The sequence below is a fragment of the Corylus avellana genome, chromosome 2 (genome assembly GCF_965113065.1).
Source record: "Corylus avellana chromosome 2, dhCorAvel1.hap1.2, whole genome shotgun sequence".
Lineage (NCBI taxonomy): Eukaryota > Viridiplantae > Streptophyta > Magnoliopsida > Fagales > Betulaceae > Corylus > Corylus avellana.
The window spans coordinates 35,758,601-36,041,354 of record NC_142491.1 but is presented as its reverse complement, the minus strand read 5'-3'; the positions used below and the strand labels follow the sequence as shown (position 1 = coordinate 36,041,354).

Below are 282,754 nucleotides of genomic sequence, written 5' to 3'. Positions count from 1 at the left end.
TTAATGGGTTAGGGTAAAAAAATAAGGTTACTATAGCTTTTAATGGGTACGTGCCAAAAGATTTGCGAATGAGTAATTAGCTTTTAGGTTTTAATGGGTATGGCTTAAAAGATTTTTTTGGTAGGAGCAGTAGGGCCAAAAAATTTAACGGGTAGAGCCAAAATGTTTATTGGGTAAGGCTAAAAACATTTATTTATAGGGCAAAATATTTGTGAGTAGGAGCACATAACTAAAATATTAAACACACAAGGTTTGGTTCGGTCGGGTCGTGCAACTTGCGAGAAGATAATCATCTTCATTCATTTGAAATAAAGAAAAGTCATTTCATGTTCTTGATTTAAATTCAATATATATATATATATATATATATATAAAGTGAAAACGATAAAATCATAAGTTGAAACGTCTAAGTTGTGTACACGAGTTACATAACAAAAGGATTACCATTGATTTTTCAGGTCAATCAACGGGTAACCTGACATGACCAAACACAAATATCCCATTTTAATGCAAACAAAGGAAGAGACAACAGAAGAAACAAAAAGAAGTGCTTTGTGCAACGTACTCATCTGTTGACAGTTGACAGACAGGGATTGACCATCTACAATATTATGGAAGCAGCGAGCCATCTCTCATCTCGCTGTTGCAGAAACTGTCTTCTTGCCTTCTTGGAATGACTTCCCAAGAAGACAGCTTCTTGGGAGTGGGTAGTGGCGTAGAGAAAACTAGGGTTTCTGGGTTTGTGTTGCTTTGCTTTGTATAAATGGGAAAGTCGAGGCGAGGCTTTTCTAGAAACAAGAGAGTGCTTTTCAGTGACTTTCTAAAACAAGACCGCACCAGTCTTCGGTTCTGTTTATCAAAGGAGTGGAGTGACCTAAAAAAATATCTCACACTATTTCTTTTAAAATCAATCTTAGTATTTTTACTTTTTACATCATATTAATTATTTTTTATTACTATTTAAATAAAAAAATTATTATAAAATATATATATATATATATATATATATATATATATATATATATATATATATATATATATATATATATATTCACATTAATCAAATTTGCTATAATTTTTGTCTACTTCATTTTTCAAGTCATTTGCTAAACACACCGCAAATGCTCGTCTATCGGCTCAACACGTGGTTTTCAGGTTACTTTTCAAAAAAAAAAAAAAAAAAGATTACGTTTAATGTTTATTAATACATGTAACCGATTATGAGTTTTATAATAAATTTGGCAAATTGTAAGTCATCTTACGTCTAGCAAGTGTTTGTATTGTACCCTTTCCCTTTTTCTCTTGTTGCTAAAAAAATAAAAATAAAAAGTGTATGCATGATTCATGCATATATGCGTGCATGCACCCAAAGCAAACAAGCAAACATAAGATTGAAAACTGGAAGAGTTACTTAACAGGACATTGAGATTTTGTACGAAGATGTTTGAGATTGCGTTGAAAAATATTATAGTTTTTGAAGCCAGAAATAAATTTTTTAGAAAACGCTTTATTTTAAAGCTTTTATTAAAGTGCGTTTTGGCATTTTTAAAGCATAAAGTCAAATAAATACTTTTAGAAATTTTTTTACCAAAAGAACCAATTTTTTGTTTAGCAGACCCGGCTTCCGTGCGGTACTTTTAAGTACCGCACATCTGCGGTTATAAAATTGAGAGTCCAGATTGTTCAAGTCAAACGACGTCGTGGAAGAGAAGAGGCAACCGTTACGTTTAACTGTTACGCTTTGACAACCAACTCTGTTTTCCAAGTATCTCCACGCCCAATTCTCTCTCCCTAAACACTTTTTGGGTCGCAAGCAAAATGACTCAGAACAAAGCTTGGGACCTCCTGACAACAAACCTTTTTTTTTTTTCTTTCCTTTTTCTAGGTTATACTCGGAACCTAAAAACAAAGCTCTAGGCCTTTTCTTAAATATGGGTTTCAGCTTCTTCTTTTTTTTTAAATAAAATAAAATAAAATAAAAAGCAAAATTTATCTAGGCTGAACCGAAAAATCCCACTACACCTCTCATCCTCCCTCTTGAAGGGTCTGATTCCACGTAGATATTTTTCTCTATGGTTCTCTAGGGTGCTGAGAGCCTAAGACTATTCTACGGGGGGAAAAAAAAAAAAAGACAAAGCAAAACGAAGCAAGACCCAAGAGAACAAAGCTTGAGCTAATCGTGAAAACAAAGCAAGACCCAGGAGACAAAAATCAATTTTGCACCCGACAATATAGTTATCAAAGAAAAAGATAGAAAGAGAGAATTAAAATACGTAGCCCTCTGCTTCTTCCTCGTCTTCTTCTTCTTCCTTTCTCTGCTTTTGTTGAAGTTCTGCAGATCCAGGAGAAATAAACGTTTGTTTCCACCGTTTGCTTTAAACGTTTGCCTCTTCGATCTTTCCCACGACGTCGTTTGCCTTGAAAAATCTGAACCCTCAATTTTTATAACCGCAGATGTGCGGTACTTTTATTTACTGCATGGAAGCCGGGTCCTTGTTTAGCACAAATTTTTATGTACTAAAATAAGAAATGATATTTAGTAGATTCTCATACTATATATTGTCATACAACTATAATTATGTTGTAGTATATATCAACTATTAATTCCGGTATAAGTCAATTTATGTTTCTTTATATAAGTCAATTTAGGTTTACTTATATGAATCAACTTATGTATCAAGTTAATAAGCATAATTGTAATAAATGCTTCATCATATTTCAATGGAATAAATAGGTCCCTAGCTTCTTTCTGCGTTAGTATAATAATCCACAGAATACTTGAAATGGAATAGCAACTTTTTAATTTTTTACAGTAGATGGAGTCAAATTCCTTTTTTACTTAATTAGTTAACCTTTTGGCAACGAAGTACCCTTTTTGACCCCGAAAGTCCAAGCAAATCCACAAATGATGAGTCCAAATTTTGTGATAACATGTTTGCATCATAATATTGTGAATTTTCTTTGCGTAAATTATCAGATTTTGTCCTCAAGGAGTAGTTCATTAATCGGCTGTAGATCACGCTTTATAAATCGGAGATTACTAGTTCGAATCCCCCTTCTCCCTTCCTTTATATATATATATATATATATATATATATATATATATATATATATATATATATATTATCATGATTCGAAATTTGCGATGGATAGTAGAGTATAAAATTAATCCCATTTTGAAGGGGATCGACATTAATTTTTCATACAAATTCGTAGAAAAAGGCTTTTATTCATTATAGGCAACAAAAGTGCTTCGGGGAAGGACTTACAATTTAATTGGATGCCATGCAATTACCTTCATATAAACATAAAAGAGAGAATTCTTAGGGACTAGTTGGAAAGTAAAATACTACATATCCTGGTCATTGGTACAATGAACCTTATTCATGTGTAATCTTAGCACTTGTAACTTATCTTTGTAGTAAGAGTAATGCTATATATATATATACCGTATTTTTATTCTCTAATTATCAAACAATGCTAACACAGTAATCTCACTTTACCAATTTTTTTTTTTCTTCGTTTTAATAATGATTGGTTAGAACTGCTGCATTAGCATTGCAGAATAGTTATGAGATAAAAATATGGTTTTTAACATTACTCTTATAGTATTGCTCAGGTTGTGGGAGTGAATAGGAACCCAGTTGGATTAAGGGTGGTGATACGGAGAAGGCCGCTAACGATAGTCCCTACGAGCTGCAAGGGTGACTGTAAGGCTCCCCCAAGATTGGGAAGGTTGGCGTTGCAGGTGGAGAGGGGTGTGGCAACCACTAGATTGCAATCGGTCATCAGGGAGGAGAGAATAAATTGTAGAGGATCCAACAGCATGGAAAACACTCCGGAGCCATTGGTTGTTGTAGTAGAAACAACATTTCCAGCTCCACATCGCAGTTGTACCTGTGCATCTGAATAAAAGTAAACATTACGAAACCATAGTGAAAAATAGCATTAAAAGAGCTCTAAAAAATTTTATAACACGTGAGTTTTACATGTTTTTTTAATAACATAATTTTTTTTAAAAAAAAAAAACACTTACATCTCATGTTCAAAAGACATGATACTTTTAAAAATTAGATTATATAAATCTTATAATTTAGTGTGTAAGAAATATATATGGAGACGGGAAACTTACTCGGGAAAACGGCACCATTGGCACCTATATTGCCATTAATAGAGCAAAACACAGTCCCATTGATGCGAATCAAACCAAGGAGGCCACCAAGCTGGGATTGGGCTCTAGGAAGCGGAGCAGCCACCGCAGCAATGACAAGGAAAACAAAGAGAGCTAATTTGGTGGCCATGGCTACTATATTGGTAGAGAAGAATCACTTGCTTAATTTATCTCAACTGACTTGTAGAAATGGTGGCCATGCATGTAAGCATTTTTATAGTATTCAGAAATGCTGCACATGCGCGCATATGGCCAAGTTGCAGCCGACTTTTCTGACATAAAATCACAATGTGCTAGATCTCTATGCATGCGTGTGTAGAAAGATTGTCAATTTTTGCTTTTCAATATCAAAGAGTTTGTCATGAAGCTCAGCTTCACCATGCACGCCACCTTTGTGGACTTACTACTACTATTATCCTATATATAAAAGCCAACTCTCATTCCCTTATTTTGGTCTTCTCTCCAAAATCATTGATCATTCAATATTAACTCCAAAAGGCAAAAGTTGTAGATAGGTCCATAGCTGTAGAGCACAGATTGATAATTCATTATTACTTCCAAAAGTTTGTAGAGCTAGAGGTCCAGCTGTAGAGCACAACTAGGTTTTTGTCAATTTTTGTATGATATTTCATGCTCTAGCCACAGAAAGTTGCTTCCTGCTGCGGGCATTAATAATTAATTATTCTTCCGGGTGGAATATTTAGACAGGGACAGTCATCACTTGATGTGAGAGTTTGTGATAACTTTAAGAATATCACATGGAGATATGCAGTACATTGGCTACGAACTAATTATGCAGAGGAGTTTTAGGAGTGAAGGAAGATGGCTAAGATATGATTCAATGGGACTTTTTGGTTCATATGAGACATGAGTTTTGGCAGAAAATTCTGCTATTTAAGTATGATCACCATAATTAAACCATTTTAATTTGGGAAACCCACAGCAAATCAAAACTATAACACTAGTGTTTGATGGATAAATAGCACTTGTATCTTATCTAGGCCTCAATTACGAGTTTCCATCACACAAAGAGGACGACCAACAATTTGAGATCTAGTATAAACCAAATCTCCTGCTTCTTCCACTGCTCAGCAATGACATAGCGATGAATTTTCTCAACTCCATAAATAAACCTTTTGATCCTCAAGATATTTTAAGCATATATTTGAGACCAAGGGATTTCAGATGGCTTGATTTGTAGCTTTTCTGTTTCCACTGTCTCATTGCATGCATAGTGCAGTAAACATTAATATAAGAGTAATGCTACACACTCTCACTCTCAGTACACTTCATGACGTGTCTTTTAAAATAACTATTAGATTTAGGATATATTATTATTGAATTTTAATCTAATAGTAATTTTAAAAGCCACGACAATGAGTGTAAGAGTAAGAGTGGAATTGTGTGTAGCATGCTGATTAATTTTAGAAGTCTCGAACCTCGGTGCTTTGATCAACTAGATTTCTTTATCAAATTAATGAAATTTCAACTGGCTGCTTTTCTTAATTGATTAGGTTTAGCCATATCCTATAGGTCTTTTAATTTGGGTTGGGTTTAGCCCACTTGAGTTTTGAGTCCATCCTCATGTACCTATGAGAGTACTTTAATTAATATATTTCATGCACAACAGGTATCATTCAACGGGAATGTGATCCTCCAACGACCTTGGAGCCATGCAGTAGCCATCCCTTCAACTCTTTTTGGTATAGTTCAACGAGATTGTGGTCATCCAGCGGGTTCGTAGGCATTTCATTGTTAGGTGGGAGGTCACTTTAGAAATTAAATTGGAATTTTTGTAAGTTCATTCGAATGAGCTTGGAGTTTGTTCAAACAAAAAGGCATCTTCATGAGGCAGCGTTACCCGCGAGCATAAAAGATCGAACAAATGTGATTCAGATTTACATGAGCTCATTCGAACGAAGTTAGGATTCATTCAAACAGGATGGAATTTCCACATGGCAGTTCCACATGGAGCAATAGGTGAGAATGAACAGTCGAGATTGAACGATTGAGATTTAGTCTATCATGTCCGTTCAAAAGTAGGACATGCCATTCAAACAAACAGATCGAGTTTCACAAGTTCGAGTAGGTGAGATTCGATGTTCAATTTAATGTAGCTACCATGTATTCGTTTGAATGAAACAAAGTCTGTTCGAATGAAGCCGAAATTTTTTAGCATATGTTCGAAGCTTAAAATGTAAAAATTTGAGCGGATTTCGTTTGAGCGCGCACACAAAGAGAGAGAGAGAAAGAGAGAGAGAGCTTGAAGCTTGAAAGAGGTACTTGGAAGGGAACTCCAAGAGGTCAAGTTTTAATATTAGCTTTTCATTTTGTGTTTGCAATGTTTTAGGTGGATTGGATTATTAGGGTGAGTGTATCAATTATTTTGATGATGTTTTGATTGTAAGAATTCTATATATAATTAAATGCTAATTGACAATAAAATTAGCAGCGGAATGAATAATTATATAAATACCTTTAGCCATGTTTTGCTCAAGCCAATTGAAGAACAGCTTTACAGCATCCAAATCTAGAAAACTAAAAATATTGAGAGGTTCTTCTGACCTATGCCTACCAGTGAGTCTCAATTAATGGAATACATAGGCCTTATTTATAGGTAGGTCAGAGACCCTCAATTAGAGCTGTTACCTTAATTATTCCTCCCATCAAAAAATGAAAAATCAAATAAATAATCAATACAGCTTATTTAATTCCAAAAAATAAAATCAGTAATGAATTCAAATATTTGTTTCCACAAGAATTAAATCAACAATTTAATTCAGAATATTTGATTTCACAAAATAAGCTTTAATTGAAATAAATCACTGAACACCGTAATTATACATATTTTATAATCACAATAATATATGTGACATAAGGGACATAACTTAAATGGAACTTCTTACATTCTCCCACTTGGCCTTTATGACATATAAATTCCTTATGGTGTTCGGTTCTATGATATAGCCATTACTTTATTTATTCTAACCATTCATAGAATCCTTCCACTCACTCAAGGAATACTACACATGAATCGTAGTGGTAAAACTTTTATATGATAAGCCGTCCCTTCCATGTGTCACAATGTGCAATACCTCCCTAAATGAGTACTTTATGGATAATGTACTTTATGAATGAACTTCCTATAAGTCATTTGGGTCCAACTTTAATTTTATCCCCACGGATAAGAATAATATATATGCGCACAAAAATCTTTATAACATTACCTTTATGTCTATAAACCAATTAAAGAGAAACTAAGCACAAATGAATTAATGAATCTCATATATTTCACATGATTTTATACTTTCTTTACCGGTAAACCTTTAGTTATAGGATCCGCAATCATTAATTCAATACTTATATGCTCAATAGACATTTATTGTCACTTAATGTTCTCTTTCACAGTGATACTTTATGTCGATATACATACTTCTGCTTTTACTCAAATTATTTTTAGAAAAGATAATTGTAGTAGAATTAACTCAGAAGATCTTTATGGGTCTAACTATAAATCGACAATCTTAAGACCTTTAACAAAAATGTCTCAACCATAATGCATGTGTAATTAATTCATAGCATGTAATGACTTTTGCTTTCATGGTAGATGTAGCAACTGTAGTCTGCTTACTGCATCTTTAGTACATAAATACTGAAGTTGATTCTCTACTATCTACACATTTAACAAAAACCAAACCTGAATAAACACCACCAAATGGTAAGTGTATCTTTAGGTTAAACTGTAGTTCTTGGTTCATTGCATATTCTACAATACTATATTGACCCAATAGTCCACTTGCTATTTCAATGTCAGGTCTAATGTAGACCTGTGCATACATATGGAATATTTTTCATCTACCTTTGTTCCAATACATTTTGGGACATTATCCCCTTTAATAATAGGTGCTACTGAAGATTCATAGTTGTTCATTCTAAATCTCCCCCAAGACTTTAGTGAGAAAAACTTTATGTAGCAAACCTAAATTAATGCTTGCAAGCAAATATTATCTATATACAGGACTAAAAGAAATGTAAGTTTACTCCCACTGACCTTAAGGTATATTCAATGATTAACAAGGTTCTCAATAAACCCATGTGAGGCAATAACCTTGTATTATATATTACTAGTGAGAGGCCTATCTTAGTCCATTAATAGATATCCTTAATTTACAAGCTTTCTGACTGTTATCAATAAAACCTTTAAGTTGTCTTATGTACACCTCCTCCTTAAGATCCTCTGTAACATCCCCAGCCCGTTAAGGCTGAGTTTGCCACTTTCCTTCTTTTACACCAAAGACTTTTGCAAAGATCTATAAGGTCTATCAGAGTACTTGATTTTAAAGGATACGATCAATGTATAAAACATTCTTCAAGAGATTTTTAATACAAGCGAAATTATGAAACATTAAACTTTAGTGCAGAACATCATATTATTACAATAACTAATATTAAAAGACTTTGAAAATTAATAATTATTCCCGCCCCCATTCCAGCCTCCTATTCCAGCGTCCTTTCTACCTGAAAACAAGAAATAAAACTGAATGAGCCCAAAAGGGGCCCAGCAAGTAAAATCCACAACCATAAATAGTTTCACTCCTTGTTCTCAGTTTTGAAAATCGTTTTCACAAATAAATATACATCCAGCCATAATAATACATGTATGTACGGTTGCATCTCCCGTAGCATATATGTACTATTACATCTAGTAATAGATCATCGTCATAAATCATCGTTATAAATCATCATCATAATGCATCATTATAAATCATCATTGTAAATCATTATAGTATATCATCATTGTAAATCATATTATCATTTTCTCATATTAGAGCCCATGTACACTGTTACCCCTGTGTATGAGGGTTGCGGGTCCTTGTGACCATGGCACTGAACTATGGCCTCAGCCATGCCCTACCGTCAATTAACTCTTTTCTTGGTGCACTCAACAGTCATGTTGATGGAATACCACATTCTGGCATAGCCTCCTTCAGTGGTTTCGCCTCCATCCGAGTATCGGTACCGAACTCCTCTCATCCTTACTTATCTTGGGGCCAAAAATACTCTCCTCCATACATGTGCCCTCATTTCATAAACATTTAACTCATTTCTTGTACTTCTTTTGATGCATCTTAGGGCAACATGTAGGAGGGTTTGTCATCATTCTTCTTTCTTGTAATCATCATCATTTCTCAACTTTCTTTTCTTAAAATGGAAACTTTCCAAATATAAACTTGTTGTGCTTAGAAAGCATTTAAATAAATAGAAACTTTCTAAATAATTCTTTTAAAAATCCTTCATGCATGCAACATATCTCCATGACAGGTAAATAAAATAATCATTTACAGTTTGATACAAGAATGAATAAATAGCATGACTTGAAGTACTTTTAGAAGGTTAGTGAATTTACTTACCTCTAGACTGAAGCTATGAGCAGTCTTTAAACTGCTAATTAATCATCTTGAAAAAAAAAAATCTTGTTGTTCCACTCTGTTTATTCACAACTAAATTAATAACAATTCACGAAAATCAATTAACTCCAGTCTACTCCTTTAGGGAAGTTAACCCATTAAAATCCAATTCAAAACATCTTATAATTTAACCCAAAAATAGAGAATCAACTCCCAACACTAATTCAAAATTCTCAATAGTGAAACTACCCAATATCATCCTGATTAAATCAAAAAGGTTCTCATCTAAGACTCATTACTCAACTTAAAATCAAATACCCAAAGCTAGAGGAAGAAGAATTTTACCTTTGAAGAACCCATTTTTATTATTCTGCAAATTTCTCTTTTGGCCATCCTCTAAATCTCTGTTTTTCCCCCCTCAGCATCTCACCCGCTTTCTCTTTCTCATGCTTCTCTATCCATCTCTCACTCTATCGCAACATTCGTTCTTTCTCCCCTGTCTTCTCTTTCTTACATCCGTAAAGCTCCCTCTCTCTATCTAGCTCTCTCTCTCTCTCTCTCTCTCTCACGTATATTCTATGATTATGCAATATGTTGAGCAGGGGAGAGGAATTAAATATGCAAAATAAAGTAAGATGGAATGAAGAAAGAAGAAAGGAAAAATTAAATAAAGGAAATGTAGGTGTGTTGTCGGCAAGAGTGGGTTGGTGGAAATAAAGAAAAGAAATATAATATAACTTAAATGGTAAAGAAGAAAGAATATGCGTGATTGAAGGGAGGAGAGAGAAAAGTAAAGGAAAATAGTGTTGGTAAAATCAAAAAAAAATGGACAAAGAAGAAAAGTGGACTAATTTGGGTACAGATTTTCCGAAATCTGACCCATCAAAATCTGTCTAATGTCCTTATTTAATCAGTCACCAAATATTATAATCATACTCCAAAATATATTAATCAATCTTCAATTATTATATCTCTTCAATCACCTAATAAAATAATCAGATATAAATCAATATCATATGATCTAATAAATTCCTCAAGATTAAATATCATTACTTAATTATTATCAAAATAAATATCTAAAATAAGACTTTTAAGATCTAGGACGCTACATCCTCATTCAGGAAAATTGTTTTTCACATCCTTTTGATATAGCTCTAAACCAAAATGAGCTACTCATACCATGATAATCAATGCCTCCGTTTTGAGTAAGATCATTGGCTACAAGTCTAGTTTTATATCGTTCAACATTACCCAGAAGCTTCCTTTTAGGTTTTGTAAACCCGTTTGCAGCCTATGGCTACAACTCCCTTTGGTAAGTCAACAAGATTGCAGACTTGAATTTTAGCCAATGATTTCATCTCTTCCTTCATGGCATTGAAACACAATGTGAAGTTATCTCTACCCAAAATGATGTGAAAACAATTTTTGGATCGTCCTTAGGTCTGACATGAAAATCAGACTCCTGAAAGTATACAACATAATCACTAGGGATTGTTGGTCACCTTATTCTAGAGGATCTACTTAATCCTACTTTCTTTACATTTGACAAAGTCTGAGTATGTTCATTCTGAACTTGTTCCTCATGAGTTGACTGTTCTGAACCGATTGTGGTTCAAGATAATCAATTTGATTTTTCCTAAGCACAATCAAACACCCTTCATGTGAAGGAGTTTCAATCAACTCTCGTGATTCATCTAATTCAATATCTTGAGGATAAGCACTCCCACTAAGTTTAGCATCCTCTAAAAATTTTGCATTTCTAAACCTAATAATTCTAGGACTAAATGAAGAACAATAAAGCCTAAACCCCTTGGAGTTTACTGTATAACCTATAAAATTTCGCTAATTGTCCTTGAATCTAAGTACCTTAGGTGTGGATTATAAATCCTCACTATAGCAGGACAACCCTATATGTGTAAACAATTTGAACTTGGTTCTATTCATTCCTTAATTTATGTGTCTTATAGACAACCCTGAATAGAACCCGTTAAATGTATACACAATGGTTTTCAAGGCTTCACTCTATTAGGAGAATAGAATATTAGTATTAACTTTCATGTCCCCTTTTCATGTACCTACCATAATACTATCTGCCTCTATCAGATCTTACGATCTTGACTTTCTTTTGTTTTGTTTCTCTACTTCTACCTTATAGGTACTGAAAGCATTTAATGCCTCAACCTTATGATTTAGAAGATAGAGATACATAAACCTTATATGGTTATTACTGAAAGAGATAGGATCTCTCTAACCATTTAGGCAAGAAGTATGGAAAATGTCTACACTTGTACATGATCTCAAGAATCTCAAAAATCATTTTGTTAGCATATTTAGTGGTATAGTTGGTCTGCTTTTCCTTAATGCAGTCCACATAAATACCAAAGATAGTAAATTTCAAGAGTCATAAAAACTCTATCATTTATCGACCTTTTACTCTTTATAGAGATATATTCCAATCTCCAATGCCATAATATAGAGGATTTTCTCATTCATAAGACTCTGCTTTATGTCAACATTTATATGCAGAGATTAATTTTCCAAAAATTGGGATCTAGATCAATTTTAAATAGACCATTAATTTAATATTCCACCCAAAAATTTTAATAATGTTCAAACTTAATTTTAACAAACTAAAATAGAAATTAAATTTCTAAAAGAATTGTGGAATATATAAAAACATTATTAAGGTCAAAATAACATAACTAGATTTTTTTAAATTAATCTATTGATCCCAACAACCTCCAATTGTAAACAAGTATTATTTAGAAAACGCTGCATTATGTAGAGTCAATAAAAGAGATTCATGACACAGTAGATGTATGAGATCATTTATTTCAAGTCATTCATGATACTTTATGCAATCATTCTTTATATACCCATAATTTTCCTTATTGTAGGAGAAACAAGTATCTTAATTGCCATAACACTTTGTTGGCACCTTGTTCTCATTCATTAAGTATTGGACATGATTGCCTATTAAGGTCGTTCCCTTAACATGAGTAACTTATGGATTCTCATGTCTTAATCTCTCATCTTCTTGAACACACATGATCAAAAGTTCCTTTATTGATGTGTGCCACAAGATATTTGAAAAATACCATATTTAGATGAGAGAATTTAAAATAAAATTGACCACAATGACTCAAAAACTCAACATTCAGGGACTTTATAATGAGTTGTTATGTCCTTCATTTTCATAATGTGCTCAGACACATTTTCAAACTGTAATAGATTTTGCTTTAAAGCTTTTCTATTAGGGTGCTGGCCAAAGCCTTATTGGAATTCACTAAATGTTCATCAACGACCTTTCTTTGGCCCTAAAACATTAAGGAATAAAATCCTAACGCTTTCCTTGATATGAGATTTCATGAACGTTGAAACATAAGCTATTTAAATCACTACAATCGTTCATGTTTAATAATCTAATGTGGCGTACTTGATTCTGTCCACACGAAACGCCAATTCAGTCTCCAAATACCCCAAAGTGAAAAGCACATTTTCTTTTCAGTCAGAAAAAATTACCACTAGTATTATTGGAACATAATATACTAAAAATTAAAGTAGTAGGAATACATCCAATAACCAGGAAAAATAATATACTTTAAATGTTATGAAATAACTTTATTTAAATTAACTAATGTTAATTTAATAGTAAATTTCAACCTACCTGTGGGCAAAGGTGCATCACGCATGAAACTTACTCTTTAGGGAAAAATATAAAAAAGCCCTCCAAACTACCAGCCGTTTTCGATTTAGCCCTCTAATGTTTCAAAAGTGATAAAGTAGCCTCCCAAAATACCAAACTATTACATTTTGGCCACTCTGTTAGTCAAAACCATTAGTTTGGACGGAAACTGCAAAACGACGTCATATTGTTGGGGGGGCTACTTTATCATTTTCTGAACATTAGGGGGCTAAAATGAAAACGGCTCGTAGTTTGGGGAGCTTTTTTATATTTTTCCCAACAAAAAAAAAAAAAATTCACAAAAGGGCATTGTAGTAACTTACCCATAACAAAACGACGTCGTTTTGCAGTTTCCGTCCAAACTGACGGTTTTGACTAACGAAGTAGCCAAAATGCAATAGTTTGGTAGTTTGGGGGGCTACTTTATCACTTTTGGAACATTAGAGGGCTAAATCGAAAATGGCTGGTAGTTTGAGGGGCTTTTTTATATTTTTTCCTACTCTTTATTAATAAGACTAATAAATTTAGCATTAATAAATAAAATTTTCCGTACCTGTGGGCCTAAGAGAAATTTTATTTTCAATGTTAAATTTAGGGAAAAATGCAGTTTACCCCCCTGAAGTTTCAGGGGTTTTTCAATTTTAACCCCAAAGTTCAAAAATTGGCAATCTACCCCCCTGAAGTTTCAAAAATTGGCAATTTAAACCTTCCGTTTAATTTTTCCGTTAAATTGGACGGAAATTTTTTAAAAAAAGCCTAAGGGCAATGATGTAATTTCATAGATTTCCGTCAATTTTAACGGAAAAATTAAACGGAAGGTTTAAATTGTCAATTTTTGAAACTTCAGAGGGGTAGATTGCTAATTTTTGAACTTTGGGGTTAAAATTGAAAAACTCCTGAAACTTCAGGGGGGTAAACTGCATTTTCCCCTTAAATTTACTATCTTATTCTAATCAAGTCATAAAAATAAAAACATCCCTGTGAGGATTGACAAATTAAATTTATGAATTAATTACAACACGATGTTAATTTTTTTTATGAAGTTCACATATATAATCTTAATGCAATTATCATTATAAAATCGGGATGTTGTGGCTCTCCCAAAATTATTATAATAATCACGATTTCATTAACATCTAATTTATTTAAATTAACCAATGCTAATTTAATAGTAAATTTCAACCTACCTGTGGGCAAAGGTTGCATCACATGAAATTTACTCTTTATTAATAGGACTAATAAATTTAATATTAATAAATAAAATTCTCCGTACCTGTAGGCCTAAGAGAAATTTTATTTTTAAAGTTAAATTTACTATCTTATTATAATTAAGTCATAAAAATAACGTCCCTGTGGGGATTAGTGATTAAATTTATGAATTAATTACAACATGATGTTAATTTTCTTTATGAAGCTCAGATATATAATCTTGATGCAATTATCATTATAAAATCGGGATGCTATGGTTCTCCCAAAATTATTATGATAATCACGACTTCATTAACATTCAATAACTATATAAATGCCAAAACAAAGTTCCCAAGAATAAAAGATAAAACCAACATGTCAGTGGGTAAACAATATTTTTCCAAAGTACAATTGGATAATGTCCCAGGTAAGTGAGGGGGTGCACAATGGCACACTTAAATCCCAAGACTTGCATTGCCAGTGCTTTCCGATTGCAATTTTGGATAGTACCATAATCATTCACCAACATATGTGGCTTAGTTAATTATTTTCAGGTCTAGGCATCAAACAATTTATTTAAACAATAAAAGAACAAATTAATTTAATCTTAAGTCCATGCATTAAAGGAATAATAATTTCAATGCTAAACAATTTAAATGATAACAAATATTAAATTACAATATAAAAGCATATGAAAATGCATAGCCTAATGGTAGAATGTCTTACGCCCCTTTACCTTGAGAGGTCAAGTTCTAATCCCACAAGGCCCGAAGGTGTTTTTTTTTTTTTTTTGAATTTGTATGGGATTGGGTCTACTTTCTTTATCGGGTTAGGCCACCTTATTGGGTTACGAGTCAGCCCACTTAATTACCCAATTTTTTTTTTCTCTTTTAAACTGTATCGGGCTTGGGTTAAAATAAAACCCATACCCAGTGGCCCAAATACTAACCCGGTTCCTTATGGGTTTGAAGCCCTACCCGGATCCCTAACTCCCAAACCTAGAATTCCCCAAACCCTAGCCGTCGCCCATCTTTCGTCCCCATATGCCGCCGCCGTTCCTCACGCGCCGGCTACCAAGGGCCGGCGCTCCGGCCAGACGACAGGCAGTCCTTGTGGGGCTATCGCTGTTCTTTTTTTTTTTTTTGGATAGCCCTAGTGAATAGCCGCTGTTCCGGCCAGAAGATTGGCAGCCAGTGTGGGCGGCCGTTTCTGTCCATCACAGGCAACCCCGTATGGGGCTTCCTCCTCTCAAGCGCCGCTGACGACAGGGAGCTTGTGGCTCCATTACCCACAGGCAGCCCGTACTGGGCTGCCGCTGCTTTGAGCCACCGGCGGTCCTCATCGGGCCACCGCTCACCTTATGCGGCCAACGCAACTACTGTGGGGAAAAGGAACCAAAGCTCACAGCATGCGGGGAAGCGAGCTGTCGCTGAGCCCTAAGTCGCCGGTGCTGGTTATAACAGGAAAGCCCGAAGGCCGTTCCCGTCTCTGTCAGGGGAGATGCCAACCATCTCTCCTCTCTACGAACACACATGGCCTCTACTCATTTTATTTCAACAGAAACCATAAATTTGACAGGGCCGTGGGTTTCATGCTTTTCACCATATTTTGTTTTAATAATCAAATAAACAAAAATAAAAATTATAATTTTCACCATAAAAATTATTGAAACAAAAATAAAATTTTACAGCAGGCATATCTAAAAATTAGACGGAGCAAATACGGCTTAGAGAAGGCTCTGATACCACAGGTAAGAATTCTATATATAATTAAATGCTAATTGACAATAAAATTAGCAGAGGAATAAATAATTATATAAATACCTCTAGCCATGCTTTGCTCAAGCCAATTGAAGAACAGTTTCACAGCAACCAAATCTAGAAAACTAAAAATATTGAGAGGTTCTTCTGACCTATGCCTACCAGTGAGTGCCAATTGATGGAATACACAGGTTTTATTTATAGGTAGGTCAGGGACTCTCAATTAGAGCTGTTACCTTAATTATTTCTCCCATCAAGGAATAAAAAATTAAATAAATAATCAATACAGCTTATTTGATTCCACAAAATAAAATCAATAATGAATTCAAATATTTGTTTCCACAAGAATTAAATCAACAATTTAATTCAGAATATTTGATTTCACAGAATAAGCTTTAATTGGAATAAATCGCTGAACACTGTAATTATACATATTTTATAATCACAATAATATATGTGACATAAGGGACATACCTTAAATGAAATTTCTTACATTGATGTTATGGAAAAGTTTATATGTAGGTGTTACCATTGTTGTTGTTAAACTATTTTATTTTTGATGTTGTAGTGTGGAGTTTGTATGGAAGTTTGAGAGTATATTGGTGATGATAGTGTTTGGTGGGTGTTAGACAAAGTTTTGTGTTTTCTTGAAAGAAATTATGAGTTTTGATTGATGTAAATGATGTTTTTTTTTTGGTTGTTGAAAGGTTGAAAGTGTGAGGTAAGGTGTAGACGGTGTAGTACAAGAGTTATAGTGAGAAAATTAGGGTGTGTGTGTGTGTCGTGCATGAAAAATGCATGACAACGATATTTCATTTGAACAAACTTACAATAACGCAGTTCATTCAAACTTTTGTTTTTAGTTCGTTCAAACAAATATGTCCAAAAGGGGGGAATAAGAGCTCTTATATATAGGCAGATGGAGAATTTAAGGGTTTGAGGTGAAAAGGGTTTAGCCAAAGGATTTGGAGAGGGTTTAAAGTAAAGTAGAACCAAGGTTTTTGGCATTTGGACATCCTTTATTAGGATTTAACAAAAAATTCTAATAGATGGGTAAAGTGAAATTTTTCTGTGTTGTATTTATAATAGTATTTGAATAATATTTTGATGAAAGTTGGTTTAAATTATTTGGAAGTATATTTGATGAAGTTGCTGAATTATTGTTTATGTCGTTTGATGGGACCTATCATTCTAATTTTTGAAGTTTTTTGATTTCACAATCTTGATTGTGTAAATATCTAATGAGTTTGTATGTTGTATTTGTAACGGTATGTGTATAATATTTTGATGGAAGTTGGTTTGAATTATTGTTGAGTTGTTTTTGTTGTTTGATATGACTTTCCATTCTGATTTTTATGTTTTATGATTTTATTTTCTTAAATATATAAGAGTCTACTCAATTTTATATGTTGTATTTACAATCATATTAGTATAATCTTTTTAGAGAAGTGAATTTGAATTATTATGAGCTATTTGATGGGCGATAAGCTAGTTGTGTCCCAATTTATTTGATGGAGGTTGGAATGTATGTAGTGATAAAATTTCAAACTTTTATAATTGACTTAGGCTTAGTTTCTTGAACACATGATTATGACCTTGATTTGTTGAGTTTGCTACCATTTGGTCTATTAGTTTCTGTTGTTTCAAAATGTAAAGTTCAGATTGTAAAGTCCTTTGATTGTATTTGTTGTTATGTATGTTGTTGAATGATGGAATTATGTAAAATCTCTGTTTGTGTAAAATCCTTCAATGAATCGGTGGCAATTCCATCATTTGTAAGTTAGAAACATTTAAGTTCTTCGTGATGCTGTATACAAAGTTTATTTATGTTCGAGACGTTTATCTAAAGTCCTTTAAAATGTTGTATTTAAAGTCTTGGTAATAAATTGAGCTTATGCCCCTATCCTTGACAAGTTCGAGCTAAGCTGGAACTTTAGCTTGAACTCTTGAAAACCTCCTCAACCCGAGGTCGAGTAGAGGTCTCAAGCTCATCTCGAGTTCGAGTTGAGCTTGAGCACATATATGACCTTCTCGAGCCAAGCTCAAGTAGGCTAAGCTCAGTTCAGCTTGTGTGCAACCCTAATTGTAATATGATTTGATTTTAGCATTCAAGCGAGAAAGTTCTCACCTTAAAATTTGGTTTTGTAAGTTATTATTTTTTATATGGAAAATGATTAGGATACTACAACTTTTACTGCAAACATGGCAATCCATAATGGGTGAAATAATTAAGATCGAAATTGATAAGCCAACTTTTTGGTTAATTAGTTATTTCACCAATATTTATGAACTGCCCCGTAAGTTTATAAATAACTTTGTAGTAAAAATTGTAGTGCCCCTAACACCACTCTTTTGATACACTAACAATTAAAAGACAAACCCGTTTGAATATGATTTCAAATTCAACTCATGTACAAATTGTGCTCTTATTATATCTGCAAAACAAAGAACTCCACGCATGAATTGTGTGTGATCGACTTATAATCACCATCAAACACTGAAATTAGGATTGGGATGAGAGTTTGTTAAGATACTAAATTTTGGTTACAATCATATAACAAACGTGCACGGGAACACAAAAAGAAAAGAAAAATGCTAGGAGTACTACATATTTTACTAACAGAAACTTACTAAACTGATGTATGTGTAGCTTATTCATTGGTACTCGTTATATTTCTCTTAATAAATTGTTTTGTTTTTCTCCAACGAATGAGCTACACATCAGTTTAATAAGTTTCTGTTAATAAAAGATGGAGTATTTCTAGCATTTCTCATAAGAAAATGTAGTAGCCCTTGCGTGTGTAACTTGATTCCTAAAACAAGCACTAAAGGGATGTCCAATGCCCTATCTATATTCCTCGCTCCTTTTACTTTTCCCATAGCCTTTTCTTTCTCCTCTTTTATCTTGTATGCTCCATCACCAATATCTTTCCAACTCTAGGCCCCATAGCCAAAAACAAGGAAGAAATCTAAAGCTCCTCCTCCATGGCAATGACCCTACAACACGTTTCCTGCCTCCCGGAGCTCATCCTCTTCAGCACCCACCATTTTATGATGGTAGTAGTTGCAGGATTAGTTGTCCTATATCTTATGCACAAAAGAAAAGTATCCATTTATTTAATAGACTTTGCTTGCTACCGACCACCCGACTCTTATCGGCTACCGATGTCCGTCTTCATAGAAAATATATTTCTTGATAATATGGATCCTGATAGTATTGCTTTCCAGATCAAGATCCTAGAAAAATCTGGGTTCAGTGAAGAAACATGTGTCCCTCCTTCCCTCACTCGACTATCACCAAGAAAATCGCTCTCATTTGCCATGGAGGAGGCTGTAACAGTAATGTATTCAGTGGTTACAGATTTGTTTCAGAAAACCAACGTCAACCCTAAAGCCATTGATATTTTGATCTCAAATAGTACTGTGTTTTGCCCCACACCATCTCTAAGTGCTGCTGTAATTAATAAGTTCAAAATGAAGAGCAATGTCATGAGCTTCCACCTCTCTGGCATGGGATGTAGCGCTGGAATTATAGCAGTGGACCTTGCTAAAGACTTGTTGAGAGTTCATCGGAATTCCTTGGCTCTAATTGTCAGCACGGAGACTCTACTCTTGAACTGGTACACTGGCAAGAATCCATCCATGTTGATTACTAATTGTCTCTTTCGGATGGGTGGTGCGGCTATACTGCTCTCGAGCCGGGAACAGGACAGGAGCAGAGCAAAGTATGAGCTGCAACATCTCGTTCGAACAAACAAAGCACAAGATGATCGATCTCATGCGTGCGTTTTTCAGGATGAGGACTCAGAGAACATGGTTGGGGTGTCAATTTCGAAGAACATCCTACATGTCGCCGGAGATGCACTAAAGGCGAATATTGCTGCACTGGGACCTCTGGTTTTGCCATTTTCAGAGCAATTGAGGTATGGATTGTCCATAGTTCGCCAGAAGATCATGTGGAGTACAAGGAGAAGTAGCATCTACGTGCCGGATTTCAAGAAAGCTTTTGAGCATTTCTGCATCCATGCAGGGGGTAGAGCTGTTATTCAAGCAATTGAAAAAAACCTAGGGTTAAGGAAACAGGATGTTGAACCTTCAAAGATGACTCTTTACAAATTTGGAAATACTTCATCTTCTTCGGTTTGGTATGAGCTCTGCTACATAGAAGCTAAAGGGAGAATGAAAAGGGGCGATAGGGTCTGGCAAATCACACTTGGGAGTGGATTCAAGTGTAATAGTGCAGTATGGAAATGTATTCACAATTCAGAGTTTGAGATAGCCAACGCATGGAACGATATCTGCTCATATCCAGTTGAAGTACCTAATGTTGTAAAAATCAATTGAAGACAAGAATTCCTCTGAACATGTTTACCCGACAAGAGTGGGTATACAAAGTGACCCTGCCCTTGGAGGAGTTCAACGCTATAAAAATAATAATAATAATAACAATAAGTTATCTTAGAACCATAACCATTCACAAGTGTTAGACAAGAAAGTGAATGATCTACCATCGTCCAGTATTCTGGCCCTATATGTTCAAACAGCAAATTTTTATGCAAATACACGAACGCATATTTATAGGGTAAAGCAAGAAGACTATAGGAAGCAAGAAATTTGATAAAGGAGCCTAACCCATAAGACTTTCTGCCTCAAGTTCTAACAATTTAAACAAAATCGTGCAACAAAGACGATTTAAACATCCAAAAAAGGGGAGACCAAAAAGCATAATCGAGGCAAACCATTTGCGAACCACTATGGCTCAAATCCAAAAATGGCAATGCAGGGGGAAGCAAAACATTGAATAAGACAAGGTAAAGCTATAGGAAGTATGGCTGACATACCTGTCATGACCTGTTTACAACCTATTTATTTTTTGCATGTTTTTTTATAATAAGGTTCATCTAGATATCTTAAAAAATAGTTACATGCATATGATAAATAGGTACCTATTATTTGCCAGGTACCTGTTTTGCCAACCCCACTCCACCCCATTATATACAAAGGGGGCCAAGGAATCAGATACTAGGCCATTAGGAGAGAATGAACAATTAGAGATGCTGAAACTGAGAAAGTATGCCCAACTTTAATTTGCTTTTCACATATCAAGAGCATAATCTCCTGCATGCTCTAACATTATGTTTGGCACTTCAAAAAGAAAACTAGTTCCTAGGGAATTGTTTACATGTATGATGTTGTACATGTTGTTTCAACACAAGGCTCAATGCATACAAATTCAAGAACCAAATTTTTTTAACAATGTCACACAGCAACATAGGGCAATGTCAATGATACTGACAACTTCAAAATATTTCAAATATATATATAAACAGACAAAGAAGATTGCTCTACATATACAAAAGATCGATCGCTCTACCACTCTCATAAAATAAATAATCTTTTTTTTTTTTCCTTGCAATTGTGAACAACTGCTGCCAGTATTTATTCCTGTAGTAGTGAGGAAAGTTTTAGGTGCTCAAAGGGTTCCTCTTTAATTTATTTTATATTTCATTATCAATAATCAATGTCCCCCAACATGCATAAATTTATGCTGCGGACGTTATGGCTTTGTAAACAGTTGTGTCTTTGTGGTCGCCGAATATACGTTGTCGGAAATCTTCAACCATGAGAGGAAGCCCCTTGCGAAGGGATATGGTTGGCTGCCACCCAAGAAGCTCTTTGGCCTTGGTGATATCTGGCTTTCTCTTATGTGGGTCGTCCTCTGTGTTGGGCCTGAACTCTATCTTTGCATTGGGATCTATAGTCTCTTGTACCACCTGCACAAACCAGTATCCAACTCACTCTCCTTAATTACCGTTTTTCCTCTTTTGAACTTTAAGATAAAGAATATCCCATGTGCAATATACATAGCAAAGAGATAAAAAAACCCAAAAAAATTTGGAGTGCTTTGGTGTTAGAACCTGCTTGAGATTGCGTGTGTTGGAAAATAAAGTTTTTTGTCTATAAAAAAAAAAGTTGAAAGAGCTTTTTAGAAAGAAAAAAAAAAAAAAATTACTTCTAAGCTTCTCCCAAAACACAGTTTTGGGTTTTTTTAGAAGAAGAAAAAAAAAAAAAAAAAAAAGTGATTTTTGAGGTTTTTACTAAATGGACCGATTTTGTTTAGCACAGTTTTTTATGTACTAAGAGCATAGGCACTCAGGCATCTACATCCACCGTGAATTGCCTCAATGATTATGTTGTGCTCTGATTAACTCGATTTTATTTATTATACAAATGTTCTTATTTATAGAAAAATTACGGTAGCTGCTGGAATATTAGTATGGTAATGACAATCAACTGTAAATGGTAAATATTCTGAACAAAGAAATGATCTTGTGAGACAGAGAAATGTGAGTAAAATATATTTACCTGAGCAAGTTCAAGCATGGTGAATTCACCAGGGTTCCCAAGATTGAAAGGACCCACATGGTCACCTTCCATCAGCCGCATTAGGCCTTCCACCTATTGTTTGTGCAAATACAAACACAACATCTGTCATCAGTTCCTTACATTCACCATAAATAATGAGCATGTAAAGTTGGAGGACATCAGAGCAGTACAGTCAGAAAGCCTACCCCGCAACCCAACCACCTGCTTTCTCCACCATATACATCCACAAAGGAATAAAGTATATAGGATAATGAAAAGGAAATGTCTAAAAGATTCATATCTAAGATTCAAATCTCCTATCCCCCCATCAAAAAAATGCTCTGTAATCACAGCATTTTGAAGGGATTTTCCTACAAAAGAACATTAATTACTCCATGGAGAGTGAAGGTTTGCTAATTAGTTTGACGGGGACCAGGTGGGGGTTTTGAAAGAAGAATCTATGTCCACAAATATCTTGTGCAGTAGAATCTAGAGAGACTAGGATAAGGATTGTATGGTGGTTTTTATTTTCAGGAAAAAGAGAAAAGGTTGAAGCAGAGAAAACAGAGAGGAGTCGGATCCCGCAATGAGATTGCTTTATTACATTGTAAATAGGACAGCCTCGTGTGAGCGGCTGCCTGCCTGGGCCTCACTTGCTCCAATAAGTGGCTGGCAGCCCGAACAAATGGGATTTGGACCTCTCATATGATTGCAATGCAATAAGACAATTTATTACCTGGGATCTAAATCCAAAACGGGAAATACAGAAAAAAAAATTATCATAATAGCAAATGCATGTGCCTGCTGCTTACTTCTATCTGCGTACATGATAGATTTTCACCATTTTAGAAACAAAACACCTCTAAAGGTTTTCAACGAGGAAAGCCACAGGAACACACAAGAAATTCAAGTTACAACTCATTTTCCATTAACCTTATTTCCTTTATATCCAAATGATGATTGCTTCAGATCCACCACTTTTAACAAAAGGGGAGGTGAAATTCCTAACAAGGAAAGTTGCTAACAGCACCTAAAATAATGGTGCCCCTACGTACCTCCCAACAGACAAGACACTTCTGACCACCTCGCAATAATATCATAAGGAAGAGAGAAAGAAATTAAAAAAGCTTCTTTTTTTTTTTTTTTTTACCAAAAAAGAAATCGCATAGACCAGTGATCATGTTCTTGAAGAATGACAGTGAAAGATGGGGAACCCTGCCTACGGCTGCAGCCTTAGCCAGAATGTACTACAACCATAATTGAGACCCACATGACAACTTCTGATTCATATTTTCAACTTTTAACAAGAAAAAGAAAAAAAAAGAATAAGATATTTTCCATTTTCAACAAGTAGAGAAAAGAATATCTTTGGCCATCCCAAATGATATGAACACTATCTGGTTGCGGCCATAACTGAGACCCCATATAACAACCTACACTAGTTAAACTACCATGGATATGATTGACATTTTTCAACAAGCGTAGAAAAAGATTATCTGTTAACATCACAAAAGAATAACAATAATAGTTTTACTATATTGAGCATTATCTGGTTGTTGTCATGCTCGGGAACACTGACCAATATACACATGCAAGGGCCACTTGGAACAGTTTAATTTAATATGATAATGAAGTCAATGACGAATATTAAAGCCTTTTAATAAAGTATTGAAGAAGGTGGAAACCATATGCATGTTGCAATTTATAGAATTAAAAAAAAAAAAAATTAAAAAAATTAAAAAAATTATTATTATTATTATTAAAAAAAAAAACGGCATTACCAGGTCGGAAACATATTGGAAACTCCTTGTTTGTTTCCCATCACCATAAACAGTCAGTGGCTCCTTCCTTAGCGCCTTTGTAAATTGATGAAATTAACAAACATAATACAGAATTAGAACATTTTTATTTTTTATTTATTTTTTAAATAATTAGATAAAGAAGAGAGGAAAAAAAAAAAACAGGACAAGTGAAAAGAAATATAAAAGCTTACCTGAGCTACGAAATTGCTAACAACACGACCGTCGTCTATGCACATACGTGGACCATATGTGTTAAAAATTCGAGCAATTCTTACCTGCAAAACGTCACAATTAATTAAAGCTTCCAAAATTCAAAAGAAAAAGGAATTAAGTAAGAAATTGTAATGTAGTTTAACTAAGAACAAATTAATTTGACCTCAATGCCAAGGCCTCGGTGATAGTCCATGCTCAACGTCTCCGCCGTCCGCTTCCCCTCATCATAACAGCTCCTTACTCCTGCCAAAAATACCCTTTTACGTGAATAGCGATGTCTGAATAGTAATACTTTTCAAACAAAAACGTCAATATTCCAGACTTCCAGACGTTACTAATAGGACTTTTTCTTATGTATATGTATTGAAAAATCATCAAGCTTCTACTCCCAGCATTAAATTGTCTACAAAAGGTAGATGTGAAAGTGAGGGAGAGAGAGGGAGAGTTTTACCGATGGGATTGACATTGCCCCAGTAGGTCTCAGACTGGGGGTGCTGCAGAGGATCACCGTACACCTCACTGGTGCTGGTAAGCAAAAACCGTGCACCCACCCTTTTTGCCAGTCCTAGCATGTTAAGTGTCCCCACCACATTGGTCTTGTAGAAGAAACAAAATCAAGGACTCCAAAACAAAAAAATATTTTTCTATAACAGAAGAATCTAATTTAAACTTGTATTTTATTTTTTAAGGAAAATTAATCGCTACGAGAGCCTCGATCTGTAGGTTGTAAAAAATAATTAGGAAAGGGTGACACGGATCTTTCATCTTTGTGATACACTCCTTATATTTCCTTTTTTTTTTTTTTTTTTTGGTAAGTAAAAAGTAATTAACGTCACATTTTGATTAATTACATAATATCAATAATTTTCATAAAAAAAAATTTCCATATGAAAAAAATAATTATCGTGAATGAAAGAAAAATAAACAAAACTTATGAAAATCGAAAGAAAATGAACATGCCCAAAATGAAATGTGATGTAAAATAGTATCGAAATTTTCTCATGAACCAAACAGACAACTGAAAAGGAAAGGATATGATGGTCTTGACCGGATTGTACTTGTAATGAACAGGCGAGGCGGGGCAAGCGAGGTGGTAGATCTGGTCAACTTCCAAGAGAATCGGCTCGACGACGTCGTGCCTGATGAGCTCAAACCTGGGGTTTCCGAAATGGTGCACCAGATTCTCCTTCCTCCCCGTGAAGAGGTTATCCACGACGATCACGCTGTCCCCTCGGTCCATCAGACGGTCCACGAGGTGGCTACCGACGAAGCCGGCCCCACCAGTAACCAGAACCCTCAGGGTCTTCCTCTTCAGCCCCAGCGGCACTCTCCCACCCACATTGATCACGTGCCCGAGGCCCAGCGCTGGATGGTAATGGCTGCCCTGCTCCACGTACAGCACGCGTCGAGTAGTCCTGGACGGCTCTGATTGGATGACCCGGTGGTGACCATGCGGTGGGAGAAAGCTGAAGAAGAGAGTGGCTATGGCGATTCCGACGAGCACAAACAGGAGTCGCTGCTCCCGGAGGATGTACCGCAATGGGTTCGCCGAGTTTTGGGGAGGGTTAGAGGATTTCGGTGAATTAAGGTTAATGGGTTGTGGGGTTTGGGCACTGTGGCTTCTATGGATCAGTTCGGAGATCATTTTCTCAGAGAGAGAGAGAGAGAGAGAGAAACAGGGCTCTATGGGCTATGGGGGGGAGAGAGTGAGCGTTATGGTTGATGAAGAGGTTGAAGAAGATACCATGCAGGAAATCTGGCCGTATAATCGCTCCAAGGAAGGGCGCCTTTTAGATGCGTGCTTCTTTGCGGGTTTGGCAACTTTTTAAGGTATGGACACGTGGATGTATCCCACTAGATCTTTGTTAACAGTTACGCAAAGGTAACTAAAATCTATTTTATTTATTTTCGGGCCCAAATTAAATTTCACTATTTCAGAGCTGCCCTTTTTTAGATTTTTTTTTTAAAAAAAAAAAAAAAAAAAAAAAAAAAAAAGTCAACTGACGGGCTAAACTGCCTGGCAGATTTCGACACTTAATTACGTTGAGTCGTTGATCGACTCTGTCGAGATCTACATCACACGTCTTTTTTCTTTTTCTTTTTCTTTTTTTCTTTTTGTTTTTGATAAATTATGCTAGAGCCTAGAAGTGGGAAAGTTCTGCTTACAGTGAAATGACATCACACCCCTTTGATCCATGACATGTTTGATCGTGGCAGGCAGCAAATCGGGGACTGAAGGAAATGAGGATTGTAGTAATTGGCTATATATTATTATTCCTTGTCATTATGTCATACCTCAAATTGCATGGATGCAAAATTAAGCAACTAGTCGGTGGATTTGAGGGTGCTAATTTAGTTAAACCCCTTTCAGCACAGCACAACCTCTGCTTATGACTTCTGGGAAACAATATCGTCTGATGTTGAAGAAATAAAGAAACAAGTGATGTTCCTTAAGCCGCCAGGTAACCGAGCCTGCGTAGTGAGAACAACGACAGGTCGGTCAATGACTCTAGTTTCGGTGTGTGTTAGGCGCAGACCAACCTTCCTATTTTGCCTATGAAGAAAAGGGGAGCCCCACGTTTGCACATGCAAGAGTATGTTTGAGTTTGACAACCTTCGTTTCAATCAACAACTATGATTAGGTTCAAATAACCATATCCCAATGACCACAACTTGTGCCGACCAACTCAAAACAACCAAATCCTTCAACTCTTTCATACTACTATCATCAATGAAATTGGAAAAAAACTGTAAATGCAAATACGAGTTTTTTTTTCTTTTTTTTTGGTCAAGTAAAGAGTTAGATTGAACCTATTATTATTACCGAAGAACTATTATCAAATGTGCCTAACATACAAACCTGTAATCACATTTTCTACTGATAACTGAAACTGAAACATCCTTTTCTCAAGCCACACCAAATTTCCGTTGACCCAAACTTCCAACCTTACACTATCATCTATCACTTCAAAGAAGTTTGGGAGTCGGCCAAATGTTTGAAATGTTTACCTGAACTTTGAGCCACATCAACCAAAAAGGAAACTTAGGAACACAATTACTCTACAAGAACGGCCAAATCTTTCAGTATTTTAGCACACACTTCTTCCTAAACCAAATTTATGCAGATCTTTGGAAGTTTCCACCTGTAGGCCATGATGCTACATTAACGCTTGCAAATATTCTTTCCCAGACAGCCTTGCATACTCTGTGGTTAATAGAAGGAATTAGCAGCCTGTTCCGCTAAAATCAAGTAGCCAGATAATTAGAGGACCAAACTTTGCTTCACATTTGCCAAATCAATGTCAAGCTGCACGATACGACACGACCGACCAGAGCAAAAAGTAGGACAACCACTAGAACCGCCGAATATCTTTGGGTGGTCTAAAATTAAGGGGATGAGTTTCTGGCGTGGCATTCTCATCTTCTCTCCACATTTTAATTGTCTTGTCAGCTTCACAAGTAATAAGTCTTGAACCAGTTAGGTCGTAGGAAATAGCATATATCCCAGCTTCACTATCCAGTGAACCTGAAAGAAAGTACTTATCAGTGATTAACCTCTGACTCCTATTAAAGCCACCCCCACAACCAAAAAAGTGAAAAGGATAAAGAAAAAAAAACAAACAAACAAAAAACAAAAAAGAAAGAAAGAAAGAAGCAAAAAATACAATACCAGGCTGTACAATTGTTTGGGCTTGCTGATAATTGTGACCACTCTTCCAATCCCAGAACCACAAACTCCCATTGTCACCTTACAGAAACAAAACAAGGGAAGATTAGAAAGATTTAGCAATTTATTTCTAGAAACCTTGTCAACTTCAGTGTGAAATTACAAGCAAGCACCTAATCTTTCCAAAAAAAGATCCAAAACAAGGGTATGAAAGAGTAAATGTAGATGGTGCACCTAGACATCAGACACCGAAACATATTGCTCCAATGGAAGTTATAAATTTACAAACAACGTGTATTAAATCCTACCTCCTGTTGCCAACACACCCTCCTCATTGACAGCCATTGCATTGATTATAGTTTTTTGCTGAGAGCTGCTCAGAAAAGGCCAAAACCTCAGAATATCAGTTTATCATTAGACTTAATAAATGACTACTACTTGAAAAAAATAAAAGGAAGGGGGGGGGGGGGGGGGGGGGGGGGGGTGGTGAACCATTTCAGTGGATGCTTAGAGTGGAATCTTACCAACTGATTTTTGACAGATTGCAGCATAAGTTAATTCAAATGGAGTAAAAAGTAACGGAAACATATATGCTTACAAAACAAATGAGAGCATCATTCATTTTGCAGACAATTTTCTTCCTTCCAACAAAAAAGTCATCAAATTCTAGGATTCATAATTTGCAGCTTTCACTTATTAGCTGTTTCAGACTATCAATAAATGGCCATCTATCGGCAATCACATTCCTAAAAAAGAAAAAGAAAACAACCATAATCTCTCTCGTATTAAAGAAATGGACACGATATTAACATCTTAGCAGACAAGAAAAGCAAAGTGTCCACAAATTCACATGCAAAAAAAAAAAAAAGAAGAAGAAGTTGGATGAGAACTCACAGCATGTTGTGGCAAAATTCCCCTTTTGGAAGGTTAAATTTCTTAATGTTGTCAGCTGATGCAGATGCGAAACAATGCCTGAGAAAAAGAGAAAATTGTTAATAAATATGTTTTGATAAAAGCATGAAATTATAAGCCATAACTTTATTATTTAACAAGTAATACATAAAGGCACTTACTCTTTCGGATGCACTGCCATTGCTCGCACCGACTTTTTATGGTGGGTGAGAGTTAACATTGTTTTTCCTGCAAAGCAACAATTTATACATAAACAAATGCATAGTATAAAATAAATAAATAAAAACATGAATATCATCATGGAAATTAAGAAATTAAATCAATCAAAAAATCCCAAATTACCAAATCTGAGGTCCCAGAACTTGATGGTCGAGTCATGGGAGCCAGTAACAACTTGTGGATCCTGAAACATAAGAAACATAGTTTCATACATAACCTAAATCCCCGCCCATTGATGCAAAAATTCACATAGAATTAACAATAACAAAGCCCCGAACATGTATAGTAATCTCCATAAAACAGATGAACTTTCAAATGATACTCTAATTAACAATAACAATATATTTAAGTTCACGTGGGAATGAACTTCCAAAGGATACTCTACTTATGTCCTATTCCACATAAAACAGATGAGGCAGCAAAATTGTTGACAGCCCTTGTATCTAAATATAGCATCATGAATGAAGAAAAAGAAAAGGAAAAAAGCTGTGAATCAGATAAAGAATCAGCATACCGTAGGTCGAGTAAACACTGAGCAAACAGTGTTATCATGGCCAGAGAGAGCAAATATTTGCGCCTTGCTACGAATATCCCAGACCTAAACATTGTTGTTCCATCAAATCATAAAATCATCTTTCTGATCCCAACTTACCAAGAACTAAAAACACACACACAATCATTGTAGTCAGAAGCTAAAAATATAGCAATTGTTATGAGAGAAGTTCTATGAACTTCTATCATACTGATAAACCACATACCCGGCAGACAGAATCACGTCCCCCAGTGAGCAAAATGTCAATAGTGGGATGAAGAGCCAAGCAATAAACACCACTTAGATGACCATGATAAGACCGGATAACCTAAAAAGCAATAAATATATTCTTAACAACCAGAATTACTAATACAATAGAGCATTGAACATTTGAATTTATATAGAGGTTCTGACCTTATTCTGTTCAAGGTCCCAACATTTAACTTGTTTATCATCACCAGCAGAAAACATGTATGTATGTTTGCTGCTGACAGCAAGGCCTGCAAAATAAAACACATTTTTTACCATGTTAGTTCTCGATTAATATGGTCATTAACCATACCACAGATAGCCAATGGAATTTGACGTACCATGAAAAACGTAAGGAACTGACCTCGTATTTGCTCAATATGTCCTGTTAGTGTGAGTTTTAGCCTTCCACTTCCCACATCCCATATCTTGTCAATCAAAAATCAAATGGGAAAAAACCTCAGTACTTGTGCCTTACAACGAAATGCCAACTCTCTTATGAGAGAAAGATAGATCACAAGGTATAAAATATTGGGGGACATTGGGATTATTGCACAACCATATTCAGTTTTCAAATCTCAGAAATATTCCTTATCAAAAAAAGTCTTCCGTTTGTAAATCTCAAAAATACGGAATTCATTTGGCAAAACCTTTTAGAGGTTGCTTTTTGTTTTTTGTTTAGAAAAAAGTGTTTTAATTTGACACAAAGGTAAAAATAGTTTTGAGTGTTTTATGTTTTAAGTTGCTTGTTAAGCTTGGCAAAAAGTGTTGCCAAACAGACTCACCATCTCCTGCTCCATCCATTTTTGCAGTATCGGAGCTTTGGAATACAGTAATTTTTTAGATGGGTCAACTTTGTTAAAAAAATTTACCATTTCCTGCCCAAGTTCTCCCAATACATTTCCAAATTTACCACAAGCATGAGAAATAAATTTTTTCAAACTAGACAATAAATTTTTAGAAAATGTTATGCTAGAGATATCAGGGACAGTAAATTTAATACAACAAAAAGCAGAAGACAAATTATGAAGGGCATCAAAGCAAGCTCAAATGATTATGATATCAAATCCTTAGAACAACTCTCTAGAACTAATTTGGATTAACTGAATTGAAGCTGGATACCTTGATTGTGCGATCTGCAGAGCCAGTACAAAACCATGTATTACTAGGATCAAATGCAATAGATCTCACCCATCCCAAGTGGCCACTGATGACCTACAAAATAATTGAAAAGTGTTACAAAGGCTTAAAACCAACATTAGCAACATATTCAGTTAACAAACACAATCAAAGAAGTCAACCTGCAAAGAGGAGCAAGCCAACCTAACTTGTAAGCCAAGCAAGGCCAAACTAATGAAAATGAGTTATGAATCACTACTTATTATAGTTAGTAGAACAATATGAACTTCCAATACTTTTTTCCTTGGTTTTAGCTGCCTAGACACTCACACACATATTCATTATTTCCCTCTTCAATTTTATTTTGCGTTAAGACATGAGCCTAACTAATTGCATGTATACCACATTTGGTGTAGAAATTAACCAATACTGTGGACATATTAATGGCATGTTCTCAGTAGGAACTTAACGCTTTATTTTTAACTATCTAAAAGGATGTACAATTATAGTTCTCTGTAAATGTACAAATTACTTAAAAAAAAAAAATTACAACGAAAGTTTCTTCAGGAAAAAGAAAGGAACACAATTGATTACTTATAAAAATAAAAATAAATAAAAAAATAAAAAAATGGAGAATTTCTATCATAAAACTTTCATACAATCATGTAATTTAATTAAAAAAATCTACAACAATTGTGCCACCACCAACAGCCTATCCATTAATCACTTTTTTTTTTTTTTTTAAAGGCTTACCCGGTAGGTCTTCCATGGAGCATGCCATACAGGTCGTGGCCATTTGCTTGGGATTCTTTCCATTATAGCAGACGTGGATAAGTTCCTACAAGAAGGAAATGAAAGCAACATAAGCCAAATTGGGCTATATTCCATTAAATAGCATTGATTTGCAAGATTTTGCAGCACACAGGTTTACAATACTCTATCAACCATCAATTGCCTACTGGTATCTTCAGGAAAGAAGGGGGAAAAAATCAATTTTAATGTTCCCTAAGTGCATTTTTGAAGGAAAATATACAATAACAAAGGTTTAAAGTGTATCGGCACATGATGCATGTGAATTTCAACAAAAGGGGGCATATGTGCCAAGATACCAGGCAATATAATGAAATTAATCTGGTGAAAGGCCTTTAAAGATCTCAAATAATTTCAAACTGATGTCAGATGTATCAATGTTAACATATCAAAGCAAACACAATGTGAAAATACTCTTGAAAGAATTTCAACTCTTCAACCATATCAAATTTTATTTATCTTCGTCTGCAACAATATATTGTGAACAGCAGCCCTTCAAAAAATTACTACAGTTTTTCTTTTTAAGACTTTTAAGCATAAAATGATGCTAAGTAACATAATTAAATGAGAAGCAATTAAGAACGAATTATTAGGAGAACGCAAAATCCTTGTTTGTGAAATTATGGGTTCTTTGGTTATCCCCAAAAAAATATATGCTAGACATTTGCATGTATCTCATAAACATAATACAGAAGAAGCTAAAACCTTTCAGATGACCCCGAAGTAGAAACAACTACAGTGCTTTTGGCAGGTAGACCTACATCATTCCTGGAAACAAAACATGAATCATCAGCAATAGTTCAATACAATGGCAAAGGTTTCCTATATAAAAGATTTCAACAGAAAATGTTTAATAAAACAGAATAAGGAGGGGGGGTTGTTAGTATGCTTCAGAGTTATGAGACTATTCTATATTACCACTCCTGAATCCATATCTTGAGAATTTCTCATCACCACAGTCAGATTGTCAGATTATTATTCAAACAGAGAGAGAATACGTACAATGCCTTTGGTTGAATAGATGGACCAACTAGAGCATTTTGAGCTCCTCCCTGCTGGTGATCACTTGAAATTTCTGGACCTTCAAAACAATAATAACACATCCCAATATAACAGTTAAAACCAATGTCATTCCAGTAAAAATTTATACACTGGCAGAATTTTTTCATGAATTTTATTTCCCTCACCAAATGGAATTTTTTTTTTCTTTAAAAAGAAACACAACAAACAAAAATTAGACTTAAAACGCCTTGATTCTTCAACATCACATAGGACTACTACATGATTAGAAAAAATGAAGCACATGTACTGCAACACAACTCGCATATAATTCCATTAAGAGAATCAATAATCACATATAATTCCATTAACAGAATCACTAACAGTACCAATATATCCAAAATTTAAAAAATAACCGACCTTGTAATGTTAATTAATGCAACTTGGTTCGCTTAGAAAGGCTTAATTACATACAAATTTGTGCGCAAAAATCATGGAACTTTTATCAATAGAGTGTAAAAAGTACCTGGAAGAGCAAGGATATTGGGCGTCACCGGAGGTTGAACGACATTAGCCTCCCGAGATGGTTGGCTCGTCGTTGCGGCTCTGATTCCTTCATACTCGAGGCATACCTACAAACCCAATCAACCCCTTTCATTCAAAAGCCATCAAAACCGAAACCATTCACGTATACACATTCCGAGACTTTTTTTTTTACTTTCATACACATCTAAAATTCACTGACCTTGTGGCTCATGCGAATTTTTTTGCTGCAGCATGGAAATTCAGAAAGAAAAAAACAAAAAAGAAGTCAATCAACTGGATGCTATGAACCTAGGGTTCTAAGAAAAAAACGAATTGGGTTTGGGGGAAAAATGGAGGCTTACCTCTCGGGGTCAGGAGGAGCGAGGTAGCCATGGAGAGGAGAGAAAAGGTCGAGGGCTCGCTTGAGGGACTTGAAGCTGAGCTTCTTCAGTGACTGCGGCTCCACTGGCTCCACTTCCACCGTGGCCGCTGGCATCTTCCAGGGTCAGCGGTCACTCCCAGAGAGTTCTAGGTCGGCCTAGTTCGACGGTTTGAGAGAGAGAGAGGCTTAACCCTAGCCACCAAGATCGACAAAAAAGCCGGGGCTTTTTTCCTTTTTTTCTCTCTCCTTCTTTTTGGTAATTAGCAGATGAGTGTGTGAAACGAACCGCGCGAACTCGATATAGGTTTCGATAAATTCGACTCGATGATGAGTAAAAGATTAAAAAAAATAATAATATATATCTTCTTTTATATTTTTAAGTGGATTTCAAAATTATAAATTTTTATTGAATTTTAATTTAATAATAATTTTAGAAGTTAATTATGACGGGAAATCTCGGCAAGATAATGCCCTTCATATCCATCATCTACAAAATAAATCTCGAACATGTGCACCGCAAATATAAAAAATTGGAAGTGTGTATAATTACTCGTAATGAATAGCTCGTAAAATCAATTTATTTGAATATTGAAGTCCTTTGATTTGAATAATGTTCATGGACACAGATCAAAGAGTTCAAAAGGATAAACAATTGAAGGGTTTGGTCTTGTGTTTGGAGAACTTTATTTAGTTAGTTATATTTTAAGAGTATTTTTTTTTTTTTTTTTTTATGGAACAAAAATACTCTTTAAATATAATTGACTGAATATTCAATAGGTGGTGGACTATTGACTATCCACTTTATTTTTTATGTTTGTTTTTTTTTTAATTTTAAAATAAAATAAAAAATAATGTTTTTAGAAAAAAAAAAAAAATCAATTCCTTAAGGAATAGTTATTCTTCTAAATTTTTTTTAGATGAATAGTTATTTATTTACGTAAGGAAATAGTAATTATTCCTAGGAAGGATATGAGAATTCAAACTAGTGACCTCCACTTCATGAAGTGTGGTTCATAGCTGATTGAACTACCCCTTAGAGACCAAACAAAAACATAGTTATTTCATAGGAATAGTCATTTGATTCCAATGTCTATTTCATAAACCAAATAGGCCTTCAATTTTTTTTAAAAAAAATGTCAATTTAAAAGTATTACATTTCAAAAGTTTGTAAAATTAACCCTTCCGTCAAAATCCAACATTAATCTTAACCGAGGAAGTGAAATCCCAAGTAGTTTCGTCTAATTTCAATATATTTTTGTTATTTTATAAATATTTTAAAAGGTATTTTGGGAATTTCGAATTTTTACAAAAGGTATGATATTTCAAATTTTTAAAAGATGTTTTGAAAATTTGAGGGCATAATTACAAAATTGACGGAAAATTACGTGCGGTAATGTTTACCCAAATAAGAGAGGAGGGAAAGAGATATGAGCACTAGTTCAAAACAAGAAAGATTTGAGTTGAGGCAGATTCTGCAAGACTGCAAGCGGATTTCCAATTTTACCATTTGGGAATGATTTGGGAGAGAGTATATATAGCTCTATGGGAGTCTTCTTCCAAGATGATTGCTCTCTAAGCCTGGAGCCAACTTCTAAAAGACGGCCAAAAATACTGCTTCGGCCTCGCCAACAACGAGGTCTACAGCCTACAGGGGAACCGCCGATGGTCGAATCTTGATAGCCCCTACATGTTGCAGAAGAGATGGCAATGTTCTTGCGGATGGTGATGTTGGAATTGAGCTTGAGGAAGTTGTTGGTACATAATATTACAGATAACGTTTCTTTGATATACACGTTTGAAAACTGACATTCTCTTGAAAGATGAAACTAGTATAAGTACAGTGATCGATTATACAATAGTTCTATCCCTCTTTGAGACATACATTTCACAATATATTGTGCTCTGAATAAATCAAAACTCGCCCTTCTCTGCAGCATACATTTATTGGTAGTTGATGATACCCAAATTTCCAAGTTTCAAATCTTCTGCTACAAGGGGATCCAGCCCTGTTGATTTTGGGGATTAATTGGTAGGTTAGGGTAAAAATCATTATGAATTAAAAAAAAATAAAAAATAGAGTAAAGTAGCTTAAAAGGTAGATGCTTTGAATGTGCAAACCTTGATTATCCCCGACTCCGTGCCACACAGTAGCATGTCATTGGCAGTGAGGAGGCTTTTTATCCGGCTGCCTGCTGAAATCCTCCCCAATTTCTGCTGTGTCCCTCTCAACCAGATCTTTTTTTTTTTTTCACAAAGTACGTCAAAATTCAATGAGATGTTGGTAGCTTTCGAAATTCATTTCGTCTTAGTTATGTATTAATGACACCACTTTTTATTAATCATTTAGAATATTTATATGTTGAAATATATACATGTGAAGGTGAAAGTTAAGTCGTCCCACATTGTGTAATAGTCACTAATGTGAGTGATTAATACAATATATAAAATTGGATCTAAACCCATAAGTTAAGTGGTCTCTCAATATATTATGTTAACATCTCATTAGAACAGTTCTCATGTCTATCTCACCGACATTAGAACTGTAGTTCTTAAGTGGGTCATCCAATGAATCCTACACTTCTCTGTACTTTAGAAGCAGTAATAGAACTACATAAAGACCAAGAGCTCCCCTTGGTTTTCAAATTTTCTTTCATACTTTATTATTAAGTTAAATATATATGTATTTTTAGCCTTAAAAACTAAGCTTAGCTCCTATCAAAATTAAATTTGACCCCTCATTTATATTTTAGCCCCTTCGAATGAGAAATCCTGGTTCTGTAAATTAGAAGGTAATACCATTGGTCATTCCACATGGCAGTCACATTTAATATTGTAAATTCTGTCAATTATAGTCTGCTTTTGAGAGAATAAATCAGTTACCTGAATGTTGTTTGTTGATGAGCTGCAGTTTAGGTATATGAAGTCTTCCACTACTCCCATTGCTAGCACATTGTCTCCTTTGCCTATTGCTATTGACATTTGGGGTTTGCCAGGTCTTCTCCATTCCTACATTATTTGACCATTCAGTGGAAGGCTCTTTCATAGTATATATGTATACAGTTCTTGTTCTTACCTTGAAGCTTGAACCTTCAACAGTTACGCTTGCACAATAAAGCCAATCTTTGTATGCCACAATTGAACTGATGGGCTTGTGTTGCCTCTTCCAGCTCTTTGCTGGTGCTTTGATTTCTTGCTCCCGGTTGTTTGTTATAGAAAACTCCTACGAAGAGTTCCACACCACGTATGTTTCAGTTAGTGCATGAATTTCTAACAAGCATGCATGACCCTTAAACTAACTTACTAACCTGTATGCTTGAATTTGTGCAGCCTACGTAGATCTTCTCCTGAAACACCCTCATACACTTCACATTTTGGCTCCTGCAAATATCTTTGACTGTTCTTGATGCGTCAAGTACCTGTTGAAAGAAAAAACTTTGTGTAGTTAAATGGTCATCTTAAAATTTATTTGCAATGGGAATTTTTGTTTCTGTTCTTTTTCCACTTCTGAAAGTCAATTGGAAGTTTTCATGTTCTTCTTATATAGCTTCACTATATTGAACTTTTTGAGCTTCATTGTGTGTGTTGTATGTGCACACACACGTCTGTCCTGAATATTTAGTCATTATAATCCTCATCATTCTACTACTAATTCTACAGTCACTTTCTTTTGTTACCTTCAACCCATGGCCATGGGTAAGTACAAAAATCATTTTGCCATATGCGTCTAACTGTTGAATTGGTTCCTTCATTGGTATTACTTCAACGCACTCCAATTTCCTATGGAGCATTTGCCAAACCTGTAGAAGGTGCAGTTTGAATGATATTTTGTTCAATTTTCTGCAATCCATTCCGGGGAAGAAAGAAAGAGGTCACTGCAAGAGAACTTTACCATACCCTAATAGTTTTATCGTTGGAGCCACTTAAAAGGCTATCTCCTGGTTCATAAAGTGAAAAACATGTCACTGCCTTTTGGTGCTCCTTCACGTCCCCTACAAGTATGGCTGATTGCCCCCTGATGTCCCACACCTATTCAGTGTAACAGATGTCATTATTACATTTAATACTATACATCAGATATCTTTCATTTTGATTTCCCACACATTGTGGTAGTAGGGACCTTGTTTCAAGCGAGTGTTGCTTAACATTAGCTAGCTTTAGAAGGATATCTTTTGGCAGCTTCTTGATCAAGAAGCAATGTGCTTATGCTTTTAGTGTACAACTGTAACATAAGAGAGGCAATGATCTTCATATCTGAAGTAGGTAACATATTTTCTTACCTTAATTGAACCATCTGAGTATCCACTATAAAGCAGTCCCTTGTAGTAGATGAGGGCACATACAGCTCCACTGCCTTTAAGACCCACCTCCAGGATTTGTGTGTGAACACAAGAAATACGCTGCTCTTGCAATTGTGATGAATTTGGCAAGAAAGTGAATCAACATCCATTGCTGATGGTCAATATTATATATATTATCATTTACAAATATATTTACAAATATATTTAGGACTTATTATGATAGGGCCTCTCTCTCTTAGGCTAATCATTCAAAATGTAAAACACAAATTGGCCATGTTTGGTGGATGCATTTTGAGTTGGATATCTTATAAATGTTCTCTTAGTTGCCTCTGCTTGACGATTTGTTTTCACTGTAGTATTTAAGCAGTAAGCACATCATGTATATTTCATTTACAAAAATATCATTCAATGCTATCAATTGTTGCCTTTGTTGGCTAAAATGTTTCTGCTTGTCTTTTTTTTCTTCTTAGAAGCAACATATCGGGGAAAAATTTAATTTTTGAAGCAAGAGATTGATTGTTAGGTTGATTCTTAGATAGAAGAAGAAGAAGAAGAAGCAGGAGGAGGAGAAAAAGAAGGGCCTAAATGGAATAATTCTGCAACTTGGAGTGTGCTCGAGTACTCACTGATTTGTTGGGCAGGTAATAATCAGCCACTTTATGTAATTCCTCTGCCATCCAGCTTATGTTTGAAAGGCGTCTTAGCGACTCCCTTACTCCTTCTGAAGAATAAATGAGTTTTTGCATCCCTGCAAAAGGAAATTCATCTAAGATTGTGTTGGAAAAATTGCATTCTCTACCATTATCTTATTGAGGGGCATGTGTCCTTGAAATCAATTGTTGCAGAGTTTTTGATGGCTATTTAGTTACGAAAGCTTAATTCTATTTAGTCTTTGACATGTATTTTCATTTAAGGGGGCATTTGGACAAATGGGCTAAAATTGTTCCAATTTGACTTTCAAAGCATATGAGGTAAAACTCTCTCATTTGGTACATGGAATCTCATAGAACAATAGGACTGTTCCTATAGGGAAGAGCAAAATGTAAATATATCTACTTTCCGTTTGATGTGGAATATAATTCCATGTATAATGCTGAATATGCTCAAAGCAAGTGCTATAAAGATCAATGTTATAGTTTTTTGTATGAGAAACACAACAAAGTAAGTTCCATGAATTGTCCTAATACCATTAACCGAGTGAATACCTATCAATGATCATTTTTATAACCACTATAGTGGGTACCACAGGAAAGACTTGCATATGTAACAGGATTCAATCTCTTTTGTTTTATGTTATTGTAAAGTGGTTATTACATATAGATAAATTATTGTGAGGGCATTACCTTTGCCAGAAGCATAGTTATAGACGCACAAACATGCTAGAAGCCTGTCTTCAAGCTCCAATCCAGGATGCAAAAATTGCTCAATCCCACTTAGTAAGATCTCACATGCAGAATGTCTAAAGCTATCTGGGCTCTTTGTTATTTCACATCCAAGCCACGCAATAGTTGTTAGACAAGCCCTAGATACCTTCCTTATATTGCTTTTTAGCCCCTTTTCTAAAGCATAGAAGAGAGGATTCCCAATGTTAATGATGCTTCTGTTCATCCTGCTGCACCATGAGTCTGTGAAAGCATCCTGCAAATCCATCGAATTTTCTTTGTTGGTATATGTGATATCTATAAAAACCAATATATATTTCCTTACAGCTCACCTGTAGGCTTTTATCCGACCAGGTAAAGTTTTTTATCATGTTCCGGTGACACGGAGAGGTTAAACCTGCCTTTTTAACCAACCATGCTGTTGTATATGGTTCCCCTGTCCAAGCATACGTTCCACCAAGATTTGATAGGATGAATGCAGATAATAGCTGCATATCAGAGTTTTCTTCAAATTCTAGATACTTCAGAAGGACCTTCATAGCTTCTTCTCTGAACACTCTTCTGTCAGATGAATTATCCTGCACATATTCATCGCCTAACCATGTTAACTAAAGCTTCCTTTGGAGGCTTAAAGTCTAAATTGACTAATTTAAATCTCAGAAAAAAGTTGAATTTAATCACTCAATCCTAATCTTATGGCCTATCATATCTGTCTGAATTCCAGAATAGATATAATGTGTTTCTTAAAAAGAAACTAGACAAGCTTTTAAAAATTGGTTGAGTTTTGATTAGTTAGATCCCTTTGTTGAGAACTCATAACAAATTCAGTCCAAAATCCCCTGGACATCTGTGGTGAATGAAATTCCTTAATAATAGAATCCCACAGCCCGCCTGTCTTGAAACAACCATTCCTTTGAGCTTACCTTGAAGAAATATATTGTACTATATGAAAACAAAACTTCAAGAATACAATATGACAGGAGCCAGTCCCACAGACCCTTATAGCAACAAGCAAGGCTACAAGAGAAGCACATTACAAACCCCCAAGCCCGAGCAAGAACAAGAGGCTATCTATTGTAAAAATATTTCCTGAGAGATCCCAAGACTCCACCAGCCATCTATTTAAGGAAGAACGCTGGACCCTGTATAAAGACTGATTTTTCCTTGAATATATATGAAAAAAATGCACATTCTATCTGTCTTCAACATCTGCCTAAATTCTTACATTTTGCTTGTTTAAATATAACTTTTAAAATAGGACGGTATCATATTTGGAAACACTGCTGTGAAAAATGAAAAGAAGAAGAGAAAAATGGCCAATCTGTAGCGCTTAGAGGTTATTCTAACTTCTTAGCTTTCTTATAGCACCAAATTTTTGGTCTCCAAGATCAACTCTATGTCTTGGGAGGGAACCAGTTTAATAGAGGGTGTAAGAGCAATACATATATGCTATAGCTGGCTGCAGTTCTATAGAACTGTAATGCTTGTGCCCTTCGATCCTACCTTGGTCAGTTGGCAACTATAACTACTGAGTGCAAGGTAATAAGACAATATATTATGTGCAGTCGTTAACTACCTGGTTCCATATTCGGTTCTGATTTTACTATCTAAGCCTTAATGGCAGCTATGACCTAAATGATCATAAAATTACCGTTGTGTCCAATTGAAGCAGTAAATTTGCTGCCAAAAGTTGGTAGTCGGGTTGCAAGTGTTGGATACAGTCCATTAGTTTGTGCATAATATCGGTGCTTCCTTCTTTTTGTATTTTCTGCAACAAGCTAATGGCATATGACCTGACAGAATTGAAAAATAAATGTCAGAAGACCTTCATAGGGCTAGGATTGTGGAAAGACTAGACCAAATAACTCTACCAGTTAATCCTTACAAATGGATGAGATGAAAGATTCTCTATGACATGCATGTAAGTAGACTCACTGGTTCAGTGAAAGAATTATGCTCACATATATATATATGAAGGGGTTAATCTATGCGAAACTCTCCTCTGTCAGCAAGACATCAATCATTGGACCAACTTTTAGTTTCTCCGAAATTTAGGAGATTACATTCAAGTATGGAGTAAAAAGCACTCGTCACTCCATACCAAACTTTTTATACATACAGTAACTGCATAGCTCTCTAAAAACTATATTTAAATAGGAAATAGCATGTAGAATAATGATTTTGAAGTATTTTTTGTACCTTGGTACGCGAAGGACCTCATGAAAATACTCGAGTGCTATGAACTGGGCCCACTTCTCGTTACTTTGTAGTAGATGAATAAACGGAGCCACAGGAGTAGATTGGGATATATATTTTCTGCATTGCCCATCAAATTGCATGCACTTTACAAGTATAGTGGCCAAAGAGATAAACTCATCCAGATTATTAGTTCTTGCTACATCTAGGAGCCTGCAAAGAACATGGGGAGAATTGATTGCAGCCAAGTGCTTGTTATTCATGGTTTGGTCAAATGCAGTTACTAACACTTCAATAATCATAAGTGATGCTCCAGGAGGTGTCAGCAGATCTGATGCTGTCCTACCCTTGTAACTGTCTGAAGTGCACACAACCTCCACTAGTGCTGGTAAGATTTCTAATGCCTTAATTTCTGCAGGAGATGGATTTATTAGATAGATTAGAATTGCAGCCTCATGCACATTTTGCTTCAGAGCCCTTGCCAAATCACACAACTGTAAGCCTTTTTTCTTGATGTCTTCGATGAATGACTTGTTTGCTGAAATGATTGTTGTCAATGTAGACACCGATGTCCTAATTACTCTTTCCTCTTTGGAAGTTGATATATCTGAAAGCAGCTGATCCAGAATTACTTCCTTTAACATAGCATATTTTATTTCAGTTTTGTAGTTTAACATTTTGTAAATTTTAGTAACTTCTACTGCAAAATCTTCGTCACTTTTTCCCAATCCTTCTGCAAAACACAGCTCTGAAATTGTCGTTTCAAGTATTCCCAATAGTTCACTTGTGGAATCTTTTTGAGAATGTGAACAAACTTTATTAAATTTTCTCCAGCTTCTTGAGTTCTGTAGATTTCTTGCAGCATTTCCTTGGTGATCGGTCAGGGCGATCCTACATTTCTGCAGAGATGTAGAAGATGCTATATGATTAAAGAGCTGGAATTTTTCTGGCTTTAATGTCCTCTGAGTTGATTCATTCTTTACATGGTGATTCCAAAGGGTATTTGAATTTTCATCTCTATCTTGCAAAATGGCTATACTTAATTTGCCAGGGGCTTCAATGGCCGGCATTTTCTGAGGAGTGCATGGATCTGGGTCTGATGTGGAGCAAGGAGCCTGCATCTTCCTGTACAGATTAATGCAATGACTTTAATAAAATAGTTATAGTTCTGATGTCAGTTTATGGATTAGTGGACTTAGGAATCATAAAGAAAGTGGTATATTGTTGCAATTGTGGACTAAACTGATCACAAATTTCTGGCGGTGGATCATCAGCATTTGTTGTTGGAATTCTCATTGAGCATTTTGTGTCATTCATATCTACCTGATTCATAAAGAGACGAGTGAGCCTCAACAATACAAGAAAGAGACATGCTTATTGTAGTTTTCTTCTCAACAACAGAATCCTTGGCCAATATTGTAATGTCTTTGGAGCAATTACCTCCATGTCACTGCCAGACTGAGAATCATTGTAGCATGAATCTTCTGAAGTTGGCGTATCTGACTGGGATTCCTTCAGCAAATCCTGTAGGCATCTGATACTTGAATTTCTTTTGAGCTCTCCACTGTGAACTTGAAATTTTGACAGTTGATCCAATGATCTACCCACTTTCCTATGATCTTCAAATTCGGGAACTTCAGAGGCTGCCTTAGGTTTCTCTAGCATTTCATCTATTATATCTTGAGGATCAAGTGGATGCACCTTCTCATACTACATTCAGTTTCATATCATACCAATTAAACAAACAAAACTATTTTTAGTAACTGCAAATTACACATAACCATGTCAGTATAGGTAATTCTGAAACTTAATTTTAGTACTGGATATCTGCAGAGAACATATGAGCAATTTACAAATACCCAGAAGCCCCTAAAATAATGCAATAGTACTGGTGAAGTAAATCAAGGCTTACATTATTATAATTCTCCAAGCTGTGTCCATGCTCAGTTGAAATTGAAGATTCAGTGCTAGTGGGTATTATATGCCTGCTCATCAGTAATGAATAATTATGAGATATTGCAGAAAGCCATTTGGGCTACAAGGCCCATATGTTAAAAAAGTAATTAAATGATTAAATTGATCATTTTCTTTCAGTTTAAGAATTTAGGATAAGTAATGATCTAACATGGTATTTGAACAAAGATTCTGAGATCAAACCTTGTCTCTTACATTTACCTCTCATTTCGATTAAACATTCTTTCTTATCGGCTTAAGCTTTTGGATATAGTGGTAATTTAACACCATATTCATTAGAAAATTGCTTATTTTATGCTAAATCTAACTACTTTCCTTGTTTGCAGTGATTCAGATTAATTCTTAGATACAAGGAACTTTCAAATGTCAAGTTGCAGTTATTGATTGTATTTGGTTTTCCTGTAAATGTTATGATGAATGCAAGGGAAAAACTTACTTATAACATTCTGATTCATTGTCAGGGGATGAACCATCTCTGCTACCACAAAGCCGCAGAGGAGTCTCTCCATAAAACATGACCTGATAATATATTAACCAGTCTTTGTATCTCCTTGCCATCTGCCTCATTGCTTCACTGTACTCGTCCTCTACAGACTCCACCAGATGTGTAGATGCAAAGCTTCTCCTTCCAATTTTTTCCTTCTTTTCATGCACAGTACTTGAAGGAAAAAGACTTTCACAAAGTTCTGGTGCAAATTCCGTTCGAACAAGTTTTGGAGACACCAACAGGGCTTGGACAAAATGCAGTGCAGCCTGCCACTCATCCTGTTGGAGGTTCCTTACTACTGAGAGGTAAAAGTAGGAGCAACACACCAAATAACGGTTTGGAATTCCGGCGGTGAATTCTTGCTCATCAAGCAATGCTGGGACCTGAAGCATTCGCTCTGAATTCCTCAGCCTCTCAGCTCTCTCTTCTAGCCATTTTGTTTTGATTGCAGTTTCAATGCTGTCAATGCCCCAGTAAAAATTTGCTAGCACCGATTGCTCAGCGAATTCGAAGAATTCCTGCTTCTGATATTTCAGCTTTGAGATGCATCTCTGTTTTAGAGAACTCCTGGCCTCACCATTTGATAAGAGTTCACTGATGTACTTATTGATTGAAACAACGAGTACCCGTATGGATTTTTGGTCTGATCTCTCATAATCATGGGATGAAACCATTGAAGAAGAAGAAGAGGAAGAAGAAGAAGAAGAAGAGATGGGAACCATTGATCTAGTAGACATGTTGATTTCTTGAGGAATAATAAGTGTACTTTATGTAGTGCCCAGTAGGAGACTTGCAGAGTTGTAGATGTCTGGAACAATTTCCCGTGACCATTCCAGCCAAATCTCTAAACTTCAGTGGCCCCTCTCAGCTACAGACAAAAAACTGACCGTTGCTTCCATCAATGGAGGGAAAGAGGAGAAAGAAAACAAACATGCTTATCTTTTTTCTTTTTCTTTTTATGAGAAAATAAGTCTTATCATATGATCACTTCAGTGCTTTTTGCGCTTCCTGATAATTACGCTTACAGTTTAGGAAAATAGTCTTTGAAGTTTCTGGCTTATTATAAGCTATGTTCATCTATAGATGTGACCCATTTACTCTACTAGGTGAACTGCCATTTACTCTTTCTTTCTTTTATGTTCTATTTGTTTTTCCCATCAAATAATTATTTAACTTGCATGTATGCGTGGCAAAAGAAACTGTATTTTTATCCTTAATTAGGCATACTCTACTGATAATTTGCATGTGTTGTTAATTGTTCTTGATATTTTATTTCCGAATAATTTTTTGTTTTTATTTTCATGTAAATCTCTTGTTGTATTTAAATTATATATATATATTCTTTGGCCGGATATGTACATGGTTCTCAAATTGGCCTCTTTTGGTCTTGTTTCAATTTTCTTTGAAGCTATTTTGGAAGTATTACATGGCGTAGTTGTTTTTATTCTTCCTGACCATGACTTATCAGAACAAAATTCATCATGAATTGGACCATCTCATCTAACATTCTCTATTACCATTTATTTTCTCTTCCTACATCATTTGGATGTGGATTTTACATCCATGTTACGTGCTTCCCAAGTCAGTGAAAACATGCAAGTCAAACCCAAAGTATTTGGCATTGGAATTTAGAAGGACTGCACTAGACCAATTAATTGTTTTACTTTGTTTTATCTTTATTATTTGTCTTAGGGTTTGATTGGATTTGCAATTTCAAAACATGTGATTTAAAAGTGTTTAATAAAATTACAGTTTAGCTTTTAAAATCGTACGTTTTCCCTTACCTACGATTTAAAAATGCAAATATTTTTTTTTTTTTACATTTTTAAATCGTAATTTTTTAAAAGAGCACCCTCAAAAGATATAATTTTTACAATTTGGTTTAAAATTGCACTTATGATATGCAAAATAGCATTGTCAAACACATTAAAACGGACCTGTGATTTTCTTTTAATAAAAAAATATTCAAAGCTTACATTCTGTGGATTAAGCATAAAGAAAGTTTAATAAAAACCCATGATTTTCTCCCACTCTAAACAGAGATTTTTTTTTTTTTTTTTTTTCCTTTCTTACCTGCAAACCGTTGAATATTGTGGGTGTTTATTATTAAAATTAAATCATAATTTTTCAAAAATTACAATAATTCTTCATTTTGGGTATCGTAAGGGTTAAGGAATAATTAGCTTAATTTCACGCATTTCAATGATATATGTTTATCTTCTTTCATCCATATCAGTACCCCAAAGGATAAGTCACCGCTTTCACTGTGTGGTTCAGTGATAGAGGCTAAATTTTTTAGGCTGTTTAAGAAAAGGACGTCACCTGAAGCAGCTACAAAAGCCTACGCTTGCCTCTTTGATGGACCATTTTGTTTTATGTTAACCCACACCATTCTTGGTTCTTCTATATATGATATGATTTTTGTTTTTGTGCTAGGAAAGTCATCACACACACACACACACACATATATATATATATATATATATGTGTGTGTATGTGTGTGTACCAACACTCTTTTGGGAAATGGGAGAGAGGAATTCTGATTATCTCTGTGAAGAGAATTGTGTATTACAATGAGTTGTGTAGGTATCATCGATCAGGTTCCATCATCCATGAAATATTATTAGCTTTTGATATTATAAGCTGATCATTGTTGGATGGTGTTGAAATATCCAGGTGGGGTTGGAAACTTGTCTGTCACGGGCATAATATTATGTAAACAAATGGTCATGACGAAGCGTATCAAGCTATATGTATTTAAGTATCATCTAGGGTTCCAGGTTGGTCTCCAAGTGGTTTGATAAATATTATGATTTAGGTTCGTCTCCGGCAATGAAATCCTTACGTCTGATCAGTATAAAACGGATTTAGTTTCACTGATACTCTGATACGGCTGGATTAGTGCAATTATTATTAATAATTCTATATGTTGGGGATTTAAATTATAGGTAGACCTTACTCAATCAACCTTTACATGAAAGATAATGAGGCTATTAAAGAAAAACAAATAAACCAGTCTCAGGATCTTCTCCATGTAAAAACTATACACCCACATAGCCATTAGTGCGGTATACATGCTATATATTACACTATAAAAATGTTGTAAGTGCATTTGTAAGTGTTAAGTCTCACATTAAGAATTTATATATAAAGTTAATATATCTAAGTGAACACAAGTCTATTAGCTTAGGCTTTTGGGCTAGTGTGGTGTCCAAATATGTATATTAATGTACTATTGGTAAAACTCTATAACCACTTTATTTCCCAACAAAAAAAAAAATGGTAAAGTCCACATACTCCCTCAAACTACTACTCAATTAATAATGTCCATCTCAAACTTTCAATTGAGACAATGTGCCCCCCAAACTACTAAAAATTGTCATTGTCCCTCCAATGACAAAAATACCCTAAGTAAAATTAAGAAACAATAAAAATAATTTTAAAAAAGAAAAAACTAAGGTTGGAATTTTATTTTATTTTTTTACAAAAAATCGTTTTTTTTTTCTTTTTTTTATTTTTTGTTTTTTTTTTTCAAATTTATTGGAGTATTTTATCTTATTGAAAAACATTTAGGGTTATTTTTGTCTTTTTTCTAGCCCTGGGAGATATTGTCAATTTTTTGGTAGTTTAGGGAGGGCATTGGTCACAATTGAAAGTTTGGATTAATTGGGAAGTGGTTTAAGGGGTATATGAACTTTTCCATAAAAAAAAAAAATTACACCTTATACCAGTATCAATGCTACTATATTAATTGAGCAATGAACCTCTCTCACACAAAAGGAGTACACACTATGCTCATTCTCTCCTCTTCCATTTTCATTATTTAGTTTTCTCAACAAAAAAAAATATTTACTAACTTAGCATCAGAGCGGCTCCGGTCTGGTTCTTTTGGGACCAGGAAACTTCCGACAACTAGCTAATTTCATTGTTTTGTATGAACTCTGTTTGGTTGTCCAAAAATTTGCATGGACATCAAAGGTTTTTGTGTGTGTGGCCAGATTGCGATGGGGTTCATGCTGGTCTAGCTATCTTGGATGGTGGGTGGGATGGGGTGGGGTTAGGCATTGTGTCATAATATTGAGTCCCCACGTGAGTTGGGACCAGGCCATGAAATTCAGTGGCCTCTTCAAATCTTTCCATAACCTCTTATTACTTGCTAATAGCGAGTCGTGAAAGATCGAGTAATTCTAGAAATTTCTCTTGTATCCTTCTGGAGTCCCTCCAAAAATGATGTGGCTATTAAAATCACAATTTGATCAAAATCCAATAATGATCAATCACAAGCCCAATGATGATTTTAATAACCAGATCATTCTTGGAATGATTCAAGAGAGACACAAGAGAGACTTGTAGCATTAGTCGTGAAAGATCTATCAATCCCATGTCAAGGACCTTAACTCTACAAATACACTATCACGGACGCATTTCTGTTGCATCAATCATTGTGCAAAATAAGAATCGCTTATAATTAGAAAAACAAAAAAACAATGAACCTCCAGTCTATGAGATTTTATTTAATTATTATGGAGAACCTAATTTTTTTATTTTTTTATTGTATAGGATGCATGTGACAGCACAAAGGAAAATGTTTGATATGTCTATTCATGATTTTTTTTATTCTCTCTAGACTTTCTCATCAAAAACTAAAAGAACGTAAAAGCATAACAATCAAGTTAGGATAGTGGGGGAACTAAGATTCAGGATCCATAGATATATGTATATATGCCATTTCTATCAAGTCATTCTAATAAGAAGTTGGTCTCATGTTGTTTTCACTTAGAATAGTGACTAATGTTGCTTTAAGTTCAATAAATTTAACTTGATTTAATAATTCTATCAACATCGATCTTGATTTATTTTACCTTATTCTAAAATAGAAACTTATTTGTACTTGTGAAATGAGCAATGTTTTCAAAACAAAAATTTCTCACAAACCAATTCTTTGAAGAAAAAAAAGGGGGGGAGGGGGGTAAAGTTCACGTACATATGCCTTTAAATTATCACCAAATTGACAATATCTCATCTCCAAACTATTAAAAATTGTCAATATTTTTTATCAATAACGAAAATACTACTAATAAAAAAAAAAATAGGGTTTAGAAATTTTTTTTTTTTTTTCCTTAAAAGAATTTTTTTTTTCACAATTTTATTAGAGTATTTTTGTCTTATTGAAAATAGTTATGGTCATTTTTATCTTTTTGTCAATTAATTGGTAAATTGAGAGAATTGTATGTGAACTTTTTTTAAAAAACATTTTAAGCTTTTACTTTTAGCCTTTTAGGCACTGTGTACCTCCCAATCAAAGCCATGAATATCTATTTGCCCCACCAATGCTTGGGCTAATCATGAAGCAAGTCTGTATCTATTTGCCCCACATAAAGACACGGCCCATGGGTCTGCATCCACACACTCCCGCCAGTCCTCTTTTAAGTTGGTGCTGGGGGAGTATTACTAGTCCCACACCGAGAAAATGGGAAATGGCCGAAGCAGACGCGAGATATAAAAAGGAAAGCGAAGGACCTTAATAAGCATACCTTTCTCGGCCTTTTGGCTAAGATCAAGTGTAGTATCTGTTCTTATCAGTTTAATATCTGATACGTGGTCCATCGGACCACATGATATTAAATTAATTTTTCTTGGGGGAAGGCTCGCCACAGTAGCTTGCTACTGGAGCCCTCGAGCGTCGCCTCTGCGTTGCACTATAGCATTGGCCTGGCGCACCCCTCCCAATTCAAGTCCTAATTTTTTATCAATCGGAATTGCGTTGCGCAAGTCCCAACGCTAAATTATTTTATAAATTAGTTAAGAGCCAAGAATTTAGTCCCACACTGTAAAAAACTAGGAAGTTGGGCCATGAACAAGACATATATAGCTGGACAGTTGGACTCATCAACCATGACAAAAACAATAAATTTAGGTTAAATGTAACAGTTTGGATCCAAAAGCAAGTTGCCCCTTGCTGACATCCTTTTGTGTTTGGACTATCTATATATATTAAATGATTAGGAAAATAAGCTATGATTGAGTGACACTGTGATTGAAAACCGCATCTGAAAAACTACAATAATGTTTTAGGTGAGATGTTCCTGTTACAGTCTAAATCATTTTTTAAAAAAAAAGAGAAACAGAAAAGAAAGGAATAGGATCCATGGTGGGATCCAATGGCCTTGCAACCAATAATTATAGAGGTCATATTGGATGCCCAAAAATAGATTGCAATTTTTTAACTGATAGTTTTAATTAATTTTTACAAAACAAAGCTTAATAATCCTACCAAGTACCAACCATGAACCATACCACGCACGCAACCATTGTAGGTGGTAGGTGCACCATACATATTTCACTGTTACTGCTTTTTAATGTTTTCTGCTTCATCTTTTTGTAAATGCTGGAATAATAAATGTACTATTTGTAAACAAGTGCTTTCATTGGTCCCGCTGGTTTCTAAAGAAGAATATTAATAAAATAAAGAAGAAAAAAAATAATAAAAATGAGACTTTGTTAGAAAACGGATTGGAAATTGTCCATCAATTTTTTTTTTTGAAATTCTGGGCATTAAATCTTATTGATATATAAGATGTCATGTGTCCCATTAATAAAAAAAATAATATTTTATTATTTAAAATTTTTTCAAAAAAAATATATATATATATATATATATATTAGGTGGCTAGTCACCCCAGTTGAGTCATGAGGTGGTTCGAACACCCTCAATCGGTCCTTGGTCGGCCAACTCCAATGGGCCCTTAGGGGAGGCCCCTAGGGGTGAAATTTAAAACCGCCTAACCGCAACCGCTAACCGCTAACCGTTATAACCGTTAACCGTTATAACCGTTAACCGCTAACCGCCTAACCGCCTAACCGCTTTGAAAGCGGTTAGTAAAAACCGCTAACCGCCTAGGCAGTTGCGGTTAGCGGTTAGTAGGTTTTGGAAATCCGCTAACCGCTACCCGCTAACCGCTTTTTTTTAAATATAATATATATTTATATATTATATATATATAATAACAATAAGTTGTGAGTTTATGAACTTTTTTTGGTTGATTGAAATGAGCCTCAAGCTTCAAGTTTAACCATATATGTTGGTTTTTTTGGTTGCTTGTGAGTTTATGAATTTGTTTGTGTTTTATTTTATTTCTATGTGTGAGTTTATGAACTTGCTTGTGAGTTTATGTATAAGACTACAAGTGAAGTGATGATTTTGTTGTAATTTTATTTGTATATTATATGATGTGTAGATTTGTAGAAGGTGGCCAACAAGATTTTGGTATATAGCAATTTTTAATGCTAAAATGGCCATGGAAAGGGAAAAAAAAATGTTTAAAATGAGAAAAAAAAAATGTTTAAAGTGAGCCCAAAACCGGCCCAAACCCGGCCCAAAATCGGTCCAAAGAAAAAAGCCCAAAAAAGCGGTTAGAAAAAAAGCGGTTATTCCAAAGCGGTTAACCGCTAACCGGGCGGTTAACCGCCTAGGCGGTTAACCGCTACCCGGTTAGCGGAGGCGGTTAGTAAAATTTACTAACCGCCTAGGCGGTTGCGGTTAGCGGTTTTAGCCGCTAACCGCTAACCGCAACCGCTATTTCACCCCTAGAGGCCCCTATGGCTCAGTTAGGGTGGCCGGCCGCCCATATTTTTTTTATTATTATTTTTTTAATTTTGTTTTATGTTTTATTTTTACAATTTAAATAATAAAATATTATTTTTTAATTAGTAGGACATGTGACCACTTATAGACTCTGATATGAGATTCAATGGCCAAAATTTTAAAAAAACATTTGATGAACAATTTCGTGGGTATTGCTAGGATCCCAATCCGTTAGAAAACACCGTGCAATTACATTGAATCCTCCCAGTCCCATCCCAGTTCGGATCAGGATTCCTGCACTTAGGATTTCAGGAATCCTAATTCTCCCAGCTCAGCCGCTCTCCGCGTAGGCTTCCCTCCCCTCGCATGCCGAAAGAGCTGCAAGTCAAAAATTCCCTTTATTTGCTTTGTTGACTAAAACCCACCCAACTTTTCTCCTACGGAGCTCATTTTGCCATATCAGCCATCTTCTGGTGTGTTTGTTTCTTAAAAGGGTTTTGATTTAATATTGTAGCAAAAATTAATTGATATGAAAAAAAAAAAGGTAAGAATGGTATTTTTTTTTTAAAGGTAAAAAAGTAAAAATGTTTGGTATAAAAAAAAAATGAAAAAAATTTTATTTTGTAGTAATTTTTTATTATTTGAATAATAATAAAAAATAATTAATGTAATATAAAAAATAAGATAATGTTATAAAAATGAAAAAGTGAAATAAATAGTATTGAGCCAAAATCGTTTACCAAACTGGATCTTCAGCTCCCCATCCCTTTATTTATTTATTATGGTTTTATTTTTAAAATTTAAATATATAACATCATAAACACTTTTAAGAAATGAGGTAAATTCTAATCTAATCACGGCAACCAAACTGAGATCACACCTAATAAAACGAAAGTCAATAGTTCAAATTACTCTCTTCCCTTTTGTGTGAACACGTTTAAAAAAGAAAAAAAAAAAAAAAAAAAAAACGGCAACCAAGCTCATTGATAAGGTTCCCTTCAGGCTTCAATTCAAGAGTGGCCTATAACCAGAGGGGAGTAATTGCTAGGAAAGTAGACCAAACCAAACACGCCTCTCTGACCAAAAAATGTATGGGTCATTATTGCTGACAAAGAAATTCTTACACAGAGCCACCATGCATGTGAACATCGTCCAATATGTTGAGAGTTCATGATGAATGATGATTCCACAAAGATTTTGTACTGGCCGGGTTCCATAAATGGGTCGGATCGGTTCAATAGAAACCTATGGATTATTACCTCTCTACTTCTTTTTTTTTTTTTTTTTTTTCACTTTTAAAATAAAAATATTAACACACAATTAAATTGCCCCCGATGCTTAAATTGGCCCTTGGTAAATTGTATCACCGCAAGGCTACTGCTAAATAATTATTCCAATCCAAAGTGTGCAATTTTTAACGAAAATAATTAAAAAAGGGCAGCTGGCCCGCTATCTATTTCGGTACTTTAACTTTTAACACCGCCTCTTTTACATTAAAAGGTGAAACCCCATTCATATTATGTCAATAAATAAATATCCTAAAACTATTGTAAGAGACTGATAGCAGATGTCTTATATATCATTTATTTTTTTTATGTTTAAGAAATTTTAAAAAAAAATTACAAAAATTTACTTACATCAAATTTTTTATATTTAACCAACCCTTTGTTAGGGTATTTTTAAATGTGTAAGAAGTCAAAAGTGGTTTCATATATATTATTTTAATATAAACAATTATTTCTTTTTTCATCTTTCATTTTTTTTTTTTAATTAAAAATTGTGTTAAAATTTTGTAAAAAAAGTGAAAGTAGGTAAGAAATTTGTATTTTATAAAAAAAAATAATATTTTAATAATATAAAGAAAAGTAATAAAAATTATTATAAAATATATTTCATAAAGAAGTAAAAAGTAATTTTGTAAACTAAATTTAAGAAAAGCCAAGGAAAAAAATTATTTTTACTTGCTTTGAGATAATCACAATATATATATATATATATATATATATATACTAAAATAAAAAATCGATTTTTTTTCTACAGTAAAAAGTTAATTCATTATCAGAGATACGCGTCTCGAACACCTATTTTAAGACCCTGTACACCTCCATTTCACTCTTAACCTGCAGAGAGGAAAAGCTGAACACAAGAATACATCTGAAACTCACAACACACAATACCTCACACCAAAATGATAGAAGAACGACAGGCCGGTGCACCCCACGCCGTCCTTCTGGCTGTGGTGGTGGCCATCGTGCTAGTGGTGCCGCTGCTCGTCGGCGACCAAGGTGAGGCCATCACGGAGGCCATCTCCGAGCTCCTGAGCCCGGTGGGTCTTCTCCTCCTCCCCATCATCCTCCTCCTCACCATCCAGTTCCTCTCCTCCGAGCGCGGCTCATTTGTCTCTAACATGTTTTCGACTGGTGATCCCGATACCATCCATAGGGCCAGTGGGTCGCCGGTCGGAGTGGCACTCATTTTGATCCTCATTTTGTTTCTCTTGTACAACCGAGTGTCGATCTTCGGCGGCGACGACGATTCCGGTGAGTAGTAACACGGTGGGTGGATCTGGGTTTTCAGGCTTTAATTTCTTTGAGTTGTTGGTTTTTGGTTTTGGATTTTTGTATACCGTATAGCGCGTGCGTAGATTTTTAATGTATGGGGTGGAGAATCGCTCGAGGGCACTCTGGTCATTGAGAATAGTGGGCGTTGAAAGTTTTAATGCTGTAATTACAGAATTACCCATCTCGTTTTGTTGTATAATTTTGCTTTCATTATGATAATTAATTGGAGGGCATTTATTTTTCTTTTTGGGAGTTGTGCCAAAGTTTCGTACAGCAGGGTTTAGCCTGTGAAATGACATATGGGGGGTCATCGGAGCCATTGTCGGTGCCTAGTGACGCGGTGTCTCAGGTGGCAGGTGGCAGTGGCGCTCTCTCTCATTACCTTTTTGTCGTTTGTGGAGGTTCTTTTTGTGGCTTTTCTCTTTCTTGATTCCTCTGCTCGCTTCATGCTTGCACGCGGCACGTGGCACGTGGCTCCCCCTTGTTTACTGAATTTCCACCAAAACTCAAATATGTTTTATAGTCAAAAAAGAATAAATAAAAAACTAAAAACATGTTCAAAATTTGCTGCTCCAAAGGACCGAAGTAAAATATGTGTTTTGGAGCTGACACGTGGCTTTCTTTTTCTATTTTTTATTTTATTTTTTTTAATGGTTTTTTGAGTTGATATTTCTTGGGTTTAATATTTTAATGGAAGAGAGTGACATCAACATGTGAGGGGTGAATATTTTTCTCCTGAGAAAGCTGAGTTATTAGAGAGATTCGTATCCCCGATGCGGCCATTTTCACCCTTATATATATATATATATATATATGAAAAAAATTACAAATACAAGCAGAAAAATCTAAATTAGACAACTGACACCTCATTGCATCGACAATGAAGGCCGCGGCCTAGTTTGATGGATAAAACCAGCAGAATTTAGCTCATGACCATCATCAAAGGAGAACGGAAAAACTAAGAAGAATATATACAACCGAAGTAGCTCTTTAGACCAGACCAACATACAACATTGGTCAACAACAGGGTGGAGCGTGGAGGACACGCACGACCGAGTGATGGCCATGAGCAGGCTCGTGCGTAGAGGGACGTGGAGGGAGGCGATGGAGAGCAGAGAGGCCGAGGGTGAAATTGGTAAGGCGCATTGGCGAAGAAGGCATACATCAGAAGAAGACAGATCTTGCTTGTGAGATCCATTTGGACTTCAAATTTGACAAGGGAGCGGCAGTCAGAGGAAATGGTGCGATGAATAGACATCGATTTATTGGAGAGAAGAGCCTCAAAACAAACAGAAAAACTTAAAAAACTTAAAAAGGAAAAGGAAGGACCCCCTCAGATAAATCATCAGAGGCAATGGATCCTCACAAGAAGCGGAAAACTCCAGAGTGAAGAATTCATCAGCTTCAGATATTTCATTTGGTCATTTTAGGAGTAGAGTATCTAAATAAAATTTGAGCAGAGATCCGATTCCCAATCATACAAGTTATCTTAAAAGAAAGCATTGTATCATTTTCTTGTAGTAAAAATAAAATTAAATACACGCAGAGTGCATGTTAACATGTTAAATAAACAAACAAACGACAAAGTGAGAGAGCTCGCAATCTCATAGATGATGAGTAAAATGTGATTGTTTTCAAGGCACGCTGTCATCAACGAGTTTCCAAATCTTGCTTAAAACTTGACTGCTTTTCTGAAACAATCATAATAATAATAATATCTCCTAAAAAGTGTATGTTCATTTGATCATTTTTAATTATCGTTTCCTCATCCTGCAGGGCCTGCACCGTCCTCCTGCATTCCTAATCTGTATTTATGGGATTCTGCATAATTACCCAGCTTCCCTCTATGAACATTCTTACGAAGAGCCTCCATTGTTTTGGATTATAGTTTCCATACCAATGAGAAACCAAAGCAGTCAAACAGCTCAGAAAACCCCTTGTATAGGTTTGATTGTTTCTGTGCACCCAGCAAATATTGATACAAAGAAGAAGACTACTCAATATCAAAGAAAAAAACTGTTCAACATCCTTTACTCAGGCTATTTGGAGTCTAATACAGAGTTTCATGGCATGATTAGGGTGTTGAAAATCCTAAATAACAATCCTGGAGCACTTTTTACAAACTTGTTCGTAGCCAAAAAAACAGTCATCTTTATATGAAGAGGTGAAGAGGGTAAAATCTCAGTAACGTGTGGAACTATACTATCATTGAAGCGCTCCCGGACAAGCCGAAGCTTGTGACTTCAACTCAAAAGATTTCCCTGAAGGTTTTAGCATCCAAAAGAAGTGTGCTCAATATTCATTGACAAGAAAAAATTTGCTGAAAAGTTTCGCCATCCAAATTGGCCACCAGAGAGGTAAAACTTTTGCTGAAAAGTTTCACCATCCAAAATTACAAGAAAATATTAAAATGCATGTAATGTAATCTAAACTGACTGGAAAAGATGTAACTTCAATTCGTAAGCTTCAAATGAATCAACTAAGACACTTTTTTAATGTGTTTGGGTGGGGAGGATTTTAGTTGATAGCTAGACCTGTACCCTGTTTAGACAATCAGCAGAGGCCTTAGGTCTAAATTGTTTAGGTCAAGTATGACTATTACATACAATAGGGAGACACACAATAAATCTTCTGATGCTCTACATCCTTGGCTTAGTTAGCTGGGCTACCCAGTCCAAATTCCTCCAATATTAGCAAATCTGATTTTGTTCTACCATCTTTCTCATTTTTCTTCAGTTCCCTAACCTCCAGTGCTCCAAATTCATAAAATAACAGGTTCATCATAACCCCCGTCTAATTTTTCTCTTGGATACTTTTCAAGTGAGATTTAGCAGTTGGAAAATCATTAGCCATTTCAACTGATATAAGGAAACTCTGGACTCAATATAACAGCAGAAGTTTAGCTCTCCTTCGAGCAGACAATGTTGATGTCACAACTTATCAACAGCCAATACTTGTATAGGTAACCACAGAAATAATAATAATAATCAACGAAAAAAAAAACACACCAGTATAACTATCTGCCACCTAGCAAGAGAGCACTTAGTTTACCTTCAAGCTAATCCAGAGCTATGTAGCTTATCGCAGTGAGGAGTTGGCAGATTTTTATTCCAATGACACCTCTGGAGCTCTACGTGACAGTAGCGCAAAAGCATATTTTTGTAATCCTTGATCAAATTGTCCTCAATTTTAGCTCGAGCAGGACTTCCAAGAGGATAATTCTTCTCAAACGCCGATGATTTAACATAAAATTCCACCCCATGTTTCTCAGTCATGGTAGGAATCTGGTAGGAGTAATTCTTATGCAAAGAATAGTCAGGCTCAGAAAAGGGTAGATATGCAAGCAAGAAAATGATCAGAAACGGTAATAATTGAAGAAGGACCAGAAAATTATGTCCTCCATGAAAATCCTCCCTCTGATGACCCGTTTCTCTGGTCCTATAAACACGGCTTGCTCGAAACATGTCACCCTGACCAAAGAAAGCCCTGAATATCTCATCAGGATCAAAATCATCATCAAACAAGTCATGCCCCGTTCTCCTCCTTCTCCGCCTAACATTGTACTGCTGGTTGTGCTCAAATTCCTCAACTAAACCCGTCTGATCATACTGCCTCCTTGAATCACCATCACTTAAACACTTGAACGCCTTGCATACTTTCTTAAACGCCTCTTCAGAACCAGGAGCCTTATTCTTATCAGGATGAACTTTCAAGGACAATTTCCTATATGCCTTCCTAATCTCCTCAACTGAACAATTCTTTTCAACACCAAGAATATCATAATAATCTTTATGCCTCTTAACCTGCCTAATCAATTGGACATGTTCTTCGGTATAACTACGCTCCCCATTTAATCCCTCTTCAGATTTTGCCGGACCAGGCTCGTTCTTACTCTCAGTGACAAACTTTTCATCACTAGAAGACACAGGACACCCTGAATTGAGCTTCCCACACGCAGCCAAAAGTTCATCTGCCTGCAAATTATGATTTAGGCGTTGTGCAATTTTAATAAATTTCAGCGCACGCTCTTTATTACCAGAGGCGATTGCTGCTTCAGCAATATGAACACATCTCACAGCTTCATCCTTATTACCATCCATTATCAAAAACACGCTTCAAAATTCAACAAACCGAATCTACCAAAATTCAATTTGAAAACTTCCCCAACAGCAAAATTAACAACCCAAACACCTAGAATCCCAAGAAGCTGAATCTCAAAATTCGTACTCAAATTGAAGTCCAAAAATTCCCAACAAATAAATGAATCACAAGAACTAGGCAAACCCAGTTCACCAAAATCCACTCAAAAATTCCCAACAAAACTCATAATCCAAGAAATAGAGTTTGAACCAGGTGAATCTCAAAATTTGGAATCCAAAACAGAATGGTCTTAGGTTTTCTGAAATCCCAAACCTTGAATTGGAAGATCGCCTAATAGATAAAAATGAATGCAAATTAGGGTTCGATCAGCCAAATCGTGCTAAAATTACCCGCATCAACATTTATAAGTATACATTTCTATCACAACTTAACATATAAATTTGAACTAACAATTGGAATCTTAATTCATTGAGAGAAAGAACAATACCAGAGAGATGGCGATAGACCTGCCTGAGACACAGATCAAAACCTCTCAAAAAAAAAAAAAAAAAATAGAGAGAGAGAGAGAGAGAGAGAGGGAGAGAGACAGTCACTGCCCACTTAGAAGGGCGTTTCAACGGCGAGATGGTTTCCGTCGTATTAACGCCAGCAAAATGCCATCGAGTCGGCATCGACCATCGTCTAAGCTTGTGCGCAATGCTCAGCCCCTACAACTATGGACGACCCAAATTCAAAAAAGCCCCCCCGTTTGAGAAAACTTAGTAGAGCCGTAGAATTTTGGGTCTTAAAGCCCAGTCTATCTTGGTGCATATGTAATGAATGTTTTTGAAGGTCCACTGAAGCAAACGTAGGGTGAATGAAACGGTATAGAACCATTGACCCAGACGGCCCAATACAAGGTGCAGGCTCGTTCTTGCTCGCTCATTCTCGATGTGGTTTTCTTTTGAGTCTCCTTCGTAGAACTGGGGATACATTTGATCCAGCACTATACTTTTTTTTTCTAATTTTTTAAAAGCAGAAATGGGCATGAGCACTTTTAGGGGGCAAAAGATTTCTTCTAAATTAGATTGTAGGAACTTTTTCCTACATAAAAGTTAGAGTCAATAATTCTTGATACAACCCGTAAACTGGATACGAAATAAAAAGATAATGTTGAAGAATCTAACACATTTAATTCTAACCCATTTAATTAATAGATGGAGTAATGGTTTATCAATCTAAACCAATCTTATTAAATGAATTAAATTCCTCTACATTTCATTTGAACTTATTCATTTAGTTAAAAAGTAAAAAACCAATTACCTAAAAAGATCGTGTTCCAAATAAAAATAACATACATAATAGAAGTTGAATAAAATTTTTTTTAATAAAAAGGAACCTCACGCAAAATAGACCAACATTCAATATTTACAAAGTTACTTACAGGCATCGCTTAGGACCCAAAAGTAAATCGACTTGGCTTTAATATGTATGCTATTACAAGATCATAGCTTGAATGAAAATATAAAATTGAACTAGAATTGGGTGGGGTGCGCCAGCCCGTGCTTTAGTGCAACGCATGGGCGACGCGCAAAGGCCCCAGTAGCAAGCCACTGTTACGAGCCCTCCCCCATAAAAAATTAATTTAATATCGTGTGACCCATTGGGTCACGTATCAGATATTAAACTGATAAGAACAGATACTACACTTGATCTTAGCCAAAAGGCCGAGAAAGGTATGAATTGTTCCGTTGCTTACTTCTTTTTTTATAGCATGCTTCTGCGTCGTTCTTTGTGTCACCCATCCCGTGTGGGACACAAATAAACAAATCAATCTGCTCGCAAAGGCTTAGCATCCTATTATCCTATGCGTGGCTGTAGACTAGCTTGTCGCTAATGCAAAAATTGGCCACGCAATCTGCCAGAAATTCATTGTAATGTCTGGGTTCATCTTTATGTGATTACAATATCTGGGTTCATCTTTACATTTTAATACATTGGTTTTTAGATTAGTCTTTTGGAAGTTATAATGTCTGGGTTCATCTTTTGCTTATTGAGGTGCTAAGAGAAAAATCCTTTGAAGGCTTTCTAATCTGCATGGCATTCAGGGTGCAGAACATTGTGCTGTTTGCGATTTTTAATGCTCTGGGTGTTTGATTGGAGTTTGTGGGTTTCCATGGTTATCGGTAAATTTGGTAAATTTGGTATATGTTCTGGTGTTGATTGGAGTTTTGTGGGTGAGCATATCTTGTATATTTTCTCTCTGTTTCTTTGCTGGGAAATACTATGCGCCAGGTTAGCGGTTAACCGCTTTGAGATAACCGTTTTTTTTTTGCCCTTTTTTTTTAGCTGTTTATCGCTTTGAGATAACCGCTTTTTTTGGGTTTTTTTTTTTTTTACTGATTTTGGGCTGGTGTTTTTTTTTTTTTTTGCCTTTTCATGGCCATTTTAGCATTAAAAATTGCTATATACCAAAATCTTGTTGGCCACCTTTTACAAATCTACACATCATATAATATACAAATAAAATTACAACAAAATCATCACTTCACTTATAGTCTTATACACAACATATAAATAAAGAGTAATGATACAATGCACGCACGCCCACGCACGCCAGTGCAAAATTTTTTTATTTTTTTTTTTAAAAAAATAATAATAAAAAAAAAAATTTGTGCCTGGCGTGCATCAACAGTGATGCACGCCCGGCGTGCATTGTATCATTACTCATAAATAAAATAAAACACAAACAAGTTCATAAACTCACAAACAACCAAAAAAACCAACATGGTTGAACTTGAAACTTTAAGCCCATTTCAATCAACCAAAAAAACCCATTTCTAAGCCCATTTCAATCAATCAAAAAAACCCATTTCTTCCACTTCTATATTATATATATAATAAAAATATAAAACCTAAACAAAAGTCGAGGTTTGGGGGAATCGAAATTGGGAATCCTAGGTGAAAGAGGAGCATAATTACCACTATGCTACAACAACTTTTTGTTATTTATTATATATATATATATATATATATAAAAACGGATTTCCAAAACCTACTAACTGCTAACCGCAACCGCCTAAACAGTTAGTAGTTTTTACTAACCGCTTTCAAAGCGGTTAGGTGGTAAGTGATTGCGGTTAGGCGGTTTAAAATTTCACCCCTAGGAAATACTAGAGAGGAGCCATGGATGGTCACTTTGAGATCTTGCAGGAGAGATGGAGCTCCTTCGTAGAGGGTTCCCATAGTGGATTTTTTTTTTTTTTTAATTTTAAAATTTTTATTTTGTATTTTTATTAATATATGAACACGTGTCGATTTTTTAATAGTGTTGACGTGGCTTTTCGTCAAATTTTGGACGGAATTTAGACGGAGGTATGATCTCCGTTTTATGTAAACCTGAGGTAACCCTGTGATAAAAACTAAACCCTAGAGGGACAAAAAAATAAAGTTGTTAAACCATAGGGAATAAAAAGGTATTTAATCAATTATTTTATTTGGCAAAGGTATATTCTCAAGATCAGGAATGACTAATTTCTCATACAAAGGATAACTATCTTAAGGAACGAAATACATTTTTCATAAATACTCATTTTATTTTATTTTATTTTAAATTTAAAAAAAATATATTTTTTTAAAAAATAAAGTGGGTGGCCGACCACCCATTGCCACCCCACGAAAAAGGTAGGGGGTGGCTGCCCTCAAGAGTGGCCGAGACCACCCCAAATTTGCTTTGGGGGTGGTGCAGGGGTGGTCTGGCCACCCCAGGTTTGCTTTAGGGGTGGTCGCAGCCACTCTCAGCCGGTTTTGTGGGTGGTCCATGTGTGGTTGGCCAAACACTTTATTTCCTGTTTTTTATTTTTTATATCTTTTATGGTAAAGTTCACATACCTTCTCAAACTACAATCTAATTGACAATATCTTCTCAAACTTTAATTGTGACTATGTTTTCACAAACTACCAAAATACTGTCAATGTCTCCCAAGGCTAGCAAAAAGAAAAAAAAAATGTTTATATATAATCTATATTATAGATTTTCCAATAAGACAAAAGTATCCCTATAAATTTGAAAAAAAAATTAATTTGTAATTATTTTAAAAAATGAAAATTTTAATTTTTTTTTTTAAAAAAACGATTTCTTTTTTTTTTAAAAAAAAAAAAAACTATTTTTCTAAAAACAAATATATTTTTTAAACGATTTTTTTAAAAAAACGAAAAAAAAACGAAAATTTTAAATTTTTATAAAAGAAATCGATTTTTTCCAATAAAAAGGATTTTTTTTTTTTTTTAGAAGTTTTAGTATTTTTTGTTTTTATTTTACTAAGGGTAGTTTTGTCATTGAGGGAATATCGACAATGTTTTGATAGTTTGAGGGGAACATTATCACTATTAAAAATTTAGGAAAGATATTGTAAATTGGATGATATTTTGACGGGATACGTAGATTTTCACTTTTTTTAATGAGTTGAAAAAAGAACAAATAAATAATATGAGTTTTTAATAATTTTGATTCTATTCCAGTTAGAGTATATGTGTGTTAAATAATCATTTCATTCTACTCTCTTCTATTTTCAAGAGTAATCGCATTCTACAAACCAAACAAGAGCAGCATGTTTGAGATTACATTAGAAAGAGTAAAAAATATTTTTAATGCCAAACAAAACTGAAAAAAAAAATTCAAAACTTCATTAAAATCCTCGTGCAAAAATAGAGCATCGTTCAATATTATTACCGACTCTTTACAAGGTTTGCTAAGGGTCAACAGTAATTCGTCATAGCTTTGTTACGCTATTACAAGACATAGCTAGTATCATAGAAGAAATTTGAACTCGTATTGGGTGGGGTGCGCCTGCCCGTGCTTTAGTGCAACGCATGAGCGACGCACGAAGGCCCCAGTAGCAAGCTACCGTTGTGTGCCCTCCCCTATAAAAAATTAATTTAATATCGTGTGGCCCATTGGGCCACGTATCAGATATTAAACTGATAAGAACAGATACTACACTTGATCTTAGCCAAAAGGCCGAGAAAGGTATGAATTGTTCTGTGGCTAGCTTCTCTTTTTATAGCATGCTTCTGCGTTGTTCTTGTGTAACCAATCCGGTGTGGGACACAAACAAACAAATCAATTTGCTCGCAAAGGCTCAGCGTCCTATTATCCTATGCGTGGCTGTAGACAAGAATGCAACAAATTAATCCAGAATTTTTTTTTGCTTCCTTGGAGCACCAAAACCCCGTTTAAATCAGTTGCCCTCGTTGGCTTGCAATTTAATGAAGTAGCCAGAAGCCATGGCCACAGTGCTTTTCTAAGAATCAATGGGGAAATTAAACCTCAAGAATCACTAAATTCTTGTCTCTAATTTAACACCTCCAATATTGAAAAACTTAGGTAGTAGCAGACTTCAAAGGCTTAGAGATGAGATAATCCGGAGAGAACTCCGATTATTCTTTCACTGGAGCCATCTCCAGCTAGCCAAACGACACAGTATTATCAACGTAACATGTTTCAAAGTTGATTAGAGACAAATGAAAGACCCTGCAATTCGAATTGATATGCTTTTTTTTGTCGTGGTTTGCTTTCGTTTTTATATCTGCTTCGTTCCTTTATCATTTTTTCGGTGTGGGATCAGAAAAGCTTCCCGTGCCGAGTGTGGAAGCACACCCATTGGCCGCGTCCGTATGTGTGTAGTTATTACATTTAATTTTTATTCCTTTCTGAGTGTGGTTGTTACACTTGCTTCATGCTTAGCCATTCTGTTGGGGCAAACATTCATGGCTTTGATATGGAGGGAAATAAGGCCTAAAAGCTTATAATGTTTTCTGCAAACTAAAGAAAATTATTACTTTGCGACGAATAGGTGAAAGCGAAATATCTACTCTTGTATTCGCTAATACTTTACTAGAGGACCTACAATCCATAGTATAGAAAAATGTTAGCATAAATGAAAACCAAATGACCAATGAGTGTAAGCTCTTGAATCAAGGTCTCAAAGCCTGCCTTTAAGCTTCAGTTGCACCTTGATGGGAAAGTATATTATTAGAGGCATCAGTTTTCTTCATCAGAATCAAAAGATTGTCTTTTCCTCAAAGATTCCAATACATCTAAAGGCCGATCGCATTGTGAAGTGCTTGTACCACCAATACAAGACTTGAGTTTAGGCACACTTAAGGAACTAAGAGGTGGTGTAGATGCCCCCTTGTTAACTTCCCTTAGCACGGAACGGGCCGTGGCTGCAGCTGCTGCATCGGCCATTGCTGAAGCCAGTTTTGAATCATTTTTCAGCTTGTCGGTCAACTTATTCTGGGCATGTTTTACCTTAGAAACATCTGGTGACCGATAGCCACTTGATTTTTGCATTCTCGCAACAGCCTCTGCAGCCGTTGATTTGGCCTTTGCAGAATCATACTTTTGCATGTCATAGATGAGCTCTTTCTGAAGCTGCTTATCAGCAACCAATATGTCATCGATCTCATTCTTGTAGTCCTTGAGAAGGATTCTGAGGCATTCCATGAGGGATCCTATGAGGGGGCTGTTCTTGCTTTCTAACAGCCGTTTCAGCTCTATAAAGATGGGGATGGTATTTTGGATAAGGCCCTTTCTGACTGCTTGAGTTGCAGCCCTTCCTCTAGCAGCAGCTGCTGATGCTCCACCATCTCCACCTTCTTCATCAATATCTGCTGAGTCAGACGATGATCCACGGTTGGATGTGATTCGTATCTCTTTGCATGCAAGAATTTGGAAAGCATCCTGCTCCCTCAATTAAAATGCAGATTTTACATTAAACCTTGTGATCACCTTGATAATTAGTCACAATCTCCTAATGTATGAGCTCATCCAAAGCAGAAACACAAAAAGGCACAGAATTTTTAAATACGTGTTAGATTAGTACCTGCAGAACAGATTGTCCTGTAATATCTTCTATATTGAGCATACCATCAGATGCTGCAGCAAGAATCTCTGCACATAACTTTGCAAAGGTGGCTAAAAGGTGCTCTGGAGCCATTTGTTTCAGAAGAGAAACATAGATGTGCATTCTTTTAGATCTCGAATTCTCATCATTACCCCTGGAAATAACATACTAGTTATAAATCTGCATGCCCATTGTGGAGCTACTTCTATTCTTCCAAATATAGGACAGTACGAACCTGATGGAGAAAAGTTTGCTGTCTACTTGTGAGCCCTGAGAATCAGTGTGTCCACTATGGGCATGGCAGTCATTCAGAACAAAAATCGCTTCCACAAAACTGTTATAAGCTAGAAGAGGTGCCTTGACTGCAAAAACGTTATACATTAGAGTCAATGCCCAACGACAAACATTTACTACCAACTACTTCTGACTGCAAATTTGAATGCTTGCGAGAACCTTATCACCTTTTAAAATACTCCGGAAAAGGTAATCGGCGAGTTGTCTTATCTTTTCCGATTCGTCAACAAGTGACAAAAGAAATCGGAGGAATAGCACTCCTCTCCACTTCACATAGTCCCTCTGATTATGATAATGAAGTCAAAATGGAAACATATGAATGACATCAGAAATGAGAGAACAGCAGAACAAAAATGTACCTGCAATAATCTTGAGAGCAATACAAATGTCTGCCTTCTCACAAGTTCACATGGATCACAGAGACACTTTGTGATCTTTGCTATATAACTGTTGACTTCAAATAATAGTTAACTATTGGAGACAGTTCAAATGCATACTATTTTTCTGTTGATCGTTTAAAAGGCCTCACCAGTCAACTAGAGCAGTATACCGAACGCAAAAATCTGCCATCATCACTACAAGGTTGTTGCGTAGGGCAGCACAGTCACTCTTTTCAAGCTCCTGGAATAAGAATGCAACATTGAGAAACTTGGTTTCCATTGTTATTCAGAATCCAAAAATACTTGGGGGAGGGACACATGCATGCTACAGGAAAAAAAAAAAAAAAAAAGAAACATTTTCTCAAATCAGTATCTTTAAATACAGACACACCAGTTGAACCTAATGAATCCTTTGAACCAAAGTCAGGTAAAATATACAAAAAGAGAGTTTGTGAAAGCTGAGATCTCTTGCAAATACAGAAAGAACCCTGTCATTAAGATGAATGGCTCCAGGTGAATATGATTGCTAAAGAAAAGTCATAGAAGAATATGTGTTTCTTAGAAATCCGGAGGATTTGTCATGAAGACATGTTAATGGGTTTACATAAATTCATTTAAAACCATGGGAATGAAATGATGCTAAGTCAAAAGCCCAAACCTGTACAAAAAGAGGAATATACTTCTTTGCAAGTTTCCCATCTGCAAGGCAAATCTTCCCCATTGTCAACCAAGCTTGAATGTATAAAGAGGGAGCTGTTTGTTTTAGAGAAACTGTAGGGCCTGGCAATTTATTTAATTTGGGATCAGAATTTCCAGAAGTGATTATGGTGTGCAATAGTGGAGTAATGGCGCTCATATCAGCAGTCGGACAGACAATAACCAAAGATCCAATCGTATAAACTGCTGTGACTGCTTCTGACAGTAACCTGGATATGACTGCCGCTCTCTTGCCCTTTCTACTTGGTGGTGTGAAAAAGCCGCCGCATTTATTTGCTTCAGAAACCTCTAAGATGTAATTTTCTAAAATCTGTGAAGCTTTAGAGAGAAGCTGTTCTACCCATTTAATGACGAGTGTATCAGCCTCCTCAGGATTTGAAGCCTTCCGCTTGCACAATGTCCTTAGTGCTTTTACATGAGCATCAACCTGCCATCCCAGATACTAAATAATTACACATGCTGGTGCAAATAATAAGGAGAAAAAGAAAGTAATCAAAAATAACTTACCAACTAATGGTCTAACAGTAAACCAAAAAAGAAACACTGGTATATAAAAGGTAAGAAACATCATGAGCACGTGCATGCCCTCAATCGACGTGAGCAATTTATGAGCCAAAACATATAATCAATTCCTGAAGTTCCATAAAAATTTATCGAACTTAATCAGAGTGCATTGATTATATTCATTGGAGTACTTTTACCATCAAGATCTACTAGTGCCAAACTAGCGTGTTGACAAATAAAGCGTTTGAGACAAGAAAAGAAAAGAACCTTCAATGCAACTAGTACACTATTCATGGCTATCAAGTGATAGATACCTCAATTGAATGCATATTGAACTCTTCAATTCGTTTAAGCAAGTTATGGGCTAAATCTGCTGCAGGTTCTGGAGGAAGCTCCACGGAAACATTAGAGATTGTTTGCAAAAGGAAAACACGATCCCTAGCCCAAGCAACAGAATTGGATTCTGTGCCCTCTTCCTCTTCATGTACATCTCCTTCTGCCAATGGATTTTTAAGGTCACCTCTTACTCTATACTTGTCAAGAAGCCGCCAATGATGATGAAGAAACTCCCAGTCCACTGCTTTTGAAAGGAATGCTGACACCTCAGATAGAAGAAGCCAAGCACCTGGTGGTGCTGTCCACTTTTCTATCAGCATCGATTGCCTCAACCAGAGAGACTCAGATGTCTTGATAATATTCTGAAGAGCAATAACGATTTTGTGCCTAAGCCGTTTCTTCTTACCCAAGCTTGCACAAATTTTCTTCACCCAAGGTGTCACCTCTCCATTGCAAATTTCTCTCAAAAGATCCAGCGTTCCATCAGGAAATAACAACTCCATTTCTCTCTCTAAACTTTTTGGTTTCAGACTTGAATCTTGGAAATTGGATTCATTTTGGGGAGAACTTGTAGATCCAGCTCTAGATATTCGGTCCAGAACCAATTCCAGAAACAAATTCTCACATTCTTCTTGAATGCTAGATTCATTATCAGTTATTAAACGTGGAACTGAATGAAGCCACTCCATAGTCACAGTTTCATCTGGAAATGTTCTGAAAGCCTGCGAAGTCAATGTAGATTTTACCAGAAGTTCATGTGTACTCAGCAAGATGTATACTAGCAGATGCAAGGGGGAAAAAAAACACAGAAAATCTTTTTGGGAGCAAGCATAGGAACTCAGACAAAACCTGAAACCAAGAATCCAAATGGGAAAAAAGAAAATTAAGAAGATAAAAGCATAAAGGAAGCCCTCCTGTTATGAACCCTAGATTTTTATTTCCTTAATAAGCTATATCAGTATATTTTGATTATATTTCCCGAATAGGTTATTTCCTTATTATGCTAAACCCTAGATTTTCTTACGTAAATAAGTCTTGCTTTATTCTATAAATTCAGTGTAGATGCCGTATGACAATTAAGTGAAGAATAAAAATTGGAAGTTGATCCCCTCGAAGTGATCAACTGGAGGTTCAATCCCCTCTAAGTGGTCAGTTTATCGTTTAGTTTTATATTTTCTTATTTTCAATCAATAGAAACCCTTAAGTTCCTATCATTTGGTATCGGCACCCATTTAATGAAGACACGGTCGCCGCCATGAGATCGAGGACCGGATTGGATACATGCCTCATTAATAATCAACCTTGAGGGCAAGGTTGTTTCTAAGGGTAGGGAAATGTTAGGAACCCTAAGATTTTTATTTCCTTACTAAGCTATATCAATATATTTTGATTTTATTTTCTTAATAGGCTAAATCCTAAATTTTTTTACCTAAATAAGTCTTGCTTTATTCTATGGCAATTAAGTGAAGGATAAATATAATTTTGCCTAAGGCAATTGGAAGTTGATCCCCTCAAAGTGAATAATTGGAGGTTCGATCCCTCTTGAAGTGGTCAATTTATCCCTTTAGTTCTATATTTTCTTAATTTCAATTGATAGAAACCCCTAGTTCCAATAACCTCTAAAAGGCATGGAAGCCTAACTTTAGTGTTGTATGTCCACGGTTCAATTAGCGGCACCATAATTATATACATCCATATATACTAGACACAGCCAAACAACCAAAAGACATTAGTGGACCACTCCGGCTAGTTCTTTTGCTTAACTTTAGTTCTTTTGCAAGTATAATTCAACTAGAGGTTCATCGGAAAACAGCTCTAACAATGTTAGTGTTGAAATGTAGATCAAGTGTCCCAAAGAACTCACTAACACAACTGTGTATGTATATATAATATAGGCACAAAGCAATTAGATATCATATACCAATCATACCATGTAACAAAAACAACACCAGGTCAATGAGAAACAGCTGATGAAACAAAAGCAGTAAATTAAACTAACCTCTGAAAGAGCTGAAATAGCCGCTTTCCTTATGCTAACAAGAGGATCTGAACACGCCATTCCCATGCTCTTGAGCAGAGCTCCATCAAAGGCACCACCTAGAAGGGCAGTCAACTTGGTAATTAGCACAAGTGCAGCCTTCCTCACTGCTGCCTTCTCATCCGTACACCTTTTCCTCAAAAGATTATTCATTCCACCTTCCAATATTTGTTCCCCGGCATCACCAAACCCCATAACTTCTTTCAACACGGCCTGGCTCTTATCGTCACCGGCCAAAAACCCCACTAGCTGCGCCAAATTTGACAAGGCGCGAGCACGGATTGACGTGCTTGCATCCGAACAACGCAGAATCAAAGCCTCCAGACACCTTAACCCCCATGAATCCTTCACTCCACTGTTGGAACTCACGCCCAATGGATCACTCAAAGACATCATAAATATCAAAATAAGATCAACCGCCAAGAGCCTAAGGTTGGCCTTTCCTTGCGTCATCTTCACCACATACTCCACAAACCCAATTCGATCCCCAAGTTCCATAACTTTAACAATCTCCACGATCGACTCCACCGCCAAAGCCCGAGGCTCAGACTTCTCTGGCGCCTTCTGCACCAAGTACCTTGGAAAATTCACTACCGCTTTCTTCACTCCATTAGACACCTTCGCTAATCCCGTCATTCTATTAGTCACAAACCCCAAAGCGAACGTCCGGGCTGGAGATTTAAGTTGAAGAATCAACGGCGACAACGACTTCAACACCTCGGCTGCTGTGTCTGATTGGTCACCATGCTCAGGCCTTAACACTTCGCTCAAGACCCGCGAGCACAATTCAGTTAACCGGTTATAACAAGCGGAATTACCACACAACTCAACCGCCATTACCGGAATCTCAGCCACGGTTTGGACTAGAGACTTCAAACTATCCGGAAACCGGTCCAAATGAATCAAACCCATTATCAATTCCAACCTCTCAAGCACAGGAACCAAATACCCAACATCGAATTCGCTCTCTTCGCTCTCACTGTACGAATTTCTGGCATTTTTCCTCAATCCCCTGTCTCGAGCCCCATCGCCCTTTCGCTTCCGTCTGGCTGGGACGACGTGGGACCCCTCAGCATCGGCGGGCGGGGCTGGTGTCCGGCGCTTGAGAGATCGGCGGATAGAGCGAAGAAGAGAGAGCAACGACATGGGAGTGAACAGAGTGAAAACAGGTGCGTTGGGTGAGAGAAGCAGAGAGAGGTAAACCTTGGACGCCAAAAGGGACAAATGGGTCTGGCCCGAGTCCATGATTAAGGCGATCGGACGTACCAGATGGTTGGGAAGAGAGAGGGACTTGGACGACAGATCGTCGAAGAGGCGGTCCAAGTGTTCCGAATCATTGGAATCGAGGAGGGTTTGGAGGTCTAAGAGAGTGGGTTCGGAGAGTGGGGTTGTGGGGTTGTCGAAGTGGCGGATCTCTTCGAGCTCTGCGATAATTCGGGATATGGGTTCCTCCATGGATGTGACCAGTACAGAGGTCCTGTGGTCACTGTGAAGGTGTCATTTGTGTAAGCCCTCCTCTCTGTTTCGTGTTTTCAAAACAAGCTTTGAATTTTGGCGTTCCCGCTTAAGGAAATAAATAAGCTTGTTAAAAAAAAAAAAAAAAAAAAAAGCGAAAATATAAGGTTATATATATATATATATATATATATATATAGAGAGAGAGAGAGAGAGAGAGGGAAATGCTTGGTTGTGTTAAAAAGTCCATATTTTAGCCATATAAATCCTATATGGCAAAGAGCACATGACTCCATTTTAATTTTTTATTGTTTAAAATCTTTTAATTTTAAAATCAAAATTAAAATGATAAAAAATTAAAAAATAAAAAAAGAGAGCAAGGGGGTGGCCACCCCAGTACAGCCTTGGATGGCCAAAAAAAAAAAAAATTTATGGGTTTGGTAGGTTTGGCCCTTGGGGGTGGATCGGCCACCCCCAACGGCCAAACCTATTAATTTATTTATATATATATATATATATATATATATATGGAAAAATTATAAAAAGGCCCCAAACTAATAGTTGTTTTTAAAAGAGCCTCTTATTTTATTTAGTTTTTTAAATGATAGGGGTATTATAAGAATATAAAAAAATATGTGGCATTTTTGACACACTTTGGTAGTTTGATGGGTTACTTTAATATATTTTGAAAATTGTGTAACTCTATCCCAAACGACTGTTAGTTTGAGAGGTTTTTTATATTTTTTCATATATATAATTTAGACCCTTGAACTACCGCGCGTTTTGAAAAGATTACTTAAATTTCAAAAACTCGCAATTTAACCCCCTTGAACTTTAAATTTGATTCAATTGATCCCTCCGTCAAATTTTAAACGTTAAAAGTAATAAAATGACGTTTATACCCCTGACTATTTTATAAATTAAAAAGAAAAAATAAAATTGAAGGGTAATTTGGTCATTTTAAGCACTTCCGTTAAAAGTTAATGGCTAAAGCTAACGGAGGGGTAAATTGATTGAAATTGAAATTCATGAGTGTAAATTGAGAGTTTTTAAATTTTTGGAGTCTTCTCAAAACGCACTGTAGTTCAAGGGTCTAAAGTGAAGTTTTCCTCTTTTTTTTTTTCTTTTTTTTTTTTTTTTCATTCTCATTCAACTCTTCAAAATTTATTTAAATCTAATTTTAAAATGTACCTTTTTTGATACAGCTAACCACTTTCCAAAACTACCGAACATCAAACCCTCTAAATATTTATTTACTTTAACTAAATATTATTATTTTTATTGATAAATCTAAGTACCATAAAACTAACTCACTTACTGCATATACGAAATTACTTTGAATGCCCAACAAGATCACAACCGGTCAACACGAGAGAAATCAAAAATTTCAATTTAGGCAGAACAAAAATATGCAAACAGAGATTATTCCCAATAATCCCAAGTTCAATGTTGTGTATCTAATAAAGTAGTGTTGTTTAATTTCATTAGACGTACCAGTGTGGGACAAATCGATAATATGGCAGTTAATTGACAGAATGCTTGCAAATTGAATAATAGTTTATTCAATCTATTAATGTCAAAATTTGTTATTAAATTAAACTAAGTTCATTATAATTTACTTTAAATAGTTTGAAATTCAAGATACTTACCTCTCATCAGAGAGCTCTCTATCTATGAATTTCTTGTAGTAGTATGCTTTTATTGCATTCATTAAAAAGCAAACATGATGAAATAGTAGAGGAGATTGATAGATTGAATAGTAGTGGAGGTTGATATACTGTCATATTTGGCATTTTATCGGGTCAGTTTCGTCTCCTTAACATACTCTAATTGAATTGAAATTTTATGGGTAGATAAAATATTCTGAGAAGAACGTTTTGGATTTTCGTTTGACTCATTTTGAGTTCGTTTGTCTTAATTTTCATTCCTCAAAAATTTCTAGTCCACAAACTTTTCAAATCAAATTAAAGTCATAAACGTGTTTCACTTTACTCCAAATTCTTACCTTTCGTGAATTCGATAAATATGGACTTCATGTTTCGCTCTTCATATGTGAGGCGGGTCAAATCTAAATGAAAAAACAAACAAAACAAAGAATTATTAGTCTAAATATATAAAACTTGTGAAAAATACTATTTATGGAATTCTCACATAGCATCTAGCCAAAGAAATATTGTGTTTGCATTGTTGTTAGCAAAAGACTCTTTTGCTGTTACAACTGTTAGTTTTTCTTCCTCATCCTCATCTTTTGGAGATGTTTTTGAAATGTATGGCCATTTTCATCAATAATTACTTGCTTGAATCCAGTTGGAACACAATTTTCTAAACAAATTTTCTACTTTGTGATTTTCTTCACCACACTGAGTCCATTTCTATTGATGTATTCTTTGTTCATATCGTTGGGCCAACCATTCTCTATCAAATTCCTTGCAAGTAAGGCAAAAGAGTTCGCATCAGCATTCAATTCGTGGTGAATGAAAAATCGTTTACAAGCTAATAAATTCTTCTTTAACAAATTTGTACACAAGTTTATGTCCCCCTTCACATGTTCTTTTTCCGGCTCATTGTGATCGTCTTTGACGAAATCGTCAAGGTCTCCTGAATCAGTGTATAAGCATACCACATTGTAACGTTTTTATTTCACCAATTTTCAATCCTTCCAAGTTTAGTCACTCGAGTTTGCAATTTATAATATTACCTCATTCCTTTTTTATTTTTCGTTAATTTTTTTTTTTCTGAATGCCCAAAATACCACGATTTTTTTTAATATATATAAAAAATAAAATAAAAATTGTAAAGATGTTACAAAAATATTGCAAATATGTTTTTTTTATTAAAAAATATATATATATCTTATCAAAATCTAGATCTCAACAAATGTTAAATGTATTACATGACACAATTTTCAAGGGTTATGTTTAGAGTTTTTAAATAAATGCATATCTAAATATCTACATGAGATACATTAATTTGGCAAATTTCACGATAAAAAAATGATAAAGATATTAGGTAAATATTTTGAAAACTCAAAAGTGATCAATTTAATCTTACATTCAATCAATTAGAAAACTCAAAAGTAAATCAGTCATTCGAGAAACAAATATGGGTGCAGATTTTCTTGCGAAGTATGAGAATGAACTGAAGGAGACTGGAGATAAAATGTAAATACAAAATAAATAATGCGGAAATTTACAACCAATTTATGAATTGTTAATTACATATATTCAGCAATATCTTTTTAAATGAGATATTTCCTATTGAGATGATATTGAAGCTATACTCAATATTTAGCATGCACAATATTGATGATTGTTTCCTATTATGGCACAACTTTCTTTGCACCGAATGACTAGTGAGCTGGTGATATAGCTTTAGGAAAATATCTCTTTAATACCTACAGCTTGCACGACTTTAACGGGATTTTTCCTTCCCTTGATCAACGTCAACTGTTTCATTTGTTACATTTGTCTTAATATGATTTACAACTAGTTGGCCACATCTAGGCCAATACGATCATTTTGGAGATCTTTATATTAATGAAGAAAAAATCTACATGAAGTATTGCATCTCACTTATGCTTACTGGCATACTTGCTAATGATATGGAGATTTTTCCTATCATTACAAAGAGGGAAATGTTGAACTATTTGGATGCGAGATGTAGGATTGCCCACAGTTGGTAAAACTAGCAGTCATAATATGAACATATTGGTAAATGGATAGAAGGTATGATGTGATGCAATATTTAGTTTTATCACTAAATTTTATACTTAAATTATTAATTTTTTGGCTTGATGAACTGATGTATAGTTTTGATGTGATCGAGCAATCAGCTCGTTCATTGGCTTATAAAGTATGTATTTCAATAGACTATTTTTTTTTTTTTAATATATATATATATATATATATATATATATATATATATATATAAGAAAATTATTATAAAATTTTTATCAAAATTTCTCATTGTTGTATTAAAATCAGAGGCTAACAGCACGACTGCCCCTACAATTATGGGACAATAACGACAAGGAAGTAAGTTTAACATGAGTAGAATGAAAAAATAACATGAGTAAGATTTCTGCTTTACAACTTTACATTTTATGATAAAAACTGTTGAAATGAAACAAGTACAAAAACATATTCTTCAGCCCAAGGAAAGAATACTGCTTTCGGCCACCCAATTTGATTTGCGTGATTTCCAATTTGACAATGTATCTTTTCACCCAAAGGTAGGTAATAGGGCATTAAGTATCTATTTCAATTTGTTAACTAGCTTGCTAATTTTGATTATTCTATTTTTAGATTACAACGAGGTACGTCCTCTAAAAAACTAGCGATCATGCGCGGGAGAAGAGTTTTTTAAGAAGGACTATACAAGGTAACACTTGTTAGTCTTAGAATACTTCACACATCTTAGACTTAAAAAAATTAAAATCTTAAAGAATTTAAAATAATCAAATTTACTTCACAAATCTGGAAAATATTCATGTGATTGACTAAGCCCGACCGAGTTGTTCCGGTAGGTTTGAACTAGGGGTGGCAATTTGGGTAATCGGGTAGACCCGATTAAGACCCGCGACCCGATTACCCAAGACACGAACATGACCCGTTTAGCTAATCGGGTTAACGGGTCTGACACAATTATGACACGAAAAATACCCGGATAACCCGACACGACCCATTTAACATTATCGGGTAAGATCGGGTAGACCCGACCCGACTTGACTCATGAGTTAAACAGGTAATTCAACTCGACCCGACTCGACCCAGCCCGGCCCGGCCCGAAAAAATATGTAGAAAACTAAGAAAAGCCATTTGAGCAACCGACATGCTTCTTTTGTTGAGCTGCTTGAGCATTAGATCTACAAGGAATTAAATAGAATCAAAAATTAAATGAAAAAGAATGTGCAGGAAAGACCAAAATACAGAGAAGCATGGATATTCTCCACCCTTAGGGATTCTTTCCATCTCCCTTCTCTAAGATTTTAAGTGGTTTTGTTATATTAATGTAAAAGTTTTATTACTGCAACAATTTTCTTCATTTTTCTTTAATAAATTCACCCCTGAAAAAAAAAGAAAAAAAAAAAAGAAAGGAAAATGTAAAGAACTACAAAGGGGAACATTCACTTTCACTGCCAGCATAATAGCAAGGACAAGAAGAAGAGAGTATGATTAAACATATAAGCACAATTATTTTCAAGTCATTTATGTTTTCAATTATATATTGTATACAAATAATTAAAGTAAGTAAATTGACTATATCATTTGTTTGGTTGATCTGAAATCTAAATAATCTGCATGCATAATTATATACTAAAACCCTGGGTTTGCAACACGGAAAATGATTTATATGTTAAGTATAAAAAAATTTATTACTACAAAGTAAATATAGTCTAGAAGGAACATAACAATGATATACATCCATACATATCTGTACTGGTTTTTAGTGAAATTACAAAGTGCATGTCTAAGTATTTTAGAGGTCATCTAATAATCAATCAATCACAATATATTATCTCTATTGTGTATCAACCTGTGCTCAATCAAGGCCAAACATACCCTTATCTTGAGAAACTTAAGGCAGGGGATATCAATACTTTCATTGAATTTCACAAGTTAACTCCCCAAAAATACAAGACTCAAAACACACCAAGATCAAATAAACTCCAAAGTCCAAACAAATACTCAAATAATTTCAGAACTTTAAGCATCCTTAACAAACATTAGTAATGAAGATTAAAAGTGCTGCTCCCATTGGGAATCCTAACAAAACCTATTACAGTTCCATCAAACTACTATACTACTGAACTTTTACAAATTACAAGTTCCTTTGCATATAGACAATAGTTAACATAGTCCATCATCATTAGATTCTAAACAAAATAACTAAATAAAGTTTTCATGACTATGAGCCATCATCATTAGAGTCATTACAAAATATGAACTAAATAAGGTTAATATTTGAAGAAATATTAGTAGACTGTGCTCCAGATGAATTTGGAATGTCACAAGAATTAACATCAGTTGTCAAAATTTCATCTTCTATGCTATCCAACTTCATTTGTGCTATATCAAAAAAAAAAAAAGAAAAAAAAAAGAAAGAAGAGGAATTAGTATTATTATAGTGTAGTTAAAAAAATAATACAAGTAAATGAAGAAATTAAATATGCAAATAAATAATATTACCTTGATCTCCATACAACCAATCTCTACTGCAAATTAATGCTTCAACAATATCAGGCTTGAGTGAGCTCCTATATTAATCAATCACACGTCCACCAATACTAAAAGTGGATTCTGACGCAACCGTGGAAACATGAATACTCAAAACATCACGAGCCATTGCAGCTACTTCAGGATATCGAAATTCATTTCCTTTCCAAAATGAATGGATGTCAAATGAATCATTCACAGCCACAGACCTAGGCTCCTCCAAATAAATTTCTAATTGACTCTTTTGTGAATTAACATCGACTCCACCAAATGCCAAATATTCCTACATGAAAAAGAGAGAATATAAACATAAATAATTAAGAGTATTAAAAAGATTATATACTAAGTTACTAAATTACTAAAAAGATTATATACTAAGTTACTAAAAAGATAAGAAATCAATGATATTATAATATTATTTACCTGTTCCCAAGGTAGTGTTGCTCGAGTTACTTGGGGCTGTTGAACAGTTATGGAGCTATCTTGGTATAGTAATAATTTACAAGATGAAGCTTGTAACGAGGATCTAAGATAACTGCAACAGCTAACACTTCACTGAAGTCCAACCAATACTTCTCAAATTTAGAGAGCATTTGAGTTGCCATTAAACTCTTATGCTCATCTTCACTCACAACGTCTTCCTTCAAGCTCACATAAATCATGGCAATCACAGGAAAATATAAGTTGGCAGTGGGATACTTAGTACCAAAAAAAGCATGCGTAGCTTGGTAAAAGTAAGCTAAGAAACTTTTGATATTATCCACCTTTTCCCACTCAACTGCAGTAGGAAAACGCTTATAGTTTTTATCAGTCATCTCCAAATAACTAAAAGCACGCCCATAGTGAACTGCACTCTCAAGCATCAGATATGTAGAATTCCATTTGGTTGGCACATTTTGTTTTAACCCTTTATGACTGTCCAATGAAATTTGATTCACTGCTTGAAGAAAACTTTGCTTTTGCACTTGTGATCTCCTAACATACTTGACGCTATCTCGAACCTTTTGGATAGCATTATTGATCTCTTTCAATCCATCTTGCACTATCAAATTAAGAATGTAAGCACAACAACGCACATGAAAGAAATCACCATCACAAGGAAGGGCTTTTTTCATGTTCAATTTATCTTTTAAGAACCCAACACAACTATCATTAGAAGAAGCATTATCCAATGTTATACTGAAAATCTTGTTCTCAATCCTCCACTCTTGTAGCAAGTTATATATAACATCAGACAAAGAGATACCATTGTGTGGTGGGGGCATAAATAAAAAGTTTAACACCCTCTTGGTTAAGACCCAGTCTTTGTTAATAAAATGTGCAGTAAGACAGATATACCCATCAGTTGCCAAATAAGTCCACAAATTAGATGTTAAACAAATCCTCCCAGGACAAGCATTCAACATAGATTTAACCCTTTGTTTCTCCCTCAAATACATCTTAACCAAATCAGGTTTACCAGTATTTCTAGAGATAAAAGGTACATCAGCACGCAAATATTGATGTACTGCTCTTACACCATCATATTCAACATAAGAAAATGACAAATCATGCTTAATAACAGCCGCAACCAACAATTCTCTATATTTTTTAGGATCAAATTTAGAGTCACTTACCCCCAGAGATCCTGCTTTTCCAGCTAAAAGCATTTGCCCAACATCACGACTGTTTCTCCCCCCACAATTTTTACTATGCTTTATTAAATTTTCAGTTTCATATGAACTTCGAGCCCTATATTTATTAGCACACGTCTTGCATTTTGCCCATACCTCCGGGTCATTTGGATCAACATTAGGAATGATGTCATAATATTGCCAAACATCTGAGGTCTTCCTACGCTTCTTTCCCTTTTTCTTATTCCCCATAGAAACAAAGTCATCTCCCAGTGAATTTACTTCAACAACATCGTCGTCAATTTCAAATGACTCGAATGCATCTTGAACAATTTCTTCATTAGTCCTCTACACACATAACAATTAGTTAAAGTATATGCTATCAAGTAGTTTAATAAGATTCAATAACTATATAACAATTACTTGTCAAAAATTTGGTACATATTAAATGGAAAGCCTTATTTTGCCATTGACGCACTTTACATCATTTAAACACTTCCTCCATAGATCATCTTCTTTTAATTTGTATGTACTATATTTTAACGACAACATCCAAAATTCCAAATGGATAAATACTAATTTTAAAAAATTAATTATAAAATGTTAGACCATTCACTCTCTCTCTATTATTCCAAATTTCCAAGGCTTTCAAGTTTCAAATTTAGCAATATTTCACTTTGATTATCTACACAAAATGTTTATGAAATTCTAGCCACATCTAAGCATGTTCTGAGCACCATATAATCAACAAAGTAGAGGCAGATTAATAATTTAATACTTACTTAGTCTACTAGTCTAAAAACAAGCATACCAAATCAATGAAATCATGCCTATATCTCTCTAGTCTCTACCCAGCCAACAAACAGTCTAAAGGCAACCAAAAAATGCATTATACATTTTACAAATCAAACATTATCAGTACACACAAAAAATGCAAAAAAAAAAAAATGACAACCAGTAAAATCTAAAAAAATAGTAATAATAATAAAAATCAAAGCAAGAGATAGAGAGAATCAGAGACATACCGCCATACCGGAGAGTCGGAGACAGAGTGGAGTCGGAGACAGAGAGGTGCGGCTGAGTCGGGCTAAGTGCTAACGGAGAAAGACTGAAACTGAAAGAGTGACCGTGAGAGAGGGAGATAGAGCCGAGAGGGAGAGGGACAGCTGGAGAGGGAGAGAGGAGAGACAGTTCGGTGAGTGGTGACCGATCGCCTGTTTAGGTGGGGGGAGCTGGCGGATGCAGGGGTTTTTAGATGAGAGAGGGTCCGAGGGAGATAGAGTCGAGAGGGAGAGCCGAGAGAGAGTGCCGGTCTGCCAAAGGGGGAGAGAGGAGAGAGAGGCGTCGCCGGTGTGGGGGGGGGGGGCTGGCGGCTGGCGGGGTAATGGGTTCGTGAGGCCGTGACCGTGAGGGACGAGGGTGAGCGACTGAGCGTGAGTGTCTGAGAGGGAGGGAGTAGTCGTGTTTAGCTGTTTAGGGAATTAGGAAATTTTGATTTTAGGGTTTCACTTTCACTGTTTCACACTTTCACTTTTTATTTGTTATTCACTTATTCTTACATTCTTAGTTCTTAGTTCTTACTAGTTACTTCTTACCAGGTTGCACTTCCGGGTTGGGCTTACGCTTGGGGTGGGTTTTTTTTTTAATTATTTAAATAAGTTAACGGGTCTGGAGGGTCACCCGAGACCTGCCAGACCCGTTAACTTAAACGTGTTTGGCGGGTCGACCCGCTAGACACGAATTTATCCGGGTCTTAATCGGGTAAACCCAATTAAGACCCAAACCCAATAACCCCAAACCCATTACCTGCTAACTTCGTGTCGTGTTCATGTCGGATTCGCAGGTCGTGTCTAAATTGCCGGCCCTAGTTTGAACTCATTTAGGTGGTGTTTGGCAAAAGCAATGGCCCAGCCTAGACATTGTTTAATAAAATTGTAAGTCTTGAACTTGATGTACAATTACCCTATTACCCTTCATTTTTTTCTCCAAAAAATTCCAGCGTTGGGCCATTTCCTCCAGCTCCCTCACTTTCTTTCCTCCATGTCTTCTCCTTCACGACTCGAGCACTGACCCTTGCGAGCCCGTTTCACCCCCCACCTCCAAATTCGCATCCTCCGGTCACGTCTTCACAGCCAACGCGCAGGGGGAACGCCTGTGTTGGTGCTTTGGAGATTTTCAAGGCAAAAAAAAAAAAAAAAAAAAAAAAAAAAAGAAAAAGTCCAGGAAGGTCACAACAAGCAAAGACAGAGGGGGGGGGGGGGGGGGAGGGATGCTTGGTTTGGTGTTTGGTAAGGGGATTTTCGCGAGAAAACAAAAGCTTGCTGATTTCAAGAAGCTCGTGCACACGGGGGGATGCCTGGTTCTGTCGGTGGGCAAGGGGAAAAGTTGGCTAGCGCAGGGAGGGACGCTTGGATCTGTCGGTGGGCAAGGGGTAAAGCTGGCTAGCGCGGGGGGGAGACGTCTGGGCTGATACGTCTGGGGGGAGGGGGGGGGAAAGCTGGCTAGCGCAGGGGGGAGACGCGTGTGACCTGATAGTGTGGGGGGGGGGGGGACGCTTGGGCTGAAACGTTAAATTTTCTGTGGAAAAAATTCAATAAAGGGGGCAATATGGTGAAAAAGGTGACAAATTTTGAGGGGGAAAAATCTGATGTAGTCGGTCAACAGGTCAATGATGAACAGTGTCTGGGCCATTGCTTTTGCCAAATAGAGCCTCATTGTAATCTTATTCAAACTAAAAACAATCTGAGAAATTAGTTTCTAACAACCACATTTTTCTGGAATACTGTAGGTAGAGGGTTGATTAGCGAGATTGTGTTATAATAACAACATTTTGGCTATGGAAGCATATGGAATCTTGAAGGGATGAAGATTTGGTTATCCGAAAGATATAAAAATGTAACAATTCGAATGGATGCAAGTTATGTCACTGACTTGATTCAGGATGAAAACTGTTCAAGGTAAAAAATTCTAATGTTGAGGTGGATTTAGAGACCATGGATTATATATTTCAGTCAAGGGCAATATTGCAAAAGACAACTTGCGATTTAAGAATATAGGCTGAGAAACAAATATGGGTGCAGATTTTCAAGCAAAGTATGCGAAAGATCTGAAGGAGACTGGTTGGTCACATCTAGGCCAATATGATCATTTTGGTGATCTTTATATTAATGAAGAAAAGATTTACATGAATAATTGCATCCCACTTGAAATAGTAAAAGAAATTGGTAGATTGAATAGTAGTGGAGATTGGTATATTGTAATATTTGACATTTTATCGGGTCAGTTTCGCCTCCTTAACATGCTCTAATTAAATTGAAATTTTATGGGTAGATAGAATATTCCGAGAAGAACGTTTTAGATTTTCGTTTGACTCATTTTGAGTTCATTTGATTTAATTTTCAGTCGTCAGAAATATTTGGTTCATAAGCTTTTCAAATCAAATTGTAGTCCTAAACATTCTTTACTTTATGCCAATTTTTTATCTTTTGTGAATTCGATAAATAATGAATCCCACAATTCGATAAATATGAACTTTATGTTTCACTCTTCATACGTAAGCCAGTAAACCAAGAATTTTTTGTCTGAATATATAAAATTTGTGAAAACATTATTTATGGAATTCACACATACCATCTAGCCAGAGATGTAACGCCCAAGATAATTATTAAGTTTGTTATTAATAATTTCATAGTAATCTAAATTAATTAATGAGATAAAACATGAGATGATTTAGAATAATAGATATAATAAAATGGGATTAACGGTATTAGGATAATAATTCCTAGTGTGGTAAATAATTATATGTATGGGTAAATTGTAGTTGAAATAAATAGTAGGGGTAAATCTTGCAATTCTAAATAGTTGGGGCATTAAAATAGAAATAGAATCTTATTCTATGCCACATGTCAAATTTTCATTGGCCATTGGAGATACCTTATCTCCTTGGTTTTAAAAGAAAAATGCAAAAAATAATAATAATATAAGTTTTTTCGGTGGGCCCCCTGCAGCAGCCCATTTCCCCCCCCCCCCCCCCCCATCTTTTCCTTCTTTCCTCCTTTCTTTCTTTCTCCCTCACCCCTTATTCACGCACACACACAGCAGCCCCCATTTTTCCCATTTTCCCTCACTCTTTCTCCTTCCACAAACCCACACACACGACCTAGATTGGGAGAGAAAAAGCTGCAGATTGAGAGAGAGAGAGAGAGAGGGGTACTACTGGCTGGGAGAAAGAAAGAGAAAGAAGAAGAAAAAGAAAATAAAAGGAAAGTGACGAATTTGAAGGGGGTTTCGGCTAGGGGTGCTTGAGAGGTAAAATCTTTAGTCTTTCCTTGTAATTTTCGTGTTACCCATGCGATTAGAAGCTAGAAATTGTGTAGATTTGTGAGGGTTTGATTTGGGTCCGAAAATTAGGGTTCTTGAGAGGAATTTTGGGAATTTTGTTATATTGTTAAAATCTTTAGTTTCTCTTTAAGGTTTTGTTCTACCCATTGGATTCCAAGCTTGAAATCACAATGATTTGGAGGATTTTTAATTAGGCTCGAAAATTGGAGAAATTTGATAAGAAAACCTAATTCATAAAATTAATGTGGGGCTTGTATGTGTAGTAGATTGCTATGCATTATTCAAGTTTTGGGTTATTTAATTTATGGGTTGAAACTCTAATTTTACTTATTGGTAAAATATGGGCATAAACCCTAATTTTATATAGATTGTATTAATTTGGGGTTTTAGGTGTGTGAACACTAAGAATGTTGTTTGAATGGGTTAATTATATTTAAAGTGTTAATTAATCCTAGATTTTCATGGGTTCCATGGAAATTGATAATTATAGGATTAAGTGTAATGCTTAACCTAGAGTGTATGTATATGCATCAAGATTTAGTGATTTAACATATTACGATGTAGAATCATAGTTCAATGTAACTAAGTTATTAGATAATTAATGCATTAGCGTATATATATGTATTAAATGTAAGTAAAGGATTTTAAGGGCTTTAGTTGAATAGATTTGGGATGACCTATAGAATGTGATACTTGTGGTGCTCAAGTATCTTTATATAGAGTATGAGTTGTTAAGCTAAGAATAGAGTTTAATTATGTGTTTATGTTGTAAATGTTTAGGTGTATCGTGGTTGAGTCCAGAGTTCACTGGAGGGTACTCAACTAAACAAGGCAAGTATTTTACTTACTGGGCAAAAGATACTATATTTTAAGGTTTAAAATGTGTTTTGTGATGCATTTGCCAATTTAATAATGTTTCATGAAATATTTGATGAAAGGTTTCTATGAGCTTTTATGAGCTTATGCGATAAGATGATGTTTATGCCATGAGTATGATTCTATGAAATGATTCATAAAATAGCCTATGAGCATTTATAGCATGAGCATGGATGATATAAATGAGATGATATTATATTATGTATATGTATGCATGACAGATGATATGAAGGAGATGATGTTATATTATGTATATATGTATGGTGGATGTTATGAGGAGATGATGTTATATTATGTATATATGTATGGTGGATGTTATGAGAGGATGATGTTATATTATGTATATATGTATGGTGGATGTTATGAAGAGATAATGTTATATTATGTATATATGCATGACGAATGTTATGAGGAGATGATGTTATGTTATGTATATATGCATGGCGGATGTTATGAGAAGATGATGTTATATATGTATATGTATGGATGATATGAAAAGATGACGTTGCATGAGCATGCATAACATATGATTTTATGATAATGATGACTATCAATATGTTTTATTGTTAAGCTAATTAAATTGTAAGTATATTTTCAAATGATGGTTATTTGGAAAGCCTAGTAATTTCTATACTACTGAGCGTCTCTATTTCATGGAGACGGCGGGCTCACAAATCCGCCTGCATCATGGGTGGTGTTGATCCTCGTGGTGCAGGCGATGTGGTTAATGTTGATGCAGGTGCGGGGATTATTGAGGATGACCCAGTAGCTATGTATTTGGGCTACTACAACATTTGCAGCATAGTTGTATCAAATGTTATTTTGTTGGACTAGATAATAGCCCCCTTTTTGTAGAGCTTACATGTATATGCTTAGACTTTGTTATTTTGTATATGGCTCGTGTCGCATGTGACACTTTTGTATAGCCATTCTTTTGTATGTAAGCTTTAATCACTTAGATGTATTAATCAGCTTTGATGTGTTATATTATATCTTAAGTTAGTTATATTCTGCTGCAAGTATATAAACTCTGATGAATTATTGATGTTGCATATAGCTCTATGTGGCATATGATATTGTCAAATAGGTTAATGCACGGGTTCATGGCATACTGCGGTATCGCCATGCCACTGTGACAATCTGCATTGTGGGTATGTTTTTTTTTTTTTTTTTTTAAAAAAATAGTCTCGTTTTAATCAAGCGGGTCGTCACAAGAGATATATCATGTTTGCATTGTCGTTAACAAAAGATACTTTTGCTGTTATGACTATTAGTTTCTCATCATCATCCTCATCTTTTAGAGATGTTTTTGAAATGTACGGCCAAAGATGATTTTCATCAATAAGTACTTGCTTGAATCTAGTTGAAATGCAATTTCCTAAATAAATTTTCTGTTTGATCATTTTCTTCACCACCCTGAGTCCACTTCCATTGATTTATTCTTCGTTCATATCTCCGGGCCATCCATTCTCTATGAAATTCCTTGCAAGCAAGGTGAGAGAGTTCGTAGCATAATTATTCTTTAACAAATCTGTACACAAGTCTATGTCCCCGTTCACATGTTCTTTTACCGGCTCATTGTGGTTGCCTTTGACGAAATCGTCAAGGTCTCTTGAATTAGTGTATAAGTAGATTACATTGTAACACTTTATTTCACCAATTTTCAATCATATTACCTCATTCTGTTAGGATTTTTTGTTAAATTTTTTTCTAAATGTTCAAAATACCTGTATTTTATATATATATATATATATATATATATATATAAAATTGCAAAGATATTGCAAAAATATTACAAATATGTTTTTTTTATTAAAAACGTATCTCATCAAAATCGAGATCTCAACAAATGTTACTGTGACATCCTATAAATTTTCTAGATTTAAAATAGAGTTATAAAGCATTTTGTATATATTAAATGATTTTATAAGTGCTATATATATACATATATAGACAAGTGGAAGTCTATAGTTACATATATAAATCTATATGAATATACAAGAGGCTCCACTAAAGTAGGACTTGAGTTTTTTTTTTTTAGCCAATTAAAGTCTTCTAGAATCTAGGAGGAATTTATTTATTATTTTGTCCCAAACTCAACGTAGGCCTTTTAACAAAAAAAAAAAAAAAAAAAAAAAAAAGAAAAAAGAAAAAAGAAAAAAGAGAGAGCTTTAAATTCTTTTATTATTTAAAGCCTTCTTGCCTTCTTGGCTTCCAAGAAAAAACATGTCCAACGTGTCTTTATCCCTTCAATTCCTTGGCAATTGTATCTCATATATAGCGAATCAGGTATTTTGAAGCCACGTAGTAGACAATTGTCCTTCAGCATGGATTTCACCATATCTCTCTCGACACTTGTCTTTCAGCTTGAATTTTTACTATATCTCTCTCTCTCTCAACCCTCTTTGGTTATTGTATAAATACCCCAAAAGCTTTCATCATTTCCTCACGTCTACACTGTAAAGAAGCACAAGCACGAGGATTGTTTCAAGACTTTCTTTCAATCTCACTCTTAGCACAACATCGATAAGGAATTGTTGCTCTCTTTCTCTGTTATCATTTTGTCTTCTTGAAAAGAGATTGAAGATATGTTTATTATTTGTTTCTTATGGGTATTTGTTTTAGGATTCCTATATGTGTAGTTGTTTAGGAATTTGTAAAAAGGCTTAAACGACTCTTGTTGTTGAAGTGTTAGTTCTGTAGATTTTATAAAGATTATATATATTAAATATTTTGTTTTGTCAGATTTTTATATATGATCACATAAGTCAGTGTATATATGTATAGTATATTTGTGATTAGATTTTATACATATAATAAAAAAAAATTATAGATGTGTAAGACTTGTAGGATAATTGAATAGCACCACTCATGTATATATATATATATATATATATATATATATATATATAGTCCCATAAGGTTTTTGTGTGTATATAAATATATATGCAGCATTATTGGGGATTGGAAATTGGATATCACATAAGGACTATATATATAGATATCTATGCAATGTTTTTGGATAAGATTTTATATGTTTACATGGTCCGTATATATATATATATATATATATATATATATATATGTAAGAATAATTTCCTAAATCAGTTTATAAGTTGCAGTTTGGCCTGTTTTAATCTCAGGATGTCAAAGAGTAGTTCTCCATGATATATATATATATATATATATATATATATATATATATATATATATATATGGTATTTTATTTAAAATTTTAGACAAAATTTTAAAATACTCCTCTAAGTTTACCTTTGTAATTTATTTAGGTAGAAGGACGACTCTACTCAACCCAACATCAAATCTAAGTAAGGGGACACAACACCAAAAACTCTAACATATTTTATTGGGGAAACTTCACTTACCCCCTCTATACTTTCGCGCTTTTTGCAGACACCCCCCCATTGTTCAAAACCTCTCACTTTGGTATATCAAACTTTCGTTTCCTTTCAAATACCTCCTTACTGTTAGCTTTTGCAGTTAAATCAAACGGTAGATTTAGTAAAAGACCTTTCTACCCCTAATTTTTTTTTTTTTAAAAATTTTTTTAATAAAAAATAAGGGCACGATTATAATTTTCCACCCTTTCCGTTAGGATTTAACAGAAAATCCTAACGGAATGGGCAAAGTGAAAGGAAACGAAAGTTGGATACATCAAAGTGAGAGGTTTTGAACAATGGAGGGATGTCTGCAAAAAAGGCGAAAGTATAGGGGAGGTAAGTGAAGTTCCCCCTATTTTATTATAAATCTTTTGAAAAATGTTGGGGATTTTATAAACCATTCACATGATTTTCAATTGCACTTTCTTTCATATTTTAATGACAAGTTTTATTCTTTCATATTTCATTGTTCAAGAATTTTACGTGTTACAATTATCCTATTTCATGATTTATGCATGATTGCAATTATGAATAAAAAAAGCTCTCAAAATTCATGGCATAGTATACAATTACAGATGAGCTTACAGATCATATGAAATGTTATATGTGCATTCATGTTTATAAATGTTTAACCCAAAGCACGATTATAGTCACAATCGGTACCGCATAGGGTAGCATGGCAAGCACAACAAATGACGGTTACGAGAAGGTGTATGCTACCGGCCAGGTGGCCTTCATTTAGGGAAGTTCCCAACTTGGTAGCTCTCCCCTGTGACGACAAGATGAGCATATAGGTCTTTCAAGACAAGCCAACGTACGCCGCTCATGGTAAATTTGTGGTGTTGGGTTGAAAGGGTAAAACAGTAGTTTTGAAAGAAAAGTAAAAGAAAGTGCTTACACATCTTATAACTTGTTATTCTTGCATTAATTGTCAATTATTTTATTATTGGTGCATAACTGAGATTATGGCATAAAATCTGCATAACATGTTTTATAGCATCTTGATGTTGTGGCTACTTACTGAGTTGTCGAACTCACCCATTTTCCCTTTAAATTTTTTTAGATGGCTCTTTACATAATGATATTAAGGGCGGGGCTACTAGTAGGCATCTTAGCACTTAAGGATCCGGTCATCTGGTCGTATGACTGGGACACGTTGACCTACTATTTTGCAGATCTGTAGCAGCGGTAGCACCTGGGATTCCATTAGACTGTTTAGCCTATATTGTATAGCCTTTTGATTATGTAGACTACACAATTTTGATATTTTGTACATAGGAGGACTTTGACTTATGGGAAGGTTAAAACATCCCTATAGTAGTCACTTTTGGTATATGCCTCCTTGAAAGGCTTGTAATATTTTTTTGTGTTGGAATCCCAGTTTTATATGTAATCAATCCGATAATTATTTATATTAAAGTTGTAATTATACCAGTTACCTTTCTAATTTTTCTTACGTTGAATATTAATTTAGTAATAATAGCAATATACCTCCTTAATTATTACAAGTTCATTTAGTTCGCGTTTCCCCTATTCCTTAAAACGGGGGCGTGATAGTTACATGGATTACATGAAACAATTCTCAAGGGTTATGTTTAGAGTTTTTAAATAAATGCATGTCAAAATGTCTACATACGTTAATTTGGCAAATTTCACGATAAACAAATGATAAAGATAATAGGTAAATATTTTGAAAACTCAAAAGTGACTAATTTAATCTTACTTTCAATTAATTAGAAAACTCAAAAGTAAATCAATCATTCAAAGAAGGAGAAGACTATGATATGTATATTTTAGGACTTTTATTATTTATATACATATTTGCAAAACGTAAATGCTTTTAGGATGATGTTTTATTTTCTGTTACGACTGTCAGTTTTTCATCATCATCCTCATCTTTTGGAGATGTTTTTGAAATGTACGGCACCTTGAGTCAACTTCCATTGATGTATTCTTCGTTCATATCACCGAACCAATCATTCTCTATCAAATTCTTTGCAAGCAAGGCGAGAGAGTTCGCAGCAGCATTTAATTCGCGGTGAATGAAAAATCGTTTCAAAACTGTAAGTAGACCACATTGTAACGCTTTAGTTCACTAATTTTCAATTCTTCCAAGTAGGCATTTACCTTAGTTTGTAGCACATCAAAACATGAATGCCTAAATATTTAGAAAACAATAGTAGCCATGCATTTCTCGCAAGTGCTCGAGTTAGAAAGAACTCATAATCAATGACAATATAGCAATGAGAACAAAGCACTAGATCCACTGTAATGACTAAATTAAAATCAACTGCAAAATGAAAATGAAAAAGAAACTCACAAAGGAATTCGCGATGAGATGAGATTTACTCGGAGTTTTTCTCTCAGTCTGGTTGTGCAACGAAAAGAAAGGGATATGAGTAAGGAGAACAAAGTAAAAGGGGAGGGGGGAATAAAACTTCTAAGGGAACGAAAAATAAGGGGACGGAAAACAACTAAATACAATGGCGCCAATGAGTGAGTTCATATTAAATAACTAATTGCTTTTACATTTAGTAGCTTTATATTTGGAGAGAATGACAAACAAATGTTAAATTTAAGTTTGGATAAAAGAACTTGATAAATTATTTTTTTGTGAATTTTGTTAAAAATTTAGAGAAAAGTTAAAAATAGAGAGCTTGATAGGGGTGCTGTAAAATGGTTTAAGTTTTTTATGAATTTTTTTTTTTTTTTTTTTTTTCAAGCAAAGACACTCGAACAAAATTACAGAGTAACTAAAACATTTACAGCAATCAAAACAATTCCCAATCTTCTGAGAAAACCAAAATAAACAACAGAAAACTACAAAACAAAACAAAACAAAAATATACAACAGAACCTCTATACAAAAGAAACCTGCCACCCTGCCTAGAAAAATCAGCAACTCCAACTAGAACAAACCGCAACACAGAAACTTCAAAGACAATCTGCACAATCAGAAGCTTCAAAGACTTACCCAGCAGCACCAACTAACCATTGCAGCAAAATATTAGAAGGAATACCCCAATTAAGACAGATCTTCTCATTGATTTCAGAAGCTTTAAAACGACCCTTGCATTTCTTCCCCTACCACCCGAGTACCAACTTCCCAGTAGATTTGGTGTAAAATCTACTTCACTGTACAGATTTGGTTACCAAAAAAATCAAATTATTTGGATATCTCCATAAGTTGTAAACCATGGAACCCCAAAACAATTTTACAGACAATACTCAAGAAGCTTTTTCCTTTTCAAACAATTAAACCCTCCATTAGAATATCCTCCCAAGAATAAGGAACAAAAAGAGTAAGAGCATTTAGTCATAACCTCCCACCACAACCTCTTGCCAAAACCACAATAAAAAAATAAATGGTCACGGCATTCAATAGTGCTTATACAAAAGTAACACTTCATTTCACCAACCATTCACCATCACAATAATCTGTCACCCATGTCAAGACTATCCCTAATAGCCAGCAACATAGATTTATCAATTAAACCAATACTAACAAGAGACAAGCAACTTTGAATGGCCACCAAATCATACAATCTAGCCAGACTCCAATTTCATTCCCCACACCTAAAACACTAGACAGCTTAGATTGAAAGAAATTTGCTTTGATTAGAATGACACAGCAAAAAGAACACCATGGTCATTGTCCAGGATCTACTGATCAAGTCCATATAAGAGATTCATTATCAGATCCCAATGGCTATAAACCACAGATTTTCAACTAGAAATGAACTTTTCAGGAATTCTATACTTCAATGGATAATATGCTATCAGCCAACCGACAAATACCCATTGACATGCCAAAAAAGATATATGGTCAAAGAGGAACTACATCTCTTGATGGGTTACGCATACTAAGGCAGCTATGGCAAAAGCCTAGACAAATTTTTTTTCGCATGTATTCTTATTGCAGTTAAACATCAAATAAGTTACTAAGAAGATATGCGCGTAAAACGAATTCATCAAATAGCTGAATGACACCCGGTAAAAGTTTAACAGTTTCAGGGAACTGCTAAAACAAAGCCGAGCATCATAGATAGGCTCCCCAAATCTAAAAGGTGTTCAGTTATTGAAGTCTTGTGCTTATAGGAAAGAAAATATTTCAATGCGCCAGATAATTTTGGTATAATTGAATTCCAATGCTGTGCAGCTTGTTAGATACATGCCTCCATCGCACACTGCGCACTCTGTGGCATGATCTATCCTGCCAGCTGCTTAATCACACATCCGAAGATGGATGTGTGTTATCAGGGAAGAATTGATGAAATTCAGAGTTGAGTCTTTCCTGAATACGGTTGAGTTGAGCGTTCAATCTTTCCACAATACGATCATGAGCAAGAACATGTTGTAGGAGGTGCTGGTCAGCCAAGTTAGCCAAAGATTCAGGGTTGACGTTCCGGGTCTCTTCTTGTGATGATGCTGCTGTGTGCCCTGCTGGAAGCCAGCCACTTGATCCATTTGATGACCTCATCCCGGATGACATGGAAGCATCCACCACTGGTGACAGTGAATTGCTTGATGGCTGCATCTGGGGAAAGCTGCAATGAGTTTGATCATTGTTGCCTTGATAAGCTAAACCAGCTGAAGAGTCAACGGGTGCTTGAGCATGAATCCTACAAAGGAAGAAGTGCAGGCAAGGATAATATTAAAAGATGTGATATGATGCATGATTAAAAGTAGAAGAAGAGCACAAAAAGATCAAATCAGATTTTAGAAACGGAAGGAGATATTCAACACTATCATGGTCTCTGTCGAAGTTATCACAAATTAACAGAACAAACTGGTCAGTCAGTCTTACAATTATGAATGACCCATATCAAATTCTAACTTCAGCAATTAGAACAATTACCCATGATTTATACGACATTACCAAAATTATCAAAGCTTACCCATGACCAAGAATGACAGGAAGAGCAACCAAACCAAGATTTGGGACATAGTTAACATCACCAAGGGGAATTCTCAAAGTTGCAGATGGAACTGAAGCCAGACTAGCACCATTAATATGGTCATTCTCTGACATGAATACAGAGTGGTGGTCACAATTGCGATGATTATTATTATTATTGTGGAGGACTTGGAAAGCAGGGACCTCACTGTGGACAGGTGGGTAAATCAATTGATAATGGACATTGGGACTGACATAGACAACAGGCCGTTCCATTATGTATGGATCTAGATCAACAAAGATTTGATTGTCAGAGAATTTTGTAACAAGTTCACCATCCAACTTTCTAGAACTACCCAAGAACTTACACCAAAGTGATGGTAACCCCACTACCCTGTGAAACAAAAAGAATGAGCTACGTAAAACAATAGAACCAAATATCAATAATGAAATGCAGAACAGCAACAATAAGGCTAGCAATAAAGACAATGAGATGATACTGAAGTTGCAAGAGTTTCAATGCACCCTGTTGGCTACAAATTTCATATAAATAAAAATAAAATTTACTGCTTTAGTGCAACTTCAAAGAACACACTCACCCTAAACAAAAAAAAAAAAAAGAAAAAAAAAAGGAAAGAAAAAAAAAGTTTGAAGTATATATTTAAAATGTCATGGTGGCTAAAGTTTATACAAGCCTAAATGGAAAGAATCCAGGAGAGCTCCAACTGAGTTTTCCCCTGGCTTTACAGGTGATACGCAAGTGTTCTTGCCAGTGATACATGTGAACTGTACGGTTTACTATGATCTCATTATTCTTTTCCAGTTCTAGTAAACTGAGAAAGCCAAATGTTTGTTTAGGCTTTTTAAGCACAAGATACTGAAAAGACGCGACCTAGAATTTTGAGTTGGCGACTGAAAAATTCATGTCTCCCAACTAAATTATCTATGTAGGTAAGGGAAATGATAATAAACTTAATAACAACCATAAATTCAAAATCATAATTAATTAGCTTATATGGGGAAAAATATATAAATATGTTTGGACAAAAAATAGTTCATTTACATGAATACCTGGCAGAGTCTCGATGTTTGTTTTTGGCCAGAGTATACTTATGGGCATCAAAATGCTATCTACTCTTTAAAACGTTAAGAAGGGAGTTCTGTCTCAAAAAAAAAATTGGGTCTTGATTCCGGTTTTAGATAGAGTATATGGACATAAAATGCTACTCACTATTAAATTCAAGAGAGAATCCAGTATATGTCCCTCAAACTCACAAAAGTTGGTACCTGAACACAACAATGTATCTCATTACGCATGAGAAAATGCCACTAGCCTAAATATTTGGATGTCTATCTGTTTAGGTTAGTGGCAATAAGAGTGTTGTCTTCCCAGAACTTGGAGGACCCAATAGCAATGTCATTCTACCAATTACACATGCATCAAATTAGAAATTTGGGCTTGGCCATATATTTGAAAACTGCATGATTCTCGTGCATGAAAGTATAGTAGCCAACACATTTTCTATATTAAATTGCAAACTAAGGAGGAACATAGATTTTAGAAGATATTCTAGATCATATATATCAGATTGCCAAATCTAACATATAAATAGGAGAAAAAAACAAGTCAAGACCTCACAAGCAGGAGAAAAACTTACCATCCATGAGGGCACCCATGAATTCCCTGAGTTGGCTGAAACATACGCAAACAAAATAAAAAAATAAATAAAAAGATGGCCTAAAAGAAAAACCAATATCATACTATATAAAACAAATTTACATCATGGAATCACACGATAAGAAGGCAAAATTGGGAGTAAAAAAAACAAAGAATTGCAACCACTAATAATAGTCAATTTGACCCTAAATTTTGGGCTTCTAGAATAATTTATTATAGTAAAAAGGAGGGAATGAAGCTATCGCTTTCCTTTGCATTGCGATTAAGGGTTCTAGTCTTAGGCATTATTTTAGAACACCCACACCAAAACTCTGCATGCACGCCACACACATGGAAGCATTGCACCCACACCAACCCACCCACACAAAAAGAGATGCATAACCATTTTAACGTCTATACAAGAATGAATGAAATACTTATTACAACAGCCAGTCAGAGAGTTGCAAAGCAAAGACTATCACACCTACTGTGAGAATTGGCGAATTAATTTAATCATGCCAAGTAGATCAATTATGGAAGCTTTTACATGGACTTACAAGGATAATCACAATAATAGACATTGTAAGAGGTCACAAAAGGGAAGAATGGTACATAAAAATGTAAAAATTAAAGAGTCAAGTTGATTCATATCAGGTAGATCAATTATGGAAGTAGTTCTCACACTAATGCAATCAATAGAAAAGTACATAAGGAAGAATAAAAACCATCACTTTTATCAATCTTGAAAAGCATAAAATTAATTGCTTCAGCTAATAACTGCAATGAAAACTTAATGTGATCTCCATAAGTAATGAACAAATAAATTTTGAGTTCATGCTCAATTTGGTCACGTGGGAAGGTTGTATCTTCTTCTCTAACCTTGTGCATCGGCCACGAGGCAACTTCCTCTGATGCCCCAGACCATTCTGCATACTGATATTCTCACCCCTGGCCATAAAAGGTGGACTTGACCTCCTTGGCTGAGCCACTTTGCTATCTTAGTAATCTTACCATAGACTAGAAGCCCAAAATGTTGAGTAATAATTAGATAATTACCACTTACAAACAATCATTCACTTGATTTAAATTCCATTTTGAAAAGGTGCATTAATTTAAATTTGTTATATACAATTCAGTCTAACTTATAAGAAGCACATAGACCAATGTGTTAAATCATTTTAAATGCATATATCATTTATTAGAATTATAAATGTGTGCATATATCATTCAGAAATGCTACAAATTTATAATTTACTAGAATTAAAATAACATTGCTAGATAAACTGTAACGACCTAGGAAAAAGTGCTAGCCACATCTGCGATATCACCCCAAAAGTACTAGTCAATTTGGGGCTTCCTTAAAAAAATTTAAAACGCCTAGTTTCACCTAGTAACTAGGCAATGTGAGACTTAACACTCATGACTATCTTTATAAACCATCGCTCTATGTGGGATACTTCTCATCTTCCCAATATGAGATCGGGGTGTCACAAACTCCTCTTAAATTCCTGACGTCCTCTTCAGGGCCACGTCATACAGTGCTTCAGTACCACATAGCCTGGCATTACAAACTGAATCTGATAACATTTGTAACGGCCCAAGAAAAAGTGCTAGCCACATATGCGCTATCACCCCAAAATGACTATAGTCAATTTGGAGCTACCCTAAAATTTCTTATAAAATCTAGTTTCACATAGTAACTAGGCAATGTGGGACTTAGCACTCATAACTATCTTTATAAATCATCAACTCTATGCAGGCTATTCCTCATCTTCCTAATATGGGATCGGGGTGTCACATAAACCTCAAGTGTTTAAGAAACTATAAGATAAGAAAATATTTTTTGTGAGGCCAAACCAATCCTTAGATAAAATTTCACTTCTAGCAATCAAAATAGGTTTACTAGCAACATGGTGTGATAATATAGAAACAACAGAGACGCTACATTGTAAATATCAATTCTTGGAGCCTATTATAAGATATCTACAATCCATTGTTCATTTGGTGGCATGGCTTGATAGCACTCATATTGAAATGAATCCAGCACTTATATGCATACTTAGCCTTCAAAGGCAACCTTGATACCTCGTAGCACCCCTTCTGAATACTTACATTAAAAGGAAATGCTACTAGTAAAAGAGGCCCAACCACTACTTTTGTACTAAACACCATACAGCAGCCTGTGTATCACAAATACTTCTACAAAGAAGTATTCGTTTTGTTAGAACATTAATTAAATGACTAAATCTATAATTTCCTATTAGCTTAAGTTTTTGAGATAATGGTGATTTAACATTGTATTAAAGCAAAAGTCCTAATTTTGAACTCCGACTCAACAATTTACTCCCCATTTCCATTAAATATTCCACATGTTGCGCCTTACTTGTTTAAGCACACACATGAAAAGTAGTGTTAGAATATGAATTAAATGATTAAATTTACAATTTGTTATCAATATAAGCTTTTGGAATAAATGGTGATTTAACAATTTGTACATCACTACTTCCCACTTGACACATGTCTAACACATCCCACACATGTCAACTTAAAAATCGAAATTCTCTCCAGAATAGATGTCTTGATTCTAAATTGCACAAATATAAATGAAAAGTATAAAATCTAATTAACTTCTCAAAATGGACTTCATTCTATATTAGAGGTAGACACAAATTTCAAAGGGAATCTTGTTCACCTTTTGAAAAGGACAAACATTGTTTAGAAAGTCAAAATAAATGTTTCTACTTTTGGAAGAAAAAAAAATTATTTTAGGGCATACTAGAAAAGGAAGTGAGACATTTAAATTGGAAGAAAAGGAGTATTTAGTTTGAAATACTCCCTTAACACTCAACCAGCACCTTTTCGCCACAAGATACACAACTTATTACATGTTATTTCTTTAGTTTTAATGACAAAAAAGGAATATTATGACACATTTTAGAAATAAAATACACTAGTCATATTAAAGGGTCCCGAGGGAGTAGGAAGATTAGGCACATGTAATTGCTATGATTCGCTGGCTATAATACTATAGAGATGAATAATATTTGGTGCCTATCATCTATGAATGTACTAAATATTGTTTATTCTCATGTCCTACATCTTCTAGGATTTGTCACCTTAATGTATCGATGTTAAATCATATACATATTCCACGTCCGTGTCCGGGTCCATGCCTCATGGTTAATAGTTGTATTGAAGAACTTTAAGATAAATTGAGCATGTAGTAATGAAGACAATACAAATAATTTTGCCTAATATAGATGCAAGTTAATTTGTACACCTAAGGTATGTCTAGCCAAGAGTTTTTTTTTGGAAAAGTAAGCAAATTCATAGTACTTCTGACGATATACCCAAAATTTATACCAACTACCAATCTTTCTTGCTGGACACTATAATATTTGACATAGATTAGTACATAAATTATTTTATATATATATATATATATATATATAGTAATTGGCATATCATTAAAACGTAAAGGTGCCTCTAAGTATATAGGAAGTATATAAAAGGAAACACCTAACTAGAAAAAGTAGTACCTATCTAATAAGTACTAATAAACTAGATAGGGAATTATATACCAGGAAAGCTTCTGTCTATGACTGGATTATATCAAAAAATGGCTATTACAAGAACGAGGCAAACCTTCACCTTTTTTTTTTTTTTTTTTTAATATATATATATATATATATTAAAAATAAGTAAAATGGCAAGCAAGGAAGACCAACTATGGTTATTTTACTTGGGCGTGACTATAGTAGTACCTACCCGTTGAAAGCCGCATAAGAGAAGCCTAGACAATGGGAACCACAAGCGCTCCCTCAAGTTCGACTAAAACCCAACCCTACCAGGGCATTAATGAGAACCAAAGTGGTTTACACTAATCAGGCAAAGAGATTCCCATTGCGGGATTCGAACCCATGCCTTAATATATACCTAACCATTTTAAGGATTTCTTTGGCCATTGAACTACCACCCTAAATGGTAGGGCAAACCTTCACTCATGTAGGTTATGGGTTATAGACTTTTAAGTTGACAAAATTCAAATTAAATGGGTTTTGATTGAAATCCTATGTGTTGTTAATATATGCGGCTTTTATTTATTTATTGTTTTGTTTTAGGAAGGTAGAAATCACCAAACAAGATTGTTCCAGTTCGAATAAGATAGAGTTGCCAAAAATTAAACCTAATATTAAAGTCATTGGTTTCATGAGGCGCTTGCATCCTTCACCTCAACTAAGGTGCTAAATTAGGCACAAAAGATAAGACACTCGCTAAAGTAGCCTTGCCACAAGGCCTTAAGCCGCTATCTAACGACTCGCCTGGGCAATTGGCGCAAAAGAGGGAGAACCTCACTACAGTAGCCTTGCCACTAGGGCCTTAAGGCAATATCTAATAACTCTCCTAGCACTCAATGCTTAGGCGAGTACCCTACTTGCCTTTGATGAAACTAATTCTTGTGGCTGAAACATCCACATTCTAACTCTTAATATTTGACCAACATTAAAGGAATGTGCGAGAATGAAAACTTACAAGGTGAAAAAAAAAACATGGAATTCAAGATTTGATGTAATTATGAATGCTCATGTTCATTTCCAACTTGCCCTCACCGGATTGCTTTTGGAAGTCCAATACTGTGTAATTGCATTTTCTATATAATTTATTTATTTATTTATTTTTTTGATAACGTAGGAGAACTTTACTCAGATTAATTGCACGTCGCAAACGCATACTGTACAACAATCCTCACCGTTAATCAAACTCCTACGAGTAACTGACCCCACCCGCCAGAACCAGTTACCAGGTAATCCAGGAGCTTTCACCCCTGACGGGCTAAGCAGTTTACCCTCATGCCCAGGAGGCATAATTTTCTATATAATTTATAATTAGAAATGTTCACAAAGATTGTTGATAGGCAACATAGAATGGTCAATAGAAGCCAAATTCAATAGAGCATGCAAATTTCATGCTTCATAAATATCAAAATGAGCATTGCTCAAGATCATTAACAATTTCACAATTTCACAGGATGAAACTTGGCTACATAAGGTTTGTTTGTTCGGCATATTTAGTCTATTGAGCGAAGTTTCAAGTGGCATTTAGCAAAATACATGGTTTAAAAAAATAATTGAGTTTCATTGGATAAGAAAACTATATATACCACAAGAAGACCCAATTAACAATTCATTGACTTGCCACACAAAGAACTCTTCCTACATTTCTATTACACTAGTTATTATACAACTGAGAAGTGAGCAATGAAAGAAAAGCCTATATAGGTCATTCACTTGCTTAGGCAGCCCAACTAACTAATCAATCCTTCAAAGCAAAATCAAGATAAGAGCACAAAATGACATTCATGTGTCCTCAATCGGTTTTACATTCAAATTCTTCAATTGTTCTGGCTACCTTATCGCACCCATTAAAGCAATGTCAAAACTAGAGACTGGAACATGAATTTACAACCTTACCAAAGAAAGCTGAAGGTACTTATTTGGACAAACATAAATTAAATTGTACTAATACCACAAATAGCTGGTTATTATATAAAAAACACAAACCAACGAGGACCTTGTTTTTACCATTTCAAACTCTTCAGCGTCCTCATCATAAGTCTCCTCATCTATGATTTCAGGACTTTGATTCTCAAAATGCCGCCACACACCATTTTCAATTTCACGACAATTAGGGCATTCCATAGCACCTTTTACATTAAATGCAGAACCAATGCAATCTGAAGAAAAGGAGGAGTAAACATCAATAAAAAAAATTTAAAAAAAAGCTCCATATACAAGTAATTATATACGACAACCTGTGAGTCAAAAGCTTACATTTTGATATCAAGTAATATATATAACTGCCTTAACAAAATACCTAAAGCCCAAGCCTTCCAAATAGGTTGGCAAGTCCTGGCAAACTTGACATTCTCCACTGATACAGAAAATGCTATAACAACTCATTTAAATTTATGTGAAATAAATATCTAATAATGGTGGCTGAAAGTGTATTAATTACTAGAAATTGGAATACCAACTGAAATTAGGCATTGCATGAGGTTCTGCTTCTCGAAATGAATGCTGAATCCCATAGAAGATTTGATCAACATTGGATCTGTTATACCAGTATTACTCTGAATATGCATAAAATGACTATGGAATGATGGAGAGAAAAAAATGAAAAAGGAACATCTCATTTAGCACTAGAAATTGGAAAAAAAAAAAAGTATTTGTTTCTACTTCTCCAAGAAGAATTGCCATAACATAAACTAGAGGATAAATGCTTTATCAAACTCTATACTTCCTATCTAGAGAAGCCCCATCTTTGTCACGAATTTGAAAACAAACTCATGAAAATAAATATATGCCCTTCCCTACTCACAACTCCTTTAGGTTACACAGCCACCCAACATTTATCTAACAGATTCAACCACCACCGCTCTCCCCAATCCTTGTTTTTTTCTATATTAGTCATTAAGGGGTGAAGTATATGCTCTTCCCTGATTTAATTATAAATGCGTCCCTGTCAATCTAATTGGAATTACAAGACGTGGTACCATATTTTCCTAATTGCTCCATCTTGTCATTAATTTTGAACACCAAATAACCTGACCCTCTAGAAAACATATATAATACATCCACATTTTTTTAATTGAAGTACAACGCATTATAAATAGAATACAATTAGTGATCCTTCTGAGCGAGTTTGGTTGGAAGAGATTCCTTTATGTATTTCTGACATAGCTACTATAGAGCAACATGCTCTTTCTGTTTAGAGCTTTTTGGCTCTAGATGTTTTCTTATTCTAAATGAATGAAATGATATTCTCATTTTCCAAAAAAGAAAAAAGAATACAATAAGACAAAATGGACTACAACAAAGTAAGGGGTCAAAAGTTTTTAAAAGAACAAAAAGAAATGAACTAGCTACATAAATGTGTGTGTGTATGACAACAGAAAATCTTTAGCGCTTTCCTTTCTGAGGGTTAAACTTCGTGTTTCATACATATGCATCATATGAGACAATTCATCACTCAGGATAGAAAATACAGCGATTTCATTGTACTCCAAATCACAAGGAGGTTTACTAAAGGTTTCCAAACGACGAGTAATTCGTAATTTCTCAGGAGATCATTTGAAATTTCTCTCAAGATATATTTACTAACGGTTTACTAAATGTATGTGTTTCATACATACAATTACACACACGCGCGCACGCACAGCACACAAATAGTTAAATAGCCACATTATCCAAACATTAGATTTTGTATCACAGGGCTTTCATTTTGGAACAGGCAATTCATCAAACAGCTTAAAGGCATGGAATCATGAAAATGAACTTCCGCGAATGGAAGTCAAACTTCTCCGAAATTTTTTACAATCAAAATTTGCTTAGACTTTCTATCACCATTTTCACAGTAAACACGAAGACGCGCATAAAAAAATACAAAAAAAAAAAAAAAAAAAAAAATGGTATACATCACTGTCCAACCAAAAAATACATATTATATCAGCCAAAATCGAAAACGAAAATAGCGGACGATCAAAATAAAAAATAAAAAAAAAAAATAAAAAAAAAAAATTATATCATATATATATATATATATATATATATATATATATATATATATGGCTCACCTAGATGAAACAGATGAGAGCAGCGGAGTTTCACGACAGTTCTGCCACAGGAATCGGACACGTCATCCAAGCAGACGGTGCAATTGACGGTCGAGGACGACGACGGTCCCAGAGCCTTAGCAGCCATTCTTTCTCACAGTGTTCTCCAAAACAAAAACCTCGAATGAGAATTGAAAACGAAAAAGAAGAAGAAAATGATGGGCCCCGCGTATATATATGATGAGTCATGCTCGGCCTCGGAGAGGAGCACAAACGAGCTAGCTTAGCCTCCGGTGGCAGCCTCGTCCCACTGGCTCCAGAATTGGGAAGTTCATTACCAACTGAGAGACCAAAATCTGGCTGGAATGGGGTCACGTACGGTAGGGGTATAAAAAATTACGGGAAAATCGGAAATCGGGAAACCAGGTCGAGTTCCGGTTTAAAAAATTCAAAAATCGGGCACCCGGTTCCGGTACTCAGTTTTTACTGAGAATATCGGAACTGGGTTTCCATTTTATTTAATATATATATTTTTTTACACTTAGGTTTAGGTTTAGGATATTTTAAAAAATTAAAATTTTATTTCTGAGGCCCAAATAGGCAAAAATATTGATTTTTTAGGATTTTTAGACTTTTTTAGGTTTATTTTTTAATTATTTGGAACAATCATAACAAAACCTCTTTAATTTAGACAAAGAGACTAATAGATTTTTTAAAAAATAGACCAACTTATGAAAAACAAATTGGCTTATTTTAGGACAAATACCTAAAATAAGCCCAAAAACTAATTTAAAAAAAAAAAAAAAAAAAAAGGGGGCTACCGGACCTGGTAAAACCGAAACCGGCCGGGAACCAGTTTCCCAAAACCGAGAACCGTGGTACCCCGGTTCCGATTCCGGTTTTGGCCAAAAACCGAGAAACCGAAGCGGGTTGACACCCCTAACGTACGGTGGTGTCCACAGGAGTACGAAGAATAAGCTGGTAAATGTGGAACACGTGGCGAACTTTTGGGATTTATGTTTTTGATTGGTTGGTGATTGGATTCATTAAATGGGACGGGCCGTATAGAATCCGATTTGAAGTAGAATTTCGATAAAAGTCTAGATTTTTTTTTTAGCTTTCTTTATTAAATGAGTGGGACTTTGTATATACTCAACCGGATTTATAAGCTTGTATAACTTTATATTATTATTTTTAAATTTGTAATGATAATATATTAAGTATGTAAATATGGGAGCATGGTTTTAATTTTTTTTTTTTTTTTTTTTTTTTTTTTTATAATAGCAAAAATCTGGCTATTGTATTCTTGGCCAATTTTGGAAAAGACATTATGTAAGATTAATGTAGCTTTTATGTAAAATATATGCATAACCAATTGGAGTTTTTGCACCACCAATTTTATTATGTGATATTCTTCACGTCCATTTATTACATTGATTAACGTAATATATTTTAAGTAACTTTTATTTTTTTAAGTGACTAATATGAAAAGTCACTTAAAACATGCTACATCAACTAATGTGAAACGAGTATGATAAACGGCCGTGAAAAATAACATATAGGACAATTTTATATCTACATAATGAACAGCTAATTACTTGTTAACTTGTCAGTCATATATGTGGCCACAAACTTCTATCAAGCAATTGAATAATAAATTTGGTGCCCAAGTGAACAACTAATTACTTGCTAATTAGTCAGCCATGTATTTGAGTAAGTATAATGTTTACTATACGAGAAATGACAAAAATTATTCTTTCAACCATCTTTTACTTAACTTTTATATAATGAATGAGTTAATCTAACATTGAATTTATGTGGGACTTATATGAGTCTACAAATCCAATAGTAGATTCATTCAATTTGCAAAAAGAAATAATTGAAAGATGGTTAAGAGAATGATGTGTAACATACCTCATATATATATATATATATTCCTTCAAAGTTGTCAAAATGGAATTCAACTAAGCCTATTTAGTTTGTTAATTAGTAACTTACAATTATTGAAAGCAATACCAATGGTTTGTAAACTTCATTCAAGTGTAACAAAATCAAGTTTGACACCACACCAGTAACCTTGCGAAGTTATAGCAATTAATTGTAGAGTTATTTAATTATTAACTTAACCAATTTCTATTATTACAATAATTGTTATTAACATAGACAAACAAGATCATGGTAGTTACAATACATAGTTTATTTTATTTTATTTTTTTATTTTATTCAAATAAGGGAAGGGGAAAGGGAGATCGAGTACATAAAAAATAAAAACAAAAGGCTGAACAACCCAAACAAATGCCCTAAAACAACTAGAAAACTATTGGGAATTGAATGGGTCAAATAAATGATATGTTAAGATAAATCAGCACAAATAATATGTTATAGTCTAGATAGAATGTACAATATTTCTATTTATGACTACGTACAATTGTTTATAAGCTACAATATTTTATGACTTAGATCTTCTTGAGTGATAATCTCTTTACTCACACTAAAATCATATTCAATGTAACTAGAGGACATCATATTCAATGTAACTAGAGGACACCATATGTACTGTTACGTGAATGATTTTGCAAACACATAACGGGATATAATTTAGGTTATGAGGGAATCTAGATTTTTTAGATTTTGAGAAAACCTAAAACCCTTTTTCAAACATAATGTTTGGGATTAATTCGATTAATTTATTAATGAGCTTGATGTCTTTAACTAAGTAGAATAAACTACTCTAATGATAATACTTATCTCTAATATATAAATTATAATCCCTAATTCTAATATTATCTATATAGATAACATATTATCCTAAGGTATTTTTAATCCTAGAATACCTCTATTATTAGACCCCTAGCATGCATATGGTAGTACTAGTATGAAAGCAACTATAGGTATCCATGTAAACAGTTACATATGCATATTGCTTATTTTGTTTTCGAAAATCATAAACTATTTTTCAAGTTTGAGCATCTCATTCTCAAATCGATAAATCCAGTTAAAACGTCATCGGAACCCGCCAAGACTACAACAGGATCCCGCCGAAACTCAGTCGGGACCTAATCGGGCCATCACCGGCACCTGACCGGGACCCAACAAGGACACTTGAAGAGTATAATACATAGGTATTAGCCTATTAGGAATAAATTATGTTCGGAATGAATCTCATCAGTTTTGGCATATAATGAATGATCCATTAAATTACTTTCTTTGATATCACAACGGATAAGGATACACACGATTCGGGCAAGCCCCGTAGAGAGGAGAGTTGGACTCACTTCTCCTACGCAGCCCAAAGTGTGGTGGGTCCGTAGCCTTTTCTCTCTATATTACATAAATTGTCGGGCAGCTAATTGTAGGAATCCCGATATTGTCATTACACCAAAATAAAATTGATTAAAAGTTAATTGTTTGTATATTTTAAGACTGGTTAAGAATTTAATTAGACCTTTTTGTGTAACCAATTTGAACATAGTCCTCCACTTGGTACGTGGACGCTACAAAAATGCAGCACAATTACACAAAGAAAATAGACTATTAATCCAATTGGTAGACAGAAGTAGTATTACACGTACGATTCCAATATGTCTGGTCCACAATCATACACAAAGAAGACCACTTAAAGCTCTATATATAGTAAATTGGACATGACCAAAATATTAGAGAAGAGAGAATGATATATAAGGGTACGTGAATATTAAATGAGAAAGCAGAAGAAAAGGATCAGTGCTTGAGCTTGGGCCTCTTGACAATCATCACAGTACAGTGAGCATGGTGAGCACAGTAGTCACTTACGCTGCCTAGAACCGCCCTGCAAAATAACACAATATCTTTATATATATATATATATATATATATGTAAGCTAGAATAAAAGAAAGTAGCTATTTTGCCTTCTTATATATATTGTCTCTTTTTCATATCCGATTTTGGTGGTTTTTTATCTCATGGTCTCAAATGGTGTCTTTTCCGCCTCGGTATTTCTATTTCTTATTCTCTTCATCAGCTCTCTTATAAACTAGATAGGAGCTAAGTTAGAAGAGTTTTTGTTGAAGTGCAAAAGTGCTGTTTTGCTCATGGCCCTAGATCGTGTCTTTTCCGCCTTTGTATTTCTACTTCTTAGTCTCCTCGTCAGCTCTCTTATGAGCTAGACATGAGCTAAGTTAGAAGAGTTTTTGTTTTAGTGTAACATTACCGTTTTGCTCAAGTGAATGACTCTTAGAACATACTTTACGGGGTGCAATTTTGAATGCCATATATAAAAGGCTTTAGTTTCTCTCATTGGATACCAATTAGTTTTTTGGTCAAATGCTCAATCCAACACTTTTCTTTGTTGATACCCATACCCAGGGGCGGAACTAACATTTGAAATTTGGGAGGACAAAATTAAAAATTTTAAGGGTAAATGGAGTGTGGGGAGGCAAAATTAAAAAATTTAGGGGTAAAATTTTAATTTTTTAAAAATTTTAAGGACTCAATAAAAAAAATTTGGGGACTCCAGCCGTCTAGTCGTTTACCATAGGCCCCTACAACCAATTTTGCTGGTTGCTTTTTTTCAATTGCCTTTTTTGTCTTTGAGGATCCCTTCCGGGATTGTGGCTGGATTGCTAATAAGATTGGATTTTCTTTTTTGTCTTTTCCATTTTGGATTCTATTTTCCGTGTTATATATATAGGAATTGGTATAGAGTCATACATATATATATACCTTTTCACTACCCCATAACCATGACTACCCAGTACCAGAATTGGTGCCCGGTTTCTCTCTACAGCATCGCATAGAACATTCCTGGGATCTCCTTCAACTATTTCCATGGACACATTATCAACCTGCATATAATTATTATTTAATAATTCTTCTAGTAATTAATGACACTAATATATATACTTACAATAACTCAGGCATGTTAATTAATGAGGGCAACATAATTAATCATCTATAAAATGCAAAAATCCATGTTATTCTTACAGATTTATCTCTGCAGATGGCCTTGGCCTTTTCAATCGTCCGAGTTGCTGTCCTCTTCAAATCTGTCTCCAGAATCGTCACAAATTCTCCAGATCCTGTTAAAGAAAAGATTAATACAGAATATATTGATCTTGGTGATCAGTGTACAAACAACTAATTATAATTAATTAATTAAATTGAAACTTCTTCAAAACAAAACGTCCAAAAAGATCATTGCTGAAAGTAACAATCTTTTGAATCTTTTGTGAGACCTACATAAGTTCACAAATCACTATTCGATTTATGAACTATGAACTCATGTAGGTCCCACAAAAATTCAATAATAAATTCATCTATTTACTATACGGAGATGATTAAAAGATGGTTGAGAGAATGATTTCTAACATTTCTTTTATATATGCATATAAACTCTCTTAACTTGTTGTTTATGATCTCCCACTCTTTTTTCCTTTCGGACCAAGAGCGGTAAAGATCCTCTCTGATAACCCTTTTCCCATTTGTAATTAAAAGAAAAAAAAAAAAAACTCTCTTAACTTTACTTGGAACTTAAAAATATATAAAAGGTATAAAATCTTGTAAGAAATATGACATGACCCTGCTGAATTATCTTTATTTTCCTACTAGTGCCAATTACCAATTCCACCCATTCCGAGCAAAGAAGCCGGCGAAGGTCTGGCGTGAATGACATGGAGCTTGAAAGAATGGCTGACGTTTGGAGCAAAAAAATGGTCCAGCGTCCACTCCAGAGCATAGAAGCTATGCTCACTCTCGTCCACAGCCACCAACATCACTGGAATATTCTTCGCCATTGTTGCACAAACTACAGCTCTTCTTCTTCTTCTCCTTCTCTCTGTCTCTTATTAATTTCCTTCAATTCTCTGGGTTTAATAATTAATTGATGTGCTCCATTTGCTTTGCATATTGACTATTATTTATACCACGTTTTTGTTACTATTTAGTGGTTCTAGAGCACCGACTTCGCTCTCATGTGGAGGCATGAGTTGGAGTACTGAATCATTAGTACTCACTAAATATAACTGTGCTTCTGATTGATGGTGTGGTTTGAGAAGATGATCAGATGGTTCCGACGGTGGTGATCTAAGGAGGAGCTGGGGTCGTGGGGGGAGTAGGATGTACTCGATCGATACGAACTTTGGAGGTGGGTTGTGCTAACGTGTTCGCACCAGCCGCCTTCAGACTCGGTTTATATATCAAATGGACGGTCTGGAGATGGCGGGAAAATTGGAGGGCTTCAACCCATGACCCATGGCCCATGAGAAAACCAAATCCAACTATGTTTGTTGTTATCTGTTTTCGGTTTTTAAAACAAATATATTAATAAATAATTCAAAACATTAAAATATTTTTCAAAATACAAATCACTTTTTATATATGAATTTGTCTTCCTTTCTTGTTGTACGAATATTTTGATCAAACGAGAGCTATAACTAACTTTTGTAGGGCTAAGATTTAACTGTTTGATGAAAATATGATTTTGGTGGGTGGGTTAACATTAATTGCAAACTTTTAAAGTTATTTCAAACTTAATCAATGTAAAAATTTAATTACATACATCTCAGGCTCTAAAACAAAATAGCTAAGCAATTGATTTGAATTGTTAAAGGCTTCAAATAAGAAGAAATAAAGATAGAAGAAATCACAAATCGGAAATTATTGAATTGTTGACAGCGGCCAATTCTAAAGAATGAAAATGACAAATAGCAAATAGCACCAACGGTTAGTGTTTCCAATTGCAAATAAGTGTTTTAAATGCATAAGTTTAAAATCTGCTAAGTCTTCTTTTAAAAAATAAAAGGTAAAATGTTAAAGTCAGCACCTGTTATATATAAAAAAAAGTCTCATTCATAAGTCAAGGCGCAGGCTTTTACGTCCATTAAGTCAGGCTTTTAGATGTGTCGCCTTAAGCTTTTCCTTCTTTTTTTTTTAAGTGATATAAAGGAGTGGGTAACGGTGCATTTTGAATTAGTTAAACCAAAGTTTTGGTAAACAAAAGACAAAGCTCTAGCGGCTCCTTTTTATCAAAAATAAAATTATGTATTGTTGTCTTCAACCTTCATCTTCTTTAACCTAGTGTCCTGGTTTGATACTTCTCGACTCCCCTTTCCTCCACCCTTAACCAGCATAACCATGTAGGAATAGTGGTTACGTCTTGCGACACCGCTAGTTGTAGATCACCAAGAGTCAAACCTAGTCATGCAACTGGGAATGATTGGCTATGTACCTTGCTTGAGGCACTTAAGTTGTATCGTATGTCCCACAAGACTCGCAAACCCTACCATGAAATGGAAATGATACAAGTCTACCACAGAGGGACGAGTTATGAGGAACAATTAATGGTTCAGACGTGACTTAGCTAATTTCTCTTCCGCGTCAACCTTTGCTTTGTTTGGGCTGGAACCCTTACTAGTTTGGACGAATCTTTATGACTTCTAAGCTTTAGGTCTATCACTTACATTACTTGGACTTGGTGCATAGCGAGTCAATTCGTACTTTTTTATTTAAACATAGTAACAAAGTATTTCACATATTTAGTTCATAATTTAATATTTTACATAGTTTATTTTCTTGAGTACTGCACCAAAAGTTCTTGGCGGCCACCGCAAAGTTATTGGAAGTTCATGGTGGCAACCTTAAGCCTGTCAGACCTTCATGGTGGCCACCGCAGGGCCGCAGGACATTCTTGACAGTCATCGAGGAACAACCAAAAGTTCATGGTGGTCACCGTAGAGCCACTAGATGTTTATGGCAGTCACCTTTAGGTTTTCGAAAGTTCATGGCGGTAACCTTAAGCCTGTCAGACATTCATGGTGGCCACCGCAGGGTTGTAGGACATTCTAGACAATCATCGAGGAGTGGTCAAAAACTTATGGTGGCCACCGTAGAGCCACCAGATATTTATGGCAGTCACCTCTAAGTTTTGGAAAGTTCATGGCAGCCATCGTGCGGCCTCTTGGCGTTCATGGTAACTAGTTTTTGAGAAGTATTTAATGTTTTATTTTTTATAAATATTTTGTGAAAAGTATTTTATTTAAAAAAGAAAAAAGAGTTTTGTGGTGTATTTTGAAAAGTGTAACAGTAGTATAGAAGGTCACATTTGAAAAAATCGTTCGATTAACTGATATTTAAAAAGAGTTTTCAATGTCTAAAAAATAAAAAAGGTTTTTCAGAAGATTGCCAAACATATTATCACTTTTTCAAGCTTTAAAATGTGAATACCCATATCTTTTGAAGAGAATCCGTATTGCCACAAGTTTTTAGATTTTGTGGATATCTAGATAGAATCCACATGTCCATGGACATCTAAATTTCCTATCGAGGGAATGCTCAAAATTTTCTAAGATTTCTGACAAACTGTTGCGATATGCCCTAAAGCAAACGTTACCAAAGAGTTATCATTTAGAGACTTGCACTTAATCTCCTAGAACACCTAAGTCAAGAGTATATGTAGGACCTTTTGTTGGTGATAATTATTGGCCAATAAAGCAACTTACACCACCAAGATAACTACTTCAATCAATGACTCTTACACCACAAATAAAAAGCAAAAAATATACTGAACCACCCCAATTTATACAATTATGTCACCAAATTTTAAAAAGTAACATTTGGGTTTCTCAAACTATTATTCCGTGTCAAATATTATTACAATTATTTAAAAAAAAATTATTAAAAATAAAATAAACAAAAAATCATAATTATTATTATTATTATTATTATTATTATTATTATTTTTTTGAGTTTTTGGGAGGCCAAGCCCCATTTTGAATTTTAAGGATAGCCAAACCACCTCACAACGGGCACACCCTTTGTGGCTAGTTCGGCCTCTCCCATTTTGTATTTTGGGAGTGTTTCGGCCACCCTCCATTTGACTTTTTTTTTTTTTTTTTTTTTTTTGAAACATATCATACTCATTCATTGATAAAAGTTGCGAGCTTAAAGCTCTTACAAACATAGCAAAAAACTCTGAAGTAAATCATAGCCGAAGCTAAAGATACAGTCATCAACAACAGACCAAATCAACCAAAACATAGCATCCGCTAACCTATGATTAAATATCAGGTTGAAAACTCAGATCTGCATCAAATAGACACCATCTAATGCATAGGTAGCGCTTATTCATTGGCTTTGAGAGCAAAACCCCCAAGCCGATACTTATTCCACGGCCTTAAGAGCAAAACTCCCAAGCCGATACTTATTCCTCGGCCTTGAGAGCAAAACCCACAAACCGATACTCATCCTCCTCGACTCGAAAGTCAAGATAAATTTTACATCCACAACCCAAAGGTTTGGACCAATAATATCGGGCAGCAACCGGGCGCAACAAAACAGGAGGAGAAAGCCTTATTACAAGCATAAATAAAACCATACAGGGAAATAAAGGGAACAATAAAACTAATGCAAAAAAAGAAATTACAGCAAATAAAATCAAATTCAGGGAAACTCAAAGGGAATCCTCCATTTGACTTTTGACGGTGATTGAACCACCCCTCACTTTTCGCCACTCTAGTTTTTTTTTAGGAAAAAAAAAAGTAATAAATACAAAATTGATTCATGTGATTTGTTTAAATTATAAATCACTTTTCGCTGTATAAAAAATAATTTATACGTCAATATTATTAGCCTAAATCAATGATTGGCTATCTACAAAAAGATTTTATTTTAAAAAGTTGCTAGTTTGGATAAACCCGCACGAGGTAACCATACTTGTCAGTTATGAATATGATTTACCAAGAATGCGGTGGACGTATAATTAGAAAGGATAGGATAGGAGAGCTAATTGGGTCAAGAAATGATGAAATCTTTAATTCAAATTACCGCTCCTAATTGTTGGCTCTCAACCTCACATGCTTTAAGTTAAAGCAAAGGCTTTTATTCAAAAGAAGTGCACTGCAAGCTATGATAGGTTAGGCCGATTAATTTGAAAAGGTGGGCATTTTCAGTTGAGATCCACCGCCATCCTTCTCCTTCCTGCCCCCACAATGACCACAACAACACACCCTTATATATATATATATATATATATATATATATATATATATAACTTTTTATTATTATTACCACTCAAAATGATTAGTAAATTTTGAGCTTTTTATAATCACTTAACATTAATGTCTTTATAATTTACCTACTATATTTTGATTATTCATCTTCTTAATGTGAAATTGCCGTCTTGCATGGATCTATCCCATTGTTAGGAGAAGATATCGTAAGGAGAATGCAAAAAATTGATGCTCTTGTAATAACATGAGAAATGCTACATAATGTTTCCACTCCCGCACTCCTAAGAGCATATTTTTTGACGTGGCGATGAAAATTACTATAAAATTTTAAATTCAATTATTACTTTTACGGTCAAATTAAAGAATATACTGGGAAAATGACGTGTAGGGTATCTTAATTAACATGTTCTTAATTATCTACCCATAAAGCAAGGAGCGGAGGAAAATGTTAAATTAAAAAGCATAAAGGTTTATCTTTTTAGGAATTTCATACAAACATAAAAGGTCACCTAAAAAAAATACAAATTTAATATTTTATCGTAACGCTGTTGTCATCATCATTATATCATATCGTATTGTTTATGCGTCACCCTGGCCAGAGTTATTAAGAATATTACATCTATGCCATGAACCTGCACAAAAGTAGTAAAATGTGTATCTTTCTCGCATATAATGACTAGGGAAAAATGTAAAATTAGACTATATGGTTTACTCGATTCGTAATTAGATTTTTGTGGTATTAAAGTTAAGATAGAGTTTTCCTTCGAGCTCGGTTGGAGGAAATTTCTCAAATCTATTTTCTAAAAATGACATGTGTCTTCTACAAGTGAGAAACACAAACTTTTTTTAATTGCAAGGATAAAAAGCATGTGTTTCTCACATGTTAATTAAAAAATATGTGTCTCTCACATGAAAAGTAACACATGTTATTTTTTTTTTTTTTGGTGGAGGAAAACTCTATCCTTTTTTTTTTTTTAACATGTCGGCACAAGAGTGAGGATGGAGATTCTTTATTAGGAGTGATCCCAATCGATTGAGCTACCTCTTGGGGACAGTAAAACTATATCCTTAAAATTAAATCAAAGATTCATGAGATATACCAAAAAAAAAAAAGTCACTACAGTCAAATTATGTTCACTGACTTATTAGATTTTAATAACGTGAAACGTCAGAATCAATAAAATTGTGACACTTGTTGCATTTAAGCCAATGCCACACTAATAAAATCTATAAAATTAGCGGGTAAAATTTGATTGTAGTTTTTTAATTATTTTTTTTGACATACCTAAAATACCTCTAAATTAATTTTGATACTAACAAAAAAAATTAATTGTAAATCATATAAACTATAGAGACTAATTTTAAGTTTTATCCTGACCACAGTAACAACTAATTTTACGTTTTGTAAAGTTTGACCCCTTCTCAGCATTCAATTTAAATTTACTGAGGACCATTGAGTACCTTTGGCACAAAGATCAAGGATTTTGTCTGCTTTTATTATTATTATTATTTCTTTTTATGTCTCTTGGGATTTTTGCAAATTGAGAGACTATAGATCCTCACCCAACAGCTATATGTGACTGAAGCACTACAACAACCGGGTAATTAAAGCCTTACACCAACCTATCGATTCCCCTATTAATTATTATTATTAAGAACAACAATATAATTAAATACAAAGAATTATATAATAACATTTATAAATTCACACTATCGATAAGTTATAATGGTAATATTTGTGTCAGCCATTTTAACTATGATAAATATATCAAATAAGATGACGTAAAATGTCTCTTGGGGTCATATAAGTGGGTGTATTATTCATATTGTTGATCGAAATTTGAATTTCTTGATTGACCTAACACTTGGGTGTGGAGCAATTCAATTACTTTAACTTCATTCATATGTCAGCACAGTATAATTTAATTATTGTTAGCTATGCGTGCAATTTTTTTCCCCCTTATTATCGATTTTATTTTTTATTTTTAATGTAATGGAGTATTTGTTTTTTCTATGACTCATAAGAAACATACTCTATACTCTATACTCTATTTTCGGGCATATGCTTTAGGTAAATGGACCGCTTCCCATCTTGTTTTTGGAAGCATTCCCACAGGATCTCCTACTCTCTCTTCCATCTGGATCAGAAGTGGAAAAGATCCTCCTCTGTAGCCCTTTCCTTATTCAATTAGAATATATATATATATATATCTTTGACGTTTAGATATACTCTATCTCACAAGATTTTGATTGGCTCATTATGCTAATGGTAGAAAACTCAAGCTTACTATATCTTTTTTTTTTTTTTTGGCATGTCTGCATAAAGAAAGGAAAAGAGAGGAGGGAGATTGAAATTAATGACCTTTGTTTCATAAGGTATGGTCTCCAACTGATTGAGCTACTCTTTGAAGACTATTACTTTTTTAATATATATTCTAGCAGATTTTTTATTTCATTCTTAAAAATAAAGAGAAATGATTAAAAAATAAAAAGAATACTTAAATTATAGTCTATGCTTGCCTAAAAATTGCTAATGAAAAAGTAAAATGTGTTTAAAAAAAGAAAAAAGAAAAAAAGAAGCTATTGGATATACTTTTTCTCTTATTAACTAAACATGCAGGCTATCAGTGGTAGTAGTGGTAGTTTAGTGGTATCAAGAAAATCTCTAAAGTTGTTAAGGTATGTATTAGGGTGAGAGTTTGACTCTTAAAATAAGCTTCCCTAATCTTATTAGTATTAGTTGCGAATTTTACTGATATCCTGATAGAGTTGAATTATGCCCAACTAAAATAGCTATATTTGGTCTTCCCCGTTGCCTTTTTAATTAAAAAAAAAAAAAAACTAAATACACACAATATAAAAGTTTTAAAAAGCATATAGTGAAAGTGCTGCTAGTCCCTAAGAATCAAGTTTTTTTTTTTTTTTTTTTTTTTAAGAGGAGAATCAAGTTAGTCTACCGATGAAGAGAGGGGGGGGGGGAGAAAAAATAAATAAAAGAGAGAAAAGAATAAAATATGGTATTAGTTGTTTGGAAAATACTACGCTTATAAATAAAGTTTTTTTAAAAAAATTATAAATTGATATGACACAATATGATTAGATATGAAATAAATTCAAATATTGAGAAATTTAATAATACTGTGTCACATCAATTTATAAAAAAAAAAAAATTGTAAGTTTTACATTCTTGTGAGAGAATTTTCACATCTTTTGTGTAGACATAAAAATAATAATAATAATAATAATAAATAATAAGGTACAAACTCTCACGTATTATTTACTTTTGGAAGACGAGTTATAGGGAATGGTACGGTCCCCCTGCAACTCTGCAAGTAAATTAACTCTTTGGTAATGATTATGGCAGGAGACCATTACATTATTTTCAGAGCCATCAATGGGAAGCAATTAGCCCACGTCTGCATTTAGAGCGCGTGTGTAATGCGAGTGGCATGGGTGTCACATGCTACGTGTTCCACCTCACTCGAACATTCTCAGCAAATTCTGCCATGTCTTCTGCTTAAATACCGGAATCCAAAGCCAGTCGCTATCCGTTGGATAATCAAACTCAATTATATGTAATCAGAAAATTGGATAAATGACAAGAAAGATGACAGTCTTATCTATGGATAGGCTTGGACAGTTTTGAGTGAGTTCTTCCCAATGAGATTGACATTTTCAATCATCGGACCATATCATTGATGAGTAATTAATCCAACTATTGGTGCATCACTTTCGTCAAATGCAATCACTCTTTTTTTTTTTAAAAAAAAAAAATGAGGAAATGATTTTGAACGAATCGTCGATGGTAGGTTTAACAAGTGTGTGATAGTAGAAATGAAATGAAACTAAATGATTAGAGCTCAATCAGGGTAATTTAATGGGTTGTAAATCACATTTCATGAAGTAAAGGTCACTAGTTCGAACTTTTATTTTTTTTTTATGTGAACATGTCCAAAAAAAAAAAAAAAAAAAAAGATTAGAGCTAATTTTCGTTCATTTTGGCATATATTTATTTTTATTAAAACTTGTTTTCAAAAAAATCATTTGTGTCAAGTCAATAAAGATACCGTAAAAATCATTTGTGTCAAGTCAATGAAGCGTTTTAGTGTTAAAACGCTTCCCTGTCTTCTTTTTGAAAGATACCGTAAAAATGTTGATTTGGTTAAAAAGAGATTTAATAAAATAATGATGATAATTATTTTAAAGATGCAAATGTTAAATTAAATAAAAGGATAACAAAATAGCAAGAGCATAAGGAGTAATTTTAGGTGGCCTACTTGTGTCTTATTAAGAATGATGTGGCTATTAAAATTATCATTGGGCTTGTGATTGATTATTATTGAATTTTGATCACAAATTGATTTTAATAGTTACATCATTTTTAGTATGACACAAATAGGCCACCTAAAATTACTCGGAACATAAGATCAAACCAAATAAAAATAAAAATATATACAACATCCAAAATTGCCACCGCTAGGGTGGACTTTAAGTGTAGCATAATACATCAAAACATAGGCCCTAACGCCTAAACAAAATATCTATCACTACTAAAGAGGCTACCGGTGTAACGCCCTCAAAACTGACATTGGCCAGCTTGACAAGATCACTTGCAATTACCCAAGTTTAACCAACTGGTGGCTAAATGAGTAACCGTCCCTCTAAGCATTATCAAAGTTAATGCATATGAATGTGAAATAAATCTGAGAAATTTATCAATCATTATGGTACAAGTAAAATCCTTAAATTAAGACATGGTGCAATGTTGTGCCAAATACCCTCTTAAATTAATAGGCGAATGCTTGGTACTTTTTACTTACAAGTGCACAAGATCAAACAATAGTATAGTTATGCAAATACGAGAAAATCTCATGAGGATTGTTGATTTTTGTTTAAAACTATTTTTCCAATTTAAAAAGTCAAATTGTCACAGATTTGCAATGTTGAAAGAGATAAAGATAATGAAAAGGTTAAGGATTTGACATCCACCACTAATCAGACTAATTAAGATAATACTAAGCCAATGTTCCAATCATATGGTATATTTAATGTGTGGCAATCTAAGGGCATGGTATTTACACCTTAAGTTATTGATCTCCCTAAGCAATGAATTAGACATGGAATCTACTATAATTCTTTTCTTCCCTAAAGAATTTAACATGGTATCTACTAAGTTGTTATTTAGGAAAACATAATTCTATGGAAATCAACAAACACATGAGTCCTAAGACATGGTATCTACTCATAGTTCCCCATGTTTATTAAGCCAAGAACCCATGATTAGGTTATTTTGTCACTTTATTAAGCCCAAGATTCGGTCATCTAAATTGACTTAATTAACAGATCCATACCATATGCATATGAGGAATTCAATCACATAGACAATAATCAATTAAACATACCCAAAATAAAATTGAAACAAAGGCACTAGTATTGAATCTTAAAAAGAAATGATTAGGGCTTCAATCTATCCCTAACAAAGGTTTAGTTACACATAATTTAAATAAAACTAAAAAGAAAGGGAAAGAAGAAACCGAACACGCTTCTTGAAGTAGCCTCCAATTCTTCTCTCCAAGATAGTCTTTTTTTTTTTTTTTTCCTAAGAGGCTTAGAGGTCTATTTATAGACTTTAGGAAAACCTAGAAACCCTAGAAAACCTAATAAAATCGGAAGACAGACCCCTAGTCCAATTAGGGTTTGGAAAACCTAATTTTAAGTGAAAATAAGTCTTTCCACATCTGAGCAGCCCGAGTGCGCTCGCTCGCACTGCCTTGCGCTTGATCGTAGATTGCACTTGATCGTTCCTCTTCTACGCTCGAGCCTAGGTGTGGTGCGCTCGATCTTAGCTCCAGCTTTTCCCAAAACTAGTCTTTTATGCTCGAAACTTTCAAAAACGCTTCCTTTTCCTTCAAACACCTAAAAACTAATAAAAGCACAAAAATGAAATAAAACAGCACAAAATAGCACAACTAAGAGATTAACACACATAAATTAAGGGGTTAAATATGTATATATATATATATATATATATATATATATATATATATATATATATATATATATATATATATATATATATATATATTAACACTCATCAAGCAACTAACAATAATATAAAGCAAATCTAATAACAACATGAAGATCTTAAAGCAAAGTCTATAGTGGCAACGATATCACTCTTGGGTTCTAGAAACAGGTTTCCTATAAGAGTAATAACCGCGTAAGTCTAACGACTTAGTAAGTAAACCTCACAATTGAGTATGATATGAGCTTATTATTATTAAGCAGAAATAAGTAAAAAGGGACGATTTTAAGGAGCAAAAAACCCTAGCTCTTTTCTATCTAGCCGCCAAAGAGAAAAGCGAAACCCTTCAGCCACACAGGGGAGGAGGGTTGGCCGTTTGGCTGCCTCCCTTCTCCCCTCGTCCTCCTCGCTCCGGTGCTAGTTATTTACCTGATGCCCTAGCCCCAGTGCCTCCTCTCTTCCCCTTCCTTGCCGCTTCTTTCCCCTTCTGTTTTTCTCAGCTTTTGCTCCTTTCCTGCCGCTTTTCTTCCCCCGCCTTCATTTTCTGCAGCGGGCTCCATGACCTTGTTTTGGCACTTTGTAGGTTCGGCTTGTGGGAGGCTTTCTTTCAAACTCCCTCCAGATTTTGTCTGTGGTTGCTGCTTTGCCGTCTGCTATTAGGGTTTTCTTTCATGCGTCCCCACCACGTCGAGCTCACACGCCCCTTACGCAGCGGTTTTCGGCCTGCACGGGTTCGGCTCCCTTCCGGCTACCGTCTTTTCGCTTAGTGCTCATTTTCCCTGTTTTGGTGGTTCCTTGTTGTTTTTTTTTTTTTTCCATTTTTTTCTTGTTTGTGATTGTTTTCAGGTCTTGCTTTGCCGGTCTTCTTCGCGCCTGTTCGCCACCCACCGTCCACTGCTGGGCCTTTCAATGCGTCCCCGCCGCGATGAGCTTCCAACGCCCCCCCGGTTTTCAGTTCCCGGCATGTGCGTGATCGGAGTGTGCTGTTTATTTTCTTGTTTTATTTCCCTGTTTTGTTGTTTCTTTAAGATGTATTTGTGTTTTGGCATGTGTTTTTTCCCTGTATTGTTTTATTTTCCTGTTTTGTTCGGCTTGTAATAAGGCTCTTTCCTCTCACTCGATTTATGGCGCCTTCGGGTTAATTAGTTTTGGTCCGGACCTTTGGGTTATGGATGTGATCATTATCCTGACCTTCGGGTCGAGGAGGAAAAGTTTCGGTATGAGAGTCTTTCCGCTCTCAGGGTCGAGGAATAATTGCTATCCTTGCATTTGATTGAGTCAGTCAGTCACAGATCTAGTATTAAATCTGATTTTAGTCATGAGTTAGCGGATTGGTCTCGAATCTTCTACTAAACCTGGTAATCTTGTAGTTTTATGCAATGGTTGCTTCAAAGCTTTGCTCTGTGAGGTAAGAGCTTTATGCTCGTGGTATTATTGAATGAAATGTTATGTTTTTCTCAATATATATATATATATATATATATATATATATATATATATATATATATATATATATATATATATATAGCAGAAATAAACATGCAGTTTTTGGTAAACATTGAAAGGAGGTGTTGTCTCCGTTAATACACCTTGAAAATATTGTTTGGTTGATTAAAGATGGTGTTCTCCCGGCTGCAATCACTTAAATATTTGAATGCAGAAAACTAATGTTTTATATGTCGTAACTATCATGTATGGTCTACCCGAGATATTATTCATTTTCAGCAGGGTTGGCACTATCCCGAGGAATCTGTAATACAATGCCGATGCCTCGATCATTATACGCTACCATCCATCACTAGCAGCCTGACTGATTCCGACCTTGGGTGGCCTACGTTACTAATGATGTACGTCCTGTAGTGACTACCCATTTAGGTTGCGCCAGTAACGAAACTACCATTGGATCCAAGGCCTATACAGCAACACACAACATTTAACCATAGAATCAAGTCTATATAGTATGCCCATGGCCATTATACTGCATGTATCAGTGTACCATGTCATACGATACATCTTATCAATCAGTTATTAAAGCAGTGACCAAGTTATTACAAAAATGTAGACATGCTTGTATTATACGCGTGGTCAGTCAGCTAGCATATTCCACGTTTTTAAGAAAAGTATTCGTATGTATTTATTTACCTCGTTTGTTTGCTCGAGTCCTCTGAAATTACGAATCCTTGCTATAACGAAACACGAATCATTGTTATAAGCAGTACTAGAGAACTCTACAAGCTTCCATCTAACGTAAATGACTGCTAAATTACTACACTATTGGGGTTAAGGGGACGTGTGGCTCGCTCCCTAGGGCGAGCGTTTGGTTAGGGAGTAAGACTCGGCCAAAGATCTCCAAAAATGTGTCTAGGCTTCTATCTAAGGCTATGGGTTGGTATTTTCCTTCTTACGCTCAAAATAAACACAAGCATCACAAGAAAATACAACACAAAGAATCAAAAAGGTGTTTAAAAGCCTTTTGAAAACATTATTGGTTTTCATCCAAGTGCAAAACATATTATCATGCAACTTTTAAAGAGAACAAGGGTGAGTTGGAAACCTTCGAAATCGCTCTTGGTTTTACAAGAAAATGGGCACAAGAACTTGTTAAGGCATCTTTAAAGTTTGTAACATTAAGAGAGTAGTAACAACAATTAGAAAAGCATGAAAGAAGGATTAACAAGTCACCTTAGAAGATAGCTAGAGCTCTACACCTCCTCCGTCTCCAAGAACACTCACGAACTCTCAAAAATCAACCAAGCGGGGTTTCTCTAGGGCAATAGAGGCTAAAATGAGGGTTAAGGATCGTGTGAGGGGTGGGTTTATATAGAGAAAAAAAATTGAGGGCGCTGTAGGAGAAATCCTGAAAAAGTGCGAGTGCTCACGTACTGTAGCAGCGAGTGCTCGTGTACTGTTCACTATGGGTTAAAAATGCTCAGATGTATGATTCTAAAAAGATGCCAGTGCTCGCGTACTGTTCACAAAAAGTAAAAAATGCTCAGATGTACAATTATGAAAAGGTGTGAGTGCTCGCGTATTGTAGCAGAGAGTGCTCGTTTACTGTTCACAAAAGGTAAAAATTGCTTTTCAGGTGTACGATTGGGTAAAAACCATCGGTTAACAAAAAGTCAACTAGTGCTCGGCCTGGTCCCCACACGAGAGCTTGTGTGCTGTAGCAGGCGAGTGCTTGTGTGGTCCCCCACGCGAGCGTTCATGTATTGTAGCTCGGAAAGTCAAAAATTTTGAAAATGCTCTTCCAGCTGTAATTAGTGACCTAAAGTCCAATTAATCCCCTAACCAAGCTGTCTTATGCCTAATTAATTATTTTGGGTCACTACAACTGGGCACCCCTGGGGCTACGCTCCGTTGAGCTCCATCCTAAGGAACTCTGTCTGGTGGGACTCCCCCAACCGCAGCTGATGCTCGGGCTACGAATCTCATAGTCTTCTATGTTTAGCGGTGGTCCTCCTGCCTGGTTGTAGATTTCCAGGATCCTCCTAGAGTCTTCCCCACGTGTGCTCCACTCGACAACTGCCAATGCCCTCTCTACCTGAAATGCTATAGTCAGGCACCCCATCATTTCTTAAAGAGCTGCAAGCTGCTGACCCTGCTGGTCGAGGGCCTCCATAACATGATCGTAGCCAAGATCGCCAGATCGTGAGGATGAGGCTCCACTTAACAATAAAGGGTTGCCTACAAGAAAGAATTTCATCCACAACTAAGCAAAGTCCTAAAGAGTAGAACCCAATTGGTACTGTTCATTGGTACTCTTCAATTGAACTCACTTGTCGAAGCTTGGTTAGGGATTTAACGTGATTGTCAAACTCATGAGGCCCAAATTGGACTGCCAATGCTTGACAAGGCTCCCAACTAGTGAAAGCTCTAGCATTTTCCATCCACTTAAACCAAGGGAAAGCCTTCCCTATCATATGGAATGATGCCACCATGAGACGATGTTGGGGTGAGTTCTGATGATAAGTGGAGAATTGTTGTGCCCTGTAAAGCGATTCTGAGGAATCTTGGCCATCAAACTTTGGGAATTCAAGCTGCAAGGTACATGTTTGAATGCCACTTGAAGCCTCTAAATTGCCATCCCTTTGGTTCAAGTTCCTTCTAGAGGAGTTGTTTCTTTGCTCACAATGATGGGTGCCATTGAAATTATCATAGTTTGTGGCTAAGAATTCAAGCCGGTGAACAACTTGGCCAAGGAGTTTTTGGTGTGATTTATAAACCTCCTTAATGTGATTGAAAGAGTTAGAAAGCTAGGATCTCTTGTATACATACATACATACATACACTATATAGTGTATATATGTATATGTATAAAAGAGATCCTAGCTAAACAATCCTGTCCTGCTATGTTATTGATTCTTTTTCCCTTATCGTACATATGTTTTAAAATGCCGTCTGGCCATTTTTGCTTAGGGCTGATTTTTATTTTGTTTAATGAATGATTTAGGACTGATTTGACTAAACCTCTGCTTTTAACTGGGAGCCAAATCAAAATGCCGAGCTACTTTCAGATTATTACAATGATCTGCCATCCAGAATTTGACTGATTAATGATTTATCATTGGGCATATTTACATGCATATATATACAATGGAATGAGACCATTCAGATGGTGTTAGATATTTTAACATAGATGACAAAAAAATATTTTTTAAAGAGTAAAACGTATAATGCTGAACATTCTCTAATCCACAAAAGAAAATTGTCCCAATAAGCTTTTTTTTTTTTAAGTTACTTTTTGGAAGATGTAAACATTCACCATACAATTTTTTTAAGAATAATTTTATGAGAATGTTACATACTTAAAAATGTTAACTCAACCAATACTTTTAAAATGTAGTTAAAAATAAAATTTGAAAGGGATCACTTTCAAAGTCAGACGTATTCTAATAAGTATCTGATGCGTATGAAATAAAGAAATTATGGAGGTTGGTTGGTCTATCTCCTCATAGAAAGTTGTGTATATCCCGAACTTAAAAAGTAGTTTTAGTATCTTTTTTCTAAGTGACATATTTTTAGTATTTAAAAAGTTGTACTAAACAAAAAACTGATATGTTAGTAAAATCGCTAAAAAAGAGCCTAAATACACTTTGAAAAAAAGCTTAAAATGAAACTTTTTTTAGTTTTAAAATTTCTATTTTCTAATGCAATCCCAAAGCCAATTTTAGAATAAAAAAAGTCAAAGAAGTAATTTTTAAGTACTAAAAATACTTTTTAAAATCTAAATGTAATCCTAAATATGCTCTAAATTATTTAGTTAAAGAGAATAAAATATTCGAGAGAAAAGCAAAGAAAGAAAAGAAACCATCTATTGTTAAATCATCGCTAAAGATAGTCATTTAAGTTTTACTATAGTTTTACACTGTGGTTAAGTCACACTAGAATAAGTTTCATTTTAAATGAAATGGATAATATTTATGATCAAGATTTAAAGTTAATGTATTTAATAATATACATAATTTTATATTTTTTAATTTCTTAAAATAATGTATTAACATTAAAATTTCTTATATACCCTTGCATACATAGAATATAAATCCTTCGTAAAATGAATACTATCTTAAAGATCCTGTTCCGCCAAACCCGACCCCACCCTCCATATGGCACCCGCCTCTCAAGCTCATCGTCGTCAACGACGAAACGACGCACCCGACCGAATGAACAACCAGGAGGGCGTATTAGTCTTTACGGTAAAGTTTAAAATAGCCGTTTAGGCGTTTAGTACTTTTGAAAACAATAATGTAACCAAAACTGTAATTGTCACATTTCCTTTCGCAAAGTAATTTATATCAACAAGGCGTACCCTCTCAGCCATTGCTTGCACAGAGAGGGAAGAGAAGAGAGAGAGAGAGAGAGAGTGAGAGAGGGACATTGAACCTTTCCCGTACGATCGAATTAGGGTTTTGCTTTGGCATTGTGGATCTGATCGCACCCCCAAATTGCAACCATTTCGGAGCACAGATCTCGATCGTGTAATCGTTTTCCTTGGTCGTAATTCGGTACGAGTGTCTGTGTGTTCGAAATAGTTGAGCTCTTAACTTTTTCGATTTGAATTTGAAAGCTCAGAGTTGAATTTATTTTAGAATCGGATTTCATCTAATTGCAGATTCCGTGGATTTGAGTCCGGTTCTCGAGTCGTCGCTTTCATGTTCGACTTCGAATTCGATTTTTCCCCTCCTTGTGAGCACCGTTCGTTCAGATCACTGGCTTCGAGAATGCTTTTTTGTTTCGTTTTGATAATGTAATTTCAGTGTATGTTTTTTTTTTTCTTGATTTTGAATTTGATGGATGGTTTGTGTGTGAAGCGTTGTTCAATAGATCTTGAAAATTGGCTCCTCAAAGGCGATCGCAGCGCCACATGGGTGGCCAGATGCAGCAGAGCAATGCTGCGGCCGCGACCGCCCTCTACGACCACACCGGCGGCGGGTCCCTCCACAATGCAGGCCCCGCTAGCGACGCGGGGGATGCGGTCATGGCGCGTTGGCTCCAGTCCGCCGGGTTGCAGCATCTGGCCTCTCCCTTGGCCTCCACCGGTATCGATCACCGTCTCCTCCCCAATCTTCTCATGCAGGTAATCATATCATTGCTTCTCAAGCCAATTCGCCGAGTAGTATACGTGATTTGCTGATTAATTACTGACTGGTTGATGAACATGAAATCTTGGATTTTGTTGAAGTTTTTGAATGCCTTTCTTTGGATTGCATTTTTTCTGCATGAAGTTTGTGCAATACTTTTCTGCAAGTCTACTTGGTTGTTTCGATCACCCTTTTCATCGATCCTATTAGGTTTACATTATCCAGTGGAAAGGAAATTAGAGAAACACGTTGTTGCCTGTGTGATTGTTTTGATTACCCATTCTGGTTGTTTATTGCTGCTCAAATGAGAGATCAATACATGTCTTTTGGTACAGTATGTCTTTAAGTTTGTTGTACTATTTAAGTTTTCTGACAAAATTAATGTGGATTTTTGCTGTTAGCGTCGATTAATATAGTCTCGTCACCTTTTAGTGATTTACAGTTCTAGCCTTCTCGGCTTGTTCAGTTTGATCATTCTTTATGCTTATTGATCTGCACAAATATTTTTTAACAATAATTTCCATGTGGTATCATTGGGTTGAGATACTGTAAAATGTTGTTTTTTACTGTACTTGAATGTGACTAAAGTTTGAGAATTGATGAGTAAGTATATGGTATTGTCAAAGGGTTATGGAGCGCAGTCTGCTGAAGAGAAACAGAGGCTTTTTAAGTTGATGAGAAACCTCAATTTTAATGGGGAGTCTGCTTCTGAGCCATACACACCTACTGCCCAAAGCTCAGGAGGGATGGCTGCATCAGATGGGTTTTATTCTCAAGAGTTCAGGGGTGATTTTGGAGCTGGGCTTTTGGATCTTCATGCAATGGATGATACAGAGCTTCTGTCCGAGGTATGTTTCTGTAAAAGGTGTTGCATCCATCTGGGCAGGGAACTTCTACTTCTATATTAATCAGTTGTCTGAAGTTTATTATGAAATAATCATAGTGTACTTTAGTGACTACTGTTAAAGGGCTAAGATTGAAAACCATTGAATGACCATTTACAGAAACTTCTACTTCTATACTAATTTGGTTGTCTGAAGTTTTTCATGATAAAATCAGAGTATGGTGCACTTGAGTGGCTACTGTTAAAAGAACTAAGATTGAAAACCATGGAATAACCATCGTCCATGCTGGTTAAGTTCTGTTCAACTTTTTATTTTTATTCAGTGATATATGCTCGCCTAACTGTTCACTTATATGTGCACTTGAGTGACTACTGTTAAAAGAACTAAGATTGAAAACCATGGAATAACCATCGTCCATGCTGGTTAAGTTCTGTTCTACTTTTTATTTTTATTCAGTGATATATGCTCGCCTAACTGTTCACTTATATGTGATGCAAAAAACTAACGACTGGAGCATTTAGATGCCAATTGGGGTTTAAGCTTTTCAGCTTCATCGAACTATTCATATTTTGTCATGTATACCTGCACTTAGGATGAGTTACTCAACCTATCTTGGGGCTGGAATTATTTGTTAATTTTAGGGAAAAATATACTTTAACCCCCCAAACTCTCACTTATTTTGCAATTATGTCTCCAAACTTTAAAATGTGACATCGAGGCCCCATATACTATCATTACGTGTCAAATTAGACACTTTTGTATTTTTCTTCCCAAAATAACCTTGAAGTTATCAATAAATAAAATTAAAAAATATATAAAAATAACCATTTGAAAAAAAAAAATTAGGGGCTAATGTGAAAGAGCTACACCTTTATGGTGTTTTTAGTTTATTTTTTTATTTGTTTAATTTTTTAATAATTTTAATTTTTTTCAAATGTTTTTTTAAATAAATTTAAGGGTATTTTGGGGAGAAAAATGCAAAAGTGTCTAATTTGACATGCAGTGGTAGAATTGGAGGTCATAGTGTCACTTTTTAAAGTTTGGAGGTGTAAGTACAAAATGAGTGATAGTTCAAGGGACTAAAGTGTATTTCTCCCTTAAATTTATTAAAAAGTATAAGAAACATAGGAAATCAATTAGGCTGGAACAAAAATATGTTTACTGATTATTCTTATAGTAGGGAGTAGGGCTTGGTTTGAGAACCTTGAGAGAAATTTTAAGGCATTTGTATGTTTTTGAATTACTTAGGTCAATTTTCCCTTTTTTTTTAGGTTACCTGTTATTTGGATTGGAGTTAGGATTGCTTTTGTACTTATACCAGTATTGCAGAAAAGTTGCTCAAAATTTTTTCTGTGTGCGCACATGTTCTTTACATTTGTTGAGAATGTGGTGGTGAGAAGCTAAAAACTTCATTTTATTTTTAGTGCCATGCAAAAGAAGAATGATACTTTTTTTTCCCTTTTGTTTCAGATTTTTATTTATTATTTATATCTCCCCACTCATTGTATTATCATCCGGATGCGTTATGATGTCTATATCAATTTTAAGGGATTTAATTGTATGCTCTTTCACCTGTGGCTTATAATCTGGTCTTATAAGAAAGTTATGATGATGTTATTTGTGCTGAGAATATGTTGTATATTTTCTTATTTTCTGATAGATCATCATTTTGGTTCCACTTTTATTAAAATCATTTTGTTTCCACTTGCAGCATGTTATTTCAGAACCCTTTGAGCCCTCGCCATTTATGCCAGGTGGTACAAGAGCAATTGACAATGACTTTAATGTGACGAGCAGTGGACAGCAAGGAGGGCAACTAGATACAGATGCATCAGTTCCCTTACCTACGAATGAAAGAGAGGGCACAAAGGAAAACAACGTGGCTAAAATTAAAGTTGTGGTATGTTGGTTGTTTTGGCTGCAAGGTGCTCTGTTTCTGTCTATCTGTTTGTATATATTATGTCCTAAGCATAGATTTGAGTGTGAAGTTACCTAATTAAAGAGATTGGTGTTTTCAGTAAATTATGATATTAAGGGAGGTCTCAAATAGAGTGAAAGGGAAGGGGGTGGGTGTTAATTGGTCTTTATGATACCAAAGATTGTATTATGGAATATGAGAGGCCTGTATAAAAGGGAGACAAGGTTGATGGTTAGAGGTCTTCTCAAAGATTGGGAGGCATATATTGTTTGTTTACAAGAGATAAAAATGGAGTATATTTATAGGGAGGTGATTCGCAATTTATGGCGATGTCAACATGTGGACTGGTCATATTTGGGTTCGAGAGGGGTGTTAGAAGGCATTTTTTGTTAATGTGGGTGGGATAGGCGATGGAGGAGGTTGAGGAGTGCATGGGAGGTTTTGTGGTAGTGTGTTCTTTTATAAGTGTTATAGAGAATTTTGAATGGGCATTTGCAGGTGTGTATGGTCCTAATGATGATGTAAAAAGAAAATGTCTTTGGGTTGAGTTGGCTGGCCTTATGAGTTGGTGGGAGCTACTGTGGTGTATCGGGGGTGATAGACTAGTACCCTTGTGAAAGATTAGGCAATCCTAGATAGTCACAAGTAATGTTGGATTTTTTGGAATTCATTTTTCTTTAGGCCTTTTGGACATTCTGCTAGTTGGGGGGTTTTACTTGGTCTAAATAATCGTGATTCTCCGGCATGGTCTAGAATTGATAGGTTCCTTCTATCTTTGAATTGGGAAAAACATTTTTTGGATGTATCTTAGAGAAATCTTCCTCGAATTCTGTCGGATAACTTTCCTTTGATGTTGGATTGTGGTGTGGTGAGCGGGGTAGTAGGTATTTTAATTTTGAGAATATGTGGCTAAACTCATAAGATTTTGTGGAGAAGATGAAATTATGGTTCAGGGTTCTAATTATGTGTTGGCACAGAAATTGAAAGCATTGAAATCGGATTTGAAGAAACGGAATGAGGTGGTTTTTGGTAATGTAGGGCAGCGGAAGGAGATGGTGGATGGTATTCGTAAGCTGGATATGATTGCAAAAGGAAGATCTTTAACTAAAGATGGAAGGTTGAAGAAGGAAGATATTTCTAGAGAGTTGGAGAGGATTATCCTTTTTGAAGAAGCGAGTTGGAGGTAGAAGTCAAGGGCGCTTTGGTTGTGAGAGGCGATAAAAATACAAGTTCTTTCATTGAGTGGCAAACTCAAATAGAAGAAATAACTTGGTGAAGTCCTTAGTTATTAATGGGACAATGTCTTTTGATGCTACAAAAATGAAGGAACATATTGTGCATTTCAATTGTATTTTGAACAATATATTTGGTAACCAAAATTGGGTGGCCTCATTCATGTCTATTGATGTGGATGAGAGAAATTGGTTGGAAAGACACTTTGAGTAGTGTGAAGTGTTGGGGGTGGTATAAGAGTGCAATGGTGATAAGGGCAAAGGACCTGGCGGATTTTATATGGCTTTTTTTTCCATAAGTGTTGGGATATATTGAAAGAGGACATCATGGAAGCTTTTAAGGAGTTTCATAGAGGGGGAAAGTTTGAGTAGAGTGGCTTCTTTGCCGTTGAAGTATTTGGCCTTCCTTTTAAGAGCTTCTAACAAGGCTTATACTATTTGGAATGGCAGCATTGAGAAAATGGAACATCGTTTGGTAGGCTAGAAGAGGCTTTATTCGAGGGAGGTAGGTTGACTTTGATAAAAAAACACTCTTTCTAATCTGCTGACATATTATTTGTCTTTATTTCCTATTCTATTCGGAGTGGCTAATAGACTTGAAAAACTTCAGAGAGATTTTCTATGGGGTGGACTTGGCGATGAGTTTTTAAGTTCCATTTAGTAAAGTGGTTGGCAATTTGTACTCCGATAAAATCAAAAGTATTGGGGGTAAAAAATTTGATTTAGTCTAATTGAGCTCTTTTGGGAAAGTGGCTGTGATGGTATGCTATGGAGAGGGAGGCTCTGTGTCTGTGGAGAGTGGTGGTGGAAACTAAGTATGGTAGTTTGGAGGAAGGTTGATGTTCCTTTCGGAGTGGGAGTGTGTGTATAATGAGGAAGTGGGAAGGTTTTTCTTAAAATTTGTTCCCAGGTGATGTTTTAACATGATTAATGGTGCAGGGAACAACCTTTGAAGATTTCTTATCCGGACTTATTTGGTATTGTATGTTATAAGGATGCGTGAGTGGCAGATCATACACAGTTCCGAAATGGAAATCTTCATTGGAATATATTCTTTACCAGACCAGTCCATAATCGGAAGGTGGAAGTGATCTCTTCTTTCTTGGAGCAGTTGTATTCTCATAAAGTAAGGCAAGGAGATAACGTAATTTGTTGGATCCCCTTTTTTTTTAATTTTTTATTATAAGTACTCGAGATATCATTAAAATCGTAAGGCGCCCCCACATAATATTAGATCCCTTCTAAAAGGAAAAAAGTTTAATGTCAAGTCCTACTATCATGTGTCATCCGTACATGTTAGTTCCCTTTTTTCTTGGAAGAGTATTTGGAAAGTTAAGGCTTCTTCGAGAGTGGCATTCCTATTGTGGATGACGGTTTTAGGAAAAATCTTGACTTGGACAATTTCAGGAAGAGGAACGTCATTGTGGTGGATTGATGTTGTATGTGCAAGAAAAGTGGAGAATCTATTGATCACCTCCTTCTTCATTGTGCAATTGCAAGAGAATTATGGAGTTGGCTTTTCCATTTGTTTGGTGTTGTTTGGGTTATCCCTAGAAGGGTGAGAGAGATGTTGGAGAGGACAAAGGGGTAATGGAAATGCTCTGGAAGTTTGGTGGTTGACTCCTTTGTGTCTAATGTGGTGTATTTGGAGAGAGCAGAATGCAAGGAGCTTTGAAGATCGAGAGGCTTCGATGTTAGAGCTGAAAAATAAGTTGCTCTAATCACTCTACACATGGATAGCATCATTCAATAGTTGGCCCATTTCCAGTTTTTCAGAGTTCTTGCATTTTGGTTCCTCTTTTCCTCTATAGTAGGGGTTTTCTTTTGTTTACTTCCCATATATTAGGTTTGCACCCTCGGCACTTCTATTGAATTACTTGTATATATATACACTCATTTTTTGATTGCCTGACTATTTTCTTCAGAAAAATGCTTTTGACCAAAAAATATCCCTATCTCGTGCATGTAGTTGTGGAGAATGTTGATTGCTTGTCTTCACATTTGCTTCCAATATTTTATCTTATAGTAGGAGCCATATTCCTTGGGTTTCAATCAATGCGGTAATTAGAAGATATTGTTGTTTGACAACTTGTGATCTTATTTGTATATAAAATCCTTGTTTATAACTCATTGATATTTACATTGCTCTGTCGATTTGGTGAGGTAACTAGCACATGATGGCATATAATGGTTTCTTTTCATGAAAATCTCAAGATCATTGAATTTGAATTCATGTCTTAGGTACGTAAAAGACCTTTAAACAAGAAGGAGCTTTCTCGGAAGGAGGAGGATATAGTAACTGTGTTTGACAGTTCTTATTTGGCTGTTCATGAACCCAAAGTGAAGGTATTTTGCTCTGTTCTCACAAAGTACCTTATCTTTTAGTTTTTGCTGAATTTGATGTAGAATTGAATTGATGCTCTCTCTCTCTCTCACGCACACATTTTGTAAGAACTTATTTTCTAATTTTGATGTTAAAGGTGGACTTGACTGCATATGTGGAGAAGCACGAGTTTTGTTTTGATGCTGTTCTCAATGAGCAAGTCACCAATGATGAGGTAAGTGTTCTAATACTACAGATTGAAGTTGTCTCCTGCTGCTGCTCTGGTACACTTGGTAGTCATGAATTTTATTGTAAATCTTGATACACTTCTTTATTGGTGTTTATGATATTTTTGTATTCTGAATTTGATGTTTGAGGCTTTTTTTATTTAATATGAAATTTGTTTTCCTATTTGATTGATGGTATATAGTTTAAAGCATGACTTCTTTGCATGGTACCTGAGACAGGTATACCGGGTTACTGTTGAACCAATCATTCCTACCATTTTTGAGCGAACAAAGGCTACATGTTTTGCTTATGGTCAGACAGGTTTGTTCAGATTCTGATCTTCCTTAATCAGTTATCTACTTTAAAGGTTATCCTGCTGAATCATATGACATTCTGAATGTTGGGAATCTGGATGTCTGCTGAATCATATGACATTCTCAAACTGTCTAGGTTATTTTAACTTGTATGTCTGCGGATGCATCTTTATGGAATCATGTTATTTCTTGGTTTATTACAGGTAGTGGTAAGACATTCACAATGCAGCCGTTACCTTTAAGAGCTGCGGAAGACCTTGTTAGATTGTTGCATCAGCCATTCTATCGTAATCAGAGATTCAAATTGTGGCTTAGCTATTTTGAGATATATGGTGGAAAACTCTTTGATCTTCTCAGCGACAGAAAGTTAGTATTTCTCGTTGTTTTTGGATTTTCATTTGTTTATTATTTTTTTGGTTTTGGCTTGAGAACCTTGCTGTAATTGATTTGATATAGTAGTTATTGGAGGTTTGCAGAATCATGTGCATATCAATTTTTATGGAGAAAACTTATTAATGCTGTCCTTGTTTTGCAAAATTAACTGTTTTACTTTAGTGTGCCTGTTTTCTTGCAAAAGCTGAAGGTGTATAATCTGGTTGATGGCACTGGTTTTGTGTTTTTGTGTGTGGAGGAATTATTTTTGAGTCCTGCTATTTGGTGTTTGTGGACAATATGCTGCAATGCTGTGAAGCATCTGTACTCCGATCACCTACAAGCAACATGCGTCCATGTTCTTCAGCTACTCATTTTCTTTACATGAATTGGTACATTAGTGTCTGTTGCAAGGATCAATACTTGCACCTATGGAATGTTTGGATCAGGATGATAAATGACTTTAAATGCCATTCTGAGTGGTACAAGCATAGTGTGTCCTACATCAAGCATGCGTAGCTTTTGGTTGGATATAAAAAAGGGCTTGTATTGTATGCACGAAATTATTAGTACATATGTATTGGCATTAATGTGGGGTCCATAAGTGTTCACAATTAGCTTGTATGCCATTGCTCAATGACTGACTTCATTGTTCTCTGTTAGGAAACTTTTCATGAGGGAAGATGGAAAGCAACAAGTTTGCATTGTTGGACTGCAAGAATTTGAAGTTTCTGATGTACAAATTGTTAAAGAATACATTGAGAGGGGTAATGCTGCAAGAAGTACAGGGTCCACTGGTGCCAATGAGGAATCTTCCAGGTCACATGCTATCTTACAACTTGCTGTTAAGAAGCACAGTGAGGTAAAAGATTCCAAGCGTAACAATGATGTAAATGAGTCTAAAGCTGGGAAAATTGTTGGGAAGATTTCTTTCATTGATCTTGCTGGCAGTGAGAGAGGTGCTGACACCACTGATAATGACCGACAGACAAGGTAATCTTTGTGCATCATTATATTTCTCCTTTTCTGCTTTGTTAAAGTAATTATTAAGTGATTAAATTTACCTCATCCTATCAGCTTAAGCTTTTAGGATAACTGGTAGTTTAACATAGTATTAGAGCCAAAGGTCTTATGATTGAACCTTGACTTCGTCAATTCACCCCCAATTTAAATTAAATATTCCACGTGTTGGGCCTCATCTATTAAAAGAGAGTTTGAGCGCACACGTGAAGGAAAACGGATCCTTTCCATTTCATTTGAAATTCAGAGTATCCATTTAGTGCATTTAGGAGCGTAATATTGTCTTTTTCTTTTGGAAGGCAAATTTTTTAGACAAGTTTGTCCAAAATGCACTAAATGGATACTCTCAATTTCAAATGAAACGAAGATGATCATTTTCCCACGTGAGGGGGAGTGTTAAAGTAATGATTAAATAATTAAATTAACCTCTTCCTATCAGCTTAAACATTTGGGACAACTGGTAGTTTTAACGTGCTTACCCAAAAATAAGGCAGAAAAAATTTACGGTATATGTGCATTAATACTTAAAAAAAAAAAAATCTTATTCTTTTTGCTGTCTGCATTAATACTGTTGTTTTCTGACTCTACCTCATACTTTCTGAGAAGTCCTTGTTTCATCATCTTTTACGGTGCATGTCATATTTTTTACTTATAAGATATTTCTGTAATTCCCACTTTCCATCTGATTATTCTTAGCTGCATAAAAAATTTAATCTGACTTTAGTTTGACTAAGAAAAATTACATCTATGACATTCTGCATGACTGGCTAAATTAGTAGAAGCAGGATTTGTTTATAGGTGTTTGGTTACGCGTTGTCACCTAAAGACTGAAACATCAACAGTGAGTATAAATTCTTTAAAAGAGATCAGTGCATCTTATTTTTTATTTGGCACCTGCAAAAGAGACCCTCTGCTTTCAAGTCCTCAGTGCTGATTGTTTGATCCTATTGTTTTGCTTGGGTTTCTGATTTTGCCCCTAGTTCTTTGGTTAATATTTGTTTTGTATAATATTTACTGGGGCCATAAGCAGTGATTGAGATGCTCTTGTTTGATATATTGACAGAAGAATAAAACGGCGCCTTGGGGCGCCTTTATGCTTTTTTAATAAAACTTCTTATTACTTATCAAAAAAAATATATTGACAGAAGAAAGAACCCCAATATAGAAGAAACTAAATTAGTTCAAGTGGGAGATAGTATACATTAAATATTGTAGAACCAGGAGCTTCTTAATGTTTTTTTTTTTTTTTTTTTTTGATAACGTAGGAGAACTTTATTCAGATTAATTGCACGTCGCAAACGCATACTGTACAACAATCCTCACCGTTAATCAAACTCCTACGGGTAACTAACCCCATCAGCCAGAACCAGTTACCAGGTAACACAGGAGCTTTCACCCTTGATGGGCTAAGTAGTTTATCCTCATGCCCAGGAGGCAGCTTCTTAATGTTTTCAAGGAGCTTCTTTATGGCTTTGAAAACATTAAGATGTTTAGGATTTTGTAGTCAAGCATGCAAGAATTGGAGTGGCTAATATTAAAACTCCAATTGTTTTAGATGCTAACTGGTCTGAAACAGGTTTGCTCTGATTCAACTTAAGATTTGAACTAGGACAATATGAACCTAAGCCACCCTTTGAAGAGGTGGTTGCTGCAGTTTCTGCAGTTACCCTGTCTCTTTGGCATTGGACCACTGGTTGGGTAGGAGCCCTGCCCAAGCTCAAGCCTAAGAGCTGAATCAGCTGGCAATGATTAGCCCATCTTTGGTCTGCTTGAGGTGCTTGATTTTGGGGTCTTGGTCTAGTTATTAGGGCTAGACAGAGTCAGTTCTTTCACTTACATTGTTTCTTTCTTTCCTGTAGTTTTTCTTTTGAAGGTAAGGATATATTCCTTGTCCTTTCCCAAGACTACTGCAATGCTTTCTTGGAGAAACTTAGTCCATGTTAGGTGGAATTTTTCCTTTAACTGGAGCATCTTGGGCATAGACCAAGTCCTTGTCACTGATTTACTTTAGCTCATGTTGGGCCGAGAAGGTCATTTATGCTTCCAGCAACATTTATTGGATGTCCTATGTTGTTTTCATAGAGTTGCTCTAAACAGATTTTTTTCCTAGCTAGACATTGCTCCTTTTTTTTTTGACTGTTTGTGCAGCTGTTTTACACCAGTGCCAGACTGTTGTTTTATTTCTGTGGAAATTGACCTAATATTTCAATTTCCTGAATTATTTGGTTCATTGCAGGATTGAGGGAGCAGAAATCAACAAGAGCCTTTTGGCGCTCAAGGAGTGCATTCGTGCTCTGGACAATGATCAGATCCATATTCCTTTTCGTGGAAGCAAACTAACAGAAGTGCTTCGTGACTCCTTTGTTGGCAATTCAAGGACTGTTATGATCTCTTGCATTTCTCCAAATGCAGGTTCATGTGAGCATACACTCAACACTTTGCGATATGCAGATAGGTATGCTATTTACTATCATGAGCTTCAACAAATTGTAATACCTCAGTATCGGTGGACTGTTATCTTTTTGCTTTAACTGAAGAATGGCTATTAAATGAGCAGGGTTAAAAGTCTTTCTAAAAGTGGAAATGCAAGAAAGGATCAGGCAATAAATTCAATACCACCAAATAATAAAGATATTTCATCAGCATTATCTCTGCCAGTTTCTCTTGACTCCGAGGATGTTTATGACCAGCGTCAAGAGATGAATGTAGCAGATACAGGTAGAAGGGTTGCTGAAAAGGAAAGTCTCTCGTACAATCCTACTGCTGATTATAATAAACAGCCCTCCAATTTTTCTTCAAGTTACCCCTTAAATGGGCGGGAGGAAAAAGGGGTGGTTTCTAGCTCAACTGACAGGGAGAGGTACGAAATGAAAAATTCTTATGGTGATTCTACTATTCAAAAGGCGCACTCGTATCCCCAAATCTCAGTAGATACAGAAGAGAAAGTGCAAAAGGTGTCCCCACCTCGTAGAAAAGTATCTAGGGAAGAGAAATCTGAGAAGCTGGGGAGCTGGATGAAAAAAGATTCTAGTGGATCGGATCTCTCCACCACAGGCATCAAGCTGCCGAATACAGGCAATTACAGCACAAGTAATGTTGGATCCCGACAATATGAACCTGAACCTCCTCCTGACGGAAATATAAATGCAATACTTGAGGTTGGTTTCCTGTGTAGCCCTGTACTTCCATTACAAATATTTAGTTGTGTTAAGTCTTGGTCATCTTATATGTGTGATTTGGACTGCTGTAGGAAGAAGAGGCCTTAATTGCTGCTCATAGAAAAGAAATTGAGGACACCATGGAGATTGTTCGTGAAGTAAGTGAAAAAAATGATCAGTTAACAGTTTGTTACTCGAGTTGTTTTCATTTGATAGGTTAAATATTGTGCTAGTCATTTTTGTGCCTTTAATTTTTTAATCCCTGCAGCATATGAATTGCTTCACTCATGTGGTTTTTTTACAGTCTGATGCTATGGTTTTGTGATATGATTAGATCACATTCTTTCTATAATCCTCAGATAAAGAGAAATATTTATGTCATTTGAATCATGTGAATACTTTATAGTATAATAATACCACCCACCAAACTTAAGTAAATGAAACCCTGAAATTTCAATAATTTGGATTTTAGCTACATATTCTTTTCATGGCCTTACAAATGGATTTGGAACTACATTTCTCATGCGAAAAGTGTTCTCCAGTGATCTGAGTGCTCATTCTTGTATGTTTCCTGGATTATAGGAAATGAAACTGCTAGCAGAAGTGGACCAACCAGGCAGTCTCATTGACAACTATGTGACGCAGTTGAACTTTGTGCTTTCTCGTAAGGCAGCAGGGCTGGTTAGTCTTCAAGCTCGCCTCGCAAGGTTCCAGCACCGGTTGAAAGAACAGGAAATACTTAGTCGGAAACGAGTACCTCGTTAAGGCAGCTAGTTGTTTCTTTGCTTTCACGAGTGGACTATATCCTGTCATGTAATTCCTCTTTCTCACTATATATGAACCTTTTCTGGTTATCTAGTTATACTTCTGGTACATATTTTGTTTCTTCCTCTCACAAGTACATTGAATGAGCCAGGTCAAGGTACTTAGGAGAGGATCTAAGAAAAACTGCAGAGCCAAACTGTACTTGAGAGCTATGGTTGCTTTCACATCCAAACTTTTGGCTTGAACAACGAGGTTTCATGTCTGTTATCAGAGATTACAGTGTTCTCAATTGTATTATTTGGATGAGTCTGATGTTGATCTTGCCCAGATCTTTTAGGTTTGTGGACTTCGGCTGTTGTTTGAAGGAGACCGGAAATTGATTCACAATCACAAATTATATTTAGGAAAAAAAAAAAAAAAAAAAACTATAAAGAAAAGGTGAAATAGATGCTTCATTATTTCTTCACTTTTCTGAAATTCTTTTCTTTACATGCTCACCATGTCCATTAGCTTTCTAGTCGAAGCTTGACCCTGGTGTATAAATGATTCCTACAATGGATTCAGGATGATATTTTTTTTTTTGTGAAATCTTGGCGTAATGCTATCTCCTTCTTTATGAATGATACACTGCATGAATATACACTTGTATGTCCTCCCTTATGGTTGCATCGGGAGTATTGAAGAATTTACTCATTCAATTGTAAGCACAAAACTGATATTTGACAGTAATTTGTGGCAAATTTCAAACCGTGCACGTATTTTCCATCCTGGTTCTTGATTTAACCAACTGCACCTTGGTGGATGCGACTGTTTTTGTTTTTTCACAATAATTCTTTTGCAATTATCATGCATTGCTGAAAGTGTTCCCATCCTTGCTTGTCGTCCGTTCATTTTGGTATAGTGGCGAGAGACAAATTTCCTACAAATTTTGGTGGGTAGGAAACTTTTACAAACTAGCATCTAAAAATGACATGTTTTCAAGTTATTAAAAAAAGCACGTGAGAAGCACATGCTATTAAAAAATTTATGTGATTTTCACACACTAAGAACACATTACGGTTAGATTCTCACATGCTATTAAAAAATTATGTGATTTTCACATACTAAGAACACATTACATGCTATTAAAAAACTGTGATTTTCACATACCAAGTAAGAACACGTTACTCTTAGAAGTTGGTTTGTTGAAAATTTTCTTCAAACCAGGAAATTTATGTCCAATGGTGGGAGGGAGCCTTCGGAACGTGCCCATATCTTATAGGTTGTGTGAGATGATTCATCTCAGTGATCGTAAATTGGTTTGAGGACCGACATAAGAAAACATTGGGGTAAAAGAAACTCGAAGCCTCTTATTTTCACCTCATTTTTCTAGCATATTTGACGTCGACCTTTCCTTACCATATTAGCATGTTTGGAAATTGGCACCTCTCTAACAAATGAGTCTGATAGTATTTGGCGGTGAAACCCAAGGAAAATGCCACTCATTAATCCTCCTGTAGCATTCTTTTACATTTTAACATGATGTAAATGCAGATGAAATTGATTGCGCAACATCTGCTTTATATATAAAAAAATAAAAAAATAAAAAATAAAAAATAAAAAAATAAAATAAATAAAATAAAATAAAAATTCTGGTGTAATCGGGAAAATGGTAAACCAGAAATGACCATTTCTAGCTACGTTCACTTATTTGCATTCTCAAATGTCCTTTGCAATGATTGTAGTCGCAGAAAATAACTTTTATGAGGTTCAAGGTGTAAACCGGATCTTGTGGCCTCCAACAGAAGCTACACATGTCAGCTCCACAGAGGCTCGGAAAGCAATGCTATACAAACAAAAAAGATGTAACAGAGTTATATATATATATATCCATTAGATGAACACAGTAAGCCTTGCCAATTTGCTGCATAATACAATACAGAAGTAGCTTTAAGGGTCACGGCCCATATCCCTGCCAAACTGTGCTGGGAAAATGCATCCATTGCATACAAAAACCCCCAGAAAGCAAAGGCATACCTGGCACTAGTATTTTTTTTTGGTAAGTTTCGAAAAAATTCAATAAATGGGATCAGACAGGCATACCTGGGACTCTTATTGAGCAAAGATTGAATAAGAAATCCGAACGCACAAATTATCATCGACAGCAAGCCGTTAGAATAACAAAGGAAACACCAAACCAGGCTCTCGCCAGAATACACCAAACAAGGATTTCTCATTTTCTTGAGCATTTGAAACTCACGATTACACTTGCAAAATCAACTCCAATACAAAAAATAGGCAATGAATGCCTTCGATCACTGAGCAGAACGCAGGCTTAGAGAGGGAGGGAAAAAGGTTCTAAGAAATATTCTTGGATGTTGCAAGTGAAAATTATCAATACATAACCTATAGCTTGCAAATTAACCCTTCAATAATGGCTCACTCTTGTATGGTATATACAAGCTACCACTCCAGACTAGTACACTACCGGCGACGCCGTTCCGAAGTCACCTTACCAGGATAATGAAGGCATCTTTTCTTGACAAAGGCCACCAATTTCATACTCATCATTTAATGATGGAAAACTGTTACTAGCTAATTGCTCATTTCAAAGGGGTACAGCAGGTTGGAAGTTTCTACTAGTTGGCTTTCAATCTAAGAATCTCCATTGCAGTCCGCTGCCGAAAGTAGGACATGTGTCCCTACAAGGAAAAGAAAAACAGAGATTCAGTTGTAATCAATAACTGATTTAGACTCATTGATGCAAGTATGTAGCAATTTAAATAGGAGAGGAAATATTTTCATTGGGTTCATGGTTGAAAGGGTGTTTCTATGCTTCATATACTAGGCTTCATTGTTTTCGTATTGCATACAGAGACAAACTAACCACCAAGAATGGGGCCATTAGTGGGAAGCCATTGCCTCGACCCATATCATCCATATCAGTTAAAAGATATTTCCCTAAGCAATAACTTTTTGGCAAATTTCCTCTTCCCCCCACCCCTAAAAACAATTGATGCAATCATGGGGAACATACGCAACCAATTATACAGCTGTAACTGTCATGCATGAGAAGCATTTTCTCAATTGACCTTACCTGGTTGAAACAGAGGCCAATACCTCTGCTGTAAAAGTCAGCATATTTGATCATGAACACGCCACAGTCGAACCTGTTTTAGCAAAAATTCATTCAGAAAAGTGTTTCAATGAGCAATATCTCTCTTTGCTTACTGTAATAAATTCATAAAACTTTTCAGGAAGTGACTTTCTAAGGAAGATGCAAGGATGGCATAAAATATGTGGATACGCACCCATTCTCCTGTTCAGGGAGGTCTTCAACAAATTCTTGTTTCCAGGAACTTACATTGATGTCTTTTCCACTCTTGTCTTTCACCTCATCTACAAAATATTTAGCCTGGAGAATGAGTAACATTAGCTGCAAACCTCAATGAGTTCCTCAAACTTGTTTTCCTTCAGACAAAGACGTACCACCATTAATGTGTGAGACATTACTATTTCCATAGAGAGGGTAATAGCTGGGAGGTGTGCACATCCTAAAGTTAATCTACAGCGCAAGTTCTAAGAATTTATAAATTGTTTACGCAGTGGGCCATACTCATGACAAAATCAAGTGTCCTTTAACAGTTTGACATGCCCTAATAAAACTTTTAAGGATCAGATGGGAAATGTTTGCCTAAGAAACGTGCACAAAGGATGATCTTATGCGGAGGTATCTCCAGAGGATCATGCTCATTTAAATTTGAGAACAAATGACTGAAAGCAAAGGGCTTTGTAGATATGGTAAAACAATGGTGGGATCCATATCAGTTCTTTGGTACTCCCCGTTTTGTTTTAGCTAATAAACTAAAATGGATGAAACTTGACTTGAAACGCTGGAAGGAATTCTTCGAAAATGTAGAGAGGAAGAAGTCTCTACTAGAGGAGATCCAGGTTCCTGATTATTTAGAAGAAGATATATCTCTTGTAGAAGAGGAGAAAGTCAAGAGGGCTACGGTGAAAGCAGATTTGGAAAATGTTGCCCTTATGCAAGAAGCCAGTTGAAGACAGAAGTCTAGGGCGACTTCTTTAAAGGAAGAGGATCATCACACGAGAATTTTTCACTACCTTGCCAACTCTCACAAGAGAAACAACTTTATTCCAGTCTTCGCATCGATGGCATTGTTACTTCCAATCAAGAGGCAATCAAAGATACAATCATTCAGTATTACAAGAATCTCTTTACCGTTATAGTTCCTTGGCACCCCAAATTTAATGGCTTGGAGTTTCCCTGTTTAGACTCTATAGAAACAGATTGGTTGGAGAGACCGTTTCAAGAGAAGTTCTTCAGGCACTGCTTAGTATGGATGGTTTCAAGAGAAGTTCTTCAGGCATTGCTCAGTATGGATGGTGACAAGGTGCCAGTCCCTGACGGCTTCACGATTGCTTTGTTTTTTGGGTCTTGTTGGGCCATAATAAAGGATGATCTTATGCACGTCTTTCATAACTTTCATGAGCATAAGTGTTAGAAATAATGCAGAATGTGTTTCTATATCTTAACTTGTTATGTGAGTAGTGTGTTAATGTCCCTATTTCTTAGTGAGCATTATCTGTTTGTTAGTCTATTATGTTGCAAGTTGAGTCCTTTAATTTAGGAATTTTAATTATTTAATGCTCCATGTTATTTTAGTAGTGGTTAAGTGGGTCCTTGTTTTTAGGAATGAGTGTTTTATTTGTAGTTTATTTAAATTTTTTACTCAATGAATTATTTAGAGGAGTTTTATGCACAATATCTCTGACTTCACCTATAATATTTTACTTCCAATTTTTATTCACTTTGTTTTACCTCTTTCAACCTAACAGTTGTAAAGAAAAGACTATTACTTGTGCATCTATCCTTTTTATTTTTAACATCTGGTATCAAAGCTAGATTCATGGCAAGCAACGGTATTAACCCCTCACAGCCATCACTCCCACTCTTTCAAGGAGCTGGGTATGACATTTGGAGCGCAAAGATGACTCTCTTTATTTCCCAAGACCTATGGGATTTAGTAGAGAAAGGCTATGTAGAAACTGGTGTTTCCATAGACACTCTCAGAGATATTCAGAAGAAAGATGCCAAGGCGTTGTTTTTCATTCAACAAATTGTGGATGAATCCATCTTTCCTTGAATTGCTACTGCAACAAAGTCGAAGCATGCTTGAGATGCATTACAAAATGGGTATCAAGGTATTGACCATCAAACTTCAAACTCTTCGCAGAAATTTTGAAAGTTTGATAATGAAAGAAGGTGAGTCTATGCATGATTATTTCTCTAATATGCTAGACATTGTGAATCAAATCAGAAAATTTGGTGAAAATTTATCTGATCAAAAAGTTGTTGAAATTTTTTTGAGAAGTATGCCTATGAAGTATGACCATGTGGTCGCTACCATAGAAGAATCTAAGGATTTAAGTGTGTTAACAGTTGATGAATTATTTGGTTCCCTGCAATCTCATGAAGACAAGATGAAAAGATATGAAGAAAATTCTATAGAAAATGCATTTTATACAAAATTGCAGTTTTCTAAAGGCAAAACAAGTGGTGAGACTAATGAGTCTACCGGCAAGGTTTCAACCACAAGAGGGTGTGGAGTCCTTTTTTTTTCGTGGAAAAAGAGGTGGTCGAAGAGGTGGACATTCAAGTAACGACTACCAATATCATAATGGAAGACAAGTTGAAGCTGGTGATGAAGGTTAAAATTGTTACCAAAAGCCCCAATATTATTATTGTAAGAATTATGGCCATATAGTTGAGAATGCTCTCTTCTCAATAATGACAAACAACCCTATATACTGGGAACTTTTGAGAATGCTCTCTTCTCTCTCTTCTCTCTCTTCCAACTTCGCCTGAGATTAGGCGCGTAGGTGGCGCGTGGTTACTGGTTGGGGGTCTAGTTTTTTGCTGGTGATCTAGGGAGCGGTATGGCTATGTCGAGAAAGTGGAATGTGGAGTCCAAATCTTTCGAATTTCTGATTAAGAGTGGGGTTTCAGGGGTGAGAATATTCGAAAGAGGCAATAGGAAACAAAAAACCATCTTCTTGCACAAGGATGAGGTGGTGTGGTTGGCACGAATTGTTGAGGACCTGGTGGCAGTGGATTCTTCTGAGGTTTTTTGGGACCAATCCAGAGCAAGGTATCCACGGATAATTGCACAGAAATGTGCTAACAGACATGGGAGGTTCCTGACTATTGAAGAATTTGATGGGAGGCATAGGAGTGGCTCGGTCTTTATACCAGAAGGACGTCATGGTCAAGGATGGAAACGTCTCATTACGGAGGTGCACTTCGCCAAGCTTTCCTTGTGTGAGCCTAGGGAGGTTAGGGACGTTATTAAGAAAAATGATGTAGGGGGGAGAAGGAGGAGCTACGCGGAAGTTATGGGGTCATCGCTGCAGAGGACAGAGGACTGCTTCGATACCTTCACTGAGCCAATTGCCAGGGTCCCAAGGTGGTTGAAGGAGGCTTCTATAGGGAAGAATAAGCAAGACCAGCTTTCGGATACTCAGGGGGAGGGTCTGCATGAGTCCCTAGCCGCAGGGAGGTCGGACAGGGGCGGCATGGAGGGTCCGAAGATGAATCAGAGTTTGTATGGGGAGGGAACGAGCAATCCAAAGGCAGGGGAGACACTGGGTCTTCTCGGCGGAGCTCCGGGGAGTAGGTTTCCGGTTCAGGCGAGCAGGTTGATCACCACGTCGAGTCTGCCAGTCTCGGTTTGCGGTGCTGATCAGGCGAAGGGATGGGAGGGGGCAGGTAGCCCTGTCGTGCAAGCCTGGTTTCGTGTTAAAGAAGACTTAATTAATGCAAAGGAGACGTTGGTAAGACTGAGAGGCGAGGTCGACGTGGGGCTCGACAGATTGGAGAGGACTATCAGTTTTGTGGAAGGCCTGAGTGCTCTACCTAGGCCTGGGGGTTCGGGAGCTTATGGGCTAGCAGGAGGGGAAATAGCCCAGCCCAGGAAGGTCTTCTGGGGTAGGCCCAAGCATGGTAAGAGATACCATCCGGTTAAGACCTATTTCAGGAGAAAAGCTGTCCGGCCCGTGGAGCAAGGGGAGACATCGAATGGTGGTGCGAAGCTGGTGGACATGCCGGAGTGTTCGTCGGGTGGACTTCTAGCTCCGGTGGACCTCGCCGGTAGTCCCGAGATTAGGCCGATGCCTCGCGACAGGGTGCTCCATGCCGGGTCTATCGCGCAAACTGGCGCTTCGTCTCCGGCAGAGGCGCCGACATCCAGTGATCAAGTTTCGGCGCCTCCGGCCGGTGAGCTGGACTATTTGAAGGGAGACCCAAAGTCTTTGGTGGGTGTCGCCAGTATCTATGCCCATTCTGTGGAGAGGCTGTTGTCCTGCGACAGGGAGGTTGCTCCGGCCCGGGAGTTAGCAACCACTTCTCCGGCAGAGGTGCCGACTAAGGAAGATGTGTCCGGTGAGGGGGCGGCGAGCCCGATAAGGGTCGACACATTGGGTGATACAGCTTCGGCGGACTCCTTGGCTGAGTTTACAGTGTCGATGGCTTCACCGATGAAGTGGCAGGGGCCTCTATCCACTCTGGAGAAGGGGCTGGTCGACCAAGGTGATCGTAAGGGGGTCTTGGGGGTCGCTGTTTCTGGGATTCTGGGTAAGCACCCCAGCAGTGGGGTGTCTCCGGAACTCTCTGGGCCTGCTACCAGTGTCGGTGAGAAGGTTGGTTTGGGAGGGTGTCAGGGTGATTCTGGGAAGGGTCTTCTGGGTAAGGAGATGGGGTGTGGCATATCACAGGCGGATAATATGGTTGGAGATCCTACAGAAGAGGTGAGTTCTAGCAATCAGGAGTCTTTTGTCCCAGATTCTATTCAGGAGACACAATTGGAGGTGCAGGAGAAAATTTTTATCATCCAGGCTTGTAAGGAAGTTGGCCTAACTTGTGATGGTGAGGAAGGTAAGCTTGAGGAGACCATTGGGGGGCTTATGGCTGACAACAGAGGCAAAGAAGTGGAGAGGGCAGTGGGCACTCCTATTGTCAAAAAAGGCAAGAGGGAGCTTATTAGTTTGCAGTCCTCTGTAAATTTTCTGGAGCATTCATCAAGGGAAAGAAATAAGGGGAGGGCCAGTCGAGTTAAATCATGAAGCTGAAAATTCTTTCATGGAATGTGAGAGGTTTGAATGAGAGGGATAAAAGGTTGAGGGTTAGAAATTTGCTTAGAAGTTGGAAGGCTGATGTTGTTTGTTTCCAAGAGACTAAGATGGAGTTCTTTTCGTATAATTTAGTGAGGAGCTTATGGGGTTGCCCGTATGTGGAGTGGTGTTGTGTTCCTTCCATTGGGGCTTCGGGGGGTATATTGCTCATGTGGGACAAGAGAGCTGTGGAGAAGGTAGATATAGCGTTGGGAAGGCATGTGGCGGCTTGTTCTTTCAAGAATATTGAGGATGGTTTCGAGTGGGCGTTTGCGGGGGTTTATGGTCCTAACAGAGCTATTGCTAGGCGTTTACTTTGGGAGGAATTGGCAGGGATTATGAGTTGCTGGGACGTCCCGTGGTGTATTGGTGGGGACTTCAATGTCACTCTTTATTCTAGTGAAAGGTCTAGGGGTGCTCATTCTCGGTCGGCTATGAGGAATTTTGGCGATTTCATCTCGGATCAGGGCCTCATGGACCTTCCCTTAGTGGGGGGTATTTCTACTTGGTCAAACAACAATTCTTGGTCTAGGCTTGATCGCTTTCTTGTGACCCCGGATTGGGAAGTCCGCCATCCGGACTTGCGCCAAAAGAGGTTGCTTCGGGTTTGCTCCGATCATGCTCCTATTATTTTGGATTGTAGCTCTCATGAGGGTGGTAAAAGGCCTTTCAAGTTTGAGAACATGTGGCTTAGAGTGGAGGGATTTGTGGACAAAGTGCGCAGCTGGTGGGACTCGTATCATTTTCAGGGTACGCCGAGTTTCATCCTTTCAAAGAAGTTGCAAGCTCTAAAGTGGGATTTAAGGAGATGGAATACGCAAGATTTTGACAATGTGGGGGTTCGGATCAAGGATCGTATGGAAGATCTCAAAGCTATAGATAGGGTGGAGGAAGAAAGAGGGTTATCCGCGGAAGAGATTGAGAAGAAAAAGGTGCTTGCTAGGGAGTTAGAAATCTCTCTCCTTCAAGAAGAAATTAGTTGGAGACAAAAATCAAGAATCCGTTGGTTGAAAGAGGGTGACAAGTGTACTAAATTCTTCCATCGGATCGCTAATGCCAACCGTAGACAGAACTACATTGAGTCTTTGAACATTCATGGAACTACTACCTCTAATCAAGAGGCTATTAGTATTCATATTACTCGCTTTTATGAGTCTCTTTTCACAGAGACCCTAAGTTGGAGACCAAGGTTGGACAATCTTCAATTTGATAGGTTGGAGAAGGAAGAGTCTTCTAGCCTAGAAGTTTCTTTTGAGGAGAGGGAGGTGTGGGAGGTGGTCAAAAAAATGGATAGGGACAAGGCTCCAGGCCCGGATGGTTTTTCTATGGCTTTCTTTCAGGATTGTTGGGAGGTGATCAAAAAGGACGTCATGGCTGTTTTTGGGGAGTTCTATGATCGAGGTAAGTTCGAAAAAAGCCTCAATGCTACTTTCATTGCTCTCATTCCGAAGTCGCATGGGGCTTCCGATTTGAAGGACTTCCGTCCTATTAGTCTTGTGGGAGGGATTTATAAGATAATTGCGAAGGTCTTAGCCAACAGAATGCGGGGAGTCATGAATCGGGTCATATCCAATCCGCAAAACGCTTTTGTCAAAGGTAGACATATTTTGGATTCGGTGCTTATTGCCAATGAATGCCTGGACAGTCGTCTCAGAACCGGGGACCCCGGCCTCTTGTGTAAGTTGGATATGGAGAAGGCTTATGATCATATGAACTGGAAGTTTCTACTCTATCTTTTAAGAAGGTGTGGATTCGGCGACAAATGGTGCTCTTGGATTGAGCATTGCATCTCGTCCGTGCGGTTCTCGGTGTTGATCAATGGTTCGCCCTCCGGTTTCTTTGTGAGCTCGCGTGGGGTTAGACAAGGTGACCCTCTATCGCCTTTTTTGTTCATCTTGGTCATGGAGGCTTTTAGTAGGATGATTAATGCCTCCATCAGCAGGGGTTTCATCAATGGGTTCTATGTGGGTGCCAGGGAGCATGAGCGGGTGTCGATCTCCCACCTTCTTTTTGCTGACGATACTTTGGTGTTTTGTGGGGCAGAACCGGAACATGTTAGATTTATTAAAGCTCTCAGCATAGGCTTTGAGGCGGTTTCCGGGCTAAAGATTAACCGGGCCAAGTCTGTTTTGGTTCCAGTCGGAGATTCAGTTGAGACGGATGAGCTGGCCGGCGTTTTGGGTTGTGGCACTAGCTCGCTTCCCTTGAAGTATTTGGGTCTTCCGTTAGGGGCTTCCTTCAAGCAGTTGGCTGTTTGGGATGATATGGTGGAGAAAATTGCTAGAAGGTTGGCCTCGTGGAAGCGTTCTTATTTGTCCAAGGGGGCGAGGCTCACTCTCATCAAGAGCACCTTATCCAACTTGCCCACCTATCTTCTGTCCCTGTTTCCCATCCCTATCTCCGTGGCGAACCGTATTGAGAAGATTCAACGGGATTTTTTATGGGGAGGTTTCAAGGATGAACCCAAATTCCATTTGGTCAGTTGGCACGAGGTTTGCTCTCCGATTTCTGAGGGAGGTCTAGGGATTCGGAGCTTGCGCCTTTTCAACCAAGCCCTCTTGGGGAAATGGTTATGGAGATTTGCAAATGAAGAAGAAGCTTGGTGGAGAAGTATCTTGGTGGCTAAGTATGGGGTGGTTTGGGGTGGTTGGCGTTCAAATGTTCCTCGTGGAACGCATGGGGTGGGGCTATGGAAATTCATTTGTGGGGTTTGGAGGTCGTTTCGGTGCCACTTCAGATTAGTTCCCGGTTTGGGGGGGAAGGTCAAATTTTGGGAGGATTGTTGGTGTGGCGAGACGCCCCTCAAAGATGCTTTTCCGGGCCTTTTTATTATAGCCCGCAACAAGGATGCCTCCATTGCGGATATTCGGGAGTGTGTAAATGGGATGGTGCACTGGAACGTTACTTTTACCCGTAGTATCCATGATTGGGAGGAGTTGGCCTTAGCCTCTTTCTTCTCACTCTTGTATTCGTCTCCGATCCGGGGGGAAGGGGTTGACCGTATGTGGTGGATTCCTTCAAGGAAAGGGAAGTTTGAGGTCCGCACTTTCTACAAGAGGCTTGCCCTTAAGGAGCCTAATCAGTTCCCTTGGAGAAGGATTTGGCGTACTAAGGCTCCTTTGCGAGTGGCGTTTTTTGCTTGGTCGGCCGCTCTTGGGAAATCTCACTCTGGATAATGTTCGGAAGAGAGGTATTGTTGTGGTTAATCGTTGTTGCATGTGTGAGGTGGATGGGGAGTCTGTGGATCATCTCTTCCTTCATTGTGGGGTCGCGCGCAAGTTGTGGGAGGTCATCTTCTCTCGCTTTAACTTGAGTTGGGTTATGCCTAGAAGCGTCATGGAGATGTTTGCCAGTTGGTGGGCGGGAGGTAGATCTAGTAGTGCGGTGGTTTGGAAGATGGCTCCCTTGTGTCTTCTATGGTGTCTTTGGAAGGAAAGGAATGCGAGATGCTTCGAGGATTTGTCGAGGAACCTAGAGGATCTTATTCACTTCTTTTTGTACACTTTATTCACATGGACAGCAGGATGGCTTGCTCCTTTAGTGATTGATTTTCCTGATTTTCTCTCTTTGTTCTCTTCTTCTTTCTCCCCTACTTAGTCGCTCCTTTGTATACTTCCTGTGTACTAGGGTTGCGCCCCTCTGCGCTCTTAATGCATTATTACTTATCAAAAAAAATTATGGCCATATAGAGAGGTATTGTAGGCTCAAAGAAAAACAAGCAAACTTTGTTGAAGAAAAAGAGAAAGATAAAACAGAAAGTTTGTTTCTTGCGTATTATTCTACTAAAGAATGTACGCCAAATGATTAGCATATTGATAGTGGGTGTAGTAATCACATGACAGCCAATTTGGAAGCCTTCACTAACTTGGATAAATCTGTGACAAGCAAAGTGAAGATGGGTGATGGAACCATACGTTCAGCACATGGCAAAGGTAATATAAAGCTAAACTCATGTGGAATGGACATCATATACAATGTTTTGTATGTTCCTGATTTGGATTCAAATCTGTTAAGTGTGGGGCAATTTGTAGAAGAAGGTTATTCTCTTGTGTTTGAAGATTTATCATGTTATTTGTATAAAAACAAAACCAAGCAGGATTTGTTAGTCCATATCCCTATGGTTAAAAACAAAATATTTCCTCTCAATCTTGCTGGGGAAAAGCAAGCACTTAAGGTGGAAGGTTTGCCTTCAATTCAACAATGTGAAGAAGAAATTTGTACGTCTCAAAGGAAGTAAGGAAGTGATCTTTTTGAAAGGCTTGGGATGCATGATTGCAACCCAATGGAGACTTCTATGAACACCAATCAGAAGTTTAGTTTGAATGATGGAGAAGAAAAGGTTGTTGTTGGCGCTTATCGAAGTTTGATTGGAAGTATATTGTATCTACTGAATAGCAGGCTGGATATAATGCAAGCTACATGTCTCTTGTCAAGGTTCATGCAAAGTCCTAGCAAGCTTCATTATGGTGTTGCCAAAAGGGTGCTGAGATATGTGAAGGACACATGCTCCTATAGTCTTTGGCATACTAATGTTAACAGTTTTGAACTATTTGGTTTTTTTTTATATTAATTGGGCAGTTTTATTGGATGATTGCTGAAGCATGACGAGATACATCTCCAACCTTGGTTCAAGAATAATTGCTTGGAGTTCAAAGAAGCAACTATCTACTGCATTGTTATCTGCTGAAGCTGAGACAAATAATTTTGCTATAACTTCAATAGCTTGTCAAGTTGTTTGGCGAAGGAGAATATTAGAAGACATGAAGCAACATGAGCAAGAAGCTACAAATGACGAGCTTGCAGATATATTCAAAAAGCCCATTCTTTCAAATAAATTCATTCAATTTGAGATTTGTTAGAAGTTGTAAACATTCTACATTAAGGGGGAGTGTTAGAAATAATGCAGAAAGTGTTCCTATTTCTTAGCTTGTTATGTGAGTAGTGTGTTAATGTCCCTATTTCTTAGTGAGCATTATCTGTTTGTTAGTCTATCATGTTGCAAGTTGAGTCCTTTAATTTAGGAGTTTTAGTTATTTAATGCTCCGTGTTATTTTAGTAGTGGTTAAGTGGGTCCTTGTTTTTAGGAATGAATGTTTTATTTGTAGTCTATTTAAAAGTTTTACCCAATGAATTATTTAGAGGAGTTTTATGCACAATATCTCTGATTTCACCCGTAATATTTTACTTTCTATTTTTATTCACTTTGTTTTACCTCTTTCAACCTAACAGTTGTAACGAGAAGACTATTGCTTGTGCATCTTTTTTTTTTTTTGATAAGTAAAAGACTATTGCTTGTGCATCTATCCTTTTTATTTCTAACAATAAGGTGTGCGAGAAGAGCCTCAATGCTACCTTTATTGCTCTCATCCCTAAGAAGATTGGATAGCTGGAAGGGATTTCAGACCTATCAGCCTGGTGGGAAGTGTTTAAAAAATCATGGCGAAATACTTGCTATTAGAATAAACCAGATGTTAGGAGAGCTCATTTTGAATAGTCAGAACGCCTTTATGGGGTGGACACAAATTCTAGACAAGGTTCTTATAGCTAATGAAAGCCTGGACAACATGTTGAAATTGGGAATTCCAGGTATTATTTGCAAGCTGGACTTGGAAAAGGCTTACAACCATGTCAACTATGAGTTCCTCTCCTATGTCTTAGGGCGTTGTGGTTTTGATACTAAATGGAGGAAATGGATATTTGCTTGTATTTCCATGGCCCGCTTCTCCATCGTGATTAATGGTAGCCTGCATGGTTTCTTTGGTAGTTCTTGGGGCCTTCGCCAAGGGGACCCACTCTCCCCCCTCCTCTTCATGTTTGTCATGGACACTCTTAGCAGGAAGTTCTCTAGGACTATAGTTGGGAGTTATTTATCAGGATTTCAGGTAAACATCCATAACGCTGCCCCCTAGGAATATCACACCTTTTGTTTACAAATGATACACTTATTATGTGTGATGCAGATCATGATCAAATCTATAACTTGGGTCTCATTCTCCCATGTTTCGAGGCCAGATTGGGCTTAAAGGTCAATTTACAAAAATTTGAATTAGTTGCAGTAGTGGAGATTCTGCATAAGGAACAGCTAACCAATATTCTCAATTGTAGTATCTCTTCTCTTCCCCTGAAATATTTGGGTCTTCCTCTGAGTGCTTCTTTCAAGTCAAAAGCTATTTGGGATGGGGTAGTTGAGAAAATGGAAAAAAAAAGGTAGCTAGCTGGAATAACATCTACTTGTCTCAGGGAGGTCGCCTAACTCCAGCCAAGAGTACATTATCCAGTTTACCTACGTACTTCTTATCCCTCTTCCCATTACCAACAGGCATTGCTAGGAGAATGGAGCATCTTCAAAGAGACCTTCTTTGGGATGGACCAGGCAATGAGTCTAAGTTTCACTTGGTGAATTGGAAGACAATTTGCTCCCCAATCCTTAGGGACGGGTGATTGAGTGAATTGGAAGACTATTTGAGCTTAGGGTCGGGTGTTAAAAATCTCATGTCATTCAATAAAGCTCTACTTGGTAAATAGCCAAGGAGAATTCTCTATGGAGACAGGTGATTGCTAAGAAGTATGAGGTCCAGAGAGGGGGTTGGTATGCAGAGGAAGCTCGAGGGCCCTACGGGTGTGTATTTGGAGGAGTATTTCTCCAACCTTGTCTCCTTCAAGGTTGGGGATGAATCCCACATATGATTTTGGCATGACATGTAGTGCGGAGAAGCGGCTCTGAACTCCTCATTCCTATAACTTTATGGAATAGCTCGTGACAAAGAGGCCTTGGTGGCGTACTAGGATGACAATGCATCTTCAACAGAGATGACAATGCAAAATATGCTTATCAATGTACATGAAGTTCCATTTAAACATAAGACATTAATGTTAATCATTACTTATAAAAATAAAATGTCAAATGTGTTGCCTTTAGTAGAAACTCATCACTGATTTAGCAAATAATACTTGCTAGCTCATCATAAATGGAGAAGCAGTAGCCAATAATCCTCTACTTTGCTTAGGGTAGGAAAAAAATAAAATAAAAAAGGCTTACCAGTAGAAATTCTGAAACAATTTATTTTATTTTGTCAATGGCTATGCCATGGTTTTAGTTCACAAATTAAAAATGAAGGAATCAAAATCCCATGATCTTGAAATTTCCCAATTCAGATGCGCATTGAAAGTTGTGATATATTGCTGGAGCGCCATGGCGATTATGATGACAACAATTGTCGTGCTAGTGCTGGCAGTTGTCAAGGTGATGATGATGGCAAGAGCAGCTTTGGTGGGGGTAGGGGCTGCCAAAAGGTAATGATGGCACCATGTGAGGTGCAAGTGGCATGCAGGTGATGGTCATGGAGGCAGCAACTGCTGACAGCAGGTGTTGGTGGGAAGTGGCACTATGGTAGAAGTATATGGTGGATACCAGCACAACACCTGTTGGCTTGGTGGCATCTACTGGTTGATCCTGATTTCACTATGTTTGCTTCATTTATAAATTACACAAAGAATTTCACAGTCCAACAGGAACATGGCTGGACAGTAGCTTAGTTGGAAGAGAATTTCCATAAAACTATTTTACTACCCAAAGGAGGTGGGGAAAAGAAGAGAGGGAATGTGGCTAGGGATCATTTCCTGGTGCTGGAATATATATAGTTCTTATAACTTAATAGCATGACATCAGCATATAAATGTAAAGCTGAACAGGGAAGGACCAAAAAGCATACCAATACTTTCAGCACTTGGGTGTCCATCCCTCCGAGTGAATCAAGATATTGGAATTTCTCGTCTTTCTTATTTATAACTGCCAAGCACCAATGTATCTCTTTGTGTATAGGGACGAATATCTGAGCACAATGAAAGAAAACAATTTAAATTTCAAGCATGACCAATAAATATGTGTGTCTGTGTGGAGAAAAAAGGAGGGAATAGTGAATTACTTTGTCACACTCAATGAGGCTATATCCCAATTTCCTTTGGCTAGTCCATCTTTTGACAGATTTATAATCATAGCCATTCTTCCCGCTTATTAACTGGGCATTAACAGCCAGGTTAAGCAAGGCATGAATATTAACACCAGAGAAAATCGCAATAAGATGAATTAAACCAAACAGCAGTAGTGAGAACAGAAATGGGAAACATATAAAAAAGGGGGAAGGACAGATTGCTGAGATTATAGTGCGAAATTTGAAAAACAACATTTTATTTGAGAGCGGATATGGAGCATGGTCATAATTAGGCAATAAAATGATAGAATATGATGCTACCAGAATATTTTAAAGAGAGACATATAAGCTTATAAAGTAGGTAATTGGAATTGATCTTCAAATGCTTACCAACTAGAAACTAAGAACCAAGAAAGATAGTTTAAATAAAAATGATGATCAAAAACTAGATCGCCATAAAAAAAAAAAAAAAAAAAAAGAAGGAGGGCAAAAAATATCTTCAACTTCAAAGACTAAAACATAACTCACTATGCATAAAGGCCAAATGCAAAGAGTACCATCTATAAATCCTCAGAAAAATGAATGCAACGTTGCAGGTGGTCAATGAAGTGATTCGTAAAAATAAAACTAAGTTTACCAAAATTGAAGAAACAAGGAGGAATATAAATTATCAACCTTCTTATAGAAAAATGTGTTGAAGAAATGGCACTTCAAGAATTTTTGTGGCTCTCTATTTTCCCTCTCTTTCAGCAACTCAAGGTACACATTTATGACCTGCAAAAGAAGAAAGAACATACATATCAAGAAACTACATAACCAGCTCAGCAAAACCAGTTAGTCCCCACCCACTGTTACCAAATAACAAAACCCTTCGCCATGGCTGTCAACAAAAAGATATCAATGAAATACCAATGATTACCTCATCATTCAACCATGCACCTGGTCTAAGACACTGCAAAATTCCTCCTGTGATCTCAATGTTAGAGTTTTCATGAGTGGCTAAGACCTTCCGCCTGTAGGTGTACACCCCAATAATGTTACACTAACAACGAAACCCATTTCAATTACAAAAAACATTTCTATCAAACCATACTTATTGGAATTAAATGCACGTTCAACATCAGCCTCTTCCTCCTTCGTAAGATGAACAAAAGGTTCTCGCGGCACTTTCTGAAAATTCAACAAAATATAACTTGTGAAAAAAGAAAAGACCAAGTATAACAAAACGATATAAACCATTATAATACTATCTCATCAGCATTTGGAACCACATTCAAGCTTACACAGGAATTCAATTCTAAAGACTAACCGAAAAAGCACTTCTTAACATAGAGCAAGTAAAAGAACTTCACCTCTACCGGTTTCGCTGCTGGACGCAACAACTGAAAAATAGACCGACGCTTCTCATTCACCTCAATCTCAAAACTCAGGTTTCTCAATTTTGAAGTCCGCTTTTCCACGGACTCCAGCAACTTCTTGTAAGCGGAGACGCTCGACAAATCCCGCTCGTGATTCAGCGACAAAGAATCTAACATCTTCTCCTCATTGTCCACTCTCAAATTCCCATTCGTCAAGTCTGAAACCGCAGAAGACGACGAGGGAAAAAGCCCTCTATCCATTGTCTTAGCATCCAATTCCTGCACATTGACCACCACCCCATTAACAACCTCAACCTCCTCAATACTCGAATCTTCGGAGACTCCGCCGCCTCCACTGCCCTTTTCATTATCCGTATCCACATCAATCACCTCTTCCTCCTTCTCCTTCCCCTTTGTCAAGTGCCGAATAGCTCGCAATGCGCTATTCTTCGCATTATTGTACTTGTAACTCAGTATGTTCCCCATTTCATCAATAGGCTTCTCCTTTTCACAAACCCCACTAGTCCTTGGGCCGGATTTCTGATTCAAACTTGTTGAGGAAAACCCGTAATTGAGAATTCTACACGGCGCGTGGACTTCCCTACCCAGCCGCGGAGTAGCTTCAGGGTACCGAGAAAGCCTTGCAACGGTGCTGTTCGAGGACACAACGGTTCGGTCCAGGTTCTGGTGCATGGACGAGAATCTGGGTCTCTTCGAAACGTGAAAATCTGAGGAGTTCTGAGATGGGTACGTGTGGTTGAAGCTCAGGCACTCGTCTCCGCGCTTACGGTTGCTCGTTCGGGCACCCATTGGGAATTCTAAGCCCTAGAAATCGGAAACCCATTTACCAAAAACCATTGTCGGAGAGAACCACCATGTCGAATTCAGAAAAGTTAGGGTTTTGTGGTTAAACCCTAGAAGCGACGCAATTGGGTTCCAAATTAGGGCTTTAAGGCTAAAACGTAGCTGATAAAGATTAATTGGTATGAAAATGTCGGCAATCGAGCGAAAAGGCGCGAATTTGATAAGATTCAAAACCCTAAAAGAGCATCTGAGGTGCGTATTTGAAACAAAATTCAGGAATGTGCACTCGTAATGAAAACACAAGAAATTTCGGCGAGAAAGATTGGAGAAGGTATTGAAGGTGGTAGTATTGGTCTCGCAGGTTTGCTCGGATCTATCAAGAACTTCCCGATCGATTGCGTTAGGGTTCAGTTCAGGTGGGTGAGGGGGAAGGGTCTCTGTTTTCGCGGCACAAATTACAATTGGAAAAAGATCGCCTGTGATTATTATTGTGTTGCCTTCTCGAGTCCCCAACGCATTGCTGACTCAACAACAACACATTTTTATTCTTTTCCTTTGTTTACAATCATCCCTTTTCCTTCTTGCGCATGCCTTGTTCTCGTACTACTCGCCAGGAATCATCGTAAATCTTTCATAGATTTTGATATTGTTTGTGGTTGATTTTACAATATAAATATAAATATTTTGTTCTAAGATTTTACAAGTCGTGACGAATATTTTTTTTTTTTTTTTACATTTTATGTCACATTAAAATATTTTTTTAAAATAATTAAAAATACTCCAAAAACATATTAAGGAACAACAAACAAAAAAAAAATCTTAAAAGAAGTCAATAAGGAATTGTAAATTTGATGTTAGTCCAACTCCATTGAGGAACAAAAACACAAAACTCGGGTTAATAAGTACTAGGAGCAATGCTGGGGTCCTGGGGATCACCCTCATGTTTTTTTTTTTTTTTTTTTTTTTTTTTGTATTCTTTTAAAATTTATGTAATTATTATTGGATTAAAATTTAATAATAATTTATCACAAATTTAATGATAATTTTAAAAGTCACATCAATTTTAAAAAGACGCAAGAAAAATATAAATCTTATTCTTAGCATTACTCTAAGTACTAATGCTAGTGTCGAATTCGGATCATATTCTATAATCAACAGAAAAATGTTGGACTTGATTTACCTTGGACCCAAGTGGGATTTGTGAGAACACAAAAACAAAAAGGTCTAAAATCATGGGAATCTCTCTCTCTCTCCAACAACAAAGTTCCAAGTTCATTAGCAATTATTATCAAGTCTCAAGATTAATTTATTTACAATTATGGGTGAATGGTCTTTTCAGATAAAAATTGTTCTTTATTCAGTTTGAAATAGAATAACACGTCTCATTTTTAGTTATGTATGATGTATTCATCTTGAATCCTCATTACCTATCTCATAGGGTTAAGATTAGAGTGGAAACATAAGCATTGGCTATTAAGTTCAAAGCATGCAAATATTCTCTGTGGCCTGAATCGCCATTTGAATAGAAGAGAGGGGAAGTTGACCTCAGTTGACTTTGTTTCTATGAAGCCATAACAAGTCCATTGTAGTAGCTACATGGAGCAGAAAGGATTTTTTTTTTTTTTTCCACAAAAAATTTAAATATTATTTTAAATAAATACTAAGAGAATGAAAGAGAAAAGGTAAATCTTTTTATATTAAAATAGTGTTAATGAAAACAAAAGTGTTACCCTATATTTATGGTAGCACTTTTGATTCTGTTGGTGTTCCCTTGATTTAGGGAACATCATAAGAATATAGAAGTTTTTTAGGAGTTTTTCTTACATTTAGAAAATATAATGGGTTTTAAGAAAGTTGCTCTACTTTTTGTCCAGACATCTTTGAAGAGGAATTTCTAAGATATTTTCCTTTGAGAGCCTAAACACCTAAACTATCCGAATCCAGCTGTAACTTCCAACCCAATTTTGCTAAGAGAGCTAGATTCATATTGTGCAGAGACGAAGAGACAGATTTGGAAGAAGAAAGGCAGACATACATCTTATAGAAAATTGTACATGGTATATAGCAACGGTCGATATTTAAATTTGGTCATACTCAATGTTCCTTTACCCCTTCCTTCGGCTTCGCCAAATAGATTGCAGTCAAATTGACATAAATTTTTTCTAAAGCAGTATGAAAGAAATATTCTCAAATTCATTTATTTATTTTTTTGACATGTCCATATAAAGGAATCTCAAACCTTTTTAAAATAGTGTCAAATATCTATAAACATTTAAAATGCGCATTAAATTCTTAACGTCATTAATAGCAGTTTAATAACTTAGACTAAATTTAATGTGCTTTTTGAATGTTTATAGATACTTTATACTATTTTAAATAGATTAGAAAATATTTTCACCATACTAATTTGAAGGAAATTTTTGTCCCGGTCAAATTATGTGCTTAACCTCAACATTAGCCACGGTGGCAAATTGGTGTAGTAGGATTTAAGCATCCAATCAAAAAAGTTTGATTTCATTAACTATATACAGAGTATTAAATTGATGTGAACCAGCAATACAATTGTAACGCAGAAAACTATTAAGTTTATAACCAGGTCATGCATTTGTTACCCAAAATTTCAATACACATATGCACAGTCATTATTTCCAGTTCTCGTCTTCGCTCAAGGATCTGACTCTTCTGGTTGTGATTTATTTACATCTGAAACAACTGGAGAAAAGAAGAAGAAGAAGAAGAAGAAGAAGAAGAAGAAGAAATTAGTGATCTGACTTTGCATGAAGCATCAAAATTAACCACTTCAGATTGGTTTGACCCAAGTCAGCTACTTCGTTACATTTTCAGACGAGCTGCACAACAGCAGCCACCCGTAGGGTCCCATTTTGGAGAAGATCAGCAAGCTCATCAAATAAAAGAGCTGTTCGCCAACCCCATCCCTTTGGAGCTTTTGGTAAAAGAGTGCCCGTTTGTTTGAAGCTTCCAAACAGCATGACTTCCCGTTTTGATGGACAAATCAACTAAATAATGGAAGGCATAAGAACCAAGAATTAAAGCATGACAGTTGCACAAAAATGCATAAGGCAAGCAGCGATTAAATGGACAGCAGATTGTTCACTTGGATACCTGATAACGTGCAGTAACCTTTTCCCGAGAGTCCACAAACATATGAACCTAAAAGCAGATGGTTAAAGATTTAGCCTGGAGTAGGACAAATCACTAATTAACAACTTCAATTTCTCAGGAGGCAGTTGAAAGTCACATTCATTACCAGGGCACGACAACAAAGTTGCGATTATTATCGAAACAAAAAGAAAAATAGAATATTTTTCATTATTAGTATGATAAACCATCTCATGCTCTGATAACCAGGACTAAGGGCTGACCTTTCTAAGGTAATCAGTTATCTCCGCCTTCCGACGGTGAAGAAATAAACCTAAACAGATATAATGAAATGTACTCAAGTTAGACAGCATGAATTCTTTTAATACTGATAAACAGAGTAAAATGTTTCCATGGTAGAAACTTTTACAGCTTCGAACATTACCAAGTGTTCGCCGTCCCTGAGGGTCTTCATCATTAAAAGCCTGAACGCTTACCTAAAAATCCAAAGAGAGAAATTGAATCTGTTTCAGACCATTGCAAGTAGATAAAGCCTCATTCTAAATTTCAAGCTTATATAAGCATAATAACCAGCTGATATTCAAACACCTTCCATAAAGAACCAGCATAAAAAACCTCAGAAGAGTGTTTGACTTGGCCATCACTGAGCCTGTGCACATCCTCAAATTGCACCCTGTAAATCCAATAGAGAATTAGCACAACACATACTAGAAACTTTCTTAGTTTTAGGAGTCAACAATAAGAGGGAAAAGAGGAAAAAACAGAGATATAACTAGGAAGCAAGAATATAATGCATATACAATAGGATTGGGCTGATTGACAACTGATCATAATGCTTGTCCATCAAAACCAGTGCAAAGGAAATTCGAGTATGGCACTAGGACTCGACCAACTGAAGTACTACTTCTGATATACAGAGCCATCAAGACCCAACCAAAGAGGAATGCAAAAAGAGAAAATTGCTATATATTAGCAGTCGACTGAACTAACTTAACTAAGTATTCAGTCTTACCACTTTGATATTGAGACATCAGAAGGACAATCCTAGAACAGCACCCTACAAGAAATAATATGGCACTGCTTTTTTATGGAATTAAGTAATAAGTTTTAGTTTTGAAACAAATTTGATCAGAAAAAAGATTAAAGAGAGATACCATATTATCCTCAAAAGAATGTGAATCATGTAATCACAATAGGAGGTTAAAATAAATTACACCAGCTAGTGTATCCACAAGATCACAACATCTGCAGCATGCAGAGCCATTCCCTTTGAGATCTTTTAAAATATAATATTACCATCAAAAGAAAATGTCAATAGCAACTGAAAGCAAAACTATAACTTACCCAAATCGAAATGGAGGGAAGTGATTTAAAGGTGTTTTCAAGTCCAATGAGATAGATGAACTGTTTGCATTCTCCCACTCAATCCCAACAGCATGCCCCGGTGACTCAAGCATCTGCATAGGGATGCTGCTAGTACTCGGTGCTGCAATGGAAGTTCCAGACATTCTGCTCTGCAGATCCACTTCATACTCTGTCTCCATTTGCTCCCCATGAACATTAGCTACATTGCACCCTCCATGGCTCAGGCCAACCAAAGCTGTCAACCCATCTCCAGAAAGGTCCCCACCGTGGTCAGCTCTTGCCTCTGAATCATCATTAGCAAGAGATGGCTGGCCATTTCGGTTGCTCATACCAAAAGGAACACGTGAAAAGACAAAACGTGTTGGAGGCGAAGCAGCTGCAGGCACAAATGTAGTTCCACGTCCAATACCTGCAAGCCCATCAATAGGCCCCCTAACATGCACGCGCACATGTCTAAAGAGGCCATTTCCTTCACCTTGAGCAGATTCGGCAACATATGCATTCCCCATGTTTCCAGAAGTATGATCATGCTCTTGCATGTAATATCCAGTGGTTGGGAGTCCATGTGAAAATCTAAATGGCTGCCTACAATTGCACACCATGCTTGCGAGGCAGCAACTTTTGCATGTATCAGCACCAATTTCTTGCACCCTCTGGCTTAAAAGCATCTACATAATAACCATACAAAAAAGAAAATATAAATTTCTTAAAAAATAAAAAAAGCATAGTTTGGAATGTGCATGATTATAAATGCTTGTATCATGAAAAGATGTCTAAACTTCCCATGGCGGGAAACATGCAGAGAGTTCTTGCAGCCACTCTGCTGGCTCATATAGTGGTACTCCTAGACTGAATCAGTCAACCTATACATATTATGGCATCCATAAAATTCTTCTGAAAATACCATATACTGAGAGAAAACAGATGGCTAGGAGAACCACCATGGATAAAACTAAAAAGCATTGTAACAGGAAGCATGCACTCTTCTAATTCCCCCATGTCATAAACATTCTATATATGGCAATGACCATAAAAAAAATAAAAATAAAAATAATTAATGAGTAATGAGATCCAGCATCAGACCTGTAGCCAAAGACCGTCATTTACAGCTTTGCAAGGGAACCCCAATTCTTCAAGGTGCTTTCTCACGTCTAAAAGTGCCTCGAATGACATGTTGCAATACAATAGAGAACCCCCTTCAAATATATTAACAAATGCATCATATTCTTCCCCACGAACCCCGCAATTCTCTCTAGCATAACCCTTTAGCTGTCTCTTGCGCACAACCCTGCCACCCCATGAAAGAGGAGGCATGCCACATCTTTCCCAATCATTAATCATGAGCCCATCACAGGAAGAGTTCATTGAAGAGCACTGCCTTGATTGGTCCCTGGCAAGCCAGCTATTGTTATTCAGATGGTAGCATGGGCCTTCTTCAGATGGCCCTTCCATAGCCATTCCAGCGGTCCCTAGTCCACTTGCTCTAACACCAATCGGCATTTCAACATAGGAACATGAGGTTCTGATTCCATCTACATCTGGAAATGAGGGACTTGATGATGAAGGTCCTTCCATGTTGCAGGGGAATCTTGGCTCCATATTCAACTGAGAGTATGCAGTTTCTTGCAGCTGTTGGTTGGAATGGGAAATTCCTGTTTGAGAGTCAACCACAGAGTCAGCAAGCTCAACCAGCAGATTATGAGCGGTATTATGTCCTTCGAGGTCATCTTTTAAACTTAGGTGTCCTAGTTCAGATTCCAACATCTTATTAGTGCAGCTATCGATCAAAAATTTTCCCTTTGCTTGAGGAGAATCAGAGTGACTATCTGTTCCCATCTCAGAACTGCAACTTCCTTGCTCAGAATGTTCTGCCTTGCAATGGGCACCTTTTGCAAGGAACGTGTACAATGCCAGTTCAAACCTTTTGATAAAAAAAAAAAAAAGAAAGTAAAAAAATGGTGTTATCCATCTTTACAGGAACTCAAAGCTGTAGACCACAAAACTCAGAGGCTGTCAATGCCCCTTACCGTTTCTCTTCGCTAGGTACCCACAACTCATTTGAAGTTAACAGTGCATCCAAGGTTTGTGAGGAAAGTTTTGGAAGCACCTATGCATGACAGGAGCATTGCAGATAGTAAGTTTAACTTAACAAAAATGAGAAACTTTTACTGAACAATGAAGTTGCAATTCAAATGACATGAAAGTTTAAACCATGTTTTGAAACATGGACAATGTGATAAATTTTATACAAATGAAAAGCTAGAAAACAGCCATTCAAACAACTGAAACATAAATTACATATATGAGAATAAAGTTCAATTATATGACATTTAAGGCAGAGGAATGTCCTGGATTTCTCCCAAAAAAAAAAATTATTGAAATGGAGAGATAGTGTATCACAAGATGTGCACGCAAACAAGAGAGGCATTGTTTTTGTCAAATTTCAAGCTCATGATCAATTATGCTTAACATTTTCCCAAAAAAAATTCTTCACAAAGACAAAGTATACTTGTCTTACCTTTCCTCATGCCCTGTTTCATTTTTGTTAATATTATAATACATTGGTCAAAGCAACACAGAGAAGAAAAGGCATAACTACCCAAACACACAAGCTGGAAAAGCATATTCTTCATCTGTACCTCTTTCAACTCCATGGAGCCACTTTGACAAAGGTAACCCCAGCAAGCATTTCTCACCCGCTCTCCATGTATGCCATAATCTTGGCTTTCTGCAAAAACCTGAATCACAAGTAAATAATTTCAATAACTTAAAGAGACTGATAGTATATAGTAGAATTAGGTAGCACATAGCGGTTCCCAGAAGCATCTTGAACCTGATATGCTAAGAAGTTTGAAGTCCATAATTCGGATATAATAAAGTCTGTGCAAATTGCACACAAATCCTGCATGAAAAACATCAACATGTAATCAAAATTCACATAGAATCCTTGCCACTCTACAATGAGAAGAAAAGATGCAGTTCTCATTATAAATAACATAGTACCTGAAGGTCAAGAAAGGAGGCAGCAGCTAGAACTCGAAATGCATTGGTATCATTAAGTTTCGGATGGTGCCCATATAGATAAGCCAATGCCATTGAAATGGCCTCGCCATTAACATTCTTATCATCTACATGTAAGGTGACAATTGGAGCATTGGCTTCTTTCCAAGGACCATGAAGCATGTTCCTGCCGTTCACATTAGATGTCAGAAAATGAAGCCAAAGAATATTGCTTGTAAGTAATAATTTTTTTTTTTTGATAAGATAGACCATTAAAAATAACATAAATATGATACATGAAAAGTATCATTTTTTTTTTTTTATAAGTAATAACCAATCTTATTAAAAGCATAAGGCGCCCCAAAGTATACAAAGAGTATACAAAAGGATCACCTAACTAGAAAAGGAAAAGCGAGCAAAGAAATCATCATAACTAATCGACAACGGGGACATATGTGCTACAGTACAAAGATACAAAGTATGAAAACAAGAGGATAAAATGTCCTCCAAAGACCTCTCCAAGTCCTCAAAGCACCTATTGTTCCTTTACTGCCATAAAAAGTATCATATTAGGATCCTTTAGATTATCTACAGTAACTCCATGGTAGAATTTTTAAAATTGTAACTATTATTTTAATTAAATGGCTCAAATTTTACCATCTAAGCATTTATGACTCTAGAGGATCTTTAATTTTTTTCTCAACTAATCACATGTTATATACTAAGATGACAAAAATCTGAACCATTTAATTAAAAACAATTTTTAGGATTTTAAAAACTTCAATGTATAATTACGTTAGAAAATCTAAAGGATGCTAATTCAAAGCCATCAAGCGAACAGGTGTGCATTTGTCTTTTTGAGCATACTCATAAAGAAAAGGGGAGGGGGCTGATGAGATACCTAATTCTTTGAAGGGGTGATTGCTTCAACTTTCTACTGAATGCTAATTCCTGTTATGACTCTTAAGTGCCAATACATGGAATCGTCTGGCTAAAATCCATTTCTTTTCTACAACCTATTTATCCTCCATTCTTTTTCTTTTACTGAATTATTTTTAGGTTTGTTTTTATGAATTATTTATCCTCCATTCTTTCCCTTCGTCTAATTCCCTTTTCCACCATTTCACAAGTATTACCTCCAAAACATAATCAGACTTCTAGGATCCTTCAGTACCACCTAAAGCTATATATTTCACTAAGATTTAAAAAGAGCAGAGATATGTCGCCAAATTATTCACATTTTTCTCCTCAAAGTAGCAAAAAAAATTTCACTTTCTTCTCCAACATTTACTAGCAAGTCCAACCAAATTTCACAAGAATTAAAATAAAACAATTACCAAGAGGAAGCATTTGTATAAATCCAAAACATAGTCAATACTTCACGAACCCTACAGTACCACCTAGTGCTATATGTAATTTACTAATTAAAAGGGGCAGATATTTTTCACCAAATTATTCACATTTTCCCCCTAACATCAACGAAAACCCTAAAAGCTCACATTTTTCTCCAACATCTACAACAAATTGCACAACCAATGGCAATGACAACAAAACAAGCACAAAAATCCACATTTTTTCCAAAATCACAACCAAGGTCAACCGAATTGCCCAAATTACGATGAAACCAAGAGAAAATGGGGTTCGAGCGAACCTGAAGTAGGAGCTGCGAGAGAGAATAAGGCGATGGAGGTGGTAGGTGGAGCCCATGGCGTGGACGACGACGTCGGAGAAGGAACCCGAGTTGAAGCCCTCGACCTGGATGTGATCGCAGAGCGAGGCGAGGTTGCAGTCCAGCGCACGCAGCTCGCCGCTTGTCCGGTCGTTGTCGGACTGAGACTGCGACTGCGAGGGCGGGATCGTCATTTTCAGCTGGGGCCCGTACGTTCGGGCCGGCGTCGAGTACTGGGGCTCCATCGTCGACACGACTTGCCGTTTTGGGATTTCTGACTGGTATTGGAAATGGAGGTCAGGTGCGGATCAGAGCCATTTGTTGAAGAAGGTCCTAAAATGAATGGGTACTGCGTGCATTCTGGCTTGTATATCTAGGGGTGTCAATGACCGCCCGCTAATCGCTATAACCGCTAACCATTAATCGCTTAATCTCTATAACCACCTAGCGGTTAATAGTTATTGGGTTTACTAACCGTAACCGTTAATCGCCTTTTTATATAATATATTTTTATAATTATAATTATAAAAATATTTATACATATAACATAATCACTTGATCATTAAATCACAATTTTTTTTAAAAATAATTAAATCACAATTTGAGTATTAATATATTTTTACTATAATTTATATGATTATATCATATAATTACTTGATCATTAAATTACAATTTTTTTTAAAAATAATTAAATCACAATTTGAGTATTAATATATTATCATTATAATTTATATGATTATATCACATGAGCAATTGATCATTAAATCATTTTATCATATAATAACAAATTATACATATATAATATGACATAACTCATAAGTATACTAATTTATACTAATACAACAATTAAATATCTAGAGATTTATTTCCAATGTATGTTATAAACTTATAAGTCTATATAAGTTTACATATGCATATGAATAATATAAATGTATAATATCAATACTTAATCATATGATTCAATGACAATTCAAATACTTTATTTAAGACTTCAAGTGAATCATATTATTAATGTACAATGATGATATGATTCGTATAATATCAAATTAAGTAATTGACATTAGATTAAACAATGACCAATGTGTTACTTATAAACACAATTTAAGTATTAATGTATTATTATTATAATTTTAGTAATCTATATATTATCACTATAATTGATATGATTATATCACATGATGACTTGATCATTAAATCATATGATTATATAATAATAAATAATACATATATAATATGACATAACTCATAAGTCATAAGTTTACAAGTTAATCATATGATTCATGTACAATGATAATCACAATTGATTCAATTGAATTAAACAATATATTACTTATATCTACAATTTAATTAAAGCATTATTAGATACTTTAGGAATTTAGGATTTAGGAGTTTGAACATTACCATTTACCTTTACATATTAAGTTCAATTCAAAGAAAAAAGATTATAAGTAAATATGATAATAATTTAAATAATTAATCATGTGATATAATTTAATGAGATTATATGATTATATAATATTAAATTAAGTAATTGACATTAGATTCAACAATGTGTTACTTATAATCACAATTGAAGTATTAATGTATTTTTTGAACATTTTTTAGAAAAAGAAATTTAACCATTTTTTGAAGAAAAAAAAAATTAACCATTTTTTGAACAATTTTGAATTTTTTGAACCATTTGTAACAATTTTTTTAAAATTGAATCATTGATAGTTAATAGTTTTACCCTTGAACCTTTTTTTTAAAAAAAAAAAAAAAAAAAAAATTATATAGAAGGCAAAACTACGTCGTTTTGTACTTCTATATATTCATCTCTTTCTTTCCAACCCTAAATCTCACGAAAATCATCTCATGTAAATGTAAATTTTGAGTCAAATATTTTTGATTTAATATTTAAGAAATTTTTTTTAAAGTACAAGTAAATGTAAATTTTAGGTCAAATATTTTTGATTTTTTAATTTGGGCTATTTTTTACAGCAATTGGGCTCAAGAAGACACTAAAAAAAAAAAAAAAAAAATGAGGGTTAAAAAAAGTCCAAAAAGGCAAAAAAAAAAAAAAGCCCAATTTTGAAAAAACGGTTAGCGGGCGGTTATCTATTTCATTAACCGCTAATCGGCAGTTAACCGTTAACCGCTAACCGCGGTTAGCGGTTAGTGAAATTTATTAACCGCCTTGACAGCCCTAATATCTAGCATGCTTGCGAGTTAAGAGTCCTCTACTATATATTATTTTTAAAACATGGCTTTTAAATTAATATTAATATTTTTATTTTTATCTTTATTGATTTAGTATTTATTTTTAATTTCAAAATTCTAACAATGACTTCTACAATAATTTTTTTTTTTTTTTTTGAAATGTTTCTCGAAACTTTCATTAATCAACATGAATCTTGCTCAGCAAATACAGTTTCACTAATACACAGAGGATACTCATCTCTCCAAACTCTATTCTCACCATACACCAATGCCCTTTTCGCCAATCCATGTGCAGTCGTGTTTGCCGTACGTCGGACGTGCTTGATCCTCCATTCAGGGACATGAGTGAGTAAGAATTTTGCATCATTTAATACCTGTCCATAACTTCCTCTGCAAATTCCATCTTTACAAAAGGATTGAACAACTTCTCAAGCATCTCCCTCCAAAATTATACATTGTAATCCAAGCTTGCAACTGAGTTCTGCCGCCGTCCACACTCCCAACGCCTCTGCTGCAGCCGAGTCACTAAAACACTGACGAGTAGAGCACTGCATCGCCACCACCTGACCTGTGGAATCTCGTGCAACAATCCCCAGCCCAATCTTGTTACTGACCTTGTCTACAGCTGCATCCCAATTAAGTTTAATACAACCATTTGGTGGTTTCTGCCATGTTTCAGTTACCTGGACATTAGCCAAAGCTCCACTCCTACGTAACCTTGCTTCTGATTGGTTAAAAGCTTCTACTTGGTCAAGGCCATTACGCACCAGAGCAGCAGGTGGAGTAAATTCACCTTCGAAAATGAATTTATTCCGCCTATGCCAAATGCCTTGCCACTGTAACCATTTCTTGCATTTCTTCCATAGACAATTTCTCCATCAGCTTGATAATAATATCACGGAAATCATTCTTATCACTAGTGCATTTTTGTAATTTTCCAGAACACTCAATCCAAACATCTCTGGCCGACGGACAACTTCTACAATAATTGATTGAGATGACACGTTAGCATTATAAGATAAAAATGTAATTTCTAATATTACTTTAATTGTAAGAATCTCTAATGCTAAAAAGTATGCTTTTATCTTATTATTATATCACAATATTAACATGGCAGAATTAATCAACCATTGAACAAAATTAAAATAAAGAAGGATTCAAACATTTATTTGAGATGCAATATCTATGAAATAATTGTAAGATAAAAGCATTACACTACCTTATAAATCTTGAAAAATATTAATGCTAAAAAGCAATAAAATTTGAAAGAAAAGTGATGCTTTTTTGGAGGAAAATAAGAAGGATTCAAACATTTATTTGAGATGCAATATCTATGAAATAATTGTAAGATAAAAGCATTACACTACCTTATAAATCTTGAAAAATATTAATGCTAAAAAGCAATAAAATTTGAAAGAAAAGTGATGCTTTTTTGGAGGAAAATAACAGGTGTGTTGAATTGTGTTTATTTGGAAGTGTAGGCTCGTTTGGGTGTACGATTTTTTGTTTTATTTTTTGTATTGTTTTTAAAATTGAGAATATCGAGAAAAAAAAATTGAAATTATGTTTAGATTGTTTAAAGAATATAATAAAACTATGAAAAGTAAAACTAGAAATGAAAAAAAAAAAAAAAAAATCTCTAAATTCGAAAATCGAAAAATTGAAAATTAAATAAATTTGGAGTGGTTCGAAAACCACCCCGAGTTGCATGGGAATGGCTGAGCCACTCCTAGGCCCTGGGTATGCAATCTTTCATAGATAATTTAGCATTCTTCATTGCAGATCTTCTTACAATTAATGCGCTACCCCTTTTAGAACGGAATAGGATCATCTCCAGTCCATTTTGGATTGGAGAATATCCAGTTCATGGTTATAATTTCTTAGGGCACCTATCCCACTAACAAAAAATAATAATAAAATATTATTTCATATTAAAAAATAATAAAAAATAAAAAAAGGGTGATTGGCCACCCCATTAGGGGTGCTGGACCACCCCAAGTTGGGGGTTGGGGTGGCTTCGGCCACCCTAGACCAACCACCTTCAAGGGCCTAGGGGTGGCTTTGGCCCAACGGGGGTGGTCCGGCCAGCCCCAAGGGTCAAACGAAAAAATAAAAAAATTTTGTTTAGCCCTTGGGGGTGGCCGAAGACTAGCCGGTCTGGGGTGGCCAAAGCTACCACAGCCCCCAATTGAGGTGGTCCAGCGACCCCCAATGGGGTGGCCAACCACCCCTTATTATTTTATTTTATATTTTTTTTAATATAAAATAATAGTTTATTATTATTTTTTGTTAGTAGGACATGTGTCTTATTTGTGGCTCTAGGATTTCTAAGAATAAATCCTAGCCATGAACTGAATATTCTAGTCCAAAATGGACTTGAGAGGATCCTATTCCCTTAAGAACGACCTTCATCTCGTTCAACATAAATTTCATACCCAATTTGGAAAAGTCCCTATAAATATCTCCCAAAGTGCACAACCACTCAATACCAAAAACAACCTCATAATTTTTCAAGGGTAATAAGAAGAGGTTGAGCCTTACGTCTTGATTTTGCCTAATTAATTTGACTTTAGGGCTCATACCTTGGCATTGCAGGCAATTCATGTAATAATAATAATAATAAATCCATATTAATCATATTTTATAAAAATACTCGTAATTCAAAAATTGCATAAATCATTTTCTGTAAAAATTAAATTAAATTATTAACTATGGTCGAACTTTTGAAGCTCCCCTGGAATATTCGACGAAACTCTGGACTCGAACATTCGAGCATTATTTAGAACGTTCAAGTAAAACCCTATAACCATTAGTATAATAGTACACCGAACATTCGAATGTAGTACACGCGATCTTATCCACTCCAACCACTTTATAAAAACACCCATCACGACCCTTCAAACCCCATTTATCCCACATGCACCTCACCCAACCCAAATCTAGTGAGATAAGAAGATTACAAAGATAGAAGTAATTGTTTTTTGTGTTGATTCATCATGATTAAGGTAAACCTTGAACCATACTCATTTGTCTATTGTTCATATTATGACCATGTGATTTATCATGCTTATTACAAGTCTTAAGTATAACACGATGAATTTAAAACTTATTTCTCTTAAAGAACCAATGATTTCTCAAAAAGTCATGAATTTCTCTCTCTCTCTCTCTCTCTTTATTCAATAAAGGGAAAATGGTTCATGGGATTGTGCAACCATAAAGAGGTGGGCACCCAACAATAAAGCCCAAACGATAATGGCAATACCAAAATAGAAACAAATGGAAAAAGCAAACAGTAGGCAATAAATCTATTAATAGTCCCAAAAGAATCAGCCACAATCAGGGCCTCTCAAAGGGCCGCACAAGGCAGTAATAGATGGCAAGAAGCACGGTAAAGATCCCCATGAGGTAATGGCAACAACCACCATGAAGTGGTTATTGAGAGGAAGGTATTGCCGAGAACAGAGAGGACACTGTCGAAGTTCAACGAGCAAAAGTCTCCAAAGGTAGATCGAACCACATCAAAATAGGGAGACATAAACCCAAGACAAAAAGCAGCAACAACAACAGAAAACAGCAAAACAGAAGAAAATAAAACAACGGTAAATACATAATAAAGCTAAAAAGATAAATGCAATGACAAAAACCCTTGGACATTAGCAATGACGAAGAGGAGCAGGGTCTAGAGGGCAAGGGCAGGCCATGTGATAGTGCGTGATAAACACGCGCCAGAGTGTGAAGACCATGCACTAGTGTGAGGGAGTCCGATGAAGGCATGGTGGTGGGCGGTGGAAAGCGTACCGACCAACAAAGGTGGTGGCGAGGTGCGTTTATGTAGGGAACTAACGAAAAAAGATAGATCTAGTTTACAGAAAACCAATTTTGTAAAAAATGTCATATTCGGATCTGATACTGGGAGAGAGCAGCGAGTGGGCAGAGATGAGTAGTAAATTAGTGATTCCGAGGAGAAGGATGGGCTGAGCGAAATAGCAATGGAGGGGAGGTGGGAAGGCTATTATGGGCATGAGGGAGGTGACTTGGAGTTGCTGTAAAAAGGGAGAAAAGAAAGAAAAAACACTAGGAAAACTGAGAAGAACATGAGAAAAGAAGGGGGAAGGGAGAAGGGATGGAAAAAACTCCATCCCTCCCCACTTAGAAAAGCCGCACAAGGTAGTAGGAGGCCTCACTAGGAGTATGAAAAACTTCTACTAGAGATAAGTGGAGCTTCTCTCTCTAAAAAAGAGAGAAGCGAGTTACTTTTTTCATGAACTTACACTTATTTTCCAAGATTTATCACGTTGATACGGTTTAATATGTTTTTGTTGAGTTGTTATAAGATTTGGTTAAGGTTTGCTATTGTTGAGACATTTGTCAACCCATGTAGTAACTCGAATCCAAAGCTTGCTAAGAAATAAGAAAATGACCAGTGATGTAAGGCCGCAAAGTGAGGGGGTGGCGGCTGTTCCACCTCCAATGTCTAAATTAGAATTTATGGAGAGATTAGAGAGAATAATAGAATAAGAAATAATATTAAGATAAGTATAGAGAGAATTCACTGTGTGTTTTTCATAGGTGGTCGGCTGTTCCTTTTATAGAATATCTTGGTATGTGAGTGGTGGAGGGACTCTTGCTTGACTCCCAAACCTATGGAGTTTGTTGCTCATGTAGATTTATTCCGTAACAATCTCTAGAGAGGTTATATGGCGATTTTTGACCGTATTTGGACTTTGTTTGGTAGAATTGGGTTTGTTGAGCAGATCATGTCTTTCTTCATTCATTGGACACGTGGTCTTGTTTGAATAGAATGACTTTGAGATGGATTTAAGCTGCGTTATTGCTCATTTTGCTTCATGGGCTTCTGGCCACAAGGTAAGGCTTTTCAGGCCTTCTGACGTGCCTACAAGTGGTGGGCTTTATTTATAGGTGGTGAACCTTTTTTTGGGCTTTGTAAGGTGAAAAATATTTTGTCACACCAGTAGCCCGCCATTCCCTTAGGTCACACTAGTGGCCTAATGGGAATTAACTTCTTTAAGCCCATTGTTATATCAATAACTCACCATTCCCTTGGACCCCAGTAGTGGCTCAATGGGAATTAGCTTTGAGTTTATTGCGCGAAGCCCACTAGCGCATTAGTAGTGGTCAAATACAAATCATGCTATGACGTGTAAAATCTCATATTTTTGCTTCCCGCTTTAAACCATCATTTATTTTAAGTTGCTGGCGCCATTTTTTAGGGGAGCAAAATGCGCCATTATCGTGGTACACCTTTTTGGGATGTAATATTTTCCATTAATGAGAGGTACGACGCACATCTTCCTTAATTATAGGTGGCACGTGTTGGTTTGAGGTTGTTTCTTTCTAGCGGTTTTTGATGAGACAGTACAGTTTTTCATGAGCGTTTCTTTTGAGATGTGTTTGTTGGGTTTTTTAACATCCGTTTGATTTATCTTGAGCGACATGTGGCGATATCTGACGTTTGGAGATGGTTTGAGACACTTTAAAATATGTTTTTTTTTCAATTTATCGTTTATTCATTCATCTTACAAAGCGATTTTTTAAATTTTCTGTCTATTCCCTTCTTAATTTCTTCACCATTGATGGAGTTCAGCTTTGCTGCCCTTTGATTTAACGTTAAGGCGTAGGCTCTTGATCGTTTGAAGCCGTCATATAATTTTCTGAAGGGCATTCATTTAAGATTGCCATCGATTGGTGAAGGGGTTGACAATGTTGAGGGAGAGGAAGAGGCATGCTTGACGGTCCCAATTCTTACTGCTGGGTTTTGGCTGCCTATTCCATGAATGATGAGAGTGGTGCTGCACATACTTAACCTAGCTTCTTCACAGGTAACCCCAAATGGTTGGAGGATTTTGATGGGTAGGACATTGATCTGACCCAAGTTGTTTAAAAATGAGGAGCGCCCTCAACTTACTGCAACGGAGTTTTTGTATATGTATACTACTTCTTTAGCAAACCGGGATGCTAATGACGAGTGGAAGATCCATTCTCAGAAGACGTGGGCAATTTTTGCGATTCCCCATTGGGTTTCGAAGATCAAATGGTGGCAAGAGCAGTTTTTCTTTGTTTTTCGGGATTTTGAGTTTTTTTATGACGAAACCCTTGAAATTCCGTTGAAATCTCGATGGACGGTACTGTCGGCTCAGGATTTGGAAAAGCTTGTGCTTTCTCGCCCGACATTGCTTCGTGTTTGGCATGCCCTCAAATGGACTAGGGATGATGCTACGACTAACAATTTCTAGGCCAATGGGGGCTGGTTGCTCCGAAACGAGCACCTAGAGCAATCTCTAGGATATGTTGGGCTGTCGACATTGTGTGTGGATGCGCAAAGGGCGCGAACTTCTAGGGCAGCTGCCAATCCTAACTCTTTTTTTCCTGGGTCCATCCCAGGCCGTTTGGATAAAGGTATGGTTCCTTCCCTTAGGTTTGATTTTTGATCGGGAGCGAGTTCGTTATGAGGTTCAAATCCTTGAGGAGGAAGAGGCGAACTATGTTTCCTATTTATCAGGGGAAGAGGCGGAGGCCGTTGGATCTGATAGTTCTACTCATGCTGATCTTACTGATGCCGCTGCATTTAGGCGTGCTGAAGGACCCTTTTTAGAGGAAGAGTTTGTTGGTTTTGTTGGGGATCAACCTGATGGTGATGCCGATGCTGAGTTGTCCGGGGAGTGATCCTTAAAATCTCTGCGCTGGCTAGAGGAAAAGGTGGACCTACATGACCCCGTCGGATGATGAACCTACAGGACCATCGGCTGTGGGACCATTTGCTGCAGGACTAGACGGATCGTCATGAGCAGAACCCACTAGATGCAGTGAACTTTTCCCAACTGCACAGTTTCACATTCAACAAGTTTCAAGGTAATGGTGGGTTACTGATATTACAATGGGCTTAAAGAAGTTAATTTCCAAAAACGGTGTCAATTGTTCAGACAATTGTCAACACAGGTAGCAACTCAAATTCAAAGCCTACTAAGAAATAATATTAAGATAAGTATATAGAGAATTCACAGTGTGTTTTTCAAAGGTAGTCGGCTGTTCTTTTTGTAGAATATTTGGGTATGTGAGTGATGTAGGGACTCTTACTTGACTCTCAAACTTATGGAGTTTGTTGCTTAAGTAGATTTCTTCTGTAACAATCTCTAAAGAGGTTTTGTGGCAGTTTTTGACTGTATTTGGACTTTGTTTGGTATGATTGGGTTTGTTGAGTAGATCCTTCCTTTCTTCATTCATTGAACATGTGTGGTCTTATTTGAACTAAATGACTTTGAGGTGGATTTAAGCTGCATTAGTGCTCATTCTGCTTCGTGGGCTTCTAGCCACAAGGTAAGGTTTTTTCAGGCCTTCAGATGTACCTACAAGTGGTGGGCTTTCTTTATAGATGGTGGGCCTTTTTTGGGCTTCGTAAGGTGAGAAATATTTTGTCACACCAGTAGCTCGTCATTCCCTTAGGTCACAATGGTGGCCTAATAAGAATTTACTTCTTTAAGCCCATTATTATATCCACTATTCCCTTGGACCACAGTAGTGGCCCAATGAGAATTAGCTTTGAGTTTATTGTGCGAAGCCCACTGGCACATTAGTTGTGGTCTAGTACAAATCATGCTATTACGTGTAACATGTCACATTTTTCCTTCCCGCTTTAAACCACCTTTTATTTTAAGTTGCTTGCGCCATTTTTTAGGAGGGCAAACTTCACCATTATCGTGGCACACCTTTTTGGGATATGATATTTGCCATTAATTGGAGGTATGACGCAAGTCTGTATTAATTATAGGTGGCACGTGTCAGTTTGAGGTTGTTTCGTTCTAGCAGTTTTTGATGAAATAATACAGTTTTCCATTAGCGTTTCTTTTAAGACATGTGTGTTGGGTTTTTTAACACCCGTTTGATTTATCTTGAGCGACAAGTGGCGATATCTGACGTTTGTAGATGATTTGAAATGCATTAAAATAGCAATTTTTTTTTCTTTTTGATTTATCGTCTATTCCTTCGTCTTACAAGCAATTTTTGAATTTTTCTGGCTTTTCCCTTCCCAATTTCTTCGCCATTGATGGAGTTCGGCGGTGCTACTCTTCGATCTAACGTTAGGGGGTTGGCTCTTGATCGTTTGAAGCCGTCATATAATTTTTTGGAGAGATTTCATTTGAGATTGCCATCTGCTGGTGAAGGGATGTTGAGGGAGGGGAAGAGGTTTGCTCGTCGGTCCTTATTCTTGCTACTGGGTTTCGCCTACCTGTTCCGCGAGTGGTTAGGGAGGTGCTGAACATACTTAACCTCGCTCCTTCACAGGTAACCCCAAATGGTTGGAGTATTTTAATGGGCATGGCAGTGATCTGGCCTGAGTTGTTTAAAAATGAGGGGCCTGCTCAACTTACTGCAGATGAGTTTTTTTTTTAATATTGCCTCTTCGGCAAATCGGGATGCTGATGACGTGTGGAATATCCACTCTCAGAAGTCGGGGGCAATTTTTGAGATTCCCCATAGGGTTTTGAGGATCAAACTGTGGCAGGAGCATTTTTTTCTTTGTTTTCCCGAGGTTTTGAGTTTTTTTATGGCGGACCCCATAAATTTTAATTGAGTCTTGATGGGTGGTACTATTGGCTCAGGCTTTGGAAAAGCCTGTGCTTTCTCGCTCGGCATTGCTTCGTGTCCGACATGCCCTTGAATGGGCTAGGAATGATGTTACATCTAACAATTCCTAGGCCCATGAGGAATGGTTGCTTCAAAACAAGCACCTAGAGCAATCTCTAGGATATGTTGGGTTGTCGACGTTGTCTATGGATGCGCAGAGGGCGCAGACTGCTAGGGCGGCTGCCAACCCTAACTCCTTTTTTTTCCTAGGTCGGTCCCGGGTCATTTGGATAATGGTATGATTCCCTCCCGTAGGTTGGATTTTGATCGGGAGGGAGTTTGTTACGAGATTCAAATCCCTGATGAGGAATATGCGAACTCTATTGCCTATTTGTCAGGGGAAGAGGTAGAGGCCGTTGGATCTGATAGTCCCGCTCCCGTTGATGCTGTTGATGTCGATGTATTTGGTGTTGATGAATGACCCGTTTTGGAGGAAGAGTTTGTTGGTTCTATTGGGGATCGACCTGATGGTGCTACCAGTTCTGAGTCGCCTGGGAGTGATCCTTAAAATCTCTGCAATGGCTGGAGAAGGTGGATCTGCTAGACCACCGGATGATGAATCTGCAGGACCACCGGTTGCGGGACCATCCACTTCAGGACGAGATGGATCGTCATGAACGGAACCCACCGGACGCCGTGAACTTTTTGCAACTGCAAAGTTTCAAATTCAACAGGTTTCAAGGGAATAGTGAGTTACTGATATAACAATGAGCTTAAATAAGTTAATCCACACATACAGCACCAACTGTTGAGATAGTTGTCAACCCAAGTAGCAACTCGAATCGAAAGCCTGCTAAGAAATAAGAAAATGGTATGTGATGGAAGGCCGCGAAGTGGGGGGGGGGGGGGTGCTGTCATTCCACCCCCGATGTCTAAATTAGAATTTGTAGGGAGATTAGAGAAAATAATAGAATAAGAAATAATATTAAGACAAGTGTAGAGAGAATTCATTGTGTTTTTCAAAGGTGGTCGGTTGTTCCTTTTATAGAATACTTGGGTATGTGAGTGGTAGAAGGACTCTTAATTGACTCCCAAACTTATGGAGTTTGTTACTTAGGTAAATTTCTTCCGTAACAATCTTTAGAGAGTTTATGTGGCGGTTTTTTACTGTATTTGGACTTTGTTCGGTAGGATTGGGTTTGTTGAGCAGATCTTGCATTTCTTCATTCATTGGACACGTGTAGTCTTGTTTGAACGGAATGACTTTGAGGTGGATTTAAGCTGAGTTATTGCTCCTTCTGCTTCGTGGGCTTCTGGCTACATGGTAAGGTTTTTCGGGCCTTATGATGTGCCTACAAGTGGTGGGCTTTCTTTATAGATGATTGACCTTTTTTGGGCTTTGTAAGGTGAGAAATATTTTGTCACACCAGTAGCCCGACATTCACTTAGGTCATAGTGGTTGCCTAATGAGAATTAACTTCTTTAAGCCCATTGTTATATCAGTAACGCACCATTCCTTGGACCATAGTAGTGGTCCAATGGGAATTAGCTTTGGGTATATTGCGCGAAGCCCATTGGCGCATTAGTAATGGTCCAATACAAATCATCTTATGATGTGTAAAATCTCACATTTTTGCTTCCTACTTTTAAACCATTGTCTATTTTGAGTTCCTGGTCCCATTTTTGCTGAGGACAAAATTCGTTGTTGTCGTAGCACGCCTTTTTCGGACGTGATATTTGTCATTAATGGGAGGTACAGCGCACGTTTGCCTTAATTATAAGTTGTCTCTTTCTGGCGGTTTTTGATGAAATGATACAATTTTCCATCAATGTTTATTTTGAGACGCGTCTATTGGGTTTTTTAACAGTCGTTTGATTTATTTTGAGTGACACGTGGCGATGTCTTACGTTTGGAGATGGTTTGAGACGCTTTAAAATAGGCTTTTTTCTTTTTGATTTATCGTCTATTCCTTCGTCTTATAAGCGATTTTTGAATTTTTATGGTTTTTCCCTTCTTAATTTCTTTGTCATTGATGGAGTTCAACGGTGTTGCTCTTTGATCTAACGTTAAGGCGTCAGCTCTTGATCGTTTGAAGCCGTCTTGTAATTGCTCGAATGGTGTTCAACTGGTGAAGGGGCCGATGATGTTGAGGGAGAGGAAAAGGTTTGCTTGACGTTCCCTATTCTTGCTTCTGGGTTTTGGCTGCCTGTTCCACAAGAGGTGAGGGAGGTGCTGCACATACTTAACCTCGCTCATTCATAGGTAACCACAAATGGTTAGAGGATTTTGATGGGCGTGACAGTGATATGGCTCAAGTTGTTTAAAAATGAGGGGCGCCCTCAACTTACTGTAGTGGAGTTTTTGTATATGTATATTGCCTCTCCGGCAAACCGGGATGCTGGTGACGAGTGGAAGATCCACTCTCGGAAGACGGGGGCAATTTTTTAGATTCCCCATAGGGTTTCGTGGATCAAACGGTGGTAGGAGCAGTCTTTCTTTGTTTCCCAGGGTTTTGAATAAACCGATGAATTTTCATTGAGATCTTGATGGGGGGTATTGTCGGCTCAGGCTTTAGAAAAGCTTATGCTTTCTCGCCCGACATTACTTCCTGTCTAGTATGCCCTTGAATGGGCTAGGGATGATGCAACGACTAACAATTTTTGGGTCCATGGGGACTGGTTGCTCCGAAACGAGAACCTAGAGCAATTTCTAGGATATGTTGGGCTGTTGACATTGTCTGTGGATGCGCAGAGGGCGCAGACTACTAAGGAGGCTGCCAAACCTAACTCCTTTTTTCCTGGGTCCATCCCGGGTCGTTTAGATAAAGGTATGGTTCCTTCCCGTAGGTTGGATTTTGATCGGGAGCGAGTTCATTACGAGGTTCAAATCCTTGAGAAGGAAGAGGCGAACTTTGTTGCCTATTTATCAGGGGAAGAGGCGGAGGCTTTTGGATCTGATAGTTCCGCTCCCGTTGATCTTGTTGATGTCACCGCATTTGGGCGTGCTAAAGGACCCTTTTTGGAAGAAGAGTTGGTTGGTTCTGTTGGGGATCGACCTGATGGTGCTGCTGGTGCTAAGTCGTCTAGGGAGTGATCCTCAAAATCTCTGCGCTGACAAGAGGAGAAAGTGGACTTATAAGACTGCCGAATGATGAACCTGCAGGACCACCGGCTGTAACCCCATTTGCTGCAGAACTAGACGAATCGTCATGAGCGGAACCCACCAGACGCAGTGAACTTTCCCCAATTGCAAAGTTTCACATTCAACAGGTTTTAAGGTAGTGGCGAGTTACTGATATATTACAATGGGCTTAAATAAGTTAATTCTCACAAACGACACCAACTGTTGAGACAATTGTCAACACAAGTAGCAACTCGAATCCATAGCCTGCTATGAAATAAGAAAAGGGTTAGTGATAGAAGGTTGCAAAGTGCCGCCGGGGGGGGGGGGGGGGGGAGGTGGGGGGAGTGGCATCCGTTCCACCTCCGATGTCTAAATTAGAATTTATGGAAAGATTAGAAAAAGTAATAAAATAATAAATTATATTAAGATAAGTGTAGAGGGAATTCACTGTGTGTTTTTCAGAGGTGGTTGACTGTTCCTTTTATAGAATACCTGGATATGTGAGTGGTGGAGGGACTCTTACTTGACTCTCAAACTTATGGAGTTTGTTGCTTAGGTAGATTTCTTTCGTAATATTCGGTAATAATCTATTGAGAGGTTATGTGGCGGTTTTTTATGATATTTGGACTTTGTTTGGTAGGATTGGGTTTGTTGAGAAGATCCTGGCTTTCTTCATTCATTGGACAAGTGTGGTCTTTTTTGAACTGAATGACTTTGAGGTGGATTTAAGCCGCGTTATTGCTCCTTCTGCTTCGTGGGCTTCTGGCCACAAGGTAAGGTTTTTTCAGGCCTTCTAATGTGCCTACAAGTGGTGAGCTTTCTTTATGAGTAATGCTAGGCACTATCTTTTTATCCTCCTAGTTGATGTGGCTTTCAAAATCACTATTGGATCAAAATTCAAATATGATTCATCTAAAATTTAATGATGATTTTAAATGCCACATCAACTTTAGGAAGATAAAAAGAGGATAAAAAGATAGTCTCTAGCATTACTTTTTATTTATAAAAGGTGGGCCTTTTTTGGGCTTTATAAGGTGAAAAATATTTTGTCACACCAGTAGCCCGCCATCCTTAAGCCGCCATCCTTAGGCCTAATGGGAATTAACTTGTTTAAGCCCATTCTTATATCAGCTACCAAACAACTATAATTTACAATACCAAACCAGAATAAGATGATACATTTTACTAGATTAAGCTTATCTGTGTACTGGAATAGAAATACCCACCAAGATGTGCAACCAAACTACAGTCTTCTTCCGCCAATAAACACACACTTACAGCCTCGAGCTCACAACCAGGTTGCAACACCCTGTACGGTTGCTTCCCACGGCTGCACCCCGCTACTTCCAGTCTTCTTCGCTAGAGACGCTGTCAGCTACTGACTCAGCCCAGCGACACTGCTCCGACGTTGCTGCACCGTGCAACCCATCGTGTCAGCCCACGGAAAAATCGCACCGTCAATCTTTACTTCCCACAGGTAACCCACTCGCACGATGGTTCACCACACCGTATAGAAAAACACCCAAAAAAGAAATGCTTTGATACCAGATGATTTGTTGATTTCTTATTGTGGATCCAGACTGTAAAGGGTATCGTAGAAGCCCTGAAATGCAGATATCGAAGACGCTCTTAAGGAACCAAGGTAAGGTTGACTCTGCTAGGTTCTCTATAGTTGGTTAGTTTTTGGGGATTCTCTTTATGTAAGTTTTCAATTTTTGTTGTTTTCAAATTTCCACGATGTTCATTATTTTTAACTTTCCATTACGTGTTTATCAGTCAATTGTTGGGCTAAATGGTTAGAAATGATCCATATGCCATACTCTAGTAGCTAAACAAGGTTGAGTTTATAGATATTTGGACATTTTGTAGCCTTTGTTGATTACATTAGGAAGGGGAATTAATTAGTTGTCATGGCCATCTAAGGGGTCAAGTTTTGGAGCTGTCAACCAACCATAAGGTGCTTCCTAATGGTTGTTTGTCCCCAGAGGGAGACCTTGTGCTGCAGTTTCTCGATTTATCATTAGCTTGTCCCATCTTCATATAAATTGACATTCAACTGCTTATTTTGTGGTGCTGCAGCATTAATCTATCAAATTGATTCGGAGTGCTGTCACATTTACACCTTTTCTAAGAAGTTCTCGTCCTTGTTTAATGGGCCTTCTTCTGAGCAGGACGGGAAAGTTGTTCGCTTTGTGGATAATCGAGAAAATTCAAGAAAAGTTGAGGGTGTGAGACATGTAGTGGATGATGTGTGCCATATCTTGGAGAGTGGTCCATGGGGACCCGCCCTGGAGAATGCTCTATCTGTGTTAGATGAAAAACCTCAACCCGATCTAGTTATTGGAGTCTTGAGAAGGCTAAAGAATGTTAATCTAGCAGTAAATTATTTTCGGTGGGCCGAGAGAAAAACTGACCAAGCACATTGTCCTGATGCATACAATTCGCTGCTCATGGTTATGGCTAGGAGTAGAAAGTTTGATTGCTTGGAACCGATTCTGGAAGAAATGAGTATTGCAGGATTTGGTCCATCTAATTACACATGTGTCGAGCTAGTGGTAAGCTGCATCAAGTCGCAAAATCTTAGAGAAGCTTTTGATCTAATACAAACCATGAGGAAGTTCAAATTCCGTCCTGCATTTTCGGCTTACACAAATCTGATTGGTGCCCTGGCTGCGGTTCATGAATCTGACCTCACGCTCGCTCTTTTTCACCAAATGCAGGAGCTAGGTTATGAAGCAAGTGTGCATTTATTTACAACTCTTATTCGTGTGTTTGCCAGGGTGGGCCGGGTTGATGCTGCTCTCTCTCTGTTGGATGAGATGAAGAGCAACTCTTTTGATGCTGACATTGTTCTTTATAATGTCTGCATAGATTGTTTTGGTAAGATTGGGAAGGTGGATATGGCCTGGAAATTCTTTCATGAGATGAAAGCACATGGCTTGATGCCTGATGATGTGACATATACTACCATGATAGGGGTTCTCTGCAAAGCTTATAGACTGGATGAAGCTGTGGAGCTATTTGAACATATGGATAATGGCAGGAAAGTCCCTTGTGCATATGCTTATAACACCATGATCATGGGTTATGGCTCAGTTGGAAAGTTCGATGAAGCATATAGTTTACTTGAGAGGCAAAAACGAAAGGGGTGCATTCCGAGTGTGATTGCATATAATTGCATTATTACTTGCCTTGGGAAGAAGGGTATAGTAGAGGAGGCATTACGGATCTTCGAGGAGATGAAGAAAGATGCGTCGCCCAACCTTTCAACCTATAATATTTTAATAGAAATGGTTTGCAAGGCAGGAAACCTTGAAGCTGCTCTGGGCATTCGGGATGCCATGGAAGGAGCTGGCTTGTTTCCTAATGTTATGACTGTCAATATAATGATAGATCGACTTTGCAAAGCTCAAAAACTGGATGCAGCTTGTTCTATATTTGAAGGAATGGATCATAAAGTTTGCACCCCAGATGCAGTTACATTTTGTTCTCTTATTGATGGCTTGGGCAAACATGGCAGAGTGGATGATGCCTACAGGCTATATGAAAAGATGCTAGATTCTAATCAGATTCCAAATGCTGTTGTATATACATCACTTATTAGGAACTTCTTCAAGTGTGGCAGGAAGGAGGATGGTCACAAGATATACAAAGAAATGGTACATGGGGGCTGTTCTCCTGACCTGATGCTGCTTAATACCTACATGGATTGTGTTTTCAAAGCTGGAGAAATCGAGAAAGGCAGGGCTTTGTTTGAGGAGATAAAGGCTCGAGGACTTGTTCCAGATGTTTGGAGCTATTCAATCCTAATTCGTGGCCTTGTGAAAGCAGGCTTTGCAAAGGAAACCTACGAGTTGTTCTATGCAATGAAGGAACAAGGCTGTGTTTTGGACACTCGTGCTTACAACATTGTAATTGATGGATTCTGCAAGTCTGGTAAGGTTAACAAAGCATATCATCTGTTAGAGGAAATGGCGACGAAGGGACACCAACCAACTGTTGTTACATATGGCTCCGTCATTGATGGGCTTGCGAAGATTGACCGGCTTGATGAAGCATACATGCTCTTTGAAGAAGCAAAGTCTAAAGGAATAGAGTTAAATGTGGTGATATATAGTAGTCTTATTGATGGGTTTGGAAAGGTGGGTAGAATTGATGAAGCATATCTAATCTTGGAAGAGTTGATGCAGAAAGGTTTGACCCCCAATGTATACACATGGAATTGCTTGCTTGATGCACTAGTGAAAGCGGAGGAAATTGATGAAGCCCTTGTCTGCTTTCAGTCATTGAAAGACTTGAAATGTACTCCCAACCACATAACTTACAGCATTCTCATAAACGGTCTTTGTAGGGTTAGAAAATTTAATAAGGCCTTTGTGTTCTGGCAAGAGTTGCATAAGCAAGGGTTGAAGCCCAACACAATCACCTATACCACCATGATCTCAGGACTTGCAAAGGCTGGAAATATAGCAGACGCTAATAGGCTTTTTGAGAGGTTTAAGGCAAGTGGGGGTATACCAGATTCTGCTAGTTATAATGCTATGATAGAAGGGCTAAGCAATTGTAGTAGAGCAATGGATGCATATGCACTTTTTGAGGAAACTCGGTCGAAAGGTTGTAATATTCATACCAAAACGTGTGTTGTTCTTCTAGATGCATTGCATAAGGCTGAATGCCTTGAGCAGGCAGCAGTTGTGGGTGCGGTGTTGAGGGAAACGGCAAAGTCTCAACATGCTTCAAGATCCTGGTAATGTACGGGGCTGGGGGTTAGATTTTGCAAGTTACTGGAAGATTCAGAGTCTGTGATTTACTCAGTAAGTGGTGATGCCATAAGGTTTTTTACTCATCTTACCAATGGGAGCAATTTGTGGAAGAGAGAGAGTTCTGTTCATGAAGATTCTTCATTCCACCAATTCCTTAATGGGGCCGAAGATGTTGCTGTCAGAGGTAATCTCTTCTCTGATTAGTAGCTAGTGAAGTTAGATGCAGAAATGAATCTCTGTTTGCAATAAGCCTTACACAGGAAACATTGTGGCATCCTTCCCGTAAATCCAAATTCATTATTGATTTAGAGGCAATGCCTCAAGTGGATAAAGTTTTCACAAGTTCAAAACATAGGATGCTAAGATGAAACAGGAAGCAGCATGCATAAGTCAAGCTCCTAATTTCTGTCGCATATTGATTTTTGGCTGTTCAATTCTCTATCAACCCAGATCCCCATAAAACCACTCAAGCGCTGTATAGGTGTGTAAAACAAATTCCATTTGTTAGAAAGTAAAGTACATTCAGTAAGGAGGGGAGGGGGATAGAGCAGAAACATACACTAATAAGCCTTAGCAGCAAAAGTTGAAATGCCTGATTGTTGAGTCTTAGACCCATGATTCTACTTACTAACGCATGTACACATTTTAATGGTTTCTCCAGAATTTTTGTGTCAATATTTTACGAAGGAACATATGATTGAATCATGCATGGTCTGAAACCTTTGTCAACGTTTCTTAAATTTCCCTAGTAACCTTTTGAATTGATGATTTATGGCTTCAGGCATGAGAGTTGCATGTCAAACATGGTGAATATGCCAAGAATGACATCAGGACATTCAGTTCATTTATACTGCTTCAAAATTTATGTGGACGCATTGGCATGGGCTTGTTGTGAGATTGGATGCTTCACTTTTCAGTGCTCTGGTTTTTAAGCAGGATGCAATTCATGCATGGATTGCATGGAAAGCACATCTCTGAATCTCCTTGGATACCATGGAGCCTCGTTTGCGGGATGCTTACACATATAGTCTATTAATTGAATTCTCCTCAGTCCCCCTAATTGTCTTTAGGTAATCTCATGCTATTCGGGCTAGTATTATTGATGTTTTGACCATCTTCTTCTGGTCTATTTTTTCATACAGATACTGTAGGAAGGTAAAAGCCATTGGAATTTGTTAGCGAGTTGTACATGATTATTAGTCTGCAATACAGTGATTTCTCATAAACATGGCGGACCTGGCTATTTTTTTGAGGCTACCCTTCAAACTGACGATTAAATTTCAGCTGTCTCATAGCAGCACATGTATGATTCTCTTTCAACCATGTCATTCATATGATTAAAAAAATTATTTATAGAGGAAAAACCTTGGATAAGATTTTGGTTGAGCTGGATCGAGTTTGTATGACATTGTTATCTTATTCCTTTAGGCGAGTTCTGAATGCTGAAGGAGAGCGTACAAAAATGAGTCTGGGACTGTAATTCTTCAGCCATAGTGATTGAAACCATGTCAAGTTCCCCCCCCCACACACACACACACACACACTTTTTCTGTGCTCTAGTTGAGGTTTTGAGGATACCATTGGGAAACGAGTTCATGACAGAAATATGCTTTATCTTTTCATCGTTCTTATTCGTAGATTTGAATTTCGGAAGTAGTAAAAGGTCGATTTTCCATTATGTGGGAAAATCAGGAACATTTGAAATCCCCCTTTCTTCCCCTTTTTCCTATGCCGAAGAGGAAGGTTCAAAATAAGTGAGAATGTTTAACTCTCTATTTTATAGTATTCTACTCAAATCAACAATGTGCTACATCCTAACATGTGACATGTACTTTCAAGTGTGTTCTGTATAATTATATATAATAGCGATTTTAATTATCACAGTAGGGAGTAAGCACTTGAAAATACTTGTAGCATTTTTCAAAACAAAAATGTGGTATGTGTTCGCAAGTGAAATCAACAAGAGTTTTAATCGCTTCAGGCAAGCCCTTGATAAAAGTTGGAAGAGTACAAACTTACAACAGAGAAGAAGAACATATAGTCCTTGTGCAAGGATGGCGTAGACAAATGGAGGATGTGTTTAAATTCTTATATATAATCTTGTGATAAAAATATAATGCTTAAACAACTTGAGAAATGGTTTAAATTCTTCTATGTATCAAGAAGTAATGATATATGCTGCATATTTATCTCACTTTTACTCTATTATGCTAACGTGGCAAGATATAGTAGTCAATATTGAATATATATATATATATATATATATATATATATATATATATATATTTTAAGAAAAATGTTATGGGTCAATAAGTTCCTCATATTTGACCCATATTTCCTTACAATCAATTATTGGATTTGTAGACTTATGTAGATTCTATATAAGTCAATGGTGATTTTCACAAATTTAATGGTTGATTGTAAGAAGATATGAACAAAATATGAAAAACTTATTAACCTCTAGCATTTCTCATTTTTTAATAAGAATTGGTTCAACGATGATCATCGCCTGTTGCGGTTGTCACGTTAATATAGTAAGATAAAAGTGTGATATATTATTATATTCTTTTGATAAAAATGGGAAAGGAGTGTTTTTAACTAAACATTTTTTTGTCAGAACTTATCATGTATTTGATTCCATTTTCATGACTCAAATAAATAGGAATGAAACCATGTCCAGTACAAGTGAGAGAGCCAAACAAACGATCATGCTCCATTGCTCCTCAGTCCTCACCTTTCTCCATAATTTTTTGGTTAAATGACGGGGTAAAGATCAAGGCCGTCCAAAAAGAGGGGGAAAAGAACGGTGTCAAGGGCCCTTGATTTTTCATGAACAACGCCATAGTCAACATGATCATGCCACGCGTCCTAATAACATTAAAATGTAGCGACTGCACATTTTTCAACTGCAGAGTATCCACTCCGCTTTAGAATGTGACCGTTACCGAAAGTCTCCAACGTCTCTTTTTTCAGAACTTTTACAAAATTTGAATTTTAAAACCTGAAAGTAAAGATCTTTTACGCTAGAGCTAGTTTGATATATACTTTCCCTGTTTGAATCAGAATCCCACCCTGGGTAGCCCTTTAAATCAAACTCTTCCTTCATATCAATCTCCTGTATTCTTTCTATCGCTCTCTTTCATAATGGCGCTGAGACCCATTGATAATGCTCTCCCAACAACACCAGAAAGGCCCAAAAAGCAAGCAAAAGTCGTGGTTCCAATCCAAAAACAATCTGATTCTTCTGTCACGGACGAAAACCACGCACCATTGCCACCACCTGCAGATGCCACCGTTGATTATGTTTTGTCTGAGAATCTGAAGGCCATACCAGATCCTGAATCCAAGATCCAAGTGAGTCCCCTGTTTCATAAGTAAATTCTTTCAAAGTTGTCTTTTTGAGGAAAACCCATTTACCGTTTTAGTCGACTTTTGTTTCATGTGCGAAATGCAGAGCTTGATTGAAGGGTTAGATTCAAAGGATTGGATGAAAGTCTGTGAGTCACTGAATAACGCCAGGCGGTTTGCACTTTATCATTCCACTCTCCTGCTTCCGCTCTTGTAAGAGATTTCTCCTTGTTTCGTTTCTTACTCCATAGTCTGAGGGAAAAAGAATGTATTGCAAAAAACATTTTCTTTGGTTGAAGTATTGGGATTTGCTTACATGTATGATGTGAACAGAGAAAAAGTAATGTTGGTGCTGGTGAAGGCCATGAAGAATCCAAGAAGTGCTTTGTGCAAGACCTCTATTATGGCTTCATCTGATATTTTCAAGGCCTTTGGTGACAAGTTGCTCGACTCCTTCCCCTCCGATGCATTTGACCCCTTGGTACGGACCCGCTTTTTTTCTTTTTTCTTTATTTTATCTGTGCCTTTGATAAGCGAGGATATCATGTGGAATATGATGGTGTCATGATTAACGGTTTGGATTGCGTGGATGGGTCCACAGCTGCTGCAGCTGCTACTGAAATCGTCTCAAGACAAACGGTTTGTGTGTGAAGAAGCAGACAAGGCACTGAGCGCAATGGTAGGGTCAATGAATCCTCTGTCTTTGCTCAATAAGCTCCGGGCAAATGTTAGCCATGCCAACCTTAGAATCAGAGCCAAGGCTGCCATTTATATCTCAAATTGTGTCTCAAAGATGGTAATTTTGCCACCAACATTAAGCTATAATTCTTTCTTGAGTAATAGTACTTGTATACTCATCTTACACCAATTAATTTGACGTGTTTTTAAGTTGATATAAAAAGTCATTTAAAATATGTCACGTTAGCGGATATAAAATGGGTGTGGATAGTAATTGGTGTTGTGTAATGGCAGGGGCTGGAGGGAATGGAAGAGTTCGGGTTGGTTGCTTTGGTTCAAATGGCTGCAGATTTGTTGAATGATAGACTGCCTGAGGCGAGAGAAGCTGCGAGAAGTGTTGTGATTTCAGTATACGAGGCTTTTACAGAAAATGAAGAGGAGAAGCAGGAGGCATGGCAAAGCTTCTGTCAGTCTAACTTACCGCCTGTTCAAGCTCAGTCCATGGTCAAAATTATCCCTTCTCAATAGGGCTTTAGGGTAGCGGTGATGGTGGTGGCAGTAGTAGTAGTTTCTTCTCTTAAGGTGAAGATGGGAACATTTATTTCACGTGATTTTGCTGGCTTTACATGGTTCCTACATGAGGAAAAATGTTGAGACAGATATATATTTATGTAGTTTGCTGTAATTTGATTCTTGTTGCATCCACTCAGTTCTTGGGAGGATGCAGAAAGTAATAAAATAAAATATTTGGATCTTATATGAATTCTCGAAGCTGTTCTCATTTAATTTTAGAGAAATGCAACAGGTAAATTTGGCCTAATACTAAAAACTACTTGCTCAGCCCAACTTTAGTTTCAACGAAAGATTCTAGCTTCTTCCTTCAGCCCAACTACATATACAACTATCAAATGCTAAGATGTCTGCAACAAAAAGCCACCAACTTAAGTGAAAAGTTGAATAATGTTATACGGATTGTTCCCAGTAGTAATAACTGCAGGCTATCTTTTCCCACTTAATTCAATTCCTCTTGCAGAATCGCCGCTATCAAAACTTTACGAGCCAAGGTAGACAAAATTCTTTGCATATTCCACAACCACCAGGAAATAATGCATTGATGGAGGGTAGTTCTGGTTAAATTTGGAGCGCAATGATGAGAAACAATAATCACATTCTATCTTGAATTTGGCGTACAGTCACTCTAATCTCCTTCGACCAAAGAGTGCAAAGCCATCTCAACATCAGCAAATGGTTGGCCAGCATAGAGCTGAATCTGCCTCTTCTTCACAACAATTACCTTCATGGCATTTGCTTTTGCTGCTTCCAGAAGTTCCTGCAGGAATTGTACTTTCTCATGTTAACACTGATGTCTGTACAGCTTAAAGTAACGGCATCTAGGGATTATCATAACCTACTCTAAAACATGCAGGGACACTTGCAAGGTGCTACACACCCCCACAAATTGTGTTTTGGCCATTATCACTTTAAAAATAAGGGTGGAACCCTTTGAACAGTGAGTTTCATCTTCCCATATGGTTAGTTCGGGCAACAAATATTGCCTTGCATATGTGGGTGTACATGCAATATGCAAAGGTCAGGTCAAACATTCGTGTAATCAAGAAAGATTGTTTACCTTTATTGATAAAGGAACAATGTCAGCACTAAAATCACCCAGTTCTTCAAAAAATGATTCCAGTAGAAAACAGAAGTTTTTGGCATCAACTTGATCCTCGAAAGCAACAGTATAGGAAGAGATACTCTGTTCCTGGGCCTGAGACGCAGTCTTTAAGGTGTACAGTCCTCCCTGTCCTTCATCCTCAGAACCCCTACGCACCAGTATAACCTGGAATTGGATAAATATCAACTTGATGGTTAGTTGGAGGCAAACAAAAATGCTTATTATTAGTTAAGACACTCCAAAATGAAAGGTCGTCTTGGGACGTATTAAAATCATACAGGATTTATGTAACATAGCATTAAGAAAGATCTAAGCAAATAAAGATGAAAATTAGTCTCATGTCATAATAGATATACATCAAGAGTCAGCATTAAGCATTGGTGGTAGGTTAACTGATTGGCCATGTTCCAAGAGAAGGTCCTAGAGTGTATGTCGTCTATGTTGTTTATGTTGTCTGCTAATGGTATCATTTTACTTAACAAGACTTGAATTCTATGGGGAGTATCAAAAGATGCATATGGACCAAACTTTTACAAAACACAATCTTACAGAATATGTGAAATTTAAGTGCTGGTAAAATGTAGGCAAATGATAGGAAAGTTAAATTGCAGAGTCAAGATATACCCCAAGAGAGCCATACATCCATCTTGTGCTCATCCATAACAAGAACATGATTGAAGAGGATGATATTTTCTAGAGAGTTGTGTGATAAACAGAAAATTATCAAGTTTCATATGTGAAAAAAAATAAAAAAACAAAATAAAAGTTAGGAAATCCAAAAAAAGATTGTCTATAAAATGAGCTCAACTAAAATGATAGTTTTGAATGAGTGGAATTAATTCAGGTAGTGTTGAGAAGACAATGGCCACGATTGTTTACTCAAGTTGGTAAACTCCAGACAAGAAAACACTAAACAATATGGATCTCACATCTGCAACAACAATACAATCATGCAGAATATTAAGTTATCGAGAGAAGAATAATAAAAATAGAAAGTTTTGGTTACATACTAGAACATAAGGAAGACTCAACCACCAGAAATCAGTCTCATTTTTTGGTTGCTTTTCTCTGAATTTGTTAGCCAGCGTTTCATCTCCAACTTCTCTTTGTTTTGAACTGCCATTTATACTCAAAACAGCATGCTTATCAGATGTGGTGGTAGTTTCAGGTTTTCCATTTGCGAATCTTTGAGAATGATGAGTCCCCATCTTTACGTATTGTTGCGAATTTACTACTTCAACTGAAGGCCTCTCTAGACCAGTCTCCTGGAAGAAACCTAAAAACTTAACAATTAATTCAAGAATAAATTAAATATTATATGTGTACTTTGGATTTGATTGATTACAAATAATCCAGGAAGTAAAAGATGGTCACTGTGAATCTTAATAATTACTTTTGGTTTTGCAGTTTACAATTTTAATAGACTAACGAAATAAGTTATTGACCATAGATTTGATAAATTGAATTTTTTCACTTATGCTGCCAAGTAACTTCGTTAAGATATCCAATTAATAACAAAATTCAAAAGCAAAAATAGAAGACTGCTATTTACTAAACCACTATGTAAACAAAAATTTAAGCAGAAAAGCAACAACTAAGCAAAACTATCCATGCCATGCAATCACCAGGCAATTTAGTAACATTACCATTTCTCCGTTTGGCATTTCCAAATCCCATTTCCTTTTCCAAATCTGATCTCCGTCTTTCCTGATGGCCAGTATGCTGTTTGTTCACCTGCATTTCAAGGTCCAACAATTCCACACCATCATCATCAACACTTCCATTTCCACTCATTTTACCAACACTACCGGAACCACTCTTTTTTGTATTACGATCTCTGGTGCCTCCAAATCCCTTAGGACCATCAACCCGCTTCGTTGAAGGGCTAAACTTAAACTTTTTCTTAAACATCAACGTCCCATTCGCCTCATTCGAATCCGAACTATCCCTACTCACCCTATCTTCCCCCTTCCCAGACATCCCCAAATAATTAACAAACAACCCCGGTAACCCCTCCGGAGCTGAATTCAACTTCTTCTGCAACTTAATCAATCTTGCACCAATCTCCTTCTCAATGCCAACTCTCTGCCTAGAAACCACGCTCTCTTCACCAATGTCATCATCATCATCATCCTCAACATCTTCCTTCACCGCCTTCGCCTCACTCCTTCGCGCCTCCCTAGCCATTGCTCTAATCTCTTCAATTTTTCTTTCCAATTCATCGTCTTGCACATACCCAATTCCATTTTCACCCAACAAAAACTTCCCATTATTGTTTTCACCAATACCCAAATCCGAATTATCCAAATTTCTTTCTTTTCTATCAGTATTGGCATTTCCCAGTATCCAAACAGCACAGAATGTTTGAAACACAAAGATCCCAACCAAATATGCACCGTACTTGAGGACAGACTTGGTCGAAAATTTACCGACAATGCTATCATGTTCTGCCGATGTCTCGGATGCTCGGAATTCATCGACCTTATCGGCGGCGTAGTTATCGCTGGAGATTCCGTCAACTGGAGACTTGGAATCGAGGTGGGGTTCGAGAGGGGTTTCGGTTTCGGTTTCGGGGGATAGGATGGGAATTACGGGGTTTGGGATGAGGTTAGGTAGGGTTTTGAGGATTTTGGGGCGGAGATAGTTTTTTCTCTTGGTGGGTTTTGGAAGACAAGCTAACACAAGCGGTTTCGTACGCGTTGTGGCGGTTGGGTTAATGGAAGGTGTGAGGGGCGAAAGGGCGGCACAACGCGCACCCGCCATTGCTGATGGAGGATCAGTAGCGTGTGCCGAGGGCTTAGGAAGAGGTTTAACCCCACCGCCCACCGCTGCTGCCTGCTAACCTCACTTCTGCTAAATTGCCAAACGTACGATGAAGAGCATGTAAACTGAGAAAATCATTAGTTTCAGAAAGAGATTGATTTATTGTTTAGTTTAACATAAATGGGGCAAACTAAGAATAAAGAAATAATAAAATGTAATATATATATATATATATATATATATATATATAATGATACAAGTTACGCCTGGCGTGCATTAACAGTGATCCATGCTAGGCAAATTTTTTTTTTTTTTTTTTTTTTTGTCAAAAAAATTAAAATAATAAAATAATAATAAAATTTTTTTTTTGCCTGGCGTGCATCACTGTTGATGTACGCCAGGCGTAAGTTGTATCATTACTCTCTATATATATACCACATAAAATTCTACCACAATTCAGCTACTCTAGATATTTTAAGAGATTATGTGTCAACCACTACATGAACGTGGAACACCATTATATCTCAACTGCTATATAAACGTGGAGAATAATGCTATAAGTCTTTTTTGTGTCACTTTAAGAATAATGTGACTGTTAAAATTACGATTGAGCTTAAGATTAATCATTATTAAATTTTGATCAAATAGTAATTTTAAAAGACATCTCATTTTTTTAAGGACATAAAAATGACACAAAAGATAACAAAACAGTTATAAAAAAATCTATAATTTAAACATATAAGGTAAAGGGGTCGAACCATCTACTCAAATTAAAATTCAAGCTCATTACTCTATCTTTATTCTAGACAAACATGTTAGCCTAAGGATCGAAATATTTTTGGCCAAAGTTGAAGATCCTTTGACATTCTTATTATTTTACCGGCAGCCCATCGCTGCTAAAACTGTACTAAGCTCTAACAAAAATCACCTTTCGATACGGCCAAGATTTCTGTTTATATATATATATATATATATATATGTATAACATTTGTCCTGAGCATATATAAAGCTTTATCTTTGTGTGGTGATAATTTTTAGCATATAATTGGTTTGTCTCGCTTGAAAGAATGTGTAGCAATTTTGTTTTCAGCAGAGACAAGGAGACATGTAAACTTGTAGTCCAATCATTTAGCCAAATCAGCCGAATACCAACCAAGAAAGTTCATGTTCAGGAGTATCCGACTCTAACCCACAACGGTCCACGAGGCTCGTGTGTGGCTTTTACGCCGTCAACCCAAACCCAAGCCCCAGCCCCAGCCCCAGCCCCAGCCAAACACTCCAACTCTACCCCACACTAATCTCTATTAAGGATTTGGTGAACCGTTGATACAATGCTTAGTAAATTTGGTTGTTAATTTGAAAAAAAAAAATTGTAGGAGATGCACCAGAGATGTACAAAAGATGTAAAAAGATTATTTATCTACTAAAAATGTTAATTTTTTATTCTCTCCTCTTTGGACATAGTGAAATTAGATTAAAAAATATATTTTAAATAAAAAATGAAAATGAATAACTAAAATGTTTAAGAAGAATACTTAAAAAAAGAAAAAGATTAATTAAAATAGAAAACTATATTCTTTAATTCAAATTTAGTTAAATAAAAATTTACTTAGCCGAATGACAGTAATGTCAATGTGAATGCCAACGACACCTAAAAGCTTAAAAAAAAAAAAAAAAAAAAAAAAACCAATAAGACAAGAAAGCAATATAATCAGCGTTCAACTTCAACATAGTGACTTAAAAAAAAAAAAAAAAAAAAAAAAAAAAAAAACTTACTTCAGCATAGTGCCTTGGCTTCTGCGTGTGTGTTTTGTTGGGTTTGGAAACAAGAAAACCACAAAGCTCAGAGCCATGGAGTCAAAGGTTTATGTCCCTTTTTCTGCCGCACAAGCAGCGCTAGTAGTAGCCCAGGCCTACCCGCATAAGCGCGCGGTTCCCAGTTCATCCTCAGTGCCAACAGGTTCTCTTCCTATCCGAGCTCCTTCTACCCTTGATTCTGATTCTGATTCTGAATCTGTTGGCCTCAAAACTTTTAGTACAAGTAGTAGTTGGTGTTCGTTACAATGGGTATGAGTCTAACAAAAACTTTTTGACTGGGGAGGAGTTTAAGTCGGCGTCGGAGAGGGCTGCAAAGCCAGACGAGGAAGCCTTGGAAGAGAGTGAAAATTTTGAACCTTTGAGGCCTTTAGTGGCATAGCCAGATAGGAAAAGCTTAGAAAGTTCTATAGAAGACGAGGAAGAGAGCGGTGAATATGGTCCTGTTGTTGAACCTGTTTTGGTGGATAGTCTGAACTTGAACTGGATTATGCCCAAAGCTCATTTATCTATGGATGATGATGAGGAGGAGGAAATCGAGGGTGAAGTTGATGAAGATAGTGGGTGTTTGGGTATAGTGAGGGTTCCGGATTTTAAGGCATTAAAGTAGATTGATGGTTCTCCTAGAATTAAGGCATTGGTGGAGTGGAGGGATTCTATAACTGTCAAACAATCTGAGCCTCCCATGGAGGTCAAGGTTGTGGAGGTTGATAAAGTTGTTGAAGCACAAAATGGGGTTTTGGGTGTTGGAATAGAGAAGGCATTGGTTGTGGAGATGCCTGGTGAGGATACTGCATCGGCTGAAGTGAGTCAAGACATGGGCCCATGTGCTGCAGAGGCGGCTTATGTTGAGTCTTTGATTGCAAATGGGGAATATGTTATGGAGAAAAATGGGAAGTTGGATGAGGATGCTAAGCATTCTGGTGAAGAAAAAGGAGTATACAAGGAGGGGATTGAATTGAATGCTGCAGATGGAGGGGAGTGGGAGATTATGGGACTAAGTGAGGATGCTGGTCCAACCATGAAATCCACAACCCAGAGGGATTTAGTGGCAGATGCTGAAGAGGCCAATGAAGTAATGGAAAAAGCTTCTATTACAATCAATGAAACTGATGTAGTACGCTCAGACACTGAAGATTGTATTCATTCCAATTTGTGTAAAGGAAATAGAGGTGCCGCTCAGCTAGAGAAGCACAGTGCTACTACCATGGAACCTGACCTTCTGGAATTGAGTTCTGGAGTGGAGGAAAGTGTCAAATATGTGGCAAAAGAACCTATGTTTATCCAAAACAGTGAAAGCAGCATACTTGATGGTAGTGAAAGTTTTGATCTTGACAACAGGAGTCATAGTGAGAAACTAGAAAGCAAATTCCAGCCTGGAATTGAATTGGGAGTTGAATACCATGATGCCACAGCTTCCACCCAAGTTGAATCCCTTAGTAATGGGCCTGAGGGAAATGAACTTACTCATTCTAATTCCTCTGAAATTGTGATACTGAGTTCCAATGTGGCATATGAACTGAAACAAGTGAAAAAGTATGAAGCAAATACTGATCCAGACGCAATAAAGGAAGCAGCAGAAGGGAATGGAGGTTCACTGCCTGCTGAAGATGCCCAAGGTTTGATTTTGGGAAGCTCTGAAACAGCCAAGACATTGATGCATGAATTTGAGCAGAGACTAATTTCCTCTGATGAGGAAGTGAAGGGTCTTCAGGATCATTCGCAAAGGGTTGGTGGACAGATTGCCATTGACTCAGATGAGGAAGTGGACGAAGATAGGGATGGGGAAAGAAAGCGATTATTTAATTTTGTTCCATTGGAGGCTTTTCTGAAAGCGGTAACCGGTGATAATTAAGAGGAGCATTCTACTTGCATAGAATCCTTATTCCATTCTGCTCCTAGACTAAATCGCCCCGGCCCAACAGCTGGGGATGAATTTGAGTACAACCTAAGTGAGGAAGAAAAGAAGAAAATTGAGAAGATACAACTCCTAAGAGTGAAATTCTTGAGGCTTGTACAGAGGCTAGGCACTTCTACTGAAGATTTCAGAGTTTCAAAAGTTTTATATAGGTTTGTCCTGGATGCAGCAAGGAGGTACTCTAGTCAGACATTTAGCTTTGAGTCAGCCACAAAGAGGCTGGCTATGCAACTTGAACCAGAGGATAAAGATGATTTAGACTTCTCATTAAATATTCTGGTTCTTGGCAAAACTGGTGTGGGAAAGAGTGCAACTATTAATTCCATTTTTGGTGAGAAAAAAGCAATGGTTGGTGCATTTGAACCTACCACAACAACTATGAAAGAGATTGTTGGAACAATTCATGGTATCAAGATAAGATTCCTTGACACGCCATGTTTTAGGTCTTCTGCGACGGAACAATCTATCAATTGAAAAAATATTAGCATCGATCAAGAAGTTTTTGAGGAAGTTCCCTCCAGACATTGTACTCTACGTAGATCGTTTGGATACCACTCAGAATAGAAATCTTATTGATTTTCCACTGTTAAAGTCAATTACTAGTTCTCTTGGTTCATCAATATGGTTAAATGCTGTTGTCACTCTGACTCATGCTGCTTCTGTTCTCCCAGATAGACAATCTGGGTCACCCCTAGACTATGAAAAATTTGTTCGTGAACAATCCAATGTTATTCAGAAGTCCATCAATGAGGCAGTTGGTGATCTATAATTGATGAATCAAAGTTGCATGTGTCCTGTGTCCCTAGTTGAAAACTATCCATTGTGTCAAAAGAGCAGTTCTGGGGAAAGAGTGCTTTCCAATGGACTTATCTGGAGACCCCATTTATTACTTATGTTTTACTCAATAAAGATCTTATTTGAAGCAACTCCTATATTACTACCTCAAAAGGCAGTTGATTACCAAAAGCTTTTTCGAATTGGGTTCTTCCTACCCCCAACCTATTTCTTGGCTTCTCTTCTGCAGCTGCATGTGCATCCAAACTCTCTGGTGTTCAGGGAGGTGATGATGTTGACTCAGATACTGAGTTGTTGAATTTATCGGTTTCTGAGGAAGAAGATGAGGATGAGTATGACCAGCTTCCACCATTCATGCCTCTGAAGAAATCTCAAATTGATGAGCTCAGCAAGGAGCAATGAAAAGCTTATTTTGATGAGTATGATTATTGGGTGAAGCTCCTTCAAAAGAAACAGTTAAAACAGATGAAAAGGTTGACAGAGATAAAGGAGAAAGGCAACAATTATGTTTCCATGGAGGAAGATGAGGACCAGGAGAATGGAAGTCTAGCGGATGTGCCAGCTCCCTTACCTGACATGGTCCTCCCGCCTTCCTTTGATGTAAATTATCCTACATTCAGATATCGTCTTTTGGAACCTGTGTCTCAGCTTCTTGTGAGACCAATTCTAAGCACTGACGGTTGGGACCATGATCTTAGGTATGATGCTATCATGCTTGAAACAAGACTTGTGATTGCTGGTCAATTTCCTGCTGATTTTGGATTTCAGATCATGAAGGATAAAAAAGAGTTTAGTATGTACTTGGATTCCTCAATTGCAGCAAAGCATTGGGAGAATGCATCAACGATGGCAAGGTTCAACATTCAGACCATTGGAGGGCAGCTTGCCTACATCCTAAGAGGAGAAACCAAAGCAAAAAACTTCAATGTTAACAAAACAACTGCTGGGGTGACTGTCACTTTTTTAGATGGGAATGTGGCCACTAGACTCAAATTCGAAGATCAAACTGCTGTTGGAAAGCACTTACTTTTGGTGGGAAGTACTGGAGTTGTCAGATCTCAAGATGAAACAGCATTGGGAGCAAACTTGGAAGTACGCCTCAGAGAAGATGATTTCCCTTTAGGGTAGGACCAGTCCATGTTTGGTATTTCTCTGGTTAAAGTAAGAGGTGACATGTCTCTCATGGCCAATCTACAGTCTCAGTTCTTCATTGGACGGAGTTCTAAAATTGCTATCCGTGTTGGATTGAACGACAAACGAAGTGGGAAGATTACTGTTAGGACAAGCAGCTTTGAGCAACTCCACATTGCACTGTTTGCCATCCTTCCAATTGCAGTCTCCATCTTTAGGAGCATCTGTCTTGGTTTTGGTGTGAAAAACTAACCGAATTACTAGGTGGTGTTGGTTATTTTGAGAGGCTAAAGGCTTAGTGTAAGCAAGTTACTAACCTCTTTCTATAATAACATTTAGTCTGCAGTTCTTTTAGCTTATTTGGTCGGTCTTATGATGAACTATAACATTAACGAGATGAAACTTACATATTGGTGTTCTTTGTTGCTTTTCATGATCTCAGTTGGTTAAAGAGCATGATGTAGCAAATTTTCGAGAGCTTTAGTATCTATTTTCCGTCTGTATTTGACAAAGGAAAAGAAAAGAGAAGCTCTATATATTTGGGCAGCCACCTTGATTTTGTTATCATCTGTTCTGTGCAACATATAGCAAATTAAGTTTCAGCTCCAATGATGCAGTCCTACAGAATTTGAAGTACCATTTACGCTTACTGCTATGGTTCTAATGGTTTCAACCTTAGCTAGCAAAAGTGCAACATGCAGAGGACACAGAAGTTATACTTGATAGGTATTTTTGTCTTTTCACTTTTTGAATGGACAAAAATATCATTTCACTATAATTAATTGAATACTCTCCAGTTTAAATGAACCGGAGAGAATCCTAATTCATAGAGGACCGGGCCATATTTTGGCCATTTTTTAAGTTTTTATTTGTATTATTTTCTTGTCCTATATTTTTATTTGGGCATGTTATTGTGGAGCCTACTCCTCTTGGATTTTGTTCCTTGTAACCTGTTTCTCATATTGCTTAGAAAAAAAATTACATTTTTCCTTATTAAAATCTGTACATATTATCATTTTTTTTTTTTTATTCTTAAAACAAAAATATTAACAAACAATCTAAACAATTATAACTGTTTTTCAAACAAAAAAAATAAAAAACACCGCGCAACACTACACTTTCTTAAACCAATTTTCACACTCCCTTAGTAGCTTTTAAAGCCATTGTTTGGTGGTTTTAAAAGCTACTTTAAGGGGGGGTGAAAATGAGCGTGAAAAATGAGTAATGCTATACATACTATCACTTTTTTATAGCTATTTTTTGACACTTATAATTATAAGTGACTTTTAAAATTACAACTAAATTAAAAAAATAATAATAAAAATTTAATAATAATTTTAAAAATCACCAGAAATTATTCATGAAGTAGTGGGAGCGTGCGTATAGAAACACCACCCGACGCACATTAACGACAATGCCTTATCTGGAATATTTTCCTGCGATAATCCTTCCCAATTTTCCCATCCCTCTAAAAACAACCGTGCCTGCTCGATCGGAACGGGCCGGGTTGAGAATTGCCGCCCTCAAAAAAAGCGAAAACAAACTGCGATAATCATTTTATCCATCTATTAGTCCCCAAAATGGATTAGCTCTTGCTCGAGTGAGCGAAGCCAAACATGTCTTTGTTCAAATCCTTCGCTGCAAACTCTTCCGCACTCAAACACAGGGACGCCACGATGGCGTTTATGCAAACTTCCCCATATATGGTATATATAAATTCACACACACACGCACACACACTCACCTCTTTATTCTCTGCTTTTCTTAGGCTTTTGAACAGTTCGTAGTAACTAGTACGCATTGGGCGTTAGAACTTGCTTTACGTTTGGTTCCCGAGAAAATAAAGGAAAAACTAGACGGCTTGTAAAAGGTTAAGGTTGGAGTGGTTGCTGTGTGCTTTCTGTTTTAGTTCTCTGTAAGCTTTTCTCGGCAAACAAACGGAGCATTTGGAGTTTGAACTAATTTTAAGTGCAAGTGATGATTGCGAGTTTCGCACACACAGATGGATTTTTAGGTTTTTGATTGCTTTGTGTTGTGACTTGGGAGAGTGCTGTGCTTGTTGTGAAATGGGTGAGGATTTTTGACAATGCAGTGAGTTCGGGCCACAAAGTTGGTATTTCTAGAGTGTTATATGAATGTTCAATGGCATTCAATATATATATATATATTGGTTGTGGATCTTGGAAGGCTAAAACAGGATCTAGCTTGTGGCTCAGCAATTGATTAGTAAAATGTAATAGAGAGACTTGAATAGTATTTTCTTTTGTTAGAGTTTTATCTTTTATTATGTGTTTCAATTTTGTGTATCAAATTATCAGAGTTCAACTTAGTTATTCATTGAAAGAACCTTAGGTCGTGGTTGGTGCTATATTTAATGTCATTGTCTTTTTTTTTTCTTTTTTCTAAAAAAAATTTATTTTGTTCTTGCAAATGTAAGAGTCATTCAAATTGATGGTAAACAAGTCTTAGTTTTTGACAATGGAACAAACAGTCCGGTTAAACCATGACAGAGATAGGACCAACTTTGAAGTATGTTGCTATATCTTTTACTCTAAGTGGTCATAGAAGTGGGATTGTTATCTTGCATAAGAACATTTCACCCAATTTGAAGCTCCATCGAGATTTCTTGTGGGCTGAGCTAGGCGAAGAATCAAATATCACCTGGTTAGTTGATCTAATGCTCTCCAATTCTCGAGGGAGGTTTGGGGATTCGGAACTTGAAGATGTTTAATCATGCTCTTTTAGGGAATTGGTTGTGGCACTATGTACATGAGAGAGAGGCATGGTGGAGAGTTGTTGTGGATTCTAATTTTGGTAGTACTTGGGGCGGGTGGTGTTCTATTGATCCCCCTGGGCCATATGGGTTGGAGCTATGGAAGAATGTTAGAAGGGAGTGGATGATGTTTTATAGCCATACCGGATTTGAGCTGGGAGATGGTTCCAATATTAGACTATGAGATGATGTGTAGTGTGGAGAGATGACCCTTAATGATGCTTTTTCAGATTTATATAGCATTGCTCATGTGAAGGATGCTTCTGTTACAGTTCATTTCGATCTTTCTAGTGGTTCACTTAAGTGGAATGTAAGCTTTGTTAATGCAGCTCATGATTGTGAGGTAGATGTGTTGGCTTCATTCTTCACTTTGTTGTATTCCCATAGAGTGAGATGGAAAGGGGAAGACAAGTTTTGGTGGGTCGTTTCATACAAAGGGATGTTTGATGTTAGCTCCTTTTACAAGGTCCTTGCATGCAAAGATGGCCTTCCTTTTCCTTGGAAGAGTATTTGGCCGACCAAGGTTCCTTTGAGAATGACTTTATTTGCTTGGTCAGTGACCCTAGGAAAGATTCTTACCATGGATAATCTTAGGAAGCAGCATGCCATTGTGGTCGATAGGTGCTTCATGTGCAAGAGAATAGGAAGTTCGTGGACCATCTTCTTTTCCAATGTGAGGTTTCTTGTGCCTAATGGAATGCTTTTTGCAGTCGCTTTGGGTTGTCTTGGGTTATGCCTAGTTGGGTGGTTGATTTGTTTGCTTGCTGGTGGATGGGTGGGCTCTCTCAAAGTGATGTCGTGTAGAAAATGGTGTCTTCTTGCCTTTTGTGGTACATTTGGAAGGAAAGAACCGATCAAAATTTCGAGGACTAAGAAAGGACGTTGGAGGAACTCAAGTCCTTTTTTTATTCTCTTTACACTTGAACAACTCCTTTTTAGCTCACTTGGTGATTTGTTTTAATGATTTTCTTGTTCTTTTTTCCCCTTCTAGTTTGACGTTTCTCCTTTATACTTCCTGTGTAATTAGGTTACGCTTTGCACTTTTAATGATATTTTGATTACTACTCCTACTACAACCTATTAAAGTTAGGTTCCAAGTTTGCACATCATTTTTTTATATTGTATATCAAATGTAGCTTAAGGATCTGTTTAAATCTTGGAATTCCGAGAGAAAGGAAAGGAATATCATTAAATTGCTTTAGATACTAGGGATTTTTTTTTTTCATTCCTTTTTCACAATTCTTTCCAAAATCCTGGCAGAGGACATAGGTTTTAGGTCATGGAATGTAGATTGCAAGTGTTACTGAAGGCCATTCCTTTGACATGTTATTGTAGATTCAATTGGTCATACTTGGGTTAGTTCAGAATGAAATTAAAGTTTCTCTGGGGTGCTGTTTCAGCAATTTGGACTTACGGGATGTTGGATGCAATACTAGGGTTGAAAATGAACCTTCTATAATGCGGGAAAAAACTTCACTGGAAGGATATTCAGGCTATTAAGCAACTATTAGAGTTCAATGTGCCATCTCCATCTTTCATTTTTTGTTATGCAAAATTTCGTATATGCCCACCATCTGGTATGACTCTTCAGTGAGCTCTCTGTAGCAACATAGTTACAAACTAAGCATATATTCCTTTCATCAAGAAGTTTCCGGCTTATCCGACTTTGGGATTTTCAACTCTGCATCAAAAAATGTGCACAAAATCTTCACTGGCCTTTCAAAGTGTTCTTTTTTGCATTTTTCTTTCAACACCTATATTTGTATAAAATAAAATGCATGCAATTAAATAACTAGAAAGATTTATCAATTAGTTTAAGTTATTTAATTGCTCAATGTTTAAACATTAGGTTTTTGTTACAGTTGAATCCATCTCATATGATGATAGCATTTCTAAGTTGCAACTGATAAACTCTGTTGTATATGCTCAGGTTTTATCACAAAGAACTTGCTCATCTTTTAGGAGAACCACTTCTATCAGCTCATGTTATTTCAGAAGAAGCCCTTCAGTCAAAGTTGTCTCTCTCTTAAACATGACACACTACTCTACTTATTCCAGTGATGAATTCTATTCTTCCTCAAAGCGAAGATCTCGAGGACCTGTCATGGCAGCAAAGAAAGCATCTGAAGGTGTGTAATGCATTGATATTATTACTCAGAATATGTTTTTTAAAGATATACCAAGTGTCATGCAATCTTCTATAAGGAGTTTCTTGATATACTATTTTTGGTTTTCTTTTGAAGGGCATACATGCAACTCCAGTTTCTGATTGTTTGCTGTGGTTGAGAGTTTAGGGGCAAAGCAAGAAGATGGAAAGTACAAGCACACAGTTGATCTGCCAAAGACAACATTTGGCATGAGAGCAAACTCTTTGGTCAGGGAGCCTGAAATTCAGAAAATATGGGATGACAATCAGGTGTACAAGAGAGTTGTGGATAGAAATAATGGGGTGAGTTTTTTAGTCTTCTTAGGGTTTGTATAGTTCTTTGGATGTATTAGCCAACTTTTGGTTACTCTTTCATGGAAATGTATTGGCTGACTTTTGATTACTCTTTCAGGGAAATTTTGTTCTTCATGATGGTCCTCCATATGCCAATGGTGATCTTCACATGGGGCATGCACTAAATAAGATTTTGAAAGATATAATCAATCGTTATAAGGTACTTCTCTCTCCCTTAAATTTAGAATCTAATCTCTTACCTTTGCAAATTTACTTGATATTCAATTTCATAACATTAATTCGAGACACATACAAACACATAGAAACTTGAAAGCCTACACTTTCCTATGGTAATGCGTTTGCATTTATGTACACAGACAAACTGCTGACAATCTTATGCCACACCACCACCACCACCCCCCCCCCCCCCCCCCCCCCCCTTTTTTTTTTTTTAAAAATTTTTTTTATATAAAAAAAAAAGGGAAGAAACTGCTTATGTGCTAAGCTGCTCTTAGTATGGCTGCCCCAAAATAGGTTGGAACATCCAGTGGAATCCTGTGACTGGAAAGTCACCACTGAAATTTTAGTAAGGAGATTCGAGTATAATGCAAGATCTCAAACAGTGTTGGCCTGTTTAGCTTTCTCGAGATTTGCAATATTAGTTTGAATATTTGGGTTACTTGCAACCAAAGAGTTCAAAATTTTGATTTTAGAGTCCTTTTGCGACACTGTTAACAACTTTAACACATTTTCCTGAATTTTGAATTTTTCCAACCAGGCTGTTTGAGTAGCCAAAATAATAGCCATCTAACTATTGAACAGAATCAATGTGATCTTTTAATCATGTAAAATAATACTTTAACATTGATGCTTCATTTTTTGTCTCTGGTCACTTTGGGTGTTAATTGAAATGGTTTAGAGAGAAACAAACTATTCCAAACCCCCCACCCCCAAGCAAGAAGGGTAAAAAGGGGAAATGGGATGGGTAAAGTCAATAGTTTCCAATGTTTTCTCTTTTCTTGATAATCCAACAGTTTCTAAGTGTGTAATTATACAAAATATTTTTGCACAAGTAGACTGTAGTGTGGCCTTGTTGTTTCATGCTACGTCATGATGTCATTCGTCTTCTGCCGCTTTAATTTTATAAAACGAATTAAAGATCTATGCAAGAATTTTCTTTATCATCATCAGCATCTGATGTAGCGGAAGACTAAGGTAACTAATCAAAGAGCAGTGTCTTTGATTCTGTAAGGAGAAGCGTCTTCGTCTTCTACTCAAAAGATAAAACAAGCCCGCAAGCTAAAAGAAAAATAAAATTCCGCAGAGTATTTGAGAGAGAATTCTCTGATTTGATAATAATTCAATGAGTTGAGTTTTACATAATAAGCAAGCCTATTTATAGAAGATGAATACTTGTAGAGAAAGTAAACCTACTTCTAGTAGAGAAAGTAAATCTAATCCTAATAGAGAAAGTAAATCTAATCCTAGTAAGAAAGTAAACCTAATCCTAGTAAGAAAGTAAACATAATCCTAGTAACAATAGTAAACATAATCCTAATAGGGAAAGGAAAATAATTAAAGCAAATCTAACCTTATTAAGGAAAGGAAATAAAGTCCTAATAAAATAAAATAAAATCCTAACATAAAATTGACAATCAGCGGGAATTGTGACAATCTTTTCTTTTGTACTTCCATTGTTTGAGAACGGATAAAATTCTAATCAAGTGGCGCTGCTCTAATATTATTTTTGATATTTTCCTTATTTTTGTTTTTACCGAAAATATAGGTAAATATCGTCCTACATCAGCATCCTTGTTCCTGCTTGAGAAAATAGTAGTTTATGAAGTTGGTTCAACACTTTTTTTTCCATAATATACCAATTTAGGCCTAGATGTGCTTATTTTGTGTTAGAAACCATAGATTATAAGGTGCTTTTATTTATTTATTTATTTTTTATTCATGGCAGTGTTAAAGCGTGTATGCTTATAATGAACTAATAGAAGTAGAACAAAACAGCTTTCATTTGACAAATTTGGCCCCTATGTTTATTTTATTTTTGATGAACCTTCAAAACTAAGCAAAATCAAATTAAGTTCATTCTTCTCATTTTGTTCTTTTGTCTTTGAGCAGCTTCTTCAAAACTACAAAGTTCATTATGTGCCAGGGTGGGATTGTCATGGGCTACCTATTGAGTTGAAAGGTAAGTGTGTTATGATTTTTTATTTTGTTTTGGCCTGATGGCACCCGCTTTGGACTTTCTCAGTTTAGTATGGTTGGTTTGTCAGTTTGAGATAAGGCCTCAACATGTTACCCCTCTCTGAATCTTATTAGTATATATACTTTTTCCTTTCTTGTTATTTTTTGCTCCTAATTGTTAGGTGGCTTCGCTTGTATACTTCTTGTATACCTAGGAGCACCTTACGCTTTTAATGAAATCTCGATTACTTCAATTTTTTTTACGGAAAATACTAATGGAGTCTCGATTTACAAATATTCAAAGCACGGGTCTTCATTTTATCAAATTAAAAACTGGGGTTTCAATTTCAAAAATCCCGAAAGCTCGAGGGGGTTGTGACATAATTTCATTTTTTTTTTTAATTAAATTGTATTGGATTATGCAACTTATAATTAGCAAACTATCTAATAAAGTTATGGCCCCTGAAATACTGAAAAGTTTTAAAACTTCCTATTTGAGTCGTAAACTTTGATCTTGGTTGCTAAAAGTGAGCTTAGCTTGTGGATTTCTAGTAATTGAATGCCATGAGTGCACTTTTCTTTTGGGTAAGAGACAACTCTACTACTGGTTTTTGTGGAACCTCAAGTAGAAGTTTGACGCATGCTTGACATTTACTGTCACTTTCAAGTATTTCAGTTCTGCAGTCTCTGGATCAAGATGCCAGAAAGGATCTCACACCGTTGAAGTTGAGAGCAAAGGCGGCTAAATTTGCCAAACAAACTGTTCAAAATCAGATGACATCATTTAAGGTCACATCCCCCTTTATTGTCTCAATTCATTGCTTGTATTTTGATCCATATTGTCATGTAAAAGTTTTGTTTTCTATTAGGTGTCTGTAATGTTTAAGAATTAATTAATTATCAAATATGTTGCCTTTATCTGTCTTTACGGAATGCTAATATTTAGTTTTTTAGTTTCAATTAGATGAGCACCTTCTGCTAGGGACACAATTGAACTTCAGGTATTATTGTTTAATGTTTGCAGCGGTACGGAGTATGGGCAGACTGGAGTAACCCCTATCTAACTCTTGATCCAGAATATGAAGCTGCCCAGGTAATTGCTTCAGCTTTGCTCATGTTGATTTTGCTTTAAAATGAATGTAGCTTTTACCACTCCTTATGTTCTGTCTCTCATGTTAAAAAAGTTTTGAATAAGTCAAACCATTTAGGATATACTATGGCAGCTTATGGAGACTCAAAATTGACTAATTTGCATAAAGTTGACATCTAGTATGGATGTTGCATCTATATGTTTTTTTTTATAAGTAATAATGCATTAAAGAGCGCAGAGGGGCGCAACCCAAGTACATAGGAAGTATACAAGAGAGCGACTAAGTAGATGAGAAAGAAGAAGAGAACATAAAAAGAAAATCAGGGAAATTGATCTCCAGGGGAGCAAGCCATCCTGCAGTCCACATAAAGAGCATATACAAAAAGAAATGAGCAATTTGCATCTATATGTTAACAATGTAATCCTCAAATTGATCCAGAAATGAAGCCGCATCAGTAGTTGGTATTAGTTTTAGAGGATAATTTATGGTTTGATATGCAGCCATAAGTTCATAAATTTGTCTAAGATAGAAGCTAAGTGCAACTGGTGCATCCATACATCAACAATTAGCCATATGTCAACAAGATAGATATCAAGGGTTGCTGATGGCACTTGGAAAACAAATTTTACCAAGAAAGAAAAAAGCCTCAATCTGTTTCATGTTTATTGCACCTTTTTTGGTTAAGTATGTTGACTATAAATGTGGTCGAGTCACTGAAAAATTGTTCCATTTATGTTGTATAATCTGCTAGATTGAAGTATTTGGCCAGATGGCCATTCAAGGGTATATCTACCGAGGCCGGAAACCAGTTCACTGGAGTCCTTCATCACGAACTGCTCTTGCAGAGGCTGAGTTGGAGGTACTATAGTATACCTTTTTTTTTTTCCCTTCTCTTGCATTAAACCTCATATGGAACATGTTACACAAATTTAATTTCCTATATTGAGGAGCTCTTAAGTAGATTTAGTTAAGCTTGGATTGTGTTCAAATAGTCATTTTCCTTCTACCATGATGCTGTACTCCTGATAACCCTTTCCAGACTCGGATTAGTATTTGTTAATAATTCAAATGCATTCTCTTATTGTTCAGTTGACATTCTAGGCAATGATTCAGTAAATTCAAAGATTAGTTGTTTTTCCTCAATTGGTTCACTATTTTGTTACAATTTGTTATGTATGGCTTGAAACTTAGAATAAGGCCCATGCTCAAACCTAGATATCATGTTGCTTGCTTATATTATATTGCAATATTGGCATGATTCTTATTTGTTAATTAACGAGAAATTTATATGCAGTATCCTGAGGGGCATGTTTCTAGAAGCATATATGCTATTTTCAGATTAGTAAATGCTCCTACAACTTCAAGTGGCTTATTAGAAGAATTTTTCCCAGATTTATGCTTGGCGATATGGACCACTACTCCCTGGACTATTCCAGCCAATGCTGGTGAGTTTTCCATTTATGTTGCATTTGACATATTTTGCTAGCATAAATTTTACTAATGCTGGTGAAAATTAGTATATGATCTATTTACTGAAAAAACATTTTAATGGTTGTAATATATAATTTTGCGTCCTATGCCTTCAACTCTAACCTTGTTGTTTTACTTGATTTGAGAAACTTTACCTTTCTGATGGTTAAATGGATTCTTTCCCCTTTTCTCTATAACCGATGCACTATAGATCAAAATATGCTCATCAGACCTTTACGTCATTGAAGTGGTGAATTCCAGTTTTCCTCTTTCATATAATCAGTGGGAATGCGTATATTGCAAAAGAAAACGTGAAGCTTAGGTTGTGGGATAGTTACAAGCAAAGGAAATCACTGATGTGCAATCTGAATGAAGACTCTTATTGTTTTCAATTTCAGATTAAAAATCAATAATAAATAATCATGGTTTCATGGTTCCTTCTCATAAAGTTCTGATCATGTATGGCATGGTTTTAAGAGAGTTGACAGCAAGAGAAATACTCATGCCTTGGTGTAAAAAGTTTATTATCATTTTTTATTTTTTTTATAAGTAATTCAATCTCATTAGGAATCGCATAGAGGCACAACCCAAATACATAGAAAGTATACATAAAAGATCTCTATTAGGGAGAAAAAGAAAAACAGAAGTCCAAAAACAAAGTAAAATTAGAAAAATGAGGACTATTGCACGCCACTATCTATGCATAAAGAAATTTGAACATAACAGATTTTAGTTTTACCACCAAAATCTTGTAATATTCAAAGCTCCTTGTGTTCCGCTCTCTCCAAATGCACCACATTAACCACAAAGGACCCTTCCTCCGGACTTCTAAAATATTATGGCTTCCCAATTGGCCTCTCCAGCTACCCAACAACATTATCAACCTTCTAGGCATGACCCACTCTATAACAAAAAGACGAAAGAGTGCACCCATAATTCTTGCGCCACTTCAGAATGAACAAGAAGATGATCTATGGACTCCTCACTCTTCATACTCATACAAACCGTCTATCTTTGACTATAAAATATTTGCTTTTGAATGTTTGTGTGTGGATGGATCTTCTATTATATAAGTAGCAACATCATCATAGGAAAAAAAAGGCATCTATCTACGGTTAAAATTCAGAGGCTCTCTCTCTCTCTCTCTCTCTCTCTCTCTCATGCATGTGTGCATCTCATTATATGAACTTCTGCAACAGGGTATGCTGTAACCCTTTTTATTTTTCACTGTTATCTTGTGATCAGCGGTCGCAGTGAGTGCCAAGCTTCAATACGCCATAGTTGAAGTACAGTCACTCTCAGGAGATGCTTCTTTGTCTGCTGGAAATAAAAAACAAAGGCTTGGAAATATTCTTAAGGAATCGAAGAAGCCTTTCCTTATTGTAGCTTCGGATCTTGTGCCGACATTAGAAGCAAAATGGGGAGTGAAGCTTATCGTTAAAAAACTACTATCGGGATCAGATCTTGAAAACTTCAGGTCTGAATGCAATTAGGAACCTAAAACTAAACAATACCTAGATTCTCCTATTATACATTTATCTTTTTATAGAAATGAAAGAGCTTATTGCACAATTAACTTGTCTATGGAACTTGTTGTGTTAGTAAAATGCATTGTCTATTTGGTATATATAAAGAAATGTATTCTCTAAGGTATGGTTGTCAATGTTGGTTTCAGGTATATCCATCCAATAGATAACAGAGAATGTCCTGTTGTCATCGGAGGAGATTATATTACAACAGAGTCAGGAACTGGACTGGTCCATACTGCTCCTGGACATGGTCAGGAGGATTATGTGACTGGCCTTAAGTATGGACTGCCTGTACTTTCCCCTGTAGATGATGATGGAAAGTTTACTGAAGAAGCTGGACAGTTTAGTGGGCTTGATGTACTTGGGGATGGTAATGTTGCGGTTGCAAAATACTTGGATGAACATTTGTCAATTGTCATGGAAGAATCATACGGTGTGTTGTCTTTTCCCCAAATCAACCATCAAGGAAATCCCTTGTTATTTTCTCCTGACAATGAAACAGCCCTTGTTATTAATAAAATTCCTCAATTGATTCTCGTGTGCAGAACACAAGTATCCATATGATTGGCGAAGCAAAAAGCCTACAATATTTAGGGCAACAGAGCAGTGGTTTGCATCAGTGGAAGGGTTTCGAGAGGCTGCTATGAATGCGATTGGTGACGTAAAATGGATTCCTCCGCAGGTAATGGTGTTAGACTACGAGGAATCCTAGCCTTGGATTTTAGGGATTGTATGAGATATGTTTCCCAATGTTTATTTATGCCCGTTCTATTCTAATTCATGCTTCGGTTTCCTTATTTTTTTATAAAGTTATGTGGTTCTGGTTCATATTGCTCTTTTCATTTCATTGCATGATAGTAAGTTTGTTTTAGCTTTTAGCAATTACTTTGCCACAGAACTGCATTCGAGTTCTTGTTTTGATGTACTTCTGAGTATTTATTGCATAGGAATCATGTGGGTAATATGAAAGCATCATATATACGTCTATGTTTTCCTCTTTTCTTACTAGAAAGAAATAAATTTATGCAATATTTGTCTTTTGTCATGGTATGATGTATCCTTACTCATTGTATCTTCTACATATGATTGATGATTGTTCAGTCAGAAAACAGAATTTCTACGATGACTTCCATCCGCTCTGATTGGTGTATATCGCGACAAAGGACATGGGGCCTGCCCATTCCAGTCTTTTATCATATGCAGTCGAAGGAACCTCTTATGAATGAAGAGACAATCAATCATATCAAGAGTGAGAGCTCTTTACAACATTGATTGCTTTCTCCTTTACTAAGTTATGTTCATATTCGGGACAAGTGTTATCCTCTTCTGAGCCGAAGCAGCAAGTATTAAAATTTCTGCTTCCACATGAATTTAGCTGACCTGAGTATGTTGGACCTATTAAAGGTTTATGTCCAACTAACGAATGTTATGGCTGTTTTTATCATTTGTTTGGCAGCGATAATAGCCCAAAAGGGTAGTGATGCATGGTGGTACATGACGGTAGAAGATCTTCTTCCTGAGAAATATCGTGAAAAAGCATCAGATTATGAGAAGGGGACCGATACTATGGATGTATGGTTTGATTCAGGTATAATAATACTGAAATGTAAAAAATATTCAAGCCTTTTCTTTTCTTTTCTTTGTTCTTTTCTCATTTTTGGGCTCAGGGAAAAAATATATATATGGACCTACTTAGCTATTTCATGTAATTTCATGATTGCCGGTTTATGTTCTCACCTGTATAAAGACGATCTTAAAGTGTATATTCTTTCAAATAACACAGTTATACCTCAGTGGTCATTGTTCGTAATATCTGAGATTGTACCGAATAGGCAAAGTTCATTCATCTATCTTGTGGTTAGTTTTTGCTGGATTTCTGTTTAGTGGAAAGAGTAATGTAAAATGTTCAATTATTGAGAAATTATTCCTTCTTAATTTGTCAATGTTTAGTGGTTGTGTGCTATTCCAGTCAGAGTTTTCTTTAGTTATAATAGTAACTTGTACGCACTACACAACTTTCACTTAAATAGCTCAATTAGAGCCCATTACTTTTTGACTAGGAAATTGTTTTGGAATCATATTAGCAGAAAATATAATTATAAACAGATGCTTATGTTTGAACGTGGTCCCTTCAGGTTTAAACCTAGTATTTTGAAGATCTCATTGTTGACTGAAATCTTGCATAATGTAAATTCTCCAGCCACCTAGTGTGCCTTAAACGGGAATATATGCTACCTTCATAATTTGTTGGAAATAATCGTGAGGGCTGGAGTAGGGGCAAGCTTGGGTGACTCTGGGAAAGCTGTGTTTAAGCACTGAATTCTTGCTACTTGGTGAATAACCTTTGGCATGAGTCTCTAACTAGTATAGTTGGAAGTCAAATCTTCTGCATGCCAACTATATTGTATATTATTGACGGGTTTGCTGTATAAGTGCATTACTTTGTCAGATTGCTTCTGGCTTTCTATTAGTCACGTCTTTCTTACATACATTAAATATTATTTATTTTTATTTTGCATGCATGAGCATACCTTCATTTAGCTTCTGAATTCTGTAACTGCTGTTTGAAAGGGGTCCATGATTTTATCTCCTATTCTGATACAAGGATTCTGGTTTTCCTTAGCTTCTTACTTTATTTTTCAGGCTCTTCTTGGGCTGCAGTCTTGGGTAAAAGAAATGGCCTTAGTATTCCTGCAGACTTGTACCTTGAAGGCACTGATCAGCATCGTGGGTGGTTCCAAAGTTCTCTGTTAACAAGTGTTGCTACAAGAGGTAATGAGCATCTGAACAGCTTTGATATTGTTTTCTTTTCTTTTTCTGGAATGGAGCATTTTTTTTTATTCAGCTCACTTCGTTAAGAACTTATTATTCTTAGTCTCAAAAGTTAAAATTTCAGGCACATTGGTCTCTTGCCTGTGGTCATCAATTCCTGAAAAATTGCAATCCCATCTGAACAACACTTCCTGATGTGATTGTAAAAAATTTAGATGAAAATGGTATATGCTTTTCCTAAAAGGAGATAAATTGTAAGATCTTAACTTTGTCATCTCTATAATTTTGGTTCTTATGCCCAAGCAGTACTGAATTACTTATTTATCAAAAAAACTTTTCAGAATAATGTTGGGTGCTTGTATCAGGCTATCAAAAAACCACAAGGTTAATAAATGAGATTTTTGTGGGACAATGACAAATTACATTACTGCTGATCTGTTTCTGAATTACAATTACTTTAATTGGGATTTCGAATGACGCTTCTGAATGTAGTTTATCCTAGATTGATTTTGGATCTTTGGAACACAATATATGGTGCATTCTAGTGTACATTGTGAGACTTGCAATTGCCCTGGACTTACGATTGTGGCCGCTGGAATTCTAGTTTTTCTGTTTGCGTGATAGTGTACATTCCTCTTGTCACATTTTAAGCCATTGATTATTTTAAATGAAATAATTGATGTTGAACGACTAGACACTATGATGTCACACTTTTCTTTGATACAGGAAAGGCTCCATATGCCAGTGTTATAACACATGGATTTGTATTGGATGAGAGAGGTTTAAAGATGAGCAAATCTTTGGGTAATGTTGTAGATCCACGTGCTGTGATCGAAGGAGGAAAAAATTCAAAGGTCAATCTTCTCTATAGTTGAATCAAAGACCTATTCCAACTCTATACCTTCCCTTATCCACTTAAGCCAAGGTCTGATGGCATTTGGATGCTTAATGTTTTGGTTTCTGTTGGCAGGAAGCACCTAGCTATGGGGCTGATGTCCTGCGACTTTGGGTTTCTAGTGTAGATTATACAGCTGATATGATGATTGGCCCTCAAGTCCTCCGTCAAATGTCTGACATTTATAGGAAGCTCCGTGGAACATTGAGATACCTTTTGGGGAATCTGCATGACTGGAGGGTACGGCCAACTTGACAATCTGCGCTTCACCATAATTTTATTTGTTTCCACATTCCCAAAGTCTTTCACTATTTATCATTTGTTACCTCTTTCTCTTAAAAGAAACTTGTGATGCATTATATGCATTAGTTAATTTGTCTTGCTTTTAAATTTTAATTTAAGTTCCAATATTATTTTTAAATTATTTTTTTAATGCCATTTCATCTCTCGTCTTGCTTCTTTTACTTAATATTGGGCTATGTCTATTGGCAGGCTGATTATGCTGTTTCATACCACAATCTTCCAAAGATTGATCAACATGCGTTGTTTCAGCTTGAAAATTTTACAATGAACATTAAAGTGAGCTATGAAAAATATCAATTTTTTAAAATATTTCAGGTAAATATTCTCTGATCTTGTTTGATTTATTTGTCTAATTTACTGCTCGGATTTTGGAGTTCATGCTTTATGAGGTGGTTAGCATTCAAAAGTGGAGTTATTTTATCAATGTTGACAATTATCAAAGTCACAGTTTAGGAGTACAAGATTTGGTATATGTTTGTATAAGGATTGGTACACCATGATCATAAATGAAAACAAAGAAGAAAAAAAAGTAAACTTATCATGACATTCGAAGAGGGAATGCTGATTTTTGATCTATACATATGGTTTTATAGCTCTGCAGAAATTTTTTTGGGTTAGTTGCAACTATTCTCCCTAAACTATGAGGTCATTTGCAATGTCCTCCCAAAACTATATATTTTTGCAATCAACATCTTTTTTTGGTTAGTAATGCGTATCATTAATGAGCACAGAGGGGCGTAACCCTAGTACACATGATGTATATAAGGAGAGTCCCCATTATTGGCTAAAAGAAGAACAAAAATCCACTAATTCAAAATAGTTAGAAACATGAAAAATGTTATACGCACCTATCCAAATATAAAGCGATTTGACCAAGATGGTCTTGAGCTCATCCATTGAGTTCTCACAATCTTGAAAACATCTTGCATTCCGTTCTCTCCATATGCTCTATAGTAAGTGCAACGGGGATATCCTTCAAGTGGCTAAAGCTGAACAAATTTCAACATGATCTCGCCAACAATCTATTAAGTCTATAACCCTTCTAGGCTTCTAGGCATAACCCATTCTACTCCGAAGAGGCTAAAAATTGTACTCCATAATTCTCTTGGCACTTCACAATAGAGTAAAAGATGATTTTTTTTTGATAAGTAATAGTCATTGTATTAAAAGCACAAGGGGCGCAACCCATGTACATAGGAAGTATACAAAAGAGCCCACTACACGAGCTTTAAACTAAAAAGGACGCACATAAATCTATAAATTCCGTAAGTGTTAAAGCTTGCGAAGAAGACCCCAATACCCTCCAAGAGAAGAGTGTTTGTAGAACCCTTTGCTTCAATTCTGTATTGCCCATTTCACGATCCTCAAAGCTCCGCGCATTCCTCTCTCTCCATAAGGACCACATTACACACAAAGGAGCCATCCTCCAAATGTGCACGGCTGATTGCTTTCCCCTTTGCCCTCTCCAACTTCCCAAGCATTCCTTCAAACTCCCCGGCATCACCCACGTTATACCAAATAGCTGGAGGATCATATTCCATACCTCTACAGCAACTTCACAATGCACTAAAAGGTGATCAATAGATTCGCCACTCTTCTTGCACATATAACACCATTCCATCACAATGATGTTCTTCTTTCGTAAGTTGTCCAATGTTAAAATTTTCCCCATAACCACAGTCCAAACAAAAAAGGCCACCCTCGGAGGAGCTTTACTCTTCCAAATAAGCTTCCACGGACCATCCACCGGGGCTGAATTTAACTTCACCTTGTAGAAAGACTTCACCTCAAAAATTTTCCTCTTCGAGGGGAGCCAACTAATTTTATCTACTCCACCTTGCCTTGCCTGTTGTGAATAGAGCAATTCGAAGAATCTCGAAACCTCCTCCAATTCCCAATCATGAAAGGTCGAGTAAAAGATGATTTATAGATTCCCCACTCTTACGCATGCAACATCATTCCACCTCTATTACTCTTCTCTTTCTCAAGTTATCTAAAGTAAGAATCTTACCAAGAGCCATTGCCGACATTAAAAAAAAAAAAAAAAAAAACTCTCAAAGGCACATTGACTTTTTAAATACTCTTTCAGGGAAAAGTTGAACCCCTCGAACTAGATAACTCGTGAAAAAACACAAACTTCCTCCTCTTTGAAGGGATCCACCGAAAGCAATCATCACCACCTTGTCTCCATCTAAGGGAATACAACAAATCAAAAAACACAATCTCCAAATCTACCTCCCAATTTTGTACATATCTTATAAAGATACATTCCACTGAATATCACCATTGGAAAACTGCATATTATCCGCAACCCACGCCTCCTTACAACAAGCAATACTAGACAATTTCGGAAAAGATTCCTTCAGCGGTTGATCCCCGCATCATATATCATGTCAGAACCTAATCTTAGATCCATCTGCCACTTCATATCTGACAAATTTGAAAAACTCCCCACCCCCTCCTAATATGTTTCCACACTCCAACTCAAAGGCCCCCTCAACCTCCTTAAAACACCGACCTTCACTCATACCATCATATTTTGCTTCCATCATCAAAGGCCATAAAGCCTCCTTCGCCGTAGAATACCACCATAACCACTTATCTTACTGTGCTTAATTAAACTAAATCAAGTTTCTTACCCCCAAACCACCAGATTGCTTAAGAGAACAAATCTTTGACCATTTAAATGGAACTTAAACTCATTGATGACTCCTTATAAAAAATCTCTCTGAAGTTTCTTAATCCTATTAGCCACACCCAATGGAATGGGAAACTAAGACAAATAGTATGTGAGCAAATTGGACAAAGTACTCTTAATCAAAGTCAACCTACCTCCCTTTGATGAGCCTCTTCTAACCTGCCAACCGCCTCTCCATTTTTTTGACAATGCAAATTCAATATTAGTTTACTATGTCCACCTCACTATCCAAAAAAAATTAACAAATTAGTGGACTGAGATGAACATTACAAATTAATGTGCACTAATACGTTAATTTTGTGGTGCACCCCCACCTGCCCATCAATCTATTAATTTTGTCATAAATTTGGACAATACAATTTAATCTTGTTAGTGTGGTGATTGAAAAAATTTCATAGTTTAAAGGGAACATTGCAAATTACTACTCTATAGCTTAGGATGGATAACTGCATCTAATCATTTTTTTTTTCTAATAATCAAGCAACACTTGCATTGTCATTTAAAAGGAGTGACCACCAAGTGCAAAAGAAGCGGACTACTAACTTTATCATTCTTTGTTCCATAGAAACTATACTAGGCTGGATCAATTTGTAAGACAGTGCCCACTAGAAATGCATGAAATTGTTAGTTTCTCATTAATAGTTGATACTTAAGTTTGATTCTTCACGTGTACTTGCCCTTTTTTTAGAAGAAAACACTTCTCAATCTACTCTTTGATTTGCCTATTCTGTGGAATTTTGAATGGAGGCGTTCTGTTTTCATTTTCAGATCATACAACGATTTGTCATTGTTGACCTATCAAATTTCTATTTTGATGTTGCGAAAGATCGACTTTATGTTGGGTAATTCTTCCCATACTCTTTTTGATCTTGAAATACTGCATTAGACATGCTTTTAAAATGAAAATGTTGATTTTCCATGCATTCGCATTCGTTGCAAACTCGTGTGTTACATTTGTCCAGTTTCTCCGTTAGCACATGTGGGTTAGTTAAATTAAAGCCTTAAAACCAGTTATCCAGATATTGGAAATAAAGTGAAACTTTTGGATTTTGTCTGCTCTGTCTAAACTCTAGATTTGGTTGTCCCAAAGTATTTGCCAAACTTGGTAGGAGAGAGTTCTGTTAGATGCTTTTTCTTCTAACAATTTATTGAACCTCCAGAACCTTGAAAATCCCTTTCAAGCAGTTCCATGCAGACTCATGTATGGAGCTATGCGCCCTATGTGGATAAGCATAGCACATGCACACACGGATGCACATACTTTGACAAGTTTCTTTGCTTTAGTTGAACTATGTTTCGTAAAACCTCATCCTGTTGAAGTGTCTATCTACATATGACTGATTAAAATGTAGCCTTACATTGCTAGCCTTGATGCTTACACCTCAATGGTGCAAGAGGCACGCCAACTGCCTTCTTTTTCCAGCCCTGTGTAGGGGTCCTGCTCATTCATTCACCAGTTTGTGGCACATATCTCCAAGATTTTTAGTCTAAATGTGTTTGTGCGATACATAATGTTATTCGAAGTTTCAAAATATAAGCTTTTGATGTTTTCTGTTAATCCCCCAAATAGGTGCAGTGAAAGTTTCTCTCTCTCTCTCTCTCACCCAAAGTTGGTAAATTTCAGGGGCACAACAAGTTTTACAAGGAGAAGTTGTCAAACAGTTCTTGCAGCACATATGCTTTCCATTGTGAGAGTAATTGCTCCACTTTTGCCCCATTTGGCTGAGGATGCATGGCAAAACCTTCCCTTTCATTATACCATAGAAGATGGTTCTATTGCTGAATTTGTTTTTGAATCAAGATGGCCAACCCTGAATGAAACATGGCTTGCTTTTCCTACCAAAGAAATTGGCTTCTGGACAAAAGTTCTCGAGGTAATACTGTTTTTATTTAATGATCACAAACTGACCTAATTGAGGGTTTGTGTATTCTGGATGTATGTTCTCATCTCAATAATGGATTGTTGACAGCGAAGTGAACTGACTTATAACCTTTTGTTCTCATGAATGTCTCGAAAACCTTTTTTCTCTCCCAAATTCTGTATTGAAGGACATTTGGAAGTTTTGTTGCTCATAAAGAGACATCTGATAATATTTCTGGTGATATTTTCATGAAAAACGAAGTTGGGAAGTGTTTTGGTACTTCCACATACGAGAGATACTCCTGATGCACTCTGACTACTATATACAATTTAAATTTTTATTTGGTCTCTGATTTCACAGTTGTCATGCTGAGTAACTTTCAATTTCCTTTTATTTAATTATCTCCCTTTTGAAATGCCATGTTAGAAGTTAATTTTGTAAAAATTGGGGGACTGCTAGTGATATCTTTCTGCAATCTACTTGACCAGCTGCGAAATGAGGTGAATAAAGTCCTAGAGGTTGCTCGTGGTGAGAAACTGATTGGTTCCAGTTTAGAAGCAAAGGTTTATCTCCAGACATCCGATACCAGCCTGGCATCTAGATTGTGTGAGATGTGTGCAGCAAACAATGATGCAGACACATTGCATCGCATATTTATAACATCTCAGGTATGTTGAGCTTTGTGGTATTTGCATCTACTCTTAACTGATCAACTCTATTTAGTGATCCAGGTAAGGCTGTTCATTGCGTTTTCTCCTTTTAGTCGGGGGAAGACACTGATGTGGTGCAATGAGCACCAACATACCAGTTCAACAAATTGGCTTGAGTAAATCTGTCTTGGCTATGTTTAGGAAATTCATCTATTGCCCATAAGGTTATTTTGACTAGCCAAAAATATCAATAAATAAAAAAATAAAAAAACTCAGATCCAGCTAGCCAAAACTAATAAAGTATTCAATACGATTTTCTCTCGGCTTTGATAGTAGTAGAAATAGATCAAGAAATAATATTTTTAATGGAATAGTGAAATTGTAGCTAAAATGCTGAGCTGAATATAGGTGCTTTAGGAAAGTGATTAGTTAAAATATATAAAAGGAAAAGTGTTCTTTAACTAAAATTTAGCTAAATATTTGCTGAGTTAGTTGTGAATACGCTATGAAGAGCAAGTACTAGTTATATGACCATGATGTTGGGAAAAGAAAAAAAAAAAAAAAGACGACACCAAGAAGCTATGACTTTTCATTGTATTGTATTTTATTTAGGTGCCTGAACCGCTTAAAAACATATTGTTCTTCTTACCTGGCAATCTGCAGGCAGAGGTTCTTCCCTCTTTAGTGAATGAGCTGATTTCACGCATACCATTCAGTGGAGAGTGCCTCATTCAAGGACAGAGCAAGGTTTGGATTGGTGTGTCTCGTGCTGAGGGCTCCAAGTGTGAAAGATGCTGGAATTTTTCACCCCAAGTTGGCTCTTTTCTGGAGCACCCCACCCTTTGCAGCCGCTGCTATAATGTGGTAGGTGTTCAACCAATTCCAGCTGTAGCAGTTACAAGCTGAGATTTGGAGAGCTGCAAAATTTTCGATCTAGCTGACACAAGATTTTATTGGGCCAATTCAAATTTTAGAGCTTCAAGCATTTCAATTTCAATTTCACTTTACCCTTAGATTTATTTGATTCGACCAGTATAGTCTTTTCTGGCTTCCAATACCGCAAGCGAAAATCCAGTTTTTGCACAAAGTATTTGTTGAGACAATCAAAAAAATGGTTGGCTTACAAGGTATTTGCTTACGCAAAGATCATCAAATTGTCAGCAAAAAGAAAATGATCAGAAACTTGAGAAGAGTGCTTGGAAGATGACATCCTGATCCCATAGAATTCCAAGATTTTTTATTGCTCCAATTTCAAATTAATTAGTTTATTTGGTAATTACCCCGCAATCTATACATATTTATCATAATAACAAACTAAATACAGACAAATTATGCAACCCCCTTTTTTTTTTTTTTTTTTTTGGTAAGTAGAAAAAATGAATGACAATCGATGGTTATGATAATGATAAAATTTTGTTTGACATGAGGTATATATTCAAGTTAATTCTTAAATGCTAATATAAACACGTGTTTGTGATTAATTAACAACCCATTTGAACAATGGGTGTCTGCTTGTATTTATACTAAACACCGTTGTATTATTACCTTCGTGTCACAAAGAAATGAAATACAAAACAAGCATTATCTTCTTGTTCATCTTTCCTAGCTTTATCTAATTATGCGAATATCTCCAATTGAAAAATCAAAACAATTAAAAGCAAAAGGAAGATAAATAAAATAAAGGGAAAATTATACTTTACCCCCCAATGTTTGGGGAGATTTTTCAATTTAATATCTAATGTTTCAATTTTTGCAATGCACTCTCTTAAACTTTCAAATTTTTGCAATTTGACAAATTTTATCCCAAACTTTTCATATTGCCCCTAATTTTAATTTTTTTTAATTTTTTTTTTTTTTATAAAAAATTAAAAAAAAAATTCGGAGTGGCCGTAGCCACCCCTTTGGCCATCTGGCCATTTTTGCACCCCCCTCAAATCTTTTTTTCAATAAAAAATTAGGGGTAATATGAAAATTTTGAGATAAAATTGATCGAATTGCAAAAATTTGAAAATTTGAGGGGTGCATTGCAAAAATTGAAACATTGGAAGTCGAATTGAAAATCGCCCCAAACTTTGGGGGGGGGGGGGGTAAAGTATAATTTTCCCTAAAATAAACAATTCATTTATATATATATACACACACACATGTTGGGGCCGAGAGAGAAATACCAAAAGCCTAAACTAATAGACTTGGGTTCACTTACGTATATATATTAAGTGCTCTTTTTCTTTATAATGTAGGGCTCAACAATAACACATAACATAACCATAATTAGCTTTATTTCAACATTCACATAATAGGCTACGTCCACGTATATATATTAAGTACATTTTTTTCATCATACTTTCTCAATATGGTACTCTTTTTTTTTTGAGAATCGATATGGTACTCACAACAACGCATAAATAACAATAATTAACATATTAAGGATGGTAGGTGATGAAGAGGTGCTCCACTTAGGCTGCTTGTCACCAAGAATACAATATAGTAATAAACGTTGGGTCTTTGGGGGCATATATAGTTGCACCTGCACTACTAATCCCCCAAAGGCAATCAGCATGGCACCCCTCATCGTCCCGGTTAAACTTGTAAACCAAAAAATCGTTATGAATAGAAATTTGATTTTGGTAGATCCACGAAAAATCACATACGAATTTTGTAGTCCCCCTAAAATTGGGTCTAAAGCGAAAACTGAGCGTCTGGTTTGTTGTGAGAAAGTGGGTACCAATGTTGTCTTCTGATGAATGACAGATAACCGTAAGCTTAACTGTCAAATCATTTCTTATTGTCAAGAGCACTCGGTCGTTTTGGAATATGTTGCCTTCAACGCCACTCTTAAATGGTCCACTCATAAACATAACCCACATGATTATCAATAGCAACGTTACATTTCTACCGGATGACATCATCTTCTTTCTTTATTTCTTACTTTTTTATCAACGGTTTGTCTTTTAAATGCTCTCCTCCATGCACAACATATATATATATATATATATATATATATATAGTGGAGAAAACTATACGTTTAAGATGATAAAGTTAAAAAGAGAAATTGAAGTGGTCAACATATGCTATTAATTTGAACCAAATCTTACCTAGTTTACTTATTAAAAAGATGGTGTTTAGGTAGATAACATTTAGATTTGCTAATTTAATACATATCCCAATAACACATATGCTCTTTTAAGCGTTTCTGTTGCTTGTAATCTATCTATTAGTTTCTTTAGACACCTTTAACTAACTATTTTTATCTATATCTAATGAAGCTTTTTCTTTTTATAGATGAGATGAGAAAATACAGAAGAAAAAAAATATGAAAGATTGTTGAGAGGAGGATCCCACTCATATTTAGAGTGCTCTTTCTTTTTAAGTCATTTAATGAATAAAACATCCTTTTAAAAATATGGTTAAAATACCTTTTTTTAGTATGTGCTTTTCCTTATTATTAAGGGAAAAAAATGCAAAATCAATCTTTATAGTTTACCTGATTTGCAATTTACTATATATGGTATCAAAATGAATTCAAATATTCATGAGGTATGCGAAAAAAATAATTTAGTCTTTAGAGTCAAATTGTGTTCACTGACTTAACAAATTCTGATTGCAAGAAACGTTAGAACGAATAAAATTGTGATATTTGCCCAATTTAAGTCAGTGTCATACTAACGGAATCTATTAAACTAGTTGACGAAATTTGACTGTAAGGACCAAATTGTATTTTTGACATACCTTAGTGACCTTTAAGTTCATTTTAATATCACATTAAGTTAATTATAAATCAGGTAAACCGCAATGACTAATATTATATTTTTCCCTATTATTCATGTACACTTGACTCCTATGCGTACAAATCCTTCATGCATATACAATTATTTGTAGCTGATGGTAATAAAATTATGAGTTATGAGCAATAGATGAATAATATCTATAATTTGTTCCTTCTATATTTCTCCTTGTCCATGAATGTATATAAATTTCTTACAAATTGAGTCCTAAAAATTTCATCAACCTAATATCTAAAAGTGGTGCATCACGAGTATATGGGAAGCACATTTTTTTTGTACAATACTTTTAGCCGCTAAGTTGTATAAAATTTGTAAGAAATTTTTGTAAAATATATGGAATTGAGAAACACCTCTATGCATTCTCTCCACCGTCTCTCATCTTAATTTTTTTTTTTTTTTGGAAAAAAAAAAAAAAACAAATCGAGATTCACTTAGAAGAGAGGGTCTTGAGAACACAGAAGCATTTCTCTATGGAATTTAGGGGGCATTCTATGGAATATATTGTCAACAAGCGCGCACATTTGGTGCATGCATAATTGCAACCAGATTGCTACCACTATGACCATGTAAACATTCTTTACACAATTCTTTACACGATATCATAAGCCACTTAAAACATACCACCTGTTAATTCAGCTGTTAAGATATGTCGCCACCAACCACTGTGTCATTGCAGAAATGTTATTCTCCCGAAGATTTAACTTACAAGGGCGTTTGACTAGACAAAGCCCATTATAACGGCCGCTAGTTCCACCACTAGATTCACATTTTTTTGTCCTTGCGATGTAGCAGATAGTAGAATACCTTAAGCTAGGCCCAATCAGGACCTCATGGTAATTAATATACAGAGCTTAGATTTAGCACCAAACAGTATTTTATTACCTGTAAGGTTTTATCATGATGAATTGTACAGGATCTGCTGCACAACCACTCAAATAATAAATAGTTGAAACATGTCACCATAATTTACAATCAGACCTAAAACAAATGCAGGAGGTTGGGGGGGGGGGGGGGGGAGGGGCTTATAAGTAAACTTGGACGTGCCCCTATATCCCTTGCACTGCTAGCTAGGGAAACAGGTTTATGTTACAAACAGGTGCCCATGTTAGAAATGTTGGTCGGGCACCTCTAAATTTTAAACATTTCCCATTATTGAATTGAGCTGAGCGTCTGAATTTGGTGATGGTTGCTGCATTAACTCAGCTTCTTCTAAATCTTGAGATTGAATTGGTATATCCTGTCAACAATAAAACAAGACAAGAACGAAACCTGCATCAATCACACAAACAAATGCAAGAAAAACTGCTCTTAACAGATTTTGCTCCATGCACTCCAGGTGTCGAGCTAAAAACTTATTATGAAATTTGCTAAAATTTAAATGCCAACAGGAATATACATAGAATAGAAGAGAATTTTAAAGCACAAAAATGTTGTACTCAACAGACAAACCTCAACAGGCCAAAACTATTGACAGGAATTATATTAATTTATTCTCTTTTATTTTTTTTCCTTGATGCAAAACACTGCAGTACAAAAGACCTTTGAATATCCTCAGCATTTGTAGTGAGACTAATGGGTGCAGGGAAACCAAGGGGAAAATTCTAAACATAGACCTGGGGCACTACAAAAATGGGGCTAGTTTTTGACTAGGGGTTTTTGACGTGTCAATGGTATTGACACGTCAAAAACCTCTTTTGACGCGTCGTTTTTGACGTTTATCGACCGTTAAAAGGGTAGGTGTCAAAAAACTGGGGTTTTTGACATGTCTACAGTGACACGTCAAAAACTTTTGACGTGTCGGGAGTAACACGTCAAAAAAAATATTTTTGACGTGGTAGTGTTGCCACGTCAAAAACATTTTTGACGTGTCAATTTTGCCGAATTTTAGCACGTCAAAAATTTTTTGACGTGTCAGTTTTGCCACGTCAAAAATTTTGGCCATTAAAAAAATATTTTAATTAAATTTTTTTTTTAATTAAAAAATTTATTAATTTAAATTTTTTTTTTCAATTAAAATTATATGGTCAGCTCTCTCTCTCCCCCCCCCCCCCCCCCAGCTCTCTCCCTCTCTTCTTTTCTCCATTTTCTTACTCTCTCTTCTTTCCTCCATTTTCTTACTCTCTCTTCTTTCCTTCATTTTCAAAAACTCAAAACCAAAAAATCTTCAAAAATCAAAAACCAAATAAAAAAATTAACCTGAAAAATCAAAAACTCAAACCCAAAAAATCTTCTTATCTTCTATTCTTCTTCTTCTCTTTTCCTTTTTTTTTTTTTTTTTTTTTTTTTTTTGCAGATCTACTTCTCTTCTCCTTTTATTTTTCTTCTTTTTCTTCTTCCCTCTAGAGGGAGCTGGCCGGCTGCAGAGAGAAGCTAGGGAGATTGAGAGAGGAGAGAGAGAGAGAGAGAGAGTTGAGTCTGGAAATGAGAGAAAAATGACCAAAGATATAAAAGAATTATAAAGGGAAAAAAAGAGGGAAAGAAGATAGGAAAAAGAGGGAAAAAAGTTAAAAATCCCGCTTTTTTTTTAGTGACGTGTTAACATTTAGCACGTCAAAAACTTTTGACGTGTTAAAATAAGACACGTCAACAATATTTTTTTTGACGTGTCTGCTTAGACACGTCAAAAGTTTTTTGACGTGGCAAACATAAGTTACTGTTTGCCACGTCAAAAAACATCTATTTTTTTGTAGTGTGGGGCCAGATTGAATGGTCGCCAACAATGCAGTGAGCTCTAGCTAAAACGGCACTTCCTCTAGTTGTAACAACAGGTTGGAAGGAATGTGAGGTTGTAGGTTCAAGACCCACACAATGCACGTCTTCTTGTGGTTCGGTTATTTCTAAGGCTTGGAGTCGCTATTCTACTGGCTCTCCACCCTTCATCCTAGCAAATAAACTCAAAACTACCAAAGTAGCTCTCAAAGCTTGGAATTCTTCCCATTTCGGAAATATTCAAAAACGGATTGCTTCGACATTGCAGCAACTTGATTTCATTCAGCAGTCTGTTCCTTCTTCTCAATCTCATGACTTAGAAGAAAATTTTCAGAAAACTCTGGATGATCTGCTTATTCAAGAAGAATCTCTGTGGAGGAATAAATCTAGAGAACTTTGGCTTACTTGTAAAGATTTGAACACGAAGTTCTTCCATACTTCAACTATTATCAAAAGACGGAGGAATGCTATTGACTTCTTAAAAATGCCTTCTGGGAACTGGACTACCGATAGATCTGATATTGGTAATTGCTTTACCTCTCATTTCAAGAATTTATTTTCATCTTCTGTTCCTACCTTAGATGAAGATTTATTATCTTTGTTTGATAATTGTATCTCTCCTGAGGAAAATGATACTATCTGTGCTATTCCTTCGGAAGAAGAGATTTTCTCTATCTTATCCAGTATTGGTTCCACAAAAGCTCCTGGCCCTGATGGGTTTACTGCACTCTTTTATAAGAAATATTGGAGCACGGTGAAAGATGTAGTGCTTGCAAGCATATGCGATTTTTTTGGGAAAAACCATCTCCTAAAACAACAAAATCACACTTTTATTGCTCTCATTCCCAAACGATTGGGGGCATCTTCTGTGGATCAATTTAGACCTATTAGCTTGTGTAATATTATCTACAAGATCATCTCCAAGCTCCTAGCCAATCGGTTCAAAGGTTTGCTTCATCTTTTCATTTCTCCTTATCAATCTGCCTTTGTTCCTTCCAGGAATATTCAAGATAATACTATTTTGGCTCATGAACTTCTCTACTCTCTCAACTCTAAGAAAGGGCGAGGTGGACTTATGGCTATAAAAATTGATATGGAAAAAGCCTTTGATCGAATGGAATGGAAATTTCTTCTAGATATTCTAGCAAAGCTTGGGTTTAATTCTACTTGGATCAACTGGATTGGAATCTGCATTACTTCTCCCTCATTCTCCATTCTCATCAATGGAAGCCCATTTGGTCTTTTCAGCCCAGCCAGAGGGCTTCGTCAAGGGGACCCCTTATCCCCCTTTTTATTTATTCTTGGCACAAAAGTCATCTCTCGGCTTCTCCTTTGCCAAGAATCTCATGATCTTCTTAAAGGAATCAAAATTGGTCGTAATTGCTCCCCAATTACGCATCTCTTGTTTGCGGATGATCTTATTGTTTTTGCTAAAGCCACTTCTGCAGAAGCAGTTATTATCAAATCATGCTTGGATAAATACTGCCTTTGGTCTGGACAGGCTATCAATAGTTCTAAATCTTCGGTCCACTTTAGCAAAAACACTGTTGCCTCCACTATCACCAGTATCCAGGGAATATTCCCATACAAGTCGGCTTCGGCTACTTCTAAATACCTTGGTCCTCTCTTCTTTGGTAGATCCAAAAAGGCAGCTTTTCAGGATATCTTGGATAAAGTTTCTGGCAAGATAGAGGGTTGGCGAGCTAAAACTTTGTCTCAAGCTGGACGCTCAGTGCTAATTAAATCGATTGCAGCTACAATTCCTTCTTATGCTATGAGCACTTTTCTTCTTCCTGCCTCTTTGTCTTCTTCCCTTGATAGGTCTTTCAAAAACTTTTGGTGGGGGTTTCCAAAGGATAAAGCAAAAAATCTCTCATTGAAATCATGGAGCTCTATTTGTCTTCCAAAAAATGTAGGAGGTCTTGGATTTCGTCGTATGCATGCTTTTAATTTGTCTCTATTAGCCAAGCTGGGATGGAAATTGCTCTCACACTCTGATTGTCTCTGGGTAAAGCAACTTCAGAATAAATATATCAAGTATGGGAATTTTGTTTCCTCCCCCAATCCCTCTTCTGCCTCCTGGCTTTGGAAAGGTATTCAAAAAATCAAACCGTATATTTCAGTGGGAGCTTGTTTAAAGGTTTCAAGGTCATCTTCCAATTCTATCTGGTCCTCAAATTGGATCCCTACTATTCCTTCTTTCAAGCCTATGCCCAAATTCCCCAGCAATCGCAATTTGCCATCTCTTCAAATTAAGGATCTTATTAATCCTTTTTCCTGTAATTGGAAGTTTTCTTCCATTCATGCTTTGTTTGATCCTGTTTCAGCTCATGAAATTCTTAAAATTCGCATTTCATCAGATCCCGAGACAAAGTATATATGGACTCCTTCCACTTCAGGATGTTTCTCGACTTCATCAGCCTATCATTTTATTTCTGATTGCTTTTCCAATATAGATCCTTCCTCTATTTGTTGGAAATCTTTATGGAAGCTTAATATCAATGACAGGCTCCAATTGTTTTTGTGGAAAATAGCTTGGAATATTCTTCCGACTAAGGAGAGATTAAGTCAATTGTTTCCTTCCATTTCTGATACTTCTTGTCCTCTTTGTAAAGTGGCCACAGATTCCATGCATCATTTATTTTTCAAATGTGTTTTTGCTTGTGTTGTCTGGCGAAATTCTTTCTGGCCTTTGGACTCGACAGCTTTCAATTTCTCTTCAATGGAGGAATGGATAAATTTGATTATTTCTCCAGGCAGATATCTCGGTATCCCTCGAGAGGACTGTCATAAGTTCCAAATCTTTGCCTCTGTGGCATGTGACATCTTATGGTTCTACAGAAACAAAGCTTTTCATGACAATTCTGTCTTTGATGTTCGGAATGTCTCAGCTCATATTAATAAAATCTCACTCGAGCATTATCAAGCTTGGCATCCAGATACACAGGTTTCAACAGAAAATTGGATTATCCCTCCAAATCTCTGGTTTAAGATTAATTTTGATACTGTCATCCGGGACTCTTTCTCATGTCAGGCAGCAGTTTGTCGTGATTCTAAACGCCATATTATTGCAATGATCTCCCAGATCAGTCCATCATGCTTTCCAAATTTGGGAGAAGCCTTGGCAGCCCGTCTTGCGGTTTCCTTAGCATCTTCGCTTCGTCTTGATCGTTTTATACTAGAAGGAGATTCTTAAGTGGTTATTCTAGCTCTTCGTCAATTAGATTCTTCTCCAGACTGGAGGATCTCTTCTGTCATCTCTGATATTTTAGACTCTATTCCCTTTGCTTCCTCTTGGGAAGCTAGAAAGGTTCACCGAAGTGCAAACTTCTGTGCCGACTATTTGGCACGTTGGGCCGCAGCCAGATCTCACTCTGGCAGCATTCCCTTTTCCTCTTCCCCTTTCAATTCTTCTACGATTGTTAGCGGAGAGGAACATAATCTTTCTGTTTGTTTGTTGTAGTTTTGCGGGATTGTAATGTACTTATAATAAAAATAAAAATAAAATAAAAAAACTTACCACTAAAACAAATTCTCTTCACATTATGATAATTTGCCCCAGAATGAGGGTGAATTAGCTTGTTGTGCCCACCTCTTCCTTTCCTCACAACAAAATAGAGGGAAAAACGGAAACTGCCAATTTTCCAACTAACCTTCTCAATTAAGCTGCTTCATTTCTTATTATAGATTCTCAATATAATTTTTTGTTTTTATTTTTTTGATAAGTACATTCTCAAACTAGTAAACAAACATTGGAGTGGACACATTGGTCTAATAAGATGGTAAAAGTAGAGATGTGGATCGGAATAAACTAAATAGGATCAAAGAATTCCTCAATCACTGCCACAGGTAGAAAGTTCTCCGCTCTTAGGCTCCTGACTAGCATCACATATCTGAAGGATAGAAATGCCATGACAGGGTTAGTCAATACCTGCGTGCTTATTAGCTGATGTTGTTGCTGATCTTGGGTTAACGGATAGGCTTGTGGTTGAGACATTCTGTAGTAGGGCTCCTTGAGATCAAGTTTGCATGATGATGTCTGAAGTATTCCTTCTTGTTCAGCACCAGGCCCCCACATTTTAGCTGGTGAAGTTGAACTTGTTAGAAAACCAAATAAACAAATCAGAGACACAAAAACAAGAGAGAAGATAGAAACCAACTTGACAATGTCAGATAGATCGTATAACTCTGAGCATTGTGCGCAATCATGTGGAGCCGGCCAGTAATTTCTTGTCCTGCCATGACATAAATTGGCTGAGAGAGAACGCAACGTAATTGGTACCAGTGCGTTGTTGGTGCACCAAGGGCAGTGGTAAGCCACCTTTGTACAGTGCTGTAGATCAAAGCAGTAGTTTGGGCCCAAAAAAAAAAAAAAAAACCAAAACGTTAAACAAATAGAACCCACATTTTTGCACGGTAAAGAAAATTTTGGAAGGATGCAGTCCTGTCCAAATGCAGATATTATTAATCAAAATCAATAGATTACCTCCCATTGAACAGTACATCAAACCAGCAAGCCAAGCCATGCACTCTAGCACCCACCGAGGAGATAAATCTCAATGGAATATCAATTTCATATAAATCCTCTTCCTGTAGGAAGAAATTAAGCGAATGGTCTAACTACTTGTATGCTGATTTACCAATACGCATCAAAAGCAATCAACTATTCTGACGCATTGAGAAATTCAATCAAACAAAGAAGATACAATTACATTGAACGGAAATTGAGTAGTACAATTAGGGCTGTAAATGAATAAGAGCACTCGCGAACAAATTTGGGTTTGGCACGGATAAATAAACTCGGCTGCAATCGTTTCATTTAAAGCTAGAACAAATTTTAGGCTGTATATATATATATATTATCAGTATAAGTATATATTAATATTATAATTTATGTTTAGGATTTTAATATATTAAAAATATATGTTACATAATTTTTGAATTATTTGATTGGATCCCAAGTATTTCCAACCCTTGCTTACTAATCCAACCGTTGTGAAGGAAAGGTATTGAAGAGTGGGCAGAGATTTCTTTCTGGTTTCTAATGGAGCATAACGAAGCGGCAAAACACAGAGAAAGTTCTAGAGAAAGCTTGAGATGTGTGAGCATTTCACACAGGCCGAGACTCGCATTTAATGTTATTGGATTTGGTGAACTTCCTCGTACAACCATAGGCCATAGTCTCTTCTACTTTTGTTTCTCTCAACTACTCTGTCTGTCAACAATCTGCTGGAACTTGGAAGTGCTTGTTGCTCGGGGAAAAAAAGAAAAGAAGGCTAGAAGTGCTTGTTTTATACTCAAGCTTCTTCTTGATCTTGAGGATGACAACTGGCAAGTGAAAGGGGAAGTGGAGTTAGGGCTCGCACCTCAGCAACCACGCCATTCACTCGTGTAGGCCGCTCTTAGAAGAGGCCCTGGCCCACTCCTCCTATGCCGAGTGGTGGTAGGACCACCAACGGCTCGAGTTCATCAGCTAGTGCACGTCGCCATACGCCATGACCTTCACTGCCATGTCAGGCACAACGCTGAGGCGCTTCACGATAAGATTACGCTTTGTTTTTTTGTTATTTCTTGGGTCCTTTCTATAATGTTAAGAACTTGTTGGATGACATTTTGAAAGTACAGGTTTTTATTGCTTCCAAAATGAAATTTGCTTTTGTTCACTGAAAAGGAAGAAGATTAGTTGTTTTGAGAGGAATTTGGTTGGATGCGTGTATTATATGCTTGTTTTAGGCTAAGATTTGCTTAGAATTTGAGCAAAACATTGGTTATTGATTTGTTCAACAACACAAGATTTGCTTAGAAAAATTAAACGAGTTCGAACTCGGCTCATGTTTTACAAATTCGTGCCAGCTCGAACAGGGGGCTCAAGCTTGAGCCCATACAAATTTTCAATGAGCCGAGTTCAAACAGGCCAAGCTCGGCTTGGCTTGGTTCGATTACAGCCCTAAGTACAATGTAAGATGATGTTATTCATCAAAAATAGATCATCTCTCTATGTTATGCCTTGCATTGTCAAAAATAGGAAACATTTCTAAAACCCTTCTTTGAAATACAGAACTCAATAAGCTAGGCACACCAAATTACACTTGTCTGGCTGAAAATAAATTTCATGCAAAAAATTAAAATTATACTTATGACAGTTTCTTCTTAGGAAAGGCAATTGTATTGCAAAGAGTATGAAGGAGTATTCTAGATGCAAAATGAGAGATGTATATCTAACAAAAAGCGCAAGATCCTCTCTAACAAGTTAACTCGATCATACCTTGCTTTTCATAAAGTCTATCACATGAAAAATTGGAGGAGCCACCAATAATCTGGGATCAAAAGCATCCACCACGGGCTGTGTGAAGAATAAACAGAAACCATCAAATATGTTGATGGACAGTTTCCAAATGATGACGTGGAAGATCTGCCGAGCTTAAGTAGGTCCAACGCCTGAACGATTTGACTGCGCAACAAAGAAGAAAACAGGATCGAAATGACTGGGGGTGAGCCGGCGTGAGTACTCCGATGCCTAAGTCAGAATGGAAAAGGATACTAGCAACAACTACAGAGCTCAGATTATGAGAGTTGTGATTACCTTTGCTTTGATCATATGACTTGTATTTATAGGCATTGGAGAAAATTTGATTTCCCATTTATTAAGGAATCTTATCCCTTGATTTCGGCTAAACAAACATTTGAATGAAAAGATTATGTTTGTTAGTTCTTCCACGATTTAAGCGACTTGAGATCAGAGGATCAATTATGATATCTTTTGAGATATCAGAGTTATTCCCTTTACTGAGACTTACATGTCCTGAGTTATTCTCGGACTTTTTAGTCTCGGCTAGAGGTTGCCTCGGATTTGTGGTCTCGGATAACATGAGTAGGTCTCGTCTCGGATCACTTGAGTAGGTCTCGGACTTGGGCCTTTCGAGTAGGTCTCGGACTTGGGCCTCCTCTAGCTGGGCCCAAGGACTGCTCAATAAATGGTAAGCTAGTTCATGACCCAACAGTTACCCCCCAATTTCGAAGTTTGTAGAACTAAAGACATTTCATGTCTTGATGGAATGAACCGAGGCCAGCTTTTCTTGAAAGAAATTCCGAGACAGTCAACGTCTTTCCAACTCCGTCCCGGATTAATAAGGCTGCAAAATTTGAGATTTAAATTTCAAATTCAAAATTTAAATTTCAAATCTTGGAGGGAAAATTCAAAATTCAAAATTCAAATATTGGAGGAAAAATTTGACTTTTGATATTCAGGTGTCGGTCGAAATTCCGAGATCCTATCGCTTCATTAATGCTGGCTTTTGAGTATCTTACACGTGTCATCTGCAGGCGGCGTCGGCTGATCTTCCGAGACCCTGTCACTCGTGAATTGTAGATGTCGATTGGTATTCCGAGACCCTATCGGTGCACTGAACTTGGTCATGAGGTACGTCCACGTGTCGCTTGCCGAGGCCTGCTCCACATGGCGCATTTAATGCGCGCGTTACCGAGGCGGTCTTATTAAAATACAATGGTCCTCCTTTCTTTTCTCATTCTTTCCATCTTTTCGCTTTCTGCTTTCTATTTTCTCTTTGTTCTTCCAGAGCTTTCTTTTTTTCTTTCTATACACCATGTCTGGAGATGAAGGATTAGGCTCTGATGGTCTCGGAGGCAACACCTACCCAGCCTGCTGGCGGCCGTTATTAACTAAGGCCGATGAAGCTAGAATCCGGGAAGAATGTTTTATTCCCAAATCTGTGAAGTTACAGTTCGATGACGAACGGGTAGGGGCTATAGTGCGCTCCGACGCGCACGAAGTTTGCCTATACGAGACTATGTTTCGTGCTGGTTTTCGACTACCCTTTCCACCAATAATACGAGAGCTGCTGAGCTATGGGAACCTGGCCCCGCATCAGATCGTTCCCAACGCCTGGAGGCTTATTTATGCCTGTGTGCTACTATGGCCTTTAGCGCTCGGACCGGGAAACCACCTTACTGCCCGAGAATTTTTATGGGTATATCAGCTCCAAAAAAACCCCGAAGTGCGATGGCTTATACAACTTTCAGTCCCGACGGGGTAAATTCGTCCATGTAGATGGAAAATATTCCAGCAACCATGCGTGGAAGGGAAAATACTTTTTCGCAACGGGCCAATGGGAATTCCATCCAAATGAAGTTGCCCAAGGTCCAAGAGTGCCTCGGGAAACCAGTGTTCCTGCCGGGAACGCCTCTAAAGAGCCAATCCTCACCGACCACGAACAGCAGCGTGTGAACGACGTTTTACGGTGGACTCGAAAACATGAAAGTCTACTGAGTTATTCGTTGCTAATGAGTACGGCCTCGGAGGGGAGAGGCCTCGTTGCAGTAGAAGGAGGTGTCGGCGGAGGCAAAAAGAGACTTGCTTCTGTGATTACCCGAGACCCAAAGCTCGTTATCTCAAGTCCTCCGGCTGCTAATACCCGGGGGACTACTCCGAAGAAGCCCAGACTCGATAAAGGTAAAGGCAAATTAATCAAGTCACCTAAGCAGAAGAATCTACCACTCCAAACCGGTGGAGCTTTGAGGATAAGTGGGAGAGTGGATCCACCTGCTGTTCCGCAATTCCGAACCACGGGGCCATTGAAAATGGGTACAAGGGCCAAAAAACTTAACCCTCCTCCTCGGGCAGCTAGGGCTCTATGCTTGGTCGATGAGCCCGTGGAATCTGTCAAACCTGAGGCCCCTCAACCTAAGAAGAGGAAGTTGGTAAAAGCAGCAAAAGCGAAAGTACAGGATCAGTTTGCCAGCTTGCTGGCTGCTAGGCGAAAGGCTGCTCCTGGGCCTGTGGTGAAACCGGTTGCAGAAGTTGAGGCCTTCCTGGCAAACGAACCTGTCCCAGCACGCCCATTAAATGCCACTCCCTTGGCCTCGGATGGAGTTGAGGCTAGGACTGCAATCCCCATAGAATCTCTTTCGCTCCAACCCCTGGGCTCCAATATCCAACATATTTTGGATGATATAGAGTTGGTGGAGCACTCGGATAGCTCTGTGGAGATGGTGTGTGAGAGGACTGAGGGGCCAACTGCAGCTGTCGAAGGAGCTCAACCTCTTTCCCCCATTGACGAGGCTGAACCGGAAGTCCATGGTCCTATATCTACTAGGGCTCGGACGCCGACTCCTGTCACGAAGGTTACCGAGAAGGCCTCGGCTAAAGAGATGGAGTCTACTGCCGAGACCTCATCCTCTTCCGCCTCGGTAATTAGACCTCGAGGAGTAGATTGGACTGTCGGCGGACGTCTGGCAGACTTTAGTGGTGACCTGAAGGGTAACCCTTTCTTAGCGTTGGTGGACTTAATTCCGCACGAGAGTCTTGTAATGGAACGTGATATCTCTGCTCAAGGCATGACAGAACAGATGATTTTTTTCCAGCTTACTGTAAGTGTACTACCTTTCTCTTTTTTTTTTTTTTTTTTTTTTTTTACATATATATACTGACACAATCCTTGTCTCAGGGTGTTATGAGGTCGTTGGTTTTGTACTGCTACTTCCGAAAGGTAGCTAATGACTCGGCCACTAAAACTAACACCCTCCAAAGCTTAGTCATTGATCTGGAAGCCGAAAATGCTAGGCTAAAGGAGGTAGTGGCTAAGCAAGATGAAGAGCTGCTGCTCTCGGGCCATCAGCAGTCAATAATGGAGGCCGAGACTTCCGAGGCGGCCGCGGCTCGCGCAAGGGCTGAGTCCAAGGCCACAGAGTTGGCGGCTGAGATTGAGGGTCTTCAAGTGGAAATAAACCGACTCCAGGAGGACAATTCCATTATAAAAGAAGACCTGAACCAGCTTGGAGAAGCGCATACGAGGGTCTCGGATCAGCTAGAGTTGGCTCAGGCTGAAATCTTGGACCAGAAAAGCTTGGTGGTGAGAGCGAATGAAGCCAAAGTGATTGCCGAGGAGAAACTAAAGTTCTTCAAAGGCAAATATGTTCAGGTGAAGGCTCAACTGAGGGAGGCTAAAAGCCGTGCTGCAAATTATTTACGTCAGTTATCTTTTGCCTCCTGGGTTCAAAATTCTGCTTGGGCCGACGGGCTCATCCTCGGTTTTGAACCCTTTCGAGAATGGGCTAAAGACTCAGCCCGGAAGATAGATCTCAACAGGGTAAAGATCGAGGATATTCCTTGCTCGGACGCTGCTATGGCTCAATTGGTCAACCTAGGCCAAGAACAAATGCCTGATCGAGGATATTCCTCGTAGAGTTTGATTGCTCCCACGGATCAAGTCTTGGAGAGTCGGATTCCTGCTCCGAGTCAGGTCTCGGAGAGTTTGGTTCCTACTCCAAGTCAAATCTCGGAGAGTTTGTTTCCTACTCCGAGTCAAATCTCGGAGAGTTTGATTCCTACTCCGAGTCAAATCTCGGAGAGTTTTAATTCCTACTCCGAGTCAAATCTCGGAGAGTTTGATTCCTACTCCGAGTCAAATCTCGGAGAGTTTTAATTCCTACTCCGAGTCAAATCTCGGAGAGTTTGATTAGGGTTTTTTTTTTTGAGGTTTCTGAGATTAATAAAATCATTTAATCTGTACATATGAACCTCATATGCTGCATAACTCCGAGATACTTTTATTCATTGAAATAAAGTAATGAAATGACAAACAAATTACATATCACAGCATTTAGACATAGTACTTTTTAAGGTATTCAGCATTCCAAGGCCTCAGAAAAGCCTTACCTTTGGAGTCTTCCAAGTGGTATGCTCCTGCTCTTTTGCACTCAATCACCCTATAAGGTCCTTCCCAATTAGTAGCCAGCTTTCCCTCAGCTGGGTCCTTGGTTGCCAAAGTAGCTTTACGTAGAACCATATCTCCAACTTTGAAGCTCCGAGGCTTGACCTTTTTGTTGAAATACCGAGTCACTCTCGCCTGATATGCTGCCATAGCCACCTGGGCTTGATCTCGCTTTTCTTGTAGCAAATCCAAGTGCAGCTGTAACCCCTCGTTATTAGTCTCGGATTGGAAGGTCTTTACGCGATAGCTGCTTGAGCCTACCTCGGCTGGAATGACTGCCTCAGTTCCGAATGCTAAGGCATATGGTGTCTCTTCGGTTGGAATTCTCTTGGTCGTTCGGTATGCCCATAATACTTCTGGCAAATCTTCTGCCCAGTTTCCTTTCCGATCATCTAGCTTCTTCTTCAAGATTTTGAAAATTGTTTTGTTGGTGGCCTCTACCTGCCCATTTGCCTGGGGGTGCCCTGGAGACGAGTAATAGTTCCTTATTTGCAGCTGGGCACACCAAGCTCGGAATGAGTCACAGTCAAATTGCTTGCCATTATCCGTGATAAAAGCATGGGGAATGCCATACCGACATATGATGTTCTTCCATAAGAATCGTTCTATTGCTTTGGCTGTGATATTCACTAAGGCTTCAACCTCTGCCCATTTGGTGAAATAATCTACAGCAACAACCGCGAACTGTGCATTTCCCCTGCTCCGAGGCAATGGTCCTACTATATCTACCCCCCATTGGGAGAAGGGCCAAGGTGAAGAGATTGCACTCAGGTCCTCAGGCGGTTGATGAGTGACGTTAGCGAATCGCTGGCACTTGTCACAATTTCTGACTATATCTGCCGAGTCCCGATTCATGTTGGGCCAATAGAAACCTGCTCGGACTGCTTTATGTGCCAATATTCTGGCTCCAGAATGGCTTCCACAGACCCCTTCATGGATCTCTCTAAGGATATAATCTCTTTCATCATTCGAAACACATTTTAAGAGTGGTAACGTGAAACCCCTTTCGTAAAGGACTCCATTTATCATTGTAAACCTTTTTGCTCTTACCTTCAATCGGATAGCCAGTTTTTTATCTGAAGGAAGTATTCCTCTTTCCAGGTATTCCACGATTTCTAGTTGCCAATTAGGTATGGTCTCGGCTGTCGAGACTGACACCGTCTCGGTAACTGATGACTGTGGAAGAATTTGGATATTAGTCTCGGCTTCAATCTCTTTACTAGCCGTTGAGGCCATTCGGGCCAACTGGTCTGCTCTTCCATTCTCTGGTCTCAGAATTTTCACAATGCTAAACTTCTCAAATAAAGCTTACAAATCCTGCACCTTAGATAAGTATAACTTTATCTTGTCTCCCTTGGCTTCGAATTCCCCTCGGATGTGCCCTACAACGACCTGGGAGTCACTCCGTATTTCGACAAGTTTGGCTCCCATTTCAAGAGCTAAACCGAGTCCTGCCAAGACTGCCTCGTACTCGGCCTCGTTACTCGTTGTTTTGAACTTCAACTTCAATGCACTACATAATTCTTCCCCATCGGGAGTAATCATTACTATCCCTGCTCCACTATGCTTTTTCGTAGATGATCCATCCACATAAATTACCCAGGTTTCATCACTTGGCCAGATAGTGATGTCTGGCAAATTAGTGAATTCTGCCAGAAAGTCAGCCAGTGTCTGGCCCTTGAGAGAATTCCGAGGGAGAAACTCGATATCAAATTCTCCCAGCTCAATAGCCCAGTTAGCTAATCTTCCCGACAGATCTAGCTTTCTTAGTACTTTCTTCAAAGGGTATTCAGTCAACACCCTGATAGTATGAGCTTGGAAGTAAGGTCGGAGCTTCCTGGATGCTATAACCAAGGCAAAAGCCTGTTTTTCCATCTGGGGATATCTTTCTTCAGCGCCCCTCAAAGCTCTACTTGTGAAGTATACAGGCTTTTGAATTCCTTCTTCTTCTCGAATTAATGCAGCACTGACAGCCGTTTGGGACACGGCTAAATACAAATATAGTACCTCCCCAGGTATTGTCTGGCTCAGCAAAGGCGGGCTCATCAGGTATTCTTTTAACTGTCCGAAGGCTTCTTCGCATTCGTCTGTCCATTCAAAGGCCTTTCGCAAGACTTTGAAAAACGGAAGACACTTATCGGTCGATCGTGAAATGAACCGATTTAGTGCTGCCACCCTTCCTGTCAATTGCTGAAGCTGTTTCAAGTTTCTCGGAGATTGCATATCCAAGACAGCTTGTATTTTTTCAGGATTGGCTTCTATTCCTCGGCTGGATACCATGTAACCGAGGGACTTTCCTGATGAAACTCCGAATGCACACTTTGAGGGATTCAACTTCATCCCGTACTTCTTCAAGGTTGTGAACGCCTCTTGCAAGTCGAGTATGTGGTCCTGTGGCAGCACACTCTTGACTAGCATGTCATCGACGTATACTTCCATATTGCGTCCGATCTGGTCTCGGAACATCTTGTTTACCAGCCTCTGGTATGTTGCCCCTGCGTTCTTCAAACCGAAGGGCATGACCTTATAACAGTACAAGCTTCGGTCAGTTATGAACGCAGTTTTCTCACGGTCTTCGCGATGCATGTATATCTGGTTATAACCAGAGAAGGCGTCCATGAAGCTGAGTAATCCATATCCAGCTGTTGAATCCACCAACGCATCAATGCGAGGTAATGGAAAACTGTCTATTGGGCAAGCTTTATTGAGGTCAGTGAAATCCACGCACATCCTCCACTTCCCATTGGACTTCTTGACCAACACTACATTAGCCAACCAATCGGGATAATATACTTTTTCAATGAAACGAGCCTTGAGAAGCTTCTCTACTTCTTCTGCTATGGCCACATTCCGTTCAGGGGCGAACTTTCTTCTTTTTTGCTTTACTAGTTTCACACTTGGATCCACATTTAACTGGTGGAGGATGTCTTCAGGATCAATTCCTGGCATGTCTTCGTGAGTCCACGCAAAAACTTCTAAATTCCTTCTTAGGAAGATGATGAGGCCGTCTCGGATTCGGGGACTGAGCTGCGTCCCAATCTTCAAAGTCTTGTCTCCACTTATTACCACATCCTTCAGAGGTTCAGCTGGTTCCTCCTTTGGGTCATTCCTGTTATTCCCACCTACTGTACCAATTACAATAGGAGTCGGATCCGAGACCCTCCTGAGAGACGTATTGTAACATCTTCTCGCCTGGGTCTGATCTCCCTTCACTTCTCCGACTCCTTCTTCTGTCGGGAACTTCATCATCAAGTGGTATGTCGAAGTTACGGCCTTTAACTTATTCAAAGCAGGTCTATCGACAATGGCATTGTAAGCACCTGGTCGGTCAATAACCAAAAAATCTACCATCACAGTTTTCTGCTTAGGTGCTGTTCCTGCCGTTACAGGGAGTGAAATAAGACCAATCAGCTGGACCTGCTCTCCTGCAAATCCAACCAGGGGAGAGCTAAATGGTGTGACCCTATCACGATCGATACCCATTTGCTTAAAAACTGGCCAGTACAGTATATCAGCCGAGCTTCCATTGTCCACCAGAATTCTGTGGATCATATGGTTGGCCACTGTTACAGTTACAACTAGCGGATCATCATGGGGCTGCATTACCCCCCTAGCATCCTCTTCAGAGAAAGAAAGGATCACTGAATCCTTTTTTGCAACTTTGGACGGTCTCTGCACTGTAAAGACTTCCTTGGCCTGTGTCTTCCTAGCATGGGCTTTCCTAGCCGAATTAGACTGTCCTCCACCAGCTATTCCTCTGGCAATAGTATGGATTTCTCCAACTACTCCTTGATCCCGAGGGGGTCTCGGATCTTCTCTAGGACCATCATCCCGATCACGTCTCGGCTCCCGTGCCCCTTCAGCTCGGTTTCCATCTAATAGGAGAGGCTGTTGGTGCACCGCGCCTTGGTTCCTTTCCCCTGCTAGGAATCTTACCAGCCTTCCATTTCTAATGAAAGTTTCGATTTCCTGCTGCAAGGTTATGCAGTCTTCCGTCAAATGTCCGTGATCATTATGGTACTCGCAGAACTTCGTCCGATCTCGCTTCCTCAGATCACCCCGCAACTTACTTGGCCACCTGAAAGCTGGGTCTCTTCTGATTTCCATAAACACTTCGTTGACCCTGGTATTCAAAGGTGTGAACCTTCGATCTTCACGCCGCCGGGGTTATGTCTTTGGGACTGATGGTACAGTCTTCTTTACTACTCTCTTTTGAAACCTTTCTTCCTTCGGAGCGGATGCTATAGGTGGCTCCTTTTTGGCGTCCTCTTCCTTTTTGGCGTCTTCCTTCTCCCGGTCTTCTTCCTCCTGACCTTTCGTGAGAGCCTTAATCATTTCCTCCTGATTAATATACTCTTTTGTTTTGGCGATAAACTCTGGAAGAGTTATTTCTGTAGAACTTTTTGATACTTCGGCCATTAGAGGCCCGTTTGGCCTGACTCCATGCCATAATGCAGATAATACCGTTTGATCCCCCGGGTTATCCACTAATTTTTCTTTATTGAACCTATGCATGAAATCCTTCAGGCTTTCTTCCTTCCCTTGGCGTAATGACAGTAAGCAAGCCGAGTGCTTCCGCCTCTTCTTGGTAGCCAGGAATTGGCTTAAAAAGAGACTTCCAAGTTCTTTGAAACTATCTATTGACTTGACAGGCAATCTGGCAAACCAGTCCTGAGCAACTCCTTCCAGAGTGAGAGGAAAGGTTCTGCATGCTATTTCATCTGGAAACCTATGAAGAGAAAAGTGAACACGGATGCTTTCCATATGTTCAGAAGGGTCGCCACTACCGTTAAACTCCTTGACGCGAGGCATCTTGAAGTTGTCAGGCAAAGGGAAACTTAACACTTGATCAGTGAAAGGCAGGTCGGTGTTATCCATAAGCCCCGAAGCAGGGGTTTTTCCATCCTTTCCAGCCAGCTTGCGAGTTAGTTCTTCATACTTCTTCTTTAAATCTTCCATGTCAGCACTCATCTGGGCCTCATTTCGCCGTTGAAATTGCTCCCGTCGAGGCCTAGTATGTTGAGACCTCTCTGGGTTCTGCTGCTCATGATGCTGCTCATTCTGGATGGTAGTATGATGGCTAGCTTGGACTGAACTTGCTTCCTCATCGCGATGGGAACCTGCAGTTCGCTTCCCATCACGAATCTCCCTTCGCCTTTCCCTCTCACGCCATTCTTCACGCCTTCGTGCTCGCTCTTGATCCCTCTGGCTATTACGGCCCTCAGCAGCTGTGAGCCTTACAGCCAGGTCTTCATTCTGCTTTTTCAGAGCCTTCATGGATTCAGACATCTGCTTCATGAATTTGGCTAGATCGGATGGTGGTGGTACGTTGGAGGCTGCAGCAGTGGAACGGGTAGTCACCATTTTAGATTAGTAGAGAACTGATAAAAATCGAAGTTCCCACAGACGGCGCCAAACTGTTGATGCACAGTTTCCAAATGATGACGTGGAAGATCTGCCGAGCTTAAGTAGGTCCAACGCCTGAACGATTTGACTGCGCAACAAAGAAGAAAAAAGGATCGAAGTGACCGAGGGTGAGTCGGCGTGAGCACTCCGATGCCTAAGTCAGAATGGGAAAGGATACTAGCAACAACTACAGAGCTCAGATTATGAGAGTTGTGATTACCTTTGCTTTGATCATATGACTTGTATTTATAGACATTGGAGAAAATTTGATTTCCCATTTATTAAGGAATCTTATCCCTTGATATCGGCTAAACAAACATTTGAATGAAAAGATTATGTTTGTTAGTTCTTCCACGATTTAAGCGACTTGAGATCAGAGGATCAATTATGATATCTTTTGAGATATCAGAGTTATTCCCTTTACTGAGACTTACATGTCCTGAGTTATTCTCGGACTTTTTAGTCTCGGCTAGAGGTTGCCTCGGATTTGTGGTCTCGGATAACATGAGTAGGTCTCGTCTCGGATCACTTGAGTAGGTCTCGGACTTGGGCCTTTCGAGTAGGTCTCGGACTTAGGCCTCCTCTGGCTGGGCCCAAGGACTGCTCAATAAATGGTAAGCTAGTTCATGACCCAACAAAATACAAAAACATCACCAAATTGCCGTAAATAGTTATTACAACATCATAATGGAATATTACCATCACAACAAAAAATGAAATACCAGAAACGTGCATATTAACACCCAAACACACCCCCAACATTCCTACATATTGATTATTACTCACAAAGCATATAAGAAAATTTATTTGGAGCCCCCATATTTTATAAGATCCCATAGAATGAAGAAACAAGCCAGCAGTTTAATGAACAGTTCGGAAAGTAGAGATGAGGTCTCAATACAAAAGTATCCAAAATAGTCACCTACAGAAAACTATGCTTTATGCGCCAAAAAGTGAACAAGTACAGATACAAGAAACCTTTAGGTGCCCAAATTCTACTTCTACACATGCTAATGATGGTATATATATTGTATAATGGTACATAAGATCAACCAGAATGTAGTTCCATATGTTTAAAGACAGACAAAGTTTGTTACAGGCAAGCAAAATGGGAAATAGAACTTTTAGATTGAACCTGAGAAAAGTATCCCTGGAATGCCGATCCATACAAGGATGTCAAATCAACACCATAATAATTCTGTTGCTGCCAAAAGAGGGCCAGTGCAAGAAAAAAAGAAAGTAATACATAAGATTTTCTCATCTGAAGAATGATAGTAAGAATCAGAAGAGATAAATAACAATCTAATCTGATAATTGATGAAAATGGACAAAAATGAAAAGTTGACTACAATAGCAAATACCATGCATACAAGATGTTGCTATTGAATATCTATCAGCGATAAGAAGTCAGGATCATCACTATTTTATCCTGACGATTAGGTAAGGGGTAGGAATTTGCTTCTTTTTTCTTTCTTTTTTTTGGGGGGTGGGGTACAATATAATCTTGTTAGTGTGTTGATTGAAAAAATTTCTTAGTTTAAAGGGAACATTGCAAATTACTCATCTATAGCTTAGGATGGATAACTGCATCTAATCGTTTTTTTTTTTTTTTTCTAATAATCAAGCAACACTTGCATTGTCATTTAAAAGGAGTGACCACCAAGTGCAAAAGAAGCGGACTACTAACTTTATCATTCTTTGTTCCATAGAAACTACACTTGGCTGGATCAATTGTAAGACAGTGGCCCACTAGAAATGCTTGAAATTGTTAGCTTCTCATCATATATATATTTCAAGAGTTTTCCATACATAAATTATTCAATAAATTAAGGATTATTAATGTTCGAATCAAATAAGGAAACAAATAATATAAATGAAATTATAACCTTTTTTTTTCACACCAACAATATTTTTTTTTATTAACACATATTTATCTCTCTTATCCTAAATCACGTCAATCTCTCTCACTCTAAACTCATGTCTCTCCTTATACGACAATAACGTTTCAAAGCTCTTTCCTATAGAAGTTGACGGTTTGCACAAAGTTTATTAAAAGATTTTCATGGAAATATATGTGACTCCGAATTATGATTTAAGGTATGAGATATTCGAAATAAATGTATTTTTGTGCTTTTATGTATAAATTTTTAGCAATTGTGAATTCATAATCTTTAGTTTATTTCTTGAGAATTTTTTTTTGTACTCAACACCGTTTTAAATTAGAGATTAGGTAGAGATGAATATGTTTCTATTTCGTTTTGTGAATTTTTTTTTTTTTTTGGTGGGTATTCAGCTATTCTTCATCTGAATGTTTTATAGGTTTTTTTTTTTTTCATTTGCTTTTTTGAATGTTCAGAATTATGAGTTTTATTTGTATTAAAATATAATAGGTATTACACCAAAAATATTAAAATTTTATGCTAATTTTATATTAATACTTTGATAATCAAAATTCAAGTTTTCTTGCCTTATTCTTCTTCTTCTTCTTCTTCTTCTTTTTTTTCTAATTTTCTATTACTTTTTTTTTTCCTTTATGCTTTTCAATTTAAACTACACATATGGGGACAAATTTAGGTTGTTTTAATTTATTATTTAGATTTAGGGAAGATTGAAATGATTTATTTGATTGCATTAAATATTGCGTGAAAGATTTTGTTATTTTTGTATCCATAAAAAATAAAAAATAAAAAAAGATTTGTTATTTTGCTTTGTATTATTTTTTAAATGTCCAGGATTTTATGAGTTTTATTTGTATTGAAATATAATAAGTATTACACAAAAACCTATTGGGTTTATGGTTACTCTCAGTTTTGCTACCATTCTTAATATATTGTTATAGGGTTTAGGATTACTCTTTCCTTATTTTCTGTTCTAATTTATATATTATTTTTCATTCAAATTTCTTATTGTTCTTTTGTAAATTTATTTGACTTTGTTGTTCATTATGTTTTCTTGTGTTCTAATATTCCTTCTACAATTTTTTATCTCTTTCTTTGATGAAAGAAATAAAACTACTCCTATGAGAATAAATATTTTATTATGGGTCTTATGATTTAAGAGTCTTATGTTTTAACTCATTCCAGCTGGTTTTAAATTACACATATGAAATTTTTTTTAATATGTTTTAATTTATATGGATTAAAACTAAAATTATATATGGTTATTATGATAGTATATTTTTATGTGATTTATATATTCATGCAAACTTATGTGTAATTGTGTCACTATGTTCAACAATATACTATTGAATAGGAAGATGTGTTTTAAGTTTTAAAATCAAATTATAATGAATAATCCCGCGCTGGTTCTAAGCTAGTTAATAGTTCATACTTAAGTTTGATTCTTCACGCATACTTGCCCTTTTTTAGAAGAAAACACTTCTCAATCTACTCTTTGATTTGCCTATTCTGTGGAATTTTGAATGGAGGCGTTCTGCTTTCATTTTCAGATCATACAACGATTTGTCATTGTTGACGTTGCGAAAGATCGACTTTATGTTGGGTGATTCTTCCCATACTCTTTTCGATCTTCAAATACTGCATTAGATATGCTTTTAAAATGAAAATGTTGATTTTCCATGCATTCGCATTCGTTGCAAACTCGTGTGTTACATTTGTCCAGTTTCCTCGTTAGCACATGTGGGTTAGTTAAATTAAAGCCTTAAAACCAGTTATCCAGATATTGGAAATAAAGTGAAACTTTTGGATTTTGTCTGCTCTGTCTAAACTCTAGATTTGGTTGTCCCAAAGTATTTGCCAAACTTGGTAGGAGAGAGTTCTGTTAGATGCTTTTTCTACTAACAATTTATTGAACCTCCATAACCTTGAAAATCCCTTTCAAGCAGTTCCATGCAAACTAACGTATGGAGCTATGCGCCCTATGTGGATAAGCATAGCACATGCACACACGGATGCACATACTTTGACAAGTTTCTTTGCTTTAGTTGAACTATGTTTCGTAAAACCTCATCCGGTTGAAGTGTCTATCTACATATGACTGATTAAAATGTAGCCTTACATTGCTAGCCTTGATGCTTACACCTCAATGGTGCAAGAGGCACACCAAATGCCTTCTTTTTCCAGCCCTGTGTAGGGGTCCTGCTCATTCATTCACCAGTTTGTGGCACATATCTCCAAGATTTTTGGTCTAAATGTGTTTGTGCAATACATAATGTTATTCGAAGTTTCAAAATATAAGCTTTTGATGTTTTCTGTTAATCCCCCAAATAGGTGCAGTGAAAGTTTCTCTCTCTCTCTCTCTCTCTCACCCAAAGTTGGTAAATTTCAGGGGCACAACAAGTTTTACAAGGAGAAGTTGTCAAACAGTTCTTGCAGCACATCTGCTTTCCATTGTGAGAGTAATTGCTCCACTTTTGCCCCATTTGGCTGAGGATGCATGGCAAAACCTTCCCTTCCATTATACCATAGAAGATGGTTCTATTGCTGAATTTGTTTTTGAATCAAGATGGCCAACCCTGAATGAAACATGGCTTGCTTTTCCTACCAAAGAAATTGGCTTCTGGACAAAAGTTCTCGAGGTAATACTGTTTTTATTTAATGATCACAAACTGACCTAATTGAGGGTTTGTGTATTCTGGATGTATGTTCTCATCTCAATAATGGACTGTTGACAGCGAAGTGAACTGACTTATAACCTTTTGTTCTCATGAATATCTCGAAATCCTTTTTTCTCTCCCAAATTCTGTATTGAAGGACATTTGGAAGTTTTGTTGCTCATAAAGAGACATCTGATAATATTTCTGGTGATTTTTTCATGAAAAACGAAGTTGGGAAGTGTTTTGGTACTTCCACATACGAGAGATGCTCCTGATGCACTCTGACTACGATATACAATTTAAATTTTTATTTGGTCTCTGATTTCACAGTTGTCATGCTGAGTAACTTTCAATTTCCTTTTATTTAATTATCTCCCTTTTGAAATGCCATGTTAGAAGTTAATTTTTGTAAAAATTGGGGGACTGCTAGTGATATCTTTCTGCAATCTACTTGACCAGCTGCGAAATGAGGTGAATAAAGTCCTAGAGGTTGCTCGTGGTGAGAAACTGATTGGTTCCAGTTTAGAAGCAAAGGTTTATCTCCAGACATCCGATACCAGCCTGGCATCTAGATTGTGTGAGATGTGTGCAGCAAACAATGATGCAGACACATTGCATCGCATATTTATAACATCTCAGGTATGTTGAGCTTTGTGGTATTTGCATCTACTCTTAACTGATCAACTCTATTTAGTGATCCAGGTAAGGCTGTTCATTGCGTTTTCTCCTTTTAGTCGGGGAAGACACTGATGTGGTGCAATGAGCACCAACATACCAGTTCAACAAATTGGCTTGAGTAAATCTGTCTTGGCTATGTTAATTTATTCTCTATTATTTTTTTTCCTTGATGCAAAACACTGCAGTACAAAAGACCTTTGAATATCCTCAGCATTTGTAGTGAGACTAATGGGTGCAGGGAAACCAAGGGGAAAATTCTAAACATAGACCTGGGGCCAGATTGAATGGTCGCCAACAATGCAGTGAGCTATAGCTAAAACGGCACTTCCTCAAGTTGTAACAACACGTTGGAAGGAATGTGAGGTTGTAGGTTCAAGACCCACACAATGCACGTCTAACTTACCACTAAAACAAATTCTCTTCACATTATGATAATTTGCCCCAGAATGAGGGTGAATTAGCTTGTTGTGCCCACCTCTTCCTTTCCTCACAACAAAATAGAGGGAAAAACGGAAACTGCCAATTTTCCAACTAACCTTCTCAATTAAACTGCTTCATTTCTTATTATAGATTCTCAATATAATTTTTTGTTTTTATTTTTTTGATAAGTACATTCTCAAACTAGTAAACAAACATTGGAGTGGACACATTGGTCTAATAAGATGGTAAAAGTAGAGATGTGGATCGGAATAAACTAAATAGGATCAAAGAATTCCTCAATCACTGCCTCACGTAGAAAGTTCTCCACTCTTAGGCTCCTGACTAGCATCACATATCTGAAGGATAGAAATGCCATGACAGGGTTAGTCAATACCTGCGTGCTTATTAGCTGATGTTGTTGCTGATCTTGGGTTAACGGATAGGCTTGTGGTTGAGACATTCTGTAGTAGGGCTCCTTGAGATCAAGTTTGCATGATGATGTCTGAAGTATTCCTTCTTGTTCAGCACCAGGACCCCACATTTTAGCTGGTGAAGTTGAACTTGTTAGAAAACCAAATAAACAAATCAGAGACACAGAAACAAGAGAGAAGATAGAAACCAACTTGACAATGTCAGATAGATCGTATAACTCTGAGCATTGTGCGCAATCATGTGGAGTCGGCCAGTAATTTCTTGTCCTGCCATGACATAAATTGGCTGAGACAGAACGCAACGTAATTGGTACCAGTGCGTTGTTGGTGCACCAGGGGCAGTGGTAAGCCACCTTTGTACAGTGCTGTAGATCAAAGCAGTTTGAGCCCAAAAAAAAAAAAAAAAAAAAACGTTAAACAGATAGAACCCACATTTTTGCACGGTAAAGAAAATTTTGGAAGGATGCAGTCCTGTCCAATTGCAGATATTATTGATCAAAATCAATAGATTACCTCCCATTGAACAGTACATCAAACCAGCAAGCCAAGCCATGCACTCTAGCACCCACCGAGGAGATAAATCTCAATGGAATATCAATTTCATATAAATCTTCTTCCTGTAGGAAGAAATTAAGAGAATGGTCTAACTACTTGTATGCTGATTTACCAATACACATCAAAAGCTATCAACTATTTTGAAGAATTGAGAAATTCAATCAAACAAAGAAGATACAATTACAATGAATGGAAATTGAGTAGTACAATTAGGGCTGTAAATGAACAAGACCACTCGCGAACAGATTTGGGTTTGGCTCGGATAAATAAACTCGGCTACAATCGGTTCATTTATTAAACAAACAAAGCTAGAACAAATTTTAGGCTCATTTATTAAACGAGCAAAACATGCCAAAGCTTGGCTCAGCTCAGTAGGCTCGTTCATATATATATATATATATATATATATATATATATATATATATATATATATATATATATATTATCAGTATAAGTATATATTAATATTATAATTTATATCTTTGTTTAGGATTTTAATATATTAAAAATATATGTTACATAATTTTTGAATTATTTGGTTGGATCCCAAGTATTTCCAACCCTTGCTTACTAATCCAACCGTTGTGAAGGAAAGCTATTGAAGAGTGGGCTGAGATTTTTTTCTGGTTTCTAATGGAGCATAACGAAGCGTCAAAACACACAGAAAGTTCTGGAGAAAGCTTGAGATGTGTGAGCATTTCACACAGGCCAAGACTAGCATTTAATGTTATTGGATTTGGTGAACTTCCACGTACAACCATAGGCCATAGTCTCTTCCACTCTTGTTTCTCTCAACTCTGTCTGTCAACAATCTGTTGGAACTTGGAAGTGCTTGTTGCTCGGGGAAAAAAAGAAAAGAAGGCTAGAAGTGCTTGTTTTATACTGAAGCTTCTTCTTGATCTTGAGGATGACAACTGACAAGTGAAAGGCGAACTGGAGTTAGGGCTCGCACCTCAGCAACCACGCCATTCACTCGTGTAGGCCGCTCTTAGCCCTGGCCCGCTCCTCCTATGCCGAGTGGTGGTAGGACCACCAACGGCTCGAGTTCATCAGCAACGTGGTGCTGGGGTTCGCACTCAACAACCACGCCTTCCTGGCTACCCTGGGCTCGACCTTGGCCAACTCTCCCTCCTATGCGCGGGCAACATCAACATCGAGAAGCTAGTGCACGTCGCCATCTGCCATGACCTTCACTGCCATGTCAGGCACAACACCAAGGCTCTCACGATAAGGTTACACTTTGTTTTTTTGTTATGTCTTGGGTTCTTTTTATAATATTAAGAATTTGTTGGATGACATTTTGAAAGTACAGGTTTTTATTGCTTTCAAAATGAAATTTGCTTTAGTTAACTGAAAAGGAAGAAGATTAGTTGTTTCGAGAGGAATTTGGCTGGATGCGTGTATTATATGCTTGTTTTAGGCTAAGATTTGCTTAGAATTTGAGCAAAACATTGGTTATTGATTTGTTCAACAACACAAGATTTGCTTTGAAAAATTAAACGAGTTCGAACTCGGCTCATGTTTTACAAATTCGTGCCAGCTCGAACAGGGGGCTCAAGCTTGAGCCCATACAAATTTTCAATGAGCCGAGTTCAAACAGGCCAAGCTCGGCTTGGCTTGGTTCGATTACAGCCCTAAGTACAATGTAAGATGATGTTATTCATCAAAAATAGATCATCTCTCTATGTTATGCCTTGCATTGTCAAAAATAGGAAACATTTCTAAAACCCTTCTTTGAAATACAGAACTCAATAAGCTAGGCACACCAAATTACACTTGTCTGGCTGAAAATAAATTTCATGCAAAAAATTAAAATTATACTTATGACAGTTTCTTCTTAGGAAAGGCAATTGTATTGCAAAGAGTATGAAGGAGTATTCTAGATGCAAAATGAGAGATGTATATCTAACAAAAAGCGCAAGATCCTCTCTAACAAGTTAACTCATACCTTGCTTTTCATAAAGTCTATCACATGAAAAATTGGAGAAGCCACCAATAATCTGGGATCAAAAGCATCCACCACGGGCTGTGTGAAGAGTAAAACAGAAGCCATCAAATACAAAAACATCACCAAATTGCAGTAAATAGTTATTACAACATCATAATGGAATATTACCATCACAACAAAAAATGAAATAACAGAAACGTGCATATTAACACCCAAACACAACCCCAACATTCCTACATATTGATTATTACTCACAAAGCATATAAGAAAATTTATTTGGAGCCCCCATATTTTATAAGATCCCATAGAATGAAGAAACAAGCCAGCAGTTTAATGAACAGTTCGGAAAGTAGAGATGAGGTCTCAATACAAAAGTATCCAAAATAGTCACCTACAGAAAACTATGCTTTATGCGCCAAAAAGTGAACAAGTACAGATACAAGAAACCTTTAGGTGCCCAAATTCTACTTCTACACATGCTAATGATGGTATATATATTGTATAATGGTACATAAGATCAACCAGAATGTAGTTCCATATGTTTAAAGACAGACAAAGTTTGTTACTGGCAAGCAAAATGGGAAATAGAACTTTTAGATTGAACCTGAGAAAAGTATCCCTGGAATGCCGATCCATACAAGGATGTCAAATCAACACCATAATAATTCTGTTTCTGCCAAAAGAGGGCCAGTGCAAGAAAAAAAGAAAGTAATACATAAGATTTTCTCATGTGAAGAATGATAGTAAGAATCAGAAGAGATAAATAACAATCTAATCTGATAATTGATGAAAATGGACAAAAATGAAAAGTTGACTACAATAGCAATACCATGCATACAAGATGTTGCTATTGAATATCTATCAGCGATAAGAAGTCAGGATCATCACTATTTTATCCTGACGATTAGGTAAGGGGTAGGAATTTGCTTCTTTTTTCTTTCTTTTTTTGGGGGGTGGGGTACAATTTAATCTTGTTAGTGTGTTGATTGAAAAAATTTCTTAGTTTAAAGGGAACATTGCAAATTACTCCTCTATAGCTTAGGATGGATAACTGCATCTAATCGTTTTTTTTTTTTCTAATAATCAAGCAACACTTGCATTGTCATTTAAAAGGAGTGACCACCAAGTGCAAAAGAAGCGGACTACTAACTTTATCATTCTTTGTTCCATAGAAACTACACTTGGCTGGATCAATTGTAAGACAGTGGCCCACTAGAAATGCTTGAAATTGTTAGCTTCTCATCATATATATATATATATTTCAAGAGTTTTCCATACATAAATTATTCAATAAATTAAGTATTATTAATGTTCGAATCAAATAAGGAAACAAATAATATAAATGAAATTATAACCTTTTTTTTTCACACCAACAATATTTTTTTTTATTAACACATATTTATCTCTCTTATCCTAAATCACGTCAATCTCTCTCACTCTAAACTCATGTCTCTCCTTATACGGCAATAACGTTTCAAAACTCTTTCCTATAGACGTTGACAGTTTGCACAAAGTTTATTTAAAGATTTTCATGGAAATATATGTGACTCCGAATTATGATTTAAGGTATAAGATATTCGAAATGAATGTATTTTTGTGCTTTTATGTATAAATTTTTAGCAATTGTGAATTGATAATCTTTAGTTTATTTCTTGAGAATTTTTTTTTGTACTAAACACCGTTTTAAATTAGAGATTAGGTAGAGATGAATATGTTTATGTTTCGTTTTGTGAATTTTTTTTTTTTTTTTTTTGGTGGGTATTCAGCTATTCTTCATCTGAATGTTTTATAGGTTTTTTTTTTTCATTTGCTTTTTTGAATGTTCAGAATTATGAGTTTTATTTGTATTAAAATATAATAGGAATTACACCAAAAATATTAAAATTTTATGCTAATTTTATATTAATACTTTGATAATCAAAATTCATGTCTCTCTTTATACGGCAATAACGTTTCAAAACTCTTTCCTATAGACGTTGACAGTTTGCACAAAGTTTATTTAAAGATTTTCATGGAAATATATGTGACTCCGAATTATGATTTAAGGTATAAGATATTCGAAATGAATGTATTTTTGCGCTTTTATGTATAAATTTTTAGCAATTGTGAATTGATAATCTTTAGTTTATTTCTTGAGAATTTTTTTTGTACTAAACACCGTTTTAAATTAGAGATTAGGTAGAGATGAATATGTTTATGTTTCGTTTTGTGAATTTTTTTTTTTTTTTTTTGGTGGGTATTCAGCTATTCTTCATCTGAATGTTTTATAGGTTTTTTTTTTTTTCATTTGCTTTTTTGAATGTTCAAAATTATGAGTTTTATTTGTATTAAAATATAATAGGTATTACACCAAAAATATTAAAATTTTATGCTAATTTTATATTAATACTTTGATAATCAAAATTCATGTTTTCTTGCCTTATTCTCCTTCTTCTTCTTCTTCTTCTTTTTTTTTTTTTTTTTCTTTATGCTTTTCAATTTAAACTACACATATGGGGACAAATTTAGGTTGTTTTAATTTATTATTTAGATTTAGGGAAGATTGAAATGATTTATTTGATTGCATTAAATATTGCGTGAAAGATTTTGTTATTTTTGTATCCATAAAAAATAAAAAATAAAAAAAGATTTGTTATTTTGCTTTGTATTATTTTTTAAATGTCCAAAATTTTATGAGTTTTATTTGTATTGAAATATAATAAGTATTACACAAAAACCTATTGGGTTTATGGTTACTCTCAGTTTTGCTACCATTCTTAATATATTGTTATAGGGTTTAGGATTACTCTTTCCTTATTTTCTGTTCTAATTTATATATTATTTTTCATTCAAATTTCTTATTGTTCTTTTGTAAATTTATTTGACTTTGTTGTTCATTATGTTTTCTTGTGTTCTAATATTCCTTCTACAATTTTTTATCTCTTTCTTTGATGAAAGAAATAAAACTACTCCTATGAAAATAAATATTTTATTATGGGTCTTATGTTTTAACTCATTCCAGCTGGTTTTAAATTACACATATGAAATTTTTTTAAATATGTTTTAATTTATATGAATTAAAACTAAAATTATATATGGTTATTATGATGGTATATTTTTATGTGATTTATATATTCATGCAAACTTATGTGTAATTGTGTCACAACGTTCAACAATATACTATTGAATAGGAAGATGTGTTTTAAGTTTTAAAATCAAATTATAATGAATAATCCCGCGCATAGCGCGGGTTCTAAGCTAGTTAATAGTTGATACTTAAGTTTGATTCTTCACGCATACCTTGCCCTTTTTTAGAAGAAAACACTTCTCAATCTACTCTTTGATTTGCCTATTCTGTGGAATTTTGAATGGAGGCGTTCTGCTTTCATTTTCAGATCATACAACGATTTGTCATTGTTGACGTTGCGAAAGATCGACTTTATGTTGGGTGATTCTTCCCATACTCTTTTCGATCTTCAAATACTGCATTAGACATGCTTTTAAAATGAAAATGTTGATTTTCCATGCATTCGCATTTGTTGCAAACTCGTGTGTTACATTTGTCCAGTTTCCTCGTTAGCACATGTGGGTTAGTCAAATTAAAGCCTTAAAACCAGTTATCCAGATATTGGAAATAAAGTGAAACTTTTGGATTTTGTCTGCTCTGTCTAAACTCTAGATTTGGTTGTCCCAAAGTATTTGCCAAACTTGGTAGGAGAGAGTTCTGTTAGATGCTTTTTCTACTAACAATTTATTGAACCTCTATAACCTTGAAAATCCCTTTCAAGCAGTTCCATGCAAACTAACGTATGGAGCTATGCGCCCTATGTGGATAAGCATAGCACATGCACACACGGAAGCACATACTTTGGCAAGTTTCTTTGCTTTAGTTGAACTATGTTTCGTAAAACCTCATCCAGTTGAAGTGTCTATCTACATATGACTGATTAAAAAGTAGCCTTACATTGCTAGCCTTGATGCTTACACCTCAATGGTGCAAGAGGCACGCCAAATGCCTTCTTTTTCCAGCCCTGTGTAGGGGTCCTGCTCATTCATTCACCAGTTTGTGGCACATATCTCCAAGATTTTTGGTCTAAATGTGTTTGTGCAATACATAATGTTGTTCGAAGTTTCAAAATATAAGCTTTTGATGTTTTCTGTTAATCCCCCAAATAGGTGCAGTGAAAGTTTCTCTCTATCTCTCTCTCTCACCCAAAGTTGGTAAATTTCAGGGGCACAACAAGTTTTACAAGGAGAAGTTGTCAAACAGTTCTTGCAGCACATCTGCTTTCCATTGTGAGAGTAATTGCTCCACTTTTGCCCCATTTGGCTGAGGATGCATGGCAAAACCTTCCCTTTCATTATACCATAGAAGATGGTTCTATTGCTGAATTTGTTTTTGAATCAAGATGGCCAACCCCTGAATGAAACATGGCTTGCTTTTCCTACCAAAGAAATTGGCTTCTGGACAAAAGTTCGCGAGGTAATACTGTTTTTATTTAATGATCACAAACTGACCTAATTGAGGGTTTGTGTATTCTGGATGTATGTTCTCATCTCAATAATGGATTGTTGACAGCGAAGTGAACTGACTTATAACCTTTTGTTCTCATGAATGTCTCGAAAACCTTTTTTCTCTCCCAAATTCTGTATTGAAGGACATTTGGAAGTTTTGTTGCTCATAAAGAGACATCTGATAATATTTCTGGTGATATTTTCATGAAAAACGAAGTTGGGAAGTGTTTTGGTACTTCCACATACGAGAGATGCTCCTGATGCACTCTGACTACTATATACAATTTAAATTTTTATTTGGTCTCTGATTTCACAGTTGTCATGCTGAGTAACTTTCAATTTCCTTTTATTTAATTATCTCCCTTTTGAAATGCCATGTTAGAAGTTAATTTTTGTAAAAATTGGGGGACTGCTAGTGATATCTTTCTGCAATCTACTTGACCAGCTGCGAAATGAGGTGAATAAAGTCCTAGAGGTTGCTCGTGGTGAGAAACTGATTGGTTCCAGTTTAGAAGCAAAGGTTTATCTCCAGACATCCGATACCAGCCTGGCATCTAGATTGTGTGAGATGTGTGCAGCAAACAATGATGCAGACACATTGCATCGCATATTTATAACATCTCAGGTATGTTGAGCTTTGTGGTATTTGCATCTACTCTTAACTGATCAACTCTATTTAGTGATCCAGGTAAGGCTGTTCATTGCGTTTTCTCCTTTTAGTCGGGGAAGACACTGATGTGGTGCAATGAGCACCAACATACCAGTTCAACAAATTGGCTTGAGTAAATCTGTCTTGGCTATGTTTAGGAAATTCATCTATTGCTCGTAAGGTTATTTTGACTAGCCAAAAATATCAATAAAAAAAAAAACTCAAATCCAGCTAGCCAACAATGCATAAAAAAAACTAATAAAGTATTCAATACGATTTTCTCTCCGCTTCGATAGTAGTAAAAATAGATCAAGAAATAATATTTTTAATGGAATAGTGAAAATGTAGCTAAAATGCGGAGCTGGATGTAGGTGTTTTGGGAAAGTGAGTAGCTAAAATATATAAAAAGAAAAGTGTTCTTTAACTAAAATTTAGTTAAATATTTGCTGAGTTAGATATGAATACGCTATGAAGAGCAAGTACTAGTTATATGACCATGATGTTGGGAAAGAAAAAAAACCGACATCATGCACCAAGAAGCTATGACATTGTATTGGATTTTATTTAGGTGCCTGAACCGCTTAAAAACATATTGTTTTTCTTACCTAGCAATCTGCAGGCAGAGGTTCTTCCCTCTTTAGAGAATGAGCTAATTTCACGCATACCATTCAGTGGAGAGTGCCTCATTCAAGGACAGAGCAAGGTTTGGATTGGTGTGTCTCGTGCTGTGGGCTCCAAGTGTGAAAGATGCTGGAATTTTTCACCCCAAGTTGGCTCTTTTCTGGAGCACCCCACCCTTTGCAGCGGCTGCTATACTGTGGTAGGTGTTCAACCAATTCCAGCTGTAGCAGTTACAAGCTGAGATTTGGAGAGCTGCAAAATTTTCGATCTAGCTGACACAAGATTTTACTGGGTCAATTCAAATGTTAGAGCTTCAAGCATTTCAATTTCAATTTCACTTTACCCTTAGATTTATTTGATTCGACCAGTATAGTCTTTTCTGGCTTCCAATACCGCAAGCGAAAATCCAGTTTTGGCACAAAGTATTTGTTGAGACAGTCAAAAAAATGGTTGGCTTACAAGGTATTTGCTTACGCAAAGATCATCAAATTGTCAGCAAAAAGAAAATGATCAGAAACTTGAGGAGTGCTTGGAAGATGACATCCTGATCCCATAGAATTCCAAGATTTTTTATTGCTCCAATTTCAAATTAATTAGTTTATTTGGTAATTACCCCGCAATCTATACATATTTATCATAATAACAAACTAAATACAGACAAATTATACAACTTTTTTTTTTTGTAAGTACAAAAAATGAATGACAATCGATGGTTATGATAATGATAAAATTTTGTTTGACATGAGGTATTCAAGTTAATTCTTAAATGCTAATATAAACACGTGTTTGTGATTAATTAACAACCCATTTGAACAATGGGTGTCTGCTTGTATTTAATTATACTAAACACCGTTGTATTACCTTCTTGTTACAAAGAAATGAAATACAAAACAAGCATTATCTTCTTGTTCATCTCTCCAATAGAAAAATTAAAACAATTAAAAGCAAAAGGAAGATAAATAAAATAAAGGGAAAATTACACTTTACCCCCCAATGTTTGGGGCGATTTTTCAATTCAACATCCAATGTTTCAATTTTTGCAATGCACCTTTCTAAACTTCCAAATTTTTGCAATTTAACCAATTTTATCCCAAACTTTTCATATTGCCCCTAATTTTTTATTTTATTTTTTATTTTTATAAAAAATTTAAAAAATAAATAAAATTGGGGCTTTGGCCATCTGGCCATTTTTATACCCCCAATTTTATTTTTATTTTTTTTCAATAAAAAATTAGGGGCAATATGGGAATTTTGAGATAAAATTGGTTGAATTGCAAAAATTTGAAAGTTTGGGAGGTGCATTGCAAAAATTGAAACATTGGAGGTCGAATTGAAAATCGCCCCAAACTTTGGGGGGTAAAGTGTAATTTTCCATAAAATAAACAATTCTTTTATATGTATATATACACATGTTGGGGCCAAGAGAGAAACACCAAAAGCCTAAGCTAATAGGCTTGGGTTCACTTATGTATATATATTAAGTGCTCTTTTTCTTTATACTTTCTTAATGTAGTACTTAACAACCACCCATAACATAACAATAATTAGCTTTATTTCAATATTCACATAATAGGCACTTTTTTTCTTCATACTTTCTCAATATGGGACTCACAACAACACATAAATAACAATAATTAACATATTAAGGAAGGTAGGTGATGAAGAGGTGCTTCGCTTAGGCTACTTGTCATCACCAAGAATAGAATGTAGGAAATATCCTTGAGTCTTTGGGGGCATATTGAGTTGCACCAGATGGATTAATCTCCCAAACGCAATCAGCATGGCAACTGCCATCGTCCCGATTAAACTTGTAAATCAAAAAATCGTTATGAATAACAGGTTGATTGTCGGATACCCACGAAAAATCACATCTGAATTTTGTAGACCCTGAAAAATTGGGTCTAAAGCTGAAACTGAACGTCTGGTTTGTTGAGAGAATGTGGGTACCGATGTTGTCGTCTGATGAATGACAGGCAGCCGTAAGAGTAGCCGCCATATCATTTCTTATTGTCAAGACCACTCTGTAGTATTGGAATATGTTGCCTTCAACGCCACTCTTAAATGATCCACTCATAAACATAACCCACATGATTATCAATAGCAACGTTACATTTCTACCGGATGACATCATCTTCTTTCTTTATTTCTTACTTTTTTATCAACAGTTTGACTTTTAAATGCTCCCTTCCACGCACAATATATATATATATAGTGGTGAAAACTATACGTTTAAGAGGATAAAGTTAAAAAGAGAAATTGAAGTGGTCAACATATGCTATTAATTTGAACCAAATCTTACCTAGTTTACTTATTAAAAAGATGGTGTTTAGGTAGATAACATTTAGATTTGCTAATTTAATACATATCCCAATAACACATATGTTCTTTTGAGCGTTTCTGTTGCTTGTAATCTATCTATTAGTTTCTTAAGACACCTTTAACTAACTATTTTTTTCTATATCTAATGAAGCTTTTTCTTTTTATAGATGAGATGAGAAAATACAGAAGAAAAAAAATATGAAAGATTGTTGAGAGGAGGATCCCACTCATATTTAGAGTGCTCTTTCTTTTTAAGTCATTTAATGAATAAAACATCCTTTTAAAAATAGGGTTAAAATACCTTTTTTTAGTATGTGTTTTTCCTTATTATTAAGGGAAAAAAATGCAAAATCAATCTTTATAGTTTACCTGATTTGCAATTTACTATATAATGTATCAAAATGAATTCAAATATTCATGAGGTATGCGAAAAAAATAATTTAGTCTTTAGAGTCAAATTGTGTTCACTGACTTAACAAATTCTGATTGCAAGAAACGTTAGAACGAATAAAATTGTGATATTTGTCCAATTTAAGTCAGTGTCATACTAACGGAATCTATTAAACTAGTTGACGAAATTTGACTGTAAGGACCAAATTGTATTTTTGACATACCTTAGTGACCTTTAAGTTCATTTTAATATCACATTAAGTTAATTATAAATCAGGTAAACCGCAATGACTAATATTATATTTTTCCCTATTATTCATGTACACTTGACTCCTATGCGTACAAATCCTTCATGCATATACAATTATTTGTAGCTGATGGTAATAAAATTACGAGTTATGAGCAATAGATGAATAATATCTATAATTTGTTCCTTCTATATTTCTCCTTGTCCATGAATGTATATAAATTTCTTACAAATTGAGTCCTAAAAATTTCATCAACCTAATATCTAAAAGTGGTGCATCACGAGTATATGAGAAGCACATTTTTTTTGTACAATACTTTTAGCCGCTAAGTTGTATAAAATTTGTAAGAAATTTTTGTAAAATATATGGAATTGAGAAACACCTCTATGCATTCTCTCCACCGTCTCTCATCTTAATTTTTTTTTTTTTTTTGGAAAAAAAAAAAAACAAATCGAGATTCACTTAGAAGAGAGGGTCTTGAGAACACAGAAGCATTTCTCTATGGAATTTAGGGGGCATTCTATGGAATATATTGTCAACAAGCGCGCACATTTGGTGCATGCATAATTGCAACCAGATTGCTACCACTATGACCATGTAAACATTCTTTACACAATTCTTTACACGATATCATAAGCCACTTAAAACATACCACCTGTTAATTCAGCTGTTAAGATATGTCGCCACCAACCACTGTGTCATTGCAGAAATGTTATTCTCCCGAAGATTTAACTTACAAGGGCGTTTGACTAGACAAAGCCCATTATAACGGCCGCTAGTTCCACCACTAGATTCACATTTTTTTGTCCTTGCGATGTAGCAGATAGTAGAATACCTTAAGCTAGGCCCAATCAGGACCTCATGGTAATTAATATACAGAGCTCAGATTTAGCACCAAACAGTATTTTACTACCTGTAAGGTTTTATCATGATGAATTGTACAGGATCTGCTGCACAACCACTCAAATAATAAATAGTTGAAACATGTCACCAAAATTTACAATCAGACCTAAAACAAATGCAGGAGGTTGTGGGGGGAGGGGCTTATAAGTAAACTTGGACGTGCCCCTATATCCCTTGCACTGCTAGCTAGGGAAAGAGGTTTATGTTACAAACAGGTGCCCATGTTAGAAATGTTGGTCGGGCACCTCTAAATTTTAAACATTTCCCATTATTGAATTGAGCTGAGCGTCTGAATTTGGTGATGGTTGCTGCATTAACTCAGCTTCTTCTAAATCTTGAGATTGAATTGGTATATCCTGTCAACAATAAAAACAAGACAAGAACGAAACCAGCATCAATCACACAAACAAATGCAAGAAAAAGTGCTCTTAACAGATTTTGCTCCATGCACTCCAGGTGTCGAGCTAAAAACTTATTTTGAAATTTGCTAAAATTTCAATGCCAACAGGAATATACATAGAATAGAAGAGAATTTTAAAGCACGAAAATGTTGGACTCAACAGACAACAATACCTCAACAGGCCAAAACTATTGACAGGGATTATATTAATTTATTCCCTTTTATTTTTTTTTCCTTGATGCAAAACACTGCTGTACAAAAGACCTTTGAATATCCTCAGCATTTGTAGTGAGACTAATGGGTGCAGGGAAACCAAGGGGAAAATTCTATACATAGACCTGGGGCCAGATTGAATGGTCGCCAACAATATATGCAGTGAGCTCTAGCTAAAACGGCACTTCCTCTAGTTGTAACAACAGGTTGGAAGGAATGTGAGGTTGTAGGTTCAAGACCCACACAATGGATGTCTAACTTACTACTAAAACAAATTCTCTTCACATTATGATACTTTGCCCCAGAATGAGGGTGAATTAGCTTGTTGTGCCCACCTCTTCCTTTCCTCGCAACAAAATAGAGGGAAAAACGGAAACTGCCAATTTTCCAACTGACCTTCTCAATTAAACTGCTTCATTTCTTATTATAGATTCTCAATATAATTTTTTGTTTTTATTTTTTTGATAAGGACATTCTCAAACTAGTAAACAAACATTGGAGTGGACACATTGGTCTAATAAGATGGTAAAAGTAAAGATGTGGAATAAACTAAATAGGATCAAAGAATTCCTCAATCACTGCCTCAGGTAGAAAGTTCTCCGCTCTTGCCTGACTAGCATCACATATCTGAAGGATAGAAATGCCATGACAGGGTTAGTCAATACCTGCGTGCTTATTAGCTGATGTTGTTGCTGATCTTGGGTTAACGGATAGGCTTGTGGTTGAGACATTCTGTAGTAGGGCTCCTTGAGATCAAGTTTGCATGATGATGTCTGAAGTATTCCTTCTTATTCAGCACCAGGCCCCCACATTTTAGCTGGAGAAGTTGAACTTGTTAGAAAACCAAATAAACAAATCAGAGACACAAAAACAAGAGAGAAGATAGAAACCAACTTGACAATGTCAGATAGATCGTATAACTCTGAGCATTGTGCGCAATCATGTGGAGCCGGCCAGTAATTTCTTGTCCTGCCATGACATAAATTGGCTGAGAGAGAACGCAACGTAATTGGTACCAGTGCGTTGTTGGTGCACCAGGGGCAGTAGTAAGCCACCTTTGTACAGTGCTGTAGATCAAAGCAGTTTGAGCCCAAAAAAAAAAAAAAAACAAAACGTTAAACAGATATAAACCACATTTTTGCACGGTAAAGAAAATTTTGGAAGGATGCAGTCCTGTCCAAATGCAGATATTATTGATCAAAATCAATAGATTACCTCCCATTGAACAGTACATCAAACCAGCAAGCCAAGCCATGCACTCTAGCACCCACCGAGGAGATAAATCTCAATGGAATATCAATTTCATATAAATCCTCTTCCTGTAGGAAGAAATTAAGAGAATGGTCTAACTACTTGTATGCTGATTTACCAATACGCATCAAAAGCAATCAACTATTTTGACGCATTGAGAAATTCAATCAAACAAAGAAGATACAATTACAATGAATGGAAATTGAGTAGTACAATTAGGGCTGTAAATGAACAAGACCACTCACGAACAGATTTGGGTTTGGCACGGATAAATAAACTCGGCTACAATCGTTTCATTTAAAGCTAGAACAAATTTTAGGCTGTATATATATATATTCAGTACAAGTATATATTAATATTATAATTTATATCTTTGTTTAGGATTTTAATATATTAAAAATATATGTTACATAATTTTTGAATTATTTGGTTGGATCCTAAGTATTTCCAACCCTTGCTTACTAATCCAACCGTTGTGAAGGAAAGCTATTGAAGAGTGGGCAGAGATTTCTTTCTGGTTTCTAATGGAGCATAACGAAGCGGCAAAACACAGAGAAAGTTCTAGAGAAAGCTTGAGATGTGTGAGCATTTCACACAGGCCGAGACTCGCATTTAATGTTATTGGATTTGGTGAACTTCCTCGTACAACCATAGGCCATAGTCTCTTCTACTCTTGTTTCTCTCAACTACTCTGTCTGTCAACAATCTGCTGGAACTTGGAAGTGCTTGTTGCTCGGGGAAAAAAAGAAAAGAAGGCTAGAAGTGCTTGTTTTATACTCAAGCTTCTTCTTGATCTTGAGGATGACAACTGGCAAGTGAAAGGCGGAGTGGAGTTAGGGCTCGCACCTCAGCAACCATGCCATTCACTCGTGTAGGCCGCTCTTAGAAGAGGCCCTGGCCCACTCCTCCTATGCCGAGTGGTGGTAGGACCACCAACGGCTCGAGTTCATCAGCTAGTGCACGTCGCCATACGCCATGACCTTCACTGCCATGTCAGGCACAACGCTGAGGCTCTTCACGATAAGATTACACTTTGTTTTTTTGTTATTTCTTGGGTCCTTTCTATAATGTTAAGAACTTGTTGGATGACATTTTGAAAGTACAGGTTTTTATTGCTTCCAAAATGAAATTTGCTTTTGTTAACTGAAAAGGAAGAAGATTAGTTGTTTTGAGAGGAATTTGGCTGGATGCGTGTATTATATGCTTGTTTTAGGCTAAGATTTGCTTAGAATTTGAGCAAAACATTGGTTATTGTTTAGGGGTCCTGCTCATTCATTCACCAGTTTGTGGCACATATCTCCAAGATTTTTAGTCTAAATGTGTTTGTGCGATACATAATGTTATTCGAAGTTTCAAAATATAAGCTTTTGATGTTTTCTGTTAATCCCCCATATAGATGCAGTGAAAGTCTCTCTCTCTCTCTCTCTCTCTCTCACCCAAAGTTGGTAACTTTCAGGGGCACAACAAGTTTTACAAGGAGAAGTTGTCAAACAGTTCTTGCAGCACATCTGCTTTCCATTGTGAGAGTAATTGCTCCACTTTTGCCCCATTTGGCTGAGGATGCATGGCAAAACCTTCCCTTTCATTATACCATAGATGATGGTTCTATTGCTTAATTTGTTTTTGAATCAAGATGGCCAACCCTGAATGAAACATGGCTTGCTTTTCCTACCAAAGAAATTGGCTTCTGGACAAAAGTTCTCGAGGTAATACTGTTTTTATTTAATGATCACAAACTGACCTAATTGAGGGTTTGTGTATTCTGGATGTATGTTCTCATCTCAATAATGGATTGTTGACAGCGAAGTTAACTGACTTATAATATTTTGGTTTCATGAATGTCTCGAATACCTTTTTTCTCTCCCAAATTCTGTAGTGAAAGACATTTGGAAGTTTTGTTGCTCATAAAGAGACATCTGATAATATTTCTGTTGATATTTTCATGAAAAACGTAAAAGTGTTCTTAGAGAACGTGATTTTGCGGAATGAATTGTGCTGCTTTCTCATTAAGATTAAATAGAACAGAACATACAATTATAATCCATCACCAACTTTGATAAGTTGATGTGACTTCAAAAACTAATAACATAATCCTAACATAAGACTTAATACTAATCTGAAAGTAATAACAAGAGAATAAGAGAAGTAGAATGCAAACAGATGACTTAAAGAGTTTTCTGTTTGCATTAGAAGAAAGAGATACAGTACGACTAGAAGGCTTCAAATGCTTTGGTAGTGTGATCGATCGCACTACCAGGGACTTTTGCCTCAGAGGTACTGCGATTGATCGCAGTAACAGAAACTTCAAGGACTTCATCAACAGTATGTTTAACATGCCCCCTCAAGCTAAAAGGGGATGGAATCACTTGGAGCTTGGACTTGAGATAAAGGAATTGAGTTGAAGATAATCCTGAGGTGAAAACATCTGCAATTTGGTCGGCGGTGGAGATGAAAGATACTATGATGTCTCGGTTGAGGACTTTTTCTCTGATGTAGTGATAATCAACTTCAATATGCTTTGTTCTAGCATGATAAACCGGATTGGCAACCAAGGATAGTGCACTTACATTGTCACACCAGACAACTGGAGCCTTTGGAAGAGGAATTTGTATCTCTTTAAATAACATTCATAACCAAAATAGCTCAGTAGTAGTAATTGCAAGCGATCGATACTCAGCTTCTGTGCTTGATCTTGAGACCACAGGTTGTTTCTTTGAACTCCAGGAGATTAAGCAATTACCAAGGAAGATTGCAAAGCCAGACGTAGATCTCCTATCATCTGGACAGCCAGCCCAATCAGAATCACAAAAGGCATTCAGTTGAAGGTTGGTGCGGGAGTAAAACAAACCATGGTGGAGGGTGTTCTTGAGGTATCTGAGAACTCTCTTAACTGCTGACTAGTGAGTAACAGTTGGATGATGCATAAGTTGACAAAGCTGATTCACAGAAAAGGCGATATCAGGTCGAGTTAGAGTGCAGTATTGAAGAGCTCCTACTACACTTCTATACTCAAAAGGATCAAGCAGGGACTCTCCATTCAATCTGGACAACTGAGAACCAGATGAGCATGGGGACTTTGCAGGCTTTGCTTCAGTCATCTTGGTTCTATGGAGGATGTCAGTAACATATTTTGCTTGGCAGAGATGAAGCCTTGTAGAGCTTCGAGTAACCTGTATGCCAAGAAAGAAACTTAGAGAACCCAAGTCTTTAACAAGAAATTCCTTCTGCATTTGCCTAATAATCTTAGTAATCAACTGAGGATGTGTCCCAGTGATAATTATATCATCCACATATATCAACATAAAAACTATAATGTTATCAGTGAGAAAAACCAATAAAGAAGTGTCAACTAGAGAGGCAGTGAAGCCTATATCAAGTAAGTAGCAAGACAATCTATGAAACCAGGTTCTAGGGGCTTGTTTGAGACCATAGATTTCCTTTTGCAGTTTGCACACCATTTTAGGATTCTCCTTGTCAACAAAACCCTTTGGTTGTTTCATATACACTTCCTCATTGAGAGATCCATGAAGGAATGCATTAGAGATGTCCAACTGTCTAATCACCCAGTTGAAATGGACTGCCAGAGCTAGTATAATTCTGATGGTGGAGGGTTTTATTACTGGACTGAAAGTCTCAGTGTAATCAACTCCAGAGGTTTGTTCAAAACCCTTTGCAACTAGTCTAGCTTTAAATCTGTCTACAGCACCATTAGACTTCCTCTTGATCTTATACACCCATTTGTTATGAAGAGCATGTTAATGAGGTGGCCGAGGGCACAAAGTCCATGTTTTGTTGGAGAGAAGAGCCTTAAATTCAAGATTCATGGCATCTTGCCACCTGGGATCAAGAGCAGCTTTACTATAGCAAGTTGGTTCAGACTCAAGTAATACAGTATGAAAACTAAGTAGTGGATACCTAGAGGAGAACATCTTGTAGTCAGAAAAGGTTTTAGGTTTGAGGTTTTCTGTTCTAGACCTGGTAGTCATTGTGTGAGATGGTTGAAGAGGAGATTAGGCAGCAGCTGTTGAGGTAGGGTTTAGTTCTACAGAAGTGGATGAGTGTTGATCTATTGAGGGTGGATTTGAGAGGAGATGTGACCTAGATCTGGTAAGCATAGGATGCGATGGCTGAATATCTTGGGTTGCTGCAGTAGCAGCTGGTTCATCAGCAGGTATGATTGGTGCAGTAGGTGATGAGTCAATAGTGGGAGGAGATTGAGTGGCAAAAGGAGTATTTGCTGGTGAACTTGGGCAGGGGTTAGTATTGAAAGTAGACAAAACAGGTAAAGGAAAAGGAGAATCACCTTGTGCATGCAGCTTGGAAGGAAATTGTGCAGCTGCAAGATCCTTAGCTGGAAAAGAAGTCTCATCAAACACAACATGTCTTGAGAGGTAAGCTTTGTTTGTAACTGGATCAAGACATTTATAACCTGCATAGTTGTAACCTAAAAAGATACAAGGCTTAGATCTATACTCAAGTTTGTGGGCATTATAGGGCCGGAGCAATGGGTAGCATAAGCAGCCAAAGACTCTAAGTCTTTGGTAATCAAGAGCTTTAGAATAAAGTTTAGAATAGGGAGACATATTTTGGAGAGTGGGTGTAGGCAACCTATTAATGACAAACACTGCAGTAAGAAAGAATCAACCCAACATTTATTTGAGAGGTGAGAGTGGGCTAATAAGGTTAAACCAGTTTCAAGAATGTGTCTTAGTTTTCTTTCGGCAAGACCATTTTGAGGGGAAGTATAGAGGCAGCTTTTTCTATGCTCAATTCCATTGTTTTGGAGGAAAGTTTGAAAGAGATGGGATGTGAATTCTCCTCCTCCATCAGATTGGATTGCTTTAATGGTTGTAGAAAATTGTTTTTCAACGAGAAGTTTGAACTTGAGGAATGCATCATAGGTTTCTGATTTGGCGTGTAGGGGATAGATCCATGTGAATCTTGAAAAATCATCCACAAAAGCTATATAGTATTTGTATCCACTAATTGACAGTATGGGAGAAGTCCAGATGTCAGTGTGAATAAGTTGAAGAGGAAATAAAGAGACACGTGTAGATGGAGAAAAAGCTGGTTTCTTACTTTTACCCAATTGGCAAGAACCACAAAGCAAATTTTTATTGATAACTGAATTTGAAACAGAATTTGAATGCGAAAGAGGTAAATTGAACAACTCGAGTAACTACATCATTAGAAGGATGACCTAACCTATAAAGCTATAAAAGACTTGTTGCTGTTGTGAGACTTCCTGCCCAGCTTGAGAGGATACATGCCATTCTCACTCTTCCCTTCCAAGAGGATTGCCTTTGTTTGAAGATCAATGATAAAAAAATGAGATGATGTTAGAATAAAGAAGCAGGAATTATCTACACAAAAACGTTGAATTGAGACTAGATTGGCAGCAGATTTAGGACAGTGTAAGACATTGTTTAGTTTAAAGATAGAATTAGAATGAGGGGATTAAAGAGTGGTAGAACCAGAGTTTGCTATGGTAAGTGCTGTTCCATTTCCCACGGCAACAGTGTCATGTTGTTGAAAAGGTTCCTGAATATTGAGGTTCTCCAAGTCTTGAGTAATATGTGCGTTGGCTGCACTGTCAGCAAACCATTGAGGGTCTTCAAAGGCAGTGTTGGATTGAGCCACCATTGCTGCCAATTGAGGAGGAGGATGTCGTCCTTGATAGGAGTAATCCATCCTATAGTAGTAGTCTAATGCTTGGTGATTGACTCTTCCACATATTTGACATGGCATGCGGGATGGTTGACGAGTGCCAGGAGTTGGCAACAAAGCAGGTGCACTATTGTACCTTGGAGCAGGAGAATAAAGAGGCTGTGGACTAGGAGGCCTGCTGTACCTTGGAGCTATGGTGAATGCAGGAGTAGCAGTACTGAATGCAGGGGCAGCAGCAGGGAATTGGGCAACAGGTGATCTAGGACTGAAATTTCTGGGAGGATACCCACCTCGGTTCTTGGATGATTTCTGACCTCGCTTCTGTGTAAATAAGGCAAAGGTTGAAGTGTCAACTGTTGAGGCTTGTTGTTGATTGATCAATGTTTCATGATTGATGAGTTCTTCTTGGAAATCATCAAGAGAGAGTTGTTTCTCTCGGGTTAGGAGGGAGACAGTGGTGACAAAGCTGTTGAAGGAAGGATTGAGGCCATTGAGAAGGAATGAGATGAGATCCTCATCAGAGATAGGTTTTCTCACAGCAGCTAGTTGATCAGACCAAGTTTTGGCTGATTGAATGTAGTCTGAGCAAGTCAAGGAGCCTTGGTGAAGACTCACCAATTGCCTTTTGAGATTGGCAATTCGAGACCTAGAATCATTAGCAAACCTGGTGGCGAGGGCTGACCAGACTTGTTTAGAAGTATCAAGTCCATAAACTGTGGACAAGACCTTCTCAGATAATGTGACATTGATCCAACTGAGGATGCATTGATCCTTTCTATTCTAGATGGTGAATTTTGGATTGAGAATTTCTTTTCCACTGTCATCAGTGATGAATTGAGCAGGGCATGGTTCGGTTCCATCCACGATGCCTACTAATTCATGAGTGCGCAGGATAGGCATGAATTGAGTTTTCCAACCAAGATAGTTTAGACCTTCAAGTTTTCCATTGAATTGAGAAAGGGTAGGTGGGGAAAAAGAAGGAGCAGAGAAGGGGGTATTTGCTGCCATAGGAGAGCAGTTTGTGTGATGCAGGAGAAGAAGAGAAAAGAAAGGAAAGCAGCTTAAGAAAGAAGAGCTATGGGGTGTATGCCTATAATGGCTCTGATACTATAAAAGTGTTCTTAGAGAACGTGATTTTGCGGAATGAATTGTGCTGCTTTCTCATTAAGATTAAATAGAACAGAACATACAATTATAATCCATCACCAACTTTGATAAGTTGATGTGAATTCAAAAACTAATAACATAATCCTAACATAAGGCTTAATACTAATCTGAAAGTAATAACAAGAGAATAAGAGAAGTAGAATGCAAACAGATGACTTAAAGAGTTATCTGTTTGCATTAGAAGAAAGAGATACAGTACGACTAGAAGACTTCAAATGCTCTGGAAGTGCGATCGATCGCACTACCAGAGACTTTTGCCTCAGAGGGACTGCGATCAATTGCAGTAACAGAAACTTCAGGGACTTCATCAGCAGTATGTTTAACAATGCGAAGTTGGGAAGTGTTTTGGTACTTCCACATACGAGAGATACTCCTCATGCACTCTAACTACTATATACAATTTAAATTTTTATTTGGCCTTTGATTTCACAGTTGTCATGCTGAGTAACTTTCAATTTCCTTTTATTTAATTATCTCCCATTTGAAATGCCATGTTAGAAGTTAATTTCGTAAAAATTGGGGGACTGCTAGTGATATCTTTCTGCAATCTACTTGACCAGCTGCGAAATGAGGTGAATAAAGTCCTAGAGGTTGCTCGTGGTGAGAAACTGATTGGTTCCAGTTTAGAAGCAAAGGTTTATCTTCAGACATCCGATACCAGCCTGGCATCTAGATTGTGTGAGATGTGTGCAGCAAACAATGATGTAGACACATTGCATCGCATATTGATAACATCTCAGGTATGTTGAGCTTTGTGGTATTTGCATCTACTCTTAACTGATCAATTCTATTTAGTGATCCAGGTAAGGCTGTTCATTGCGTTTTCTCCTTTTAGTCGGGGGAAGACACTGATGTAGTGCAATGAGCACCAACATACTAGTTCAACAAATTGGCTTGAGTAAATCTGTCTTGGCTATGTTTAGGAAATTCATCTGTTGCTCAAAAAGGTTATTTTGACCAGCCAAAAATATCAATAAAAAAAATAAAAAAATAAAAAAACTCAAATCCAGCTAGCCGACAATGCATAAAAAAAACTAATAAAGTATTCAATACAATTTTCTCTCCGCTTTAATAGTAGTAAAAATAGATAAAGAAAGAATGTTTTAAATGGAATAGTGAAAGTGTAGCTAAAATATTGAGCTGGATGTAGGTGCTTTGGGAAATTGAGTAGCTAAAATATATAAAAAGAAAAGTGTTCTTTAACTAAAATTTAGCTAAATATTTGGTGAGCTATACGCTATGAAGAGCAAGTACTAGTTATATGACCAAGATGTTGGGGAAAAAAAAAAAACAAACTAACATCATGCACCAAGAAGCTATGACTTTTCATTGTATTGGATTTTATTTAGGTGCCTGAACCACTTAAAAACATATTGTTCTTCTTACCTGGCAATTTGCAGGCAGAGGTTCTTCCCTCTTTATAGAATGAGCTAATTTCACGCATACCATTCAGTGGAGAGTGCCTCATTGAAGGACAGAGCAAGGTTTGGATTGGTGTGTCTCGTGCTGAGGGCTCCAAGTGTGAAAGATGCTGGAATTTTTCACCCCAAGTTGGCTCTTTTCTGGAGCACCCCACCCTTTGCAGCCGCTGCTATAATGTGGTAGGTGTTCAACCAATTCCAGATGTAGCAGTTACAAGCTGAGATTTGGAGAGCTGCAAAATTTTCGATCTAGCTGACACAAGATTTTATTGGGCCAATTCAAATGTTAGAGCTTCAAGCATTTCAATTTCAATTTCACTTTACCCTTAGATTTATTTGATTCGACCAGTATAGTCTTTTCTGGCTTCCAATACCGCAAGCGAAAATCCAGTTTTTGCACAAAGTATTTGTTGAGACAGTCAAAAAATTGGTTGGCTTACAAGGTATTTGCTTACGCAAAGATCATCAAATTGTCAGCAAAAAGAAAATGATCAGAAACTTGAGAAGAGTGCTTGGAAGATGACATCCTGATCCCATAGAATTCCAAGATTTTTTATTGCTCCAATTTCAAATTAATTAGTTTATTTGGTAATTACCCCGCAATCTATACATATTTATCATAATAACAAACTAAATACAGACAAATTATGCAACCCCTTTTTTTTTTTTGGTAAGTAGAAAAAATGAATGACAATCGGTGGTTATGATTATGATAAAATTTTGTTTGACATGAGGTATATATTCAAGTTAATTCTTAAATGCTAATATAAACACGTGTTTGTGATTAATTAACAACCCATTTGAACAATGGGTGTCTGCTTGTATTTATACTAAACACCGTTGTATTACCTTCTTGTTACAAAGAAATGAAATACAAAACAAGCATTATCTTCTTGTTCATCTCTCCAATAGAAAAATTAAAACAATTAAAAGCAAAAGGAAGATAAATAAAATAAAGGAAAAATTACACTTTACCCCCCAATGTTTGGGGCGATTTTTCGATTCAACATCCAATGTTTCAATTTTTGCAATGCATTTTCCTAAACTTCCAAATTTTTGCAATTTAACCAATTTTATCCCAAACTTTTCATATTGCCCATAATTTTTTATTTTTTATTTTTTATAAAAAAAAAAAAAAAATTGGGGCTTTGGCCATCCGGCCATTTTTATACCCCCAATTTTTTTTTTTTTAATAAAAAATTAGGGGCAATATGAGAATTTTGAGATAAAATTTGTCGAATTGCAAAAATTTGAAAGTTTGAGAGGTGCATTGCAAAAATTGAAACATTGGAAGTCGAATTGAAAATCGCCCCAAACTTTGGGGGGTAAAGTGTAATTTTTCCTAAAATAAACAATTCTTTTATATGTATATATACACATGTTGGGGCCAAGAGAGAGACACCAAAAGCCGAAGCTAATAGGCTTGGGTTCACTTATGTATATATATTAAGTGCTCTTTTTCTTTATACTTTCTTAATGTAGTACTTAACAACCACCCATAACACAACAATAATTAGCTTTATTTCAATATTCACATAATAGGCACTTTTTTTCTTCATACTTTCTCAATATGGGACTCACAACAATGCATAAATAACAATAATTAACATATTAAGGAAGGTAGGTGATGAAGAGGTGCTTCGCTTAGGCTGCTTGTAATCACCAACCATAGAATGTAGGGAATATCTTTGAGTCTTTGGGAGCATATTGAGTTGCACCCTCTGGATTAATCTCCCAAACGCAATCAGCATGGCAACTGCCATCGTCCCGATTAAACTTGTAAATCAAAAAATCGTTATGAATAACAGGTTGATTGTCGGATACCCACGAAAAATCACATCTGAATTTTGTAGACCCTGAAAAATTGGGTCTAAAGCTGAAACTGAACGTCTGGTTTGTTGAGAGAATGTGGGTACCGATGTTGTCGTCTGATGAATGACAGGCAGCCGTAAGAGTAGCCGCCATATCATTTCTTATTGTCAAGACCACTCTGTAGTATTGGAATATGTTGCCTTCAACGCCACTCTTAAATGATCCACTCATAAACATAACCCACATGATTATCAATAGCAACGTTACATTTCTACCGGATGACATCATCTTCTTTCTTTATTTCTTACTTTTTTATCAACAGTTTGACTTTTAAATGCTCCCTTCCACGCACAATATATATATATATAGTGGTGAAAACTATACGTTTAAGAGGATAAAGTTAAAAAGAGAAATTGAAGTGGTCAACATATGCTATTAATTTGAACCAAATCTTACCTAGTTTACTTATTAAAAAGATGGTGTTTAGGTAGATAACATTTAGATTTGCTAATTTAATACATATCCCAATAACACATATGTTCTTTTGAGCGTTTCTGTTGCTTGTAATCTATCTATTAGTTTCTTAAGACACCTTTAACTAACTATTTTTTTCTATATCTAATGAAGCTTTTTCTTTTTATAGATGAGATGAGAAAATACAGAAGAAAAAAAATATGAAAGATTGTTGAGAGGAGGATCCCACTCATATTTAGAGTGCTCTTTCTTTTTAAGTCATTTAATGAATAAAACATCCTTTTAAAAATAGGGTTAAAATACCTTTTTTTAGTATGTGTTTTTCCTTATTATTAAGGGAAAAAAATGCAAAATCAATCTTTATAGTTTACCTGATTTGCAATTTACTATATAATGTATCAAAATGAATTCAAATATTCATGAGGTATGCGAAAAAAATAATTTAGTCTTTAGAGTCAAATTGTGTTCACTGACTTAACAAATTCTGATTGCAAGAAACGTTAAAACGAATAAAATTGTGATATTTGTCCAATTTAAGTCAGTGTCATACTAACGGAATCTATTAAACTAGTTGACGAAATTTGACTGTAAGGACCAAATTGTATTTTTGACATACCTTAGTGACCTTTAAGTTCATTTTAATATCACATTAAGTTAATTATAAATCAGGTAAACCGCAATGACTAATATTATATTTTTCCCTATTATTCATGTACACTTGACTCCTATGCGTACAAATCCTTCATGCATATACAATTATTTGTAGCTGATGGTAATAAAATTACGAGTTATGAGCAATAGATGAATAATATCTATAATTTGTTCCTTCTATATTTCTCCTTGTCCATGAATGTATATAAATTTCTTACAAATTGAGTCCTAAAAATTTCATCAACCTAATATCTAAAAGTGGTGCATCACGAGTATATGAGAAGCACATTTTTTTTGTACAATACTTTTAGCCGCTAAGTTGTATAAAATTTGTAAGAAATTTTTGTAAAATATATGGAATTGAGAAACACCTCTATGCATTCTCTCCACCGTCTCTCATCTTAATTTTTTTTTTTTTTTTGGAAAAAAAAAAAAACAAATCGAGATTCACTTAGAAGAGAGGGTCTTGAGAACACAGAAGCATTTCTCTATGGAATTTAGGGGGCATTCTATGGAATATATTGTCAACAAGCGCGCACATTTGGTGCATGCATAATTGCAACCAGATTGCTACCACTATGACCATGTAAACATTCTTTACACAATTCTTTACACGATATCATAAGCCACTTAAAACATACCACCTGTTAATTCAGCTGTTAAGATATGTCGCCACCAACCACTGTGTCATTGCAGAAATGTTATTCTCCCGAAGATTTAACTTACAAGGGCGTTTGACTAGACAAAGCCCATTATAACGGCCGCTAGTTCCACCACTAGATTCACATTTTTTTGTCCTTGCGATGTAGCAGATAGTAGAATACCTTAAGCTAGGCCCAATCAGGACCTCATGGTAATTAATATACAGAGCTCAGATTTAGCACCAAACAGTATTTTACTACCTGTAAGGTTTTATCATGATGAATTGTACAGGATCTGCTGCACAACCACTCAAATAATAAATAGTTGAAACATGTCACCAAAATTTACAATCAGACCTAAAACAAATGCAGGAGGTTGTGGGGGGAGGGGCTTATAAGTAAACTTGGACGTGCCCCTATATCCCTTGCACTGCTAGCTAGGGAAAGAGGTTTATGTTACAAACAGGTGCCCATGTTAGAAATGTTGGTCGGGCACCTCTAAATTTTAAACATTTCCCATTATTGAATTGAGCTGAGCGTCTGAATTTGGTGATGGTTGCTGCATTAACTCAGCTTCTTCTAAATCTTGAGATTGAATTGGTATATCCTGTCAACAATAAAAACAAGACAAGAACGAAACCAGCATCAATCACACAAACAAATGCAAGAAAAAGTGCTCTTAACAGATTTTGCTCCATGCACTCCAGGTGTCGAGCTAAAAACTTATTTTGAAATTTGCTAAAATTTCAATGCCAACAGGAATATACATAGAATAGAAGAGAATTTTAAAGCACGAAAATGTTGGACTCAACAGACAACAATACCTCAACAGGCCAAAACTATTGACAGGGATTATATTAATTTATTCTCTTTTATTTTTTTTTCCTTGATGCAAAACACTGCTGTACAAAAGACCTTTGAATATCCTCAGCATTTGTAGTGAGACTAATGGGTGCAGGGAAATCAAGGGGAAAATTCTACACATAGACCTGTGGCCAGATTGAATGGTCGCCAACAATGCAGTGAGCTCTAGCTAAAACAGCACTTCCTCTAGTTGTAACAACAGGTTGGAAGGAATGTGAGGTTGTAGGTTCAAGACCCACACAATGCATGTCTAACTTACCACTAAAACAAATTCTCTTCACATTATGATACTTTGCCCCAGAATGAGGGTGAATTAGCTTGTTGTGCCCACCTCTTCCTTTCCTCACAACAAAATAGACGGAAGAACGGAAACTGCCAATTTTCCAACTAACCTTCTCAATTAAACTGCTTCATTTCTTATTATAGATTCTCAATATAATTTTTTGTTTTCATTTTTTTGATAAGTACATTCTCAAACTAGTAAACAAACATTGGAGTGGACACATTGGTCTAATAAGATGGTAAAAATAGAGATGTGGATCGGAATAAACTAAATAGGGTCAAAGAATTCCTCAATCACTGCCTCAGGTAGAAAGTTCTCCGCTCTTAGGCTCCTGACTAGCATCATATATCAGAAGGATAGAAATGCCATGACAGGGTTAGTCAATACCTGCGTGCTTATTAGCTGATGTTGTTGCTGATCTTGGGTTAATGTATAGGCTTGTGGTTGAGACATTCTGTAGTAGGGCTCCTTGAGATCAAGTTTGCATGATGATGTCTGAAGTATTCCTTCTTGTTCAGCACCAGGCCCCCACATTTTAGCTGGTGAAGTTGAACTTGTTAGAAAACCAAATAAACAAATCAGAGACACAAAAACAAGAGAGAAGATAGAAACCAACTTGACAATGTCAGATAGATCGTATAACTCTGAGCATTGTGCGCAATCATGTGGAGCCGGCCAGTAATTTCTTGTCCTGCCATGACATAAATTGGCTGCGAGAGAACGCAACGTAATTGGTACCAGTGCGTTGTTGGTGCACCAGGGGCAGTGGTAAGCCACCTTTGTACAGTGCTGTAGATCAAAGCAGTAGTTTGAGCCCCAAAAAAAAAAAAAAACCTAAAACGTTAAACAGATAGAACCCACATTTTCGCACGGTAAAGAAAATTTTGGAAGGATGCAGTCCTGTCCAAATGCAGATATTATTGATCAAAATCAATAGATTACCTCCCATTGAACAGTACATCAAACCAGCAAGCCAAGCCATGCACTCTAGCACCCACCGAGGAGATAAATCTCAATGGAATATCAATTTCATATAAATCCTCTTCCTGTAGGAAGAAATTAAGAGAATGGTCTAACTACTTGTATGCTGATTTACCAATACGCATCAAAAGCAATCAACTATTTTGACGCATTAAGAAATTCAATCAAACAAAGAAGATACAATTACAACAAACGGAAATTGAGTAGTACAATTAGGGCTGTAAATGAATAAACTCGCGAACAGATTTGGGTTTGGCACGGATAAATAAACTCGGCTGCAATCATTTCATTTAAAGCTAGAACAAATTTTAGGCTATATATATATATATATATATATATATATATATTATCAGTATAAGTATATATTAATATTATAATTTATATCTTTGTTTGGGATTTTAATATATTAAAAATATATGTTACATAATTTTTGAATTATTTGGTTGGATCCCAAGTATTTCCAACCCTTGCTTACTAATCCAACCGTTGTGAAGGAAAGCTATTGAAGAGTGGGCAGAGATTTCTTTCGGGTTTCTAATGGAGCATAACGAAGCGGCAAAACACAGAGAAAGTTCTAGAGAAAGCTTGAGATGCGTGAGCATTTCACACAGGCCGAGACTCGCATTTAATGTTATTGGATTTGGTGAACTTCCTCGTACAACCATAGGCCATAGTCTCTTCTACTCTTGTTTCTCTCAACCACTCTGTCTGTCAACAATCTGCTGGAACTTGGAAGTGCTTGTTGCTTGGTGAAAAAAAGAAAAGAAAGCTAGAAGTGATTGTTTTATACTCAAGCTTCTTCTTGATCTTGAGGATGGCAACTGGCAAGTGAAAGGCGAAGTGGAGTTAGGGCTTGCACCTCAGCAACCACGCCATTCACTCGTGTAGGCCGCTCTTAGAAGATGCCCTGGCCCACTCCTCCTATGCCAAGTGGTGGTAGGACCACCAACGGCTCGAGTTCATCAGCTAGTGCATGTTGCCATACGCCATGACCTTTACTGCCATGTCAGGCACAACCCTGAGGCTCTTCACGATAAGATTATGCTTTGTTTTTTTGTTATTTCTTGGGTCCTTTCTATAATATTAAGAACTTGTTGGATGACGTTTTGAAAGTACAGGTTTTTATTGCTTTCAAAATGAAATTTGCTTTAGTTAACTGAAAAGGAAGAAGATTAGTTGTTTTGAGAGGAATTTGCTGGATGCGTGTATTATATGCTTGTTTTAGGCTAAGATTTGCTTAGAATTTGAGCAAAACATTGGTTATTGATTTGTTCAACAACACAAGATTTGCTTAGAAAAATAAAACAAGTTCGAACTCGGCTCATGTTTTAAAAATTCCTGCCAGTTCGAACAGGGTCATACAAATTTTCAATGAGCCGAGTTCGAACAGGCCAAGCTCGGCTTGGCTTGGTTCGATTACAGCCCTAAGTACAATGTAAGATGATGTTATTCATCAAAAATAGATCATCTCTCTATGTTATGCCTTGCATTGTCAAAAATAGGAAACATTTCTAAATGCTTTGAAACCCTTCTTTGAAATACAGAACTCAATAAGCTAGGCACACCAAATTACACACTAGTCTGGCTGAAAATAAATTTCATGCAAAAAATTAAAATTATACTTATGACAGTTTCTTCTTAGGAAAGGCAATTGTATTACAAAGAGTATGAAGGAGTATTCTATATGCAAAATGAGATGTATATCTAACAAAAAGCGCAAGATCCTCTCTAACAATTTAACTCATACCTTGCTTTTCATAAAGTCTATCACATGAAAAATTGGAGGAGCCACCAATAATCTGGGATCAAAAGCATCCACCACGGGCTGTGTGAAGAGTAAAACAGAAGCCATCAAATACAAAAACATCACCAAATTGCAGTAAATAGTTATTACAACATCATAATGGAATATTACCATCACAACAAAAAATGAAATACCAGAAACGTGCATATTAATACCCAAACACACCCCCAACATTCGTACATATTGATTATTACTCACAAAGCATATAAGAAAATTTATTTGGAGCCCCCATATTTTGTAAGATCCCATAGAATGAAGAAACAAGCCAGCAGTTTAATGAACAGTTCGGAAAATAGAGATGAGGTCTCAATACAAAAATATCCAAAATAGTCACCTACAGAAAACTATGCTTTATGCGCCAAAAAGTGAACAAGTACAGATACAAGAACCTTTAGGTGCCAAAATTCTACTTCTACACATGCTAATGATGGTATATATATTGTATAATGGTACATAAGATCAACCAGAATGTAGTTCCATATGTTTAAAGACAGACAAAGTTTGTTACAGCCAAGCAAAATGGGAAATAGAACTTTTAGATTGAACCTGAGAAAAGTATCCCTGGAAAGCCGATCCATACAAGGATGTCAAATCAACACCATAATAATTCTGTTGCTGCCAAAAGAGGGCCTGTTCAAGAAAAAAAGAGAGTAATACATAAGATTTTCTCAAGTGAAGAATGATAGTAAGAATCAGAAGAGATAAATAACAATCTAATCTGATAATTGATGAAAATGGACAAAAATGAAAACTTGACTACAATAGCAATACCATGCATACAAGAGCTGCTATCAAATATCTATCAGCAATAAGAAGTCAGGATCATCACTATTTTATCCTGACGATTAGGTAAGGGGTAGGAATTTGCTTCTTTTTTCTTTCTTTTTTTCGGGGGTGGGGTGGGGTGGACTTATTTCCACAAGCTGCCCAACCCAAGCAAGACCCACTTTTATTTTTGTAATCTTTTTTTCTTTTTCATGCTTGACAGGAAAGAGAACATCATTCTATTTTTGCATGTTTCACCAAAATGAGTATAATTTGAGGTGCATTGAATAAGTACCTTCATCGCCTTAGACTAGTATGCCAACCCTTTTTTTGTTATGGTGATAAGAAATAATGCTTAGAAAAAGCGTTAAAAAAAGGGAATGCAAGTGTAATACACAATTGGCAAGTACTTATATTCCGGAAAAGATAAAAAGTTTTGAGATTTGGGCTTTGAAAAGTTCTGAAAAAGAAAAAAACTGAGAATCAATTTCACGCAGTCCACATTGAGACAAATTGTTGTATGTGAAGTCCACAAAAGAAAATTTGTTCATTTGGTAAAATTGAGTTTTTTTTTTTTTTTCCTCTAAAAAACAAAAAATGAAGTGTTTCCACAAAATAAAAGGAAAAAGAAAAATAAAATTGGAATTAGACTCCACTTTGGAGGCTGCCTGGTGCAAGCCACCACGGTTATGATCTCCTAGCGGCCACCGCACAGCTGCTAGACGGTCTTGACGGCCACTGCGGGGCCAATAGACAATTCAGCGACCAACATCATGGGTTAGGCTGCGGTGAAAGAAATGTACACGTGTTTCGTTATTTTTTGACAAGTGTTTTTTGTTTTGTTTTGTAGAAAAAAAAAAAAAAAAAAAAAAAAAAAAAAAAAAAAAGTCGTTAATTATTTTGAAAAATGTGTTAAGTGGTGGGGGCATGTGAAAACCTGTTTGGTTAAATGATATTTGAGAAAAGTGAAGCATTTGAAAAGCGAAAACAACTTCCAGAACTTAGCCAAACAAGGCCTAAATCTCCTTTATATATTATAGCTACCAATTATGAGTAATTAATCATAGCATGCTTGAAGTACACATAGTAATAATAATTATAAAAAATACTCTGGAGAAATCACTATTAAATACGCACCTTATTTGCAATTTCAATAAACAAATATTCATCACTGAAAGGTGCCATGTGTATCCTACACGAGTAATCAACTTAAAATTATGAGAACCAAAAAGTAACAGATGTAACAAATTGTAAATCAACTTTCAATTCATGAAACACTAAGAAGACATGATCCTAGCTTCACATAAACCAACAACATAATTACAAAATAGCCCAGACATTCATTGGATTTAATAACAAAAACAAGAAAATATTAAGGAGACGTGAACCAGTTTATGAGAGTTACGCTAGATGGTGCTGATATAATTACAAAGTTCACATTTCATAATCAAGGATTACATTGAGAAACCTTCTAAGAGGATCCATAGAATGTCGGAATGACTCCATCAATAATAGATGTCAGTGCAATTTCATCATTGAATAAATACAAAGCAATTAAAAAAAACATACAGATTAATATAAACCAGATAAAACTTAACGCACAGACTGCATATTCACTCTATTATTTCTGAATTAAGAAGTCATTTTGCTAACTTGAGGAAAACAAAGACCACTTTAGCAGTCATGATAACTCTTGCAGCAATTAAGACACCCAGACGACAGAGGGAGAGAAGGCATTTCAAGGTCAGATTTACCTTCCAACTGAAGGAAACATTTTCCCATTTGGGAGAAGAAACCGATCTCTTGCAATCACATAGGACTCCAACATTCTTTCATTAACCAACAACGTTCCTGCAAGCATACAAGCGAAAATTCTAAATCAGACAAGCAAACTCTAAGCGATAAAGTTCGAACATTTTAGGCTGATTCTGTTGTAAATAAAATTCTTTTATAAGCTTACCCATTGGCTCCGAGATCATGATATCAGCTTTCTCAGGCAGTTCAACTTCCTCTACTTTACCTTTGACCACCTATATTTTAGAAAAACATGGTGCCACGAATCCAGTGAGATAACTGACCAATAATGACACTGGCAGAAAGTTTAGAAGTGACAAGACAAAAAATCTTACTGTAATCCGTTGACTCAGTAATGGGTTCCCAGAAATAAGCTTTCGTGCATATTCTGCCATTTCAGATGCTTCCACAGCATAAACATGCTTTGCACCAGCCTTTGTTGAGGAAAGAAAGAGATAGAAGATCAACCAAAAGAAAAAGAAATTACACTGCAAACATGCATCCACACACAAGAGACAAGGACCCATACATCATCATACATGGTAGGATAAACTTAATTGGCCAAAAAGCTAGGTTACCTGAGCAGCAAATAATGATAAAATACCACTACCAGCACCAACATCAACTACTACACGACCAATAAAATCTGAACGGTTCTCAATAACAGCAGCAAAATAGGTTCCTGAGACAATGATGAATAATATATATCATTGAAACATCCACCATGCAAGCTTTTTCTGACACATTCAATTCAAGTACAGGTAAATTATCTCAACTATCTCAATGTATAATGAGTTCGAGGCATAAAGAACTTTCTCAGCTAGAAATTCAAAAGAGAACATAACATAAGATCATAGCTTGGTGATATAACCTGTTCTCACATAATCCTGTAACATATTTTGCTGATGCAAAAGTTGCCCATAATAATGGAAGTACATTTTAGAAGAAGATGGCTCTATTTTATCATCAAACTTGGTTCTAGTATCTGAAACTGTTCCATTTGGTAATTGTAATTGTTCTCCTGAAAAAAAAAAAAAAAAAAAAAAAAATCCAAGTATCAATAAGGAAATAGGTATATAGCAAACAACTTCAGAAAGCAAGCAGAACTCTGACAAAAGTATAGCCAGAATAAGTATAGTCATTGATTTTTTAATTCCTATAGCCAGAATAAGTATAGTCATTGATTTTGTAATTCCTTCTGACATCGTTAGATATGACCTGGGAGATTGCAGACACTCAATAACACATTTCTGTCTCTCACACAACCATCAAGGTCACAACTTTACTTTGATCAAGGCATCAAATGCACAACCAGAATTTAGTAAATCACATCAATATATCCAACCTGATTACACCCATTTCTCCTAAAATTAGCTATTTTAAGAATATTCACGATTAAATTCCTTTTTTCAAACATGCTTCTCCAAATGTTGTTAGCCCTCACTAAATGTTGAAGGCTGAAGTCCTCCCCACCTACAGATGGAACGAGTTCCTTATGTGGCTAGGAAAGCAAATTGTAACACATAAAATATATGAATCAAGTTACTGCATATAACTTATGTTATAACATAGATGCATTTTGTTTTGCCCTATCTCATACATATATAATAAGCATTCTGCACGCAAACTTCAACAAAACTAACAAGAAATAACTAGAATTATAACAACAAATTTAGTTTTTCAACTCCTTTAGCTTTACTTATAGTTTATCTAGTCAATTATTTATTCATTTATTTCAAACCGGGGGGGGGGGGGGGGGCGGTTGGGGGGTGCAGTACCTTGAAGAACTTCCTTTTTCCTTTGCTCAAATGTGCAATGGAAGGCCCCACTCTCCTCCTCGTTTCTAAATTGAATGCTGACTCCCCTTGAATATGATGTCTGCTTTAAAAGTAATTTAACATTCACAGCACTTCAACAATCTTACATTACAAGTATAACATAAACATCGATTTGACTATTTTAAAGAGAAATGCTACACACTCCCAACCCTATATTCTCAAGTGCACACTCCGTGATAGGGAAGTGAAATTCACCATTGGGTTTAAAATCCAATAGTGATCCATCTAAAATCTAATGGTGATTTTAACTGTCACATCAAGAAATGTGCACTTCAGAGTGTGTGAGATCGAGTGTGTCGCATTTTTCTATTTTAAAAAGTAACATACAGCAGAAATCTACTGGTTATGTTGCAATTTTCCAAGGAAAATCCCAAATAAAGTTAAGATACTTATCTTCACACAGGCATTTCTATTATATATTATAAATGAATACATGTGTGTGTGCGTGTGTGAAACAATTACAACCTTAAAATAATCTTCCATACCTCCTTACTGGAATCAGAACCTTCAGATATGCAAACTGATTGAACAGGGCCCAATTTGAATAGCTGAAAACATTTAAAAAAAAAAAAAAAAACCAATCATATTGTACTCTTTGAAGCTGTAAGTTTCACACATTTCACATCAACTTTATTGATTTAAAAAACAACAAATAAGAATGTACACACATAGACTCCATTTGCTCACTGAGAAAATGTAGGAAAAGAGAAAAAGACGGAATTTGAATCTTAAAACACATCAAAACCCACATTGTCTAACCCAATGCTTGAACTTAGTTAGCTCGGTCTCCGCAACAAGAAAATAATAATATTATAATAATAATAATGCTCAAAAAGTTTAATCTATTTTCTTTTCCACTCCCTTCTTTTCCTCCGCCTTCTCGGCAACCGAACGAACAACCAAAAAAGTAAACCCTCAAAAAGAAGAAGAAAAAAAAAAGAAGCTAAAGCTAACCTTCGCGGTTTGGAGATCAACATTGATAGCAGCAATTGATTCAGATTCCTGCTGAAATCGAAGCTCCGCGACTCCAGAATCGGCCGAGAACCGAGCAACCACTGGCTTAGACTGAGCTGCTGAGGAAGACGAAGAAAGCTCAGAGACTGAGGCCAAAGCGAACTCTAGCTGCTTGTGCTTTTGCCCTATCGGACCCTCCATTATCGTTCTCAACAAGCTCAGTTCGAAATTATTTCAAATATTAAATAAAAAACAAAAAATATATATATATAAAAAATATATGTGTCTGCGAGAGAATTAGGGTTTCTGTGAGAGCAAAAGCTTCGAAATTCTTGGGAGCCGCCAAAGAGAACAAAAAGAAACAACAGCTTTCGGCTTTTATACTGTGTGTGGGTTTAAAGGTTCAGTTCATAGAGCGGTGAAGAGACCATGAGTTGTTGGATTGGGGTATATCACGCTCACGCGTTGGTTTTGGTGTGTGTGATGACGTGTGCGATTGAGGATAGATTGGGTGTGGGTCAGGGTTGTGAGTGAAGGTATCTAGTGCTTTCGATTTTGATGGTGGGCCCAAAAGGTGGAGGAGGGCTAGTTGCTTCAAGTGGGGAGTTAGGATATTTTCACTGTTGGTCGACACGTGGGTTTGGAGTTGTAGGGTTGGTGTGCCATTCTGTACATACAGTCTCACCTCACATTTGGCTGACGTGGCCTCATCAAACCTTAATTATATTTCTCATCATTTTGGATTAATAGGTCATATTTTAATTTTGATTTTGAAAATGAAAAAAAATTATATACTTGATGTAACATTCCTCATCCAGCATTAATTTTACTTTTTTTTTTTAATTAAATCAAAGAGCTAATAGATATTATTAGATTGGCTTAATAAAATGAGAGATATATAAATGTAGGATATAAAATTTCTATTTTAAAATTAAAAAAGTTACAATCAAACCTCTTATTGATTTGACAAATTATTGAAATTAAATCTTTTTGTCAGCTTTATTAATAGAAGTTGATGATGCGTCATAATTTCTGCTTATCAATTGAAATCCAGTTTAAACGCCCCCAATGATTGTCAAGTGCAAGAAATGGATTTTATGTTAATTTAAACTCAATTTAAAATATTGGGCCGGAGTGTTCAAGCAAGTTGGTTATCGGCTATAATTGATTCGTCAACTGATAACCGATTATAACCGCAAACCAATAATTGATAATTGCTAACCAATTTGGTAGTCGATTAAACTTTAAAAAATATATATATATTAAATATTTCTATATATTTAATATATATATATTTTTTATGTTAACCAATTTGTTCAAGCAAGTTGCGATTAGCGATTTTATGGGTAGGAAAAGGCGGTTATAACCGATAACTGATTTTATTTATATATAATAATACAAATATATATATATATATATATATATATATATATTAAATATTTATATTAATAAATATAAATATTTATTATA

At 36.5% G+C, this 282,754-nt stretch overlaps 24 protein-coding genes, 1 long non-coding RNA gene, 3 other non-coding genes and 2 pseudogenes across 46 annotated transcripts; 10 read left to right on the top strand and 20 right to left on the bottom strand.

The window, feature by feature from the left end:
- Positions 1-3,544: 3,544 nt before the first annotated feature.
- On the bottom strand, positions 3,545-4,333 carry LOC132167767 (phylloplanin). Its single transcript, XM_059578796.2, has 2 exons — positions 4,133-4,333; positions 3,545-3,905 (listed from the first exon to the last, which is right to left on the bottom strand). The coding sequence occupies exons 1-2, from the start codon at positions 4,299-4,301 to the stop codon at positions 3,616-3,618; spliced, it is 459 nt and encodes a 152-aa protein (XP_059434779.2). The 5' UTR covers positions 4,302-4,333; the 3' UTR covers positions 3,545-3,615.
- Positions 4,334-15,906: 11,573 nt separating this feature from the next.
- On the bottom strand, positions 15,907-15,982 carry LOC132168328 (U6atac minor spliceosomal RNA; annotated as a pseudogene).
- Positions 15,983-19,197: 3,215 nt separating this feature from the next.
- KCS21 (3-ketoacyl-CoA synthase 21) lies at positions 19,198-20,556 on the top strand. The gene has a single exon (XM_059578859.2). The coding sequence runs from the start codon at positions 19,198-19,200 to the stop codon at positions 20,554-20,556; it is 1,359 nt and encodes a 452-aa protein (XP_059434842.2).
- A 1,048-nt stretch (positions 20,557-21,604) lies between these two features.
- On the bottom strand, positions 21,605-26,350 carry LOC132184311 (UDP-glucuronic acid decarboxylase 2). Of its 2 annotated transcripts, none has more exons than XM_088513055.1 (7): positions 25,606-26,350; positions 25,045-25,189; positions 24,757-24,836; positions 24,572-24,655; positions 24,360-24,434; positions 22,579-22,671; positions 21,605-21,986 (listed from the first exon to the last, which is right to left on the bottom strand). In XM_088513055.1, exons 1-7 carry the CDS (start codon positions 26,236-26,238, stop codon positions 21,756-21,758), a joined length of 1,341 nt encoding a protein of 446 aa, XP_088369181.1. In that variant the 5' UTR covers positions 26,239-26,350; the 3' UTR covers positions 21,605-21,755. The 2 variants fall into 2 exon arrangements, with proteins under 2 accessions (XP_088369181.1, XP_088369180.1); XM_088513054.1 differs by having other exon boundaries at positions 25,045-25,192; positions 25,630-26,269.
- A 1,043-nt stretch (positions 26,351-27,393) lies between these two features.
- On the bottom strand, positions 27,394-34,268 carry PRL1 (pleiotropic regulatory locus 1). Its single transcript, XM_059574011.2, has 17 exons — positions 33,988-34,268; positions 33,846-33,870; positions 33,627-33,732; positions 33,104-33,182; positions 32,807-32,869; positions 32,045-32,129; positions 31,295-31,387; positions 30,537-30,600; positions 30,338-30,423; positions 30,150-30,251; positions 29,906-29,989; positions 29,515-29,575; positions 29,334-29,400; positions 29,155-29,232; positions 28,569-28,633; positions 28,264-28,341; positions 27,394-28,119 (listed from the first exon to the last, which is right to left on the bottom strand). The coding sequence occupies exons 1-17, from the start codon at positions 34,119-34,121 to the stop codon at positions 27,947-27,949; spliced, it is 1,443 nt and encodes a 480-aa protein (XP_059429994.2). The 5' UTR covers positions 34,122-34,268; the 3' UTR covers positions 27,394-27,946.
- Positions 34,269-35,747: 1,479 nt separating this feature from the next.
- Positions 35,748-45,367, bottom strand: LOC132183032 (Transducin/WD40 repeat-like superfamily protein). 2 transcript variants are annotated; one of them, XM_059596426.2, is made up of 17 exons: positions 44,294-45,357; positions 43,796-43,868; positions 43,324-43,593; positions 43,127-43,206; positions 41,887-43,008; positions 41,339-41,480; positions 40,020-40,265; positions 39,649-39,943; positions 38,932-39,053; positions 38,285-38,404; positions 37,902-38,033; positions 37,682-37,804; positions 37,313-37,423; positions 37,081-37,227; positions 36,888-37,013; positions 36,126-36,242; positions 35,748-36,013 (listed from the first exon to the last, which is right to left on the bottom strand). In XM_059596426.2, the coding sequence occupies exons 1-17, from the start codon at positions 45,079-45,081 to the stop codon at positions 35,996-35,998; spliced, it is 4,032 nt and encodes a 1,343-aa protein (XP_059452409.2). In that variant the 5' UTR covers positions 45,082-45,357; the 3' UTR covers positions 35,748-35,995. The 2 variants fall into 2 exon arrangements, with proteins under 2 accessions (XP_059452409.2, XP_059452417.2); XM_059596434.2 differs by lacking the exons at positions 35,748-36,013; positions 36,126-36,242; positions 36,888-37,013; ... (1 more) ...; positions 37,313-37,423; positions 37,682-37,804 and having other exon boundaries at positions 37,908-38,033; positions 38,285-38,409; positions 44,294-45,367.
- Positions 45,368-49,874: 4,507 nt separating this feature from the next.
- On the top strand, positions 49,875-50,070 carry LOC132168262 (U2 spliceosomal RNA). The gene has a single exon (XR_009438785.2). It is a non-coding gene; the product is annotated as a U2 spliceosomal RNA (small nuclear RNA).
- A 3,935-nt stretch (positions 50,071-54,005) lies between these two features.
- Positions 54,006-54,733, top strand: LOC132167084 (uncharacterized). The gene has a single exon (XM_059577979.2). It carries the CDS (start codon positions 54,118-54,120, stop codon positions 54,475-54,477), a length of 360 nt encoding a protein of 119 aa, XP_059433962.1. The 5' UTR covers positions 54,006-54,117; the 3' UTR covers positions 54,478-54,733.
- Positions 54,734-56,408: 1,675 nt separating this feature from the next.
- Positions 56,409-59,284, bottom strand: LOC132167484 (DnaJ heat shock amino-terminal domain protein (DUF1977)). 3 transcript variants are annotated; one of them, XM_059578476.2, is made up of 3 exons: positions 59,079-59,284; positions 57,542-58,921; positions 56,409-56,859 (listed from the first exon to the last, which is right to left on the bottom strand). In XM_059578476.2, exon 2 carries the CDS (start codon positions 58,588-58,590, stop codon positions 57,544-57,546), a length of 1,047 nt encoding a protein of 348 aa, XP_059434459.2. In that variant the 5' UTR covers positions 58,591-58,921; positions 59,079-59,284; the 3' UTR covers positions 56,409-56,859; positions 57,542-57,543. The 3 variants fall into 3 exon arrangements, with proteins under 3 accessions (XP_059434459.2, XP_059434460.2, XP_059434458.2); XM_059578477.2 differs by having other exon boundaries at positions 56,409-56,751; XM_059578475.2 differs by having other exon boundaries at positions 56,409-58,921.
- Positions 59,285-60,115: 831 nt separating this feature from the next.
- Positions 60,116-60,310, bottom strand: LOC132168258 (U2 spliceosomal RNA). The gene has a single exon (XR_009438781.1). It is a non-coding gene; the product is annotated as a U2 spliceosomal RNA (small nuclear RNA).
- A 3,098-nt stretch (positions 60,311-63,408) lies between these two features.
- LOC132168259 (U2 spliceosomal RNA) lies at positions 63,409-63,603 on the bottom strand. The gene has a single exon (XR_009438782.2). It is a non-coding gene; the product is annotated as a U2 spliceosomal RNA (small nuclear RNA).
- Positions 63,604-64,469: 866 nt separating this feature from the next.
- LOC132173917 (binding protein) lies at positions 64,470-71,270 on the bottom strand. 2 transcript variants are annotated; one of them, XM_059585597.2, is made up of 9 exons: positions 69,709-71,270; positions 67,688-68,431; positions 66,811-67,296; positions 66,302-66,393; positions 66,132-66,219; positions 65,940-66,054; positions 65,714-65,840; positions 65,458-65,632; positions 64,470-65,315 (listed from the first exon to the last, which is right to left on the bottom strand). In XM_059585597.2, the coding sequence occupies exons 1-9, from the start codon at positions 71,200-71,202 to the stop codon at positions 64,614-64,616; spliced, it is 4,023 nt and encodes a 1,340-aa protein (XP_059441580.2). In that variant the 5' UTR covers positions 71,203-71,270; the 3' UTR covers positions 64,470-64,613. The 2 variants fall into 2 exon arrangements, with proteins under 2 accessions (XP_059441580.2, XP_059441589.2); XM_059585606.2 differs by lacking the exon at positions 67,688-68,431.
- Positions 71,271-91,531: 20,261 nt separating this feature from the next.
- On the bottom strand, positions 91,532-102,224 carry LOC132164367 (uncharacterized). 3 transcript variants are annotated; one of them, XM_059574880.2, is made up of 6 exons: positions 101,833-101,914; positions 100,234-100,310; positions 100,074-100,145; positions 99,782-99,933; positions 94,201-94,235; positions 91,532-92,267 (listed from the first exon to the last, which is right to left on the bottom strand). In XM_059574880.2, exons 2-6 carry the CDS (start codon positions 100,244-100,246, stop codon positions 91,874-91,876), a joined length of 666 nt encoding a protein of 221 aa, XP_059430863.2. In that variant the 5' UTR covers positions 100,247-100,310; positions 101,833-101,914; the 3' UTR covers positions 91,532-91,873. The 3 variants fall into 3 exon arrangements, with proteins under 3 accessions (XP_059430863.2, XP_059430871.2, XP_059430857.2); XM_059574888.2 differs by having other exon boundaries at positions 100,074-100,130; XM_059574874.2 differs by lacking the exons at positions 100,074-100,145; positions 100,234-100,310 and having other exon boundaries at positions 101,833-102,224.
- A 3,307-nt stretch (positions 102,225-105,531) lies between these two features.
- Positions 105,532-107,583, bottom strand: LOC132168227 (universal stress protein PHOS32-like). Its single transcript, XM_059579350.2, has 4 exons — positions 107,409-107,583; positions 106,775-106,869; positions 106,514-106,635; positions 105,532-105,619 (listed from the first exon to the last, which is right to left on the bottom strand). The coding sequence occupies exons 1-4, from the start codon at positions 107,581-107,583 to the stop codon at positions 105,532-105,534; spliced, it is 480 nt and encodes a 159-aa protein (XP_059435333.2).
- A 16,030-nt stretch (positions 107,584-123,613) lies between these two features.
- Positions 123,614-136,905, top strand: LOC132177860 (kinesin motor protein-like protein). 5 transcript variants are annotated; one of them, XM_059590360.2, is made up of 15 exons: positions 123,614-123,825; positions 123,933-124,006; positions 124,132-124,397; positions 125,028-125,249; positions 126,958-127,146; positions 130,638-130,742; positions 130,877-130,954; positions 131,187-131,268; positions 131,465-131,627; positions 132,297-132,626; positions 134,890-135,108; positions 135,211-135,811; positions 135,904-135,969; positions 136,394-136,624; positions 136,728-136,905. In XM_059590360.2, the coding sequence occupies exons 3-14, from the start codon at positions 124,185-124,187 to the stop codon at positions 136,574-136,576; spliced, it is 2,451 nt and encodes an 816-aa protein (XP_059446343.2). In that variant the 5' UTR covers positions 123,614-123,825; positions 123,933-124,006; positions 124,132-124,184; the 3' UTR covers positions 136,577-136,624; positions 136,728-136,905. The 5 variants fall into 5 exon arrangements, with proteins under 5 accessions (XP_059446343.2, XP_059446334.2, XP_059446322.2 ...); XM_059590351.2 differs by having other exon boundaries at positions 124,145-124,397; positions 136,394-136,905; XM_059590339.2 differs by having other exon boundaries at positions 136,394-136,905.
- A 1,864-nt stretch (positions 136,906-138,769) lies between these two features.
- On the bottom strand, positions 138,770-155,465 carry ESD4 (Cysteine proteinases superfamily protein). 3 transcript variants are annotated; one of them, XM_059594446.2, is made up of 9 exons: positions 154,029-155,465; positions 153,770-153,846; positions 153,596-153,689; positions 153,352-153,450; positions 152,671-152,763; positions 152,458-152,577; positions 139,867-139,970; positions 139,653-139,725; positions 138,770-139,257 (listed from the first exon to the last, which is right to left on the bottom strand). In XM_059594446.2, the coding sequence occupies exons 1-9, from the start codon at positions 154,842-154,844 to the stop codon at positions 139,195-139,197; spliced, it is 1,539 nt and encodes a 512-aa protein (XP_059450429.2). In that variant the 5' UTR covers positions 154,845-155,465; the 3' UTR covers positions 138,770-139,194. The 3 variants fall into 3 exon arrangements, with proteins under 3 accessions (XP_059450429.2, XP_059450439.2, XP_059450448.2); XM_059594456.2 differs by lacking the exons at positions 139,653-139,725; positions 139,867-139,970; XM_059594465.2 differs by lacking the exons at positions 138,770-139,257; positions 139,653-139,725 and having other exon boundaries at positions 139,867-139,954.
- LOC148587697 (uncharacterized) lies at positions 139,977-142,326 on the top strand. The gene is made up of 2 exons (XM_088513390.1): positions 139,977-141,711; positions 141,743-142,326. Exons 1-2 carry the CDS (start codon positions 141,487-141,489, stop codon positions 142,238-142,240), a joined length of 723 nt encoding a protein of 240 aa, XP_088369516.1. The 5' UTR covers positions 139,977-141,486; the 3' UTR covers positions 142,241-142,326.
- Positions 155,466-157,331: 1,866 nt separating the features above from the next.
- On the bottom strand, positions 157,332-164,316 carry LOC132187633 (BTB/POZ domain-containing protein). 2 transcript variants are annotated; one of them, XM_059602018.2, is made up of 13 exons: positions 163,975-164,316; positions 162,327-162,510; positions 162,157-162,225; positions 161,963-162,061; positions 161,351-161,430; positions 160,407-161,244; positions 159,303-159,991; positions 158,547-158,631; positions 158,383-158,434; positions 158,222-158,271; positions 157,962-158,009; positions 157,675-157,855; positions 157,332-157,550 (listed from the first exon to the last, which is right to left on the bottom strand). In XM_059602018.2, the coding sequence occupies exons 1-12, from the start codon at positions 164,235-164,237 to the stop codon at positions 157,679-157,681; spliced, it is 2,634 nt and encodes an 877-aa protein (XP_059458001.2). In that variant the 5' UTR covers positions 164,238-164,316; the 3' UTR covers positions 157,332-157,550; positions 157,675-157,678. The 2 variants fall into 2 exon arrangements, with proteins under 2 accessions (XP_059458001.2, XP_059458010.2); XM_059602027.2 differs by having other exon boundaries at positions 158,574-158,631.
- A 2,303-nt stretch (positions 164,317-166,619) lies between these two features.
- On the bottom strand, positions 166,620-172,383 carry LOC148587696 (uncharacterized). Its single transcript, XM_088512767.1, has 2 exons — positions 172,339-172,383; positions 166,620-167,027 (listed from the first exon to the last, which is right to left on the bottom strand). The coding sequence occupies exons 1-2, from the start codon at positions 172,381-172,383 to the stop codon at positions 166,620-166,622; spliced, it is 453 nt and encodes a 150-aa protein (XP_088368893.1).
- A 6,780-nt stretch (positions 172,384-179,163) lies between these two features.
- LOC132161990 (Tetratricopeptide repeat (TPR)-like superfamily protein) lies at positions 179,164-184,179 on the top strand. 3 transcript variants are annotated; one of them, XM_059572239.2, is made up of 5 exons: positions 179,164-179,375; positions 179,478-179,540; positions 179,978-182,845; positions 183,443-183,964; positions 184,090-184,179. In XM_059572239.2, the coding sequence occupies exons 2-3, from the start codon at positions 179,507-179,509 to the stop codon at positions 182,647-182,649; spliced, it is 2,706 nt and encodes a 901-aa protein (XP_059428222.2). In that variant the 5' UTR covers positions 179,164-179,375; positions 179,478-179,506; the 3' UTR covers positions 182,650-182,845; positions 183,443-183,964; positions 184,090-184,179. The 3 variants fall into 3 exon arrangements, with proteins under 3 accessions (XP_059428222.2, XP_059428238.2, XP_059428214.2); XM_059572255.2 differs by having other exon boundaries at positions 179,164-179,540; positions 183,804-183,964; XM_059572231.2 differs by having other exon boundaries at positions 179,164-179,540.
- Positions 184,180-185,490: 1,311 nt separating this feature from the next.
- Positions 185,491-187,444, top strand: LOC132177645 (ARM repeat superfamily protein). The gene is made up of 5 exons (XM_059590051.2): positions 185,491-186,015; positions 186,116-186,222; positions 186,343-186,490; positions 186,611-186,805; positions 186,982-187,444. Exons 1-5 carry the CDS (start codon positions 185,806-185,808, stop codon positions 187,213-187,215), a joined length of 894 nt encoding a protein of 297 aa, XP_059446034.2. The 5' UTR covers positions 185,491-185,805; the 3' UTR covers positions 187,216-187,444.
- LOC132177638 (ABC subfamily C protein) lies at positions 187,419-191,246 on the bottom strand. Its single transcript, XM_059590039.2, has 4 exons — positions 190,009-191,246; positions 189,373-189,638; positions 188,318-188,527; positions 187,419-188,017 (listed from the first exon to the last, which is right to left on the bottom strand). Exons 1-4 carry the CDS (start codon positions 191,123-191,125, stop codon positions 187,886-187,888), a joined length of 1,725 nt encoding a protein of 574 aa, XP_059446022.2. The 5' UTR covers positions 191,126-191,246; the 3' UTR covers positions 187,419-187,885.
- Positions 191,247-192,948: 1,702 nt separating this feature from the next.
- Positions 192,949-197,194, top strand: LOC132177627 (P-loop containing nucleoside triphosphate hydrolases superfamily protein). Its single transcript, XM_059590029.2, is given in 4 exon segments — positions 192,949-193,173; positions 193,175-195,329; positions 195,331-195,895; positions 195,898-197,194. Coding segments are annotated over 4 exon segments (4,056 nt in total). The 5' UTR covers positions 192,949-192,976; the 3' UTR covers positions 197,037-197,194.
- A 1,015-nt stretch (positions 197,195-198,209) lies between these two features.
- Positions 198,210-218,589, top strand: OVA2 (tRNA synthetase class I (I, L, M and V) family protein). Its single transcript, XM_059594201.2, has 22 exons — positions 198,210-198,490; positions 201,488-201,686; positions 201,852-202,006; positions 202,116-202,217; positions 204,128-204,197; positions 204,870-204,982; positions 205,218-205,286; positions 206,036-206,143; positions 206,579-206,729; positions 208,000-208,231; positions 208,430-208,716; positions 208,829-208,965; positions 209,385-209,532; positions 209,740-209,871; positions 210,927-211,055; positions 211,782-211,909; positions 212,026-212,190; positions 212,443-212,568; positions 215,720-215,793; positions 216,576-216,825; positions 217,302-217,481; positions 218,127-218,589. Exons 1-22 carry the CDS (start codon positions 198,401-198,403, stop codon positions 218,367-218,369), a joined length of 3,288 nt encoding a protein of 1,095 aa, XP_059450184.2. The 5' UTR covers positions 198,210-198,400; the 3' UTR covers positions 218,370-218,589.
- Positions 218,590-222,251: 3,662 nt separating this feature from the next.
- Positions 222,252-230,304, bottom strand: LOC132166881 (putative histone-arginine methyltransferase 1.3). The gene is made up of 5 exons (XM_088513676.1): positions 230,223-230,304; positions 228,444-228,547; positions 228,118-228,290; positions 227,889-228,040; positions 222,252-222,485 (listed from the first exon to the last, which is right to left on the bottom strand). The coding sequence occupies exons 1-5, from the start codon at positions 230,232-230,234 to the stop codon at positions 222,384-222,386; spliced, it is 543 nt and encodes a 180-aa protein (XP_088369802.1). The 5' UTR covers positions 230,235-230,304; the 3' UTR covers positions 222,252-222,383.
- Positions 230,305-235,995: 5,691 nt separating this feature from the next.
- LOC148587695 (uncharacterized) lies at positions 235,996-238,794 on the bottom strand. The gene has a single exon (XM_088512766.1). The coding sequence runs from the start codon at positions 238,792-238,794 to the stop codon at positions 235,996-235,998; it is 2,799 nt and encodes a 932-aa protein (XP_088368892.1).
- A 4,769-nt stretch (positions 238,795-243,563) lies between these two features.
- LOC148587694 (uncharacterized) lies at positions 243,564-245,282 on the top strand. The gene is made up of 3 exons (XR_015911300.1): positions 243,564-243,594; positions 244,381-244,630; positions 245,108-245,282. It is a non-coding gene; the product is annotated as an uncharacterized LOC148587694 (long non-coding RNA).
- A 736-nt stretch (positions 245,283-246,018) lies between these two features.
- LOC132167641 (putative histone-arginine methyltransferase CARM1) lies at positions 246,019-249,410 on the bottom strand. The gene is made up of 5 exons (XM_088512765.1): positions 249,285-249,410; positions 248,681-248,758; positions 246,691-246,794; positions 246,370-246,542; positions 246,019-246,292 (listed from the first exon to the last, which is right to left on the bottom strand). The coding sequence occupies exons 1-5, from the start codon at positions 249,408-249,410 to the stop codon at positions 246,021-246,023; spliced, it is 753 nt and encodes a 250-aa protein (XP_088368891.1). The 3' UTR covers positions 246,019-246,020.
- An 8,815-nt stretch (positions 249,411-258,225) lies between these two features.
- Positions 258,226-260,257, bottom strand: LOC132166961 (putative histone-arginine methyltransferase 1.4; annotated as a pseudogene). The gene is made up of 4 exons (XR_015911435.1): positions 260,133-260,257; positions 259,812-259,984; positions 259,583-259,734; positions 258,226-258,660 (listed from the first exon to the last, which is right to left on the bottom strand). The product of XR_015911435.1 is annotated as a putative histone-arginine methyltransferase 1.4 (transcript).
- An 11,916-nt stretch (positions 260,258-272,173) lies between these two features.
- LOC132186188 (putative histone-arginine methyltransferase 1.4) lies at positions 272,174-281,663 on the bottom strand. 2 transcript variants are annotated; one of them, XM_088513266.1, is made up of 15 exons: positions 281,285-281,663; positions 280,816-280,878; positions 280,271-280,373; positions 279,364-279,513; positions 279,071-279,174; positions 278,828-278,926; positions 278,659-278,728; positions 278,453-278,549; positions 277,836-277,890; positions 276,480-276,563; positions 275,877-275,954; positions 274,091-274,194; positions 273,765-273,937; positions 273,536-273,687; positions 272,174-272,608 (listed from the first exon to the last, which is right to left on the bottom strand). In XM_088513266.1, exons 1-15 carry the CDS (start codon positions 281,483-281,485, stop codon positions 272,507-272,509), a joined length of 1,635 nt encoding a protein of 544 aa, XP_088369392.1. In that variant the 5' UTR covers positions 281,486-281,663; the 3' UTR covers positions 272,174-272,506. The 2 variants fall into 2 exon arrangements, with proteins under 2 accessions (XP_088369392.1, XP_088369393.1); XM_088513267.1 differs by having other exon boundaries at positions 280,271-280,370; positions 281,285-281,662.
- Between the last annotated feature and the right edge of the window lie 1,091 nt (positions 281,664-282,754).

What these genes read in the sequence shown, in the direction of transcription:
- LOC132187633 (XM_059602018.2), bottom strand. Translation starts at nt 164,237, where the DNA reads ATGGAGCCCCAGTACTCGACGCCGGCCCGAACGTACGGGCCCCAGCTG. An exon ending in CCTCCTTTCTTGACCTTCAG is followed by an intron (nt 162,226 to 162,326) that starts GTACTATGTTAT and finishes TTTTTCATGCAG; the next exon opens with GATTTGTGTGCAATTTGCAC. An exon ending in ATGACGGTCTTTGGCTACAG is followed by an intron (nt 159,992 to 160,406) that starts GTCTGATGCTGG and finishes GTTATTATGTAG; the next exon opens with ATGCTTTTAAGCCAGAGGGT.
- LOC132167084 (XM_059577979.2), top strand. Translation starts at nt 54,118, where the DNA reads ATGATAGAAGAACGACAGGCCGGTGCACCCCACGCCGTCCTTCTGGCT.
- OVA2 (XM_059594201.2), top strand. Translation starts at nt 198,401, where the DNA reads ATGTCTTTGTTCAAATCCTTCGCTGCAAACTCTTCCGCACTCAAACAC. An exon ending in TTGCAGAGGCTGAGTTGGAG is followed by an intron (nt 206,144 to 206,578) that starts GTACTATAGTAT and finishes ATTTATATGCAG; the next exon opens with TATCCTGAGGGGCATGTTTC. An exon ending in AACAAGTGTTGCTACAAGAG is followed by an intron (nt 211,056 to 211,781) that starts GTAATGAGCATC and finishes TCTTTGATACAG; the next exon opens with GAAAGGCTCCATATGCCAGT.
- LOC132167767 (XM_059578796.2), bottom strand. Translation starts at nt 4,301, where the DNA reads ATGGCCACCAAATTAGCTCTCTTTGTTTTCCTTGTCATTGCTGCGGTG. An exon ending in CAATGGTGCCGTTTTCCCGA is followed by an intron (nt 3,906 to 4,132) that starts GTAAGTTTCCCG and finishes ACTTTTATTCAG; the next exon opens with ATGCACAGGTACAACTGCGA.
- KCS21 (XM_059578859.2), top strand. Translation starts at nt 19,198, where the DNA reads ATGGCAATGACCCTACAACACGTTTCCTGCCTCCCGGAGCTCATCCTC.
- LOC132168227 (XM_059579350.2), bottom strand. Translation starts at nt 107,583, where the DNA reads ATGGCGAAGAATATTCCAGTGATGTTGGTGGCTGTGGACGAGAGTGAG. An exon ending in GCTCGGAATGGGTGGAATTG is followed by an intron (nt 106,870 to 107,408) that starts GTAATTGGCACT and finishes TTTCTTTAACAG; the next exon opens with GATCTGGAGAATTTGTGACG. An exon ending in GGTTATGGGGTAGTGAAAAG is followed by an intron (nt 105,620 to 106,513) that starts GTATATATATAT and finishes GTTATTTTGCAG; the next exon opens with GGCGGTTCTAGGCAGCGTAA.
- LOC148587697 (XM_088513390.1), top strand. Translation starts at nt 141,487, where the DNA reads ATGGCAAGCAACGGTATTAACCCCTCACAGCCATCACTCCCACTCTTT. An exon ending in AACAAATTGTGGATGAATCC is followed by an intron (nt 141,712 to 141,742) that starts ATCTTTCCTTGA and finishes CTGCAACAAAGT; the next exon opens with CGAAGCATGCTTGAGATGCA.
- LOC132184311 (XM_088513055.1), bottom strand. Translation starts at nt 26,238, where the DNA reads ATGATCTCCGAACTGATCCATAGAAGCCACAGTGCCCAAACCCCACAA. An exon ending in GGGCAATGTCAATCCCATCG is followed by an intron (nt 24,837 to 25,044) that starts GTAAAACTCTCC and finishes TATTTTTGGCAG; the next exon opens with GAGTAAGGAGCTGTTATGAT. An exon ending in TCCAATATGTTTCCGACCTG is followed by an intron (nt 22,672 to 24,359) that starts GTAATGCCGTTT and finishes CACAAACAATAG; the next exon opens with GTGGAAGGCCTAATGCGGCT.
- LOC132167484 (XM_059578475.2), bottom strand. Translation starts at nt 58,590, where the DNA reads ATGGATGGTAATAAGGATGAAGCTGTGAGATGTGTTCATATTGCTGAA.
- LOC132166881 (XM_088513676.1), bottom strand. An exon ending in GATGTACTGTTCAATGGGAG is followed by an intron (nt 228,291 to 228,443) that starts GTAATCTATTGA and finishes TTTGATCTACAG; the next exon opens with CACTGTACAAAGGTGGCTTA. An exon ending in ATCAGCTAATAAGCACGCAG is followed by an intron (nt 222,486 to 227,888) that starts GTATTGACTAAC and finishes TATTGTTGACAG; the next exon opens with GATATACCAATTCAATCTCA.
- LOC132177638 (XM_059590039.2), bottom strand. Translation starts at nt 191,125, where the DNA reads ATGGCGGGTGCGCGTTGTGCCGCCCTTTCGCCCCTCACACCTTCCATT. An exon ending in AAATGCCAAACGGAGAAATG is followed by an intron (nt 189,639 to 190,008) that starts GTAATGTTACTA and finishes TTAAGTTTTTAG; the next exon opens with GTTTCTTCCAGGAGACTGGT. An exon ending in TGAGTCTTCCTTATGTTCTA is followed by an intron (nt 188,528 to 189,372) that starts GTATGTAACCAA and finishes ATCCAATTCCAG; the next exon opens with GTTATACTGGTGCGTAGGGG.
- LOC132186188 (XM_088513266.1), bottom strand. Translation starts at nt 281,485, where the DNA reads ATGGAGGGTCCGATAGGGCAAAAGCACAAGCAGCTAGAGTTCGCTTTG. An exon ending in ACAGGATTATGTGAGAACAG is followed by an intron (nt 279,175 to 279,363) that starts GTTATATCACCA and finishes TCATTGTCTCAG; the next exon opens with GAACCTATTTTGCTGCTGTT. An exon ending in TATCATTATTTGCTGCTCAG is followed by an intron (nt 278,927 to 279,070) that starts GTAACCTAGCTT and finishes TCCTCAACAAAG; the next exon opens with GCTGGTGCAAAGCATGTTTA.
- LOC132167641 (XM_088512765.1), bottom strand. Translation starts at nt 249,410, where the DNA reads ATGAGAAAATCTTATGTATTACTTTCTTTTTTTCTTGCACTGGCCCTC. An exon ending in TCCAGGGATACTTTTCTCAG is followed by an intron (nt 248,759 to 249,284) that starts GTTCAATCTAAA and finishes CTCTTCACACAG; the next exon opens with CCCGTGGTGGATGCTTTTGA. An exon ending in TAGACTTTATGAAAAGCAAG is followed by an intron (nt 246,795 to 248,680) that starts GTATGAGTTAAC and finishes TTCTTCCTACAG; the next exon opens with GAAGAAGATTTATATGAAAT.
- ESD4 (XM_059594446.2), bottom strand. Translation starts at nt 154,844, where the DNA reads ATGGGTGCCCGAACGAGCAACCGTAAGCGCGGAGACGAGTGCCTGAGC. An exon ending in CGTGCATTTAATTCCAATAA is followed by an intron (nt 153,690 to 153,769) that starts GTATGGTTTGAT and finishes GTACACCTACAG; the next exon opens with GCGGAAGGTCTTAGCCACTC. An exon ending in CCCAAGTGCTGAAAGTATTG is followed by an intron (nt 139,971 to 152,457) that starts GTATGCTTTTTG and finishes CTCATTCTCCAG; the next exon opens with GCTAAATATTTTGTAGATGA.
- LOC132177645 (XM_059590051.2), top strand. Translation starts at nt 185,806, where the DNA reads ATGGCGCTGAGACCCATTGATAATGCTCTCCCAACAACACCAGAAAGG. An exon ending in ATCCTGAATCCAAGATCCAA is followed by an intron (nt 186,016 to 186,115) that starts GTGAGTCCCCTG and finishes TGCGAAATGCAG; the next exon opens with AGCTTGATTGAAGGGTTAGA. An exon ending in ACTCTCCTGCTTCCGCTCTT is followed by an intron (nt 186,223 to 186,342) that starts GTAAGAGATTTC and finishes TGATGTGAACAG; the next exon opens with AGAAAAAGTAATGTTGGTGC.
- LOC132161990 (XM_059572239.2), top strand. Translation starts at nt 179,507, where the DNA reads ATGCAGATATCGAAGACGCTCTTAAGGAACCAAG. An exon ending in GACGCTCTTAAGGAACCAAG is followed by an intron (nt 179,541 to 179,977) that starts GTAAGGTTGACT and finishes GTGGTGCTGCAG; the next exon opens with CATTAATCTATCAAATTGAT.
- PRL1 (XM_059574011.2), bottom strand. Translation starts at nt 34,121, where the DNA reads ATGCCAGCGGCCACGGTGGAAGTGGAGCCAGTGGAGCCGCAGTCACTG. An exon ending in GGGTGTGTTGGCAACAGGAG is followed by an intron (nt 28,342 to 28,568) that starts GTAGGATTTAAT and finishes TGTTTCTGTAAG; the next exon opens with GTGACAATGGGAGTTTGTGG. An exon ending in CCAAACAATTGTACAGCCTG is followed by an intron (nt 28,120 to 28,263) that starts GTATTGTATTTT and finishes ACTTTCTTTCAG; the next exon opens with GTTCACTGGATAGTGAAGCT.
- LOC132164367 (XM_059574874.2), bottom strand. Translation starts at nt 101,959, where the DNA reads ATGGCTGCTAAGGCTCTGGGACCGTCGTCGTCCTCGACCGTCAATTGC. An exon ending in CTCTCATCTGTTTCATCTAG is followed by an intron (nt 99,934 to 101,832) that starts GTGAGCCATATA and finishes CCTTTTCTTCAG; the next exon opens with ATTGCATTGGTTCTGCATTT. An exon ending in CATGGGTGCCCTCATGGATG is followed by an intron (nt 92,268 to 94,200) that starts GTAAGTTTTTCT and finishes CTTCCTTTGTAG; the next exon opens with GATTCATGCTCAAGCACCCG.
- LOC148587696 (XM_088512767.1), bottom strand. Translation starts at nt 172,383, where the DNA reads ATGTCGGGCGAGAAAGCACAAGCTTTTCCAAATCCTGAGCCGACA. An exon ending in TTCCAAATCCTGAGCCGACA is followed by an intron (nt 167,028 to 172,338) that starts GTACCGTCCATC and finishes AAATGGTTACAG; the next exon opens with TGGCAAGGCATTTGGCATAG.
- LOC148587695 (XM_088512766.1), bottom strand. Translation starts at nt 238,794, where the DNA reads ATGGAAATCAGAAGAGACCCAGCTTTCAGGTGGCCAAGTAAGTTGCGG.
- LOC132177860 (XM_059590351.2), top strand. Translation starts at nt 124,185, where the DNA reads ATGGGTGGCCAGATGCAGCAGAGCAATGCTGCGGCCGCGACCGCCCTC. An exon ending in TGGCTAAAATTAAAGTTGTG is followed by an intron (nt 127,147 to 130,637) that starts GTATGTTGGTTG and finishes TTCATGTCTTAG; the next exon opens with GTACGTAAAAGACCTTTAAA. An exon ending in TTCATGAACCCAAAGTGAAG is followed by an intron (nt 130,743 to 130,876) that starts GTATTTTGCTCT and finishes TTGATGTTAAAG; the next exon opens with GTGGACTTGACTGCATATGT.
- LOC132183032 (XM_059596426.2), bottom strand. Translation starts at nt 45,081, where the DNA reads ATGTCTACTAGATCAATGGTTCCCATCTCTTCTTCTTCTTCTTCTTCC. An exon ending in GAGGTCCTTCGCGTACCAAG is followed by an intron (nt 41,481 to 41,886) that starts GTACAAAAAATA and finishes CAATTCTGTCAG; the next exon opens with GTCATATGCCATTAGCTTGT. An exon ending in TAACTATGCTTCTGGCAAAG is followed by an intron (nt 39,054 to 39,648) that starts GTAATGCCCTCA and finishes TTCCTTTTGCAG; the next exon opens with GGATGCAAAAACTCATTTAT.
- LOC132173917 (XM_059585597.2), bottom strand. Translation starts at nt 71,202, where the DNA reads ATGGAGGAACCCATATCCCGAATTATCGCAGAGCTCGAAGAGATCCGC. An exon ending in CTATTTCAGCTCTTTCAGAG is followed by an intron (nt 68,432 to 69,708) that starts GTTAGTTTAATT and finishes TTGACTTCGCAG; the next exon opens with GCTTTCAGAACATTTCCAGA. An exon ending in TTTCCGGAGTATTTTAAAAG is followed by an intron (nt 65,841 to 65,939) that starts GTGATAAGGTTC and finishes ACGTTTTTGCAG; the next exon opens with TCAAGGCACCTCTTCTAGCT.